The following is a 288,358-nucleotide window of genomic DNA, read 5'->3' as shown; positions in this document are numbered from 1 at the left end:
AAAAAAAACCAAAAGCAAGGAACAACCACTGTCTTCAAAGTTGTTCCACTTTAGTGAGGATAACCATCGTAGTTTGTTTTCTATTGCTATGCTAAAACAACATGGTCAAAGGCAATCTGGAGAGGAAAGAGTTTACTTCATCTTATACCTTTAAGTCCAGGGAAGTCAGGTCAAGAGCTCAAGACAGGTACCTAGAGGCAGGAACAGATAGAGAAGCCATAAAGAAGTGCTGCTTACTGACTTGTTTTTCATGGCTTGCTCAGCCTGCTTTCTTATAGAACCTCGGATCATCAGCCCAGGGGTGGCATCCACAATGAGCCGGGTCCTCCCACATCAATCATCAATCAAGAAAATGCACCACATGCTTGCCCATAGGTTAATCTGGTGGGGGAATGTGATTGTTTGAATAGGAATGGACCCCCATGGGCTCATACATTTGAATGTTGGTCATTAGGGAGTGGTGCTTCTTCACAGGGATTAGGGATGTGGTCTTATTGGAGTAGGTGTGGCCTTGTTGGAGTAGGTGTGACCTTGTTGGAATGGGTGTGGCCTTGTTGGAGTAGGTGTGACCCTGTTGGATGACAACTGTCACTGGGGGTGGGCTTTGGGGTTTTAAATGCTCAAGCCAGGCCCAATGTTCTTTGTGATGCCTTTGGATCCTAATGTAGAGAGAGCTCTCAGCTCCGTTTCCAGCACTATGTCTGCCTACGCGCCATCCTGCTCCCCACCATGAGGAAAATGGACAAAGCCTCTGTATCTGTAAACAAGTCCACTTAAATGCTCTCCTTTATAAGAGTTTCGGTGGTCACTGCATCCCTTCAGAGCAATAGAACACTGACTAAGACAGGGCATTTTCTCAGCTAAGGTCCCCTCTTCCAAGGTGACTCTACATTGAATCAAGTTGACATAAAACTGACTAGCACAACAACTTATTCACTGAACAGCACGGAAGCTTGTTCAATGTTCAAGCACTCAAGTAAGAGTGAAAGCAGGTGCATATGAAGGCAGGAGCTGAGAAGTTAGCCATCTCTGCCTGTAGGTGGACAGCAGGCATAAGGACAATGTCTTCTTCTCTGGATCAGCTTATTAGTTGCAGTGTGCAAAATGGAAACAGGTCCTAAAACATCACTTGTTTACCAAACCCCTGTTGGTAGCCTCTACTGTGCCCCTGGTGGCCATAGCAGCAGGGGGTGGGGTGGGGGTGGAGGCGGTAAGTGTGAATAAGATATGGTGCCTGCACACCAGAGACTATCTGGTGATGGCAGGGATGGCGGCTTGCTGGCAAGTGGTGCCTGGAGCAATGGAGTAATGCCTAGCAAGAAAGAGAATGAACATTATTGAATTAGCTGGAAAGACATTCAACCTTGTAGTCCTTCCTGCAAACATAGGCTGTTTCTCATGAAGAAAAACTGACTGGTTTCTTCTAACCTCCTTCTCATTTCCCTCCTACTCCTTCCTCTGGGCTGATGGAGTCTGGCAGGAAGCCCCATCTAAAACCCATGGCCACTGATCTCTGCAAGATAAGTCACTGGCAGCAATCTCCACACACAGCAACACACTCCACTCTACCAGAAAAACATGTCTTTAGATTAAGTTCAAGTTTCGGCTGAAATATTTACTTGTTTTAAGAGGGGATAAAAGGGGAGACTCTTCTTTGAATATGAATTGCTTCAACACTCTAAGTCATAAGGATTTTATTAATTTTTTGAAAAATGAGTGTATGCTACTATCTTAAGACACCCTCCCCAACCCCTTAGAAACTTTGACTGGTGAGAAAAGTGAAGAATTAATCCAGCAATGTTTAAAAAGCTAACTAGAAAAGTCATATTTATTTTGGCTAAACTAAATTCCAAAACTAAATAAAATGTCCCCAGTGTGTATATCTCTAAAGATTTTATTGTTCAGAAAATAATAGACCCACATATTTTACAATCAACAATATTTAGTGATTGTTGCCTTACTAAGTACTAGTGATACTAAATAACTCACTCTTTATTTTCTTTTAAATTTCTAATTGATTTTTATTTTATGTGTATGAGTATTTTGCCTGTGTGCAGGTATGTGCACCACGAGCTTGCAGGAGTTCACAGAGGCCAAAAGAGGGCATTGGATCCCAAGGAACTCCTGTTACAGATGCCAGTGAATTAGCAAGGGTACTGGGATCTCTCTATGTTCTGCAAGTACGTCTAACCTCTGAGCCATCTCTCCAGCCCCCAAGTAAGACACTTTTAAGCTACAGGGTTCTTTTACCTGACATGCCTCTTTGATGCTACTTCAAAATAGAACAGTTTCCTTCAGGGTTTTTACAGAAGCAGAACTTAGCATCCCCTCCTTCCTGTCTCGGTGCCCTCCTCCTTCTCCCTATCTCCTTTTCTTTCCTAACACTAACCACAGTTAGAACATGTTGGAAATCTGTACAGTTTAACCCATAAAACACTATATGAGTGTATCAGTCAGAATAGTCTAGGTAATGCTATAGTAACAAATAACCCCAAACTGAGTGACTTAAAAGAACAAAGATTTGAGCTGAGTCTACTAACACTTACCTTTAATACCAGCACTCAAGAGGCAGAAGCAGGCAGATCTCTCTGAGTTCAAGGCCAGCCTGGTCTGCATAGTGAGTTCCAGGCCAGCCAAGGTTAGGTAGAGTCCCTGTCTCAAAATCAAAACAAACAAACAAACAACAACAAAATCCTAAGATTTATTTTTCATTGAAGCTACCCACATGTTCACCAGAAGTCAGCAGAATTTTTATTTGTTGCTCTCTTTGGGCAGCCCAACCCAATGGAATAGACGTCTTGAATGCTACTGATTATTATACTGAAGGGAAAATAAGGCCTTGGAAATTCTCAGGCTCCAAGATGCAACCTGAAAGTGTCACGTGTCATTTCTTACTTTCTTTTTCTAAGATTTATTTATTTTATGTATATGAGTACACTGTCTCTGTCTTCAAACACACCAGGCATTGGATCCCATTACAGATGCTTGTGAGCCACCATGTGGTTGCTGGGAATTGAACTCAGGATCTCTGGAAGAGCAGTCGGTGCTCTTAACTGCTGAGTCATCTCTCTAGCCCCCATCACATGTTATTTCTGGGAAAAAAATTAAATGTTAAGGGAAGTTTGGCTTAGTGGTGGGGAACTTGCATAGTGTGAGCACCACCAGAAATAAGTTAATCAACTAAATTTAAAAAATAACCGGAGACTTTAGCCACAAGGGTTCATTCCACCCAATCATAGCCATCTATGACATTCCATAAACCTTGTGCTAAGAAGTAAGGAGAAGGAAATAGTTGGCCAATAGATCCAGTGACTACTGCAGTAGGTGGTAGGTGGCAGATTTCAAAGTGTGACCTCCTTTCTAAGGTGCTCCTGGATGACCTCAACCTCTTCAAAGTGAATTCTCCCTCCTTAGTTTGAAAGAAAGAAAGAAAGAAAGAAAGAAAGAAAGAAAGAAAGAAAGAAGAAGTGTAACCATTAGCAACTATCTTTCCAGAACAATCTGACTCCAGAGTTTCCTAATTTGCTGTCTATGATCACTGACACAATCATCATGACCAAAAGCAGCTTAGTGAGGAACGGATTTGGTTGGAAAGGGTCCCAATCTATCACTGGGGACTGAAGGCAGAAGCTAAAGTAGAAACCATGGAAGAATGCTGTCTCCTGATTTCCCTTCCACACTTTGCTCAGTTTGTTTGTTTGTTTGTTTTTAAAGAATTATTTATTTATGTGTATGAGTACACTGTCCCTGTCTTCAGACACACCAGAAGAGGGCATCGGATCCCATTACAGATGGTTGTGAGCCACCATGTGAGTGCTGGGAATTGAACTCAGGGCCTCTGGAAGAGCAGTCAGTGCTCTTAACCCCTGAGCCACCTCTCCAGCCCCTGAGCTTTTTTGAAAATACAACTCAGGACCATCTTCCCTGAGGTGATACTGCCCACAGTGGATGGACCTGAGCCTTCCTGTACCAACCGTTAATCAGCAAAGTGTTCCCATAGAATTACCTACAGGCCAATCCAGCAGAGTCAGTTACTCGACTGCGGTTCCCTCTTCCCATATGACCCTGGCTTGTATCAATTTGACCAAAGTAAAACTAGTACTAGGCAGCATGCCAAGTAACCCTTCACTCTGTGGGCACAGGTAGCACAAATGAAGAGTGAGTGTAGGAGGCAAGTGTAAGGCGGTGACTGAGTGCAGACGTCAGTAATGGGCCACCTGGGGTCGCCACTCATGGGAACTTCACTTAGCTCCCACTGTATCTGAGTCCTGGTCTCCTTGTTTGCAAAAGGAAATTAATAAGGAAGAATTCTTTATCTTATTGTTGAGCTGTACTGAAAGTTTTGCATGTAAATTCCTTAGCCCAGTGTCTACTGACTAACAAGAACTCCATAGACTGTAACCATTACAGTAGGCAGTTTGGTATAAGAAATGTCAGTGCAATTATCCAAAAGACATCATGTAGCAGATTAAAAGGATTTTTGCCTTTGCAACTTGTTGCCTTTCTTTGAATTTCTCAAAGGAAAAAGAATGGAGGGAAGACATGACCCCATGTGTCTTAGTTATGGTTTTACTGCTTGAACAGACACCATGACCAAGGCAAGTCTTATAAAGGACAACATTTAATTGGGGCTGGCTTACAGGTTCAGAGGTTCAGTCCATTATCATCAAGGTGGGAGCATGGCAGAATCTAGGCAGGCATGGTGCAGACAGAGCTGAGAGTTCTACATCTTCATCTGAAGGCTGCTAGTGGCAGAAGACTTCCAGCCAGCTAGGATGACGGTCTTAAGTCCAAGCCCACAGTGACACACATACTCCAACAAGGCCACACCTAATAGTGTCACTCCCTGGGCCAAATGCAAGTGCAACTAGAACACACTTCTTCACATAAGCCTTTAGGGGCAATGTGTATGTATGTAAATTAACTAATATTACTGTGATTTATTTATTGGACCCTGAACAACTACTGGGGATTACCCCAATCTAATTCTTTAATACTAGGCTGGCTATTTCTCCAACTATGCTCCCCAAATACTTGCTGTTTGAATCTTCCTGAGTTATTTCTGTTCCAGGAATCCGATGTCCTGGGGAAGTATTTCACTCTGGCATGTGCTGCTGGTCCATCATGGCTAATGGAGACTTCCTGTTCTCTCTGAGTTTCTTCTCTCTCTCTCTCTCTCTCTCTCTCTCTCTCTCTCTCTCTCTGTCTCTCTCTCTCATCTCTCCTTCTCTTTTCTCCCCTACCTACAATCCCCAGCAGGTAAATGAAAACCTACCTCTACTCCCTCCAGTAATTGGCTGTAGTCATTTTATTTAACCAATAGTTTTACATTGAGGAGCAAGGTTTTCAAAAACAGCAACAACAACAACAAAAAACCTAATGTATGTGAGAATTAGCTCATCTTGAAGCAACCAAATCTTGGGGCATAAAATTTAGCATTTGAATACATAATAGCACCAGACTCCAGCATAAGTGTACCTCTATAACCATCCCATAGTAGTACCCTCCTAGTACTTGGACATGGTAGTACCTGCTTGCAATTCTAGCACTCAGGAGGCTGAGTCAGAACAACTGTGGGTCTAAGGTCAGCCTACATAACAAAACCATGTATTGTAAAATAAGACAAAACAAAACAAAGACAAAAGAAGCCCTCTGAGCTGAAAAGCTAGGAATGGCTATTGACAGCAGAGTGAAGAAAAGAGTACACTCCAGGTCTGAACTGGCTGGGTGAAACTCTCTTCTCCTAGTACATGCCTGCATGACTATAGCTTCCTCACCTGTAAAGTGGCAATAATTACACAATTACACAGCATGGAATTGCTATGCTGTTGAAATAAACACCACACGTAAAATCTTGAGCCTGGATTTGGCATGTCATAAGGGCTCCACGGATGTTAGAATTATCAAACATGAGGAAATCAAGACTCCAGAAACCTAAGTCACTTGCCTGGGGTCACACAGTTAGTAATTAGCAAAATTTATACTCTAGTCTTTCCAAATCCAAAGCACATGTGTTTGTGTTTTACCACACCATTCTATTATTTACACTCATTTATTGCCCTTAGGATTGCATTAATCTCAAATTTGGGTCAAGCAGTTCTCAGGCATAATTGATGAACAACAAGAAATCATGCTGTGGCCCACTATGACAGTGGTGTCCAGTAATTGGAGCTGCTCCCTTTCTCTAGACCAGTTCCATCAGGATCCTTAAGATATCTCTCCTGTGAGGAGTGAAAGATGTTGGGGTATTGATCTGGGAGGCTCTTCAGGGAGGATTCTGTAGCAGGATACTTATTTGCTACATTGTATTCGAAGTGAAGCTCAGTGATTGGGCAGTAGAAGAGGAGGTGGAGCTGGGAGAAGGAAAGAGGAAGGGGAGGAGAAAGGAAGAGAACTAGCAACCATGGAGGAGGATGGATGGGTAGAGAGCAGTCCTGGGTAGCAACTTATTTCAAAGGTTAGATATTGGATAACTATTCTAATTATGTGGACATCTTGTTAATTGAGCATTTTTAAAATATAAATCCATTGGATGATCTTTAAGCATTAAGAGTCTTCATTCTACTGGGCACCTCGAGTCTAGAAGATATTATCAGGGGGCTCAGCCAAGCGTTGTGGGGACAGCATGGTAGATTGGCAGAGCCAGCTGCCGTGTTGGCGTCTCATGGGTCTAGTCATGGCGGGCATAGCTTTTGGCCCCTTCTAGTGCGGAACATGAAGAGAGAGCTAAGCAGAGCCACCCCCTCTGATTAGATAGCCAGCCCGATATCAAATCTAAACGGGATTCCCAACGTTTTGTTGCTTCATGTTCACACAATCCTTGAGAGAGGGAAATATTAATTATTCCCATTTCATAAGGAGGAAACTAAGATTTGAAGAGCGAGTTTCTAAGTTAGGGTTTCTGTTGCTATGAAGAGGCACTGGCTGCAGCAAATCTCATAGAGGAAAGCATTTAACTGGTGTTGGCTTCCATTTCAGGGATTCAGTTCATTATTACCACAGTGCGAAGCATAGCAGCAGTGTTCAGGCAGTCATGGAGCTGGAGGAGACCTAAGAGTTCTTACATCTGTATCAGCAGGCTTAGCAGGAGGAGAGAGCCACACAGGGATTGGCTTGAGCTTCTGAAACCTCAAAGCCCACCTTCATTGACACATTTCCTCCAACAAGGCCACACATTCAATAATGTCATTCCCTAATGAGACCATGTGGGCCATTTTCATTCAAACCAGCACAGTGAGTTATCAAGATCAGAAAGGTGGAAGATGGTAGGTCTTCTGAGAGGTGAGTCAAGTGAGAAAGAAGCTCTAACTGAATAGCACAGTATCTAAAATACATTCATACATATATACATGGGTACATGTGAGTACACACATATGTGTACATAAACATGCATATGTATATATGTCACTATAAAAAGATAAACATATATACTTTGGTTCAGATCATGAGAAAAATAGATGCATATTTTTTTTAAAAAAAAGCTCAAAACAAAGTGTAAAAGAAACAAAGAGAAAAGTTATCCACAGCTCTTAGAGGCCAGAGGTGTAAGGTCCCCTAGGACTACAGTTACAAGTCATTGTGAGCTTCTTAGTGTGGGTACTAGGAACCAAACTCAGGTCTTCTGCAAGAGCAGTACATGCTCTTAACCTCTGAGCCATCTCTTCAGCCTCTACAGATACTACTTTAATATGTTATTTCTTATGAGAAAAAGTTAAACAACAGCAAATAAGTTGAGGGATCAAATTTATTTTATAATTTAAAAATTATTTTATGTATATAAATGTTTTGCCCTCATGTATGTCTATGAACCCTGTGTGTGAAGTGCCCTCATGGATCCTAAAGAGATGCCAGAGGAGGCTCCAGCTACTAAGACACTTAAGGTCGGGAGCTGGCTCTGGGCTTTCCTATTTTATATATTTAAAGACCAGGTCTGTGTTTTGACAACTGAACTTGCTAATAGCCAGCCACTGGAGTTGCAGCTTCCAGCTCTGTTTGTTTTAAATAAGGAGATTCCACCAGTAAGTGTGGGAGGAGCTGCAAATGACTTCCTCTGGCTGGGAGCCCCTGCTTATTTTTCCTACAGCCCGGCCAAGCTGATGTACAGACTACACTCAAAGCTTGCGTCTGAGAAGGTAGCCCAAGGGACTCCTTGATCTGTGTATTTATGTAGGATGTGTGGCTAAGTGGGTGTCAAGTATCAAAATACATAGGTAACCATGAGCAAAAAGCTCAAATATACCATCTTATACTTTTCTTTATTAAATTATCTGACAAGCCTTTGCTGAGAGCACAGGGAGAAATATGCTATTTTCTAAGACCTGCTAAGATTTCTGAAAGAGAGTCCCCCTTCCTCCCTTTCACGTGTGTGTGTGTGTGTGTGTGTGTGTGTGTATGTGTGTGTATGTGTGTGTATGTATGTATGTATGTATGTATAAATAACATACAATATACATACATAAAAACTCCTAATTATTCAAATTACCCACAGATTTAGACGGTGGATATGCTTAGCGACATGTATTACACCTGCAAAACCACCAAGAACCAAGTAGAACGAAATTGGCTTGCATCACTCTTAGATCTGCGTGGTTCTCAACCTTCCTAATGCTACAACCGTATGAATACAGTTCCTCGTGCTGTGGTGACCCTCAACCAAAAATTATCTCTTTCAAAACTGTAATTTTGCTACTGCTATGAGTCTTAATGTAAATAGCTTGTGTTTTTCCAATGGTCTTAGGTGACCCCTGCGAAAGGGTCATTCAACCCTGAAGTGGCCATGACCCGAAGATTGAAAACCACTGATGTAAAGGCTACCAGGAAGAGAACCAATGCTCACAGTAGCACCACTACCTTCCAGAGATACATCAGCATGTTAAAAAAAAAAAAAAAAAAGAAATGCCGTAGGAGCCACAGGTTTAGAAAGGCTGGAGAGTAAACTCTGGGAGGGAGGAAGCAACAGAGAGGCCACAGGTAAAACAACTGAGAGGAGACAGACATAGAGACACAGAGACACAGAGACACAGAGACACAGAGACACAGAGACACAGAGACACAGAGACACAGAGACACAGAGACTACTATGTTCATTTGGAGAACCAAATACTTCACTTTGATTAATATTTTTAAAAATAAACACTCTAAATTGTTCAGTGGTGTTTGTTTGTTTGTTTGTTTGTTTGTTTGTTTTTCGAGACAGGGTTTCTCTGTGTAGACCTGGCTGTCCTGGAACTCACTCTGTAGACCAGGCTGGCCTCAAACTCAGAAATCCACCTGACTCTGCCTCCCAAGTGCTGGGATTAAAGGTGTGCGCCACCACTGCCCGACGTTCAGTGTTAGTTTTTTAAAAACTAATCTTTTGCTGCATTGGGGGTGGGGCAGGACATCCCATATTTAAATGAACTCCAGGAGATAACCTCTTACCCGGGAGACTGTTCAGCGAACCCATGTGGGATCTACACATCAAGCTGCAACTTTTTCTGTGCTAGGGACCCACTAAGGGACATGGCCTGGCCCCTCACAGTTTACCCTCCTGCTGAGTTGCCACATGTGGAAACTAAATGCTCACTGCCACATGGGGTGAAATCTCTTTGACTGCTCATTTCTCTTCTTTATTGAAGCTTTGTTTCATTAGAGGCAAGAAAACCATGAGTTGAATTCAATGAGACATGGGTAAGTTTACCAGTAGGTGGCAATAGAGGTAATTAGGTCTCCTAAAACATCAAACTTGAATTAGTTCCTATGGCAGATTGTAGAGATGGCAACCTTCAAAACTCAGTTAAGTCTCAAGGTAAACTTCACTTTGTCCTGTTCTCGTCCTGCAGATAGAATTTTTTAAACCAGGATGTTATCTATAGGCACAAACAAACTCTTCCCCTAGTTCTGTAGTGGAGTTCTGAAAGCATAGCACTTCCTTATTCTGAGAAAGGGTCTCACTAAGGTTACCCAGGACAGCCTTAACTTTATAAAGTAGTTGAAGCTGGCCTTGAACTTGTGATTCTCGTGCCTTAGTGTTTCATGTAGCAGGGATACAGGCCTGAATCACCAAGGCCCAGCTACACTTTTGAAAAACAAACAAACAAACAAACAAACAAACAAAAAAACTAAGCTGCCTGTTGTGTTTTGTTCTCTAAAATTGGAAGCTCTTAAGTTTGACATTTTGGGTTAAAAAAAAAATGTATGTAAAGTCCTACACCACACATAGTTCTACATTTTATATGTATATATGTGTAGGTAAATTATGTATAGTTCCACAAATTAGGTATGTGGTGAAAGGAAGGGCCAGCTAGGTGAAATAAATGATGCCCCTTGGTTTTTGATGAGTTTGTCAATTGTTTGTAGTATTTGTTGAATAATTAGGGATTACTTTTTAATATCTGTGATGATGTCCATCTGCCTTTTCTCCTTAGATCTATTGACAGAGCAAAACAGTGTCATTTTTTTAAGTATGGGTCTGCCACACACCCAACATGTTCTATCAGCAGCTGCATTTATCCGTGTGATCTTTCGTGTTCCCCAGCTTTACTTTCCCTAGTGCCCTTCCCATGACCAATGACAGAGACAAGCATCAGGCTGATTTGTTTGTTTGTTTTAATTCTCTTGAATCCCTTTTAATATAACTTTATATGGTATCTATCTTCAAAAATATTTTTAAGACGTATTGATTTATTATTTTCTGTGTATAGGTCTTTTGCCCTCATGTATGTATGTGCACCATGTACAAACAGTGCCTTCAAGGACCAGAAAAGGAAATCAAATCTTCTGGAATTGGAGTTACAAACAGTTGTGAGCTTCCATGTGGATACTGGGAATCTAAACTAGGTTCTCTGGAAGTACGACCAGTGATCTTAAGTGCTGAAACATCTCTCCAGCCCCCATACATATATATATATATATATATATATATATATATATATATATATATATATTCTTTAAACTTTTAAAAAAATTATTTATTTGTGAATTTCACGTCATGCACTCCATTCCTACTTATCTCCCCTTCTCTCCATATTTACCCTCTGCCTTTGCAACCTCCGCTCCCTCATGGTGTGTCACCCAGTATACCGTTTTGTCTAAACAGGTCTGGTTCAAGGCCTCTGACTTCTGCCACACTGTCAGTGCTAGGTCCTCACCAGGACCCCTCTCAGTTGCCCTGTGTCGTGGAAAGCCTGCAGCTTTAGTTCTGAAGGACTAGCTCCTTCATATCACATGCTCCAGCAGTTCATAGATCAAGTACATGTTGGTGGGGTGGGGAGTTAACTCAAAGCTCTGGATCTGGGCCTGGGTGCTAGCTGAGTTGTTCAGCCTGCCAGCTCTCCAGTACCCATATCACCAGGGTCAGCTCTCCCGAGGACTGGCTCTCTTACGTGCTCCACCCCCCACGCCTCATCCCTACACCTCACTACCCCCTACTCTCTCAACCAGGGCCTGCAAGAAGCAAGACCAGCTCTGCTCAGCCCTTGGACATCTATCTGGCCCTAGGCACCAACCCAAACTCCAAATATACTTTTATTTAAGTACTTTAAATGGCTTCCTCTTTTCTGTATTATGTTCTATAGTGTAGATTTTTATGTCCTCTATGACTTGAGAGATGGAGAGAGAGAAAGAGAAGAAAGGAGAGAGGTAGAGCTTGTGGAGACAAGAGGTGAATGTCAGACTCCTTCCCCAATCACATTCCACCTTATTCTTTGATGGTGTTCCTCACTGAACTTGAGTTCACCAAATGGCTAGACTGGCTAGCCAACAAGCCCCAGGAACCCTCTGGATATTTTTAATACATTGATTTGTTTGTTTGTTTGTTTGTTTGCATATATATGTGGAGAGAGGTGTGTGTGTACACATGTACATGCCAAGGTATGAATATGGATGTCAGAGACAACCTGGTAGATTTGTTTTTCTCTCCTCTTTCACCCTGGGGGTCTGAGGAGTTGGTCCTCAGGATTGATGGCAAATGTCTGGACTCACTGAGCTCTCTTGCCAGACCCCAAGAGTTATTTTTCTAAACATTTTTTTAAAAATATTTATTCTGTGGGGAGAAGAAAGACATATATGTACATGAAATAGTGTACACATGGAGGTTATAGGTCACCATGCAGATGAGTTTCTTCCTTCCACCATGTGGGTTATGAGGATCAGGTCATCACCAAGTACCTTTACCTGCTGAGTCATGTACCTGCCGTGTGTGTGTGTGTGTGTGTGTGTGTGTGTGTGTGTGTGTGTGTGTGTTAAACTGTTTACCAAGCCAAGGACCACTCTACTCCTGATTTGCCCAGGCTAACCTTGAACCAACTTTGTAGCCCCATCAGGCCTTGTAGGTGTAGTCTTCGTGCCTCAGTCTCCCAAGTCCATTTGAGCTTATAGCCCTGTGCCCCGAGGCCTAGCTGAATGTCTTATTTTGCATCTAACTCACAAGGGTTGTTTTAATTTTGATATTTATTCTCTTTGGCATTCTCTGAGTCTCCTGACTTTGTAGCCATTACTACTTAGAATAGTTCTTCTTATTTCTCGATTCTTCTTATGATCTTTCCATTTGTTATATATATTTATGTCTTCTGCAGTTGTTCCCGGATCTTGGAGAGTCAAGCCTTTTGTTTGGTTAGGTTTGGGGGGGCTTCTTCTTGCTTTTCAATTTTCTAAAGGTCTGCTGAGAATCCCCAGGCTGACTTCCTTCTCTGTCCTGATCCCATGCCCCTTTTCATTTTTATTCTCTTCCACAATTCCTTTCTTTCTGCTTACACTGCCCATTGCTTTGCCTATTATCTTCTCTCTAGTGTTATTCCACAGGAACCCTCAGGGTAGAAACTCTAGCTGCTTTAAACTCCTAGTCTACTGACTCTGACATTCCTGCCATATCTTTAGCCTTTTCTGGTACATTCTCTGTCTAGTTGAGCTGCGCACGCCCCTCGCTTTTTAGCATGCCTTGTAAATTTTTGGTTGAGAGACAAGATGTACTGGGTAAAAGCAACTGCAGTCACAGGCCTTTGGTAATGTGATGGGATGCTGTGGAAGGAATTCCTTCCATATGTCTATGCTGAGACAAGCAGGGCCTCTTCCCAAGAGGGCCTGCTGACTTCAGCAAAGCTCCTTGCCACTCTGCAGGTGGGACAGAGAAGGTCTGGAGTTAGGTATATCCTCTCCCCCAGGTTGATAGAGTTCTGAGAACATTCCTGGAGATCATACATTGAACAGCAAGTGTTTTCTGGGAGGGGGCAGGGGGACACTTGTTAAGAACAGAATGTTCTAACTTATTTCAAAATCATTTTTTCCCATCCCAAACTTAGCTGTGAAGAATTTGATATTCCTTCTAAAGGTGAAATTTACACACACACACACACACACACACAGAGTACAAGCACTTCCTTCCTGCCCCTCCTGACTGGGATTCCACTGATGTTTGCAGGGTCAACTAGTCCATGATAAGTCTCCAGTAACTCATGTGTATAGCTCAGGCTTTGCTACCCGGGCACTGGGTCCTGTAGCAGGAATTCCCCTGCCCAATCTATCTTAAACAGTAGTGCAGCAGGAGGCCTATGATTGGACAGGAAAAGGGAGGCAGAGCTAAGAATGGCAGAGAGAGGGACTGAAGGGAGAGAGGTGGAAGGTGAAAATGGAGGCGGACGTGAACCCACGTGGCTTTAGTAATCTCAGGTAGTAATGCATATCAAAAGGTTAGGATAATTGAGATAACTTGTCTAAATTGTTGGGCATCTTGTGTATTGAGATTTTATTGATATATAAATCTGACTGGTTAACTATAAGCTTTAAGAGTTTTGATTTATCAGGTTACTGGGTATCGTGATATCTAACCCCGAAGTTGGCAGTGGGCAGAGGCAGCGACCACACCAACATCTCAGGGGCCCCCTGGGCCAGCAGGACTGAGACCCACAAGCTAGTGCCAGACTTAGTGTGGGAACATGGCAGCTGAGCCGGGAGCCAGCTGGACATCTTTTTAATGCCTCCCACTACAAGGTCCCACATATATTGTGTTTGTTCTGTGAGGTTGAGATTTCCCCATATCCACTCATCTGTCTCTTGCATTTGGAGGGAAGTGGTCACCCCAACCATCTCAATTCTCTGCCAGAGTGGAAAAGAGTTATTGATTTTCCAATTTGATTAAATTTAAAGTGTATAACATAACAGTTCGATATGTGTGTACATAGTGAAATGATTATTACAGTCAAGTAAATTAGCTTACCTACCACCACCTATTATTATCTACCCTGCGTGTAGGTGCTGGATGAGTGCTAAAATAGCCAAGATCTACTGACTTGGTTTCTCTTCCTATTGCCATGATAAAAAGCACTTGACAAAAGCAATTGAAGGAAGAAAGGGTTCGTTTTGGTCCACAGGTCCATCGTGATTAGAAGGTCAAGGCAGGAAGTCCTTGAATCAGCTGCTCTGTACACATCCACAATCAGGAAGCTTTGAGTGAATGCACAGTCAAGATAATCCCCCTTCAAGAATGCCCAGAGGTTAAATATGTAGGTGATTCTGAATTTGGTCATGTTGATATGAACACTAACCGTCATGTCTACATTCAGCAAGTTTTCAGTGTAGACTATAACATTGTACTCGCATTCCTCACACTGAGCAACAGCCCTCTAGACTGACCCACATAATGGTAAATTTGTGTCTTGACCTTCCTCTCCTTTTTCTCACCGTCCCCATCTCTGATAACCACCAGTTAACCTTCCTTGACTTCTTTGAATGGGAGCCTTCTAAGCTCCTCCTATGTCAGGTTGAAACTGTAAGTTCTATGTTAATTATTTTTTATTAGTGTTTTTATGTTATTATTTTAAAAATAAGTTTAAAGGCAATAATTAGTTCATTCTTACAAAACTTAGGATAGACAAATCAGGATGAGTCTAAAGGGACAATTGAGAGTCTTCTGACACCTGAAAGTGTGTATCCATGTCATTCATGGCCACATAGCAGTCTAGAAGCTGAGCAGACACTGGATTTGGAAAGCCTGACTCTCATTCACATGTGCAGACCACACTATCTATTGTTAGACTACTGACAACTAAAACAGATAAAGGTACATGAAAAACAGTCACTTGTGACTGCCAAACATGGCCTCTTGTGTGTGATCAATTAAGAACAGGATCCAAAACCCAAGACCTCTTGAATATGCATCATCCTGAGAGCCCAGCCTTCAGAGGCTGTATACCAACATCAAAGCTATTGTATGTTGCGTTTGTGAGGCCCTTTCCAGTGTCTGGAACGCTTTTATGTGTGTCTCAGATGTGGCTCTTAGGTACAGAAGGAGACTGTAAAATTGCTACCTTTTGCATTTTAAAAACTTGGCCCTTCAAGAAATCAGCTACACACTGGGTGCTGAACCTACTGTAATAAGTGTGGGGAAGTGAGGTCTGGTCTCCAAATGAACCCAGGAGGTGATCTTGGGGATCAGAACTAAGTAGGATACCTAGGATTACCCTGACCAGGGCAAGAGGGAGAAGCAGCTTAGGTAAGGGTCCTGTGTGCCTCCTGGCTACCCATAGAAAGAAAGATCCAGCTTATGATTGCACTCCATTAAACACTGGGTTTATTATTTTTGCCTTGTATCTGGCACTCAGTGTGGTATGTAGAAGGCATCCTGTATATGCTGGGCAAGAATGAATGAACGACTTACTGCTACTTCAGAACACTGTAGAAAGTGATCCTGCAATAGATATGAAATTATGTAATGACTTTTTCTTCTGGAGGTTCCAAATTGGTCCCCAAGAAACTTTCAATTGTCAGACATCAAAATATGCTCTGTTCTGAATTTCTTATGGTTTTAAAGTCTCTGTGAAAACTCTCAGTCATTCCCAGAGAATGATTCTGGCTTATTACAATGGTGCAAAGAAGGCCTCGGAAGAGGGCAGCCATGTGCAAAGTCAGAGAATGAGCTTCTTATTCAAAGTCTGTTGCATGGTGAGAGACAGCAGCTACTAAAAAGCAAAGCAAAGATGGCTTTCTCTTTAGGTTATATAAATTTAGCTGAGGCTTTAGCCAGAGCTAAATACTCTGAGAGGATAGATCAAATTGATTATTGCTATAATTTCAGTACAGGTTGTTTCCCCTAAAAGGTTGCTATGTCATATGTTTGGTTTGTATAGTAGTTATTTTGAGATGAGCTGGACCTTGAAGAGATGCGATCTAATGCAAAATAGCTAGGTAATCACAAGACAGTCCTTAGAAAACATTAAGATTTATGGGATATAGTGCTCTGATGAGAAAGAGGACCCGTAAAAGAGCAAGACTGGCCCTGTCTTATTTCCTGCCTCTGTGTTACCATATAATCTCCCTCTCTGTCACTGTGACATCTCCTGCCATGAAAAATAAGACTGTCCAATCTTAGGCTTTCAGCCTCTCAACAGCTATGCAATAAATAAACTTCTTTAGCTTATGAAATACCCAGCCTCAATTATTTCATTTTAGCAATGGAAAACAGATTAATACAGTTGCCCACGTCATGATGATTTAAGAGATCAGTATCTTGTAAGAAGGAAGAAAGGCTTTAATCGTATGGATTGTCTATGAAGATTGGACTCAATTAGGCAGTAGGGAAGAAATGCCCAAAGAAGGCAGTGTCAGGGCTGGAGTGGCTGGGGTGCTGCACAAGTTGAGGGTGAAAACGGAGTAAGGAAGAGTTTGCCTACTTTGCAATTTAGCCTGAAGCCTTGGGATGATGTTGAGAACCTTCTCAGAGCTAGAAGATTTTTTTTTTTTTTTTTTTTTTTTTTTTTTTTTTTTTGCCAACACCCAAACTGGGATGTCAGGACTTGTTTATAAACTGAAAATAGTTTACTGCATCTTAGCACACAGGCTTCCCAGTCTAGGCTAGTCTAGACTCTTTGGGTTCAAGTCAAGTCTGGGTCTCCTTATTCCTCTCTCCAGAAGTGGGGAGACAATCAAAAACTCTGTCTGTACTAAATGTCTTCTCCTGAAGGTCTTCCTATGTCAGCTGGTCATTGCCAACATGTAGACTCATGAGAGTCCAGTCACCTACACGCAATTAACTCTTTCCTGTCCAATTTTATCCCACAATATAATTCCAGTATGATGCTATAATTTCTCTGTCAGAAGATTCCTATAACAATTCTGCAAATAATGGCAGCTGGCGGTCTCCTCAGTATCTAGCTCAGTGGTTTTCCTAATGCTGCGACCCTTAATACAGTTTCTTAATACAGTTTCTCATGTTGTGGTGACCCCCTAACCATAAAATTATTTTTGTCACTACTTTATAACTGTTATTGTTATTGAATCATAATGTAAATAGGCATGTTTTATGACACTCCAAGGGGCCTCAACCCACACAGGTTGAGAACCACTGATCTAGAACCATAACAAACAATATCCTAACAGGAAGGCAGGACAGGCGCTGCATGCTGTCAGGTGAGCTAGAGGATTATGATGACCACAAGTCAAGAAAGGCATCACTAAGAAGGGAGCAGAGCTCAAAGAAAGGCTAGGACCCAATTGCCCAATGAGACAGCCAGGGACCTTTAAGCTGGATAAAGGAATATTTAAGCCAATGCATGGAAGAGCCAGTCTAAATGAATTTGTTGAGGAAGGCAACCTTGCACAGCTCTCTGTCTGCATGCCCCATTCCACTCCTGCCCATGACTGTGAGTCTCCAGACAGGGGTAACTACCCCATGGTTAGGCTAGTACGTTAGGATTTTTGCACATTGATAAGGCTGGGCTGCCAAGCATGTGACGTAGCCTCTCGTGCGTGTTCAGACCCAATGGAGAGAAGCTGCCTGGATTAACTAAATACTTAACTGGCTCAATCACTGTACAAAAATTATACTTATCTCTAACCCCCAAATCTACCACTGTTCATGGTTTTCCACACCTATGAGGGGCAGTGAGATCATGGTTCTTTAAATCATCCTACATGCAGATCAGAGTAGCCCTGGAGTTCCCTGTGCTGTGGTGGGTTGTCTCGGCAACCAAGCCTCTTCAGGGCCTATGTTAGTACCAGAAAAACAAAACAAAGCAAAACAAAACCACAACAAAATAAAAACAAACAACAACAAATCACATAAATGTAAGGCACAGTCCTTTATGATCCATATAAGTATTTTGGACCTTCAAATTTTCTAATTCTAGAATTTTGACAACTTTTGCCCAGATTGATAGAGTCTGGAACCTTTCATTTGTTACGCATCTGTAAGGGACGGTTCTGACGCTTTGATCGGGAATCTGTGTGTGAACGCTGAGGGTCCTGTTCCCCAACTGGTTCTTGATCAATCACTAAAAATGCTAGTGGCCAATGACTGGGCAGAAGAGGCAAGACTTTCATGTTCCCACAGGTAGAATAAGTAAATGCAGGATCGAGGAAAAAGAGTCATTATGCTTCAAAGAGAGAGAGCCACTAGCCATGTGAGATCTCAGGTGGATTCCCCAACTGGACCCAAAGTTAACTGAGCAACCAAGCTGAGGGCAGAATTAGAGGTGTTGAACAGGGAGTGAAGGTAAGGGCATGTTAGCCACGGGAGGCTTAGAAGTGCCCAAACATTGAGCTAAAAAGCATATTAAAAATAAGTGTGTGTGTGTGTGTGTGTGTGTGTGTGTGTGTGTGTGTGTGGCTTTCATCTATGAGTCCAAGGGAGCCAGGACAGAGGCTGGTAGCTCAATCTGCCAGGAGCTTAAAGCAGGGTAGTAGAACCTACATGCTACACACCCATCAGTGGATATTCCCTGGGCAATTAGGAGAAAAACAACTAATAACCAAATCCTCAATGTTTCTCACACACACTAATCTTAATGGACAGTGAAGATTCCGGACATTAGTTAAGGTAAAGAAAATACTTATACACATAAAAATCCTTTTTAATCTAACAAATATTTTTTAAAGAACCTGTGAAGGCTGAAGAAAATTATTTTTCTTCTGCTATACCTTCTTTCAACAAAAGTGGCATTGCTTATTGGGTGTTTTCCTTTAGCTTGGTAGGAGACAGGGTTACAGATTTGTACTAGATTTTTACATGCTTCTAAAGTAAATGATGATTTATTTAAACAGAAATCGTCTCAACAATGAGGTTTTCCTGGAAACCAAAGCCAAGGGGGACAAACGGGAGGACAGTGTCACATCCTTAACTAAGCTCAACTAATATCACTTCTCACTGAGCAGAAAGACGGGCAAGCCAGCTGGTGTGTACTCTTTTTCTCTCAGTCTCTCAATCTCTCTCTCTCTCTCTCTCTCTCTCTCTCTCTCTCTCTCTCTCTCTCTCTCTCTCTCTCTCTCTCTCTCCTCCTCCTCCTCCTCCTCCTCCTCCTCCTCCTCCTCCTCCTCCTCCTCCTCCTCCCTCCCTCCCTCCCTCCCAAACGGATAACACGGCTTTCACATCAATTAGTCGTGTAAGGGACTTGACTTCATGTTTCACGGGTGTGTTCCCTCCAACTCAAACAAGTTTCTAGGCTGAGAACTAGAAATGCCAGCTGGGACCGGACACCCTAAGACTTCAACCCCAGGACAGTTCTGCCTCCAGAAATCGCCTGGGTTTTGCCTTTTGGCTTTCTAAATGTCTGCTCCTGCTTCCAGCCCTAATCATCATACTTTTTCCACTTTTGAACCTCATCCTGACTTTAGCGTTCTTTACACAATTCTTGGATGAAGCTTTTTGGTCCAGAGACCTTGCAAAGAAGAAAGCACAGATTTATGGGAAAGGGTCATGGAAAATCTCGCGTACACACATCTTCACAACAGCCCAGTGGACCTGTGGGACAGAAAGAGCCCTGCCCCCCCCCCCCCGCACCCCCGCACCCGAAGGATCAGCCCTGAATTTGTTCCAGCTCCAGGCTCTCGGCCACTCCCTGCTCTCCACTTGGCCAACATTTTCATCTTTCCATCTCCCGCCCTCCCTCCCTCATCAACCCCTGTTTATTCACCTTTTCCATTCCCTTGTCTCATTTTCTCGTTCTTTGTGATTGCCCCACTCCCTCACACTCATATCCCCTCACGGATCGGCTTTCTGTTGGAGCCTGTTCTGATGGCCTCTTTCCAAGAGCAGCAGGTTTGAATCAGCTCCAGTTTGAAACTGAAGGCAGGAGGTGGGGGTGGAGCAAGGCTGCCGGGGAGAGCAGAAATCTCATGCCTAATGTACCGGGAGCACAGCCCTCCCCTGCCTCCAGTAGGGCTCCAGGACACGGGATTTTTTTCTCTCCCTATCTTTTCCTTTCAGACATATACATGAAAAGACCTTTTTAAAAAAATCTCCTGCAAACAAACAAAAATTTCCCACCCCCAACCAGGCAGCTGGTTCCCATTAGATGTTACAAGCCCTATAAATATTCTTTTTTTTTTCTCACTTATCTCTTATTATTTTTCCTTTCCCTTTCTCATGTTCCTGCCTCAGGATCCCCTCCTGGGAGGAAGCCTAAATTAAGAAGGTAAGGATGGCCAAGGTTTGAACGTAGCATCCTGTCGTGGCCCTAGGCTTCTGGTGGAGCAGAACCTAGGAATGATGGTGTTGGGTTTGTCCAGTTGTATCGCTGCATACTAGAGGCTGAACACCCCACTTCCCACTAAGACAACTGCAGAGCTGAGCCTGGCCTGAGTTCCTTTCTAAGCCTGCCTGGTCTTAGTGTTGTGCTGAGCACTGGATGTGGTGTGGTGTGTTCAGGATGAGAGTTATCCTCCTGGAGTTCATTCCTTTGTACAATGTCAACCTGACATCAGACAAGTTATACAACCTCCTTCGTTAGTACAACTGTGCTGGTAACACCGGCCTCAAAGGATGGTTGGGGCTGTGAAAACAAGGCAAGGGATAGAAACAAAAGCACGAAAACACTTGGCTTGAGGTCTGAAAATGGCGTGTGGCCACCTCTGTTCTCACCGCTACTTGTAGGATTTACCATACAGGAACCCAGCCCCCTTGCTGCAGGCTCTTAGATACCATCTAAGCCGTTAACTGAGCAATCTGAGGTGAGGCCTGAGTACCCAAAGTCTGAGTCAAGAAGTGATTGCTTCTTATTCTTCCCTCTAACCCACTTTAGGATAGAGATGAGGAAAGAATGAAGATAAAAACCCCTTGAATTAGAACACTGTTTACAATGGTCAAATGTTCTTATAAACCCAGCAGCAAGAAGCTATGTTATTTGAGCCAGTGACCTCAGAGCTATAGAGTTCTAAGCGTGTCAGGCTAAGTCCTAGTGGCTAAGCCGCCGGGCTCAGACTGTCTGGGGCTCCACAGTCCCGCTTCTCCTCGTCCTAGCCATGGGGAAGAGCTGACTTCATTGAGAGCTTCCTTGCCTCTCCTCTGAGGATAGCAATGGTACTGACTGCATAGGGTTGTTAGAAGGACTGATTGAACTGAGGTAGTTTGCTTGAACAATCCCTGGCCCAGGGAGTGTGCAGTAAGTATAGTACAGGTATATGTTAGCTGCCCTCATTTCTCCACGTGGGCCTTGTCCAAACTGGATACAGACAACAATCCAGCCACAGCTGGCTCAAGAAGTCTGGTTACTTTGGTGGCTCAGTTAAGAACCTGGAACTATCTTGACTGGTCTTCCCATAGGGATGCCCATTTAGGAAACAGTGCATAAGAGTTGCTGAGTTGTTCTTCCTGAGGGTCAGCCATCCCCAAACTCCAACACCTTCACTTTTCTGTAACTGGAATCGTCCTTTTGAAGTGCAGCCCATGACAAGCAACATCAGTGACTACCACAAATACAGCCAGTCTCCTGGGTTCCTGGAGAGGACTGTGCCCATCCACCCGTCTTTTGGGCTGAGGGTTTGAGTGGTCTTTGGCCCCCTTAGCACAAAGGAACATATAGTGCCCAATCCCCAAACCTAAGCTCCACATGACTGGACTCCCTAAATTCTACCCAGAGGCTCACCTTAACCAGAAGCTCTAAATAAAGAGACTCCCCACCCCCACCCCCACCCCACCCCCCAGTATTTGCTTTTCATTTCTTTGTCCTGTGAGTCAGCTTTACATTACTGTAGAGTCAGCCAGAACTGGTTCAGTCAGGTCCCAGATGTGTGACGTCAGGCAAGTTTCTTAACTTCTCTGAATTGCCACTCACTGCGCTATAAAATGGGGCTAACAGCTTTGCGGCCTTGTATACACGTCACATCTCTCTCAATAGAGTTTAGCAGTGGCAACTCACTTTTATGACTTCTTATTCTCTCGTTTTGCTACAATCTAATTTCACTCCCTTTTGTTCTGTCCTTAGAGCCATCAGAAAGCAGCTGGTCACCATCATTGCTATGTGTAACTGCCTTCCCACGACCTGAAAACAGTTAATAACTCAGTCTTTAGCTTAAACTGAAGTAACAGCGTCTTTCATCTTCCTTCCAAGGTTTTCTCTGAGAATCTTGACACTTTGCACTCTCTCTGAAGCCTGACAGGTTTCAGTGCCCAAGCATAACTAAAGTTTTTATGCATACCAAGGGCAGCAGATTCTGCCATTTAATTCACCTAATACATGCTCAACTCACGTGCCCACTAGTGTTCGCCTTGGTTGGCTGGTTTGTTTGTTTTAAATTAACCTAATTTTATTGGCTTTTGCATATCATGTTAGATAATTAAAATATAAAGTAGTGAAGAAAGGACAGTGTTGGTTGGTTGCTGTACGAAAACACAGCCTTGAAATTTAGTTGGCAAGTTTCGGCCCATTTGCTGGGGCAGGAGAATGAAGACCAAACTAATAAAAGGGAAATTTCTGGAGAAACCTTATAAAGAGAAAAACTTTCACGGGATGTTTTCTGCCCTCTGCACCTTCCTTGCTCCGTTCCAGTCTCTGGTGGTGACAGTGCCCTTAATGTGCTTTGTGAGGCTCCTGCTGAGTGGAGCTGGGGTAGGACAGGAAATCACCACTCAGAAAATAAATGACCTGTCTCAGAGTCTTTTGTTAATGAGTCCAGGGCATAATAAATCAAGGTGACCCAGGCTCAAGAAACACACGCCTGAAAAAAAAAAGTCTGAACCCTCAAAGCCCAGAGGTGAGGAAGAGGAGGGGGGGAGAGGAGTTACAGGGAGAGCTTATAAATCACACCCAGGCAAAGCCAGGGCAAATGCATTCCAGCTTCAAGAGGCAGAGGATGTACGTCTGGAGTTGTGAATAGAAAAGGGTGTCTAAGCCAGAGGGAAGACAGGAGATTGGGGCTGGGGGCTCAACGGACACAGCCTGTACTCTCATCCAGCGTCCTGGGCTGCAGGCTCCAGGCTCCCTGTCCCACCAGTATCACCATGTCTCTCTGGGTCTCCCTTCTCCCTCTTAGCCAAAGTCACAAATACCATATCTCTTGGGACTGCCCAGAAAGAAGGTAAAACACTCTTTTACTGTAGAGAAGGAACAACTTCTCCAGGCCCCACAAACAACCTGCTTTGTGTCTGAGAAAATACTTTCTTCTTCCTTTAGGGCACCACACAGGCAGTATGTGGGACACCGAGCACCCCTGTGAAGGTTAGGGCTGCTGGAGCAGAGCAGGTCAACAACAGAGCAGCCAAAGCAGGGCTCAGCTTATTCTATTTTCTCTCCTTGCTTTTGGCTGTTTGGGGATTTGGTCCAGCTCTATTTACCCCAAATCTTTCATATTCAGATACTAACTTTTAGCTGGTTGCCAGAAGGAAGGCCCCCCAAGATGTAGGCTTTCCAATGAATTCCGACATATTAATCTTCTATTATCAAAGTCATCCATCCTTTTAATAAACACCCATGGATTTCTCCTAAGCACTAGTGTCTGTGTTAAGTATGAAGAAGGTTGGGACTAGACTGTCTTTGCTTGAACTGACCTGAAGACCTTAGGCAAGACCCTTCCCCTTAGACAATTCCTGACTGTAAAAGTGAAATTGTAGCTTGGTTAGCTTCTGGAGCCTTCCTACTCTGCTATTGTGCAGGGTACCAGCATCTGTGTTGATGGAGCATCCTAGGGGCAGTATCTGAGGAAATGGTAATGTCTTCTTCATTTACTAGTGCGGTGAACTGGAAAAAGAGGTAGAAGTAGAAACTTTCCTTTTCAATAGCATCAATCAGATTCTGTGATATACAAGCAAGAGGTGGTACAGAATCTTTAACCTCCATTGTACAGGTCAGGCTAGGGAGATAGCTCAGTAGGTAAAGCACTTGCTTCACTAGCTTAACGACCTGAGTTCAGATTCCCAACACCCATGTTGTTTTTTAAAAAAACTGAACATACTGATACACACTTAAAATCACAGTACTTGGAGGTAGACAAGAAGATCTCAGAGCCTTGCTAGCTAGCCAGTCTAGCAAATTCATGAAACAGTGAAATGTCCTATCTCAATAATACATACAAGCATGCATACTTACATACATACATGCATGCATGCATACATACATTGTAAAAGAGCAATGGAGAAACTGGGTGGTGGTGACGCATGCCTTTAATCCCAGCACTCAGGAGGCAGAGGCAAGTGGATCTCTGAGTTTGAGGCCAGCCTGGTTTACAGAAAGACTTCCAGAACAGCCAGTGCTTCACAGAGAACCCCTATCTTGAAAAAGGAAAGGAAAGGAAAGGAAAGGAAAAAGGAAAGGAAAGAAAAGGAAAGGAAAGGGAAAAAGAAAAGGAAAAAAAAAGGAAAGAAAAAAAGGAAAGGAAATTACAGGAAGATACCTGGCATTTACCTCTGGCCTACATTCTCACACATATGGACACACATAACTATGCATACACAACACATTCAAAAATGGAAAACAATCTATTACATGTGTCATAAGACAATTCTCAAATGTATGTGTTGCTTCATGTTCTTTTTCGTCACATATTTTATATGTTATAATCAATTCTTGTACAGTATCTTCCATTCTTCATACATTTTGTATAACTCAATAATGCAATCTCTCTCTCTCTCTCTCTCTCTCTCTCTCTCTCTCTCTCTCTCTCTCTGTGTGTGTGTGTGTGTGTGTGTGTGTGTGTGTGTGTGTGTGTCTCATATGGATAAAAGCATTCCACACTCTCATCCCACGGCTTACTTACCTACTCCCCAAATAATAGAACACAGACTTCAATGTTTTATATGTAATTAACAGTACTGGCGTAACCTTTCCCCTAAATCCTTCCCTTTGATCTCTCATGGATCAGTGATGTGAGTGGGCAACTCAGACGACTCCCACCGGCTAATAAAGTCGCATTTTCAGAAGAACCAACAAATTCAGAACAATGCATATCAGCAATTCTTGAACATTTCTGCCTTCCTTCAACTCCTTTCTTTTTGTACCATAATAATTTTTATTTTGCTTTGGTAAGTTAAAAAATAGTATCGTTTTTCTACTGCTGTGAAGTTTTTAATTTTTATTTATTTCATCAGTATTGGGCTGCTACCTACATGTTGAGTAATCGGTATTTTTCTCCCTTGTAAATACCTTACTCATCGCTTTTGATGTAATATTTAATGATTTTCCCAAAATATATGAAAGCTTTTATATTCTAAATTCTTAGGCACTGCTGACAGATAGGACTCAGTAGCTTCTTAATCTACCTGTTTCATCTTTGGATACATTTTTAAAGTTCCGAAGAACCTGATCCCTACCCACTGCTGGTTGACTTTCTTCAGCAACATGTTTGGGCAGCTCATAAATATTAGAAATAGTTTGTAATATTTAACCTTTTCAGCAATCATGTATTGAGCATGCACTATAGGTTTCTCATCTTATATGCTTAGAGAGTTTAATAAAAGAGCCCTCGTCTTCCCGATGGTAAACACTTCTTCACCTTTAGACCCTGTCAGCAGGTCTCCGGTATTGCTTTTTGACTGCATGTTCTCATTCCTCTGCAGTGCTGTGTGAATTGCCTGGCTAACTCCGGTATTAGCACGATGTGCAAAAAAACCAAACCAAAACAAAACAAAACAAAAAACCTTTATTTTCAGTATGTGTTTTGCCTGCACACATATCTGTAGATCACCCTCATGCCCTGTGTCCTCAGAGTCCAGAAGAAGTCAGATCCACTAGAACTGGAGTTATAGTTGTGAACCATCATGTGGGTGCTGGGAATAAAACCCAGGTCCTCAGGGAAAGAAGTCAATGCTCTTAACCACTGAGGCATTTCTCCAGCCCCAGCATAATGTGAGTTTAACTCAAACAATGGTCATTTGCTCAGCTCTTACTGGTCTCCGCGGATACTATAGCAGCCGCCATGTTCACTGACAGGTACTGGGCACAGTCCGCATGTGTGCCTACAATGGAACATTGTAAGACAACAGAATGACCTAATGACCCGCTGACGTGCACAATACTGTGAGTGAATCTCAGGAAAACTCAGGCAAGTTAAAAAAATAAAACAAAATAAAATGGAAAGAAATATAGACAGTAAGGTTCCACATGTGTGAAACGCGGAGCCAAATCTGAAGAGACACGTCTAGCTTTGTGGTAAATGTGCGGCGGTTGCACAGAGAGAAAGAGATCAGTGGGCTGCCTGGGCCATGGGGGAAGCGGGGTGTCAGTGTGCAGGCATGAGGATCTCTTTGGGCAGAATCAAACTACACTGTGATGAGAGGTGTATAACTGTGCAAATTTAAAGGAAAAACATTGACCCACCCTTTTAAAATAAGTAGATTTTATGTAGTGTAAACCAGACTTCTATAAAGTTAGTTTAAAAAATAATTTAAAAAAAAAAAAAAGCGTCTACTGAGTCCCGTGTTCTCTTAAACAGAGTAGGGATTTAAAACATGGGTGATAGCGACCATAGGGTGAGTCCAAGATCCTATGAGAACACCCCACACCCAACCCAACCCGGAGGCGCGGAGGAACATTGCCCAGAGAAGGTGAATTTCAGGTGAAAGCAGAAGGTGAAAGCACGTGAGAGGCAGTGCTCGGCTGACGCCATCTTGGCTGGGCCGAGCGGGTTTCAGTGAAGCACTGGGAAGCACTTTACAGTTACTCACTGTGGTCTACTGAGCGCTCTGCTTTGCCGTTAGGAGAACAACGATCCTGCGGGACAGAATTACAGACGGAACAACGAAGGCCAAGAAAAGCTTGAGTACTTGCTTGGGTCACACTCCTAGCAGAGCTGAGTTCATACAAGCCCTGAATCTGAGGCCCATGTATGTTATTTCCATCACACTCGCTGTGTTTCCCACTCAACAGGCGTGTACCTCTTGGGGGTGGGATTAACTAATGAATTAATATTGGAAAGGATGTAGATTTTGTTGTTCTTCTCTTTAAAAAAAAAATCATAAAAATCTAATTACAAAGAGTTTTCCAAATGCTCTTTGACAAGGCCTCGGAGCCACAGCTGTTGTAATTCATCACTGTCTTGGCACCCTGCTCTATAGCAGCAAGCAGGCGTTAGAGATGTGCTGTTCTGCTTAGCTCTGAATGTGCGAGTAGAGACTTCTTTGGGCTCAAGAGAAATGAAAGGATGACTTTTCTGAAGCGTTAGAAAAAAATTGAAAGGCTGCAGAAATCTTTTCCATGACACAAAACTCTGAACTACAAATCCTCGTGAACTGTTTTCCCGATAGTGATTTTTAAAAGTGTCGCGAAACATTTGAGATGATACGACCCCACCAGAATCACGACGTCCTTAAGAACTGCACTCTTTCTCCTGGCTTTCTTGAGACTGGTTCATTCCCCTCCTTTGGGCCAAGTCTATCTGCCCTTTATGGGAAATTGTGAGTTGGCTTGGGTGAGGCAAAAGTACACATTCTTCCCCTGGAAGAACAGACTTGCATTCCTGGGAGTAAAATAAATTAAGCCCAGTTTCTCTGTCCATTAATTATATGCAATAAACAACCTTATTCTTGTCTCAGAGAAACACTGGAGACCAGCGAAAATTTCCTTCCAGACCCTGGGGTGGGGGTTGGGAGGGGATCCCTTCCCATCCAAGAGAACGCCTATGGTCTGGGTGGACTTGGAGGACTGAGGAGCCAAGCTCCACTGCCAGATGTTTGTAAGAAATTCCACTAATGGAGACAGTTCTGTGATAGATCCACCAAGGTCTGCAGGCCACACTGGGAGTGGGAGGCTGGCATTGCAGAGGAGCAACCATCCAAAGAAAGCCCAGTGTTAGCATGAGTCTTAGGTTATGCCAGCACCCTTTCTTTAGTGGACGTGGAGTAGGAGAAAAGCAGTACCTGGTTCTGATGGTCTCAGTTGAACCAAACTTTCTGGGCTGTGCTCTGTCACCTCTCCGAGACTCAAAGGACAGAAGTATCAAGCAGAAAACTTTCAGCATGGAAATACTCCTCTGAAGGCCTTATATGCTCGATTCTCGCTGGATGTTCGTTATTTCATTATGCTCTTCTACATCACTGAGACAACGTGTAAATTTTTATGATCTACAGTAGAGGACCCATTTGAACCGTTTCCCAGAAGCCATTGCACCTTAGGGGAAACCTACATGATCCACTTACAGCCAGTGACAAACCAATGGGGACTCTGCCCTGGGTGGGGGTTGTTAAATCACACTGCGCCTGCCTTTTTACACAACTTTTCTTAGCCCCCAACTTTAGACTTTGAGAACAAAAGGCTACATTATTCTAGAGAGCAGAAATACAGCGTCAGCCCAGATCCTAGATGGGTCTCAGTCAACTTTGCCCGGCACTAACTCTGGCTGCTCCTGCTGTAATTCATTTGTTTCTTTGTTTGTTTTTCTCTCTAGTGTTGGAGGATTAAAGCAAGGGTCTAGCGCTAGGCAAACACTATCACTGAGCTGTATCTGTATCGCCACTACATCTTGTTTAAGCCATGCCTTGTTGGGTCTTTGCTAACCCCTTACTGATAACAAGCAGCCTGAGTTCAGTTCAGTTCGGCAGTGATCACTGAGAATGTGCCAGGAGTATGCTGGGCTTGGGACACAAAGATGAGAGTTATAACCCCTTATCTTCAAAAGGGTCACAACTAAGTGCATTTTTAAAAAGCTAACAAAAGCAAACCATTATTGTATAACTCATATGCTCTTTTAAAAAGATTTATATTTTATGCATTTATTGGGGGGTGCATGTGGTACTGCATGCAGATAACTTGGGGGGGCTGTTCTAGGAATCAAACACAGGTCATCAAGCTTGGCAATACTTGTCTTTATTCAGCTTGTGTTTTCATGTGAAGATTTTGTTTTAAAATATATTGGGAGCACCAGATATGCTGGTTTCCACCTGGGATTCCAGCCCTCAGGAGGATTGGTAGTTCAAAGTGGAGGCTATAGTGAAACCCTGTTTCCAAAAAGCAGTCAGGGCTTGGGATATAACTCAGTTGCTAGACTGCTTCTTGCTTAGCATCCAGTCCCCAGCAGGGCGTAAACCAGGTGTGTGGCAATGCAGGCCTGTAATCCCAGAGTTCAAATGGTGGAGGCAAGAGAATCAGTAATTCTGGTCATTCTCAATTACATACAGAGTTCAAGGTCAGCCTAAGACGCATGAGACTGTTTAATAAAAAAGGTGCATTGGGAGCCAATATTCACAAGGAAGCAAATATAAAGCATAGATGGAATTTATCTCTACAAGAGTCTCATGCCTCCCAACACATGCTGTACCTATGTGGGCGCAGCTTCTACTAACTCAGCATCCTGTGTACACATTATTGATAAAATATGCCAAGCCATGAAAATCACAGTTATTTTACCCTCCCCTAAGTGCTGCTTTACAATTGTTTATTTTCTCTGGTAGGGTCAAAAGACCTCCATGTTTCCTAAGTAAATTTCTCAAACTTTTGTCAATGTCTAATACACAGGAGAAACCCCAAGAAATCCATGGAAAAATAAACTCCATCTTGGAGTGCCTCAGCAGCAAGGGACAGTTTGGTTTAAAGCACACTCAGGTGCTCAAATACAAAATGGCTTTTTATTCTACTGCAGTGCTGCCTCTGCCAGGCTCCCTTTTTTCTGGGTCTCTTTTTCTGTCTCTGTCTCTGTCTTTGTCTCTCTGCATCTCTGTGTCTTTGTGTCTCACCCTCTCTCCCTCCCTCTCCTTCTCTCTCCCTCTCTCCTCTTTCCCTCTCCCTCTCTCTCCCTCTCTCTCCCTTTCCCTCTCCCTCTCCCTCCCTTCCTCCCTCTTCCTATCTCCCGCTTTTTCTCTTTCCCTCCCTCCCTCCCTCCCTCTCCCTCTCTCTTTCTCCCTCTCTGTCTCCCTCTCTCCCCCTCTCCCTCTACCCTCCCCCCCACCCTCTTTCCCTCTCCCTCTCTCTCCCTCTCTCCCCCTTTCCCTCTCCCTCTCCCTCCCTTCCTCCCTCTTCCTATCTCCCTCTTTTTCTCTTTCCCTCCCTCCCTCCCTCTCCCTCTCTCTTTCTCCCTCTCTGTCTCCCTCTCTCCCCCTCTCCCTCTACCCTCCCCCCCACCCTCTTTCCCTCTCTCGCTCTCTCCCTCTGGATTCCTGACTCTTCATCACTAGCCTCCTGGGTACTTACTGGTGCTAGAGTTTTCTCACCCTCTATCTCCTTTTCCCATATCTAATATGAATGAGGAATATGGAATTAGGGCTGGATTGTTTGTTGGCTTAGTGGGTAGATTACTTGAGGTGATACCAAGAGGATCTGAGTGCAAAGCCCCAGGCACCCACAGAAAAACCATGTCTAGAACCCCTCATTGCTAATGCTGTCATTTGCAGCATTAATGTATTCCTTTCGGTTAAATGTCCCTTATTCTTCCTGTGGAATTGGTAGGTCTTTTAATTCATATTCTATGTTCCTTGTTTATTATGAAATGAATGGTTTGCCTGTGGTTTGAGATGTCCAGGGGCTGGAGAGATGAATCTGTGTGCAAGAGCACTTGCTGCTTTTCTGCAAGACCAAACCAAGTTCAGTGCAGAGCAGCCATATCAGTGGCTGGGCTCACAACCTCCTGCAGCTCCAGATCTAAGGGAGCTCACACCCTTTTCTGGCTGCCGCGGGTGCCTGTACTCACATAAGCATATACACAGAGGCCCACATGCAGACACAGCCATATACACATAACACTAAGTAAAAAATAAATCATTAAAAAAGAAGCACTTTTTCACACGTCATATATCCTTCACTTTGTATAGTGAGAGCTTTACTTCGCAAAGATACTAGTTTCTGAATAATCAGATTTATTCCTCTTTCCACTGCTGGTTCCTAGGTTCAGCTTCCTACTTGGAGAGGACATCTGATAGAACAAGAAAACTTATGTACCTTCTTAACCATGGATTGTATTGATTTTCACTCAATACATTTTTTTGTATGATTGGTAAAGTTTAGGAATTAAGAGGATTCAAATATCAATGCAAAACTGGGCATGATGGCCCATCCCAATAATCCCAGCACTTGGGAGGTAGAGGCAGTAGAATCAGAAGGGAATCTTGGCTAAATTGCCAGTTCTAGGCCATCCTGAGCTCAAAAGAGGGGAGGGGAAACCAGTGCTAATGATGATTAGGTATGGGGAGCAATAAGAATCTAAATTCGGGTTGGAGAGATGGCTAAGTGGTTAAGAGCACTGATTGCTCTTCCAGACATCCTGAGTTCAATTCCCAGCAACCACAGGGTGGCTCATAAACATCTGGGATCCGATGTCCTCTTCTGGTGAATCTGACAGCTACAGTGTACCCATATAAACAAAATAAATAAATCTTAAAAGAAAAAAAAAAAGAATCTAAATTCTACAGTGTACCCATATAAACAAAATAAATAAATCTTAAAAGAAAAAAAAAAAAAAGAATCTAAATTCAAACACTTTCCACTTCAGTTTAGCTTGCTGGACAGGAGCCCTGGGATTTTTCTACCACTGTCTATAGCATTCCAATGGCCAATGAGCATGCTCAAAGTACTATAAGTAGGAGACTGACTTGCGAGGGCTACAATGCTTTAATGGCATATACATGAATGCTTGCCCTTCTCTACCTGGGCATACCACAATACCATGGCCCAACACGTACCAGTAGAAGGAAAGTTATCAGTCACTAGGCAAAGTCCTAAGCTGGGCATGAGGTAAAGCTCAACTTTAATCCCAGCACTTGGGAGGCAGAGGCAGGTGGATCTCTGAGTTCAAGACCAGCCTGGTCTACAGAGTGAGTTTCAAGACATCCAGGGCTACACAGAGAAACCATGTCTCAAAAAAACCAACCAAACAAACAAACAAACAAAAAACAAAATCAAAACAAACAAAAAAAACCATAAAATTCCTTGACTGGGCTTGAGAGTGAGAGAATGAACTAGTTTAGACACATAGAAGAAAACAGCCAAACTAGTTATCAAACTAGAGTCACTTGCCTATCCTGTCCTCCTTCCTACTCAGCATAGCCTTTGGGTGTCATGAAGCCCAGCCCCCTCCTTCAAATGATACAATGCTTCAGAGAGGCATCTCCAGTAGGATGAGCTCCCATCCTATGTGATCATAAAGCTTCTACCAGGCAGTAAGGGAAGACCACAAGATGGCAGATTCTGGGTGTTCAGAATCATCAGTACCCCATGCAGAGTCCTCACATCTGCAAAAAAGCAGGAAAGTTAGCTAGCCCAAACTCCTCCAGAGTAGCTTGGCTTTCTTCCAAGAAGCCCCATTCAGGCTAATCTAATGCTTTGTTCTTTGATTTTTCTTCCGTCTTAAAACATGTTGAGGCAATTTTGGAGTAGGAGTTAGAACCTTGGGGTAGAGGTAGAAGAGGGGACTGAAATTGAGGTATTGCTTGTTTGTTTTGGTAACAGGTAAGATGTTAGGGGTCTGCCTGTGTTCCTTTACTGGTTCCCTACACAGGCATTTAACAGTTCAGGCATTGGTTGTTCATACAAGTGAGAGGCGACTAGCCTTGCTTGTTTCAATAAAGTACCATCTACTTCTAATTTGGGTAGAGAAAAGAAGGGGCTCGTACGAATCAAAAGACTCAGAAGAGTTTATCAGTGGCCTGAATAAAGATGAATTTATACCTAGGAAACTTCTATCATTACATGTCTCTGACACCCTCAAGTTGGGATTCAAGTATATGAGGCCATTTTCTACCTGCAACTATGGCCATGAGGTCAAATTACTAAAGCCTGTGACTTCAGGATTTTCTTTTGGTCAATGAAGAGACTACAGCCATGAGAGAAACGGCTGCTAATCACAGACTGAAAGACAAAGGCGATTCCCAGCAGGAACAGAACGGCTAGTTCTGACTAGTGTCCACTGCATGTCAGAGAGCTGTGGAAGGTGCCAGAAATATAGCAGGGAACAAAGCCAAGTCTCTGCTGTCATGATAGCTACATTTGACCATCAGACAGAGATGATAAATAAATAAGATTAAATATAAAATGTCTTATCGTTATAACAAAATGATAAACTAGTTAGGTATAGCAGGGGTGTGGTAAGAATAATGGAGATAAGAAAGAAGAGAGAGGAGAGAGAGAGAAAGAGTGAAAGAGAATGAAGAAAGCTTAATAAGTATTGAAGACTGCTAGAGAACATCTCAATATTAGTGATGAGACACGAGCAGAGCTAAGATATAACCAGAGGATATTGTGCAACTATCAAGGAGAGAAGCATCTAAGGTAGAGAGAACAGTAAGGCCAGAGGAAGGGGTGGGCTGCGTGTGTGAGGTGCCTCAAGGCGGCCTCTGTGGCTGGAAACCAGACAGTGAGAGGGTGTGGTAGGAGAGAGGGCACTGAGGTTGGAGGTAGGGGACATGGGGCCTTTCAGAAGACAGAAAGTTGTTAGGTCTCAGACCCAGGACAGGTCTCACTCAGTACCCGTGGCTTCTCCTAGCGCTTCTCACCCCTCTCCCTCCCCTAAACCTCTCCCTCCCAGGAACTAATCCCTATTAACTCAGCCATTTTGGCTACTCAGGTCTCTTGGCCGGGCTGCCTTTCATGATCAGCGATCAGCGGCTCCTCTCTTGCTCTCCCTCCCCTTCGCTCCACTCCGGTCCAGTTTAGTCTATCAGCCATGTTCAGCCTGGACTCTTCTCTCTGCCGGCTTTCTCCCTTAGATCTACAATAAAAATCTTCTCCATGCTTTAGGAGTGGTCATGATCCCCCTTTTATTTCCTTTTTGGGGCATTTATTCTGAGCAGAGGGAGAGGCCACCAGAGCATCGTGTGCTCACCAGGTTGCTGAGGACCCGGAAGATGCTCTCTAGCTGTATCAGTGTGTCTGCGAAAAGACCGTATGTCCCCAACCTCCAATCCAGGAAAACAGTTGTCTTGTTTCAACCAACCACAAGCTATGCAGTTCTAGGAGAGGAGCTGAACAAAGGTGTAAATCTCAAACCAGTTGAGAAAAACTTTCCTCACCTAGATGGTGGGAACCACAACTGTAGATTGTAGGTGGGAACTATTTTGGCCCCTTTCTTGAAGTGGATCGTATGTACCAGTGCTTGACTCTTGCCTGAAAATTCAGAAACAGCTGCTGTGTGCTTCCTATCCCCCAAATTCTTCATTCCAACATCTCAACAAGAAGTCTAAAGGGAGACACCTGCTATGCCCATTTTCTTCCATCTGGAACAAAGTACAGGCAGGCCTTCACAAGTTTCTTCCTTATGTAGGAAGTGAGACCCCCCCACTCCTTGTATCCTGGTCCCCACACAGCTAAAGGAAAGTTAAAGGTTCAGTCTGCAGAAATCTTCTCACACGACTCAAACGCATTAGCAGATGATACGAACCCAGAAGAAAGCCAGACATTAGGGGCCGATCTCTTTTACCGGTGTTCTTTCTTGAAGCCTTAGGAAGTGCAGATGGTTTTACTGCTGTTTGCATTTTCTCATAATATTCTTAAACCTGCTCACAGCAGAACTGTAATGCTGGAAGAGACTAGTTCCTTAGGAAATCATGAAATCACATGCTCATATGAGCGTGTGTGTGTGTGTGTGTGTGTGTGTGTGTGTTCAAAGTATATCAAAGTATATGTAAATATTTGGAGAGTCCTCAAAGCAGTAGGATATAGGTGAATTTTATTCTTAGTTTTTTATGTGTGTATCTTAACTTTTAAATTATTTTTTAAGCAGGCTGAAAAGATGGCTCAGTGGTTAAGAGCATTGGCTTTTCTTCCAGAGGTCCTGAGTCTAATTCCCAGCAACCGCATGGTGGCTCATGACCATCTGTAAAAGGATTCAATGCCCTCCTCTGGTATGTCCAATGAGAACCACAATGTACTCACATACATAAAGTAAATAAATCTTAAGAAAAGAGAGAGAGAGGGAGAGAGAGAGAGAGAGAACAAGTAAACAAAAAACCTTTACATACCAACTAGTTAGACATGTCAGAAACTTTAGTCAGTATATAACTACTCTACAAGATGGGCCTCATGTGCCCTTCCTGCAAATGTCTTTTTGAAATAGAGCATGTAAGCAGAGGAGTGGTGGTGCATGCCTTTAATCCCAGTACTCAGAGACAAGTGGATCTCTGAATTCAAAACCCACTTGGTCTACAGAACAAGTTCCAGGACACACAGGGCTACACAGAGAAACTCTATCTTAAAAACCTAAATAAATAAATAAATAAATAAACAAATATTTAGAGCCCATGTGCATAGTGAATATTCATCTACTAAACCCCCTGACCTACTGACCAATTTTCTTCTTTTAAGTACCTGTACATGGCTTAGAATGGTTAATATACAAGAATTCAGAATTGGAACAGATTTTAGAAATGGTCTTGCCCAGATGCTGGCTCAATACCCTGGCTCTCCTCATCATTCTTCTGGCTGGGGCCTATATAGCATCTGCTTAAGTCCCCAGGATGGGGAACCTAGGGAGTAAGACCAGCCATTTGTAGACTATGGCTTTCAAAAGAAGGGTTGCCTCATAGAATAGAAGTGTCTGAATCCACACTAGCTCCAACAGCCCATGTTAGCCCTCAGATCTGTGGTGCATTTAAAACTTATCTCTGAGGTGGGGGAGGGGTAGCCCAGTGGTTACAAGCATCACTTCCTTTTCCAACAGATCCATGCTCGGTTCTCGTTACCCACATCTGGTGGCTCACAACCACCTGTAACTCTAGCTCCTCAGGAATCTGACACCTTTTTCAGGCTTCTCAGGGGACACCCACACACACACACACACACACACACACACACACACCTACTCATTTTTTTAAAGTATTACTTTTAAAAAGTAGCCTTGGGCCAATGAGGTGGCTCAGTAGGTTAAGGGACTCTACTGCCAAGTCAAAGAACATGAATTCAATCCTTGGAACACACATGGCAGAAAGAAAACAACCACCTGACCCTTGTAACTTGTCCTCTGACCTCAATAAGCACGTGTATACATGCTCTGCCCCACCCCACTTAAGCTGATAAACATAAGAAAACAAAACAAAACAGACACCCACTCATTGCAGTAGGTATTATGACACACTCTGTAACCCCAAGCAATGGGGCTGGAGGCAGGAAGATCAGGCATTCACAGCTGCGTAGCAAGTTTGAGGTCATCCTGGGCTGCATGAGATCTTGTCTGAAAAACAAACAAACAAACAAACAAACAAAGAGTTCCTCATCTAACAGGAAATAAAAGGGGAGGTGAGCTGAGGCAGGGAATTTACAGAATACTTTTCATTTTGTTTTAAGTATCTTTAGAGTTTCTCCTCAGTCTTATTTTTTCTTCTTACTGTGTCTGAGGCTTCTGTCTCTTCCAGGCTGAAATCGTCGTGAATCTATTCTCCTCACTTCTTGGCCACACTTAACAGGATGCCCCTGGCTTTTAACGTCCTACCGTACCGTACCGTCTCTTTCCATCACTCTTTCCTTTATTCTTCAGAATTTCTTACCCACCCTCTTTCCCTTTTAGCGTCTCTTTAACATCATCAACCCTCAGAATATGAGTCAAAACTATCTTAGCACCATCTGCCATAGGCGTACACAAAAAAAGTAGTTCCTAACTGTAGACCAGTTTTTCCAGATATTCAGTGTTTATTCCAATGATTTGCCTTACTGAAGAAAATTATATAGATCATGAAACTTACCATTTGAAAGTGTATGACTCAGCGGCACTACGCATGCTCAGAACACGCTGCCACCAACGCCTAGCCCAGCTCCGGGAATTTTCCCGTCATGTCAAAAGGAAGCTGCACACTCTTTTAGCAATGTCTTCACTATCTATCTTCCCCAGGCTCCTGGCAACTGTTCTGTCACTGTAGATTCGCTATTTCTGGGTATTTCTGATAAACCAAAATCAGACAGAATGTGACATCTGGGGCCTGGCTTTTTTCACATGGCACACTATTTTCAAGGCTGGTTTCTGTTGTTGTGTGTGTCATTATTTCACTCCTTCCCAGGGGTGAATAATATCTCACCATATGGATTTAGCACGATTTGTTTATTCATCACTTGATGGACATTTGGGTTGCTTCCATTTTTTTTTTTTTTTTTTTTTTTTTTTTTTTTGCTATTGTGAGTAGTGTTGCTATGAATAGTTGTGTACAAATTTCTGTTTGAACATGAATGCTGCTTTTGAAGTATTAATTTTTCTTCCAAAACACAGGCTTGTTTACTTGTGTCTTGCTGGGAGGCGGGAGTGGGTCTGCCACTACTTTGCTGACGTCCCAAGCATGGCTTAGCCTACCATGGCAAACTTCCATCCGTTGGTTCCTTCTTCCCTCTTTGTCTGCATAAGAATCCACAGATGTGGGTTTTCTCACCGTGAACAATTTGGAATTGGTATCAGCAAGTGGATTTTTTCCCTCTTTGTAGAGGTGACTTTTCCCCTTTCTTTTATATAATAAGTTCACTGAATGTGTCCAATTCAAAAAACAAAAAACTAAAAAAAACCCTTGGGCTTCAGTTCTCAGCTTCCCCTAACGAGGCCCCTTTCCAGCCCAGTTCCAGGAAAGCCGGCTGCAGGAGCTCAAGCCAGGAGAGGCCGCCTCCGGCCTCAGCTCATAAAGCCAAGGTGTGTCTGAGCCCCTCAGCCCTGTCAGACTTGGAGCCTGAGCCCTCACTCCCTGGCTGCTGTCAGAGGTCTCTGCTTCCTGCCAAAAAGCCTAGGCTGCAGAGGGAGAGGTGTCAGATTTCTGTCTGCAGAAGGGACAGGGGCTCCTAAGCTCCCAAATCTTCCTTATAGAAAGCACCCTCATTGTTGACTATCACGGTTACATCCAGAATACTCTCTTGCTCCCTTCTTCCTTGCCTCATGTCATAGCTGCAGACACCAGCGATCCTTTTCTCTGCAGCGTCTTCCCCTTTGCCCCAGTTGCCACTGTCCCCCTTGTATTCTTCTGCTTCCCAGGTTGGTCTTCTCTGCTCCTGCCCCCTTCCTGAACCCCCAGCTCCTCCCCACCCCACCCCATCCCACCCAGGGCTCTCTAGTTCTCTCATGTCCCCTCATTTCCTACCCCCTCCTTTCATCCCCCCCTCCCCCCATATTTTTTTTCTATGGACTCCCTGTCTCTCTCTGCCTCTCTTCTGAGTTCCTTTCGGGTCGGTTTTCTTTGACACTGCTCCCAGGCCTGATGCCAAGTTTCAGACCCATTAGCGAGGTGCCTTGCTGACTGAAACACAAATCAAGACTGATCCGGGTACAATTAGCAGCTGCTCACACCTCATCTGGAAAGCATTAGGCAGCTCTGGGAGTGGACGAGGTGGGGGAGAATGGGGAAATATTGATGCCAAACAGAATAGATCTCTTATTTGGAACATGAAAGAAACCTGACCCTGTAGATATATAGCTGACAAGAAGATATGAATAGACAAGGTGGAGTGGAAAGGTCCGGTATCTTAGCTTGGGTATCCTTCAGCATCTATGTACACGACAGAGGTTTCTTTGTGCTTCCTTCAAGCTTATAACTGTCATGCAAGAAAAAGGGGGGGGGGGGTTGCACTTAAAGTAGAAATCCTGTGCTTTCTTTCAGGGCACTTTTGTCTTGGCTCTGCTTCTAGAAATGAAAAAAAAATGCTTAAGAATAACCTGGCACTGAGTTTTAAGTGTGAATTTTAATTCACCAGGGGTGGAGAGAATCTCAGACTCTGCATTTAATCAGGCTGATAGGTGCAACACATTGAAGCAAAGAGCCTAATGCAGTCTAATTTGCTCAAGTTTTCCGTTAAACCCTTCTTCCAGCAATCTGTTCTTTCCTCTTTTAGCCCTGACAGTTGCAAGTAAGGATAAATGATTTAATCTCTATTCTTCCCGATCAGAAACCTGCCAGGGGTGGGAGGTAAAGAGTAGATGCATCTGATTCATTTCCAAACTATCAGTACTAGTGTTGCACATAGTAGGTGTTCAATAAACACTTCACTAATGTTCCCCTCCCCTAGCAATACTGAGGATTGAACTCAGGGCCTGGAGCTTACTAGGCTCAACCACCCAGCTACAGCCCCAGCCCTACAGATGCATTCTTCACATCGTAATGGATTAGCGCAATCCTCAAGGCCCATCAAAAGTTGCTTTTGAGGCCAGCTTTTTGCCAAGCCTGATAATCTTAGCTCGAACCCCAGAGCCTACCTGGTGAAAGGGGAAAACAGAGACCCACAGGCTGTCCTATGACTTTCCCAAGAACTATAGCACGCATGCCACCACTACCCATACTACCCACACATACAAAATAAATATTAAAAATATATTTTTTTAAAAAAATCACTCGTTTTCCAGTGAGCCGTACTGGTCTAACACTCTGTCTGCTGGTGGTGCCATTGGGTACTTTGCAATGTGACCGAGCCTCACCACATTATTAGTTACTTGAAGTTTGTCTTATTGGGTCCCCCCATTTTCTGAGTTTCTGAACATTTTTGATGCCCATTTTCCTTTTCCAGCTTCATCTTCAGGTATTCTCTTGTTCTAACAGGCATTTGATGCTAATTGAGTGATTGAGAGACCTTAGGATGGCCAACGTCGACTTAGACCTCAAATATAATGCTCAAGGGGGTGGGTGGCTGGATCTGGGCTTCGATAAAAGCCAAGGTATTTTTTTCTATTTTATTTTTTATTGGATATTTTGTTTATTTACATTTTAGATGTCATCCCCTTTCCCCATTTCTCTTCCCTAGAAATGCCCTATCCCATCCTCTCTCCTCCTTTTTGCTTTTATGCCATTTTAGTGTCATGCAAGTATTAAGGTCAGTTCTAGGTTGAGGAACTAGAAATACAATAGATGCAAATAGTCAAGGAACAAGCAAGGCAATAAGCAAAGTTTCATGAATACTCCCATGATCACTGTTTCTAAGAGCTTATTAGGATAGCCATAATATCTGATCCTACTTCCCTGTCCTGGCCCAAAGTCATTTTCATGTCTGAAGCCTACTTCCTTATTCTAGCCTAATATTTAGATTCCTGCCTGAAATTACTTCTTTGTTCTATCCTAATGTCAGATTCCTGCCTGAAGCCCATTTCCTTGTCCTGTCCCAGTGGTAAAACCTAACACATTAGGTAGGTTAGGTAGCACCTAACACATCTGGGAGAAAGGAGGCAGAGACACGGTATGGGTACAAACTCAAGGGCTATGCTACTGTGAGGCTTCCAAAGCATGTGTGACTCACATCGCTCCAGAGTGCTCACTCTGGTGGTGGTCAATCCCTCGTTCCTTTTCTTTTCCCCTCACCTACATGGTTTACAGTGCCAGGCTTTCTCCGACATAGGGCAGGGACTGTTGCTTCACAAAACTAGGCAGATCAATCCTCTTGAAAATGCAGAAAACTAGCTCACAATATTCTGCCAAAGACAGAAGAACTTGGTCTTGTGTAAAATTCACCTAATGCCTCAATTGTTTCTCCCACACTTGGGGCTGAAACCCAACACAGCCACTTTAAGCCCTTTCTCCCCATCATCTTAAACACTTGGCTATTTTAAGGGATGTTTAACCCATATGCTTTCCATTTACTTGCCCTTAAATCATCAAAATATTGTTACGAAAGTCTCATTTGATGTCTAGGAAACTTTCTGAGTATTATTTGGAAATTTTAAAACCTTGCTTTCAAGCAAGGGGGAAAACCAGGAAATTGGGTTTTTCCAAGCATTTGCTGCCTTTAACACAAAAAGATTTGACAGTTTTTCCAAATCTTTGCGTCACGGGGCTTGAGGAGTCCAGAGCCAGTGACCTAAGACTCCTTGTCTCTTCTGTAACTTGTAAATAGAGGTCTCAAGCATGTGAGGCTGGGATTAATCTAATTAGAATCTGTGACACTTAATATAGAACAATGAGAGAGTTTCATATCTGCAGGATCTTGAGTGTATTTTACAACCCATAGCCCAGCACTGGATTACATTCCATGTGAAAATGTCTAGCTGGAGCCTCAATATCTTCTCAAGTACCTAAGAAAATCAATTTCAATTTAGCCAGGCAGTGGTGGCGCACACCTTTAATCCCAGCACTTGGGAAGCAGAGACAAGCGGATTTCTGAGTTTGAGGCCAGCCTGGTCTACAGAGTGAGTTCCAGGACAGCTAGGGCTACACAGAGAAACCCGGTCTTGAAAAACAAAACAAACAAACAAACAAAAAAAAAAAAAAGAGAGAGGGGGGGGGTCAAAAGGCAGGAGACGTAGGCTGTCCTATACTGCCTATTAAAGCCCTGCCCCCAAGTAGAAATTCTGATTTATACACAAGTAAAACCAAGAGTGAAGTTTCAATCCAATACTGATGTATGCATGCACTCACATGCACCATGTTTGTATACAGATGTCACTATTCAAACAATGAGTCCAAAGTGGGTGAGTGATAAGGATGAAAGGAAGCCTGTAGTTCTAGCAAACCAAGCTTGCTGCACAGTCTTGTAACTTCAGGTGGCATGTGACAGGAATTTGCATCCATGCATCCTAATCCCAGATAATAGGTTCCCCATTTCCAAACTCGGGGATGAAGAGTGGGTCAGAGGAAAGAAGAGGGTGGGTGTGGGCAGGTAGCAGTGGTCTGAGCCACTGGAAAGCAGCCGCATATGCAGGTCAGTATTCCCAGGCTAGCAGGCCTGCCTTCCATCGTCTCTGGTGTGCCACCTTGAAGCGCAGCCTAAAAGGAACAGAACCCAGTGCTGGAATGAGGTTCTCAGGAATGACAGTAGGCACACATTCACTGGGGGCCTGCCATCTGTCAGGCATGCCTCAGCCACGATCTCAGAGTGCAGCGATGGATTTTCTTTTTGTCCCCATCCTCAGAGAACACATTCTGGCACTTTAGTTTCTGCCTGCACTGGTACAAATGGAAACAACCCAAGGAACTACAGAGAAGAGAAGCAACAGAAAGCCTTCAGTCCTACCTACCCATAAGGGCCACAGGTAATAGCAATATCCAGGGCAGACAGAAGGGACACTTGAAAATAAGAAGTTAGGACGAAAGCAATCAAGTGAGGATACTACGGTCAGTTTGGAACTAACCTGCTAAGTTTGGTAGGACAACCACATAAGAGGACAAGAGAGTAGCCTTTCTAGCAAGAAAAAAATGGCTGCCTAGAAAATTCATACATTAATATTTTGTTTCCGCCCCCACCACAGGGGACTGAGGTACATATTTTACATTTCAAGCAAACTTGGCCTCCAGGTTCTTCCAGCATCCTTCAGTCCCCACCTGGTATAACCTGCCTCCAACCCTGAACTTTGCACCTCTGGGGCTGCCTTTCCCACAGAGGCTCCTATATAATCCAGACATTTCAGGCTCCCCCCCTCCCACTTCCCCTCTCTCCTCTTTCCCTCCCCCTCCCCTTCTCTTCTCTCTCTGCACACGTTTGCCCTTTCTTTCTCTCCCCGCCCCCATCTCCCCATGATGACCCCTGACTGCAATCCTTGGGGCCGGTGAACTTGCCTGAGAGCAGCATCGCAATAAACCTGCCTTTAATATATTCTAATCTGGCTTAAATTGGCTCATTTCACCTGCAGCAAAGAAATACCTAGCAATTAGCAGCAAAGAGGTGTAGAGAATGGAGTATGAGCCCTGAGAACTATTCCCAAAGGGCTTATTTTGGGCCAAGAGGACAAAAAAAACTGGGCTCTCCTGGCTTGAAGAGTCTTCAGTCAAAAGCAGCGCATTGTTGTCTCACTTCCGGCCATGGCAAGCGCTTAAATATGAAAAAAAAAAAAAAAAAAAGAGTAGCCTCGTAGCCCAGTACCCTGGATCAGATGTGAGTGCTTCAGTGGATACTGGTGAATCCACACATGGAAACTGTGTTCAGAAATGCCTGACTTCAGACTGTGGTGCACACGGAGGGAATCGAGAAGACAGCCAAAACTACAAGGAGTCCACCCCGCGCTGGCAGGGATGGTGTCCTGATGCTCTTTGGATGCGGAAGAGAGCTGTTCTAGGCGCTTTGTGAGACTTCAAGTTCACTAATCCTGTCATGTTCTGAAGGGAAATTGTGGACTACTGTGTCTGGCTTCTTTTAATGATGTTTTAAAAATAAACTCTCTCTCAAAGGGATAAAAGTTTTTCTTGGTTTCTTAAATTGTGGATTTAATTTCTCTTATGTACTGTGGACTACAAATTATGGTATAATAAGAGAAATGATAGATTAAAAGTTTCATGAGCAATGAATGTGTGCAAAACTGGTAAAACCCACATAAAATCGATAGTCTAGTTAATAGTGTGCACTGATATTTATTCCCCTGACCTGATCATAGGTCATTATTTTATGTGAGATGACAGAATGAGGGAAAACCTGAGAAGGATTTCTGAGGATTCTGTCAGCAGCTTTGTGTGTGTGTGTGTGTGTGTGTGTGTGTGTGTGTGTGTGTGTGTACATGGTTGTGTGCATGCATGTGTGTATATGTGTATATGTATGTTATGTGTTATATGTATGTGTGTGTGCATGTATGTGTGTATGTTTATATGTTTTATGCATGTGTGCAAAAGGGTCAGAGCATGACTTCCAGTGTCCCTCTTTCCACCTTTATCCTTTGAGACAGTGTCTCTTACTGAACCTGGAGCAAGATTGGCTACCAGCAAGCAACAATGATCCTCCTGTTTCCAACCCTCAAAAGCACTGGAATTATAAACCTCTGTAGGCACATGTGGCCTTCTATGTGGTTCTGGGGATCCAGATGTGGGTTCTCATACTTGGGCAGCAAGTATTGTCAACACAAAGCCAACTCCCCAGCCATACAGTTTCCTATAAGCCTAAAATTATTCAAAGTAAGCAGCTAAGGAGGCACTAGGGAGATAGCATAGCCAGTAACACGGTTAGCTTATAAGCATAAGGATATGACTTTGATCCTCACAACCCACAATTACAGAGGCAGGTACACACCACGATCCCAGTCTGGAGGCAGATCCCCAGGGGCAATAGTCAACCAAAGTAGCACACTTAGTGAGTCCCAGACAATGATAGAACCTGTCTCAAATAACAAGCTGAAGAACCCACCATGGTGGCATATGCCTTTAATCCCAGCACTTGGGAAGCAGAGGTAGGCAGAGCTCAGTGAGTTCAAGGCTGACCTGGTCTATGTATCTATGTAGCTGTAGAGTGAAAAATTATAAAGACCATTTTATGAAACATATGTAGACTTTTTCTTTGACCTTAGACTTGAGCAGAAAAAGTGCAGGTTCCAGAACTCGGAACTGAAAATAAGATTTCAGGCCTTCACTGCACCGGGACACATTCCGGGTGGAGGACATTATCCCTGAATCAGAGGACACTTGCTGGATTACATTCCTCAAGCCTCAGGGAGTAGACCCCACCTGTGGGTGGGAAAAGCCCAAAGCAGGAAGACACATTCCTGACCATAAAAAAAGATACAAGTCATCTAGGTGGGGCTGTGACTGAAGAAAGTGAGAAATATATAACCTGAAATAGTTGGAAATGACAGGGTAGGGCACAGTGACATGGTAAAACTACATTTTTGAGAAGAATGAGTGTGCAGAGTGATTTTCACATGACTCTAATCATTTAGGGTACCTCTGAAATGTTCCACTATTTTTATGTTTTGTATCCTTGACAACCCCTCACTCCCCTTCCCACTCCCCTGGTTTGTGGTTTTTCCCTTTAAAAACCTTCCTCAGACTGGCTGGCGGGGTCGAACTCTACTCCTGCGTGAGTGTGCAGTTTGGCTGCTGGCTGCCAGCTTTCTTCCCTAATAAACCTCTGCTGATTGCATCAAGGTATGGTGTCTTGGAGTTTGTGGGTGGTCGAAATTTCCTGAGACTTGAGTAGGGTCTCCCAAGTTTGGGGGTCTTCATAGCAAGTTCTAGGCCAAGCACAAAAAAATGACTGAAGCAACACAGAGAAAGAGAGTGACAGAGAGGGAGAGGGAAGGAGAAGGAGGGAGAGAGAGAGAAAGAGAGAGATTGTTTTAGTTATCATGTAGAAGAAAAAGAGGGAAGAATACAGTAAAGGGAGGAAGAGAGGAATGGAGAGAGAAATTTTGTAGCTCATGAAGGTTTTGAATCCAGCAGAATCTTGAGAGACTCGTGAGTCAAATCCTCTTCCTAGTTTTATGACTTCCTTAAACTCCAAGACTCTGTTAACATTTGTAATTATCAGGAATTGAAAATAGACTGCAGAGAACTACTGTGTGGATTAAATTGAGCATTATGCCCAATATACCTAATAAAGTATGTATCACCCCGTACACGTTCATAAATTGCCCTGTTCTGAATGCTTTTGGGTAATATAGGTTGGAGTTCATTCATCTTCCTTTTAAAGTTCAGTTACCAACCATCACGAGTGGTCTTTCCCTGGAATGCTGTTGGCATGATTCCTGCCAGATGAGCTACTTTTCCTCTGCCGTGGACTTGATATAGTTCCATTTCCAACATTAATTAAACTCAAAAAGAGGATCCCATCTGTGAATGAAGTATTTTTGCTTTAGCCCGACCCACACACACACACACACACACACTCATACACTAATTTTAGCCCCTTAAAATACTTTTTCCTTTTGGCTTACTTTCTAGCTTTTGGCTAAGTCCCAGAGATACAAAGAACAACTTAGATAAGTTCTGATTAGATGAGGCAATGATATTAACAAAATTAGAAGCAGTCTACTGATCATTAGAAGGGTAACTTCTGGGTCTGGCATGGCCTTGGTAGGGACAGAATGACATAGTTCCTGCCCCTGAGACAGGGCCAGCAGATGTGGGCCTCCATGAGTGTTCATGGCTGCTGTGAGCATCGGGCTTGTTTGTATAATAATGAACATATTTTACATTCCTCCTTTAAGGAATGTCCTCCCTATTAACGTTATGTCTCCATGATAATCAGAGACAGCACGAGTCCAGGAGGCAACAGTATGGCTAATGTCTTAGTAAAATGGTAGACACTGAGACCTTCAGGACAGCCCTTAAGGCTGTGGAAAAATACTCTAAAACCATGAGTTTGAAAATATATAATTTCTCAACTATGCAAAAATATAAAAATGCGATATGAATTCTCTAAGGAACTTCACAGATCTAAAGGAACAGAGGCAGCTACACTATGAGCCAGCATGTCAGAAAGATACAAAGACAGGCAGATACTAATGCACGCAGATTCCTGAGTTCAAGGTCATCCTGAAACAAAGATAATTTAGGCACAAGTGTCGAAGAAACAGTAATTTCAGGACAGGGGCCCCACCCAGCTAGCTTATTGTCTGTGCTTAAGAAAGGCAGGCAGATCTCTGAATTCTTTTGCAATGTTAAAAGGAAATGTGTGCTTGCTGTCACCTAAAAATAAAGGTTGGGGTCAAGGGATGCTGATTCATAGCATAATCCAAGGGAAACCTGGAGTAAATGACTGGATTGATATGTAAAAAAATTAAATTAAATTTAAAAAAAAACTAGGCTTATGATCCGCAAGAAATGAACTATCCAGAGTATTTTTTAGAATAGCAAGAGAGAAACGCTTGGAGAGTTGTCATGAGCAGAAAAGAGAGAGGGAGAGCTGTCTAGAGATCTCCAGGGAAAGCAGCTCAAAAGGAAAGAAAGCAGAACAGAGAGAAAGCAAGCTGGAGAGCAGAGCATAGGTTGCCCACTTCAACCCATGATTTGACTTCGAGTTGTTTGTTTTGCTGCTCCCAGACACCCTTTCCTCCGAACCCCTCTCCAAGCCAAGGCTGGTCCTTAGCAGGTAACCATGCTCAATATTCTATCCATATTGCCTCACTCCATTCTCTCTATGTTGGATAACCATCTAAATCTCTATCTTCCTGCCCAAGGTCCCAAAACTAATTATCTATAAAGCCAGCAACACCAGGCTGGGAGACCCCAGAGTCCAAGCTTCTAGCTTGTAGAATACTGTGATGGCTTTCTGTTTCTTCCATGTAATCAAAGGGCTTTGAAATAGCTTCAGGCTTCAGGAAAGGAGTTAAGTTCTTTTGATAAAGTAGGTTAAGAGGGGGTAAGAAGAAAAAAAAAAGGAGAATAAGAAAGCTATAATTGAGAGAGATCAAAATATCCCACCCAGGGGCAAAGGAGGGGGTGGAGGGGAGGGATGCTTGGAAAAGCCATATGGAAAGCTACTATTTTATAAGCTTTCTAAGTATATATTTTATGTTTTTATAAGCTACCTACATGCATATTCATATATAGGACTTTAAATGGAGTTATATAGGAGTGATGCTCCTTCCAGAATATATAAGATGCCAAATAAAAGCCCAATGCCAGGTGTGGGATAGCTCCTTTAGAGTTCTTAGTTGGATGTCTCAGAAACCTTAAAAATAATACAGAATGCCATTTCTCCTGGTTAGCCACCAGTATCTGAGGATTGACCCTATTATTGAAGACATCACTCATCTTGCACACAAGGACATGGGAAAATCAAGTTGGTAGGAACTAGGGAACTTCCTCCCCATTGGCTAGATTTCATAGTACTGGAAATTACTATGCAAACTGCTGGGAGAAAAGAGTCACTACCAATCTTACCTAGCTATGAACCCTGTAAACCCTGACCATAACCGGTATGTCAAGGTGTGTCCATGGTGCAATAGTGGAATGAATGTTACAGAGGTAACCAACCATTTTCCAATTGAATTTAAAGGCTCTATAGGAGGAAATGCCTGCCTGATATTATAAATCTACCCAACAGCCTATGGTTGAAGCACTTATAGGACCCACAGGTGAATCTACTACTCTAATTTGGCTGAATGGGCACAGTATCAAACTGTCTTCTAAATTCATGTCTCTATGCCCATAAATTAGTTCAGCTATCATCCCACATCAGAGAGAAGTGACTTTATGTGGTATATGTAGCCAATGCAGGAACTCACAACTGATCAGTGCAGAAAGTAAGTATCTTTGCAGGGTGCATCCACAAATGATTGCAAGAGTCAGAGGTTGGGGAGGATGGGACCGAAGCAATGTCTTCTGGGCATAAAGGCCCAATGAACTCTTAAACCCACAATGGCCATGGTTGCTTGCATCAGAGCAAGCCAGTCAATCCTCCAGTGAGGAGGTGGGAGGAGCTTACAAGCCTTGACTCCTGCCTAAGAAGCTATTAACAGTTAATCAGTCTTCCTAAGTGTATGGCCCCTGGTAGATCAACTACACTCCAATGAATGGCTCCATACCCATGGACTTGGTGAGTTAGGAGGGGAAAAGATAAGATGAAGCTGGATGGGAATAGAGGCTGGAAGTGCACTAGGGAGGAATTGTTGGCAGGAGTGTGGGGTAAACATGATCAAAATATATTGTATACATGTATGAAATCTCAAAAAGTTAATAAACATATATTTTAAATGTACCCCAAATACAGTTTGATGTTTTCAAGTTGGATATTTAAAGAAACTTCAGAGACAGAGAGACAAAGAGACAGAGACAGAAACAGAAACAAGGGACAGAAACAAAGACAGACTTCTTTCTACATAGGAAAGACATTTTCACAGGATGAAGAAGATGGAGGTCCAACATCTGCTCAGACACAGATAAGCAGATGTCCCCTAGGGACAAATGGCTGTCCCCCAGGAGACTTCATCTGCATGAGATAATCCCTGCTGCTGTGCACACTCTCCCCTAACCTTCTCCAGCCTGGGCCACCTTCTTTCTTCCAGACGCCAAGCCCCTCCCCTGCTAAGCCCTGTCTAAGGCTCAGCTTTCTCACGCCATTCAAGTCCCACCTCACCTCACGAAGGCTCCTCTGATGGTGCTCATGGATAGATTTTAGGCTTTATATTTTTCTTAAATCCCCATTAATCTGTATATTGTAGCTGTATTTCCTGAGCTAAAATTAATAATCTTTTCAAGAGGAAAAGACTAAATTTAGATTTTCCTTACACAGTCAAGAATCCAGTTCTTAAAAAACCCAAAGAAGACAGCAGTCGTGGAAATAGCATTGATTTACACTGTTCAATCCTTAATAAACATCTTCTGAAGGCTCATCCATGACAGAACCAACCGGGAAACATCTCTGAACACACAGCACCCTCATTGAATTGTATCCTTTCTTGTTTCAGACCATGTCCTGGAATTATCATCAACTTTGCTCTCTGAAGAATTCCTACCTTTATTCAGTCAATAGCCTTGTAAATGCTGCAGTGTTCACTGCTCAGACATATCAGCCTACAAAAGGGACCATGTGCCCAGACACAGAAGGAAAGAGTCTCCTACTTTCTAAGTAGCAGAGAACCTAGTCTGAGAGATGGGGAGACTTGCTGATTCTAGAAGGCAGCAGAAGCAAGGGGCCAGCAAGGTTGTAGACCTAAGCCAGCTGTGAAAGCCACAGGAGACTTTGAACAGAAAAGACTGTTGAGCCTTGGCATGTGTGTTGCAACGGGTTGTGGTGTGAGGGATGTTTGTGGCAGCTGTAAACAGGAACTGTTATGTCCTTATTAGGAATAATCATTCCTCTGGGCAAAGCAGGGACCCTTGAGGCATTTAAACACAGACTGTTTGTGAATTCCTTTCTTTGCCGTGGACCTAGCCTGGCTTTTCCAGTCCTCCAAGAAGAACTCATAGAAGGTCAGTTCTATGGTTGGTTTTTGAGACTGCTGTTTGGCAGGGCCCAAGAAAAGAAAAAGTCAGGGGACTCCATAGATCTGAACCCACCTTGATTCCAGCTGCTCACAAGAGCTGTTTATTCTTCAACACAGGGCCTGTGTAGCCCTTCTCCCTCTAGGGTGGCCTTCAGAGCTGTCCAACAGGCCTGGCAAATTTTTTTGCGACAGAACACTGGGCAGAAATTCAAGGGGGATGGGGTGGAGATGGGTGCTCTGCAGCCTGTATCTGGAGAAGTAAGCATTCAGCAGAAAGTAGGGCCATGGAAAGAGCAGAGGGGTGTTTCAGGTCTCCTGAAGGATGGAGCAGGAAAACCCCCAGACCTCAGTGCCTGGGGCCACTTTGATGTGCCTCACCTGTAGCAGGCTGACTGAACATAAACTATGATTCAGATAGAATGGGTTGAAATTCTTTCTCTGCCTCTTCCTATACATGTCTTCCTAAGTAAGAGAGTAAGAGCTGCCAAGTACAGTCATGCAGGCTTAATGACAGACACCCGTCTTGAGAAAAGCATCGATAAGTGATTTCCTCACCATGTCAACATCATGGAGGTGCTCACAGAAGTCTAGATAATATGGCCTACTACACACCTAGGCTGTGTGGTGTGAGGTAAGGAGCTGAGAGCTCCAGCCACAGTGGACTTTAGGGACGGAGGAGACTCAGGAGGCTCAGGTAGGTGTTTAGAACACTGAGAGGTTGGTAGTGTGTCACGTGAGTGCAGAAGAGGGTCAAGGCAAGGGCTACCAGGATGGAGAAAACAAGAGGCTTGGCAATGGGTACCACTCCATTCTTTGTTGTTGTACAGTATTCTTTTTCTTTTTTTTTCTTTTTTTTTTTTTTTTGGTTTTTCGAGACAGGGTTTCTCTGTGTAGTCCTGGCTGTCCTGGAACTCACTCTGTAGACCAGGCTGGCCTCGAACTCAGAAATCTGCCTGCCTCTGACTCCCAAGTGCTGGGATTAAAGGCGTGAGCCACCACGCCCAGCGTTGTACAGTATTCTTAACCACATAGTCGAACAGATATCCCTAGAGACGTCCCAAAGCACCATACTGAGGCTCTGGAGCCTACAAGTCACAGCAGACGCACAGAGCCTTCTGTCTTTAGATCACTTTCCCTACCTGGCCCGTAGCTCCCACTCACCATTCCAGGGTCCACTCGCATATCCCCAATGAGTTCTCATCTCACTCATGATTGGGTCAGAAAGCCTTCTGCCGTGAATCCGTATTTCTTCGTGTACTTTTATGTCCTGATTGCGTATCTGTAGGTTTACAAGCTAAAGCAAAAGTGACTGTGTCTTATTTATTTCCAGTGCCGGGCACCGTTATTGAGTCACAATGGGCTCAGTGTACGTTTATGGAATGTATTCATACATTTCAAAACAACATGCTGGTCTCAGAGATATATTAATCCAGGTCTCTGTGGTGTTTAGACTTACAATTCTCTCTCTCTTTTTTTTTTTTTTTTTTTTTTTTTTGGCATGGAAGGGAGAGTAATTATTTATAAAATAAATAAAAGTCAGTGTGGCAGAGATTAGTGGAAGGGCCGCAGAGAGAAGCTCGGAGAGGGGTTAGGGGGACGGGTGAGCCCAATGGCTAGGAGTGACTTGAATAAGCGATACAATGTATACCCATCCAACGTGCCTTGATTGAATTTGGTCCTTCGTTGTAAGCTTCAGGGTCACTAGATAAAACCCTAGTTGCCCTCTGAAGAAATCCTGTCTCTATTGCTACAACGCACAACCCCAAACTTTATGAATAGAGTCTTGAGTCTTCCGTCCTCTAAAGCCAGGTGTGCCTGCTCAGTCTTGTTTATTCCCCGCTCTACCATCAGGTTTCCTCTCAGCCTCAACTACTCCAAACTACCCAGTTCCTCACACAAACTCCCTCATCCCCAAACTCCGCCCCATGCCCAGATGAAGCAGCTTCTTGGTTTCCCAGGCGAGGAGAAGCCTGTTTTCAGTTAAAGCTTTGGTCACACACAGATGCCTTTTCCGTTACTCTTGTTTTCCTTCTTGAAGTGTAACATTTCCAATGCACTCTCCACAGGGGAGCCAGCCTTGCTGAAGGGTGAAGGACAGCGTGCGGGACAGAGAAAGGGGGCAGGGTCCTTGGAGGCCTGCCCTGGACAGCCTGCAACGGACCCCTGCGAAGGCTGTAATAGGAGCTTCCTTCCTTTGGGTTAAAGAAGGTGACCCCGTGGCCAGTTTCAGCACATGTCACAGGTCAGCCCTGCTATCTCTGTGGCTGGAGTCTGTGAAGCCAACTGCCCTCTGAGCCCCTTTATTAATCCTCTAACTCCAACTGCCTAGATAGAGACGCTAAACAAAACTAGCCCATCTGGGGGCGGTGGCAGGTGGGTAGGACCGACTTCCGGGGCTGGCGGCAGGGCAATTTTCCTTATCAGTGGCTTTTGAAGTTTCCTGGCTCTGCTGCTATCAGGACAGCCAAGCTGGGTTCTGGGGAGAAGGGCTGCACTTTCTTCAAGTGTCTCCTGTTTTGTCTCTCTTTTTAAATTCTACTTCAGCATCTATGAACCTGGAATTTATCTTGCTCATTGAATCCTACCTGAACAGTTTAAAAACAAAGACCGTTGGCATCTATCCCTTATAGATCTCCAGTTCTGAGTACACCTCTGCAGTGTCTCTGCCAACAAATTCCAGGCAGGATGGAAATGAAAACATACCCAGGGTTTTCTCTTCTGTCCTGATCCAAGCAGTTGCCTGTGGGAGAGAGCTGCTTAGTAATTAAGGTGCTGAGAAACGGAGTTAACTCAGTCAATAGTACACACACACACACACACACACACACACACACACACACACACGCCCTTCAGACAGGAAATTCAAACTTACTTTTCCCTAAGAAAAAAATGTTTTCATGAATCTTGAAGGCTGGCCCAAACTTGTCAAACCAGCAAGTGTGTAAGTTGTGGATGTCAAGTGCTGCAGTGTAAGAGTCCTTGGTGTGATCAGTTTTTAAAAAAACAAAACAAAACAAACAAACAAACAAACAAACAAACAAAACATGAACTACTATAAAGCAGGCATTGTGCTAGGAGCCTCCGTAGCACTTGGAGGTTTTCAAGGATCACCACAAAGCAATCCCAGCCAGCCATGTAAGTGGGCTGGGCTCCATCTCTGCCCATTTGGAGCGCCACTTTAGGACTCCTTGACCCTAGGTTCAAGGCTCCAGAATCATCTGATTGGTTCAGGGAAGGCAAAAGGGATTGAAAAAGTCTCCCTAAGGCCCTTCTTGCAGGAGGAACAAAAGCTGTGGGAAAAGGTCTGTAGGGAACAGTAGGGGGTCAAGAGCTCTTGGCTTTGAAGGGAAAAACTGGAGATTCCTGTCAGATTGGGGGTCCAGAGCACTCTAAGAAGTAAAGAACACAGGCTGCTTATAACCATATGCAAAACAGGCTTGATTACACCTTGAAGCTCCTAAGCCCAGCCCCCAGGCACCTGGGTGCAATTATCAGAGTCCCTTCCACCTAGAAGAGCGCTTGGCTCTAGTTCCCAGCCTGATTCTGCTCCACTTCCTGATCCCCTTTCTGAAGTGGACATAAAGGAGCCAGGGGGAAGAGGGAAGCTGGCTGAGAACCCTGGAAATGCATCACTGTCACCTTATTGTATATATTTTTTACCTTTACCATCAACAACTTACTGATTCCTCTGCATAGTTCATCATAGTAACTTAGATTTAAATCCTTAGCAACACAGAAAGGTCTGTGGGATGATATTAATGTAATTAGGAATATTCGCTGCACAGTCCTTGCATGTAGAGGTAAGATTGAGAACCTCAGAAAGGGAAAAAAATAAAAACAAACAAACAAACAAACAAACAAAAAACCCACGGTCTCACCTTCTAGGAGCAAACCTGCTCTGCTATGATTTTTCCCTCTCCAACATTCCTGTTGAAACTTCACCCCCAGTACAACAGTATTGGGAGAAAAAGACATAATCTGAGATGTTAGCCATTAAGGCTCTGCCCTTGTAAATGAATTCAGACTGTTTAAACAAGCTTGCAGGACTGGGGTTTTTCCCCTCCTGTTCTTTAAGACTGTGTTTGTAGCACAGAGACAAGCCCTCCCCAACAGATGACAAGCCTAGAAGCTCATCGACCAGTAGCTTCCCAGTTTTAGGAGAGGTAACAACACATTATCCAGACTTGACATTTATAGCAGAATAAAATGTACCAAGGGGGCCTTCTAAGTGGAGTGGTAGAACCCACCCAAAGGATTATTAAATGTTTCTGTATGGAGGGCAGTCAGGTGGAAGATCTCCATGGGCTTTGAATGAGAAAAGCTTCTCTGAAATGATGCATTTAAGAGAAGAGATGAGAAATGAACAGGAGCCAGTCTCACAAAGAACAGGAGGCAGTTCTATGCAGAGGGAGAAACTAGAGTACGCAAAGTTCTATTGGCTGCCATGTATTTTATGTACTAGAGAACACATTTCCAATGCTATTTTTTCCTGAAATAGTTTTAGCTGTAGAGTATCCCGTTGTTCTAGTTTGCTTTCTATTGTTGTGATAAAGCATGAACCAAAACAACCTGGGGAGGAAAAGCTTGATTCCATGTTACACTTTATAGTCTACACTGGAAATCAGAGTAAGAGCTCAGGGCAGGAACCTGCAAGCAGGAACTGAATCCAAGATCTGGAACTGGCTCCAGCTGGCTTGCTCAGGTATCTTATCATAACACAGCCCAGATCTACCTGCCCAAGGACGGAAATGTCCAGAGTGAGCCCAGACCTCCTACATCAATTAAGAACCCAGAAAGCCACACATAGACACGTGGACAGGCTAATTGGATAGAGGCAATTTCCAAACTGAAATTTTCTCTTCCCAAATATGTCTAAGTTGTGTCAAGTTGACAAAAGCAAGCCAGCATTTCTATTCTCTAACTGCAAGTCATTTTGTAGGCAATATCTTTCCAAAACAGTTGCTAACTTTTTGCTTTTACAAACAATGGTAGCATAGTTTTATTCACAAATACGTGGTGTGTGTGTGTGTGTGTGTGTGTGTGTGTGTGTGTGTGGTGTGATATGAAACAAACATAGATGATTTCTTGGAAATTCTTTCAGGAAAACGTTGAGGAATGAAGCTACTACTTTGGTTTTCAAATGAAATTACTCTCCACAAAGCTCAGCTATACTACTTGTTTATCAACTAAATAAGAAATCCATTCAAAAAGCAGTAGTCTTTTGAGCAGCGTTGTTAAAATGTAAAGTATTAAATAAATTCATGATGTGGAAAACAACTGGTGTGAAAATTAGAAGAAATAAGAAGTGTTAGGATAGAAAGAAATTGCTCCAAGATATTTTGTGTCGACTATATTTAAGAAAGAGTACAAAAGTACTCCTCGAGTCAGTTTATAACTTGGAGAACATTGTTTGGGAAAACTTGAAATTATCTTCTTACCTTGTATCATATACTAAAGTACATTCTTGATGGATTAAAGAGCTAAACTAAAAGAGACACTAGCAAAACAGAACAAACCCTGTACTCTAAAAAATTGTGTATACTTTCATCGTTGAGGAAAAACACATCAAAGACAAGAAAGAAGATGTAAAGGAAAAGATCTATGAATTTACTGTGCATCAATTCAGATGCTTCTATTTCAGAAGCCCTATAAATGTAAGGTCATTCCCCCAAAACAAATACATACCATGAATACTTTCATGATAGCAACTCCTAACACATTAAATACTTACCTGGCATTCTGGAAAATGCATAAATTATTTGCTTTTCCTTCTTTCTTTCTTTTTTCCTTCCTTTCTCTCTCTCTCCTTTCTTTTTTATTTTCCTACTTTTACTCTTCATAAGAATCCCATAATTCTATTACTGCTCTTTACTCAAGTCTTTATAATTGCTACATGATGATTGTTCTGCTCTAATCAGTGGAAATTGTTATTAAAAGAGAAAACTACAACAAATGTAGTTTGGTATATCTTAATTGGCTTTCACTTGAGAGTCTAGAGCCAGATAGCAATCTAGACCAAGCACAGTTCAGAATGTGCCTCTCTACCATTTATATGCACAGGTTATATGCACAGGCAGAGCAAAGAAAGTGTCACACAGAAAGCAAAAGTGAGATACACAAATGGCTGGATTGGTTACAGTTTTATGTTCACCTTATTTAATCTGAGCGAGTGGTTAGCTGTGTATGCTGGAGCTAAGCTGCTGTGACTTTGCTAATGTTGGAATGTTGGATTCTAAGATCCAAACCAGGGGACACACTCCCCCAGAATCACACACGGACAGAGGATTCGCTGCAACAACATGAGGTTTCATGATTCTGGTGCACCAGGACTCTCTTGAAAGCTGACAAGAAAGGCTGGGAGTAGTTTTTATACAGAGCACACAAGGGCAATCACAAAGGCTGACTCAGATTCCAGATTCACACATTACTTTATTCTGTTTTTCCAGGTTTATTGCATTAAGGGTCTTGTTTCATGACCACTTCCCATCCTGGAATATGTCTCTGTGCTCTGGGCCTTCTTCACCCGCAGGTGGGTCCCCTTCCCTATGGTCTGAGGGATGTTAGTCAACCTCTCTCTTTCTCTTCTGAATGTTAGTCCAGCAAGTGTCCTCTGACTAAGGAATGTGCCCCTCCCAGGATGTGTCCTGGGACAGTAGGATTCTTTTAATCTTTTTTGTTGTTGTTGTTTGTTTTTGTTTTTGTTTTTGTTTTTCAAGACAGGGTTTCTCTGTGTAGCTCTGGCTGTCCTGGAACTCACTCTGTAGACCAGGCTGGCCTCGAACTCAGAAATCTGCCTGCCTCTGCCTCCCAAGTGCTGGGATTAAAGGCGGGTGCCACCACTGCCTGGCGAATTCTTTTAATCTTAAATTTAAACCAAGACCCAAAAGTCCTACATTCCCCCCTTTTTCTTGCAGGTGATTTCAATCCTGGAAGCACAAGCTGTCATTTACCCTAAGCTCCACCCTCTAAGGCTGTATGTGGGACACAGTTTAGATTCAAAAGTCTCTTATCTCTGACATTTGGGTAATCTCTACTCCTGTGCCTCTAGGGTGGGGATATCTCAGGAGTCAAGGCCTGCTGCTCTTTAGCCTTCTAGAACAGCAGGTGATCTTGAGCTTGAGGGGGTTGCTCAGGTGTCTGGCTGCTCTCCAGTTGGCATCAGGCACAGGTGCTGGTCTGAGTTATGTGAAGTCAGGCAGTTACTCCATCTACTTCAACAGAGGTCAGGATGGTCAATAGCACCAGGAACAGCCTCTTATTAGCCTGAAAAGTCATGGGGGCGGGTGTTAAGTCAAGAGCTGGAGTCAAGGGAGTTGGGGTCCCACACAAAAGGGGTGTTCCGGGTTCAGAACAGAGACAGGACAAGGGACACCCCCCAGCCAACGCCAATTTCTGAGGGCAATTTAGTTAAGGTCTCTTTTTAGAGTTCTGTTCTTTTTACCTGCTCTGAGCTCTGGGGACAGTAAGAACAATGGAGCTTCCAATTACTTCCCAATGTCTCTGAAAATTTCTGACTTACCTTAGAAACAAAAGCAAGATCGTTATATGATCTAATTATCTCTGGCACTCGAATCTTGGAAGATTTCTTCTATTATCTTACTATTTCTCTGGCCCAAAACCTGAGATTCATTATATACCTTAGATCTCTGGACTGCTTGGATGTGCTTCTTTTTCAAGAGTCTATCTGTGCATTTAGCCTAGTAAGTCTTTTGTTTGTTTTCTGGGGAGTATAGTTTTCTCTTTTTGTGTGCACCATTGCCCCTTTTTCTCTAGATAGTAGTTGGCAGGATGGCTAGCAATCTGAGTCCTTTCTTTTTCTGTGTGTTTTAAGTGAGACCATCTCTTAATCTACTCTCAGTTTCCAGTGGGTGTCTCTTGTAGGGTCATAACTAGGACAGGCTCCTGTATAGCCATTTTTTAAGTCACTTGATCTATCTGGTGGCCTTGGGCCACTGAGTCTCCTCCCTTCTGGTGTCCTGGGCAATGAATACTCACAGTTGTTGGCTTCATCAGGGCATCCAAGAGATCTAAGATTTCTTCTGATGTGAGCAGTCCTCTCTCTTGGTGTATAGCCCTGTGGACATGGGCTGTGGCAAAGGCATACGTGTTGTCCATGTGGATGTTGATTTTTTTGGTAGCCCCAAGTTCTAAGGCTGCTTTCTGTGCTGATGAGCTCAGGGGTGGGGAGTAGAAGTTCAGCCCAAATGACCAGCATGGAGAAAACTGCTCCCATCTTGTAAAGCAGGTTGTCTCAGCTCCCGGCAGGGATCAGTAGAAGTCTTTCCTCTACCTGTGGGTTCTCCTTTTGGGCCAGTTAGTTGCAGCCCATCAAGTAGGAGTGTATCTGGGCCCCCATCCTGGGGAGTAAGTCTCAACCCAACAGAGGGCAGGGACAGTCTGGGATGACCATAAATGAATGAGATACCCAGGTGGACCTCTTGGTCCACCAATTTTCAGGTTGCCCATGAATAGATTTTGGTATCAGTGGCTCTTTGGAACCAAGATCTTTTCTTGGAAACTGGGCCATCGACTTGGAGGAAGATGGAGTGTTGATTTCCTGTGTCCACGAAGAGTTGGGTGGGTCCAAGCCCCATCTACCCCAATCGTTGTCTTCACACAGAGCTAATACCTTTGCCATTTAGGGGTGCTTTTCTCAAGGCTTGGGATTTCCTGACCCTGGCTTCTATTTGTTAGGGTACTCTCGGGCTCAGCAGCTGGCTCTTTTACTTGCAATGTGCACACTGGTCTTTTTCAAGTAGTTTTCTATCTCCCTTTGATTGGGGTCTTTCTTTTCTGCTTTCTCTTAACTACTATAGCCAAGCTTTTCTGTAAATTCCTTTCCTGTCACCTTTCTTTTTCATCTCTTTTATCTTCTTTCTTTCTCTGTTCTTTTTCTTTCTCCCTGACATGGTAGACTTCCTCAGCAACTTACACTACACCTTTTAATGACTTATCTTGCAGTCCCTCTAGCCTCTGAAGCTTTTTTTCTGGTATCTAATAGCCTTGTCTATACTGACAGAATGTCTCTGTGAGCTATTCTAGAAAGGCTGTGAGCAACTCATCTGATCCCTGCTTAACCTCACGTGCTTCGGTCAAAATTAGTGGGGTCTCATGTAGCTCTCTCAAGACCTGCCAATGGAATCTGGCATGGGCTTTTAGGTGCCCCTTACCTTCTGCCACATGAAGATCTCAGTCAGATCTGGTCAGAAGTAACCCACTTTTGACGACAGCCTGGTCAATTGATGGTATCCCCATGTCTGAGGGAACATTCTTTCTTTTTGTTATCTTCTCTTGCTCTCTAGTCCTGAAGAGTGCTCCTGACAGCCAGAACCTGCAAGGGTCTTGGGGAAGAAAAGCTTTTATGGGGGGGGGGGGGCGGGGGGGAGGTGTTCCTCTGCTAGATTCATCTAGGTGACTATATTGAGCACTTGGTTTGGGTGCCCGAGGGATCCTGGCCTATCTATTGCTTTGATCACCTGTACAAAGGTCTCTATGGGTGGCTACCCTAAGCAGAGGGTAACTAACTTACTTTTTTTTTTTACTATAAATTTGTATCTGTACCAAAACGGAGGCCTATTCTTTTGGCTCTCTGACTCAGGACAGCTTATAACTTTTTATAGCAGGTGACCTGCCCAACTTGCCTGCAAGCAGTTTCATTGGTTCAGAGTTTCCAAGCTGGAGTCACGTGACTTGTCTCAGCTCTACTCACTCACTTTTTTAAAAAAATAAAAAAATATATAACTCTCAGGTGTTTTTGTCCAGCTGCCATGGCTCAGAGAAGATGTTTTTCTCCTCTGCCAGGTTCTTAATCACCTGGGCCCTGACTATCTTTTTGTAGATGTCCTCGGATTCCTCAGCACCTGCCACGAAGAGTGAGGAGCAGGAGCTGCAGTCACTGTGCTCCTCCCCTCTGCTGCTGGCGGCCACTAGAAGGGGCCAGAGGCCAAGGTCCCCACAGGCGGCAGGTGGGAAGCCGCCAAGCTGCTACAGCAGTGACCCCCGAGGTCCCCAGCCCAGCCACACACGCTCCAGGTGAGGCGTGCCCCTCCCAGGATGGGTCCTGGGACAGTGGGATTCTTTTAATCTTTTTGTTTTGTTTTTGGTTTTTTTTTTTTTTTTGAGACAGGGTACTCTGGCTGTCCTGGAACCCACTCTGTAGACCAGGCTGGCCTCTAACTCAGAAATCTGCCTGTCTCTGCCTCCCAAGTGCTGGGATTAAAGGTGTGTGCCACCACTGCCCGGGGGATTCTTTTAATCTTAAATTTAAACTGAGACCCGAAAGTCCTACACTACCTGTTATAAGAGTAGGTTACAGTCTTTTTCCACATCAGGTTGAATTATATACTGTACTCCATGTATGGAGAAATATTGTTTACTATTTATTTTTCTATTTTTTTTTAGTTCTCTCTCTGTCTCTCTCTGTCTCTCTCTCTCTGTCTCTCTCTCTCTGTCTCTCTCTCTCTGTCTCTCTCTCTGTCTCTCTGTCTCTCTCTCTCTCTCTCTCTCTCTCTCTCTCTGTGTGTGTGTGTGTATGTGTGTGTGTGTGTGTGTGTGTGTGTGTGTGTGTTATAAACAGAGTCTGTCTTCAGAACTTGCCTTACCCAGCTTACCCATGAGCTGCCCATATCTGAGCTCAGCTATTTCCCAGTTGGAAACAGCACTCTCTGTGATCCTTTATGTGCATAGAGGGCCTGGTATAGATTTAGTCAGGACTGGACCCTGAAAGCTTACATTCTTCTCACTTTTTGTAGGAAGGACCCAGGTGCAGAACTTTTGGTAGAAACTTTTTCCTTTTATACAGGGAGCAGCCAACCTGGTTTACCCTTGATTAGAACTGTCTCTGCCATCTTCCTGGACCATGATAAAAGATAAATACCTTTCCAATACCCATCTCAGTCCCTGAAACCCACTCCAGAAACATCTGTCTTTCTCCTTTACTGTCTCCACTAGCCCAAGAGAAGACACCAAGGAACCAGGAACAGAAATATTATTAGAGCTTAAGTCATAATTCCAGGAACTATCTCCACAGAGCTCAGACAGAAGATTGATATGTTTATCAAGAAAGATAACACTTATCAGCAAAGAGCCCTTTTCAAGCCCTTGAATAAACAGAGGGTGTCTCTGGATTGCCCTCTGGCTTGGTGCCTGAACAGAGCCTCTGTCCTCCTTCGGAGAGAATAGCCCATTGACTGCATCCAGCTTCCAGTCCTTCCTCAAGCAGGTCCCAGCTCCCAGCCACAGACTGCTTCTTCCTCCATGTTTCTTTCTGATAAGATAACACTCGAGGATGACTAAGAATGTACAAGGAAATAATTTCTCAGAAAAGATTTAAAAGGCTGAACATGTATAATATGGTTAAACAATGACTGACACCGGCCCATTTAGTCCCTTGCCCATTCCTTTGGGCCACAGTATTGTTTAGACTAGCTTCTGAGGGTCAAAGGCAGGGATGGCTCATCCTCAAGTGGCCCTCACTGGTCAGACATCTCTTTACCGTTTACTTGTGGAAGAAGCATAGACCAAGATCTAGGTTCAGACTCAGAATCTACAGTGTGTTTTAGTGACATGGCCTTTGACGGAATCTGTAACCTAACATAACCTTTTAGTTTCATTACTGGTTAAACAAATATATTTTCCAGTCCTTAAAGGAGTAGTTCTCAACCTGTGGGGTCACGACCCCTTTGGGCATGTCTCTTATTAAATATCCTGCATAGCGGATATTTCCATTAGGATTCATAACAGTAGAAAATTACAGTTATGAAATAGTAACCCAAATAGTTTTATGATTGGGACTCACCACAACATGAAAAACTGTATTAAAGGTTTGAAGCAGCAGGAGGCTGAGAACCACTGCCATAGAAGCAGCTTGGTGATTGATGAGAGGATATTCAGTAAATGCTATGACCATTTTTTTTTTAAGAATTAATTATACTTATTATTCCCTCACCACTATTTTTTCTGATTCTCTTTCTTTTGTCCTTCTCTTTTCTAAATAATAATAATAATAAAAAAAAAAGGTCCCAATAATAAATGTGTGGTTTTTTTAAAAAGAGAACACCAAGGGAGAGATAACAAAACCACGGTGCTGTGGTTTACCTTCCCAAGACATTGCCTCACTGGATTAAATAAACTTTTTTTTTTTTTTTTTTAACATTTCCTTCTGGTGGTTGTCCTATTTTTCTGATCACAGGCTTATATCATATTTTTCTTCTTTTAGATAAAGCGGATATGACAGAAATAAAAATTGAAAAGTGTTAAGAAAACCATCTGTCACTGTTGTGAACAGTGTTATTTGGGTCTTCTGATGCTACACTCTGAAATCCCTCCCCACAGGACGCTATGATTAGAGGGTGTATGGGATACAGAGGAAGACTTATTCCCAGATCAGGAAGTCCCTGGAAGGGCAACCTTGCCCATCTGCTTGGGGACCCATCCTTTAGATGACCTCATCTGACATCTTCTTGCCATCCTTTCTTGGTTTTGGTAATGTGGCCACATATAATGAATTTGGAAATATCCTTCATGCTTCAATTCTATGAAATAGTTTGAGAAGAATTAGTATCAATTCTTGTTTAAAAATTCAGTAAAATACAGCAGTGAAGCCTAGTCTGGACTTCTCTTGGTTAGGAAGCTTTTTATTACTTACTCGGTTTCATTACTTGTTCTTGGTTTACATTAGTTTCTATGTCTTCGTGGTTCATTTTTGGTAAATAGTATTTGCCCATATATAAACATTTTTTCATTTCTTAGATTTAAGAATGGTGGCCTATGCTTCTAACCCCAGCATTCAGAAAGTGGAGGCAGGAGATTCAAGATGTTGAGTTCTGTCTGAGCTTACACCTTGATACCTTATTTCAAAAACAAAACGAACAAAAGCCTCAAGGGCTAATGATATAACTTAGTACCATATACTTTCTTAGTGTATATACAAGGGTTTGAGCCTTAACTTTGCAATAAGTTCATTTTTAATTTCCTAGCACACAGTGTTTGTACCTAGCAAATCTTTGTATTCTATAGGTACCAGTTGTAATATCTCCATTTTCTTTTACTTCTTCTTTTTCTTTCTTCCTTTCTTCCTTCCTTTCTTTTTTATGGTTTTTAAGACAGGGTTTCTCTGTGTAGCCCTGGATGTCCTGGAACTTGTTTTGTAGACCAGGCTGACCTCAAATTCAGAGATCATCTTGTTTCTGCCTCCTGAGTGATTGGACTAAAGGCATTCTGCCCCACCACACTCAGTTGCAATTCTTCATTTTCTGATTTTACTGTGTTTTGCCTGTGTTTTCTTGGCTATTCTAATTATCTTTATCTCACATGCTAATGTTTTGTTAAACTTTCATACATTTTTTTTCTATTTTGTTAACTTCTGCTTTGACATTTGTATTTCTTTCCTTCCTCTAACTTTTGATTTGCTTTTGTTTCTTCTAAAGCTTTGAGATGCATCATTTGGTTATTTATTTAAGATCTACATTTGGGAGTCATGAGAGTTCAGTTGGTAAAGTGCTTGCTAAACATGCATGAAGCCCTGGATTCCATACCAAGCACCACATAAACTAAACTAAATGCCTATCATCTCTGTTCTTGGTGGGTAGAAGCAGGAAGACCAGCAGTTCAGGTTTATCTTTAGTTGCAGAGCAAGTCTGAATTTGAGGACATCACAAGATACATGAGGCCCTGTTTCAAAACAACAATACTAGCCTACTTTATTTTATTTTATTTTTGGTTTTTTTTTTGAGACATGGTTTCTCTGTATAGCCCTGGCTGTCCTGGAACTCACTCTGTAGACCAGGCTGGCCTCGAACTCAGAGATCTGCCTACCTCTGCCTCCCAAGTGCTGGGATTAAAGGGGTGCGCCACCACGGCCCGGCTACTTTCTTTTTTTTTTTTTTTTTAATGTAATCTCTTGCTGCTATAAACTTCCCTTTATATTAAGTGTGGTAGTATTTCCCTCTTTGCTAGGTGTGGCAGTACATATTTGTAATCCCAATATTCTGAAGGTTGAAGTAGGAAGACCACAAATTTGAGGCCAGCCTTGGCTATGTTGTGATGTTCTCTCTTGTAGTAATACATTTTAATAAATTGACTGGGGGTTACTACCCACCTTAATGATTTGTGTTCCTGAACAAAACACACACACACACACACACACACACACACACACACAATCTTTATATTTTGATGTGTCTTAAACAGCACAATAGATGGGCAACTGCCTAATTCCCATGCTGTTAGAATCTACATTCCACAGATAACTCTGAGTTACTATTTACTAATTTCTATGTTCCGTCTTGGCTGCTCTTAACCCAGTTGAGCAGCCTCTGGGCCTCGTTCGTTTGGCTCGTTTACATGGTGGCTCTGCTTCTGTGTCCTACACACACCTAAGGCTTGATGTCTCTCTTCCTGTTTCCTCTTTCCTCACAGTCTCAAGCCTGGGAACTCTAAATTCTGCCTCTTTCTTCTCCCCAACTACTAGCTGCTGGCATCTTTATTTACCAATAAGAGTCAACTGGGGGCAGGTTCCCAGAAGCTACATGTAGACCCTCTCATGCAAACTAATCTGGATGACCCAATTAGCACGAGAATGCAAGCACTATACTCTCAAAAAAAAAAAAAAAAAAATCAAACAAACAAAAAAACAAGATATATTTCTTGCTTGTTGATGACAAACTAGGAAAGCAAATTATGTAACTATCTCCATTTTTTTTTTTTTTTTTAGAAAAGAAGCTACTATAATAATCTTATTTTGTTGTTGTTTTGTTTTACTTTGCTTTATTTTTGAGACAGGGGTTTTTTTATATAGTTCCAGCTGTCCTGGAGATCACAGTGTAGACCAGCCTGGCAGCAAACTCATAGAGATTCGTCTGCCTCTGCCTTTTGCTAGAAATAAGTTAAGCAAGCTGGGACTGAGTCAGAGACACTCTTCTTCTGTCTGGCTTTCAACATGCTAGATGTTCTGTGTGGGCTTCAGGTGGAAAAAGTCACCAATGGTCTTGCCCAACTGTGAGCCTATAAACCACAAAATCAACCTACTGGGCAAGATGTGCCTACTTGTGAAATAGTGGCATGACTGTTGGAGGGGTAACCAACCTCCCTCTGGATTTGAGGCTTGCTTCTCTGAACTGGAAACTTCTGGTTTCTTTGGAAGTCAGTTATGTCAAATAGTGTTTTGCTGGGGCATGCAGGTGAAAGGATGTTCTGTTAAGGCAGACACATGAAAGAACACATGATGTTAAGGACTATGAATATAACCCAACAGACTGTGGACAAGGCTGGATGCTATTGATATGCTTTGCCATTCCTAACTAGTCAATGTTTCCTTGGTCTCCCATCTTTACTGATCTCTTCATTGAGAGAGACATGACGAAGAACTTTTCTTGGTGACCCTGATGGTCCTGGTTGTTGCTGCAGACTTGTGCCAATTCAGTGGAAGCCTGGCTGTTTTTGCTGAGTCCTGCGATCTCTGCTGATTCATGTTTGCTATCCTGACACTGGACTGCTGGTATCCTGACAGTGCAGATTGGATTTGTTCCAAAGAACTATTTCTAAATAGGCCCACTTTTCCCAAATCCTAATAACCTTTCTTTTCCACTACCTCTGGTGGGTGGTGGGCTAGAAGGGAGGTTAGAGCATTTAAGAACTCTTATTTAAAGTAGGTTTTGAAAAAAAATAAATCAAAGCCTACACTTCTCAGGAGAGAACTCATACCTGATACCATAGTTCTGGCTAACAGTCCATCCATGGGGCAACTTAGTACTGCAGTTTAACTTGACACAGTACCAAACTGCCTTCTAAATAGGTTCATTCATGCCCATAGACAAAATACTTCTCCCTGTGTTAACTAAAAAAGCCTTTCTTTGCAGCGAATGATAATGAATACAGAGACCCAAAATGTTGAGAGTAAGCACAACTTAGGGATGAGCACTAAACAAGACATTTATATCACCCTCTAAGGTTCAGAGAGAGCAGGAAGTACGTAAGAGTCAGAGATAGGGTAAAGGGCTTCAACATGACATCCTATGGACCCTACACACTATTGTAATCACGAACTCACAGCAATTGTGGTCACTAGATGTGGACAAAGCTGGCCCTGTGGACCATCGGTGAAGGGTGGGTGAGAAGATGATGAGCCACTACTCCTGTGGAACTATTGGCTATTGATAGATACTGTGAGACAGGGAGTCATTGTCTTCAATTGTGTCTAATGCTGAGCCTACCAGGCTCCAGGGAGAACTCCAAACCCACGGTTGAGCAGATCTGGGTAAATGCAGTGGATCACCAAATAAAACTAATAGACACGAATGTTTTAATAGAAAGAGATTTGCAAGAAAGGCAGGCAAACAAGGGTAGTAGGGAGATGGAAGAAAGTGGGGGTGGAGTGGTCAGTATAGACTATGTACATATAAAAAATTGTCAACGAATACATTTAATTAATGTTTTGAATGGGGGGGGTTTACCTCAAGTCATAGAAGATACACTGAATGATCGAACACGTTGGGCTTACTAGACTATAGGGACTTTGGATGTTGGACTAGGAGCATTTTGCATTATAAGATGGCTATGACCCTCTCCAGGCCAGGGACACAAAGTAGTGATCAGGTAGTGGTACAGCTTTAGGAGGTTTGTTGGACCTAACTGGAGGAAGCAGTCACCAGGGGCAGACGCTAAGTCTACTCTGCTTCTAGCCTGAGATCTCAGCTTCCTGGTCAGTACCACCATATATCAAGCTGCATCACAAGGTATTGCTACCAAAGACCTGGAAACCTTCCTCATCATGATCAACCGAAGCTCCAAATAAATCCTTTGTCTCATAAGTTGCTTCTGCCAGTTGTTCTGTTACAACAATGAGAAAAGTAACTCACAGGAAACCATTGAGATTTGAGCATCTCCGGGACCAGTTATCTCTACCACTTCTATGTACCTTTTGAGTAAACAATTTTCTTCTAAAGATGTGTTCTGGGATGTTGCTATGTACGTTATGTTAGCTTTACTTACCACAGTCTAGCCTCCCTGTGGCTTCTTGGACACTAACTATTGACCATGAGCACAGTGCATATAAAGTGACAAAGTCCAAGTTACTCTCTTTCTTAGCCATGGAGGAGTAGGGGTTCTCTCAGAGTTTGGGAAAGTGTGGTACAGACAACAGCTGGCCTAGGGTAACACTGTATGGCTATTCTTGCAATGGAAGAGGAGGTCTCTACTGGGAGATAGAGCGTCCTCAGCATACTGATGCTAATTTTGCTACAGCAAAGACATTTATCACTAGTAGCCACGGTAGTTGCAATGGGCCTGAAGCATTTGTCCTTTGGCCTGGTAGTAGTGCCAACTTACAAACTGAATAGTAAAGGAGGTGCCAGGCACCACATCATCCACCACAATGTCACTCTTCTCCTGACAGCAATACATGGTCACACAAGGTCTAGGACCCTGAAATAGTCAGAACTCTAGAAGTAGAATGGCATTCGGAACTCTCCAGAGGTAGTGTATACCGAAGATTGTTTCTGAGGCTGGTGCCAGACAATGATGCTTTCATCCCCTGGACTGTGTGTACCTGTGGGCAGAGATGTGACAGGAAATGAGGCTTCCCCCTCCCTCACATGCACATGGGGTCAGGGTGAAAGCCACAGCTAGAGAGTTGCCCAAGGCTGCTTTAGCACACCCTGGTAAGTTGAACAGCACACAGAATCATGGTATTCTCTCCTGCTTTGTCAGTGATAGGCGCCTGTGTAGACTGAAGGCCTGCTACTGACAGAACAAGAAGGGGACACCATGGTAAAAGACCTCATGTAACTGGGAGAAGTACCCTGCTTTCCTGTTCCTCAAGGGTGGCACCTCCCCTGTGTTCTTCTCTACATGGCAGCATCCTTCTCCTACAGTGCAGGACGCCTCATGAAGCCCTTGTGGTTGATGGTTTTGTTGTGCATCGAGTAGAATGAGACTCACTCTTCTCAGCATCTGAAGAAACCACTCCATTGTTCCACGTGTGCAGTGATTCCTCCAGTGATGCAGAGCTAATGCTTGTCTAATTCTCAGATTTTTTTTTTTTTAAAGAACAATTTATTTTTTTATTTAACGTGGCAGGAGTGTTTGCCTGTGTGTATGTGTGTGTACCACATGTGCCTCGTGACCACAGAGGCCAGAAAAAGGCATCAGATTTCCTGGAACTAAGTAAGTCACATGTGGTTGTGAGCCACATCATGATGTGGGTGCTGGGAACTAAACCCAGGTTATCTGCAAGAGCAGCAGGTGCACTGAACTACCAAGTCTTCTCTTCAGCCTTTGATTCTCGATTTTTAACTTTTTACATCATCATCGTCGTCGTCATTATCATTATCATTATTGTTGCTATTATTGTTATTATCATCATTACTATTATTGATATGGGTTTTTTTTTTTTGAGACAGGGTTTCTCTGTGTCACCCCTGGCTGTCCTAAAACTCTGTAGATCAGGCTGGCCTCAAACCCAGAGATCTGCCTGCCTTTGCTTCCCAACTGCTAGGATTAAAGTTGTGTATCACCTTTAACTTTTTATTTTAAAGATTGTACGTTTTTATTCTTAATCATTCCCTTTTTGCTTCTTGGGAGCTTTTGTGGTTCTCTAGTTCATCTTCTGATGTTCCTCAACTTCACAATAGGTTCATGGGTGAGTACTTTTTTTATTCCTTCACCATAGTAAGTCCTCAGAACTCCAAACTCTGGGCACTGAAACAAGAAGGAGCATCTCTCAAAATATCACTGAGAGGCCATTTGTGCTCCTCGAGAGAAGGGACCTACCATCTCATCCTGTATCTCTGTAACCAAACACTGAAGCTGGTATACATGTGGCTTTTCTGGCTTTCTTCTATGGCTACCTCTCTGACCACTGACCACCCTGTTTTGTGCTTGGCGCCTGGTAAAAAAAAATATTTGGTGGATGAATAGATGTTGTTGTTATCCTGCTTGTTTGTGGGGGAAACTTTGAAGTCCTTGGTATCAAGCCAGCTAAATCTGATAAACTAATCTATGCTAACACGCTAATGGGAAAGGGCTGAGATCCCGGCTCTCAGGACCTGCTGAGCTTTTGAACTCGGACCATTTAGAAATCCAACCTCTCTTATCTCTAATGGCCCTGCAGACAGCCATCAGCCTGAATGGGGCTCCTAGCTACCTGGAGAAAGCAAGGAGGAAAAAGTGATAGAGAGAAGAAGGGGTAGAGTCATCTCGGGTGGAGCAATAACCCTTGGAGGAATGAATGCTGGAGCTGGGTGCAATTCCATAGAACTGCACCAGTAAATGCAAATGAACAACACTGAGAATTGTCTTGATTTCTTTATCTCCTCAACATCAGCTAGCAAATCTTACTTATTTGACTAATTAGGTCAAACTAGTATAATTCTGTGGTAGTCAATAGGTCTAATTAACTATGAAAAAATTCAGTAACATTTTTTGTCCTATATTCATACAGACTTCGTGAATTCAGCATATCTTTGTTAGTTGGGTGTACCTGGAAGGGAAATAGAAGCTACACACACACACACACGTGTGTGTGTGTGTGTGTGTGTGTGTGCATGTTTAGTCACATGTGTGTGCATTCTCATACACTCTGGATATTGTCTTGCAGGGCTCTAAAAGGATCTTTTTGCTTTTAGCTAATCTGTCTCTAGGAGGTTATGAAATTCTCCCACGATGCCTTGCACCATTCTTCCACCAACCTCGAGCTTATGTGCACTTTGGTGGAAGCTCACATTTTGTACCTAAGGTCTTCCAGGTAAAGAGCTGGGGAACTTGGGCTCTGGGGATGTCTCTTGTGTACAGTGACAGAAGAAGGAAACTTCTAGTTTCATCTCTCTTTTTTTTTCCTCTTGATTTTCTAGGTGTCATTCCATTGTGGGGCAGGGAGCCAAGAGAGGGGTTAGTAAATGTTTCCCTTCAGTGTCTCTGAGGATTCCTGACTGAGCCTGAGAGCTGCCTGATATCACTGTTGTCTGCATGCCTTAGTTCATCTGTCCTGCTGGATTAATCCTGCCTGCATTCATACTCAGGATGTGGGCCACTGGGAGGGAGGTGGCAGGGAGAAGGCTGAGCAGAGGAAAAAAATGAAGTGAGAAGAGAAAGGAAGGAAGAGGAGGAGGGGGAAGAGGAGGAGGAAGAGGAAGAAGAACACTGAAAATACTAAATGATATGCTAGGAAGAAAAAATACAGGAAACTAATTTGCAAAACTAAGGAAAATACAACTAAACACATTGAAACAAAAACACACAAAAAATTAATAATAATAATTCTGAAATGAACAGTGAAAGGGGGCCCAAGAGACGGACCTAGTGTAGGAACCAAATGTGAGATATTCAGGTCTTGGTTTGAACTTAGAATTCACTGCCCCAGGACACATTCCAGGAAGGGTAGATTCCTTAGTCAGAGGACACTTGCTGGATTAATATTCAGAAGAGGAAGGGAGAGGCTGATTAACATTCCTCAGACCACAGGAAAGGGAACCCACCTGTGAGTAGGGGGGAAGGCCCAGAGCACAAAAACACATTCCAGAAGAGGGTCCCAAGATGGGAGGGGGTCAGGAAACTGAGCCCTTAATGTAATAAACCTGGGCAAATGGAAGAAATTGTCATAAAAGTAATGTGCGAATCTGAGTCATCTATAGACTGGACCTGAGAAGGTCTGTCTTTGTGGTTGCCCTCATGAGCTCTGTATAAAAGCTGCCCTCAGCTTTGGCTCGGGGTTCCTCTTGTCTGCTTATAGGGGAACCCCAGTATACTGGCTAACATCTTATCATATTAACATCTTATCAATAAACCTCACGTTATTGCAGTGAATTCCGGCTGTGAGTGTCTCTGGGGAAGCGCGTCCCTGGTTTTGGATCTTAGAGTCCAACACTAAAATGTGAGGTGCATTCCATAACAAGGGAAAGACTCTAAGATGCTAACACTGGCAGAGGAGGTTAATTATTTTTTAATTTTTATGTTTACAAGTTTTCACTGGATACACACGTGTGGAGTATCCTAACATGAACCCTTCCCTTGCTAGAACCAACTGGAAAGAGTAATGGTTCCAGTTCTGTCCTCAGTTTCCTCTAAGATGATCTAGGTCACTGCAGGGATATTCAGACACAACAGTTCCTAGGTTTTCTATCCTTACAAACCACGGGTCTACGTGGAACCCAGTGGAAAAGCACAGAGAGTCCCTGTTTGGTTTCAGACCAGGACAATAGTCTGAGGTGTACACTTTACATATCAAAGCAGATCAGGCCTCCAGGTTCTCCCAGCATACCCCAGTCCCTACCTGGCATTCCCTGTCCCCAACCTTGAACTTTCAAGCGCCAGGGGCCCCTTCCCCTATATAATCCAGACATTTTGCCCTCTGCTCCTTCTTTCTCTGCACTTCTTTCTCTTCCTCCTCCCCCAATTCCCCACAGCGACTCCCCTGGCTCATTGACATTCAATCCTTGGAGCCAATGAGAGCAGCTTCCCAATAAACCTGCCTTTAATATAACGTAATTTCGCTTGACTTGGCTCATTTCACAGGCGGCGGAGAAATAACCTATCAGTCTCTCCGCGGGAGAGACAGGACTGCTCTCCTGGACATGATAGATTCCAGTTGTAAAGGTGCAATACAAAGTTCAGGCCATGGACAGCCTCTATGTGAACTGGTAACATCTCCGTAGGCCCGCCCCCCTGTGCTGAAGCTGTCAAAGTCTGTCTTTTGAGAGGTAGAGACAGAGACACCTACGTAAGCGTCTTAGAGTTAAAAAAGGCATCCAGTTCATGTCTGCGGTCCCTCTGCAAGCTGCTCCTGATACTTCCAAGGTGCTCAGTCAATTTCATTGATCAAGAAAAATCAGAGGAGGCACAAGAAAAATCACACAAATAAGAGCCGTACTCAGTAAAGGAGTGGTCGAGAAGCAAAACTCTTTCAGTGTGGTGAGGTCAGTGTTCCCCTTTCACACAGGGCCCCCTAGGGTCTCTACAGACGGACATTCTGACACTGGGCTCCGGAGGCTGGGCATCTGCATTTTTTTGTACAACTCTGTCCATCCGTTTTGCCGGCAGGTAGCCTGCAGACCACACTTTCAGAAACACAGGCACGGTAGAGATCTGGAGGTGGGGGTGGGGGTTGGGGGGGTGGTGGAGTGTCGAGCAGACAGAGTTTGTGGAAAAAGAAACCCTAGTTGGCTCAAAAGGGTTTGGAGTCTTTCCAGGAGCGGGGGCCCTGCAAGGTTTCTAAGCAGGGAAATGTGACAAGGCTCAGGATGTGATGGACAGAACTGTTCTCACTGAAGCTCGGGTCATTTTCTCTTTGCTTCTGCCCCATTAGATATTACTGCTTCAAGGGCCCTGAACAAATAGCATTCCACGAAAGCCTGCAGGTTCTGTAGGAGCCAGCCTTCCAGTTCCCAGAAGAATGTGTGGCTCACCGGCTGCGTTCAGTCTCGCAAGGAGAGGATTAATTAGGTAAAAAAAAAAAGCAGTTGCACACATAAGTGGGTGCCCATACCCGGGTCTGGCCTGGTGTTTTGCTACACTCATTCAGTCATACAATACTCTCTTCAGTTCTAAGCGCCACCTCTTGAAACAAGTTAAAAAGCAAGTTCCAAGTGAGATGCCCAAGTGTGTTTTACTCAGACTAATGATCAACCGCCTTCTGTGTGTTTATGGCAGCCAGACTGGGCTCGCATTGCTAAGGACACTATAGAAAAGAAACATACGTCTAACATCTGACAGAACAGTTAAATGCTGAAAAAATATGGCTTGGTTTAAAAAAAAGAAAGTGTGAGGGTTTGCTTTACTGAAATCGTTTCTGGAAATTCATGCTTGGTGAGGTTTTTTTTTTCTTAATATTAAAAATGATGTATGTTTAATTGTACTAGGGCAGGGAAATTAAAATTAGCATTCATAATGTGTTTCATTCTTTAAAGAACACTTCACATCAGAAAACCAGAAAACAAATTGCATTTTGTTTGTTTGCTTGTTTTGTTTGTTTTTTTTTTGTTTTGTTTTTTGTTTTTTGTTTTTTTTTTTTTTGAGATAGGTGTGTGTGTGTGTGTATAACCTTGGCTGTCATGAAACTCTGAAACTCTCTCTGTCGACCAAGCTGGCCTCGAATTGACAGAGATGCCTCTGCCTCCTGAGTGCTGAGATTAAAGTTGTGCACCATTACCACCAGGCTCAGACTGTGTTCTTACTGACTTGTTTAAAGCCACACAATTAGAATCCTCATGCCAGACAGCTTCTGACTCATCCCAAGATGGAAACTGAAGAGTCTCTGGTCAGTGGGAATATGGTTACCATCAGTGATCACCTGCATACTCAATAGGATGCCCAAGTGCAGCTCTAGAGCTGGTTGCCTTAGCAAATATTTTGTTCATGCCAAATGTCAAGAGGTAAGTGAGTCCAGGGTAAGACCAGCACACATCTGAATCCAGCTAGATTGCATAGTTCACGATGGCACGTCTATCTTGTTAGAAATGTCAGTTCAACACTTTGAACTCAAAGTGGCTCTCTAAAAACTTAGAAACTATATAATATTATTCTTGACAATTCAACTCTATTAATGCTAATGGGCAGTGCCATGATATGTTTTGTTTTCCCTCAGACAATTTCAAACATGCCTTTCTTCTTCTTTCTTGCCTGTCTCCATCTCCTCTTTTATCTGCATGGCTCTATTTGTTTTGTCAACTTTGATTTCTCAGTTTTAAACTTACAGAAATTTTACAAATGTAGTACATGGAGTTCTGACATATTCTTCATCGAGTTCCCCTTATTTTTTATCATCCTTAGAGACTGAATCCAACAATCAAAATTATATATATATATATATATATATATATATATATATATATATATATAGAGAGAGAGAGAGAGAGAGAGATGGCTCAGTTGGCAACATGCCTGCTGTGTAAGTGTAAGTAGCTGAGTTCAAATACCTGACACACCCAATTGTAAGGCATGTGCAATCAAACATATCTGTGACCTTAGCATGATCAGGTGCAGGGTCAGAGACAGGTGGACTCTTGAGCTCTCTGGCCATCTGGCTGAGCCAGTTGGCGAGCTCTGTGCCCACTGAGAGAGCCACTCTCCAAAGATAAAGGAAAGAGCAATGGAGGAAGGCACCATTTTTCAACCTCTGGCCTCCACACGCATGCACACACATTCTTATATGGTACACGCACACATATGAACTATAAACACCCACCAACACTACACTGCTAATAAGTAAAGTGTGAATTTTCTTTGGGTTCATCAGCTTTTTTAGTTGTTTCCTACTTTAAGATTCGATCCAAGGAGCTCTATTGTATTCAGTCACCACCAGAGCCTGTCTCTTTTTGTCTATGTGATGCTTGCTGTTGGAGAACATGACAACTATGGAAATAATGTTCCTAGTATGTCACACGGAGGGGACTTCACACCTGTGTGTGTGTGTGTGTGTTTACTAGAGATGTTTTAACATTGATCACTTGGTCAAGTGACTTCCTTGAATTTTAGCACATGAAAGGGATTTGGAAAACAATATTGTGTGGTTATAGGTGTAACTCAGGTCTAGCACTTGTCTGCTGCTCACAGGCCCTGGGTTTGACTATAGATAAAAATAATAAAGTCTTAGAATCAGTGTACTATCTTGCAGAGGGGGCTGGGGAGATGATTTGGTTGTTATAAGCACACACTGCTTCCAGGGAGGACTGGAATTCTGCTCCCAGCACTCATGCTGGGTATATAACCTCCAGTTGCAGGGAATTTGATGCTTTTAACCTCTTCTGGCACCTGCACTCCAGTGTACAAACCCACATACACACAATTAAAATAAAATATAAATCTTTAAACAATATCTTGGGGAAAGGATATTTTGAGACTATTTAAATATTTTATATCTTCACTATCCACAAACATCCACATGGATCTTGACCTGACATTTCTAGATTCTTCTCCCATTTGTGTGTGTGTGTGTGTCTGTGTATGTGTGTCCATGCAGGTGTGTGTGTGTATGTGCACATGTGTGTCTATGTGCGTGTGTGTATATGTGTCTGTGTGTGTATGTTTATGTATGTGTGTGCATGTGTGCATGTCTCTGTGTATGTGTGTGTCTGTGTATGTCTGTGTGTATGTGTCTGTGTATGAGAGAGAGAGACAGATAGAGAGAGAGAGAGAGAGAGAGAGAGAGAGAGAGAGAGAGAGAGAGAGAGCTTACTGGAGACGAAACCATAGACCTTGTGCATGCTAAGCAGAGTACTCTAGCCCTGACTTTGATGTAAAATGTCATTGCTATGGAATTCTAATAACTGTCTCTATTTCTCTAATTCCTTCCAAGTTTGTTATTTGACTTTATCTCATTTGTTAATTTGATCATTCATTTATATCAGAGGGACTTGTGAATATCTATTGTGTTTTAGGAGTTATAAACCCAAGCTGGGCATGGTGATGCATGCCTTTAATACCAACAATTTGGAGACAAAGGCGGGTGCAGCCTATTCCACAGAGTGAGTTTCAGGTCAGCCAGGGCTTCACAGAGAAATTATGTCTCAAATACATATTTTTCCTTCATGAATTCTCACTGATATCCCAGACTCTATTGCAATATCCAAATTTAATTTCTTTGTCTAGTCCCAGTATGCACATAAACACCCATGTGAGAAGTGATTTGCTAACTGAAGCATACTATTGGTGTGCACTTCTTATGTTGTGTCCCAGTATCCTTCAGATAGTTTTCTCACATGGTTCATATCAGTTCTTTTCTTCCCTACACCTCCATTATGGTTCTCTTATTCATTTGAGATACAGTTATATTCAATTTTACATTTTTAATTCCATCTTGAGTTTCCCCATTATCCTGGTTGATTTTGAACAATTTTAACATACAATGGGAATTCCTCTTTGTGGAGTACAGTTCTGCAGATTTCTTTTTCTTGAGGTAGAATTTCACTGTGTAGCCCAGGCTGGTCTTGAACTCACAACCATCTGTCCTGTGTATGCTTCCATGCCCAGCTCCCTTCTATAGATTTTGACAAATGCACATTATGCAACTTGAGGTTGTTTTTCCATGTCTGTGAAACTTGAAATCTTTTTCTTGTTGTACATCTCTAGACACCTCTGTGTATTTTTACAGTGCCTTATAATAATGTTATGAACTGCTTACTCCAAAGGGAGTAAAGTGTCAGGGTCTTCTCGCTTCATGTAATTGGTCCCAAGCTGAGAGCCAGCTGCATCTATATAAAGCCACCACATGAATTTGATCAGACCATTTCTTCATCATCTAAACAACCTGTGCCTCCATGGTCAGTTCAACTGGCTCTTCTGACAATCCATGTGGACACTTAAGACTTCAAGCAGCTGATGGGGGAGGATGGCTTAGTCCACAGCTGGAGGGAAAGAATTATTACAAGCTGGCAGCTGGTCAGTTCCTTTCTTTCCTTCCTTCAGCAAACATCTGGACATGACCTATCTTGTTCCAAAAATCTATCCAAGGTTTTAGGACTACAAGGGTGTTAACTAGGCTTGACTCTCGTGGGTTTTGAACCAAGTACAGATAGTGCAGATAGACCATGAACAAATGGGGCAACTTCCAGTTATGAAATGTAGTAGCCTGAAATAATTAGGGGACAGTGCAATAAAAGATTTATAAGAGTAAATGCCAGGTGAGAGATGGCCTCAGGTAATAGGCACCTATCACATCCTGGATGAGTGCGGTGGGCAAGGAGGTTCCAATGGGACTAAGAATTAAGCTAAATTTTATGTGCCCAGTATTAGTGTGCTGAAGTCAGTAGAGGCTTATCAAACAGAGTACCATAAATCCTAAGCACTGGTTACATGAAAGATCCTAGGACATTTTGCAGAAATTGACAGACAACAGGAATGGATGGAGAATGACTGGAGACCACATTTGGTGGAGTACTTGGGACCAGTGTGAAGGATTTAGCATGCTTTGGTTAAAGATGTTGGTTTGAAAGCGGATGTTGAGGTCACTGAGCTAAGGTATATATGGTACAGTTACATTTGTCACTTCCTTTTAATTGTTTGTTTAATCTTCTTACTCCTCTTTCATCTCCCTCTCCCCTTCCTCCTTCCAGTCTCTGCATTGCTGGGGATTAAAATTGACCCCTTCAAAGGGGTCTCTAACAGGAGTGTGGAAAGCTCAGAAGTGCTGGGAGGCCAACAGGAGATGCAAAGATAAATCCATAAGCTTTTGTGATATCCCAAGCAAGAGTGATGAAGGTCTGCACTGGGGAAGTAGAAGGAAGAAGGTGCCAGGATTTGGAATGTGGTAGAGTAGGGGTTAGTAACCACCTAATGTCTATTGTAAAGAAGAGTTAGGCAGCTGTGGGGTTAAAACTACGTATTAAAAAGTGTGTGTGTGTGTGTGTGTGTGTGTGTGTGTGTGTGAGAGAGAGAGAGAGAGACAGAGAGACAGAGAGAGACAGAGACAGAGACAGAGACAGAGACAGAGAGACAGAGACAGAGAGAATACATGTATGTGTGTGAAGATGCCAGAGGAGAGTTCTGGATGGACACACACATACCCCTCATATATACATACCTATTTCTTTGAGGCAGAGGCTCTTCCTGAACCTGGAGCTCACTGTTTTTCTGACTAAACTGACAGCTCTAGAAATTCTCCTGCCTCTCCACCACCAATTCCCAGGGCTGGGGATGCAGATGCAAATGACTATGGCCAGCTTCAAAACAGAATCATTAAAGTTCAACGTAGTCGTACTTATCTGTTGTTTATTTGGTTGTGTCTGTGTCATGACCAGGAAATCACCAAACTCAGTATCCTGGAGGCTTTCTTCTATGGTTTCTTCTCTAACAAATTCAAGTTAACTTTTCTAATATGGTAGATAACTAGTTCTCTCATTGCTCTTTGTTGAATGGCAATTGCTGAGTGAAATTATTTTTTCTCCTCTTTCGTGTTGACACTCTCGACAAGGATCATTGGGCCGTATGTGCAAAGATTTGCTTTGCGGCTTCCTACACAGATTTGTCTAATCATCATTTCGCCTGTAAGGTCTGAGGATATGAAAACTTCCAAAAAAAAAAAAAAAAAAGGGGGGTCTAAGAAAATGTTTAAAAGTTTAGGAAGATGTTTTGAGGTTGGTATATTCAAGTTCTGAAGGAGGTATCTTTTTGTAAACTTAAAAAGATTCTTGTAAATTTCAGGGAATCTACTCTAATCCACCTCTGACAGGTCAAATGGACTCAAGATAAGCACCTCAGTTAACAGCCTGTTTCTCTCCCCACCGCCTATTTCTGAAGGTGGATCTAGTTCTTTTCCCCTGGTCCTGGAATCCCCCCACCCCTCCTCCAACTCCCAAGAGTTTCAAATGTACACCCAAGAAAAAATTTTTCTTCCTAAATTCCTTAACTTTCTTCTGCTTCTAACATCCAGATGTTCCCTCAAAATCTGCATCTAGGACAGTTTCACAGAAGCTCCCCACGGGTGCTCCCGTTTACCGTCACATATGCTTCTGCTGGGTCTGAACTCTCCTAGCCACAGGTGGTCCCATAGATCCTTGACAGAAGTGAAATAGCCAGCTCATTCCGGACTTGGCCAACATTCCAGCTTTTTGGCCACCCCCTCCCCGCAAATGGTCCCCCCAATGTCAGCAGGAAGTAGTCATAGACAATGACTGGGGTCCCTTATTTATTTATAGTCAACAAAAGGCTAGGGCAAGAGACTGAGGTGCACAATTTACATATCAAATCAGACCTAGCTTCCAAATTCTCCCAGGATCCCTCAGTCTCTACTTGGCGTACCCTGCCTCCAACCTTGAACTTTCCAGCACAGCGGCTGGGCTTCCCTTCCCCCGTGAAGCTCCTCCCTATGTAATCCAGATAATTTTCTCTCTCTCTCTCTCTCTCTCTCTCTCTCTCTCTCTCTCTCTCTCTCTCTCTCTCTCCTCTTCCTCCTCCTTCCTCCTCTTCCTCTTCCTTCCTCCTCTTTCCTCCTTTTCCTCTTCTCTATCTCCTCCTCCTCCTTTTCTCTCTGCGCATGCCCTTTCACCCCTCCCCCCCCCCCCCCCCACACTTCTCCCCAAGGCAACTCCCCTGGTCTCAATCCTTGGGGCCAGTGAACCTGAGAGCAACTTCCCAATAAATTTACCTTTAATATAATCTAATCTGGCTTTAAGCTCGTTTTTACCAGCAGAGATATAACCTATCAATACCACTCTTAAAAAGCCTTAGTTACTATTGTTTTGTAGAATGCCTTGAAATCAGCATGGCTTGAGGCTTTGTTTTTTTCTCAAGATGATTTGGGCTAGTCAGGGTCTCTGAGTTTATATAGCTTTTAGAACAGTTTTCTCTATTTCTATTGAGATTTTGATATGGAATTCATTGAAACTATAGACCCAAATATTTTTTAAAGCAACTACTCACTAAGTAAAATATGCAATCCTGGCAAAATCTGAACACAGTTAATGGTGATATCGTATTTATTCATTAAGATACTGTACCATAGTTTGAGAAGCAATTTTGCTGTTGTTTGGGGGTGGGAAAATAAAGCATTTAGGATACTTGAGTGTCTTTATTTCTATATTTTATTTTATTTATTATTATTTTAAAAAGGTTTTTTTAAGACCATAGAGCTAAAAGTCATTTCAAACATACCATTCATATCTGAAACGAAACATGATGGTCATACAACTTTACATCTAAGACAAACAAGTCTTGACTTGCCTTAGGTAAGAGATTATATTTTGCTTTTCAAGTTATGATTCCACCCGAAGCCCAAGTTATTGGAATTCTTTCAACATTCCAGCCCACACAGGTGCACTAGGCTTCAACGGCTATGACAGGAAACGTGGCTTTATTCTGTCTTCAGTCCTTCATCCACTTGATTTACTATACATTGTTAAGATGTTGTGTTGAACATTAGAGGCACAAATATGAAAAAATAGGGGTCGATTTGGGGCTTAAAGATATTCTAGCCTAGAAGATAGACAGGTAGAACCCCTCCCTCTCCCACACTGGCTATTATAATTACAATGCTTATAACAGATTCAAGACAGAGGCAAAGAGAGTTCCCTGTACAGTGGGGGCTGGGATGGGGGGGGCATCTGGGGATGGGGGTTTCCTAGAGGAGGCAATGCTAAAAAAAAGTCTTGAAGGTAACTTAGATGGTTAGAGAAGAGGATAGAAGGTTTAGGTAGGAAGTAGGCCATCTAGGAAGAAAAGACAGTGCGGTTGATGCTTAGAGAAAGCTCAAGGAGACAGGAGAGGACAAGATACAATAGGTGAATCACTCTGGGAATCAGCTTAGAGAGTTGATTGAGCTGAATCAGATGGGTGCTTGCCCACTGCCTCAGAAAACCTGGGAGAGGAGAACATGACTGACTCCACTGTTATCTCTCTCAGATAAATCATAGGAACAAGGTTTGATGAGTTTAATGAGTTTGAGAAGGAGAAATTGATATTTTTTAATACTTAAAAAAAAAGAGAGAGAGAACAATTGGCATTGTTGGATTTTGTGGTTCGTTCTCTTAGTCCTTCCTTCCTTATCCTGAGAAGAAAGAACATGCTTCTTAAACTGGGGGCACCAAGTCTGAAGCAGCTTCACTTCCTCGCTGGAAAATCCAACAAGCACAAGGTAAACAAGAAAGAATGATTTTTATTTTCATCCCGAGGGAGAGACATATGCTTTTCTCCCTTGCTTGTAGCTCTGACGGGAATTACAGAGACCTTTTAACCACTATCCAAAGAGGCTGCCCAGCTTACCCTCTGCCCAGCAGAGTGAGTGGCAGGGCTCGGTATTTGTTAAATTTTGCCTATGGGTGCACAGTTGAAAAAGTAGGAGAGAGTAAAGGTCTATGGTGCTTGGTTGGTTTTCTGTTGCTATGGCCCAATGTTCCAATGGCTCCCCAGTGTCTTATGAAGGAGAAAGAAATTATATGCTTGGAGCAAAACAAGCAAACACTCTACCTGTCTCCAAGTTTGCAACAGTGGCTTTGGTGTTAGATTTCGCATTGCTCGGTCCCGGGAATATTGATTCTCTCCATGGAAGCGTTCCCTTGCTACAAACCCTTAAGGGGTGTGTGAGAAACTTCTTCCCTGGTGAATGGCTGACTGAACAAATTTAACGGAGGTTGTTACCCACTGAGCTTGGTATCAATGCTCCGAGGTCCGGTTCTCTTTGAGTTTTGCTTTCATCTGGAATCTCTCGCCTCTGCCCTCTTTACTGTTGCTGCCACACAATATCAAACAGCTGGAGTCTGGGCAGCTCCAGAATCCAAGTTTCTCAGCCTCACACATGAGGGTGGGGGCAGGAGTGGGGGTGGGGGTGGGGGAGAACAGATGGACGCCATTGGGGAAGGTGGGGGTTTCATGCCGACTCAGTGGGGGCTGTACTTGCTTCAGAGAATCAGATATCTTGGAAAAATGGGACTGGGGTTAACAGACAGATTTTGTTCTTGTGGGGCTTAACATGTGCACAAAATCAAGCATGCAGGGATGGATCGCAGAAACGGCTTTCACGAACCTCCTTTTTTTTTTTCCCCATTTGTCTAGCCCAGGCTCAAATTTCCAATGGCTACCAAAGGTTTTGATTAAATATAGTGTTACAGCGGGCATAATGTAAGAACTCAACAGTAAGAATAAGCACTAGCCATAAACAGCTATACTGGTTGGCCCATTTAGAGTTATATCCCGACAGATACTAATCTGTATTATGAGTATATGAATACATATGTATACATACGGAGAGATACTCCATATGTTTTATTTCTAACATTTACAGAAGAAGATACGGGGCTTCAAAGAGATGATTCATCTTTGCTCACAAGTACTGTTAAAGATTAAATTCAAATCTAAATTTGTTTTGAGTCTGTGATAGTCCCATTTTACTGTAGGGTACACTTGTTCATAGGCAGCCTTAGGGGAATCTAATGGATTAGTCCCTTAAAGTCAACAGAACACATAGCCATAGAATCTCTTGAGTTGACAGCCTAGGGCTAGAGAAGTCAGCTTTAGTCAGTTCAACTTGTATGAGGATTTGATGGCACCATGCCAGGCTCACCTGTAATTTCTCCTGAACCATGCAATTTACCTTCTAATTACATGCTGTCGTGCACTGGTTGCTAATTGTTGCACAGGTCAACCTTACACGTTCATTCATCATTCTTTATTTTCTTAGACATCCAGCATATAGCTTGTCCATCGGGGCCATTCTTCCCAGTGTGGAGAGGAAGCCGATTCAAATATCTGATAAAGGGTCTGCGAATGAGGAACTGAAAGCTGAATTTTAAATTCCAAAATGATGGACTAAGTTATGCATTTTAAAATTTTTATGTACATTGGTGTTTTGCCTGTATGTCTGTGTGAGAGGATTGGAGCCAATGGAACTTGAGTTACAGACAGCTGTGAGCTGCCATGTGGGTAATTGAACTCTGGTCCTCTGGAAGAGCAGCCAGTGCTCTTAACTGCTGAGCCACCTCTCCAGCCCCCAAGTTGGGCATTTATTTGAAATGTATTTAAGTGATGCCTTAACAAATAAAAGGAATAAAAATAAACAAATAAAAATACTATTTACCAACCAGTAGCCAGAATTTTTAACTACAAATGAATTCAGGAGTAGTTCGTCTCTGGCACCTCATACCAAGGCAAAGCATTTTTCAAATGTTAGCTTTGACAACACAAATGTACACACAACCAGCTTACTATTTACTGTTAGAACTGAACTTAGCTCAAGCATCAGGACATAGTCTCTTGTGGTATGTGACTCCTAGACTTGTTTTTTGTTGTTCTTGTTTGCTTGCTGTGTTTCTTCTCTTTTTAATGATTTGTTTATTGCATTGGTGTTTTGACTTCGTGTATGTGTTAGTGTGAGATCTCCTGGAATTGGAGTTACAGACAATTGTGAGCTATGTGGGTGCTGGGAATTGAACCCATGTCCTCAGAAAGGGCAGCCAGTGCTCTTAACCACTGAGCTATGACTCCAACCCCAACTCTCAGATTCTTAAGTTATTTATACTTAGTAGATTACTTTTCTTCTCTAAATGTACTGTGATGCATCTCCTTGGAAAGCCCATTAAGGATTCCTTAATGGCTTACCAAATTTCAGACATTGTTAAAGATGCTTTTCCTTTTGAACATGGTCTCACCAGGTAGGCTAGTTTGGGTCTAGAACTTTTAATCCCCCTGCCTCAGCCTCCAGAGTGCTGGAATTACAGGCATAAGCTACCACACCTAATTTAAGTGTACCATTCTTTTAAAAATATATTTATTAAATCTATTTATCTTTATTTTATGTAAGTGTATGTCTGTGAGCACAGTGTCCATGGAAGCCAGAGTAGGAGTATACAGAATCCCTTGGAGCTGGAGTTACAGATGGTTGAATGCTGCCGCATGAGTAGATTGTGCACTAGCTGTCCTGTGGGTCCTGGAAACCAAACCTGGGTCCCCTGGAAGAGAAGCCAATGCTCTTAACCATCTCTGTAGCCCCAAATGTATCATTCTTATTCGAAGAAGCAGCAGCCAGCCTATGAGAGTGAGAAAATACTGTGAGATGCACAGTTTGGAACGAGAACCACCACTTTGTTGTTGGAGATTATAGGCAAATTACATGATTTTCCTTCTCTGTAAAATGGAGGTCTGTTCTACACAGAAAGTTGTTACAGAGATTCTGAACAAACACAAATCCATCACAGAGACTGGGAGAGGAAAATGTTCAGGGGTTGTTAACATATTTTTTAGAAGGATGCTGAAAAGTTAAACACGATAATCAATATAACTAGGTTTCACTTAGTAAGCAAGCATTGCTCAACTCTCACACTTGAACGTTGTCTTTGCTGTGTATGCTTGACAGTTGTTTTCCTTATCTGGTAAGTGCAGTCCTCTGAAACTGGTTAATTTACTCAAGTCTCCACCTGGAGCTTTCTGTTTAAGGATGTCATTGGTTTGTTTGTTTGTTTGTTTTATTTCAAATAACCAGAGTGTTGGAAATGGATACTGACCTCATGGAGTTCAATGTTTTAATACTAACAAAAGCATTTAGAAGGTGTATCCTAGCAAATGATCCAAAATTCCTTCACCTAGAAATCCATGTTTAGAAAATAATCAGAATCATACATCTGTTGTGCTAACATGGGGCAGTGTGAGTTAAGAAACTGGTGATGGTGATGGTGTGCGTATTTAATTTCAGCACTCAGGAGACGGGGAAGGGTCAGAGGCAGAGGCCAAGGCAGTGGCTGAGGCAGAGGCATCTGTGATTTCAAGGCTAGCCTGGTGTACAGAAAGAATTCCAGTCAGGACTACACACACACACAAAAAAAAACTTGTCCCAAAAGGAGGGGGGAGGGGAAAGGGAAGGGGGAAGGGAAGGGGGAGAGAGGGAGAGAGGGAGAGAGGGAGAGAGAGAGAGAGAGAGAGAGAGAGAGAGAGAGAGAGAGAGAAGCAGTTAGAGGGCAAGAAATATACTGTAGACAGAAGGGAGTGAGGGGATACAGTAGCTATAAAAACAAACACAGCCATACTAATACAAAGATCCACAAAAACAATAAACACATCTGAGGTGCCAACAGTGAGCCTGAAGCTGCAGATCTATGTTCTGCCTAAATTGTATTACGGGCAAGTAAGTAAGTGGGCATGGTGATCAGCCCGCCTGAGGGAGGGGCAAGGCCATAGGTCCCCCTCCTGGCTAAATACATTCGAGCAAGAATGAATGCTTTGACTCAGAATGCAAAGACTGTGTAGACCTAAAGTCCAAAGTGGGAGGAATGGAGAGTCCTAAGAGAAGAATAAGTTGAGCAGGTAGGAGGAGACGTCTCTGAGATGCTAAGCTGTGTATCATATATGTAAGGATACGGAAATCTAAGAACTTCAAGCACCCTGCTATTACTGGATCTCACACCATCGCCAGTGGGAGTGGTATTTGGAAAGTATTTTTGAAAAGCAGAAAGCTGGGGCTGGAGAAATAGCTCAGTGGTTAAGAGCACTGGCTGCTCTTCCTGAGGATTCGGATTCAATTCCCAGCAACCACATGGCGATTTACAACTCTCTGTAACACCAGTTCCAGGAGATCCAATGCCCTCTTCTGGCCTCCACAGGCACCAGACGTGTGTGTAGTATACAGATACACAGGCAGGCAAAACACCCACACACATAAGAAAATAAAATTAATTTAACAACCTTAAAATTTTAAACAATAAAAAAAATTAAATTTGGAAAAAAAAAGAAAAGAAAAGAAAAGCAGACTGTTACCTGCTCGGGGCTCCAGGGAAAGGTAGTGTCCGAACAATAGCAAACTGTCAGCTGTTACCTGATGCTTTCATTTTCTCAGGGAATTACAAGTTCTGTTCCCAGGGTGGTTCTCAGGTCCCACTGTCCCTCTGTTGTGCCACAGAGGGACAGTGAGATGTCAGAAGCTAACATCATCACTGAACAGGGGGAGAGAAGCAAGTCTCAGAGATTCTTCAAACTGATGGAAATGAAAAGGAAGGGAAGGAAGTAAGTGTATTGGGTTCAGGTGGGAGGTTCAAAGAGGGATTTCAAGAGCCTTTTCACCGTCTTATTAAAATATGGCATCCCTTGATCCATTTGGCCACGGGGATATGCCCAACCATCTAGGCATGTAGATAGAGCCTGAAATGCCAGATAAACCAACGCAGAAACCGGCTCCTGCTCTAATTAACAAACACGGGAGGAAAGAATGCTGTAAAATGTAGAATCTCTCCCTTCCTCCTCCTGCTTCATTTGGAATCATGTGCTGAGCATGAACTGCTTGGATGTTTGTTTGTTTGTTTGTTTGTTTCCGAGGACAACTAAAAACAACAGAAAATACCTCCCCCCCCCCAATTTAAGTAATTTCTTTTCTGTCACACAGCGGCTTTCTGAGTCCCAGCTTCACTGTTCTGCCATTGGGGAAGACAGCATCTCTCTTCACCCTGCTCTTCCCTGGATGACCCACTCCAAGGACCACCTCCTCCCCATCTTGAACAAGGCTTTGCCAAATGGCTTAACTCCTAAACATAAACGATAAGGAACTCTCACAGGATCTGCTGCATTCTTAGAAAATCCAGCGTTGCCAACTTAACTTAGCATTGGACTTGTGTATAAAAGTGCGTTTTGGGTTGTTTGTTTGTTTGTTTGTCTGTTTTAATGTGGACCTGGGCTAGCAGTTTCAGATCACCTGAAAATTAAAGCAATTCTTCCTTAGCACAGACTTACTGAGTCAGAAGTTGGAGGTGGAGCCCATCTATCTACGTTGTAACAATTTGTCCAAAGAAGTTCCGCAACAATGGGTATGAAAATTACTGTTGTGGATGTTTTCTCCCCAACCAACACGGAGGTAATGAACTAACTCTCCGTGACACCACCCCCCACCCCTTTCCTAGGATGATGAATGGAGGTCAAGCCAAGGACCTGGCAAACCCTTCCCAGCCAACCGAGTGTCTGGGAAGGCTGGTTGATGGCTTTGCCGTGATGAGTTTTCTTATCATTTTCCTAATTGCCCCTGCCCTCCCTCACTTTTTTGGGGGTGGGGGGAGGGGTGGTTGGGGGATTGCCCTGCTTTTATTAACGGTAACTTTGTTTTTACTGCTTTATCTGGTAGGTTTGTTTGTTTGTATTTACAAAATGATAGAGAAATTGAGAAGTGGGTGCCAGAAAAAGGCTCAGGGAGAAGTGACTAGCCACGGGAAGGAGGGATAGTGCTGGCCAAAGGAAGGGTCCAAGGTGAAGCTAAGCAGGGTGGACCCGCGCTCCGCGAGTGGGAGGAAGGCACTTTTGGTGTTGTCAAAGAAAATAATTTGGGAGGACTGAGTGAATATAACGCAGAGCAAAGAAAGTAGGCGTTAGGGGAAAAATTGTTCTAAAATTTGGGGGACTGTGTGGAGTTTTTTTTCCCCTGTTTCCTTTTCAAGACTTTTTCTTTGCTCCCTTTCGCTCCTCCCCCTCCTCCCCGCCTCCTCGGCTCCCCTCCCCTCCTCGAGCGGTAATGGGAGGCTCCTAGGCAGGAGAAGCAAAAGAAGGAATTGTTTGCAAGTTCAGTCATCCAAAAAAGCGTCTTCCATATGGAGGGAGTGGGTGCGCTGGGCGCGGCGTCCCCTGCCTTGTCCGCCTGCTGCCGCCGCTGCCACTACGGCTCCGGCTTCCAACAGTGGAGACCCTGAGCTGGGTCTCGCTGGTGTCAGCTCCGGCCGCACTCACAAACTTTCGCACTCCATACCCGCCGCGGCCAGACAAGCCCTTCCTCCTCCGGCCGCAACTTCTGGGTCCTGGGGCTCCTTTGTTGCTCCGGCTGCGGCCACTCTCCCGTGGTGTGTGTCCCCGTGTGTCATCGCGCTGTGCGCTGAGTATCGGTGTGCGTGGGGCCGTGTGGCCCTTTCCGCTTCACCACGCGGGACCCGGAGCCCCGGCCGCCTCTTCCCAGGCTCCGGCTGCAGGAGAGGTGAGTCATGTCGCTGAAGTTTGTTTTCTTTTCATAAAAAGTTGTGTTTATTTGTTGGTTTGGGGATAGGAGGCGTGTGTTAGGCGGCCGTCCGCCTTGTGATGCCGAGGGCTTCCGCGAGCCGTGCGGCGGGGCGCGGGCTCCAAGCGCTGGGCTGGGGCTCCGACTGGAGCTCCCGGAGCTGGGCTAGGACCGGGGCTGGGGCTCCTAGTGCTTGATTGGGGTTCGAACTGGAGGCTCACTTCGGGGCTCGTGGTGTTCTGCTGGGGTTCAGACGGGGTTTGGATCCATGGGTTGGAGCTCCAGCACTGGGCTGGGGCTCAGACTGGGGCTTGGAGCGCTAAGCTGGGCTCGGGCTTAGCTCCGATCTCTGAGCTGGTCTCTTGCTGGGGATCCCAGCGCTTGTCTGGCTCCGACGAAAGACAGGGCCTGAAGCCGCACTAAGTTCCCGGGGCCGCCACTGTTTGTACTCCACCGCCCGGCCGAGGGCCGCCGCGCCTCCTTCTCTAGCCGGGTCTGGCTCGTTTAGCTCCCGCGGTTCCCGGAAGCTGCTCCGGTGGTAGGAAGATACGGACATCTTCCCAAACTCGCTCCCGAAGGGCTGACAGGGTGCGCGGGCTGCACAGCCAGGCGGTGGAGACAAGCCCACACTCAACTCCCTCTTTAGGGGGAGAAGTTATCACCGGCCTCTTTAAAGGAAAATCCTAAGTAAGGGACCAAGGGAAGACCAAAAGTTAAACAGCTCTTAAAGAATTCCCTAGGCTGGACCGGCTGATGGGAGGCACTGAATTAATTAGCATCCAGAGGTGTCTGTGAGGATGAAGTATCAGCAAGAGGTGTGTGTGTGTGTGTGTGTGTGTGTGTGTGTGTCTGTCAATAGGAGAGAAGGCTGTGGAAGGGAAGGGAAAGGCAGGAAGAACCTTCTGTTGGGATTATGGAGGGTCTGTCAGTTTTCTAGCTGGAAAAGAACTGAGGGGTGGGAGACAGGCCGACCTGGAGGGCCTAAAGGAGCCTTGGAGATGGTTCTGTTGACTTTTGGAGATGGGTTGAGCCATGCCCAGTTCCTTGAGACAAGAGTTGTCCTCTAGAGATGTGGCAGTTTCATCTAAGAATACCCAAACCACATACCAGCAATCCCAAACAGGCACTTTCTGGGTGTGGTGAGGTGTTGTGAGCTCCCCTTATCCCTTTCCAGAAAGCTCCACTGCAATAAGTTTTTGAACTGGAGTTACCCCTCACAGGATTAAGTGTTCTGTGTCAGGCTCTGTGCCTGAAACGTCCTGGACCAGCACATTTGTCACCTAGCTCTTTGTTGTTCAGAATTTTGAGAAGCACAGACCATTTAATGAATGTAGCATTAAGAATTCCTGAATATGTAAACACTTCTGATTTATTCTACCACTGGCTTCTAATTCTAAGCAAGTAGCCCAGCACCATGTTTTTTTCTCCCTCCTTCTCTCCCTCTCTCCCTCCCTCCCTCTCTCCTTCCTTCCTTCCTTTCTTCCACTTTGCATCTTTTTGGCTTGGTCAATAAGTTGGCCTTCTTTTTCTCAAGAATAGTGTGGAAAACATTAAAAAGGTCTTGTTGGATCAACATGAGGGGCTTGGGTGTCCATACATCTGAATGTCCTGTTTTCTGAGCTTTGCTTAAAGTGACTCTGAGGCACGAGGTTGGCCACTTTGAGGTGTGGAACAGGCTTCTCAGGAGCACTCTGAGGTCTTATAATTGGCCCTTCTTAATGGTCTAATAATTGAGACCCAGGAGGCTCCCACAATGATCTTGAAGTACTCTGAGGTCAGCGGGACAGAGTTGGGGTGGGAACAGCAGTAGAGTTATGACTTCCCAACTAGATGACTTTTCAGAGAGAATTTATGCAAAGGGGCAAAAAAAAAAAAATAAGTTAAAGTTCTCTCTCTCTGTGTCTATGGACTGACGCGGCCAGGTCCTGTGGAGACTCAGAATTTGTCCCTTCAGGATGAGGCTGCCTATACCTATGCAATCCAGGGACTGAGATCTCAGACACTGGCCCTTTGACTCACTTTTATGATATCTCAGAAACAAAGCACTGCAAGAGACTTTCAGGAGAAGAGGTCAAATCATGGGCAGTTGGAAGTGAAAGTTAACAGAGTCCAGGATGGGCAAGTTCTTTGACCACAGCTGCGGAGGAAGAATCTAGGGGACAACCTTAAGAGGACCCTGCTTAGCTGCCAACTGGCTGTCCAGTTCATGATAAAGACTGTAATTTATGTCCCTTTCCATCCTCCAAATGGGTCCAAAGGTTTTATTGTCTTTGAAGTGTTTTTTCAGTGGCATGAGATCCCTGCTCTCTTCCAGGCCTCTCTGTGGTTTCCATGGCCTGACGGTGAATAGGAGATTTTATTCATGAAGTAATTCCGTTCACTTCCCCACAGGCTCCTGGGGTTTAAGAAAAGAAGGCAAGAAGTACCAAAGTGCTCCAAGGGCCCTGGGGGGTCTGGGTTCAAATTTCAGTAGTCACTGATATGCTTAATGACTTAGGGGTTTATCTTTGTGTCTTTCCAACAATAGCTGAAGATCCAGTTGCACTTGGTAATTACCCTCTCATACTTTCTGGTCTCTGAATAAGAGCTAACCAGGTTTCAGAAGATGTCATTATACATTGGGAATTTGCTTTCTTTCCTCCACTCTCTAAGCTCCCTAATTTTGGGGGAAGATGATGGAAATGGGAGAGGAAAGAGTGATATGTTTCCATTAAAAAAAAAAAAACCACTTTTACTTTAACATATGTAATTTCTTGTCACTTCTACATGCAACAAATATTTACAGTGCATCAGACACCAGGATGGGAGCTCCCTGGTGAGTGAATGTTCTTCATCAAAGAGTAGGTCCCCTCAGTTTTTTTTATTGATTATATAAACATCTACTGCTACTAGAAAACTGGTTTTATAATTACCCATAATCCCATCCTATAATCAACTTCTTACTTTTCATTTGTATGTATGTACTTTTTGTAGCTGTGATGGAGGCGTAAACCATTGTCATCAGACATCTCTGAAGTATCTTTATCATTTGACCAAAGACCCACAGAGAACACACACACACACACACACACACCACACTATCACATTGCTGTCGGTGGGAATAAATCAAATCCTGAGTATGCTCTTTTATGGGACCCTAACATGCAATATTTTTTTTTTTTTTTATAATTTGTGAGTCCAAATCAGCTGTTTGGAGTAGGGCAGTTGGTAGAGCATGTCTGCTTTGAATCTAGAAACTTATGCTTACAAAAGTGTTCCAAGGGAAGAACTTGGCCTCTTTGGTTCCTCAGGGTTGCCTTGAGTCCGGATAGACTACAGGAAAGAGGTTCTAAGGATGGCTCAGGTAGCAGTGTGAGCATCAGCCCTGAAACTCCATATGCACTGCTTCCAGCCACTGTCCTCAGCTGCCTCTGCCTCCTTCACAGTCATCCTCCTTCCTGTTCTTTCTTCTGTTATCCACCCTCCTTTCCTTTTCACTATGGCCACACTGAGAGTCCCCACAACCTGCAGCAAGGACTCCAGAACTCTTATTTTCAATGTGTACAAGATGAAACAGTTCTATTTCTTCAGCCTTAAAACAGGCTTCATGAACTCCATGACCCGTGAAGTCCTGTGAATGTTCACCTGAGGGTAGCAGTGAAGAAGTTGAAGGCGTAGGTGAGCTTTTCGGGGTCCTTGGTCTTCTCTCTCGAGCCTGCTGGGTCAGCTGTTTGTTCCTGGTCTGTGTTACCACTATGACAGTATTTCTCATCCGTCAGTGCTGGAAGAGTCCAGCCTTGAATGGAATGTAGATTAGGTGCTGGTTGGTTCTAGTTGTTCATACACTCCTATAGGCAGAACTTGTCGTGGCCATGTGAACCCCTTCTCCCAAGGAAACCCCTGACAGATATGTTGGAGACAGATCATTAAGTGATTTGGCATCTAAGCTCGATGTGGAAAGAACCTGCATAGGTTTGGGTGAGGAACACCAAGTGTTTATGTCTCTGTCAGTGGTATCACAGTGAATGCCTTGTGGTCTGATGTACCAGGCATTGTTTATCTCACAAAAAGCAGAGGGATTCTGCTTCTTACTGTCCTCTAAAATATAGCTAGGGAATAATTTCTTTTCCTAATGACGAATTTGGCCTTATCTTCAAAGAAAGCCTTTGATGTTTGGGACAAGATTATTGAGCAGAAAGAAGAGATCGTAGCAGTAAGGCACAATGAATTCACTCCAGTTTGCCAGAGGACATGTTGAGAAAGTAACTGGAGAGTGAGGGGTAAGCTGACTGGAGAAAAATAACCCCAAAGAAGCCAGGCAATGGAAATATGCCAGAAGAGCACTCTTCTTCTCAGAAGTGAGTTTGGACGATGTTAGGTAAGACCACAGTGAGGAGGTGTGGCAGACTGGAGCCTTTGTCCTTTCACTGGCCTTTTCCTGCATACGTGCTGTGTCCCTGGCATCCTGGCACGACCCTTGCCAGCTTTCTTCAACAGTCCATTTCTAACTTTGCTGGGTGGGTCCATGACATCCAGCAGTCCATGGCTGGCAGGAAAGGAAATGCAGAGCAAATCCTAAAGTTGACCTGTGAGCTGAACCAGGGAAGATAAGAGCTCAGGCAGAGTCAAAGCCAAGATGGAGCCGAGAGCTAGCATGCCACAAAGCTCTTTTACATCTGCTTCTATGATGTAAAAGACTTAATTTCTCCCTGAAAATTCATATTTCCTCTGTGGGTGACTAAGCATGCTGGAGATCCCAAAGTCAGAGTATTTCTGTTTCTTTGTTGTTTGTTGTTGTTTTATTTATTTTATTTTTTTGAGTTTCTGAGTTGAATGCAGAATCTATTGAGTCTGAATCATGGACATGTTTCTAAGACCAGTCACTGAATAGTTTCTACAGGGAAAAGGAGAGACTTTGTTTCTTTCCCAACTCCATCAGATTTCTCTTGATGATTAGAGAAATGCCTGGTGTGATGGCACATGCCTTTAATCCCAGCACTTAGGAGGCAGAGACAGGAGGATTGCTGTGAGTTTGAGGCCTGCCGGGACTACAAAGAGAGACCCTATCTCAAGAGAGAGGGGTAACACACAGAGACAGAGAGAGAGACAGAGACACAGATACAGAGAGACAGACAAAGACAGAGACAAACAGACAATTAGAGAAACATGTGCTTGAATTTAACATCTTGCTTGTCTGTTGCATTTGCTCCTAGATATACAAATTTCTGCAATAGGTTTAGAGGACTCTGAAGTCAGCTTCAGTGTGTCAGGTGAAGGGAGATGTATTTTAGGGGCAACCAAATCACTAAGCTTCCCAGTCGCCCCCAAGCCTCCTGGGCTTCCAAGAAATTGCCATCACACAGCATGGAAGGTAAAGATGGCTGTAGAGGACCCCACCCAGAAAAGGCTAAAACTAGACTCCCAAAGAAAGCTCCCCCACACCGGGCAGTGGTGGCACACACCTTTAATCCCAGCACTTGGGAGGCAGAGGCAGGTGGATTTCTGAGTTCGAGGCCAGCCTGGTCTACAGAGTGAGTTCCAGGACAGCCAGGGCTATACAGAGAAACCCTGTCTCAAAAAGCAAAAAAAAAAAAAAAAAAAAAAAAAAAAGAAAGCTCCCCCACCACTCCCCACCACTTTCCCTGGCTCTGCCAATATTTTTCCGGATTAGACTTAGCCAAGTGCCTTTACTAGTCTGCTCTTACCTAACATTGCCATCCTAGCAGGTTTATTAGGTATAGGTCATAGTTAATTGAAGAGGAAAATTGGGGGGTTCTGGGTTTATTGGTTTTCCATGAAAGGAGAGACTGCCTTAATCATTTCACAAATCACCTCTCCCACGTGATTCTCCTTCCAAAGCGACTGTCATCTTACAGTAGTTATTGTAGCTTACATTTTTCCACAGCTGTACTCAAAGGAGGGCAAGTTGTTAACCTGTCAGTTAGCACACAGTGCCTCCTTTTGCAAACGCAACTGCACAAAAACTGTCACTTTACCTCTGTGCTTCTGAAAGGATATTTTGTAGCGGGCAAGTTGCCTCTACAGATTGGAGTTAGATTCTCGAGTATCACCCCACAGGCCTCTGCAACTCTTCCTTCAGACCCTGAGACCTCTCTGGTGGTCTGCCATCTGTGAAGGCAGAGTCACACCCAGGTGAGAGCCCTATCAGGTGATTTTTTTCCTTCTATAGGCTTCCTTCTGTTCAGCGGTAGAGGCTGGGATAGCAGCCCCGCTCCAGCCCTGCTGGACTGTGGCAAGTTGCCAGCTATTTCCAGTGGGTGGTCTTTGACAATAAAAGATGGGGGCTGGGGGAGCTTAGCTCTCCTCCCCAAAGGGAAACAACAAGGTGGCTTTCTATAGGTGGGCTTTATATAGGCGGCCAATCCCCTTGTCACAGACACACCACTCAGGTCTTGAATGTGGGGGAAAAGAATTGAGAAGCTTGTCTGAAGGTGGTTATTGTATGGTGTTAATTTTTGTTCCCCTGATTTTTACAAACGAAGCCTTGTGTTTAGGTACTAATGCGTGAGCACACAGGAGCAGCAGGTACCTATCATTCTACAAGGAAAAGATTGCACACTCACTTCTCAGAGAAGCACACCCCACACAGCTCCGCCACTCAGGGGAGGCAGCCAGTCTCAGTGCTGAGAGGCAGCCAGCAGAGACTGCCTTTTCCAGAAATGGAGAGAGTTGCCATTGTTTACAGAGCACCTACTGTGTGCCAGGCTTCGAGCCAAGAACTGCTTTATTCCTGTCTCCCTCCTGTGAGGACGGACCTCATCATTGTACTCTGCAGATAAGGGAGCTGAAGCCTAAATTAGTGCAGGGACTTGTTTTGGTCTCATAGCTGGTAAGTGGCAGAGCCAAGATTTTATTATCGTCTGCTAACTCCAAAACTCTCATTTTTAAAACAAACAAGAAAGGGGGAGGGAAAAAAAAGCAATTTCTTTTCCAAAGCAAAAGCCCCTTGACTTGGGAAAACTGTTTCTTTTGAAGCTAACTGCAAATAAGGGGGCAAGTGAGATTGCTTATTAGTCTGGCCTTAAATCCCATTATTATAAAACCAGAGCAGTGGAGGGTCAGACAGCACCAGATGCCAAGCGCCGTGGCACAGCCAGTGTTGCCTTTGTAGGTGATGGTGAGGGTCACCTCCACATTGGGTTTCTCAGAGCATGTTTCTTGAAACTTTCCCTTCCCCTGGGACACTGTCTGAATCGCAGGCATCTCTGCTCCACTGTGGCTGCCAGATGAATCCATTTGCACCTAAGATCTTTGCAAGTCTAATCAAGCAGGCCCTCCTTTCCCTCAGTGCAGTGAGTGGAGAGAGCTGTTTGGCCGAGTAGACACTTTGACTAGTCAGGAGACTCTGCAGTTTGTATAGAAACGTACCCTGGGGAAGGAAGTAGCAGCTTTGACAGACAGGTAACTAACTGGCTGGGAGATGCTTCCTTGCAGGCAAATATTCAGAATGCAGCCAGCAGAAAGGATTGGGCAGGCAGTTACCTGCATGACGGCTAAGCACCCTGTTCTCTACACGCTTAGGATTGTGCTGGAGGTTTTGGTGCCTAGAATGTGTGGGGGTGTGAGATGTATGTGTGTATGGGTATCTGTGAGGATGTGGACAGTTGTGTGTCATGGTATGAGTGGGAAGGTGAGAGGATGGTAGTCTTGAGGGTTGGTGTTTGCCTTCCACCTTGTTTAAAACAGGGTCTCTGTTCTCTGCTACGTATACCAGGCTTTACCTGAGTTTTTGTAATCCTAATTCCGGTCATCATTCTGTGTAACAAGCTGTTTACTTAATGAGCAATCTCCTTAATCCCGTTGGCTGCTTATGTTCCTTATTTTTCTCAAACAAATGCAGGAAGCCTGAAGCCATGATGTTCTGGATGTGGAGAGATATATATACCTGGGTTTACAGTGTAGCGATGTGACGGACTAACAGAGTGTTTGTCATCACAAGCTGCCTCTTCTCCATACTTACGTAGGCAGTGAACTGGCACAGGGGACACATTGAAAAAAACGTTCTGCTGGCAGCTGACAAACCCAAGCTGTCACATCTGTGCTCACTCACCTTGAGTTCAAAGATAAGAAATTCCAGGGAATTAGCCAGAGGTTGGCTGGGCTCAAGGGATCTGCCTCTGTGGGTGTGCTTGTTTTCCTTTGCAAGATTCTGAATAGAAGGCCATTTGATCAACATCAGAAACGCTCCTGGATTCTTCCAGACCTACATTCTTTTTCTCCCTCTGGGAAAAGGCAGCCGAGGGTCTCAGGGTCCCATAGGAGTTGGATAGGAAAAGGACCCTTGCAACAGAATTCTAGGTAGCACCCTTCTTTGCAAAAGAAAGGGCTAGGCATCTAAGATATTAATGGGATGCCTTCTGAGCAGGCCAGTCTTCAGGGGAATCACATTAAAAGGTGGCATGCTGAGGGGAAATATTTTGCAAGAGGGTCAGTGTTCCTGAAATTATTCCAGGCCTAAGATGTCTCAACTATAGGGAACCAATCTGGGTTCACCTTGACTTTGCCAATCTCTGAGGTGTGACCCTGTCCAAGTAACGGAAACATTGGGATCCCAGTTTCTTAAAGCGGTTAAAAGGGAAGGCGAGGGGTTACACATAAAGCCCCTGAATGCACTGTGAGCTATCAGTAGGCAGTAAAGAGAAAGAGTGAAAGGAATATTTCTGAAGGTGAGGAGGGATGCTCAGAGGAGAGGCTTTGCTGGTGGACTCCCCATTGGCTCCAGGCCTCCTAAGGCTGGAGGATAGAGAGGAAGAAAGTATGATGGAGCCAGGCCTAGTTGCCGGCTGGATACCCCCTTGCCAGCCTTAGCTCTGCTGCTTCTCCAATGCAGCACATCTCAGCCTACCCATTAAGCCAGAAATCCTGGCACTGGCTTCGACTCTGCACTTTATCTCCTCCCCCACCTTGTTATTTATCTCTTATCTCTGTGCAGGGCTGGGGATGGAACCTAGAGCCTCCCACATCTTGGCAAGCACACCACCATTGAGCCACACCATCAGCTCTGACAGCCTACTCTAAGCTGACGGGTTTAAGGCTGTACTTGCAGATGTTTGCAGACTTCTTGATGCTTTACCACCCTAATCCTCTATGTGCATTACTGAATGGCACTGTGGAGATCAGTTTGTTTGTTTCTTTCTGCCGAAACCTCTCTGTTGCTCCTGTTTCTTCAAATACCATTGGCTCCACCCCTTCCTGATCTCCCTCACCTGGCCTGCTTGGCCACCTCCACAGCAAAAGTGACACAGGCTTCCTTGTCTCCTCAACCTGGCTGGGCAGCCTTCCTGCTCAGGGCTTTTGCCCTGCCTTGGTCTTCTTTCTGGAAGGCTCTACCCCATGTCCTTTCCTCATGTCACAAGGCTCCCCTGTTGCCTCAGCTTGGTACCATCTAGCAAGCAACACTCCCATCATCCATCTCTCTCTTCAGACTAATCATGGTTCCCCATGCCGTCACCTCCTGACATATACTTGTTTGTTCATTTGCCCATCACCTCCTTCTCTGCAACACGAGGCCAAGACTTTGTTTTGTTCATCAAAGCCCTTCTGTGTCTAGAATAGACATCTGCAGGACTCTTTCAATCTTAAAACCTCATATAATAGGAGTTTCCAACAATGAGCTGGGTGGTGGAGGTGCACACTTTAGTCCCAGCACTTGGGAGGCAGAGGCAGGCAGATCTCTGAGTTGGAGGCCAGCCTGGTCTACATCCAGGACAGCCAGGACTACAGAAAGAAATTTTTTCTTGGAGAGAGAAAGAGAGAGAGAGAGAGATGGGGGAAGAGAGAATGTGAGTTTCCATCAATAAAATATAGTTATCCCTGGTAGCCACAGGGTCCATAACTGTGAATTTAGTTAACATCAGATTGAAAATTTTATTCAATTGCCTCGGTAGTACCACATGTACCACCTTTTCTTGTTGTTTTCCCCCAACCAACCCAATATGTTTGCTATTTTCAGAACATTTATTGTGTGTCTTAGTTAGGGTTTTCATTTCTGTGAAGAGACACCATAACCAAGGCAACTCTTTTTTTTTTTTTTTTTTTGGTTTTTCGAGACAGGGTTTCTCTGTGTAGCCCTGGCTGTCCTGGAACTCACTTTGTAGACCAGGCTGGCTTTGAACTCAGAAATCTGCCTGCCTCTGCCTCCCAAGTGCTGGGATTAAAGGCGTGCGCCACCACCGCCCGGCCAAGGCAGCTCTTATAAAGGACAACATTTAATTAGGGATAGCTTTTAGGTTCAGAGGTTTAGTCCAATATCACCAAGGTGGGAAACATGGCAGCATCCAGGCAGGCAGGGCTCTGGAGAAGGAGCTGAGAGTTCCACATCTTGTTCCAAAGGGAACCAGAAAAAGACTATCTTCTAGGCATCTGGGAGGAAGATCTCCAAGCCCACCCCCAAAGTGACACACCTCTTCCAACAACGCCACACCTCCTCATAGCGCCATTCCCTGGCCCAAGCATATTTAAACTACCACACAGTGTATTATAGCACGTGATCTAAAGATGGCCTGTATGTACATATGAGAATTAAGCTAGATGCAAATACTACACACACTATTTTATGTGAAGGACTTGAACATCCACAGATTTGGGCTGATCTTTGGTAGATCCTAGGGCCAGTCCCGATATCAAAAGACAACTATAGCTATCCATAGACTCATACAGGCAATGCATTCTGGGATATGTGTATGTGGGAGCACGCAGAGGAGAGGTGCCGTAGTGTGCCTGTTTAAAAAGCCTGAAAGGGGCACACAAGACCACCGTACAGTGGCCACTTCTCTAGGCGGCAGGTTTCAGGAATGTTCATAGGTGAGCCATCTTTCCCTCCTGATGTCTCTCTGTCCTTCTTCACACATTTCAGCAGAGTTTATTGAACATCTACTTTTTGCACTGTACACCTGCCTGGGAGGTACAGAGAAGCTTTGTGGTGTATTAGTCAAATACAAGATGCCCTTGTGTCTTCATTACAAAATCACACAGACTCATCACTCCACTGCCTAAAAAGACTTCCTCTGCACCTGCTCTTTTCTCCATCCTTCCTTCAGGTGCCCAGTGATACTGATCCTGTCATTGTACGTACAGTTGCCCAGCAGGTAGCTGGGATCACCCAGGTGGGCCATCTTTCACATGTCAGTGTTGGCTCTCTCTCCTTGTACTTCACAAACATATCAAGCTGGGGAGGTAGATGCTGGCAAAGCAGGCTTTGGCTTGCTCCCACTTGACCTGTGGTTCCACAGTGTGGCCCCTTATCATCTTCCACTGGCCTTGCCTGGCTGTGGTGCTTCTGTCAGGAGCTAACTGTCTATGTTTGGGTTCCACATCTGGAAGTATCAGCTGGGCGGATCTTCCGGTCCCGGTTTGTAAACACACAGGCAGGAGGAGCACATGGGGCTGTTTGTTTTACTTAAGAGTGTGGAAGTGTAAGTCCCCCGGCAGGTAGTGCCTCTGTACACCAGCATCCGGTGGCAGACCACAGGACCCTCAGCCTCAGAAGTCATGCCTCCCAGCCCCACCCGGGTTTTAGTGGTGTCTGTGTTCAGCCCTTAGAGTGATGGGGCCTTGGGGCTTGTTTTGTGGTCATTAAAGTGGAAGCCCAACCAAGGCACAAAAGGATCCAAAGAATCAGAGAAACGTTTTCCTGCCAAAAAGTACTTGCTTCTCGGCAGCAGTGAAGACAGGGATTCCCGAGGAATTCAGGAGCAGAATTCCCAGTAATGAAGGTACTAAGCACTCACTGCAAAGGTCTGGGCTCTCTGGGGAACAGGCAATGGAAATGGATTTGACACTGGGAGCAGAAGGAAGGCGCTCCTCCAACTGCACTCTAGCCCTGGACCACATTTAAGGGAAAGAAAGGGCATGGGAACGAGACAAGTTTAAAGGCTGAGGAGGTAGACTCAGTAAAGAGAGTTCCAAGGCTGGGAACAAAAATTGAAATTTAGACCCCGGCTTCCATTCATGCTTGGACTCAACAGAGAACTGAAAGGAGGTGGTACCTTCTCACATTGAAAGATGCTAGCCAGACATGTCAGGTTCAGCACAGAGGAGGAGTAAAACTGATCAGATGGCCCCGGAAGTCAGTTTTCAGACAGGAAGTTCCATGCTGATGATCCAAATCCATGCACCTCTCCACTGTCTTTCTTCTTCCAGCTCAATCTCCAATCTGTAACCTGACTGGTGAATACTTTGGCCACCGGTGAATGGCTTTGGGCTGCCACTATGTTGTTCTGATTCTCATGAAATGCACACTGATGACATACTTGCCCCTGAGACTGTAGGAACGAATACAATGCAACGTGTGGACAACACTCTACAGTCAAGCTGCTCTTGCTATAATTGTACCCTCTGAGTGCAGCCTCCTGGTTTGTCTTTGGTGTCCGTAGCTTGTAAGGCTGTCACGCTGACTACTGACCATCCAGAAGTCCTTGCCCTTCCTCAGTTAGCCTGGGGAAGCAGAGGACAGAGGTCTGCTGGTACAGATGAATATGGGACCCATGTTCTTTACAGAATGCAGCCTCCAGTCCCCAGTCACCCTGTCCACACTCCTTTTCTCTTCTCCCAAGAGACTAGACAGTGAAAATCCTGAACAAGGACTTGGGGTAGCTTTGATAGTTATGCCAAGTGGTATGTGTCTAAGGGATTGCCTCTTCTGAGCCAAATAAAAAGAGGAAGATATGGTTATTTAATTTTTATCCTGATATTGGTAGGTTGGGGGTTTCTCAGAAAATCTAGTTATAAATATCCTATGCTGGCCCTTTTAGAAATTGCCTTTAGCCTAAGGCACAATGGGGCAGTACCAGACCTCTCTATGGTCCCCCTGTGGTCAGGCATGCAAGGAAGTACAGGGTGAGTCTTGCTTCATGTGGGGGTATTGGGGAAAAGAGAGCTCTGGTGTGGTCTGGGTCTTCTCCAATATGTTATCTCCAGAGCAATTGTGGAACTGGGGCTTAGCTCCCAGGTTTACTTCCCTACCCCCACTCCTCTCCAGAAAAAGCGAGCCTCCAGGGCAAGTGGAACAGGGAGGCTCCTTAATAATTAAGTCCTGCATGCTTTGAGAGTCAGGAAGTAAAAAGGACATGCGTAGCCAATTGAAACGGAATCCTAGGCAGGCAGAACTAATCTTTCCCACACTTGAAATTAACCAAATGCCTGTGCTAATGTCCCTGGAATGGGCGGGGGAAAAGCAGAGACCCCCTGATTTCTGTATTTCAGCCAAGAAGAAGCATGTGTCCCTGTGGGACTCGAGGTGGGGGTCTTAGACCTGGCTTCCTCTTATGGAGAATGCCACGCACTAAAACTCGTGACGCTCACTCCATAGTAACTTGGGGTTTCACACAGAGCCATGACCACTTATCCTCATGTCCCAGAAGACTTTCCACAGCACAGACTTTCCACAGACTTTCCACAGCACAGACATGTCACCGCAGTGGCCAGCAGAGCAGCCTTCCACTTGGTCAGATATTTATTGAGCACCATGAAGAGATCCTCACATCTCTTCAGAAGACCGTGTGACTCAGACTCCGAGCTATGTTAGTATTTTCGAGACCGTGACAAAATAACTGAGGTAATCACTTTAAAGGGAAGAAAGATGGGAGGGGTTATTTGGTTGTTGCTTTTTTGTTGGTTTTGTTTGTTTGCTTATAGTTTTCTGGGTTTTAGATCGTGATCAAATGTCTCCATCACTGGGGGCCTGTCATGAGACAGAGAACACCATGTTAGGGAGCACATTATGGGCGAACTCTACTCATTCATGGTAGCCAAGGGAAAAAGGAGGAGGGAAGAGATGTGGGTCTCAATATCCACTTTAGGGGAATGTGTCTAATGATCTAATGTCCTTCTATGAGGCCCCATCTTCCAAGGTTCCACCGCCTTCCAGTAGCTCCATGGACTGTCCACTACCCCTTTAACTAATGGACCAATGCAGGGCATGGAGGGTAGGATACAAGGCTAAACAGTTACTTAGATGGCCAGTGTTGTCATCATCATTATATCATTAATACTTGGAGCCTGGCATAATTTGGAGATTTTAAATAATCTGCCAAGAGCTCATATTTTGAAACATTGGACTGTTCAGAGAGTTTGGTTAATTGACAGTTGGAATTACATCAAACTAAAATAGCAAAGGAAACAGCCGACAAAATGAAGAGACAGCGTGCAGAATGGGAGGAAATTCTGCTACTGGTCATAGTAGCTAAGAGAGGGGATCAGCCTAGGTGCCTATTAACAGATGAATGGATAAAGGGATATGGAACACAGATAGGAGAGAGTATTACTGTAAAGAATAAAACCCTACCAGTTGCAGCAATAGCAAATGAAGGGCTGGCCTGCCTCTTGGCCTGAGAGATCCAGAAGGTTCCAAGGCTACACACCTCCTCTATCCAGACCTGAGAACCTGATGAAGCCAGCTTGACAGAGCTGTTTGTCTTAATGCACAGGACTTTGGGTGGATAGGAGCTTCTTGACGTTGGTAAAGGCTTGAGAGTATCTTATCATAGTTATCCTATTGTTATCATTGTTTTCTAATCTAAAACCCCAAACAAACATAAAGGCAGAAAAATAGTATCACAAACCCTAAGCACTTACAGCAGCAGTTCTCAACCTGTGGGTTGAGCAATCCTATCACTGGAGTTGAATATCAGATACCCTACATAGCAGATATCATTACATTATAATTCATAACAGTAGCAAATTTTCAGTTATAAAGTAGCAACAAAAATAATTTTGTGGTTGGGGCTCTTCATAACATAAGGAGCTGCATTAAAGAGTCTTAGCATTACAACGGTTGGGAGCCACTGACTTATGGGAGTATTTTACGTTTATTTTTCCCTCTACAGGTTTCATAACTGTCATCCGTGAAACTAATGAGCAATGGTCAGAAACATGAATGAGAACAAGTAGATTTCATTATGTGCCTCAAAGTCCTGGAGATGAGGCTCATGGAGGAGGAGATGGCTGCTGGACTTATGCAGAGCTTAATAGAGGCAGAGAGGGGTCTGACTGTCGGAGGGAGGAGGCAGCCCAAGCAGTGGGCGATTCGGATGGATATGCATTTGGACAAGGAGCCATCTTATGCAGATGTAGTCTCCTAGCTCACAGCCAGCGCCTGTGCTCATTTCTGCCTGAGCAGATACTTGCCCCCCTACTCCCTCCAGCCAGCTCCCGAGCTCCTTCTGGTGGGAAGCTCCTGGTAGCAGAGAGGTATCAGGCAATAAAGAAGCCTTGCCCACATCTGGTTACTATGCAAACAGATGAGCACTTCCTTCTTACAGAAGGGCAGCTCTTCACATGGTCATGCACACCTGCAATCCCAGTTCTCCCCAGAGGCAGAGGTAGGATGGTCAGCAATTCCTAACCATCCTAGGCTACAGAGCAAAACAAAAGCAAGAGCAAAACAGAAATCAGGAGAGCTTTTTGGAGGCATGTGTGTGTCTGCAGTTCTGTAGTTCTCTGAGTACCTGCTCTATTGTAGACTTGGTGTTTGACTCTCTGAATACTCTTCACCTGGAGTCAGTGATTATCCACGTGAAGGTTTTGTTTGTTTGTTTGTTTGTTTGTTTGTTTGTTCACATTTTACCCTGCTGACATGTACTATGCTCTGTGAGAGTGGGTCAGAGGTGAATGCTACAAGGCTTCTTATTCCAGGGAAGGCTGTGATTGGCTTATCGCCTCAGATCAGTGGTGGGGCCACTCAGGCTGAATTTGCCATTGGTTTGTGCTACTCTGTGTTGCTTGTGTCCCTTTTTCAGAAGCGGTCTCTTGCTTTCTAGCTTGAATGGCATCTTTGAAGGGCCCCGAATTTAACAGGTGTTCTCTGCTGAGTGACTTGAGAAACAATTCCAGGAGATGGTGTGATTCCTCGGGGTAGCTCTAAGCAGGGTACGTCCTCAGCTCTCCATGTTTTGGAGAAAGGGTAGATAATGGCAATAGAGAGGTTAGGCCATTATTCCAACTCTAGGGAACACTGAGTAGGAAGGATGAAGTCTCAAAGACACTTGTGGTTTCTGAGTCCCCAGATTTAAGCATCTGGCTTCAAGTCCTGGAAGAGATAAAGCAGAATCCTAAGGAGGAGGGTCCATCTCCTACCTCTTTTGTGGTATAGTCAGTCACAGGTAGCTTGCAAGCTGTCTGCACCCACCCAGAGCCATGTCACGTTCCAATACTGTTTTATTCGTTTTGGAATTGCTGAGAGAGGACGAGCAAGAAGCAGTGTTCTTCCAAGTGTTAGGGACAAGGATCTGCTTCCGGCATACAGCAAGACCACTCGGAGCTGCTCGGGCAGTTAAAGTCAATGCAATTGGGTGAGGAGAGACAGGCGAGGTCACACTTCCGAATTCTCCCCTCAGATCCGACCCTGACACCTACATAGCAGGCAGAGACTTCAGGAAGGGTGTGCTGGCTCCCGGAGCTCCTCCGGCCCTGACTTTCAGCAGCTGGCCTGCACCTCCCATCTCTGCTTACTTTTTCAGTTTAAAGTCCCTGCCTGATTCCTCCCTCCCATGCATGCATGATGTGTGCGTGTTTAAATTTTTAGTCTTGGCAGAAGTTAAGACACAAAATGGATTTGGAAGCAGATGAAACCAGTCTGGGTATAAGTTGGGCAGCAGGCAGCTTCATTCTTGGAGTGGGAGGGCCCAAGGCAGCAGGCCATGGACTCTAATGTGGGGGGTGGATGTTGCCTCCTCCTCTTCCTCCTCCTCCTCCTTCTCCTCCTCCTCTTCCTCCTCCTCCTCTTCCTCTTCCTCCTCTGTGGGGACCAGGAAGGCCTGGGGCTGAAGGCTGAGGCTCTTAACCCTTTGGGTTGTCAAACAGTGTTCCAGTGGTGCTCAAATCTTCTGTTCTTATCTGGTGTTTAGTGGAAGTGGGTCCCTCGGATTCACCTCCTTGGGATCTATGAACCCCTGGATTTCTCCTTTTTGCCTTCGTTAAGGGAATGTCTCTGCCTTCTTGGACTTTGTAGTACAAGCACTCAAATTTACAGATGCTTTGAAAACTGTTCTTTCCTACTAGCATCTTCCCATCTTCCCATCTTCCCATCTTCCCATCTTCCCATCTTCCCATCTTCCCATCTTCCCATCTTCCCATCTTCCCATATTCCCATATTCCCATATTCCTTGGTGCCAGGCCTCCATGCCCCCAGCAGTAAGCAGAGTCCCATTAGTGATTCAGGGACTAACTTGAGGGTCTCATCTTGATCCCCAGCAAAGGTGATTTTTGCAGTGATGGCATTTTCTTGGATCCTCCTCCTCCTCTTCCTCCTCCTCATCCTCCTCTTCCTCCTCCTCTTTCTCCTTCTGGATATTTATTTCTTTGACATGAAAAGGAATGAGGATTTGATCTGGGGGAAACTGATAACAGCAGCACAAGCTTGAGGCCCTGAGTTTGATGCTCAGAACCCTGGTAACAATGCCAGGCCTGGTGGTGTGTGTGCTTGCAAGCTTGCCTGCTTTTCTGTTTAGGCTAAATTGGTGAGCTCTAGGCTGGTGCAAGACCCTGATTGTCTTAGCAGGAGGTGGTATTTAAGGATGACAGAAGGTTGTTCTCTGGTCTCCACATGGACACATGTCCCCAAACACACATGTTCTTTCATAAAGAAATTCAACTAGGGACTGGAAGGCTCGGTGATTCAGTGGTTAAGAGACTTCCTCTTCCACAGAACCAGAGTCCCCTTCCAACCCACATGTCAAGTGGTCCTCAACCAACCTCCTGCGATCCCAGCTCCAGGGGACCCAGCACCTTCTTCTGGCCTCTACTGGCACACACACACATGTGCATGGACACACATACACATAAAAGTAAAATACATAAACAAGTCAATATGCGCGGTGAGGAAATTAACTTCAGTTTTAAAATTGTTAAAACTTTCCTTAAAACAGTATAGTAAGGTCTTTGCGCAAAATGCCTTATTCTGGGCATTGCGTCTCATGCCAGCAGCTTTGCTTGACGTCATTCTCTCCAAAACGACACGGCCGTCTGTGTCAGAGACATCTGCACAGGATCCTCAAAGCCGGTGGAACAGTGCAATGGGCAGAGTATGAAAACCTGACACTTATTCTCTTCCCATTTCCGATCTTTGCCTGAGGTGCTGCCTGGTATTACTGTGTTTTAGCTCCCCCAGAGGATTGGCTGGGAATCCTCCACCTGAGGACTTAGCATCTCCAAATCTCACCTGTAACATGGGGCTGAGAAGACTGCTGGTGCCCGGAATTGTTTAGAGGTCAAACAAGGTCACATGCATATTTGAGATGGTTGCCTTATTTATCAGCTCAACCAATGGTTAAATAATTGTCTTGGTTGTGTGTTAAGATTGGTGATTTCTTTTCAACCTAAATATGTGCCTTAATCATAACACTGCTTACCATGAAAACCTGGTTTATAATTATATACCCACTAAATCTCAGTGACAGTTACAAATCAGTAGGAAATTGGTGATTTGCAGCAAAAAGGCAGCAGCTTGCTTTATTTTTGGAAACAGCGTCTCTCATAGCCCAGAGAGGCCTTGAATTCCCCGTGTAGGTAAAAATGGCCTTGATCTTATGACCTTCCTGCCCCTGTCAGTTTATCAAATTACTATATATATATTGCATATATCTAACACACTTTCCCAAATACTATATCTTTTAATAATCAGAAAGCCTAAGTTTTAATTTCTATTGTATACAAAATGTGAATGCATACACTGATGTAGGCATCTCAGATACATTATGTAACCAGCGGTGGTTGGTGGGAGACTGTAGCAGTTTTAACGGGAGTCATATACGCCTTTGTATAATTATGCAAATAAGTGAGCTAACTTGGTAATATGAGTTTTGTTTTAGATTGTATGTACCATTTTGAAGCATTAATAGCATTAAAAATATCAGACATTAAAATGCAGGGTTTATTGAGGGAGGGGTGGGTCATGTTGCTTAAGCTATTAGCTGCATGCTTGCATGTAGTAATGTGGGTCCAACTTAGGGCTTCATGCATGCCAGCCACACATTCTGCCAAACAATCAATGTTCTTAGGCCAAAGCACATTCACAAAACAGTTTCAGCAAAGTATACATGCTATATTTTATACAACTTGCTAAAGAAAGCAAAGTTGTTAGAAAGAGGGGTCTCTAAAGGTCACTGATGAAACTAGTAAGCCCATTTTCCCGTTTTGCAAAGTCCATGTCTGTGTAGTGAGAAAGCAGCAAAATCCTGTAGTCTGGGAAGATGATGCTTACAGACAGGTTATGAGGACCTGACCTTCGAACCCAGCACAGCAAACCATGATTTGACAGTGAGACAAACATCCTCTGGGGGTCCAAGGGATTATTGGGAAATGAGGCCAGCGGGTGTACAGGAAAATGCAAGCTTAATGATGTCACCGTAGTAGCTTGGGATAGGCTTTTTATTTTATTTTATTTTATTTTTTAGTTTTTCGATTTGTCTTTTTAATGATGAAAGTGATAATACAAACCGACCTTAACAATTTCTGGTGTTTTAAGTGAAAAGTACAAATCTCCTAATCTTCTGACATAATTGATATTAAAATATTCTCCTGACGCTTTTTTCTATGACACCCCAAACAACTACATGCCACATATTCAAATTTTTTTTTTTTTTGCTTTAATTTCAAAACTGAATCTCCAAGAACCTCTTAAATTAGATCAGCATGTCCAAAAGTGTGTTTGGCAATAATCCTCATCACTAATGGTATTCTAAGAAAAAAAAATGGCACTCTCAGATAATCCCCAGGCAAGGGGTCATGTCAGTCCAAGGTTGTGGTTACAGGACTCAGAGCCTACTCTATCTTGGTGATTCATGCTGTGTAACAGAAAATTAAAGGTTCTGAAAGGTCTGCAGCAAAGAAAAGTCTGACTGGATTTTCATGCTTAGCATTTCTCTAAATTATTTGTGGTGTGAGTCTGGAACATCTTTTATCGTTTGGTAGGGTTTTGGAATGTCTTAGGCAGTACTCACCAACCTCCATCCCATCACCATCCTCCACTACCCACTGTAACCTTGTGACCCAGGGAGGAAACCAGTTCATCTGTCTGTGTAATTAACAAATAGCCACTGTGCCCCTGTCAGGAGCCATGGACTGTGGTGGCTGCTGGTGTCTGACAACAGGCAAGATGGCAGGGTGTCTGCCTCCAGGACTTACATAGTTGCAGCAACATGTATTGTATCACAGTGCTTGCTGTCCTGTCCTGTACCTGGGAATGGCAGACCCTCTGCAGGGAATCCTCCTTGAGGTGGTGGGAGCCTGGGAGTTGGAGACTAGAATAGCCTGCCCGCTCTGCTTGTCCCATCACCACCTGGCTGTAGTTCCTCACACTTGCTCCTGCATAAACAGTGGCCCCTGGGCCAGCTGCAAGACTCCATGTGTTTGTTTACCCTGTATGTGCCAGCCTTGCACTAAGGCCTCAGTGCTTCACGAGTTGGAGAGAGCTGGCCAGTGTGAGGTGAGGGCTTCCAGCAGAAGGCAGGGACTGACTTACTGACAGATGGACTGCAGCCTGCTTCACGTTCCCACAGTGGTATTTATTTAAATTGTAGGCGTTTTAAAAGAGCTTGGTAATTGAGAAAGGAAAGGATGGAGGTGGGACAAGGGACTCCATGTGTAAGCTTTCGGGGTCAGGGAGGTGCTGAAGAAAGTGAGTTTGAATAAGGTCAGATGGGCAAGTAAACTGTCATGATCCAGAAGCATAGCTACCAGCTAGAGCTGCAGCTCTGCTCAGTGTGTGTGTGTCTGTGTGTGTATGTGTATCTATGTCTGTGTGTATCTATGTATGTGTATGTGTGTGTGTGTCTGTGTGCGTGTTTGTCTGTGTATATGTGTGCATGTCTGTGTGCCTATGTGTGTATGTGTGCTTGTGTATATGTCTATGTGTATCTGTGTCAAGGTGTCTGTGTGTCTCTGTCTGTGTGTGTATATGTGTATCTGTGTCTGTGTCTAGGTGTCTGTGTGTGTGTCTGTGTATGTGTGTGTACATATGTGTATCTGTGTGTCTGTGTATGTCTGTGCGTGTGTCTGCGTATATGTGCGTGTGTGTTTGTGTATGTATGCGTGTCTTTGTCTATGTGTGTATCTATGTATGTGTGCATATGAGTGTCTGTGTCTGTGTGTCTATGTGTGCTTGTGTATCTGTGTGTGCGTGTGTGTGTTTGTGTGTGTATATCTGTGTATGTCTGTTGTCTGTATGCATGTGTGTCTGTGTGTGCTTGTATGGTGTGTGTGTGTGTCTTTGAGGCAGATGGTGCACATAATTAGAATATTGGAAACAGGTGGGAAGACGCCAGTGAAAATAATCAAATTGTAACTTTAAGTCACTGTTCATTATTGACTTTGTATTTCCTTTATTCAAGAAGCTTTACTAGTACAATCTGTATTTCCTACCCCATCTCAGTATGACACAGATTTGTAGGTCTCCAAACCGGTTCCGAGGGAGAGGTACACCATCCCTGGCTCAGTGTGCTTTTAAGATTTGGTGCCTTCATAGCTTGGCCAGTTCACCCTTAGACTTAGTTCTTCATTTGATTCCCTCAGATGTCCTCCAGGCATGCAGAAACTTGTGAGAATTGGAGTGAGAGGGTTGGGGCTGCTTTTGCCTGGCACTTGCCTAACTCAGTCCCAGAATCACACAGGACTGATCTTTCTTCACTCTAGGTCACAGAACCTGAGAGCTTTTCCAGTCACATGAAAGGTCTCTGTGTGAGCCTTATGCTTTGGTTCTTAATCATTGTGAGGGAAGGACAGCAAAAATGACATAAGTCATTATTGGCTAATTCAACAGGTGTTTTCTACATACCTAGATATATGTGTTATGGCTACAGATGCCCTTGTGGGTAAGAGCATCACCATTGTGGAGCCTTTGTTTTAGCAGGCAGGAGAATATAAAGAATTAAAGAATTAATTGTGAAGGCTTTCATGGGAAAGAAGAGCCAAGCATCCAGCCGTGGCTGGAGGATACCTCACATGCCTATATAGAACGAAAACAAGCTTCCTCAAGTCCCTACAGCCTTTTGGTCCTCTCCCACGGTCCTCCCACACGTCCTCTCTCACAAGCCCACTCCACCCAGCCCAAGCTTGCTGGGAACAGTGGGAAGGCTTGGGTACACTATCTGACTTCATCTCTGGAAAGGGGCCACAGGGACCCAAACGCCTAGGTGGACGAATGCTGCCTTCATCATTCCCTTATCTTGTGCTAGCAGAGAAGCCCTCTGTTGGGAGTTTACCAGATCTGAAATGCACAGACCCGTGCTTGGGCCTAGGAGAGGCTGGGATATGAGATTTGCACAGCTTAGCAGACGTTGTCTTAGAGCATGCGTCCTGTGTGTCAAGGAAGCAAACCAGCTGTGTATGTGATAAAAGTGAGACCCGGGAGACCTTGCCACACTGATTTCTGTTGGGTCCTAGACTTTGTCCTGGGACCATCAGACTTTGACTTTCTTGGGACTGGGTAAGAGATGAATATGGATGATAGAAGGAAAGTTTCTTTTGGGCTTTATAAAAAGGGCTATATTTGAGAGCTGACTTTCTAAACTCTGGCACATCAATGTGTGCCTAAACACACATGCACGCAGACAGTAGTAACATGTGTTCACATTTTTTTCACCATCCCTCTGATGCCTGCACTTAGTGATTAGTGAAATCAGTCTATCACGCAACTCAACTTTCTTGAGACCATTCATGCTGGATTTTAACTTGGGTCTAACCAAAAGATGTCAGAGAAGCTGGCCTTGGTTTTAGCCCTCTGGACAGTGCATGCAGCTTCCTGTAGGTTGACTGAACTATACTCAGTCCATCCCCAGGGCCCTACTGTTCTCTAGGGGGAGTGACTTTTGGTTAACAGCAGTGGATCTATCTCCTCTCCTTAGTGTCATCACTAAACAGGATGGATGCCCTTGGTTTTCTTACTCCACTTTTGGTCTGAGTCCCGTTGTCCTTCTGTGTGGTTTGGAGGAAGCACCTTCCCCAGGTCTTACATATGGCTGACTACTAGTATGATCCTAGGAGAATTTCCTTTGATAATAGCACCCTGTTTTCAGGGCCCCTTGTTTTCATTGGAAACTTCCAAGTAGGCACTGTGTTGGACTTGTGTCTGAGCCTAAGTGTGACAGTGGGGTTTATGCTTAATGCATTGATTCCTTTTCCCTGAGAGACAGGACTTCAAGATTTCAAGGTTTGATTTCACCTTTTTTTTTTTTTTTTTTTTTTTTAAATCTATCTATCCAGGCTGTAGAATACTAGCTTTTTCTCTGCTGTTGTATCCACTCTAAGCATCAGGAGATTTAGAAGTACATATACCTGTTCCCTCTCCAGCGACTACAGTGTTTGAATTGACTCAGTGATGGGTTGTAGGGGATAGGTCTGGCCACCCCAATATTTAGAAACACGTAGATGGGAAAGATTAAGTATTTTCCTTTTGTGACAGCGTGCCTTTTCCTGTGGCTTGTGTGCATTCCCTAAGTGAGCTCAGGGGCAAGAGCCTTTCTGGAGCTGGGAGTACATACTGGAGAACAGCTCTGGTTATGTTTTCCCCTCTGTAAACACTAACTCAGAATTTCTGGTGCCAAATAACCTGCTGTTGGGTGGGGATATCTCTCCCATTCTCTCTGAACAAGTAGAGACACTCTATGGAGAAATTATGATCATTAATGTCATTATCATCATCAAGAGTGCAGAAAGGGCATATGCGGAAGGGGGGAGGTTATTAGCTTATGTTAGAGTGGATGTTGATGAGACCTGGGTGGAGACTGAACGCTAGAAACTGATGAGAACTTGTCCAGGGATTCTCCCCTCTCTTCTTTACACACACACACACACACACACACACACACACACACACTTACATACTCATGCATGCTCAGGCACATGCAGAGAGAGAGAGAGAGAGAGAGAGAGAGAGAGAGAGAGAGAGAGAGAGAGAGAGAGAGAAACAGACAGACAGACAGCTAGCCAGCTTTTGGGACATTCTGTAAATCATATAAAATGTATTGCTGTTTGCATACCATTCCTTGACCTTCAGATGCACACGTGAATGTCAGGCATGGCATCCCTTGCATAGCTGTATACAGTCCACAAAGGAAGAGCAAAGGCCACACATTCTATGTGTCTGGAGCTGTGGAAAACACAACACATCTTTGGTCTGAAATGACATTAGTTGAAAGGCCCACCAGGTGACAATGCCAGTGCATGAAATCAGCTCCCCAGTGACTGACTTCAGCAGAAAGGTCATGACCCCTGCTCTCCAAATGGACTGTGTGACTGTTGTACCAGGCAGCTTCTGCACATTATCTCATTAATGGTTTTTAGGAGCCCATCAAAGTACTCAGTCTCATTTTCACAGTGGGTAATCCAAGGCGCGAAGAGATTAAATAACTTAAGGTTATCTTATAGGGAACTTTCCAAGGCAGGAACAGTAATGCCCATACCTGATCCTCACGTGGAACATTCTTTAGTGCTTGACTCTAAGTTCCAACATTGTCACAAGTAGAGGAGTTTGTGTCTGCGATACAAATTTAAGATGAGTCCTAAAGTCCTTATGCTATAAGCTATGATGAAGGGTTTGGATAAGGCGTTCATTTGGGGACAGCAGCATCCCTGGGTTCGGAAGATGAAAGCAGTCATGGGTATGAAGCACCGGGTACTGGGCTGAGTACATCCTGGGATCTCAGTTCATTTAGTTGACTCTCCCAGGCCAGGTCTCTGTTCTAATCTGTCTTCCCCTCCCCATGCTCTTTTCTTGAACTCCTCAGGCCTGGACCTGTCCTTCTCTTTCTGACTCAACAGCTTCCCCCCCCCCCCCCCGCCCCTTCTAACTTCCCTCCCTGCCAGCCTCTTTCAGCTTGAAGTGAGGGCTCACTTACAGTATCATAGGCAGGTACTATCCTGGATCTGAGTACTGCAGCAAGCCTGAAGAGATGTGAAGGGCAGTAGCTGAAGCTCATTGACGGGTACAAGCCCCAGGAGAATCTGCTTCGGTGCTGCCTCGTTCATAGGAGCATGCGGGCTTCATGGCACTCAGCTGGGGCCACACTGGTTGGGACCTTTTGATTTTTTTTTTTTTTTTTTTTGACTCCTCAGTCCCGAAATCATCCCTTTCCATATTCTTCTTCCACCTCTAACTCCTACCTGGACCAAACCATTCCATTCAGCAAACATTGAGTTTGGCCATGGGAAGTGCCAGGAAATACTAAGATGCATTTGTACACACTGGCCTCAAGGATTTTGTAGTCTACATCAGGGGCTATATTATAGACACACTCATCCAAACTTACAAATCACCACGGCGTGTATCAGGTGCAAAGCGTGCCAGAAGATAGCATGAAGGACAGTTGAAAGGAGGGTTTATGAAGGAAGAGGTGCTCGAGGGTGGGTTGTTCCTCCGGGATGAAGTGAAAGGAAGAAGAGGGTTCAGGTAGAAGGATCAGAAGGTGAAACACAATTTGCTGAGATTAGAGCGAGTGGGAGGAAGTCACGGGGAAGGTTGACTGCAGGCCAAGAGTAAAGACCCTGGGTGGCTGTGTGCAGCCTTTGAACCTCAGCTAATCGCTCCCAATTGGGAAGCTATCAAAGTGGCTGTGCTCACCCATTTCCTCTTTCCTTTCTTTCTTTTTGAAACTGAACTCAAAGGGTTAAAAACATCTCTCCTAATTCTTCATATTCAAGTCACTTGATTTCCTACGCGCCATCCCCGCCTCACCCAGATGCTCACTTTCCTTTTATAAATTCGGCTCTACATTATTTTCTCCTCTTAAGAACAATTATCTTCATGTGGCTACTTGATCTTTGTAATTATTCTATTAATTGCTAAATCCACACCAAAATCGCCTGAGTTATTAAGCCTCAGCTCCTTACAAGAAGCTTCAGAAGAATAAGAAGGACCAAGGCTTCAAGCCCCTGACTCTGAGGTTTACTTTGTGTGTGTGATCATGGACAAGATATTTAATCAGCACCAAATAAATCCTCACCACGTTGGTCACACACGCACCTCACAAGACATTGTGGAGCGTCAAAGGAACCTAATTATGGGTGCTAGAAGACACTTGTGTATTGAACAGTAGCTGCTCTGTTACTGTAATCTTTGGGTTTGCTTTTGGAGATAGAGTCTCACTCTCCAGCTCTGGCTGTCCCAGAACTCACTGTGTAGATTAGATTGTCCTCAAACTCACACAGATCTGCCTGACTCTGCCTCCCAAGAGGACATCAGAGGAGTGCACCACCATCCAAGGCTGGTACTGTAATCTTTACCTGTTTGGTTCAGCTTGATAGTCTAGAAGGTGAGGGGAAGACAGTGCAAAGAGTTGTGGTAGCATGTGCTTGTAATCTCAGCACCCAAGAGGCTGAGGCAGGAGGACCACTTGGTTGGAACCAGCTTTGACTGTATAATGAAATGCTGGTTAACAAAGAAAAGATGCTGAGAAGAAGGAACCAGGGACCATTCCAATGCAGCGACCAGATGTCAATACAGATAAGCACCCTGTATTGAAATGATAAGCAGCCTTGTTAAAATTATTTTTCACGTGCATTTTTAATACCAGAAATAATAAATAAATAAATAAATAAATAACTTCCAACTTGATTGTGTTGAGAAGCATAGTAAAGTAGCTCACTGGGAGATCAGTAGAGCACACTCTCCCCTCCTGCCTTTCACCCCCCACCCCTTTATGTCCAGGAGCTTTGGGCTATTGTAGTGGATTCACCCATGCCAAGGACCGCCCACTCCCTAAGGGAGAAGATCTGTTGGGCCTTGACAATTCAGGGCTATTACCACCACCTGGCCAGAGGAGGAAGTGGACCAACCAGGGCCGACTGGTGGGCCTCCTTGCTCAGCAAGGAATTCATTATTAAGGGGCCTCTGACCTTTCCCCACCTGAATCTTTCATGGGAACTGTGAAGGGCTTGGCACCTTGGAGAAGTGGTGCCTTTGGTTTTAATGAGTATAGTTGACCCTGAGATGGACAGGAGTTAGCGGAAAGGAATGATGGGGTTACATAGGCAGGGTGTCAGAGTAAATCCTAAATCCTACCGACTCACCCGCCCGTCCTGTCCTGTCCTTCCTGTGTGCAGCCTCAGGCTTAGGTAACATGTGCTCTCCTGTACTGCGCCTCTTCCCTGCCCTCCACCCCCTGCACCCCCCCCCCCCACGCCCCCATCATCCTCTTCCTCACTCCTAACCTTAGGTCCAGCCTTTCCAGCAGCCCAGGACTCTCCACATTAGAGCTCTTTGGGGACCAGGCTTTTTTTTTTTTTTTTTTTTTTTTTTTTTTTTTTTTTTTTTTTTTTTTTTAAAGGAAGAAAAAGGGAAGAAATCCAGAAAGAAAGAGAGAAACAGAAGAATGAAAGCAGCGAAGGGGCATCGGCGCCTTGAGCTACCTCACTGCATCACAATGAATATGGACTCTATTAAGCTCCGTTCTGCCTGTTAGTGTCTCCCGGGGCAACACAGCCCCCATATGGCAAGCATGCAGCAGATTAGGGTAGGCCCCCGGGCCGCATGGAAGGCCAGGGGCTTGACTGGCAGTTGAAGCCCCCCTTCCTTCCCCCGTTTCTCCTCACACTTGACACTGCCTGTGTTTATCTAAAGCAAGGAGGGTGGGGGGGAGTTGGAAGGTTTTTTGTCCCGGCTCTGAGAGAAGGGGAGGAGGCTGGAGCAGTGTGGGGAGAGAGGTAGGAGTGTGGAGGTGGGGCTGTAAGGAGTGGGGCTAGAGGGAAGGCTTCATAAATATTCAGAAGGAGCGCTGAATGGAGAGAGAGAAATAAAGCAGATGGAATTCCTGTTAAAGAACGCACAATCACCCTGTTTTGAGCCCTCCAAAAACAAAAAGAGAGAAAGAAAAAGTAAGAGAAAAGAAAAGCGAACAGCCTCCTAGGAGGATAGGAGTTCTTATCCAATTAGCAGGGTTGTCAAATGGAATTTATGTGGAATAAGGGTGAGGGAACTAAAATGGGAGTGTGGAAGGAAAAAAGGTGGTTTTCCTTCACTCGTTCTGAGTCTAGCGAGAGAAAGCAGTGACTGTCTACACACACACACACACACACACACACACACACACACACACAGAGAGAGAGAGAGACCCTGTGAGCTTAGTGTTCTCTCTCTCTCTCTCTCTCTCTCTCTCTCTCTCTCTCTCTCTCTCTCTCTCTCTCTCTCTCTCTTTCTCTCCCTGGAATTCTCCCTAGGCAGTCCCTGGTGCTTTTGCCTTGAAGGTAAGGGTTTCCCACCTGCCTGAGGGGGAAACACCCCCCTCCCCCAAGTTAAGGTTGGTTGTAATGGATTCAGAACGTGGAGCCCAGATGTCACAGGTTATGAATTCCCTCTGTCTTTGTGTTCACTTCAGGCTGTTTCCCTGGTCTTCACAGCATGGCTCTGTTCCAGCATCCCATCTGTCACCTTTTATGTTTAGTCTCCAAAGAGGGATACCAGCTCCCGAAGGTGACTCTGAACAATTCTACTGTGGCCCCCAAAAGAAAGTAGCAATTTCCTCAGCATGTATTCCTGTCTAAAATAGAAGAAGTGCGTGAGTTGGCCACTAATATTTGATCCAGAAACTGATCGTGATGCCTCCGACTGGCTGAACAGTGTCATAGTCTCACAGTATCCAAGATATCTCTTGGGTAGACAGGCTTGGGGGGGGGGGGGACCTAAACCACTCATTCATTCTCTCCTCAGCTTTCTTGTTCTCTCTTAAGTGGATTTTCAGATTATATTATTTAGTTTTAATTAAATTAACTCTCACAAAAGAGCAAGTGGCTTAAAGAGATGGCTGCAAAGAAGCCATGTTGAAGAGAGACCTGATAATCTGCTGCATGCAAACAGAGGGAAACCAGCGGAGCTGACCCTTCTATGGCCACTGGAGGAGGGGAAAGCTTTGGCAATGGAATCGCGTCTGATGCGAAGTCAACAAAATAATTAGTGTCCGTGCACTGAAAGAGATTACAGCAGTGCTCCTACCCACAAACCGGCCTGTGTCTGAAGGTATTAGCTAATGATTATAAATTGGTCAGGATTAAGGAGTCATTCAAATAAGATTAGACTTTTACCTACTTAACTTGTTTTTAGTTCTTTCCTATATGTATTTTACTGATGAGAGAGGCATGTGTTAGGATCGTTACTCACAATCTCACAAGGGAATACACTGGGAAATGGTGGGAGACCACACTATTGCAGAAAAGGCTTTCCGATGCCTGATTCCTTGGTGTGGCAGCCTGTACGTGGAATGCCCCCCACCTGCTCAGCTTCATCTTTTGATGTAGACCTCCTCCTCTCCCTTCTGTGGACACCGCCGCCACCCCCATACCCCCACTTGGGCTCAATCCAAGCGCCACCACATCCAGAAAGCTCTTCCTGAAAATATTTTTCTCTATCACTGACCCCATCGTGACTGACTGACTCCATTAGGAGCCAGGCTTTGAGGATAAAGGTTAAGGTTGGCCCATGAGACTATTTCCAGACCTTGAGTGGTTTGGAGCAAGGGTGGTTTCTTTCTTCTAATATCACAGGTTGAGCTGCTTTCTTCCATCTTGTAGCTGTGTGCTCTGAAACATGTGACTTACAGTCACCACACCCGGAGAGACAGGCCTGGCTCTCTAGCTCATCACTAGCTTAGCCCAGAAGTAGCATATGGCATCTTTACATTTTTATTGGCCATTGCTAGTCCCATGACCTTCAACTAGCTGCAGAGGAGTATATTACCTGGGTACTAGTAAATTTCTATCCCACGTTTGGCTATAGGTTTCTAAGAACTGAAACCACATGTTACTGTTAACAGTGTCTCTGTACTGTGTATATGTGGTAGATTATAGCAATGTTTTTCCCCAGTATAAATCATATCTCACACACTGAGAGTAGGTGACAGTTGCACCTCAGGGGCTGCTGGTCATCCAGGATAGCTTATAAGGGGTTTTCAGGCTGGGAAGAGATGCCTGCCCCCCAAAAAAGATGGCATTTGAAGAACAAATCTAAGGTTGTTCTCTAGCTTCTACATACATATGAACACACATGCACACACAACCACACACGCAGATGTGCTCCATTAATACACAAAAGGGAAATGAAAATGAAGGGAGGGTGGGAGAGAGAAAGAGGGATGGAAAGGAAGACCAGAGAACTCTAGGTAGATGTTTCAGATCTTAACCTAGAACAGTCCTGGCCAGTGGAGCTGTCACCAGCCCTAGATGTGACTTACACTTGTGATCCTGAAAGCAAACCTGAAGTCTAGATTTGTTGTTAATTACCCAAGTCTCAAAGCTTGATGGGAGGCCAGTTGTTCCCTGCTGTTTAGGATAATACACACTTGAGCATTCCCATCATCCTACAGTTTGTATTATAGAGGGTTTGAGAGGTGAGCGTTAGATTATTATAGATTCGTATGTTTATGATAAGAATGATGAATATTACCTTATAGAAAGTTGCAGTGGTGTTAGAGAGATGGCTCCTTCCCTGATGTGCTTGTCACACAAGCAAGAAGACCTGAGTCTAGATCTCCAGAACCCATGTACAAAAGCTGGGCTTGGGGAGGGGGTACACTCCTGTAACCCTGGCACTGAGGAAATAGGTGGAACCCTAAAACTCACTGACCCGTCAGCCTAGTGGATTCGAAGAGCTTCTTGTTCACTGAGAGACCCTGTTTTAAAAACAGGAAAGATGGAGAGTGACAAAGCTGATGGCATCCTCTGGCCTCTACCTACACACATGGGCACACACTTGTAAGATGTACATACATCAAATATACAGACGACACACACACACACACACACACACACACACACACGCACACCCTGTTACTGAGACAGATGCTGAGACAGGCAACATTATCTTTATTCTTAAGGAACTACGTTCAGAGACCGTTCTGAAATCCTGTAGGGGCTGGTGCCAAATACTGGAGTGCGATTCAGAGGCACAACTTGTTGCCCTAGTCTCCTGGCTTAATTAATTGGGAAAGCCAGTTGCCTGGAAACACACTAGATGTTATCCTAAACCATATTGCATTTTTCTTGAGGTCCTTCCAATTTTAAAATGTTTCCTTTTAATTAGGTCTGTGGGTAAAGCACAACGTTTTAAGTAAAAATAAACATTTTTTTTTTACCATGTATTTTCAAGGGTGTATACACCCTTGAATATACGTGGTGTCTTGGTAGCCTTTTAGAAATTCCTTCTCCTAAATCTCTCTAAACCCTTATCTTCACCCTTCTGAGAAGTAAATGCTTGTGATTTCCTAATGCCTCCTTCAGTGTGATGTTTTGTATAAAAGTCCTGCTCTTTTAAGACCTGGGTCTACCAACACTGCAGTCACCTACTTCTTGTCTCCAGCCAGGGGACAAGAGACTTAACTCTGCTTTCACAGAGCACCGGGAAAGGGGATCTTACTCCACGAAGCTGGAAGCCTGTCACAACATGCACCCGGGCAGATACACTTAATTGTCTAGCCTTTCTCAGCCAGCGGAACAAAAGGCTCTGTCAGATCTCTTTCTTGCCAGTCAACTGTTCCTGAGGAGTCTCCTATGTCTGCTTGATTACCCTTTCCTGTCATTGGTGCAGGCCCTGCAGAGGACGCACTTCTTAGCCTGTGAGGCAGAATGAGAGAGGGACCATGTGGAAGTTCACTCTCTTCCATGGGCTCAACCAGCCTTGTGAGGAGGAGTGGAAGAGGCTGCCTCCTATGATAGGCTCGCGGTTGTTTGTAATTTTCTCAAAACATTAAAAATAAATAAATATCTGACGGCCACAATTCCTCATGCGTGGCCTCAACCCCAGAAAGGTGTATTTTTCTGTTGATTTTACACAGCCTCAGAAATGGCTGCTGGGAGGCCAAGTATTTCAGAGGGCAATGTCTACGTCAGGAGTGAAGCTTCTCAGACAAACTTTATGTGTAAATTACCCTTAAAAATGGTGAGTCACCAAAAATAAATAAATAAAAATAAAAATTAATGGCGAGTCACTACTTCCTTGTGGACTAGAATTCATGGCAAGCAATCATTTTCCCATCTGTCTACTTTAGATATTTTGGTAATTTCTTCTCTTTTTCTGAGAAAATGCATAAAAAAAAAAATAAGGTGGATCCAGACATAGTTTTATATTGCCAAGGAAAATAACATGCTTTACTGGTTGGTGTCTTCTTCCAACTTGGAAAATGCCTGGTTTATTTCACAAGGAGGCAATGTCACATTGCAGTTTGGGTTCTCCATCTGAAGCTTTGCAAATAAATATACATAGCTATACATAGATTATAAATACACATATACATCTTATGAAGTTGTAGGACTGCTGGTCTTCTAACACCTAAGAATCATAAATAATTCCATACTAGATTCTCGGTGTGTGTATGTGTGTGTGTGTGTGTGTGTGTGTGTGTGTGTGTGTGTGGTGTGTAAAATCGGAAGTCCATATGGAGGAATAGCATCCAAATCCACATATGCCCCATCTCTTCCCTCAGATTTGAATACATTCAGATTTTATGGGACCTGAGCATACTTTTAAAAAGATTCTTAGGAGACATCTCTTCCTTAGAATCAAATCAGGCAGTACATTATTGTTCATTAATACTGCTAAATAAAACCCCCTTCTTGGCAGCCTCTTGGGTCTTATGACTCACTTCTGGAGTTAACTGAGATCCGGGGACAGACACACACACACACACACACACACACACAAATATTCATATATGATAGGTAGGTAGATAATAGATCTGTGATAACTGATAGATGATAGATAATAGATAAATAGATGGATGTATATAGATACACATAGATATGTGTTTATATATGTTTTAAATAAGATTCTCTAAAATTCACACCTTTAGAATTGTTATGTGATCAAGCAGCAGGCACCTTGGTCTAGGAAGTGTCTGAAGTGCCCACAATATAAAATACATGAGGTTCTGGGCTCAGTCACCAGCACATCTCAAAGCAAACAGTCGAAAATAAAGTAAGTATTTAGGGACCATAGTTCCATGGTAGAGAGTGTGCCTGTCATGTGCCAGACCCTGGGGTTCAATCCCTAGTACTATAAATTAAAAATAAAATAAAAAGCCAAAGTAAAATGAAGCCTGATGTGGTTGGTGGATCATACCTAGAGAACCCTGTAAAGTGTTGAGCAGTCGAGGCAGAGCAGCTGCTTTGAGTTCAAGACCAGCCTGAGCTACATAGTGAGCTGCAGGCCAACCTGACCTATAGTGTGAGACCCCATCTCAAATGATTAACTCAGAGCTCAGTTTCCCTAGCCAATCAGAAAAAAACCTTCAGGGCCACACAACTGTCATTGTTGTTTGTTTTTTTTCTCTAGTCACAATTCTACTTTTACAAAATGAGACCCCAGAATCTCTCCTTGGGGTCAGCTCCTTCCTGCTTCCTCTCCCCTCTTTCACTCCCCTACCACATCGGGTCTTTTTTTCTTTGTTGCCTTTAAAAAAGAAAAATCAGGTTGGTGGCTGGCAGCCGTAGTGAGAACGGTTTCCATTTTGAGCTGTGTAAATTACCAAGGGTGCCAGAGTAATGGGAATTGTGCTCTTAAAGCAGTAGGGGGCTTGGGCTGAGTTTCCTCAGTAAAACCTTTGTCCACTTTACAACCCAAACACCTTTGTGTGCACTAGCAGCAGCCCTTGGCTGGCCTTGTCTTCCTGTCCCACTTTGCTACTTACTGCTTCCGTTCTTATTCCCTCTCTCTTTGTAGCCCTCTCCCTATCTGTCTTTCCTGGGCTGGGAAGAAAGTTGGTGCCAGTCTCCTTAAGGGGATGGAGAAACTGGGGCATGTCATGAACAAGTTAGTTCCCTTAAAAAAAGAAACCCTGTAACTAGGAACTCATGTGGGGCACTATTTTAATACATCGTCTCATTGGAGGGGAAAGTCAGTTAAGAATTTAAAAAAATGGGGCTCAGCAGTTAAGAGCACTGACTGCTCTTCCAGAGGTCCCGAGTTCAATTCCTGGCAACCACATGGTGGCTCACAACCATCCATAATGGGATTCGAGGCTCTTTTCTGGTGTGTCTGAAGACAGCTACAGTGTACTCATATACATAAATAAATAAAATCTTAAAAGAAACAATGATCTGGAAAGTTGAAATGGTACAGGAAGGTATATATATATATATTTTTTTTTTTGGTAAGGTGTTTCCTCTAGGAATCACTGTCTGGTCATAGTCTTATTTCAAATCTGTTTAAAAAAAAATAAAAATCAATGGTACAGAGTCCTGATAGAAAGGGTAGGAAGACTGCCTCAGTAGCCAGAAGTGCAGGCCTCCGGAGGCAGCCCACGCACTTCATCCCAGGCATACAGGTTCACAACCATGCACTGTTAAGTTTCTGGTTCTCAGTTTCTTCAGCTGTGAGTTCCTGGCCCCCTACGTCCATGAGAGCATCGTCTTGTGTGAGGTGTAGCTGTGTCTGCAGCAGGAGCGGGTGCTCTCTTAGCCCCTGCCGTCTCCAGCAGCACTCATCCTGTGCATGAACTAGCTTTACCTCATGAGTAACAGCCCCTGGGTTTATTAAATTATCATGACGGGGAGAGCAGAAGTTTGCATAGTGTGTCAAAGTTCTCAGCTCAGCCTTTTAAACAAAGAACGTTAAAGACGAATCATGCTCAAGGCCTAAGCTTATCGAGACTTTTCCAGTTTAACCTTATTACTCTCGCAGCTGTAAAGCTTAACATTTTGAGAATCTCAAGAGTAAGATGATGAACCCGTTTTTAATCAAATCATTTCCTTGCCTGGGGAGATGGCTCTGTGGATAGAGTGGACTGCAGACCCCATCGACCACATAATAAAGGCACATGGGTGTCATAGCCTGCCTATAATCCCAATGCACAGAATGTAGAGATGGGATCCCCAGGGCAGATTGGCTCACTAGGTTCCGTAGACTTGCTAAATTGGTGAGCTATGGATTCAGCAAGAGATCTTGCCTTGGTAAACACACACACACACACACACACACACACACACACACACACAGAGAGAGACAGAGACAGACAGAGATGCACTCACCTATGGCACATGCATGCATGTACATGTGCACCCCACAATACACTCAAGGAAAAAATATATAGATATCTTAACTCTTTCGTGCCCTACTGTCGTTAGGGTTCCTTCCGTCTTTGTGACCCATAGTCTTATCAGCCTCAGAAACTACCCTATAATCTCATCACTAAAAGACTAAAAAGAAGTTTCTTAGAAACTCTTTGGCTGGGTGTAGTGATACATGTTAACTGTAGCACTTGAGAGGCAGAGGCACGTGGATGTCTGTGAGTTCTAGGCTACCCCAGTCTCCATAGCAAGTCCCACGACATCTGGCTACTTAATAGAGAAACCTTGTCTTAAAACAAAACAAAGTAATACACAGGGGAGAAGGGAAAGGAAGGAATCAAGGGAGGGAAGGAGGGATGGAGGGAGAGAGGGATGGAGGGAGAGAGGGATGGAGGGAGAGAGGGAGGGAGGGAGGGAGCCAGTCTTTGAACAGTGCAACATCAGAAGCCACAAAAAATTGTATAAATGACTGTTGGTAATATGTTTGAACACACTTCTCTCTTGAGAAGCCCATACTCGTGAATTAAGTGAGTAATGTTTTTTTCTCCAAACAGCAATCTTCTAATATTACTGTCTAATATTACTTCTATTATTACTCTAATATTAATATTACTCTAATATTACTTTTCTAGCAAGCAGTAACATTCTAATGCTCATGCTGAAATATGTGTTAAACCCTTTCTTATAAGCCACAGGGAATGGGGCTAGGAGGAGTGTCCAGTCAGTGAAATACTTGCTGCTACACAAGCATGAAGACCTGAGTTCGGATCCCCAGAAGCCGTGCAGAAATTTGGCACAGCAGTGTGTGCCTTCTACCACCCAGTGCTGGGGAGGCAGAGACAGGAGGATCCTCAGGGCTTGCTGCCAGTGGCTTTACCCTATTAGTGAGCTCTAGAAGGATTGATTGATTGATCGATTGATTGATTGGGTTTCTCTGTGTAGCCCTGGCTGTCCTGGAATTAACTCTGTAGATCAAACTCAGACATCCACCTACCTCTCTTTGCCTTCCAAGTGCTGGGATTAAAGGTGTATGCCACCACCGCCTGGCTGAAATCTAGGTTAAATAAGAGACCTTGTCTGAAAGAAAATAAGATAGAGAGAGATCGAGGACGTTTGATGTTGACTTCTAGCCTCTACTTTCATGTGTGCATGTTCCCTAAAATGACTATACAAATAATAAGTAAATAAATGCTCCAATTCTACTTCACATATTTGTAAATATTGCCACACGCATGCGATGGCATGGTGTCCAATCACTGTCTGGTCATTGGAACATTGCCTGTTTGTTCCTGGACTTCATTTTGATGTCTTTGTTTTATAAAGGCGTTGATCCATCTTCCTTATTTGGTAATGCTACAGATCCATCAGCTGAAAGCATAGAGTAACGCCTTGGTTTGGACAGAAATCCTTGGTTATATCAGAAGAGTGTATAAGGACATGCGGTTGGCTTTGTGGTTTTGAGGAATCTTTTAAAGAACCACAGCTATAAGAATAGCTGTGGAAGAGGAGAATGGAGGATTTTTGGCAGGTATTAAAGGGTGGCTGGTAGTGTATGAGGCAACTGGAAGCGCAGTGCGGTCAGAATTGTAAGGGGACAAAGATGCAGCCTTGTGAATCGTGGAGGTGGAAACCCCAGAATTCCAGCACCAGAGTCAGAGAGAAGTAGAATCTGGAAGGCAATGCTAAAATATAGCTCTACCCAGTCCTGGCTGACATGGCACCTTTGTCTGTGTTTGTGCTTGGACCAATAGATGCTCTTGAAAAGCTTAAGAAGGCTTTTTTTTATTTTGAGAATAAAAATTCCTAAGGACCTAGGTGAGGTTTGGGGGAGTATGGGAGGAAGTAAAGCTTTCAGGAATCATTGCAATGCTAGGATTCCTTAATGAGGAACGTCCCCCAAAGAGGAACTCAGTTTACATCTAACGGCATTGTCCAACAACGTTCTACACCATGGAATGCCACATAGCCATGGATGTGGAACTAATGACTGTGAACGAGAAGGATGGTTTTGTCTGTTCCCGGTGCTTGCACTCACCAACATAGATACTCACTGCTCCTCTGTGGCCTTTCCATAGTTCTCAGCCCCTCCATACCTTGGGGTCCCTGTCCTTGCTATCAGTCCCTAGACAAGGCTCTAGAATTGTTTCCATGATGAAATTACCTCCTGACGCAGGAGGAATCCGATAAGATGCATCCTTCAGATGAGGATATGTATGTCCTGAAGAGTCCCATTGGTCCTCCTGCAACATGGTCGCTTTGAATGCTTCCTCCAGGCATGATGGTGTGAGGGTGAGGGAGGGATCAAGCTATTCACGTAGCCACTCTCCCAATTTCTCTCACAACAGGATTGCAGGGGACAGCAGTATCTCTACGCGTGTCACACGTGGCTTATGGGACTTCGGCTTGGAACCCTCTGTGACACGCCATACTTCGTGGGAAGATGACAACGTGCCAAGGAGAGCAGCCTATTCTTACACTGCTGTGGCTTTTCTTGGCCACAGCAGGCTGCCTTGCTGATTTGAGTGAGTGTTTTCCTTCCGTTCTCAGCCTGCCCCACCACCCCACAGAAGAGCACTTTGTCCTAATGTCAGATGAAAGCATGAAGCAGCTTGGAGTCCTTAGGAATGCAACTTCTCTACTGATCTTCAGGCTGTACCACACTCAAGTACCCCAGAGGAAAAGTGATCAGAACAATACCATATTGGTTGTGGTTTGGTATTTTAGTAATGTCAGATATGTACTAGTAGAAGAAGAGAAGTATTAAAAATACTTGCCTGTAGTGTGCATTTACTGTATGAGCAAAGGGTAGCCATTTGCGTACTGTGTGAGCATTACAAGAATGTTTTGAGCCGGGCAGTGGTGGCTCACGCCTTTAATTCCAGCACTCGGGAGGCAGAGGCAGGCGGATTTCTGAGTTCGAGGCCAGCCTGGTCTACAGAGTGAGTTCCAGGACAGCCAGGACTACACAGAGAAACCCTGTCTCAAAAAAAACAAAAACAAAAAACAAAAAACAACAAGAATGCTTTGAGTCAGGCATTCCAGCCCCAGTTTACAGAAAGGCCAGAATGGCACAGTTAAGAGGCAGCAGCACTGGATTCAGTCCAGGTCTGTCCAACTCTAGAGCCAGAGTGCTTGTGTTTGCACTGCGTTACCACATATGTAGCAAGGGGACTATCTGTGAAAACAGATAGGGTGGGGAATGGGCGCAGGTATCTAGGTTACTGGGGGAGGAGCGGCTGCCTGGGTGTTGAATTCTAGATGGCCACCTGGGTGCCATCTAGAGCTTTTCAAAATTTGGTGGTGGCAGTGACGGTGGCAGTGGCAGTGGCAGTTTCTTGGGGGCCTCAGCTCATTGCTGCATTGATGTTCTTTTTCCAGATGAAGTTCCTCAGGTCACTGTCCAGCCCATGTCTACTGTCCAGAAGCTCGGAGGAACTGTGATCCTGGGCTGTGTGGTGGAGCCACCATGGGTGAACGTGACCTGGCGCTTCAACGGGAAGGAAATAAATGGCTCGGATGATGCTCTGGGTGTCCTCATCACCCGTGGGACCCTTGTCATTGCCGCCCTCAACAACCACACTGTGGGACGGTACCAGTGTGTGGCTCGGATGCCTGCGGGAGCTGTGGCCAGTGTGCCAGCCACGGTGACACTAGCCAGTGAGTGCACTTCTTTGCCACTCTGTGTGGTATGGCCTCATCTTCTCTCACTCTCTCTCTCTTCTCTTCTATCCCTACCCCATTCTGTTAGTCATAGCATTAAAGGGGCCCCAACTGCTGACATTTTTCAGGGTAACATGGTGGCTGCTCAACACTCTTGGGGGCTCTGGTGTCCTGGAGAAGTTCCCCTAAGGGTAGGGTGACATGTGGAACATCTACATGGAGTGAACTGTTCTGGGGGCCCAGAATTGGCACCACCTCTCCACATGGCCAGTTGTATTAGTAAGATATGACACCCACTTCCTAAGTACCCCTTACCTCTTTCCTCATCATCAGAGTGATTTCAGTTAAGGTTTTATAAGCAGGGCTGTAGAGAAAGCCTGTGCACTCCAAGCTTGGCCTCAGCGTATTCCTAATGCCTGGAATATAAGTTATTTAATTTTTCATTAGTGTGTGTGGGGGAGGGGGGGCAGCTACATACAGATGAAGGCGTAAGGATAACTTGTAGGAGTCAGTGCTCTTCTTCCACCTTGTGGGTCCTAGGGGGACTGAACACAGGCCATCAGGCTCAGTGCTACATGGGCTTACCCACTGAGCCACCTCACCAGACCTGAAATATAAATTTCTAAACAAATGTAAAGTTATAACAAAGGAGAAGAGATATAAGGAAGAGAGAATGCTCACTCGAAACCTACACTCTGCCTTTTTCTCTATCTTCTTCTTTCTTAGGAGTCCCTTTTCTTACATTGTTGCTCTCTGTGTAAGATAGTTGATTGACGTCATTGTTGACATTCTGCTTGTGATGTTGAATTAAGGTTTGCTCATCTCTATTTTCTGTGATTATTACATTAAGAAAACATATGTCCTCAGGCCAATATATGGAAGCCAAGAGCTAAGTGGCCTACTACCTCTCTCCTACCCACTCCACATACACAAAGATAATTCTGGTTGACTCAGTTTCCTTGTACTTCTTGCCACACGGTCTTAAGTGGGATATAATTTGTATAAACAATTTAAGTATATATTATGAGGATCCAAAAAAAAAAAAAAAAAAAAAGTGAGGGTCAAGTGTCTTGATAGTCACAGCTGGATAAGAAGCTTCACCAGGGACAGGTAATGCTAGTTGGCACTCTACGTCCCCTACTCAAGTTGTTATGGTAGGCCATATTGTATGGGACAGTATGACACACTACCTTTATATGTGATTGACATTTGATGTACAATGTCCTATGCACAGGGTGTTTATTATCTGATTTCCAGGCCTTCATTCCTGAGTCCTTCATGACAATTACTGTTCACACGCTTTCCTGAACCCAGCAGAGCAGCCTTGGTACTCATTCTTGTATGCTTAGTGTATAGCCAGGAAGCAAAGAATTGCTTCCATCTTGGCCCTTTCTCACATGAAGTGTAGGATGCAGGGAAACCTGTCAAGACTTTACGCATTTGGCTATAAGCTTGGAGATTCCTAGGGCTTATTTTCTCATAACTTAATAGTGTCCACTTATCCTTGATAAGCTTGCTTTGGGCTTCCGTGTCTTGATGACCACTGGGCTTATGGGTGATGCAGTTCTAGGAAATGAGCTCCCCCACAGCACAGAGCCAAGGGAAAAAACTTCTGCCATCTGGGTCTATTGAAGTCACCTGAGATCACTGGAGTATGTGAGTTGTAAGCCCCAGAAAAAGAGCGTCATGGAACCAGGGAGAAGAGCAAGGGCAAAAGGCTCCACCCTGCCTCTGGTTCCAGATCCCTAAGAGAAAATCAGTGTGGGAGGGTGAAACAGGGCTGCTGGTGGCATTCCCAGTTTCTTAGGAAATATCAAATTCTACCTCTTTCTACAGGGCACAGGCAAAGAGTGTCTCCCTGAGGGGCCAGCTTGACCTTGAATTATATTTCTCCCCACCCCACATGGAGCTAGTCTCCTTGGCACTAAGAGTGCCCTTGATTCTGAGTGTCAGGTCTCTGGGAGCAGGCTAAGTGCTGGGCAAAGTCTAGCTAGCTACTTTCCTCTGGCTGTGCTTATAGGGGCGAGTAGGGGATGTTGGAAGACTTAGAGGAAGACAATAGAAATAGGTAGGAATCATTGTATCATATCAAGAGTGGCCAAGATCAGAATCACACTTCTTGACATCAGACGTTTCCTACTTCCTGTTACCAACTTTAAAATTATAATTGTACTATAGGAAGTTTGGAATGTGTCAAAAGCAATATGACCCCTAAGTCTGCCATCTTCACACAACCTTGACTGTTATTTTGACATATACTATTTTTTTAGTTCTTATCCATACCCACATATTTATGTTGTTGAATGGAGAGAGAATCTCTTATGAGCACCACCTGTCAATAAAAAGCCATTGGCCAATGAGCTGAGGAAATAGGAGGTGGGACACTGGCAGAAGAGAGGATTCTGGGAAATAGAGAGAGAATAAAAGGAGCCACAGAGAGAGACTGAGGAGACAGACAGAAACCAGCAGGTAGGTGAACTCCGGGAGACACAGAGGAGATTCAAAGGAAGAAACCAGCCGGGACCAAAGGAGAGGTAACTGAGCAAATGTAGATGCACAATAATTTAAATGGGTTAAATAACTTATAAGCCAGTTAGGGAATGATCCAAAGCTTATGGCTTAGGCAGTTAATAATAAACAATTAGTTTCAGCATCATTGCTGTTGGGAACTAAGTGACTGGGAGGAAAAAATGGATTTTAAAAATTGTATTAACAGTTGTTCTAATATGAGTGAATAATACAGTTTCTATTCTTATCTTTCAATCTTATCATACAGTGCCCTGTATGATACGCATTTTCCTTTGGCCATGTGATAGATATAGTTCACCTCTCTGCTTCACTGGGTATAAAATGCAAAGAGTAAAGCGCAAAATGTCTGGATCCCAAGTAGATGACCAGTGAGCTTCTGCATATGTGTTTAATGTATAATACCATGCAGCCATCACACTCATGCGCCCCCTTGTGTCCTTAGCTAGTTTACTTACCCTCCTCTCTACAGTAGCATTCTTCCATAATGGACTGAAGCATTTCCTGTCACTTTATTCTTTTTCCTGGCAATGTATTCTTTCCCAGTTGTTCCTTATTCCAAATAAGATGTACCTTTCAACATTTGTACCTTAAAGGAGCCTCTAGAAGAGAGATTCTATCTGCAAATGGTCAGCATGTGTCTCCAGACTTTGAAGACACTCTCTAACGGTCTACCCAGCCTAATGAGGAGCCAGCCTGAACCTTTTAGTGTTTGGAGAAAGGGGAGTTGGAGAAGTGGTTTAGTTTGGACCTGTCTGATTCAAAATATATCTGTGTGTAAGGAGATTCAATTTATCTTATTTATTTATTTATTTATTTATTTATTTATTTATTTATTTAAAAATTCCTGGCTCCTGCTTTCTCTGGTGCTTGAAGGGATGTGTAGTTGGCAGAGAAGGTGTGTGTTAAAGTGGACCTGGTCTCATTTGAAAGCCAAGAACTTGTCCTTCAAATTTGAATCCGAAGTGAAATGTTTGAGTCTGACTAGAAAGGAGAACTTGGGGAGATGGGGTAAGCAGGTGGGATGGGTGTCCTGATGAGGACAGAATGGGGGAGGGGTGGAGCAGCCTCCCAGGATTGAAGGAGGGAGCTGCTAGGAAGGCTGGTGGGGGCTAGAAAACGGGGTGCTATCTTTGGGTTAATGCCACTGGAAGGTCTGGCCCCAACTCAGCAGTTAGATTAAGTTTCGTAGAACACATTCCTGAGCATAATGAATCTGTGTTTTGTTGATTGGCTGGTATACAAGGAGACTGGTCTCTACAGATGAGATTGCCAGTGGCACCTTCTGCATTTAGAGGCAGGCAGGGCAGGAGAGTGTGTTTAAGGCCTCCTTGGAACCTTCCTTCATACGTTCATCTTTGCACAAAGCAGTGCTGTGTGGCCTATCTGGCAACTTGCCTCATATTGGCTTCCGTCTAGAGACTACTGAGAGCCTTATAGGGGAAAGTCAAGGATCTGGCTCGAGAATTCAAGGATAGAGAGGCTCCTGAAGAACTTTCCTGGCCCAGGCCTCTGGTTCTCCTGTGTTGATGCTGGGAGGTAGACTTCATCCTGACCAGGTAGCATCAGCTTCTAGATTTTGGCAAAGAAGTCCAGGATTCCTTGAAGAGTTTCACCCGTGTCTTCCCCACCTGCCCTGCCATGTGGGTAGGAACCATTTACTTTTACTGTGCGCTGTGGAGAATTCTCTTTCTTGTCTGACTCAACAGTTCTCAGCCTGTGGGTCACAACCCTTTCACAGGGGTCACCTTAAGGCCATCAGAAAACACAGATATTTTCATTATGATACGTAACAGCAGCAAAATTACAGTTATGAAGTAGCAACAAAAACCATTTTTTTTTTATATTTGGGAGTTACCACTACAAGAAGAACTGCATTAAAGTGTTGAAGCATTAGGAAGGTTGAGAACCAATGGTTTAACCTAACCTTGCTTTTGGTAATGTCCTCCCACCACTAAAGCCTTGGGTCAGGTCTCCTGGTCAGCCTGACACTTAATATTTAAAATGCCTTTGACTCTGAGCTCCTTTCTTCTTTCCTTCCTTCTTCTTTCCAAAAACATTTTACTACATGGCTACAACTCTATGTGGCTCAACCAATAACTTCCTCTCTGCTCCAGAATCAACAGCAGATAGCTGGGGACTCCAGACTTCCTACTGTCTCCCAATTTCCCCTGTGAGATTCTCAGCACTGCCCTTTGGGAAGTCACAATGGCTCTGAAGGGAAGGTCCAAGAATCTAGTAGTTGTTCAGTCCATGAGGCTGGATATCTTAGATAGTCTTTAGGTATAATCCAAAATCCTCACGAATTGGGCTCGAATGTCTGTGAGAATGAAAGCAAGCAGACAAAGGCACAGCAAGCATCCTTCTTCTGTACCCTTTATGTAGATTGCCAGCAGAAGGTGTGGTCCAGATTAAAGGTGGGTCTTCCTACTTCAAAGATCCAGATTAGAAGTGGGTCTTCCTACTTCAAATGATTTAATTAAGACAAAAGAAAAAAAGAAAAGAAAGAAAAAGTCCCTCATAGGTGTACCCAGCCATTTGGGTTTTAGTTAATTCCAGATGTAGCCAAGTTGGCAACCAAGAATATCCATCACATACACACACACACACACACACACACACACACACACACACATACACAGAGAGAGGATAAAGACACCAGCTTAAGGCAGCCTTCTTGGCTTGGTACTTGTATGTTGTCAGGAGTTGCTTTGGACACATTCAACAATTTTATTAAGGCCCTTGTGTTGTGAAGTTTAATTTGTTGCTATTTTATTTGCAACATATAATTGCGTCTTGATTTTTACTTTAAATTCAATTTAACACTTTTGCTATATTTACTAACCTACTCAATCCTCCTCCCCATTCTTTTAGAACAGAGAGGTAGAGAGGTTAAAAGAAAAGAAAGTATGCAAGCTAACCAACGATCTCAAGAACTTTCTTACCAGCCATCACTATGATGCTCTTCCTAAAACATAGTCTACTGACCGATTCATTATCTAGCCCCCTTTAAGTTAGCTTCTCCTCAGACACTCACTGACTAACAGATGTATTCTAGCCTTAAAAATGTCATTCAGTAAAGCAGAATGACAACCAGTGAGCCCATCTTGGGAAGCTTCAAATCATGACTCTGTCACTGTTGTCTTCTCTGTTTGGACATTTTGAAGGCGGGTGTCTTAACTGGGATGTGTTTAGAATTTCCAGTACATCCCAGAAAGATCTGGTCTCAGTTACTGAGGATCTCTCTGTCTGATGAAGAAAACAACCATCCATTTGGCCCTATAAGTTGTCCTCTGACAGAGAAGTGCACAGGTTTTAATGGAGGCTGAGTGATTAGCAATTATTTAGTTCAATTTGGGAGGTAGGATTACTGGAAAAGACTCAGGAATTGAGTCTTAAAGAATGTGTGTGGCTCTGCTTTTATCTTTAATGTTTTAAATCTCTACACGTCATGCTCAAGCCTGTAACAATTGAATTCAGCCGTCCACATGGTGGACAGACCTAGGGACCATGTCCGGAAGGACGAAGGTTCTTTCATTGTGAATACTACCAAGTTTTTATTTTATTTTTTTTTTATTTTTATATGTATGGGTGTTTGCCCTGCATGTACATCTGCATGCCATGTGCATGCCTGCTGCCCAAGGAGACCAGAAGAGGGCACAGGATCCCCTGGAACTAGAATTACAGATGGTTTTGTGGATGCTTGGAACCAAACCTGGGTCCTCTGGAAGAGCAGGTACTGCCCTTAACCACTAAGTCAGCTCTGCAGCTCCCCTCCCCCACCATCCTGTCACCACCACCAACTAATAAATCTTTATTAGTGATCCAGCTTCTGTTATTCTAGGCCATTCTCCATGCTGTCTTTGACTCACTGTCTTGTCTTTTTACCTTTGAGAAATGTACATGCTATGCTTCAGAAGGGAGTTCTAAGGTCAGGGTTTTTTTCCCCTGTAGTAGCATCGTTAACCCCCAACACACACCAGTCTGGCACAGTCTGGGCATGACTCCCAGAGAAAACAAGAAGTAGCCAGTTGCTCCAAATTGGGGGAAAAAAATTGTGGCTTGGCTGACTCGTGGACTCCTGTATAAGCCCTTTGGTTTGGGATGAAGGGATGTTGGAGGAAAGAAGAGTTGGGGGAGAAAAGAAAACACAGGTGGGTTTCTCAGCTGCCTCAGGAGGGGAGGGCAGTCTGCAGCTGAAACCAGGGCCAGGACAGCTCCATGGCAGCCATGACTTGGCAAGGGACACACTTAGTTTGATTTACTGCCTTTAGTGGTTAATGATGTGTTTGGCTTGGCCAGGTGAGGGAAAAAAAATCATCCAAAGATCCTCAGACCCAGAAGGCCCTAAGCAGCTGAATATGTTAATAAAAAAATAATAACAATGCCTGTAGCTCTAGGCAGAAGGCATAACTAATTTCTTCTCTTTTTAGGTAAATAAGGTATGAAATTATCTTATAAGAATTCTGATATTCTGGTAGAATCTTCAAATGGCATCAGCGACAGTAATCTTAGGTGGCCTGGTACAAGCACCTCGACAGGCCTGTGCTGCAAACTCTGCACAGAGCATCTTACTTAGGAGCAGCCAGGAGTCCAATCTGATAGTAGGCACTGTCAACCAAACTGACCCCAAGTCTATGGTACTTTTACTTTTAAAGACTCATCTCTCTCTCTCTCTCTCTCTCTCTCTCTCTCTCTCTCTCTCTCTCTCTCTTTTTCTCTCTCTCTCTCTCATCACACACATACACACACACACACACCAATTCTTTTTGTACTCGGCTACCTATTTACACACTTACACAAAATCATAGGTCCATTGGCTAAGCTAAGGGAAAAGGAGAGGACCGTAAGAAGCCCATTGCCCTGAAGATGGGCGGGGCATTGATTCATGTCTTGAAACCACCGGATCACTGGAAGGATGCAAGATGACTCCTATAAGATGAAAAGCGACAATTTAGTGAGTTGATGATAAGTACCTTCATGCTCCATTTTGGTCTGTGTGAGAAAGTTTAGTGATTTCTACTTAAATCTTACTTTTAGACTTCCAACCATCTTGGAATGTGCTGAGCAGTTCAAGAACTAGAGAGTATATCTGAATTAAAGCGTCATCACTTAGCAGTGACAAAAATGTAAGCAAAAAACAAACGAGCGAGCCACACAAGCAACAGACAAACCGACCAACAAACAGCCCACTGTTTGTTTTTTTTTCTATAAAGAAAATGATGCTAAGCCTGGTGGTGGTGGTAATGCACGAATTTAATTCCGTAGAGGTAGAGGCAGGCAGATCTCTGAGTTCAAGGCCAACCCCGTAACAGATAAAAGTTTCAGGACAGCCAAGGCTACACAGAGAAACTCTGTCTGGGAAGGAAGGAAGGAAGGAAGGAAGGAAGGAAGGAAGGAAGGAAGGAAGGAAGGAAGGAAGGAAGGAAGGAAGGAAGGACAAAGGGAGGGAGGGAGGGAGAGAGGGAGGGAGGGAGAGAGGGAGGGAGGGAGGGAGGGAGGGAGGGAGGGAGAAGAAAGAAAGAAGATGGTACTTTATTTCCAATGACTGATTCTCTGTGCTTAAAAATATTCAGTGACTTCAGAGATCACAGGGTGCAGCTCGAACCCCACCCAGCATAGCCCTGCCTCTGTCTTGTAGTCTCCTTGCCATTCTCATCCCACCCCTTCAGCTTGCTCATTCTGTGTTCAAGACTCCCTAGGAATCTTTATTACCTCTCCCACCTTCTTAAGGCTTGGTTCAGGCAGAACTGAGAGTTCTACATCTTCATATGAAGGCTGCTAGTGGAAGACTGATTTCCAGCCAGCTAGGATGAAGGTCTTAAAGCCCAGGCCCACAGTGACACACCTATTCCACAAGGCCACCCCTCTAAATAAATAGTGACAGTCCCTGGTCCAAGCATATTCAAACCATGACAACACACGCTCAGTTAACCAAGTGAACCGGCTCTTTAGGAAAGCAACAACAGAAACTAGTACACTTTAATACAACATGAGCTAAGACCTGAGTGTGGAACTGTTTTCCTTTTGAGGTGCTTTTACGTGTGAGGTGGGCAGTCCATTCATTTTGCAGTTTTGTCCCGATGACATTATTTCTTATGACTCCCTGTTTTGTCTGTGTTTGTAGCTGAATCTTCCTGTGTTTTCTGTGCTTCCCCTCAAATGGGATGGACAACTCTCTTACACATTTGTGCTAATTTTGGCTAATCCTAATTTTACAATGTGTGTGTTGGGGGGGGGGTGGAGGTGAGGGGGTGACGTAAATAGAAAGAGTGAAGAAGGAATTTGTAAAAACAGGTTGATAATACAGAAGAACTTTTCCAAAAAAAAAAAAAAAAAATTGATGGAAGTCAAAAGTATTAGAAATATTAAACAAAACAGAGGACTGGCAAGATGGCTCAGTGGGCAGTGTCACTTGCATTCAGGCCTGGCACTTGAATTCAACCACCAGATCCCCAGATCCTACAAGCTGGTGGAAGATGACTCTTGAAAGCTGTCACCGTGTTGCATCGTGTGCATGCATGTGCCCCCACAAATGTGTCGGAAGAAAGAAGGGACACATGAATGCCTCTGTCCCCAGGACAGTGGTCCCGTCTCTCCAACCTGAAATTCTGTTTACAAGGGCTGTGCTCAAGATCTCTGTTCCCTTCGGAGCTGCTTGGCTCCTGATCTCTCTCTCCTGTCTCTCCCTGTGCTGGCCACCAGCCCGTCAAAGACCATGCTGGGATCCAGCTTTGCCTCTGACGAGTCCAGACCACCAGGATTTACATGAATTTTCCCATTGCTGAGTTTGTATTTATATTTATATTTGGATGATCAGAGAAGTGTGTGTGATGTGGGTTGTTGGCAAGTAAATCTTTTTCTCCTCTCTCTTTCTTCAGTGTATTTTTTTTTTTCCAAACTCTCAGGTCCAAAAGAAACTGCAGCTCTGTGCGCCAGCACTACCTCACAGACAGTGCAGCCAGAAAAATGAGCATGGCTGCAGACATCTCTCCGTGCATCTGGCTGCCAGACTCGGTGGAGACGTGGCTCCATCTTTGAGTTGTCTTTGAGGACTAATCACATTTCATGTTCTCTTATGTCTTTTAAAAATATTTTTTAATTGGTTCAAGCCAAAAAAAAAAAAAAAAAAAATTCCTCAAGCCTTAAGCTAGTTTGTTGCAAATCATTTAATAACATTGCAAAATAGGTTCTTTTTTTTTCTTTCCTTCCCCTCACATGCCTGCCTCTTTATGCCTTCTCTCTTCTCAGCCACAATTTTCTCTCTTAACTAATGGTTTTTCTTTTTCTGCCTTTACTTCCTGCCCTCCGGCCTCTTTCATCTCTCCTCCATTCTTAGCCTTTCTACCTTTCAAATGTGGGAAACCACACCTCAACTGAGGGGGGAAATCAAAAACAACAACAACAAAAAGATTTGACAACTAATCTGTTTGGCAGATGCAAAATCTTCCCCCCTCCTCCCACCCATAGAAACTGGTTTTTATTTAAACAAAAGACACCATAGCATGCCGTGCTTTCATCAGAAAGTGTGTTTGAGAAATTTCATGTCATCCATAGCTGTCAGGAAAGAGTTTTGTTTGGAGCCAAAATTATTTGTCCAATTGGATTGGCAGGGGAAAAAAAATCCCAAAGAGAGCAACAGTATTTATCCACTGTCCTGGCCTGCCAAGTAAGACACAAAGCTGGCATCTACACCTTCCTCCTCAAATTGTATGCAGCTTGTGGCAGCCTGCCTTGGACTGTTGGTGGAGGAGCTGAGGACCGTGCTGGGGACACCACTCTGGTGCAGGACTCTCTTCTACCTTATGTTGACCTTACCTATCTCATCTGTTAGATCAGAAGTACCCATTGTCCGGGACCTATCTTATTTCCTTTGCATTTTCTGCACGACCTGGTGTAACTCTGAGTACCAGAATGACTGAGTGGAGGCATCCATGAGGCTTGAAGGGATGGAACTGTACTAAATGTCCGCCTTAGAAAACACGGGTTTGGCTAGCCCTGCGAGTTACAGTGGAGTTTGGTTTTAGTGGTCTGTGTGCCCTGGCTACCCACTGGTAAGCGCTTCATCATTTCCTCAGATGCTCAGCTTCTGAGAGGCCTGCCCAAGCCATAACCCCAGTCCTTCTCCAGGTGCCAGGCTCCCCGAGCTCACGAGCACCCTCAGCTGAAGCTTTCCCTGCTCCCCTGTCCTTTGCAGGTGGTTTTGTGGTTTTCCATTCGCAAGACACTTTTCTTCAAGGATAATTCATGGGTGTAGCTAAGCTATTGTATGTATCTTAGATGACTGGAAGGATTGAGTGAATGTGTGACTCTGTACAGAGACAATGCCATGTGCCCCTCTGCCTTCTTCACTGCCACATCAAAGTCCTTTTATGAAGCTGTGAATCAGGGATCCAGCCAGAGAAAGCACTCAGTATCTCTGCTTCCTTGTCCATGGGCCATCCTCCAAAGTGACTGAGGTACAGAAAAAGACTATGGGGTCATTGCATCACTGAATAGTGGTGCCATCGGCACAGGCTCTTCCCAAGCTCTGCAACCTCATCGTAGACACAACAAGCTGCCACAGGGGCAAGTTGAGGCTCAGAGGCAATGAGAATTGGGGAATGGAATTGACAACAGTAAGCCCAGAAATTTGCCCGTGGCTCTGGGGCTGCCAGCAGCTTTGCCAAGTGTGCCTCATGCAGTGCCCACAATCTGGTGGATCCCAGCCAAACCTCAGCAGATAAGTGCAGGCTTGTCCCTGATCTCTGAGAACACAGGGGGAGTATGGGATGAGACTGTGTATGATAAATGCCTACATGGAGATGGGGGTGTCAGTGACTCCTACAGCATCCAGCAAAGGTGCCATCTTTCCTGCCTGAACAGAAAGAGCTTTCTTTGATTTACCACCTGGGAGAAGGCTGAGTGAAAAATCCTTTGAAAAGTGGGGGGTTTTAGTTAGACTAGGAACTTGGAGCTGAGACCCTAGACACACTTTGTAACTGGACATGTTACAGAGTAAGTTTTCGGGGAGAGGTAAGTCTTCAATTAGGATTTGACAGTTTCTATTGAGAGTACATAGACATATTCCTCCAAGTATTGTAATTTAATTCACAATTCTAATCGTTGTTATAATAATAATAATAATAATAATAATAATAATAATAATAATATTTTGGTTTTGCAAAAGAGGGTTTCTCTGTGTAGCCCTGGCCATCCTAGAGATTGCTCTGTAGACAAGGCTAGGCCATGAACTCACAGAGAGTGAGTTCCTCTCACTGCCCCTGCCCCTGCCCCTGCCCCTGCCCCTGCCCCTGCCCCTGCCCCTGCCCCTGCCCCTGCCCCTGCCCCTGCCCCTGCCCCTGCCCCTGCCCCTGCCCCTGCCCCTGCGTCCTGGGATTAAAGGCATATACCACCACCACTTGGTTTGTTCTACTTCTTATTAAGAGCTTCTGATTAAGGGCAGAATGAGGAGGACTGGGAAGAAGTTGAAAAGTTCAAATAAACTCAAGATCAACTGTGCCCATATGTATTTTCTCATACGCTAGGTAGGAAGTGCTTATACGTATCTCTCATGTGTGTATCTCCCATGTGTTTCCTGGTTTCCCATGGCCACGGGAATTTGGGCCTACCTTCAGCACTTAACACTTTGGAACACGCAGCTTCCCGTTGGAATCTGGGCTTTTCAGGAGAAGCTACCAGGCAGGACTCTGTATAGAGCTCAAAATACGATAGGCTTTCTCAGAAAGTACTGTGACAGTAAGGCATGTTAGTAACCTCAGATGTGACCTCGAAGACCAAGGCTTTTGACCTAGGGAGACCTGAGAAGTGAATGGGTCTACTGGGCAATGGAATGAAGTGGCTGGAAGAATCAGCCGAGAGAGAGAATACAGAAGGAGGAGGTGAGGGAAGGTAAGAGAGTAAAGCTGAAGAAACATTCCTGCAACACATTTCTCAAGCACAGACAATAGGCAGGGACAGGTGTGTGTCCTATCAAGCCATTTCCCATGACACTTGAGCTGCCCTTCCGCCAACAGAGGCCTGTTAACCCCATTTGGAACCGAAGGCCTGGCCCTTCTTTCCAGTGAGGCCTTGTTGAAGGGTCAGGAAACTTCTCTGCAGAACCTTGGCCTGAGAACAGGCTGCTTGCTCCCCTTCATGTGAGACACGCCTCTGCATCTGTCTGCTGGTAATAGACTGTTGTGTTATTGATCACGGAGTCTCTTCCATCTCTGGCCTCCTTCCTGGCCAGAAACACAAGGAACAGGGGCCCTGATTTTTCCATCATCACTTCATGATTCCACCTTTGACCCCTTAGTGAATTCTTACCACAGCCGCCAAACTGGGCGGGATGGAAATGGCAGCTCTGACTTAAGTTTAGGAGGCACACAGAGGGGACAGCAGTAAAGACCAGACTGCTGCTTATTTGTTTCGAAGCCAAGAAGCTTTGCCTGCCAATCAGCCCTTGTGAGGAGTGGGGCACCCAGATGGGGTGTCCAGGGTCCTGCCCACATGGGCTGTTGTGCACATGTTGGCATCAGAACAAAGGGAGAGTTGGGTTGCATGGCTGACCAGTGCCCAGCTTTATGCCTCCCTGAATGCTCAGCCTTCTGTTTCTGCTCTAGCAGTTGTCAGAGGGTGTGGTGAGCCAGGAGGGGCATAAGGAGGACCCAGCGTTCTAGCACTTAAAGGTGAGGTAGGTGCCTGGTGGGGTGCATACCTCATGCCCGGATGAGGCTTCGGTTGTTGTGGGCAGGAGCCTGGGGACATTATGATGGAGATGGCTTTCTGGTGCCAAGCTCCTTTCAGTTGTTCACATCTTTCTTCAAAATGATCTGCAAGGTTTAAGTATATTGTTGCTTGGGGCAGTTTTCTTTAGAATGATGTAAAGAAAGAAGACGTGGGTGTTGGGGGTGGGGGAACAACTCTTGGTGGGGTAGCTTTAGATTTATTAGACCATGGAGGAAAATGGTTCTCAGTGCCTGAGGAATTTTCCAGATGCTTCTGAAGTGCAGTTGCTCATAGCTCACTTTGTGGGGAGCTTCCTGACTTGGCAGGTACAAGGTGCCCTACCCTGAAGGAGGATTAGGGCCCTTGCATATTTTCAGTGAAATGTTTTTTAAAGGCGTGGCATTACCTGTGTTCAGCTGGAACATGGGCCCAGACACCACCTTTCCTAGAGTTCTTCTTCTTCTTCCTCTCAGAGTAAAACTCATTCACTGTCCTAGCAAAGAGGCTCAGCCAGATCAGGGCTACATAATTTACAGGCCCTAGCACAAAATGAAAATGTAAGATCCTTTATTTACATGTTGCTAAGGATTTAAGATGGCTCAGCAGTTAAGAGTGATGGCTGTTCTTCCAGAGGACCTGGGTTCAATTCCCAGCACCCATATAACCTGTAAAACAGCTCACAATTGTCTGTAACTCCAGTTCAAGGGGATAGGATGCCATCTTCTGACCTCCAAGTTACCAGACATTCTTTTTCCAAAATAACTGCCCTGGGTCATGCTTTAGTTAAATGTTCATGAAACACTTGTGTTAGGACCTTGTCCTTGAACTTACAACATAAACCAAACTTTTTAAGAAAAATTGGGTTCATAGGCCATGTAAGTGGACATCCAACTTGCAAAGCTTAGTTTTCATGATATTAAGTCATTGAACATCTACTGTCATTGTGGGCCAAGACCCAAGTTAGTCTTAGAGGATACATAAGAACAAGTCTTGGCCCTGTCCTTAGTAACCCAACAGTTTTAACACTGCAATGAAAGAGACAATGATCTTTTCATAAAAAGCAGTGAGCTTTCTTCTCTACCATAGCCTGACTTACAACTTCTAGAAGGTTCCATTAAGTAGAAAGCTTCCTTGACCTTGCTTGGTGACTTGACTACCAGGTTCCCCTGTGATGACTCTAGTTTATTTTGGGTAGTTATTTCTCATATTTTGTGAGGAAACCCTATTTCTGCCTATTCTGCTTACCTTTTCTGAGTGGTCCATGGAAACATGCAGGCAGGTAGACTCTTGCAATGAAATTGCAGGAAGCTCAAGGCTTGGAGACTAAGCAATGTTTGAAACGTCTGCACTTTGAGAGTGGGCCTCCATGGCTTCCTCAGTACCACACTGAAAAGAGTGTCTGGGTAAAATATTTTTGGCCCTTTCTTTGTATTCTATTAGCTTTATTCCCTTTCTTAAAATAGATCCAGATACAATCCTGAAAACCATGTTTCCTATCCAGAATGTGGTTTTGTTGTAGAAATGGCCCAGCTTTTTAATAGCATCAGTGATTTGGCTTTGGCCCATGCAAAGAGATTTGTTTTTAGACACATGGTTTAGGAAACATCCTGCCCTTGCTCTAGATAGGTCTTTATCCTCTCCCTTTTTTGACCTAGTTATCTCACAAAGCTAACACAGAAGAAACATCTGTAGGATGTCAGAGGATGCTGAAACCTGTGTCTGGACCCTCAGCTCCTCTCAGATTTCACAGTGAGGTACCAACTGGGATGTTCTTGGAGATTCCTTGTCATCTAGGAAAATCATTAAGTATCCACATGTCAAGGACAAGCTTTGGCTTGGAGATGGGTTCTGAGACAAGGGGTGTTTGTGAGTGGCATAACACACAACTGGAAGGCAAATCATGGGTCCAAGCTGACAGCCTATGTTCTGCTCCAGACAGCTTTCAGGTTGCCCCTCTCTGGAGATCTCCAGGGAGCTCTCTGCTAGAGACAGCTTTCTCTTGCTGTTCTAAAAACTCTCTGGATAGCTCTTCTCTTGCAGACCAAAAGCCCAGTCTTTTATTTTACATATCAGTTCAGTCTTTACCCCAGGTTCCTTTTTGATTATTTCATGTAACAGTTTTCTATGACCCCAGCCCCTTGATTCTTAGGAAAAAAAAAAAAAGAAGCCAGCAAGCACAAGCACATACAATAAGATAGCTGGGTGGGACCCAACTCTGAAATTACCATTCTGACTACTCCTGGACCTAAATAAGCTGTGTCCCAGACTGATCTTGAACTCATGAATCTACCAGCCTTTGTAAGCACAAACAATAAACTTAGGTGGGTGGGATCTTGCCTTGTAATCACCACTCCCTAAATCTCTTTATCTCCTCCCTTAGTATCTCTCTGACCAGCTGAATCATAGCACAGCTGCTGTGTTCCTTTAGATCTGTGAAGCTCCTTATACAATTAATATTGCATCCTTATATTTTGCATAGTTGAGAAATTATATATTTTTGATCTCACATTTTCAGTGTTCTTTTCCACAGTCTTAAGGGCTGTCCTGAAGGTCACAGCATTCTACTGAGACATTGAGACAGGCCTTCACCTCCCAGACTCATGCTGTCTCTGATTATTATAGAGTCATTAACTTTGGCAGAGGGGACATTCCTTGGAGGAAGAATGTGAAAATATCTAGACTGTTATACAAACAAGCTTTATGTCCACAGCAACCATCAACATTCATGGAGGCTTATGCCCTGCTGGCTCTGTTCCAGAGTCAGGAAACCGTGTCATACTGTCTCTTACATGGACATGCCAGACTTGGCATCCACAGAGTCCCACCTATCACCCAAAGGGAGAAGTAGTCATTAGAGACAGTAGGCCCTGGGCAGCGGCATCTTGGCTATGATCAAGGTTGGTAACCCAGTCACTTTTCACCTTCTTTGGATGTATGAGAAGAACCTGGGAGGCTGTTCTTGATGGAACTGGAGACAAACATGAGCGTTTCTTTTCATCTTTCTCTTCAGTCTCCATTTATAGAACCTTCTGACAGCTGTGCTTGGACCTTTGTGCCCTGACTATGACATGTATCTAGTACAGCCATTTTGGACCATCTCACTCTTAGGGCTCAGTGTCACAGAAGAAACTGTTCTGGACACCTTCTAGAAGGGTTCTCTATGTCTCCCCAGACTTATGTCTACAAACACCTCAGGTTGAACTACATCTGGTGATGAGGATTGTGCAGATCATCCTTATCAACCTGTTTATATCTCCGGAGACTGAGAACTGCCTCAGCATTCTCTTATGGCCCAGAGCAAATGCTGAAGCCGTTTATTGTGACTCCCAACAGGAACCCACTTGGAATACCCCACTGACATTATCCATCCAGGTCTAAGAGGAACCTTCCTTTCTCTTCATAGATCTCCAGGACTTTAAGTTAGATGTACAGCATGTGATTGAAGTAGACGAGGGAAACACAGCCGTCATTGCCTGCCACCTGCCTGAGAGCCACCCAAAAGCCCAGGTCCGGTATAGTGTCAAACAAGAGTGGCTGGAGGCCTCTAGAGGTAAGGAATGGGCAGGAAGCCCAGGAGAGCTGGCTTCTGACTGCTTTCATTTGTGTCAGCTGTTGCTACCTCCCTGAGTCCCCATGATAATGTTGACAGCCCCAACCTCAGGCTAGCCAGCTGTCCTGTATTCTGACATTTGGCTCTCAAAGATCCTAAGGGGGCAGTTTCCATGATGGAGTTCCTCCGTCCTGTCACGGAGACTTAACTCATCTTGTGGGGTCCTGGAGGGCATCGCCAAATGCTCAGCACATGGCTGGTTCCTGATGCTCCCTGGTCGAGCCCCCGTCACAGGGCATGTCGAGAAAGACTGCCTGACAAGCCCAGAGACCCCAGAGTTTCTGCCTTCCCTGGTGGGAAAGGATCTTCCCCGTCATCGCAAAGCAGTCTTCTGTTGAGACTGCACAGCTCCCCCATTTCCTGGGTACTGTGGTAATCTCAGCTCTCACAGCTTCCTGCTCAGACCATAGTGGGCATGATGGCTGGCCTAGGAGAGGCCACAGTGGTTCACAGTGCCAACAAGGAGGCGTATGCCCATTAAAATAAAGTCAGCTCACCTCACAACAAACTTATACGTAAGGCCAGGTGAACCTAATTTGCCCTGGCCTCGTAACTCAAAATGCATACTTTCCATAGTATAGATGCTGGGGTGGGTTTTTTTTTTTTCTTATGAAAAGAATATATTTCGTGATTGAAATCTTAGGGGAGGGGGAAGAAACTCAGAAAAGACAGAAAGCTGCTTTTGAAATGTAAGCACCCTGGTCCAACCACTCAGAAATAGCAGAGAAGAGATAAGAGAGAACAGGAACTCTCATCCTTGCCCAGCAGAGGCTTGGCAGCAGCCGGGACAACACTCTCTCCATCTGGCAGTTGCCTAAGAAGCTCACACCTGGGTGGCCCAACAGCAGGCAGGCACCAAGCTTGGTGACACCCTGAGTCCCAGGAGGGACCACCAGGACAGAGCTCAGAGCTGACTGGAGGCCAGTGCCCTGCCTGCCAGGAAACTGAGGGCCACCCCTGTTGCTGAGCTGTCCAGAAGTTGCAAGTCTGCCTCCTGCCAAACAAACCTGAACACATGCTTCAGCCCCACCCACCTACCCACAACACTCTTGGAGTAGGAGCAGACAAAGCCTGCCAGGCCAGCTATGAACAATATGGTGTTTCAGTGGCTGTCACAGACAGGGCAATGGCTAGGGGTCAGAATACTCCTCTTCAGTAAAAGGATTTCACTAGTAAGGTGGCTTAGACTGGGGACTGTTATACAGATAGGTAGAAACTGCTAAAACAGTTAGATAAACTCACCTCTTCCCCACTTGTATCTCACAAGGCTCAACCTTTTCTTTTATTATTAATTCTTTATTTATTTTATGTATATGAGTACACTGTAGCTGTCTTCAGACACAACAAAAAAAGAGGGCATTGGATGCCATTACAGATGGTTGTGAGCCACCATGTGGTTGCTAGGAATTGAACTCAGGGCCTCTGGAAGAACAGTTAACCGCTTTGCACTCTGGAAGTGCCCTTAACCGCTGAGCCACCTATCCAACCCCTGAGGCTCAATCTTAATAGCGTTTTTTTTGTTTTGTTTTGTTTTTTGTTTTTTGTTTTTTTTTTTCCAGCAGACGTTCTACCTTTTTATAAATGGATCTAAGGGGCCGATTAACGTCTCAGGATCACGCCTTATCCTGTAGACCTAGAGCTCAAGCCCAGGTTGACCCTAAGGCCTGCATCCTTTCTACCTAGCTCCCTTGAGAGTGTAAGATGAGCCTCAGACAAGCACTAACTCAGAGGCAGTCAGCCAACCAGCCAGGATCCTGTAGTTAGTCGCTTCCTTACTCTGGCACTCTATCCACACAGTACTAAGTTTTCTGTGGAGAACAGCACTTCAGGCTTTCTTTGGTTCTCTCTTGGACCCCATATCTCTAGGGGAATTTCAGACTGTAAAATTCTGGGCCCAAACTCACCTCATCTTGCTTCTTCCCCACCGTCTCCACAGACAACTACCTGATCATGCCGTCGGGGAATCTCCAAATTGTCAATGCCAGCCAGGAGGACGAGGGCATGTACAAGTGTGCTGCCTACAACCCAGTGACCCAGGAAGTGAAAACCTCTGGCTCCAGTGACAGGCTGCGCGTGCGCCGTAAGGACTGGGCTCACTTGTCCATTATGGGGTATTTATTGTGGATAAGGTCCAGCAAAGTTGGAAAGTGAGAGGAGGATCTGGGGACACAGGGTCCATGAGTCTAGAGGTAGTGTGGGGACAGCATCCCAGACTTGCTTGCCACCACAGCTCATCACTGTGGAGGGTAACTCCTTTCACCTGTTTCTCCATGTTACTTTGGAAGAGGGACAAAGTGGATCGTGAGGCAGGCTCTGTGGGGACCCTGGGATAGCAGCACACTGGAGAGAGTAACTGCCTGTCAGCCGTTCTGTGCACTTTTTGCCCAGCTATGAGAAAGATAATCGGAAAGAACCACTGTGTTTGGGGACTTTGTAAGAAATGTATAACTTTCAACAGTGGCTCCTGCTAAGCTTAGTGGGTTCCTCACCCTGTAAGGGACACACTTCCTCGGATGCTGAAGTAGGGGCCTAGCAGATCCTGGTGTCTCACTTTGACCTCAGGCTCAGGGTGCCCTGCCTGAAGTCAAGCAGGAAATGCTGCCCTCACCATTCAGACAATTCTCTCTCAGCACCCTCATCTCTCTCTGTAAGCATCTGTAGCGAAAAGACTTAAGTTACGGTCTGTGCAGGAGGAAGACCTAGCTCCTGACAATCAGCATTGTGTTGGCTATGCTGTGAGCTCAGAGGGATTGCTTTATCTCAGGTCCATGTTCTTTGGAGCCCTTCTGGAGCTGGGCCATCAGCGACAGGCTGGAAGAAGTCCACATCTTACTCTCTGTGTCCCTCAATCCCCACTCCAGGGTCCACCGCTGAGGCTGCCCGCATCATCTACCCACTGGAAGCCCAGACTGTCATTGTCACCAAAGGCCAGAGTCTCATACTGGAGTGTGTGGCCAGTGGAATCCCTCCACCTCGAGTCACGTGGGCCAAGGATGGGTCCAGCATTGCTGCCTACAACAAGACTCGCTTCCTGCTGAGTAACTTGCTTATTGACACTACGAGCGAGGAGGACTCTGGCACCTACCGCTGTATGGCCAGCAATGGGGTTGGGGATCCTGGGACAGCTGTCATCCTCTACAATGTCCAGGTGTTTGGTGAGCATCTCCATGGGCTTCCTCCTCTTTAACCTCCCCATTGATCTTCCTGGCCCTTCTAGAAACATAGAATCTAACTCAGAGAGAATTATATGTGGTAGTCCATGGAGCTGATAAATATGGAACCACGCTGGGGATACAGAGATTCTTAGATCCCAGGACTTAGGCCCTGGATCTTGGTGTAGTCTTTGTCACCTAGACATCCACTCCCCCAACTCTTCCCATAGGAAGAACCCAACAGCCAGAGAGGAGGAAGCCAACCTGTGGCAGCATCTCATCTAGCCTGTGTGACCCTATCAATGGAGAAATGCAGCCTTCCTCATTCTGATCTGTTTTCTCCACAGAACCCCCTGAGGTTACCATGGAGCTGTCCCAGCTGGTGATCCCATGGGGCCAGAGTGCAAAGCTCACCTGTGAGGTTCGAGGAAACCCCCCACCCTCTGTACTATGGCTGAGGAATGCCGTGCCCCTCACCTCTAGCCAGCGCCTCCGGCTGTCTCGCAGAGCCCTTCGGGTGGTCAGCGTCGGGCCTGAGGACGAAGGCGTGTACCAGTGCATGGCTGAGAATGCAGTCGGCAGTGCCCACGCTGTGGTCCAACTGAGGACCACCCGGCCAGGTGAGTGCAGGTAGCCCAGAGGTCAGAAATTCCGGCTGAGCAGGCATACAGTCCTTTTCTCAAAATAAAGTCAAATGTAGTGACTTTTAGTTGTAAGTTCAAAATTATGCTGACTTATTAATAAATCAACTGTGCAAATTTTCATTAATGAATATGACCTATTTGATGGGATTTTTTTTAAAAAAATGAATAATTTTTCCAACTCTGTGGGCTTCCATGCTTATGAAGAATCATACTTAACAACCAGGGCTTCAAAACAAGGATGAGTACGGCCTTTCTCTTTAGCCTGAGCCATTTCAATCGACACTTGCACCTTCTAGGACCTACTGTGTGCTCTGCATACATCAGGTGAGGTAGAGAATACAAAACATGAGAAAGACCCTCTCTACTGAGAAAGCTTCCTATAAAAGAGGTGAAACCATGGAAGGAATTTGAGAAAAAAACTACAATGGAGGAGATAGTTTAGTGCCGTCATTATCAGATGCCAGTGTCCTGTGGTGAGGGAGGTGTGGTAGGGCTGAGACTGAGGCTGGAAAAGTCCGTGGATGGAATGTTACCATGCTGTTCTTGGCTTCTAGGTTCTCAGAGAGCAGTCCCCATTGAATTCATGTCTCTAGTCACCTCAGTGGAGAAGGGAAAGACTCACTGTGTGTCAGTGTTAAAATTTTAAGTCTTCATCTCAAGTCCACCTTTTGTCAACTGGAGGACCAGAGTTCAGTTACCAGAACCAACATTAGGTGGCCGACAACTGCCTGTAGCTCTAGTTCAAGGGCCCTGACTCCATCTTCTGGCCTCCAAAGGCTATTGCACTCAAAAAATGCACATAAATCCATACATATACATGCACACAGATTTTTTTTTTTTTTTTTAAATCTTAAGGAACTTGAAAAAGTCCAAGTTCGAAGTTTCCTCTGAGCCTCAAGGCAAACTCCTCGCTATGAGCCACTACAAAATAAAAGATCAGTTAGTGTTTGTTTTCAGTGTACAATAGCACAGAGTAAACATACCCATTCCAACAAGAGAGAATGGCATAGAAATGAGAGACAGGGAAAAGGCAAGGCCAAAACCCAGCAGGACAAACAAGCCCTAGTCATGTAGCTTCATATCTAGTGTCTAGGGCAACATGGAGGTGGGCCTCAGTAATCATGGGCAGCCTGACCACGCAGTCTCGCTGTTTGCAGCCTATGTGGCCTCTTTCTTGGGTAGCCCCCACACACTGCTTGTTGCTTTGTTTTGCAAACATTCTGTGTTTGAGGGCATCGCTAAACATCTTGGGACTCCACTGTAACCCACAGCTTCATGCTTGGCTGTCTTAAGGGCTCTGTGATCCTGCTATGCATTGCTTGGCCTCTTTGGGCTTTCCTTTCAAATCTGGGACCTCCCAGCTCTTGAATTCTGCATGGCTACATAGCTGGTGCCTTGTGGGTGTCACTGAAGTCCTTTCTTTGCCCAAGCCTATCCCATTTAGATCACACCTACCACGCAGTGGCCCACGAATGCCCAGATAGCTGTATGAAGGAGAAACGCTTCCCTAGGTGACGCTGTGTGAACAGGTTGTCCCAGAGTCCTCACCCCAAAGCAAAGCCTTTCAAATGATTTAAAACCTTTACACCCTTAAGGCTGCCCCAAGTGGGCTGCAACCATTTCCTGACAAGTCCTCAAGACATATTTCGTGCCGTCTCAGTGCAAAGTATGTGGCTTCTTATTGATGATTCTGATGACTTTAACAAACGTCTTTGGCCCAATGCATATTTTTCAAATTGTTTTCGTATCCCTCCTTGTTCCTAATTCTCTCTCTACAGGCCTTGTAAAATCAGCTGACATTAATCATGCAGTGGCCTCCATGCTAGATGACCTTGAGATTTCTTCTAGTTAGTCCAGTGTCACTTGCGTGACTTCTAGTCCAATTCCTAGCAGGGTTCCTGTTCTTCCATAAGTCCCAAGCACATCCTCCCTGTCATTCCCATCAGCATCCTGTTCTTCTGAGCTCCCGAGAACCTCATCATGCTCTGCCGACAGCACTCTGCAGATCCCTTAGCACTCAAATTCATTCTAAACCACCCCCTCCTATAAATCAGCCTGAAGGCAGCAGAACCGCATGGCAGATTTACTTACAGCATCCGTCGCACTTCCCTGGTGCCAATTTTCTGGGCTCGTCACTTTTTCCAGCACAAATAAAATAACTTCAAAGGAGAAAACAGCTTGAAGGGAAGGAATCTTGCTTTGGTTCTTGAATTCCGAGGTTTCAGGGCAGAGCTGTAGCTCCACTGAGTCTGGGCCCATAGTGAGAGAGAACTTCATGGCAGTTTCTGTGACAGGAACTATATAACAGATAGTAAATGGAGAGGAGGGGACCGAAGGGAAACTTCATGGCAGTTTCTGTGACAGGAACTATATAACAGATAGTAAATGGAGAGGAGGGGACCGAAAGGGCAAAACTATGCCCCTGTGGCCTACTTTCTCCCCCCAAATTGTACTAGCAGCTGGGGACCAATCAGAGGACAATGCTTGGGGGGGGGGGGGACATTTGGTTTTTAAATCATCACATCAGTGCCAGTGAGATGCTTCAGCAGGTAAAAGTGCTTCCTGCTATGCCCCAGGACACCCACACTCACACTGTGGAAGACACACACACACACACACACACACACACTGAATAAAATGCAATAAAAATTTAAGTATAAACCTCAGCATCATGTAAAGACCTCCTTTCCCGTCTGGCAGGATGAGGGCACCAGCCTTCTCTTCTACAGGGCCTGTTTGTGTGTCACAGATTAGGTTCATGGTGGTCTCAGGTCTTCTCTGATTTTATTCTGTTTTCTCCCTGGCAGGTGATCAGGGCCACTAACACCTTCCCCCTTCCCTTCTCTTTCCTGCTTGGTCCTCAGACACAACCCTGAGACCCGGGAGGGACACTAAGCCGATTGCTGCCACACTTCCCATGCCCACCTCCAGACCCAACAGACCTGACCAGATGCTTCGGGAACAACCGGGGCTTGTTAAGCCGCCCACGTCAGTACAGCCTACTTCCCTGACGTGCCTGGGAGAGGAGCAGGGAGCCCCTGCCGAGGCGCCTATCATCCTCAGCTCACCTCGGACCTCCAAGACAGATTCGTACGAGCTGGTGTGGCGGCCTCGCCATGAGGGCAGCAGCCGGGCACCCATCCTGTACTATGTAGTGAAGCATCGTAAGGTATGACCCTGGCACTGTGCCTTTCCCTCCCTGCAAGCTTCTTCTTAGTGAAACTGAGTCGAGTCGTTCTGTCTACTTGCCTGAAGCCAGGGCCCAGTGTGCTCCACAGCCATGCCCTTCCTTTCCTCAAATGCTCATCCCTATCACCACCTGGAAAGCTAGAGGTAATACGGACAGGTGATCTCTCACAGGCCCAGGCAGAGGCTTTGCATGGGCCCTCAGGTGTAACCTTTGTGTAATCTTACCTGGATGTTTGTGCCAACTCAAAGTCCAGAGATAACTCACCCCCCTCCATTACTATGGCTACCCTCCCCACTCCCCCGTCATATTTTGGTGACGCTATTTGAATTAGTTTTCCAACCAAAGCAAGCTCTCTCTTAAGCCCCGTGAGAACTTTAGCAGGGCAAACAGGTCTCTCCAGCCAGGAAAACAAGTATTTAGGGAACAAGTGTTCTCCGTGTGGGCTGTAAAATGCTCTCCAATTCTCAGATGCTGTGGTAGCTCCTGTTTAACCAGAAGTTAGAGCTCCTGGCACATCACGTTGTTGAGACCCTAGCTATTTTTCCCTCAATAGAGGGAACCTGTCCAGGGGTTGTAGGAGCTATCAGGAGAGCATTTTAGACTGACAGGATGCAGACCACAGAGCAGTGCCCATTCCATGGTCCTGGCCACTGTTTGGTGAGGTGGACCAGGGCCTTCCATTGGCCACTCTCCTCAAAGCTGCACAAGAAAGATGAGATGAGATTCCTCACAAAACAGTTCTGTTCACCACAATTTGCACTGTTTCTTGCCAGTACCACCAGATAGAGCAGTAGAAAAGTACTGCTCTTAAGTGGATTAAAAAATTTAATACCAGCAGCCTATTCTAAATGTGATGTTTGTGTGTGTTTGCATTACTTTTGCTTATAAAAATGCTTTGTGCACTTGGTAGAAAATATGGAAATGTGAGATGGAACTAAAAATATTTACCCACCTTTTTCTACTCCAAAAGCAAACAAGAAAACAGGACTCCCTTCACACAGTGGAATGTTCTAGCTATGCACAAGCCAGGTCCCTGCTGCAAACACCACTGGCCTCTCATAGTCTGACCTTTTCTGTGTCTTGCTCTTCCAGAAGACCTAGGAACCAAAGAAGTTCCCAGAGACCTCAGGTGGTCAGAAAGTACCAGAGGCAGAGCAGCATCCTGTATCCTCATATAGTTTCCCATGTAGGCATGGGGAGACCACAGTTCCCTCCCCATCCCACCCCTAGGACCAGCTAAAGGTGTGAATGGCTTTCTGAAAAGAAACAACCTTGTTTCACCTGTGTTCCAGGGCAGGGCTGGTCCCAAACCTTTTTTTCCTGTGTAACTAGACACTTCCCTGTGAGTTGTAGACAAAGATCAGGGAAGGCCAGATATGGTACCCAAGAGACAGAAACCAGTGTGATAGTAAGAATAATATTTTTCAGGCCAATAGGTGGCCCTGAAGCTACCTCCTACTACAGGCAAGCAGGCAAAGACCGCACTGGGGTAATCCGGAAATGCCAAGCTGATGTTGCGTTTCCCTTCCCAGTGTGTGTGACAGTGACTGATTACCCTTGCATTTCTTATTTTCATTTCTGAGTCCCAGTGGAAGTTTGAGCCCGGTACTGGGAGGGCAGAGGGAGGAGGAGGTACAGGAAAATGACAGTCAGGACAGGGGCCCTGCTGAGTCTGGCTTCCATTAGGCATTGCCCTGTGGAACAGTTGGAGCTTTTAAGTGAATGTTGCCAAGACAGAAAATATGTCTTGAAAGCTGTTCTTGCTCATGGAACTAACATAGCCTAATGGTCGTCACCCAAGAAAGAAGCTTAGAATCAGAAGTCAGCGTTGGGTTGTGAGGTTTTTTTTTTTTTTTTTTTTTTTTTTTTTCCACGCTCTGTCTTTTGCAGGGCATTGGGAATTAGTCAGGCTGATTTTCACGTGCACAAAGCAAGTTTCATCTAGTTCACTGTAGACCCAGGCTACTGTGTTTGGGTTTCCAGCATCACTGGGGATTCTCAGCTTGTGAAAACCTTTCCCCTTGGAACAAGTCCTGGAAGCCCCGACATTAATGAGCTCAGACCATCCCCTTGCCTTGAATGGGAGGTTTTGTTCTACTTGGGAATACTTTGCTTAGGGATAAGAGCTTTCCCCAGCAGCTGGTCTCTTTCTTAATCAAACCCCAGCTCTCTATTCTGGCAGGCTTTCTGAGATGCACAGAGCTGGCCACAAAGTCCTTCTTAAAAGATGGTGGGTGGAAGGAAACAATCTCTCACCATTGCCTTTGGGTGCCTAGAGCCCTCCCATAAATATTTTTTTTGAAAGCTAACCATTAAAAGTTCATTTATAATCCTTCATGCACACCCTGTGTGCTTTTAAGCTTCAAAAACAAGGACAGGGAACAGAAACAGGGAAAGAATTTTAAAGTGAGAAATCTCACAGGGCGAAGGGTGCCAAGAGAGTCAGGAGACAGGCCAGGCATTCATTTGTTGGGAACCTCACCTGTGCCAAGTCATCTAATTTTGACTTCAGAGTAACCCAAGGCATTGTATTTTGCCCCATCTTAGAAATGCATGGCCCAGGGCTCACCAGTGTGGGAGTTTGCTTGGAGTTATATAGTCAGAACTTGAACTCGGGGTTTTCCACTCCCAGAGTCCTCTGTCTAGAACAGGTAATGCTCTAAGCATGCTCTTTGGACTCACGTGAGGGTTTCTGTTCTCACTAGCTCTGCAGCCATGGATGAATTCCTCAGCTCTCGGGCTTAGGCTCTGCTGGTGAATACTGGTTGCCGAGACTGGGGACAGGCGGTGCACTGAGAGTGAGCACTCTATGGCCATCTTTCCATTGCTTCAGCTTTTGTCGTCATTCTCGTCACTGTCTCTCATTAGGATATGGACTGAAGGACTTGGGTTTGGCTCCATATGCAAACAGAGAGAACGTTAGATGGGCAGGTTGCAGGAGATGAGGGAGTAGCCTTTAGGGGACTTGCCAGCATATTACCAGTCTGGCTTTCTAGCTATCTTTGCAAATTTCCCTTGATGGGATCATTACCTTAGAGACCAGGAGAACCAATCTGAGCTCTGCAGTCCCACCAGCACTCAAAGTAGCCCATGGTACTTTTTCTCTCTTCCTGCCATCTTGGGCTCAGGCTGAAAGCCTCCTGGACACTACAGCAGAGGCAGGTCCTTACCCCAGTCGCCTCCTTCAGCAGGTCACGAACTCCTCTGATGACTGGATCATTTCTGGCATTCCAGCCAACCAGCACCGCCTCACCCTGACCAGGCTTGACCCTGGCAGCTTATACGAAGTGGAGATGGCAGCCTACAACTGTGCTGGCGAGGGCCAGACGGCCATGGTCACCTTCCGAACAGGTAAAGTCAAATATTTTGCGTTGCTCAGTAGTTCCAAAGGCCTGAACAAGTTATGATGAGGCCAGGTGCAAAGTCCTGTTCACTTCGTTCACCTCTGTCCTTCTCCAGTGGCTGTCTCTGTGGACTTATGTGCCTGGGCTAAAGTTCTACCTTTCTTCATAAGAGTGATGAACCTCTGTGGCGTCTCCCCTGCCTGCTAAGCACAGGGACCAATAGCAACACAATAGTAGAGTTGACCAACGCTGGGAATTGCACCACACTTGCAGTACCCTGAAATCTAATTTGTATCACCTTGCTGCAGCCCTTGTCAGATTCTTAGGCGAAACAGGATTTTGGTAAGGGAGGGTTCATATGTTCTCTCTCTTGTTCTCAATCCTTCTCACCCAGGACGGCGGCCCAAACCTGAGATTGTGGCCAGCAAGGAGCAGCAGATCCAGAGAGATGACCCTGGTTCCAGTCTCCAGAGCAGCAGCCAGCCTGACCACGGCCGCCTCTCCCGTAAGCCCAGCAGCAGTGAGAGACAGGCAGTGAGCAGTCAGAACAAACTGTCACAGAGGGCTTGTTGCTGCAGGTTAAATGAGGTTAGGGTTCTGAGGTCCAAGAGTCCCAGTGACATATTCTGCATCTCTTTAGTGAACCACAATGAAAATATACACATTGGAGCCTTTGGAGAAAATACTGGAATTACTGAGTCTGTGGGTCCAGACAGAGAACAGTGATTCTCTACCCTCTAATTTTGCAGAAGACTAGAAGAGGAAGTTTTAGCTCCAGGGATTCTCCCATGCAATGGGGGAATATTTATATTTATATAATAAATCTATATATACATATATATGATATATTTATATGATAAATATATCAGTGGGCAGAGGGCTATGGGAAGGAACAGGCCCTGTCAGGCTCAGGTAGGGTCTAGTTGGTCCAGAGCATCATCTCATGGTGTCCCTGTTTGTCTATGTCTTTTCTCTGTGCACAATCATTCCAGCCCCAGAAGCTCCAGACAGACCCACCATCTCCACAGCTTCTGAGACCTCAGTGTATGTAACCTGGATTCCCCGAGGAAACGGCGGCTTCCCAATTCAGTCTTTCCGAGTAGAGTACAAGAAGCTAAAAAAAGTAGGAGATTGGATACTGGCCACCAGTGCCATACCTCCCTCAAGGCTCTCTGTGGAGATCACAGGCCTAGAGAAAGGTAGGAGCCTGGTCCTCTTCCTGGTCCTTTCTGCCCTGGTACCATATGCAGAAGGAGGAACGATGGAAGGTCTTCTTTAATTCTGTCCTCCCTTCATTTCCCACAAGTGCTCATGGGTATGGAATTTGTGGCTCTGCCTCAGCCCCACAGCTCCTCCTCCTTCCTCTCTCCAAAGAAGAGTCCAGAGCCACTTCCTGTGTGGCTTGAGGACTATAAGGGTTTTTATGGGTCCTGTGTGGACATCTTTGGGGGAAAAGCTGACCAGATATCCCTAGGCTGGGCCTTTAAGGGCATTGTGGGAAATATTTCCCAAGCTCAGGAAGAATCTCTTTCACAGGTATTTCTTACAAGTTCCGAGTCCGTGCTTTGAACATGCTAGGGGAGAGTGAGCCCAGTGCTCCCTCACGGCCCTATGTGGTGTCAGGCTACAGTGGCCGTGTGTATGAGAGGCCCGTGGCAGGACCCTACATCACCTTCACTGATGCAGTCAATGAGACCACCATTATGCTCAAGTGGATGGTAAGTGGCCTGGCCACCAACAGTGTGGAAATGTTTCTCCTCACACTTGTCTATGAATTTGGCTTCCCACCTAGTGAGCCTGAAAGCCCCTTTGGGGGTCCTGGGAGGGTGATGGTAGCTGGAACTATTGTTGGCTGTCTCTTTTACAACTGGTTCCCACTTTCTGATTGCATCTCACTTTCCTTCCTTCCTTTTCACCTGATACCATAGGGAATCTCAACACTTGTCCAGTGTCCCTTCGTATTTTTAGAGAGGCTCAGAAGGGTTCAAAGTCTTTAAAGAAGTACAATTTGTTTCTTGCTCCTAAAAGCTCCAGGGCCCATAAAATAAAATAATGCCTTATCTCTGCAGCCTTCTTCAGAGAGCCAGAGGGACTTATTCAGGAATGTTTGCTGGGGCCTCCATGAAGTTCAAACTCTGGACTGGGGAGGAGATTTCACAGCCTGGTGGTTTTACTTTGATGACTTCTCTGATGCACTGTGAACATGTCTGTTCTCTATTCCATGTAGTATATCCCTGCCAGCAACAACAACACCCCAATCCATGGCTTCTATATCTACTACCGACCCACAGACAGTGACAATGACAGCGATTACAAGAAGGACATGGTGGAAGGTGAGAAGATGCGTTGATGGGGTTTCCTTAACTGACAAGAAGGTCTGGGTGTTGGCAAAACCTCATGAATCATAATGGAGTCTCTGTTCAGTGTAGTGAGTCCCTTCTGATACATGGAGCTATCCAGTTAAAAGGCTTGACATGCTTCTCTCTTAATGACCGTGGCACAACAGAAACATGGGTGGCCATGCAAATAATTCCCTCGTGTGTTTCTTGTGTTGGTCAGCAGCACAAGCTTAGATGAAGAGGCTTGTCTGACTGTGTGATCAAGGCCAAGCAAACAACATATAGGTCACCATGGTGACTCTCACTCTCCTTCCCAGGGGACAGGTACTGGCACTCCATCAGTCACCTGCAGCCAGAGACTTCCTATGACATCAAGATGCAGTGCTTCAACGAAGGAGGGGAGAGTGAGTTCAGCAATGTCATGATCTGCGAGACCAAAGGTGATTCTTCCAGGGTCCTCTCCTGTGCCAGGAATTCCCACAGACTGGAGCAGAGTCTCCCTCCCACCCACACTGGTATCCCTTCCAAGAAGACCCTGATTTTTCAAGGATCCCTGACCTCATCAATTGACTCCCTTCTTATTCTCTTGAGCTGTGTGTTAGTACGAGTAGGTTGCCACCATATTAGATTCAAGGACTTGAGAACTAATTGACCCATGAACTCATCTTAAGATGGAAGTGTTCTATACACTCTATATTTCTTGGCATTTGGTGTCCATATTGATTTGTTTTATTTAATTTTACTGTAGCCTGATGATATGGAAAGGAAATCTGAGCCTCAGGAAACTTACTATATCTACACCTTCTGGCCAAAGTTTTATAGCCAAGATGTGGTAGAAGCTGCTTTAGACAGTTTCATGTAGCTACAAGCCCAGCTCCATTTTCTCTACTAAAGCATATTAAGCACACATATATTCTGCACTAACACATATTAAGCACACACATGTGCACTTGTTCATATGTGCACATTGTTCAGGTGAGTGGGCATCATTGTGTCCGGTTTTTAAATACTCAAAACAAGATGGAGTAGTGTATTACTAAAGACCTAATCATAGGATCACAAAGGAGTCAGAGAAAACAGCACTCCACTGTGGCTGAGGTAACTGTGTTCTCTCCCCCACTATGCATTGCCTTCAGTCATTTCACAAAGACTTACTGAGCACCTACTGTATACACTTGTCCTCTGTGCCGCCTCCATAGAAGGGAGGGACAGATGTGCACACAGCCCAAATGCATCTGTCTTCTCGGGTCTTTGGTCTAACTCTTTAAGCTGGAATGAGGAGGGAGTACCCTGAGGGACATGCTGAGCCTAAAAAGTGACTCCAGATGGGAGGAGAAGAGCGCAGCTCAGGGAAGAGGCCAGAAACACTGGCATCACTGGGTCACTGAAGGATGCTGGGGGAGGACCTAGTGCAGTTTGCAGGGACTGTGAAGTGGAAGAGGATCCTTGTTGGGCTTCTTTATAATAATGGTCACAGGCAGGCTGAGGGGAGAGAACCGAAGCTCTGAGATAAAACTGAAGAGAATGGTTTTATCATTGCTTTTGAGGAGGTTCGAGAAGGACCTGGGCCGATTTGCATGCTGGGTTGGAAGATATAAAGCAAGTTTGAGGTTTTCACTTGAAGCATTGCCCAGGTGGCTGCCCTCTATTGTGATGGAGAGGGTGAGAAAAGAAATGGATCATGGGGAATGGGAGGAGAGAAGGACTGGGAGAGTTTCCCAGTGGCTGAATCTTTGGGGATGCTGAAAGTGTCCATTAAAAGCAGACAGTCTCCTGCCTCCCGCAGTCCTTAGGACATAGAGGGAATCACGGAAGCAGGAGAGATTACACAGACTGAGAGGAACTGGGACTGTGTCCCAGGATCTGAGGAGGCAGAAGGATGATGAGGGATGGTGGTGGGTCAGGAGGTTGTGACATCAAACAACTGAAAGAAGGAAATGGCAGAGTCCATGCAGGTTCACCTGCAGTAGCAGACCTCAATGAGGAGCACAGGGTTTAACATTCTACCTTTGATTCAAATTTACCAATTGTCGTCTGTCCCACGAAGTCCCCAGGTGCCCTGCATTACAACCCAAGCTAATACCTAGCACTTTAAATCCTTTCATCTACGCGGGAACAACAACGCTGTAGGAAAGTTATTCCACCTGAATTTGTTCACCACTCTCACACATTTTTATTGTTCTTTCAGAAACCATGATTACCTATGTCCCCTCTGACTCAGTGTTTGGCTCACAAACACCTCAACAGCACATTGCACATTAGGTACCAGTGTGTTCCTGATAAGTTGTGGACACGATTCAAATAAGGGATATTGAGTCCCTCATCTTGGGATCTAGGCCCTATTTTTTATGTCCGTGGAATCAAAGAGTTTTGTTTTTCTATTTGTTGTGAAAAAAAAAAAAAAAGACAGAAAAATAGATACTGATGTGAGTTTTGTATTTAATTGCAGCTCGGAGATTTTCTGGTCAGCCTGGAAGACCTCCACCCTTAACTCTGGCTCCGCCACAGCCTCCACCCCTAGAGACCATGGAGAGGCCAGTGGGCACTGGAGCCATGGTGGCACGGGCCAGCGACCTGCCCTATCTGATTGTCGGGGTTGTTCTGGGCTCTATAGTCCTCATCATTGTCACCTTCATCCCCTTCTGCCTGTGGAGGGCCTGGTCTAAGCAGAGTGAGTAACACCTCAGCACGGAGGGGAAGGAGGGAGAGGTATCTCTCAGCCCACCAAGCAGACCAGTGCCCAGGTAGGGCCAGATGGTCCAGCTCCACCTCCCTGGGAGCTCAAGCTACCAGGTTCAGGTGGCCCTAAAGGTCCCACAGAAGCAGTGAATATCTGAGGCTGGGCTTCTCCCTCCTGCCTCATTCACCTCTCTCGAGAGCAAGTGTCCATTCATACCCCTGGTGCTTGGTAATTATCTGCTCCATCTTTTTCCAACGTCTGAATTTGTTTCTCAAACATGTTCATATACAGATTGCTCCTGCCTCACCCCGTTTATTGCTCTTCTGTCCAGTGGGGGCAGCCTTGATCCTTCCCTTCCTCCTGGGCTAACCTGACTTTCCTGTTAGTTTCTGCTTTAAATAGCAGTATCTGCAGCTGACTCCCCCACTAAATAATGGCCCTTTCATTTGTCACCTCTCTGGAAGCCGTTGCCCATTTCTTTCTATGCTTCTCACTTTAAAGAAGAAATGGGTGACAAGAAGACTTAGAAAGAGTATTCTCAGGCTATTGGACAGTCACCTCCCTGTTTGTCTCTCTGACACTCTGAGTATGGGGCCTTATCCAGCTGTCGGAGGCTAAGTAGACCTCTGTCTTCTGTTCTTCCAGAACATACAACAGATCTGGGGTTTCCTCGGAGTGCCCTCCTGTCTTCCTCCTGCCAGTACACCATGGTGCCGTTGGGGGGACTTCCAGGTCACCAAGCCAATAGGCAGCCTTACCATGGTGGCATCAGTGGACGGGCCTGTGTCAGCCGACTGCACGGAAGCAGGGGCTGCCCTGCTGCTACAGTGGGCTGCCCAGGCAGGAAGCCTCAGCAGCACTGCCCAGGGGAGCTTGCACAGGTAAAGGGTGCCCCAGGTGCACACACAGAGGGACAATGAGCTGCCTCTTGGACATTCCCCTGGTTCATCTGGGGCTGCTGGGCTGAGCTTCCTATAGTCAACCACAGCTCATCCTGCTCAATGGTGAGCACTGGAGAAGTCCTTGGGCTCCCCTCTTGACTTTTCATTCTTTTCTTCAAGCAGCGGGAAGACACCAACAGCCTCCTGAGGCAGCCCGTTGTTAACAATGGATATGACCTCCAGAGCCAGCAGGTTGCCAGGTAACCAGGTCCCTTCCATTCCTGCTTTTATTCCCAAGTCTCCAAACCTCCCATTCCCTTTAGCTCATGTCCTAACTGTGTCACCCAGAGCCAAGCAGTGTTCCATGCAGGGATCCCCAAGTCTGCCATTTGCGCTCACTGGGACAGTTACCCCATGGGCAAGGTGCTATGTGCACAGTTATGATGCTTTTCTGCTTAGGGGCTTCAGTTGTACTCAGCATCTGTCACTCACTGGCTCACAAAAATCCTTCAGGTAGAACCAGCTTTGCCTACAGGCCCCTGAACACTCAGTTTGCCACCTCCCACAATAAAGCTGAACTGTCCCAGACTGAACTTGATGTGGCACTTCCCCGACGTTCACAGGGTGAACAGTGTGTGCTCTGGGCCTGTTCTGACCTTTAGATGATAGGTGTCAGATCGTGAAAATTCAGGCCTGTACTGCTTGACCTAACCCACCCCATCTGGTCTTGTACAATGCAGAGGTCCCAAGTCTGGCTCAGAAGGAGGCTCTTTCTTGTACACGCTGCCCGATCACTCAACTCACCAGCTGCTCCGACCTCAAGATTGCTGTCACCTCCAGAAGCAACCTGTCACCACATGCCGGACAGCAATGAGGAGGACACCTGAAGGTCCAGGACTAGAAGCTTCATGGGACCCTCCATATCATTCAGGTCAGCCAGGGGCAGCAGGAAGAACTTGTCTGATGGGTCACCCATAACCCTGCAATGTCTTCAAGGAGAAAGGACAAGGGACTTCATTGAGGGAGTGTTGGGGAGTTGGAATGGATGGCCACTCACTTGCTACTGAAGGCCTAGAAGGCCATGAGGCCAGCCCAGGTCAGTCTGACTCCAACACTGTAATTGTGGTCCTCAAAGGCTGAAAAGTAAGGTGTCCTCTATTCCAAAGGAAGAAGCCTGTTTGGTCTCTGCATTTGAGATTCAAGGCCATTCACAGAGTCTTTCTGCCTCTCATCACATGGAGGCCTCTCCTATCCCCTCCTCTGTTGTGTCTTAATTAGGGAGTGGGTCTTAGCAGTCATCAGGGAGCCCTGCATGTACACACATCACCACTGTAACTGTGTACGCCCACAGAACTTGTCAAGGGCCACCCCTGCCCACAGCTCCCTCTCTACCCGCGCCAAGCAAATCCACAAGGACTTAGTTGGAGCACTTGGTACTTCAGAAGATTAGTTGGTGTTTCTTAGCTTCGGGGTGTACGTGCTCCTGCCATGATGACCTGGATCCTGTCCCTAGGACATGAAATTCTAAAATACCACCAGCTCCAGAGACAGATCAATCAGGGTTAGGGTCCAAACTAGATTTGGATGGACAAGGGGAATAGATCATGAGGTAGAACACTGCCTGGCTAGAGAGAACTAGGCCTCCCTTTGTGTTTTATGTGTATATAGGTGATGGCTACAAGCTGAGTGCTTTACAGTCCAAGGTCTTTGGTCCCAACATAGGTGAATCGTAAGGGTCCTCCCCACCAGGACCAGTGTGACCAGCTATAGGTAGAGATTAGCTCAGGACTGTTTGGTGAGTCTAGATTTTAATGTCACCTACTTTTCCCCTTCACAGGGCCCCGGTGCTGTCTAGGTCTTGTACCAGTTGAAGAAGTAGACAGTTCTGACTCCTGCCACGTGGGTGGAGGAGACTGGTGTCCCCAGCACTCTTCGGGGACGTACACAGGACAGGAACTTGGGATGCGTCTCTCTCCCAGCCCATCAGTTCACGTGTCCTTTGAAACACCACCTCCCACAATTTAGGCTTAAGCCAATATCCCAGAAAGACTATATATTGTTTGTTTGTTTGTCGACAGAGAAAAATTGGTATTTATTTTTCTATTATAGCCATATTTATATATTTATGCACTTGTAAATAAATGTATATGTGTTTCTATAATTCTGGAGAGATATGGAATCCTCCCCTTTCTGGCACAAGGCAGAAAACAAGAGGCTGAGTCCCTGGAGACCAGTGGAAATGAGTGTCATAGATGGTCAGGCTGCGGATGGACCACAGAACCTACAGCTACCAGGGGCTCCAGGAAACCCTCAGACGAGTTGGCGGAAGGACCCTAAGCACACTGTTCTTGAGAATCACAGAGGATAGAGCAAAGGCCACGGTTCTGCAGACTGGAGCCCCCCCTCCCCCCCCCCGGAAGCCACTCAGATTTGGTGGCACAGGACAGGGTTCCAAGATGCCATGAGAAAAGCCCCAGATGTGCACAACACTCTAAGCATTAACCACCTCCCAGAATCAGTAATCGGTGGCAACATAGCTCTGTAAAAACAAACACTGTAACTTCTAAATAAATGTTTAGTCTTCCTTGTAACCTTCATCTTAGTCACGAGTGAGTCAGCGTTCTCTCTAGACGTTGGGAGTCCCGCCTTTATGTAGCTGGGGAAAAGAACTGCTCAAAACGATTTCCAATCCATCGAGTGATAAAAATCTGGAAACAGCAGCAGATGGTTTTCATATTTTTTTTTGTCGTTTTAAACAATGAACGCTGGGTTTGGATTCATGTAACATGACATTACAAACTGTTTACTCCAAGAAAGAATACACAGACAGGAAGCAAAATTCACTGTTCTCTTGCTGGACTGGAGGTGACCATCTGCTATATTGAAGGCATGAAGTTCATTCTTCTTGTGTAGGTGTGTGTGTTCAAAGACCACATATTGCCTCCAAAACACCATTTAGCTTAGTTCTGTGCTACCTATTAACATGGGGTCCCAAATAGCTTCCCTTCGTTCTAAAGTTACCATTGCTGAAGGAGTTGAGCCATTTCAAACATTTAGTGCTGTTCCACAAGAAGACCAACCATAGGGGTGTGTGTGTGTGTTTCTGTGTGGTGGTGGTGGTGGTGGTGGTGGTGGTGGTGGTGGTGGTGTGTGTGTGTGTGTGTGTGTGTGTGTGTGTGTATACTTAAAACTTTTATGTGTGGCCCTGAACTAAATTGGAAACTGGAAATTTTAATGCAAGTCTTCACACGTTGACTATTCTTGTGAGGGGAGATATTGTGTATTTCAGGAAAAATGAAGAATTGAAATTCAGCCCGACACATTTAATCTTATTAAGAGTTGTATCAGACTGCTTTTACTCCAAGAATTTGATGAACAGGATCTAAGGCAGACTGGGGGCCGCCTTCAGGTTGCCTGGGATGAGTCCGCCATCTGCTGGCCTGAAGGAGTACTGTACTAGCCGTCTGTAGCCTTGCATTTTCTACAAAGGCAGCTAATCTGAACTGTCCTCAAGATGCAGCGTGATTTTCAGGAAGGCAGCGCTTTAAAAGTATCTATAGAAATAAGTGTAAGGAACGTGGACGTTAGAGGAGTGTGAGGTCTAATCCTGGAAGAGAAGACGTAAGGTATGCGATTTCAAACACGAGGATTGAAGCCTTCAACGGTGACTTCCAGGAGAGGAATGGGCAGAGCTAATGATTGCAGTCTTTGTTCATGCAGCTCAAATCCGAGCTGTAGTTCACTTGACAGACTGTTGGAAGTTTGTTTGTTTGTTTTTTTAAAGCCTAATTTTGTCTTTTATCTCTCCATGATCTAATGTAATTTGTCAAAGTGGGTTTTGGTGAACGCCACTAGAAGCAACATAGAGACAACCTGCTTCTGTACTCTTCTGGAATGGTGAAGTGCTGAAGGAGCTGCCCAGGCTTCCTAGGACCCCGTTTACCAAGTCTGCTACCAGATTCCTGAGCCCCACAAACCTCTAACCTCGGGTGTGAGATCACATTTTTAAAGCTAAGTTTTGAGGCAACTTTTTACGCCTTAATGAGCAATGAAGGCTATGCACCTGTTTGTTCTCATTAATGAAAGGCATGCATAGCTGAGTGCAGAGACCAGGTTACTTCAATCCACTCCATAACGTATGGAGCAATGGCTAATTGCTTTTTGAGTGGCCTTGCCCTTAATCTGTCCCCCTTTACAAGAGCAGTACAAATCCAGAGGTGGAATCTTCATGCGTGTTTGTATGCACAGACACCACTACCATGTCCAGCAAGAACCATGGGTTAGGGTTAGGTTATTCTTTCAAGTAAAACAATACTGCCTGCCAACTTACCAAAGTAGACAGGGAACACGCAGATACATAGATGTGTTAGAATTATATCAGAAAAAAAATCAGGCTCAAGAACATACCCGAATACACTTCAACCCTCACCTGGACACCATAAAAAGAAGGGCACTGTGAGGTAACCTCCTTTAGCCAGTCATCTGACCCCCAGAAAGTGTGCCAGAGATTACTGACATACAAAGCATTCTAGAGTCTTCTACTATGATGCTGCCATTGGTTCATTTGGACCCAGCCCTGAGCCTTGCATCAAAAGTCCAGCAGTTTTTGCTGCTAGGGTCAAACCCCAGCATTGCTTCCAGATAGCAAATTGGGCTTGTTCATCTGGCCTTGGCTTCCAACTGGCCCTGACAGCATCCAACCATTTTAAATGACTCTGCATCCGTGTCAGCTTCCTTGCTGCCTCTGGTAAGGCCTCTCTGAGCTCTGTGGCCTCTAACTTCTTTACAGCTGTTTATAAACACACATACTCACAGAGATGGCATTTTACTGCGTGAAATGTCATCTGAGCTCTAATATTAGTGATCAAGAATGCAGTCAGAGGCTACAAATACCAATAGGCAGCTGTGGGGGAGATTGCGACTACTCTGTAAATCGCAGTCAATAAACCTGATGTGCCTTGTGACTATATTATTGTTCAATACATTCTGACACTGTGTGTGGAAAGGCACACAAGTGTCTGTCTGCATCGCTGGCAACTGTGTCCTCAGATATGCAGTACAGAAACTCATAAGGGCTCACCAGCACAGCCTCTGCCACAGCAGAGGTTTCTGGTACCAGTGCAAACCATCCACCTGGGAAGCAAAAGTGTCTCTACTGGAAGGATACCAAGTATCAGGGAGACCAATCTGTGAGGGGTACAGCCATGAATTTCAATAAGCCCTTTCCTGAGCCGGAAAGTACACTCTTGAGTTTAAAATGTCACACATAGTCAAAAGTGACTTATTAGAGTTAGTATCTCGGGGAGATGAAAAATCTATTTCATCCCTTGTCTGGATCAGAACCAGTAAAGACTCAGGTGAAGCCTGATTGAACGCAGAATTCTGTTGGAGTCTCAGACAACCTAGCTAGAGCAAAGCTTCCCTGACTGACTTGTTTTGGAAAACGTGAACCACAGAATTGAGTTTTCAGAAACTGGGTAAATCAGGAAGCCGCCTCGGCCAACGCAAAGCAAGCTGTTTCGCTGCATCTGTCTATTTCCTCAGTCCTGAGCCCTCAAATAACTGTTTTATGAAGTCAACAATAACAACGTTCGCATTTGCATTTCTTATTCTAAGTTATTATTGGCAGGATGGCTTGCTTTCTTTTCTCTTATGTCCTTTCACAGACTATTTAACACAAACAGTTTATTTTCTAAAGATCCAAGGACTAAGAAAAGGAAGTTTCCTCATGGGTTGCTGAATAATGGTTTTTCTTGCCAATGGCTACATATTTGGAATACCAGAGAAACAGATTATTTTTCTGAAAACATATCTAACAGCTGCTTTCTCACAACTACAAGATTCGGCCTTCTTCATATTCAACTTAGGGTGAAAACACTGAACTTGTCTCAGCACGGTCGTAAGTGCACGTCAGTGTCACAGTGACTTCTAACCTGGGGAATATCGTTAAGTCACAGGGCAGGAGTCTGCTTTTAAGGTCTCACTACGGCTCACTCTAAAGCAAGAGGGTTGTTGTGGGTGACAGGGAAGCAGACCGGTGAATTCCACTGGACTTCTTGGGTGGAAATGAGAAGACAGCAATCTTAAGGGTCCATGGGCTTCATTTCGTTTTCTTGCATGGCTGTGATGGGAGGGAGGATAAGCCCCCCCTTCTTCCGCAAAAGTGCAATCTCTTCCTTTAACGCCGTGATCTTTTCTGACTGGGTTTGGACCAGTTCGGTGACTTTCTGCTTTGCCACTATATCTGCTTTCCGAGGGCCCTGGAATGCATTTCCCTATTTGGGGGGAAAACTAAAATTAACAAACAAACAAACAAACCACCTCTCTTACAGTATATTTAAACAGCAACTGCCTCTTCCAGAGACTTTTCATTCATCCACTGAAGCCTCACGCTTAAAACGTGTGCCTTTGAACAACTTTTTTTTCCTTGCTTCGGAAGTAGTTTAAACTATCCATCCTTCTCGACTTAAAGGGTCACCACTGGGATCCAGGTACAAAGACAAGTTAGGGGGACCTAAGATAGAAGAAGAGGCCTTCACACTGGAGTCTAGCTGAAGCCTCTCACCAGCTGAGAGTCAAAGATTCTAGCACAATTAAAATCTGCTCTGAAGGTTGCCTGCATAGAGGCCACGTTCCTTTTATAGATATTTCAAGTACAAATGTTAACACAGCCATGAGCTCTGCATAAAGTTGACGAACACAGGACCTTAGGGCACAGTCTTTCTTCATTCTAACTGAAAGCCTGTGACATTCCGTAATCTTAAAGACTATATAAACTTCACTTACAGTAAAAAAAAAAAAGTCAGCTTCCATGTGCCACCTTGTGGCCGATGGTTTTCCCCGCCTGTGTTCTTATTTTACATTGAGAATAAGTCCCCAGCCGATTACAAGTAAGTTCCCAGCTGTTGTTCCTCAGGGGACCATAATTTGAAAACACCTGGTTTAAATTATTTCCAAGATTCTTAACGGAAATACAAACGGGGGCGAGGGGAGGAGGGCGAGGGACTAAGACAGCTGATGTTTTGCAGACACTATAGAAGCTAGTTGAGGACCCATCACTCTGTAGTAAGTACATTCTCAGGCTCAATTTGGATTCCATAATGACAAGTTGAAACCCTCAAAAGAAAAAAAAAATAAAATAAACTAGCAAGCATTCAAGGTGCCCACTTCCTGTCAAGTAAAATAAACATTGAAAATGGATCCTGACACCAACCAAAATCAGGGAGTGCGCCGGTGTCATTACTTGTGCCTGTATGCCTTACTCTCCAAGACTAAATGTATTGGTGGTTATTCACATGTGCTCATGGCACACAAGACGTATTTGATAAAACTTGTCCCCTCTGGAAGTCACTCCAATGTGGCAAATAGTACCCAGGGACAGATGGCCTGGCAGTGGTCCAAGCTCAAGGTCTGTTTAAATGCTGGTGCTTTGCCGGGCTTTGGATTCTGCAGAGGGCTGGGAGGACAGGAACTCACCTGCTGGTTCTGGAGTGTGTTCAACCTGGAGTCAAGTTTCTTCTTCTCCAGGCACAGGTCGTTCATCTGGTGAAGCTTCTTGGTGTGTTCCTTCGTCTTCATCATCAGGTCCCAGCGCACCTGAGCAATCTTTTCCTACCGAGGAGGGAAGGTAGGAAACGGACTAAGTGAATTTGGAGAGGAAATAAAGAAAAGTGAGCATCCAGTTCAGTCAAAACTACGGGGATGTAGCTCAAAGATAGAATGTTTTCCAAAAACATATTAGGTTTGGGGTTCAGTACTTAAAGCTAGAGAAAGAAAATTAAATTTGTAGCCAATCATGCAAAGGAAACATTGTGTGTACATGAAAATCCAATCCAAAGCCAGTACGGAAAAATGTAAACGGAAACAACTGTATTGAGTCTGGTTTGATTAACAGAAAACCACTTGCTGCTGTGCCTTAATGACTTGAATTCCGTTATCGGGACCCTCTTGGTAGAAGGTGAGATCCAACACCAGCAAGTTGTCCTCTGACCTCCATGGGTGCTCGGTCATGGTGTATGCACATACACAGAACTATATGTGTGTAATTTATTAATGGTGCTGGGAATTGAACCTGGGACCTTGCACGGGCTAAGTGAGCACTGTCACCACTGACCCTCAGCCCCCAAGCCCTAATGTGCTTTCTAATTTCCAAATCTGTATAGGAGGCCACAGCTATTAAGTAGAGCAGTGGGGATTCTCAGAGAACAGTGGTTTCACATTCAAAACCATGGGCACACATATACTTTAGTGCGTCACTTGGCTCTTCAAGACAGACACATCTCTCTAGTGGAGAAGTGAGGCAGGCCCCGGTGCTGTGCAGAAGCCCCACCAGGACTTTATAACGGCCTCTCCCCTTCACCTCACCTCCCACATCCTCAACTCCTTTGCATTGGATAGTTCCTTTCGAAGCTTTTTGATCTTCAGTTCTTCAAGGGTTGTGTTAACAGAAAGGGTCTGAAGGGCCTCCAGATCGATCACACGGCCAAACTTGCTGATCATCAGCTCCCGGACAGTTTCTTCCATTTCTGAAATGAAAGTCAGAGCCTCGGTTTCCGCGATGGCTCCAAGCCGACAGTAAACGAACAAGGCTGTGACTAGAAGGCGCCGAGGGATAGCTTTTGCAAGACTGTTGAGATTTATTTATTTATTTATTTATTTATTTATTTTTTATCATTGTTAGCAAGAGATTTCCCCTGTGGATGTTTGCCTGCTACTTTTCTTACTGAAAATGCTGGCTCATAGACAGCCTTTGTCATTTTAAAAACTCGTGTAAAATGGACATGTTTTTCCCTAAGTGGCTTGTAAGCTCTGATCTTCTTCCTTCCTCAACTATTGGCTCTCTCCAACTAAAGTATTAAGTTATCTGACTTTTCTCAGTGATATCTATAGAATCTAAAATTAAGAATGGAGCAGACACTTTCTAGAAATTTTCATCTGTGGTGGTTGGTTATATACTTAGCCCAGGGAGTGGTGCTATTAGGAGGTGTGGCCTTGTTGGAGTAGGTGTGTCACTGTGGGTGTGGACTTTAAGACCCTCTTCCTAGCTGCCTGGAAGCCAGTCTTCTTCTGTTTGCCTTCAGATGAAGAAGTAGAACTCTCAGCTCCTCCTGCACCATGCCTGCCTGGACACTGCCATGCTCCCACCTTGATGATACTGGACTGAACCTCTGAAGCTGTAAGCCAGCCCCAATTAAATATTGTCCTTATAAGAGTTGCTTTGGTTATGGTGTCTGTTCACAGCAGCAAAAACTCTGACTGAGATAACATCTTACCCCAAGCAAACATTACAGTAAGGCCTTGTGGTCCTTCTCTGCCCCGTTCCTTTGCCACCCCCCTTCGTCTCCCACGCCTCTTCTTGTTTGCTCCACTCCACACTTAATATTGGAATATAATAGTAAATGAAAGAGTCTTTTCCATTGGCTGCATAGGAAACAATAGCTTTACAGGGTTCCAAAGAAACATAGAACCCAGAGACCTTTTATGCATGTGTGCGTGAGGTCTCATGTATAAAAAAGTCTCACTATGAAAAGTTAAAAATACCAAAATGCTCAAGAGGTAACTGGCTAGGCAAATGTGTTAATAATATTCATAAAATGGGATACTGCAGTAACAGCTAAAAAGAATAAATTACTCATGCTGTGTGAAAATGCATCAGCGTGTGTGCGTCTATACCATGTGACCAGCCCTGGAGGAGGGGCATTGCTGGGTCTCAAGCGTGGTGACTGGTACAGCGGAGATGATCATGCTATTCTGTATTTTCTCATACACAAAGAGAGGCAGACTGTGTCACATTGTTCCTCTTTAAAGCAGACAGTGAGAGGTATTTTGTTTCCTCTCTGTAGCCGTGGGTTGGGGGGGAGGGGTTCTGATACTTTGATTGGGAATCGATGTGTCCATACCCAAAGGTCCCTGTCCCCAGTTGGTTCTTGATCAATCAAATAACGATGCAGTGGCCAATGACTGGGCAGAAAGAAAGAGGTGGGACTTCCAGGTTCCCACAGCTAGGAGAGAGGAAAGGGCAGGAAGAGGGGAGTCGAGATAATTGGGGGAGAGAGATGGAACAGACTCGGAGCTGCAGGGGAGATCTTCCAAAATGTAGGTGGAAGGGGAAAGCTGCCCACAAAAGGGCAGCCTGAAAACATTTTGGGCAGCAAGACTGTTGGGCTTCACAGAAGGTAATTGGTCAACTAAGCTGAGGGCAGATTTAGAGGTGTTGAGCAGGAAGTAAAGAGATGGACACACTAGCCACAGAAGGCTTAGAAGAGCCCAGCCACTGAGCCAGTAAGGCAGGTTAAGAATAAGCTAGTGTGTGTGTGTGTGTGTGTGTGTGTGTGTGTGTGTGTAGGGGGGCTGCATGCGCATGCTCGTGTGCAAGATGGCTCCTCGGTGGGTGCACACCTGCACCTGGCTGGGACAAAGTGGTGAAGACAAAACTACACACAACACTGAGTCTGTGGTCCTAGTTTTCTGAGAACCAGCAGGCTGTTAGGTGCCTTCTGAACCAATGCAAGTTACTACTGGTCCTCTGGCTGAGACACTCACTGTTGATGGTTTTTGCCATTTCTCTCTTTTCCCGGATGAGCAGCTTCCGCCTCTCCCTGCATTCTTTGTTAAGTTTTTGCTGCTTGGCGTTCTCCTCCTGGAGCTGTACGATTCGTTCCTGCAGCCGATCGAGGGAGTGGTTGGAGAAGACCAAGGTTCCAGAAAGGTCTTCAGGCACCTCCCCAAATACCACATACTCTATCTACGGAAACAAAACAAAGCGGATAGAAATCAGAACCAACATAGACAAAGACAGACTGAAGGCAGAGGAGAGAGATCCTTGTTTCTCTGTCCTGTTGCTCAAATCCCCTCACCCTTGGGTTCCACTCTTTCTCACCCCAGTGACAGTGACTAGGTAAACAGAAAGATGTCCTCAGAGAGAAAGCCACATTAAGTCTTTCTGGGAACTGCAAACTTCTAGAACAGGTCCTGCCTGATACCTACTTCATAGCAATGGGGCAGGCATTTCAAGGATGACTTAACAAACTGTTAACAAAATATCGATAAACTGATTTTTGGAGTGTTTCTTGCCCCTTAAGAATGACTTCTTCTCTTAACGTGACAAGAGTCTACAGCAAGCCTTCCTCTTCTTATGGATATGAAGTTCCACAGCTTAATGTAAATTTGTAATTCAAGTAAACAGTGGAAATGAACAGAGATGGGAAAAATTTAAAAAAAAATCTCTGTCCTGTCTGGACCTCCCTTACTAATGACATTAAGATAAGGCTTCCACTCATTGGTGCACAGTTGATTAAAGATGGGTGGGAAGTGACCTGTGTGCAAGATCCATCTTAACTTCCAACCGTTTCATTCTTCCGACTGCACTGGTGAAGTGACTGTGGGCCATAGGGAAGTGTGCATGTTTTGGTGTTTTTCCTTAGTTAAAAGTCTGAATGGGTAAGAAGAGTTAGGGATGTGGTTCTATATACAGAATGGCCCACCAGGGGCCGTGGTACACCACTGGGGAGCCACGAATCTTTCTCTGGGAGGGTTTTGGTAGGACACTGTTTCTGCCCCGATCTTGTTTCTGCCCCGATCTTGGGATCACACATCTGGGGGGTCACCTGGTGGAGCTTGAGAGGGATGACGACCAGCAGCTCGTTCAGCCTCTGCTGCTTCTCTCGCTGATAGGCCTCCAGGGCCTCCTCGGCCGCATTCAGATTGGTCGCCACAACTTTTACCTGAACAAAGCCACGGGAGAGATATTGGCACGGGTCGGTGAAAGTATAAGTGTCTAAAGTGGTAACAATGGAGGACAAGGTGAGAGGACGCACAATGGGTATAGAATGTGCTCTGGGAGACCGTGACCCAGGGCCTGAGTCTATAGGACAGCCCAGAAACATGTATTATTTTCTGCTTGCCCAGTCAGGATGCATACTACCTATTCAGTCATTCCTGTGTCCTAGAATTGTAAACGCCTTCTAAACAAGGAGTCAAAAAAAGAGGTCTCTATTGTCTATATGAAAGCCAGCCCTCGGTATGATGTCTTTATCAGAATGGTAGAAGATTCTGTTGTTGTTGTTGTTGTTGTTGTTGTTGTTGTTGTTGTTGTTGTTGTTATAATGACCCAAAGAAATTTAATCTTTTTTTTTAAGTGTTTTAAAGCACAAAGCTACAGCATCCACAAAGTATATATACTCTTGATTGCCTAAAAAATCCAACAGTGTTCCTGAACATTCTCATTAGAAAATAATAATAATAAAATAATAATAATAATAATAATAATAATAATAATAATAATAATCCACTAAAAGCTAGGCAGTGGTGGCGCACACCTTTAATCCCAGCACTCAGGAGGCAGAGGCAGGTGGATCTCTGAGTTCAAAGCCAGCCTGGTCTATAGACCTAGTTCCAGGACAGCCAGGACTACACAGAGAAACTTTGTCTTGAAAAACAAAATAAACAAACACAAAACCCCAACAAACAATCAAATCCACTAAAAAAAAATTCTAGTTGTGAATCAAGTTGAATGACATTGTTCTAAAAAAAGATCTAAACAAGGGTTTCTCTTTTAGAAAGTCAAAAAGGGAAAGAAGAGGACAGGCAAGGCCCAGGAGCTTCGCTTTGTAACCTCCAACACACAGTGCATCAGCCCCACAGGACAGAGTGCAGAGAGAAAACACCAGAGTTTCTATAAATACTTACCTTCATCTTATTTCTAAGAAGGCTTCACAACTAATACAATAACCCAGTATTTCCTGAATGTTACTATTTATACATTCACATACATTTATTATACAATATATGCTATGATATCTATTGCTCATAGAATTATGCTATCAAAAAAAGTTGGGAGACAAATGAGTGGCATAAAGAAAAGGCAATCGTCCAGAGAGCAAAGGCCTGCCGCACTACAGAGCTTGTGATCCACAGGGAAAGCTGAAGGGACTCTGGCCAGCTCCAGCCTAGCAAGCATGGCTTTGGCTGGCCTTGCCCCTCTCCCCATCCCCTCTGCTTTGCAAAACAAAAACAAAAAAACAAAACCAAAAAAATCCCATTAGATTACATTCCTAAAGCTAGCACCCAAGGTCTATTCCCATATTTGGCCACTTTCTTCTCCTAAGGCTGACTACCAAGGCCCAGATATCAAAGGATTCAAGTCCAGCAAAGAAAAGGCCCCTTTGGCTCACCTAATTAACATGTCTGATTAAAATTAGACAACTCATCCAAACACAGGACTTCCCATTTTACTTTAACCATGGGTTTCCTTTGTGCCTCTGTCTCCTCTCCAGAGGAGTCCTCTGTCCTGGAGGACGCGGGGAAACAAATACCCCTCATTCTCTATCTCCTATCTTTGTCTCTGATTCCTGTTCCTCTATCCCTCTGGGGCAAATAAATCTCATTTGTGCTGCAAACTTGGTCTTGGGGTATCCTGAGCTGGTACTTTTCCTTTCAATGGCTGTTGATAACTTCTCTGAGAGGCTCTAGCAATGTCACGCCTATGAAATAGTGTGGGTAGATAGTACATTGAGAAGACAAATAGGTAGACCACCATACCTTTTTGGAGATTGTATCATATTCTTTTTTCAGGTTATCAACAATTTTTTTTTCTTCAACTAAGGCTTCCTCAATGTCCAGTCTTTTCTCTCGGAGTTGAAGGGCCAGTTCAAAGAGGCTTACATCACAGTCTAAAAAGAGAGTTAACGTAAGAGGGCAGTCCTGTTTGACAGGGAATGTGGTGGTACAAGAAACATGGAGCTTGGAGATCCACAATAAATATCAGCTATGCACAGACCTACACCAAACTCTGCAAGGGAGAAATTATTTTCCTTCTTATAAAAGCAAAGTAAACAGTGTGTGTGTGTGTGTGTGTGTGTGTGTGTGTGTGTGTGTGTGTTGGAGGTCAGAGACCAACCTCAGAGTCATTGTCTGTTATGTAATAGTTTCCTCCAAGACTGAAACATTCTACCTTCCAGGGAAGCTCCTTAAGCAGCAAGGTAAACAACTCTAGATAGTTTCAAGAAATCCCTGAAACTGACAAGATTCACTAAATCCCTCCCTGCCAGAGTACAGAACCTGAGCTGCAGAGTAGGCTCTCAGACAACCCAAGCTGCAAAGAAGACTGAAGGCAGACCCATTGGTCTGGAAGAAGCAAAAGCCAATTGAGCTGCCTGGAAGAGGTTTAGACCAGAGTCACTTGGAAGAGACACCCTCCAATCTGGTGAGCTGCCTGCCAGCTGCACAGTGTGCTTTAAGTTCCCAGGTTTTGTGAGTTGTCACTCATGCTATGGTGGGACTTGGTGCTGTAGCTGTCTCTGAGTTATTTCTGTTCCTGTAAATAACCCCTCACCCATATTCCTGTAAGCAATTCCAATAAAACTCATTGTTCACCGAATTGGACTATCTATACTTAGGTCCGGTGTAGGCTCCCTACCTGGGGTTAGAAGACACATGTGCTGCATCTCCACAGGAAAAGTTTCGTCACACAACAATGCCTTCCTCCTTGTTTGCTAGTGAATTCACTAGGCTAATTCGCCTTTGAGTCTCTGGGGTTCTCATGTTTTTGCTACTCTGCCCAGCTTTATGTGGGTTCTAGGAACCCAAACTCAGGTCCTCACACTTCTTTGGCAAGCATTTTAGTCAATGAGCCATCTCTGAGTCCCCAATTGTTCTTGTTTTATAGGAAAGTTTATAATAAAGGAAGAAGGCTGTCCTTGAGGGAGGAGATAGGGTATACTCTGCATGTGTTCAATGAGTTTGAAGTGCATGCTTTTATTTGGGCTGTGTTACACTAAGGCCACATGTATACAATGAAGAATAGATAAAAACGTGAAATTAGAATAACAAAATAGAACTCTGTGTAGGTGGCACATGTCTGTAATCCTAGCAATAGGGAGATGGAGAAGGAAGGACTGGAAGTTTAAGGCCAGGCTATACTACATAGTGAGACTCAGTCTCCAAAACCTAATGGCTGGGAACACAGCGCAGTGGCACAATGTTAGCCTAGCATGGATAAGAGCTTAAGTTTTACCACCACCCCCAACCACAAAATAAGGTAGCCAAGTGGGATTCAGGAGCCCTAGTTTCAGCCCAGCTCAGCCATTAGACGGGCTGTGTGATATTCAAGCCCTTTAATCCCACTGTATTGTACAAGGTGAATTACAGGGTTTTATCCTACTCATAAATATTGTGAATTTTTAAATAAAATTCTTGTCTTTGGACTGGAGATATATTTCAGTGGTTAAGAGCTCATAAATGCTCTTGCAGAGGACCTGAATTCGGCCACTAGTACCTCTGTCAGGAAGCTCACAACCACATGTATTTCTAGTTCCTGGGGGATCCTCTGCCTTTAGCCTCCGTGAGCATCTTCACACACACACACATACTCATACACATACACATATACACACATACACACACACACACACACACATAATTTAAAAAATTTTTTTGAGGACTCTTGTCCTCAAAATTAAAGCAACTGATAAACCAGATGGAATGAATTTTCTCCACTGAACGATTGACTTACAAAGATTGTAAGTATGTTGGCCTAATGGCTCTGGGATAGTTTTACTAGTTTTAAAAAAAAAATTAACAACAATTTCCAGGAAGCCAATATCAATTGTCCTTACAGATTTGAAATAAAAATTTTGAGTTTGTCTAAAAGAAAATATTGTAATGTGAGTATATGTGTGTGTATAATATATATATAATATATAATATATAATATATAATATATAATATATAATATATAATATATAATATATAATATATAATATATAATATATATTATAATATATTATATTATAATATGTATTATATTATATATAATATGTAATATAATATATATATTATACACACACACATATATATAGTAAAATTTGCCATTTACCTATACAATTAAAAAATTAAAATTTGCTACATAGTTCACAATATCTCTGAATCAGCAGTTGGTTTCCATAAATTGCCTTTTATTACTAAAACTTGTAACCTGTCCAAAGGACTGGATAATGATGATAATTTTCCCAGAAATCCCTCCCAAAGTGCATGTAGGTTTTACTTCATACATTTAAAGCTAATCTCTTCTAGAGGACCATCTCTGTGTTGATAGCTCGGATCCCCACTGCACAGAGAACACGTGGCTTTGCCCAGCTTACTTGTGGGGCAGATAGAGTCATCGAAAACGTCGTCTTCAGATCCAGACTCGTCCTCATCGCTTTCCAGGCTGGACTCCTCTTCACTCGACTCCTCGCTCTCCTCATCCTCGTCTAAGGCAAGAAGATGATATTAGGAGAACAGATGAACAGATCTACAGCACCAAATACAGGGTTTCGCATCAGTCAGCTACTGGGGGGGGGGAGGAGGGGGAAGACACAGTGGGAAGAGCTTAAAACCGTTAAAGACATATCATTTGTCCTGTCCTCAGCTTGTTGAATCCAGTCATAGCAAGAGTGCTGCTGTGGTAGCTTAGTGAAGCTGCACTCTCCCAGCTGACAAAATCCTCCAGTCTCCCCTTCCCCTAAAAGCGTATCACTCTGGTCTGCCTTCAGTGAACATTCTGTTAGATTTGAGCAAAACATTTCCCTATTTGTTAGTAATTTCCTATCTACTGGCCAGTCCCTTGCTCTTTTGTTATAGGCTATCATTTGTTCTTGCATCCAGATCTGAATTCTACCTTCTCCCCACCCCCAAACATCATTTTAGCAGCCAGTTGGATAGTCCATGTGATTGCTTTTTAGCAAGGGTCGTGAGCAACTTTCCATTATTATGTCGTGTATAGCATTTTTATAAAATATACAGATGTTTGAATATCATCCTCAAGATAAGTGATTACAGACTCCTTTAGCATGTCCCATTTTGCTCTTAAAATATCTTGGGAACGTCTATACACCACATATCATAAATTTGTGATTCATGTGTTATGGAACTTCAAATTAAACACAAGAGGCAGACCTTATACTTTTAAGATTTATATTCATTCACTCATTTATTTTTAACCATGGCCTTCCACATGCTAGGGGTTTGCTAAATTGTCCAGCAGACCAAACTTGTACCCATTTCAACCAAATTGGTAACCAGGGTTACAGGCCTATATTTCTGTTCCAGGCCTTTTGCACATTTCTAAAACATAAAATCTCTCTGAAAATTACTTTAACTAATTTGCACCACCATATAAAATAGATCAGAAACATTTTAATCTCAGCTCTTCCCTTCCATTTCAGTGTAATCCTGGATGTTTGAGCCACAAAATATGTTTGAACAGAAATAGGCAGTGTGGATACAAACCAGAAGTAAAACAGCTCATGTTTGCAGATGAAATTCCTACCAGAAATTTCCAAAGAATCTACCCAAACCTTCTAGAACTAAAAAACAAGTCTGTGGAACACGAGGCAGACAGGTCACGAGGCAGACAGGTGTATCAAACCAATCATACTTCTCTATGCTATCAGAAAGCTTAAGGACACCGAGAGCAAAAGTGTGATCCCATGTGTATTCGCTCAAATCAGGAAACTATACAGGCGTAAATCTAACAAAACAGGTGCATGGGCTGTGTGTTGACATAAAACATGCTGACTAATAGGCAAGCATGCACGGCCTGCCGGAGACATGCAGAGCCAAGCTGATAAACGTGTTTGACACAAATGTGGTACAGAGTCCAACAAGATTTCTTTATCGATATAAACAACATTACTCTAAAATATGGAAAGATTAAGGAGCCTAGAACAGCTAAGTCATTTTGAGAAAGAAGACTTGAGTGGGAGGAAGTGGTGGTCTACCTTATTTCAGCACTTAAAGTGCAGCCACAATAGCAGAGGGCGTAAGTCACTGTAACCGTAACAAATAGAAAACCCAGAGCAAGATCCATGCATATAGACCCAGACAACTGTGACACATGATTCAAAAGGTCAAAGACAATTCAAAGGACCAAGACAACCTCCCCAACCAATGCTGCAGGTGCAAAGTTACAGATGGAAAAAAAAGTTGTGAACCATGTAGCATACAAAGGACTAGTCTCCACAACACAGGGAACTCTCAAAACCTGATACCAAGACAGCAGGCCAAGCTTACCAATCTTACTTAAACAGGTACAAAAGTTGAAGACAGGCACTTTGCCTAAACTATCCTGTATTAATTCATACCACACACACACACACACACACACACACACACTATACACATAGGCACACAGATACACATACACACACATATATACACACATGCATATACCACAAACCACACACTTAACTACACACACACACACACATGCATATATATGTACATATATATATATGCATGCACATGTACACACTCATACATATACATGCATGCACCATGCATAAGCGCACACACACTTTAGAACGCACATATATGTGCACACAGGCAAATACACACACACACCACACAAATGGACTCACACTCCAGTTCTTCAAACACACCCTATCAGTTTATAGCCCCTGCTCTTTAGTCCCTACAATACTTCTACATTGCCTGTGTAGGTGAGAACTGTACCAGACAGAAAGCTCAGTTACGTTTCTTGCTAGTGCTGATGAGAAGAAATGGAGTAGCAAGTGAGGAAGGAACACCAACCGGCGTCTCCTTCAACTTCCTTCTTCTTTGCCCGCTTAATCTTCTTCTTCAGAACCTTCATGAGGAAGTTTGCAAATTTATTGTTTTCTCCCAGGGCTGCCTGGAAGCCCGTGTAGAGCGCCTTTTCCTGATCCTGGAGTTTGGTGATTTCATTCTTTTTCTCTTCCATCTCTTTAAGAGTTTCGTTTATTTTCCACTAAAGGGAGGGAGGGAGGGAGGAACATGGGATACATTATGTTTCTAACAAGCTGCCTTCAGAATACAAGGCCCATTCTAATGCAAAGCTAGAGACTAACAGATATTTTGAGCTTCTTAATAGAAATCTATTTCTGATGTTTCTAGAACTGTTTATTTGATTAAATTTACATTCTTTAAAACTATCACTCAAGTTCAGCATCTTTGGAATGTTCACCTTTGTCAAAAAAAATCTAAACAAATTGAAATTTTGGTTTGGTTTAGTTTGGTTTTGCTGTTTGTTTGTTTGTTTGTTTTTTGAGTCAGGACTTCTTTATGTAGCCCTGGGTATCCTGGAACTTGCTCTGTAGACCAGGCTGATCTTGAACTCACAGATCCGATTGCCTCTGTCTCCTTAGTAGTGGGATTAAAGGCATGTGTCACCACCACCCAGCCAGATAAGAATTTTTATTGACAGTCAGATAAAATGGTGCCTACAGAGAAACATAGTCACAGGTTTGAAGAGGTGCATCTAATATGGCACAGGGTCAGCATTCATAGCTGGATTTCTGAATGCCCATCTCAGAAGACTGACCAACATCTCCAACTTAACCCATGAAGGATTGGTTGATTGCCCACTGATGGGAGCAGTATCTGTGACCAGACATGTGCCTTGAAAAGGATTGCTCAGAGTGACAGAGTTTGAAACCTGACCTCTCCCGGTAGAATCACCTGGGAATAAAGCGAGCACCACACCCAGGGCCCTGACAGGCATTTGGAGGCCCCAGAAGGACTGCCAAGGGAGCAGAAGCTGTAGCCAGTAATTCAGCTCTGTGCCTCATTCTTCTCTCTCCTTTCCACGTACTCCCTCCACCCCTGCCCTGTATCTAATGCTCAGTGCCACTGTAACCTTCTCTCCCTCCTTTCTTCCTTCTTTGTTCTTCCATTATCCGACCCCTGCCCCACCCCTAACCCACTTTTCCCAAAGAACACAGGCCAGCCTGGTAGGCAGGGTTTCACTTCCTGAGACTTGGGACTCTTAGATGACCTGACAACCTATTTTTTTTTTTTTTATCTCTCTTCTCACCCACAACCCTTGTCCCTATAACACCCTCATTCTAAGCTGTTTGTATGCTGCCCAGTTAAGTTTGAGGACTGCTGTGTATTTTTTACTATATTTCCACCGGTGTCTCATACACTTCTTAGCCTTAGAGTTCTCTCTGTCATTGTATCCCCTTATCTTTTTCCTTCATGATTATAATCTTCTACAGATTTAACAATCTCTGAACTCCGAAGACCCTAACAGATCCCTACTTTCCCCTTCCCCGCTGTTCTACCCAGATTGATCTTTCTTTGTTTTCCAGGTAGATAACAGCACGTGTATGCCTGTTCTTACTCCCCAGAAGCAATCTACAGATCAATGCAATCCTAAACAAAATTCTGATGACATTCTTCACAGAAATAGAAATCTTAAAAATCATAGGAAGTATAAACTATCCTGACAGCCGTAGCAATTGTATGTAAAAATAATTCTGCCGGAGGAATCACCATGCCATATTTCAAGTTAGAGTCACAGACAACAACAACAACAGCAGCAAAACCTGAAACAACAACACAGCTTAGTACTGTCAAAAAATTGGACACATCAAGAAGAGCTTGCTGACAGAAGCCTGGTATAGCTGTCCCCTGAGCAGCTCTGCCAGAGCCTGACCAATAAGGATGTGAATGCAGGCCAATAAGGATGTGAATGCAGGCCAACACTGAACTGAGCATGGTGACCCCAATGGAGGAGTTAGGGCAAAGACTGAAGGGGCTAAAGGAGTTTGCAACCCCACAGGAAGAACAACAATATCAACCAACCAGACCCCCCAAATTCTCCAGGGATTAAACCACCAACCACAGAGTACACATATGGAGACCCATGGCTCCAGATGTATCAGAGGATGGTCTTTTCTGGCATCAATGGGAGAGGAGCCCCCTTGGTCCTGTGGAGGCCTGATGATCCAGCATAGAGAAATACTAGCGTGGTGAGGCAGAGTGGGTGGGTAAGTGGGTAGGGGAGCACCCTCATTGAGGCAGCGGGTGAGGGGAGAAATTTGGGGGGTTGTGGAGAGAAAACTGGGAAGGGGGATAACACTTGAAATGTGAATAAATAAAATAACCAATAAAAAAATTGGGCACACAGATCAATAGAATAGAACAGAAGACTAAATATAAGTCCACATAATTATAGCCACCTCATTTTGACAAAAAATGTCAAAATCACACATTGGAGACATTGGAGAAAAGATAGCATCATCAGCAAATGGTGCTGGAGAATGAATATATATATATATATATATATATATATATATATATATATATGTGTGTGTGTGTGTGTGTGTGTGTGTGTGTGTAATATATATATATATATATGCAGAAAAATAAAATTAAGTCCTTATCTTTCACCTTGCCCAAAAGTCAATGCCAAATAGATCAGACACATCAATCTAAGGCCTGAAAATCTGTTGGGAGCTGACTTTTAGCAGAAAGCAGCTAGAAAGTGGCTATCAGCTTTGCAGCCATCTTGAGCCACATACCCTGACATGAGACTTGTTTTTCAACAGCCTACAACAGCTGAAGCACACTCTGATATCCCACATATTTTGTTTTGCTGTTTACTGCCCCCAGCTGCAAGGCGCATGTGGTATCCATGCCTGCAAGGCATGCGGTTCAAGTGCTATCCACGCTATAGACGCCTATAAGGCTTATGTCATATCCACACCTGCAAGGCACATGGTATCCACACACCTACAAGGCATGTGGCAAAAGCCTATAAATACCCCAGATTTCCCTTCAATAAAGGAGATTTGAGACTTGCTCAGAACCTCTGTCTTGTCTCCATTCTTCACGTCTCTTTCCCTTTATCCCCACTCTCTCTCTTGCTAGACCCTGACCCGCAGACCAAAAGCAGCAGAGTGGTCCGGGACATTTTGGCCCCCAAGTGTGGGGCAGAGCAGAGCAGGCTGCAACATTTTTGGCCACCCAAAGTGGGGCAGCTCGGGCCTCAACAAAAATCCATACCGGATGTGAGATATCCCTATGAGTTATTGGACAGGAAGTCCCCAGAGACTATCAAAACAAAACAGGCCAATGCTTTTAGCTGGCCCCTATAACAATATGGTAGGACCCTATTGCCAAATACACCACAAACTTTGGTTGCACAACATGGAAAACTCAAGCTGCAACTAACCTCGGAACTTCCTCTCTGTTGGCTAACTTTCTAAGTGCTGGAGGGGTTTTGCAAGCCATAGGGAGACACAAATCATCAACAATCTTACTCAGCCTGCTAGAGTATCATGCTAGACTATCATCCTTCCAGCTGTGTGTGCCAGCTAGTGCAACAGTGACATGACAGTTACAGGTGTGTCCTCCTGCTTTCTGACCACAGTTGAGGTCTGCTCCACAGGAAAGGATCCATCCCTGGCATTATGAACCTGGATAAAAACTGGGGAGAGTATAGACCCTAAGAGGAACCTATTACTGTTGTTTCGCTAAATGGGCATATTGTCAAATAGACTTCTCAACATCTTTGATTATATTTGTAGAATGGTGCTGATCTCTACCTTGGTCAGAGGGAAGCTTGTGTTTGAGGTGGGCAGCTGTTAATGAAGAGACTCATACCTGGCCAAAAGACTAGGGATGGGTGATAGTTGAGTGCCTAAATGGGACAACTATACCACTGCTACCAAAAGCTTTAGGGGATAATGCAGAAGAGGGGTAAAAGGAATGTAAGACCCAGAGGATCAGGGGAGTCCTGTGAAATGCTGTCTGTTAGACATGGCATAGTCATTACACTCACGACTTCACTGTAGCTATGATTGCTTGTGCAAGACCTGGGCAGAATCAAAGCAGCCAACATTCTATCTAGGGTGAGGGTGTGCTTGCTCATGATGTCCCAAGTCTAGGAGAGGAGTTATGTAAAATAGAAGGATGCTGAGGGAGACAGAATAATTTTTCTTTGGGTGTGGCCATTGGTAGGGTATCCATTCTCTGATGAGAAGCGGGGAGGAAGAGGAGGAGGAGGAAGAAGAAGAGGAAGAAGATTAGTTTGGAGGGGCTTTGGGCTGGAAGGAAGGATGGAAATAATAAAGATACATTATATGAGTGTGGGAAATTGTCAACAAATAAAAAATAGAAATTCTCTTACAAAAACCAAGCTATATCATTTGCAGAAGAATGGTTGAAACAGGATATAATTATATTAACCAAATGAAGCTAATAATAGAAAGACAAATATGTTTTATCTCATATTGTAGTTCCCAGATTTTGTGTGAGTGTATGTTCATATGTCTGCAGGGGTACCTGTATTCACACACATGTAGAAGATCGAGATGGATGCTGTGTTTTCCTTAATCATCTTCTGCCTTATTATTTTTAAATGTCTCTCACACATGTGAGTGTACGAGTATTTGTGTGTGTGTGTGTGTGTGTGTGTGTGTGTACATGCATGTGGGTGTATACCTGTACCACAGGGCATATATGGTCAAGAAAACAACTTTTGAGAGTTGGCGCTGTCCATTTAGTGCAGTGGTTCTCAACCTGTGGGTCACAACCGCTTTAGCAAATCTCTGTCTCCAAAAATATTTCCATTACAATTCATAACAGTGGCACAATTATAGTTATGAAGTAGCAACAAAAACAATTTTATGTTTGGGGGTCACCACGACACAAGGAACTGTATTGAAGGGTTGCAGCATTAGGAAGGCTGAGAACCACCGCTCTAGTGACTGACTGTACTGAAGAGCTGAACTCAGATCATCAGACTCGCTGGCAAACACCTTTACCCACTGAGCTATCTCGCTAGCCTTCTCTGTCTTGTTTTTCTGAGACAGCATGTCTCATTGAACCTGAAGCTTGCCAATTTGGCTAGATTGGCTGACCAGCAAGATCCACGGACTCTCCTTTTGTCTGCCTCCTGGACTTGGATTACAGAGATGGGCTGTTGTGCCTAGATCTTTACACTGGTTCTGGGGAATTGAATTAATCCTCCTTAGCTGAAGGAGAGCAGTCAGCCAGAATCAAGCCTGCTCTTACTTGCATGTCTTGCTCCTCTTTGTCTAAGGAATTGACTCTCTCTTGAAGAATATTTTCCTGTTTTTCAAAATTCTTAAGGAGAAGCATTTCTTGAAATAAAGTGACATGGTGTAGGTCCGATAATTTCATCTTAGTATCTAGTTTCAGTTTCCGATGTCTTAGAAGATGGAGTTCTGCATCAAAGGTGACAGTCAGTTCTTTGATCTGAGGTAGAAAAGAGATTTGAGGATATGTTAAGTTAAAAAGCAAATATTTTTCTGACTGTCCAACAGTACTAATGCATCTAAAATATTTCTCATTATATATTTTGGCTAGAGATATAATTATATGCTCATAAAAACTCACTTATGAGTGGCATTAAATTTGCATAGGTCAGTGATGGGAATCTATAATGCATCTATAATGCAGTCCTTTAAGCTACTTTATCACTATTGATTAAGCCATTGTTCAGTGACATCACATATATATATATCCTCTTTAGCTAACCCATTTTCGATGCTTTCTTGCAGTAAGTCTAAATAAACATTACTCTTAACTCCTTTATTTAAAAAAAAAATTGAAAATGTAGTTAGGTGCCGAGCACAGTTGTCATCAGAGGGGCATCACCAGCAATGGACGAAAAATGGGAACAGTTGCAGAGACTCACAGCCAAACACTAGGCAGAGCCAGGGTGTGGTGGGTTGAATATTTTTGGCTTCCATAGACTCATGTGTTTGAATGCTTGGCCCATGGGGAGTGGCACTACTAAGAGGTGTGGCCTTGTTGGAGGAAGTGTCACTGTGGGAGTGGGATTTTTAGGTCTCTACACTCAAGCTCCACCCAGGGTAGAATTAGTCTCCTTCTGGTTGCCTTCAGATCAAGATGTAGAACTCTCAGCTCCCTCTCCAGCACCATGTCTGCCTGTAGGCTGCTATGTTGTCACAATGATAATGGATTAAACCTCTAAAACTGTCAGCCAGCCCCAATTAAATGTCTTCCTTCAGAAGAGTTGCCCTGGTCACGGTGTCTCTTCATAGCAATAGAAACCCTAACTAAAACGCAAGGGAACCCTGAAGAAGATGGGATCAGGGATGGAGAGTGGGAGGTTAGGTGGGCCTTTAGGAGCCAGAGGGGTCAAGTATACCATAAGAACACAGCCCACAGAATCAACTATGCAGGGCTCATAGGGGCTCAGAAAAACCAAAGTGACAATCATTGACCTTGCATGGGTCTGAGCAGTTGCATACCTCATGGTTTGTATAGGTGGTGTTCTTGTGGGACTCCCAACAGTGGGAAGAGGGGGTGGCTCTGACTCTTTTGCCTGTGCTCGGGACCCTTTTCTTCCTACTGGGTTGCCTCATCCAGCAGTGATATGAGGGTTTGTGCCCAGTCTTGCTATATCTTGTTAGGCAATGTTTGGTGGGTAGCCCTGGGAGGCCTGTTCTTATTTATTTGTTCTTTTGAAGGGAAACAGAAGAGGTGTTGATCTGAGGAAGAAAGGATGGAGGAGGAGGGACTGGGAGGAATAGAAAGAGGGGAAACTGTGGTGAGACTGTAATGTGTGAGAGAAGAATAAAAATTTATAAAGAATGGAAAATATTTTTACATAGGTAAATACAACAATAAAGTCACAAGAAACTGTTCAATTGTCACATTTTACAAATGAAAAAAAAATGAGGTTGAAGATGATTGTTCTGTAATCAAGGCTACCTTAATATAAAAGGTGGAACACAAAGCCAAGTCCCAAGTCCAAAATCCAAGTCCCGACTCCTGGTCTGGACCTTATTCTGCTATGGCCAAGGAGCTGTATCTCCTCATGTGGACTCTGATTGGCCACAGCTCTGGTGCAGCGTTAGTGAAAAGCCGAAGAGGGAACCATGACTATTGATGGCCCCAGGAAGCTTGCACAGTCGGGGGGCGGGGGGGACCATTAGATGTTATTTGTTGGGTTGCACATTACAGGAAGTCTTGACTGTCAAAAACTTGGTGTGTGTGCAGTCCACTAATAGAGGATAGTGAACAGTAAGATGTCTTTGGGTTTGTGGTGGTCAGATTGTTAGAGAATTTTAGAGTGCTAAAATACAGAAATCAACCCAAAGAAATGGAAAAAAAACCCCAAGCTTTTAAGTAAGTGTGGTTATAGAGTGCATATTTGGGCTTCCTTTTATGCTTATTCAATAAGGGCAAATTATTCTTAATTTCTCTGGAGGCAGGAGGACATTTTCAAAAAGCCATTCTGAAACCGGATCACAGGGGTCTGTGGGGCTGTACAGGTTATCCCTGTTCTGTCGGCTCTCGTAGCAGATAGCTTGCTAGGTTTGTGAGGGTGGAGTTTTTCTTGAGCACTGCTGTGTTCCCACTACCCGGCTATTAAGTCTCTGCATGTGGCATGGCCAACAGACATTTGTTACATTAATAAAATCAATAAATTCTTGTGATTCTAGCAAAGCTTGTGAATGAACATCTACTATGTGTCTGCCGTGCCTCATGTCTAGACATCATGAGGGAAACAGAAGAGCAAAGAGATGTGGCCCTTATCTGAAGGACTGTAAACTACCTGGTAAGACAAAGCTAACACACATGAAACATCACGAAGACAAGTGTAAAACGTAAAGGTGCTGACTACGATGGAGTCCAGAAACAAGGAGAGGGTGTGTGTGGAAGATGCTGGAGCAGGCTTGGACTGGTCTTTCTCAGAGTGATCCCAGCTCTGAAAGGCAGTCGTTGCAATTACAAGGGGTAAAGGAAAAGGCTCTGATATGAAACTGTGCTAAAAAGAGAGCTTGGGAGGCAGGCCTAGTGGGAGAACAGGCCTGGGTGCAGTAGGGATGATGATGGAGGAGGAGGCTGGGAAGCTACAGGGAGCACTTTTGCAGGCTGAAGCTGAAACGAGCTGAGGAAGGTGCTCCTTGTTTATGTCTGGTCGCAGGGAACTATCTATCCAGGAAAGGTTCTTTCCTTCCGTGGTTAAACTGCACCCCACACTTCTCATCCAAAGCCTGGTTCTGGTTTCCCTGAAAATAATAGCACCTGTCATTTTAGTTCTAGAATAGTTTTGAATCCAGTCACCCCCACAGACACTCCCTCCTGTTGGAGCACCCAATACACTAAAGAAAGAAGAGTGGATGGGCCAGCGTGGTGTTCACACCTGTAATCCAGGTAGCTGAGAGCCTGAGGCAGGAGGATTAGCCACAACTTTGAGGCCAGTTCAGGCTACTTGGTGAATTTTAGGCCAACCTGAGCTACAAAGCGAGACCAGAGAGAGAGAAAGACAGAGACAGAGAGACATTCTATTTATCTTCTCAAGGCTGTCCTTCCAGTCCCCTTTACGGTGACTTAATCGAGTTGCAAGTGTCTTCTGATGTGTTGCCCTGTAGGAAAATAGGATACAAAGCTCCAACATTCTACAGAAAGACCAACGCTTATTTAGAAAACCAGTGGGAGCCGGGGGAGAGAAAGTCAAGCCATCAGTGAGTCAGGAGCTGGTCAGCATTTGGGGAAAAGGTTAATGCGGAGAAATCTGAAATCAACCATAAGCCAGACCTAATGCTCTCAATATTCATTCTTTCAGCTTTACATAGAGGGGCAGCTTTGCCTCTTACCCTGTTGCACAAAAACTGTTGCATGTACAAGTGTTTAACCTCGTCTCGCTTCATAATCTCCAGTTCCACATCGCCTGGCTCCGCCTTCTCAAACTCAGTTTGCTTTGGAATCTCCAGGAACGCTGACGCCTTGGACGACCGAGACAGGGAGTCTCTCGTTGTCACGTCTCCCTCTTTTCCCGAGGACAGTTTCCCAAGGAACCCTAGCCCTCCTCCGGTAGAGCCCCCGGATCCCGACTGCTTGCTGCTGCTGCTTTTTTCATCCTGCCGTTTCTTTTGCTTTCTCTTAAATCTCAAGAGTGTTTCCTCGTCATACTGGAATCTCCGTTCTGGGACTTCTTCTGGATATATCTGCGGGACCTGGGGGATGGGCATGTGCTTGGACACTGGGATGGAAGCCTGAATATTCTTCAGTTCTTGTACCAGGCACTGGATTTCCTCAATGACGGCCAACTTGAGATCTCGAAGGGAAAGGATGCACTTGTTCATGTACCTCTTCTTTCCATGGACCTGAAACAAGGGAGAAGATGGGAAGCAACATCACAGCCTTCTTACAGAGGGCAGTCTGGAATGGCTATTTCCCCTTTATCTTTGGACTAGCAAGACCAGGGAAAAGCGAACATCTCTCTTCGGATCATTCAGTTATGCATTCCTCTGGCTTCAGGTGTCACCCATTAAGACTAGAGCCAGCCTGGATCTGACCTCTGGAACCCTTTCTCTTTCTCCCATTGGTCCCCTCTGCTGGTTTGCAAGGTTGGCTTTCCTGTCCTTCAACCTCTTCATGGAAGTCTCTCAGGAGATGTGTGTTTAGCTGGACATTCTGCTATGGGAGAGGATGGCATTAACCAGCTCCTTTCCTAGATGAAAATTAGGATTTTTTTTTTTTTTTTTTTTAGATTCACTTTGGCTGCCCATGCAGGATCTAACTATAAGCCATCCTGTTCTCATTCTGTATTTTTGCCACTCTTTACTGTATATTCCTTTGTGGTCATGACCCTAAACATCAGTATCACACAGCATACCATGACATCCTTCCATGGTTTTTCTTCCCTCTACTTATTTGAGCCAAAGCATGCCTGCACCAGTACTGTATACACCCATGGCTTGCTCATTACATACTCTGTCCTAGAAGTATCTCCCAGTGCCTAAAACACACAACAGCCACTGTGTGCAATGAGGCTGAGAAACTAAACATTATTCCGCATGAAATATAGAGGTTTAAAAAAAAAAAAGACGAATGCACCTTGTCAAGTAGTCCTGTAAAGAAAAGATTAAATGATGACATTCGTTCTATCTAGGGGTCTGCAGCAGCCAGAAAACAAATCTACTAAAGATTTCATTAAATTTCCGAAGTTCAAAAATGTACATGAAACAGTATAGGACTTTTCCCATAAAAGTGGCATGGAACCATATAATTAACATGAAGGTTGGTTCTGATGTATGAGCTGACAACACTCATAGATGAATCTCTTGCTCTCTCTGGGTCCCTGTCTCATCATTTGTAAAAAGAGGATGTATTCTAGACTCCTACAAAAATCGCCTCCAGCTCGAAATGTCTCTGTTTATATTCATGTGTGGATCAGAGAGATGGGGGGGGGGGAGGTTGAACAGACTCAACAACAGGATGCTTTTCATGGTCATGGAGTCTGAGCATTAAGTACCATTGTGTCAAGGAACCCCAGTTCCTCCTCCTTCTTGGCCGCATTTATTCTCATGTGCTCAGGTATCTTGTAGTCTGGGGCTGTCTTCAGATTGAAATCCCCCATGAATGTTTGGGCTTCTTTGATCGCCTGAACATCTTTGGGATCTTCGTAGTCATCATCAGGCTTGCTCTTGTAACTGTCAGAGAAGTAGCATAGATGTGAATGTAACAAGGGACTCTACATGTGCACTTGCCCCTCCTCCCAGAACTCCATGGAAACAACTTTTGGGAGGCACAGAAAGCAATGCTGAATCATCAGAGAAGCTGAGGATAGGACGGATGGACAGCTATTAGGAAGCCAGTTAGAGTGGCACAGCTTGGGAATACAGGACAAAAAGATGGAATTATATTAACCAATGAATAAGACCAGAAAAAGCTGTGGCCTAGAATGCCTCAGGAGGAGGCTACAAAAGTTTTTCCTTGGTAGAGCCTCAGGGGAACAGGTATAGAGAGTGAAATGGAACACCAGATGTATTTCTGGTAACCTTCAGTGATGGGCTGCAAATGGATGTGTCTCAGCTTTCCCATCTCCACACAGACAAATTGGTGGCAACTTTCATACCAAGACAAAACCCGGGAATTGCTCCTGGCTTAGAGTGCTCTAAGGTATCTTTGAGTATAGCTTACAAGGCCTTTAACTGGGAATTTCCAACAGTCCACCAGAATGAACATGACATCTGCCAGTCAGAAGGTGTGTGTGCTTCTGGCCGGCAGTCAGCACTTTCTTTCCTTTAAGAGAAAAGCCCTCTGGGGACACACGGTGTGAACTAGCAGAGGAAGCCTGTGCAATTGGGCACTCCTTGATAACTATTCTCACATGTTGATCTGCACCCAAAGGAAGGACTGTTGTTTTTAAAGGGCAGAATGGCCACAGGGGGTGAAGAGGAAGAGGAGGGGCAGAGAACAGGAAAAAATGGAGCCCATACCATAACTGTCGTCATGATGTAAGCAACTAGAAAACTGAACCGAAAATATATGAAACAGCTACACTCAGACACGTAAGCATCATCACTATACACAGAACACAAGTACTAGGAAACCAACTGCTCAGAGAATTAAAGTGATATCGTTCCGGCTCCCGGTTTCCTGCATGGCAGAGATTACTAGATTACAGAGTAAGTAGGATCAGAATCTTTCTGACTGAAAAACAAGCCAGCGAGCTCACTAGTTGAGGAGACAGAGAAACCAAAGTAGCTAGGCCTTTCGCAGAAAGCATGTGGAGCTAGATGAGATAACACGATTAGAAATCTGTGGGGCTGTCTTCAATGTTGTGGATGAGTACTAATCAAAACACTTGTCATGCAAAGTAGGATGGAGCTTGGCCAAGAACTGATCACTGGAAGCATACAATTACCAGAGAGCTGCTGATGAACAACAACACTGCTCACGGTTTATGCACATCTAGGAAAGACTGCTCCCCAGCTGAATGCCTTCATTGACTACAGGTCATATGAAGCGCAACCCTGCCCTAGGCGATCTGAACAACATTTTCAACCATCTTGCCCCAGTTTACCCTCACAGAGGACTGTACCCGGCAGTGCAAGAAAGCACACTATTTAACAAGCACACAGTGACAGTGAACTTCCAGGCAGAAGGTAGCACCATAGCCTAGGGTTCAACAGACCTAACGTGATTGCGTTCTATAATGATGAGAAATGAAATAAGAAATCTAACCAAGAAAATCTAATTTTAAAAATCTCATACACTTGAAAACCAAACAGCAAACATTTAAATGAAACAGATGTAAGGGAAAAAAAAAATCCCAAGGACTCATCAGAACGTTTTGTAATAAATGACAATAGGCAGATATGAAACACGATGAAGCTCATGTTTAGAAGAAAAATTATACTTTACAGGTTTATGTTAGAAAAGAAGAAAATTATGGAATCAAAGCTAATGTGCTTTACATTGTAAGAAGAAAGAAACACCCAATTAATGCTTAAACAAGACAAGAAAGGACATCATTTTAAAAATCAGAAATACAGGAAGTAGACAATTATTTTTATACTTTTGAGCAAAAGTTAGGTTTTTAAAAATGTTAATAAGATCGGTAAATGATAAGCTAGAATGGCCAAGAAAAATAAGATATTAATTAGCAACTCCCCCGAACTAAATGCAAGTGACTGAAACAAAACCAAAAAAGCCAGCTCACAGTGACAATCTAAGAAAAAAAAAAAAAATCCACCAATTCCTTAAAGACACAAATTTCAAAAACTGACCCAAAGAGGAAAAGTTAAATCTGAAAAGTTCTATCACAATAAATGATTTGAATTTGTATTTGAAGTCGTCTTTCAGGAGTGCTACAAGATCAGGTGGATTTACTCATGACTTCTATCAAATGTACAGGAAAGATGAAATGGCAAGTCTACGTAAGAACCTCTGGGAAGTAGAGCAGGAGTAAGTATCTCTCAATCTCTTTCATAAAATTCACAGTGCATTGATAGCAACCCAGAAAAGACAGAACCCAGGGGAAAATCCACAGGTCATAACTTTTGGCAATGGAGACATAAAAGTTCCCAAAATATTATTAGCAAATTTACTAGTATCAGAGGCTTTAGCTAAGAATTCTGCTTTAACATTCAGAATCAATCAATTCAATCCAAATATGACCAAACAAAAGAGAAAAGGATATTATCATCTCAATATATGTATTAAAATCATTTTGACTGCTAGTAGAATTATTATGGTATTTTAATTTCCACACAAGTACACTTTTTCTACTTAAAACAGAACAAACACAAAAACATTTTATTGGGCTACAGGCTCAGTGGATACAGGTACTTGTCATTGTGACAGACAGCCTGAATTCAGTCTCCAGGCCCGCATTGCCATTCGGAGATAAAACCCTGCAATTGCCCTGTGATCTCCACATGTGCATTGTGTCACATCCCTCATACAGGAAACAAGTAAGTGTTAAAAAAAAATGACACTTTATAAAAGTCAGTATTCATTCTTGATTTTTAAAGCTAAGAACAAGCCAAGCTGGATGGCTCCAGCCTGTAATCCTAACCCCAAGATAAGGGAATGGTGTGAATAAGACCAGCCTGGATCATATAGTGAAACACTATAAGAATAAATGAATGAATACAAAAGCTAGAGATAAAAGAGAATTTATTCTACTTAATAAAAAAATGAATTTAAAATTAGAAAAGAATGGAGTGACTCCCTAACACTAGAGATAAAAAGAATGTCTGGTCTCATTGTTTTCAGCAAACATAATATAGCATGTCCCAGACAATAAAATAAAGAAAAATAAGAAATAAAAGGCAAAAGGATTAGTAAGGGAGAATCAATCCTTAATGCAGCGAGGTCAACAAGATGACAAAGTAGAATAAAAAAGGAATAGAAGAAGAGAACAAAAAAGAAAAAAGCTCTTGGCTCGGGAACACAGTGCAAGTACATTGATACAGCAACCGTTCAGTTTCTCTCTGTGTGAAACCTTTCAGATAGTCCAAGGCTCCTGCAGGACAGGCAGGTGAGAAGCTGGTGTCACTGAAGAGAAGACAGTCACTGAAGAGCATTCCCCAGAATCAGCCTCCAGCCCATTGCTGAGATCCCCACTTTCAGCTCTTTCTAGGATAGAGAATGCTTTGCCAAAGGGAATCGAAGAGGATTGCTCTCTCTGAGTCCTGAGGGATTGGTGGGGCTAAACTGCACAGCCTGAGCCTCCAGAGAAGAGTGAAGACGGCAAACACATACTCAAAAGGTGAAACAAATTCCAGCATGCCTACACACACTCGCGCGCGCGCACACACACACACACACACACACACATGCACGCACCCCTAAATAAATAAAACTTGAAAGTAGATTTTCATACACAGTTGAACCTAACTTGTTTATGATATTAAAATAGGTTGAATTAGTCAGTTTGGTTCTAGGAAGATACACAAATGCCCAGTGGGCATCTTTAAAAAAGAAAAGAAGCCACCAAGTGGCTTTAATCCCGGCACTCAGGAAACAGAGGTAAGTGGATCTCTGTGAGTTTGAGGCCACACTGGTCTACACAGTGAGTTTCGAGACAACGAGGGCTAGGTCAAGAGACTGTCTCAAAAAACAATAACAAAACAAAGCAAAACACGAAACGTTCAGTATCACTAGCTACCGGGAAATGTCATTTCACACTCTTCAGGGTAACTGCCATCAAACCCCAAAGGGCAGGAAGCATTGAAGACATATGGAGGAGTGAAACTTCGTGTGCATTGCTAGCTGAATAAAAGAATGGCAGCTATTGTAGGACACAGATGAGAAGTCCCTCAAGAAATGAAAACTACAACTACCACAGGACCCGCCTACCACAGGACCCGCCTACCATAGGACCCGCCTACCATAGGACCCGCCTACCACAGGGCCCGCCTACCATAGGACCCGCCTACCACAGGACCCGCCTACCATAGGACCTGCCAATCTTACACTGAGGCATTTATTCAAACAACTGACATCATGTTATCAACGATATTGTGACAGAAAAGAGTTTCTTACTCCTTAAAAAGCATTCTGACTATATTAGCAGACAGAACTTTTGAAGGAGAAACTAAAGATTCTAGAAATGTCAAGAAGAAGCACAACCGCTTTCGAGTGTTGCTGACTCTGCCCCTTCACAATTCCATCCTGTCTGGATTTTTTTTTTTTTTTTTTAATTCTTCATGTGTAACAATCATGTCAGACAAATACAACACTTACAAAGTTATTTTGGGGTCACATATTAAGGGGGTAAGAATATAGGTCACATGTGACTCACAGCTCCTCCCATTCCCTTTTGCGCTGCAGAATCTTAAGTTGAGCCCGCTCAGCTTGCTGGACGAGTTTCTTTGTTTTCTCGATTTGGTTTTCTACCATAATTTCACTTAAAGTTCGAGGCCGAACTTTCTTCTCTTTTTCCAATACTGATTCTTCTTGTAGGATAACACTTCCACCTGTACAAAGAATTACCTTTCAATGCTTCTAAGACAGAAAAATAACTCTCAAATACTATTTTCAACCTACACACACACACACACACACACACACACACAAGATCAAGATAAAATATGGAAGTAACTACCATGACTTCAACCCCCAAACCACAGATGTACCGTGACCTTTGATCCAGGGTCACATCCTGATAAACCCGCTGTAAATTGAAAGTGGCTGATTTCAAAATGTATTTATGATAGATATCTAGCCCATAGAATATCACCTCTGCGCATACCATTCCGAGCATACCGTGCTCAGAATATCTACATTAGCCTACCCAACACTCAAAACCTACTTTATAATAAGATGTTGAATATCTCGTGCAATTTTTAAAATATTGCACTTTCCGTGGAAAACAGAACGGCAGGGTGAGTACACTTACACACCCTTACAGAGTTCCAAAAATGTACGTTGGACAAACACTAAGTTGTCTTGCTATTTCTAGAGTTCGAAATCAGAAGAGAAATCTAAGGCAGAATTATTGCTGCTAATCATTTTCTATTTAAAAAGCTGACAAAGTAACAGTCCGGCTCCCACACCTGAGGAGCCTCAGGGACCATCACAGAACAACAACAGACAGCCAGAGGATCAGGGAGTTTGCTGTGAGGCTGTTTCTCCTAAGAATGTCAGGGGCTATAACCATAAAGTCTCACCAACGTGACTACCTGCGCATAGGCTGAACAAGGACAGCGACAACAGACATGCCAAAGTGGATGGGGAAAGGCCACAAGTCCCCAGTTTTATATAAAGAACCACAGGCGACTAAGAACTGATGAGAGTAGGAGGAACAGTCTTCCCCAGGGAAGAGCGCAGCAATTGGCTATCCAATACCAAGTGGTCAGCCCTGCAGCCATACGTATAAGCAATGTTAGACAGATTGAGAAGCTTGTACTTATGGATGTCTGCACATATATGTATATCTATGCACACAGATACATGTATGTGTGTGGAACAATGAGAAAAAGAGGTCATGAATTTGAATGGGAACAAGGAAGGGTAGGTGGGAGGGTTTTAAGAGAGGAAAGGGGAGGGGCAGATGACGTGGTTATATGGGCCCAAAAAGTGAACGGAATTTTAAAATGCAAACAACGGCAATGAAATAGCCTCTGATCTTAATTTTTACAAAGGATAAATGTTATGCCATGGTGTCAACTGAGTAAGCTTTATGGTCAAATATGAAGAAAGCTGGCAAAATAGAACTTAATATCAGCTCCTTGTGGAATGGCTTAAATAATGTTGGGGCGTTGGCAAACCGAGGCAGCTGGAGTGTGTTTGCAATGCTGCCTTAGGACAGGATTGAGTGAGCTGTAATTTGACATAGGGTTTAAACTGACACTTCACAAACTATGTGAAATTGGCTGTGGCCACTTAAAAAACAACAACAACAGCCAAAAAACCCTTTTTTGGAGGACGTGATCACTGTAGGATTCTCGTGCACTGGTGGATGGCTCCACATCCAAATATATATGGGCAGCACTAATGGGACTTAGTCCCACCTACCCCTCCTTGTTCCCATTCAAATTCATGACCTCTTTTTCTCATTATTATACACACACACATATATATGATCATATTTTATTATATTCTTTTATCAAATTCTCAAGAACAAAAGAAAACATGTAAAAATTAGGCAGAAGCACCTCACATGAAAACTACAGTTTTAAAATAATTGGTTGCCGGGCGGTGGTGGCGCACACCTTTAATCTCAGCACTTGGGAGGCAGAGGCAGGTGGATTTCTGAGTTCAAGGCCAGCCTGGTCTACAGAGTGAGTTCCAGGACAGCCAGGACTACACAGAGAAACCCTGTCTCAAAAAACCAAATAATAATAAATAATAATAATAATAATAATAATAATAAATAAAAAGTAAAATAAAATAATTGGTTTTTACCAGTGAACACGTGTCTATTTAGGAGTGACTCCTCGAGTTCAGTGTATACAAAGATACACATTTAGACATACATTAAAATGAATAATAAACCAGGTGCGATGCACACATCTATAATCCTTGGAAGGGAGAGGAAGAAGGATCAGATGTTGAAGGCCAGCCTCCGCTCCTAGTGAGTTTGGGGCTAGCCAGAGCTACAAAAGACCCTGTCTCAAAAAAAAGTAGAGATCAAAACATAACACGGTACAAATACACAACTAAATTTTATTCGGTTATAAAGAAGAATGAAATTATTTGGTTTGCAAAAAAAAAGAAAAGAAAAAACCGATGCAAATAGAGGTGTTCTGTGAATTAAGTCAGTCTCGGACAGACACACATTGCATTTTCCTCCCCAGAACCTGTCTTCCTTTGGCACTCTCTTGCTAGCCTTCTGCAAAAAACAGGCTGCCAGGCTGGGGGTAGGGACTGGGGGAGGAGGTTAAGGACTATTTTCACACCTGCATTCTGTTTGTATGGTTCTGGAAAACAGTTTGAAATACAGTGTTTTAGCTTTGCGTTGTTTGCAGTGGGAAACAGGAACATGGAAAAGAACAGAGCACGGGGGATAGACTACACCAGAGGCTACTTGGATGGGAGGGTAAGAAAGCTGTACTATCCTGTGTTCTCATCCGTGGTCTGGGTTTGCTTTAGCAGCACACATTCAATAAGAAAATGGGTACTGTGCGTTTGGTGGGGCACGCCTGCATCTAGTCTTAGCCATACCACATAACTCTGACTTGCAAGATAACCTCTTCCAAGGGAGAAGATCATGGAAGGGGGAAGATAAATTGAGCTCCAGACACCAAGGCAGGGTCAAAAGTCCTTTTCTATGAAAAGCCAAGTCTGTCGGGAAATCTTACTGATAAGGACTTAAAGCCTCCTGTTGTCTGGACACCCACCTGTATCTCTTTGGCTCTCCTTCCTGCCCGGCCCTTCCTTTTCAAACCTCTCCATTTTGCTAGGTCTTCTCTCAGACTGACTTGGACGCTTTAACTTGGAATACTTAGAGGGCTTCACCAGCCGATAGGAGGCTACTTGGTGGTCACTCTGGATGGCGTAAACCACAATGGTGTCACTTTCCAATGGTTCTCGAAATCTGAAAAAAAAAAAATTAGAATAGGTATTTGCTATAGTTAATCTTTTGATCATTTGCTCATTTTGCAAGGATCACGTATTATGCCAATATGCTTATGCACTGCTCAAAATTTAACCTATGCCATCGGAGTACTATAAAAGTCGGGCTGGACTTGATTGAAAAGTAATTAAAAATTAATTCTAGTGAAACTAGTAAACATTCCATTATTAATCAACGTACCATCAAATTTTGCTAATATGTGCTAAGTGACAATTTATAGTTAGGCTCCAGTTTGATGGAAAACAAATCATAACAAACGATGAGTGTGTGTAATCTATTGCCCTAAGACAGTAAGTTATATGCATTGTGTAAGAATTAATTGAATAGGAATATATAAATTATATAAAATATAGCTATCTGTGTATAAATATGGAATTCCTAAGCTAAAAAGATGGAAAAATTAACATTTATTTACTTCATTGTGATATTTAAAACACATTTTCACCGGGCAGTGGTGGCACGTGCCTTTAATCCCAGCACTTGGGAGGCAGAGACAGGTGGGTTTCTGAGTTCGATGCCAGCCTGGTCTACAGAGTGAGTTCCAGGACAGCCAGGGCTATACAGAGAAACTTTGTCTCAAAAAAACAAACAAAAACAAAAAAAAACATTTTCTTAAACTCTATGGTGTGTGTGAAGGTGTGTGTGTGTTTGTCTGTGTGCATGTGTTTATAAACATGTGCTAATGAGATTTGTTTGTATGTGGTCACTATGAAGTGAGCAGACTTTGGGAGGCTGAATAAGGGTAATTCTCAAATGCTTCTCTGTAGGACTGGATTTTGAGGCTGGAGAGATGACTCCATGGCTAAGAACACTTGCAGAGAACTGGGACTAAGTTCTTAGAATAACTCTCATAACTACCAACTTTCTGGGCTCCAGTGCCCTCTTCTTCTGGTCTCTATGGACACACACACATGCACACACACATACACACACACACACTTATAAGAAGAAAAACACCTGCATGATCGTTATAAACAATCTTAGACATATGTGAGAGAAGCTAGATGCAAAAAAACCATTATTCAGCACTGCATTTATATGGCATTTATAGACAAAAATAATCTATAGCAATAATGACTCCATATCAGAGTAAAGGTATTACCTGGAAGGAGCCATGAGGGACCTGGCGTGATATAAATGTTCTCGATCTTAATGGGAATCATACATACATGAACTGATGAGTGTTAATGAAAGTATTGATTGGACTGTTCTATGAAGATGTGTATACTTCACTGTCTATAAATCAAATCTCCATGAAAAAAAAACAAAAAGGCATTTCTCCTGGGAAGACAGAGTGGCATGTGAAGGTGATTAGGCAGGAGTATGCTGTCTTTTACTATGTGCCTTCTAACCATGTTTGATTTGGGGTTCTTAAAACATGGAAGCCTTCATAGACATGTTTTAATTTGTCATAAAACAAATAGTTTGTCAAAATTGAAACCAAATAGGCATTGTAAATTTAAAAAATATAATGGTCACCCAAAATCCTAACATATAACTAGAAGGGATGAGGCAACAGCGCAGGAAGACACCATGGACAGGAGAGTTGCTTGAGGTGTCAACTCGCTCCCTGGGTACTTCACAAGATGGCTCATCTGGCCACCTCGTGGACATCACAACACACAACCCTATTCAAAAGTGTGCTTTCAGACATCCGCATGTGCAGGACAGACGCACCTGTCCTGGAGCTTCTTCAGGCCGAGTTCATACTTCTGTTTTTCCCAAGCTAGTTCCTTTTCCACTTGTTCCATTTTAAAGCTTGTCTTCTTATGGATCTCAGCATGAATCTTGGCATCAATATTGAAATCCTGCAAGAAAGTAGGTTTCTTTAACAAAAAGGTTCTTATTTTGTTTTTAAATTACACTCTGTGTGTGTGTGTGTGTGTGTGTGTGTGTGTGTGCAGGTGTAAGCCAGGTGTCATTCCACAAAAGCCAGCCACTTTTTTTCTTGAGACAGTCTCTCACTGGGACCTGGAGCTTGCTGGTTAGGCCAGGCTGGCTGGCTTACAAGCCACAGGGATATATTTTTCTCTGCTTCCCCAATGCTATCATTATAAGCATGCTCCACCATGCCTGCTTCTTATGAGACTTCTGGGGCTTGAATTAAAATTCTCATAATGACTAAGCCATCTCCTTAGGCCCTCTATTAGACTCTTAACAACAGTTCTGTTTAGGAAATAGTTGAAATGAAATAAAGGGGCTGGAGAGATGGCTCCATGGTTAAGAGTATTTGCTGCTTTTTTTTTTTTTTTTTTTTTTTTTAGAGAACCTGAATTTGGTTCCCTGCATTCACATCTTGAATTAAAATCATCTGTAACCCCAGTTCCAGGGAACTGAAACCCTCTTCTGGCCTCCATGAACACTAGACATGCACATGTCACACATATATACATGCAGGCAAACACTCATGTACATAAAATAAAACTTTTGAAGAATGAAAGAAAAAAAAGACATAGCCCAACTATTAGCAGGTATATTTGGTTTTACAGTAAAATAACAAAAGAAATGAATATAAAATTGGCATAAATATTTTTGTGATTTTCCTCATAACTACAGCTATACTGTCATCTTTTTGAAGCTTTACGATTCAGCCCCTGGCATAATTTTTCCAGAAATATGACGGCTTAGTTAAAAATGAAACAACAGAGAGTCAAACTATTTGTGTACTCTCCCAACGGATAAGCCAGATTTCAATTCTTGTTTTTATTTTTTTACTGAACACAGGAAAAGCACATCATAGCTGTAGCCGAGTCCAGGGGTCAACTTTGTATTGTGTAGGCTTCATTGACTTCCAACCCAACTGTGTCAAGTTTTGTAGCCCTTGAGGTGATACAGATACATTGTAGGTAAAAGAAGCTTTGACGGTGATGTTCTAGTTTGCTTTCCTGTTGCTTTGACAAACGCCACAACCAAAAGCAACTTGGGGGAGGAACTGGGTTATTTAGCGTACACTCTCGGGTTATGGGTCATTAAGGACAGTTGACAGGGCAGACACTGAAGCGGGAAGCACTGGGGATGTTGTTTACTGCTGGCCTCTCCCTCATACTCATCCAGTTTTCTTTTATCTCCTAAGACCATCTGCTTAGGGATGGTGGTGTCTGCCCACAGTGGGCTTGCCCACAGTGGCCTAGGGTGTCTTTCTTCATTGGACATCAAGACAATACCCCCGACAGATGTGGCACGGGACAGTCTGGGTCTGAAATCCCTCAGCTGAAACTCCATTGGATGGCTCTAGGCTGTGAAAAGTTGACAATGGAAGCTAACCACGATTTTCCCATATCATGGTTGGCAAATAGTAGTCCCAATCCAGAAATAATATGTTAAAATAAAAGTCCTTCATTTAGACTCACCGTCCGTTGGAACTGCATATGCGCTGGTAACTCTTTATTCAGAGCTAACAGCTTCCAAAACTCATTCCTCAGAATTTTGATTTGTTCTCTCTTATGAGCTTTTATTTGCTCTACTTTCTTCATTAACTTGTCGTGCTCTCTTTTTTTCCTGGCGTTCTCAATACTGAAAGCAGACACGTAAAACAGCCGTCATTCCAGGTACAGAAATGGCATGAGAGAAAATGAGCGCTCAATAACTTCCAAATTCGCTTGGCTTGCTCATCGTCTGCAAAGAGTTGGTTTGTTGGGTAAGATTCTGGGGCCGGATCAATAGCTATGGTGGTTTTTCATACCTGTAGGCTTTGGGATCTTCAATGTCTTCTGGAGCAGCCTCTGATTCAATCCCAAACTGTCAAAAAAAAAAAGGAAAACCAACTGTTTTCAGCAACTGTGGTCAGTTTACCTACACAAAACCTGCACAAGACCAAGACAGTCAAAATTTCCTCATGGGTGGAGGAGGGAATCCTGAGGCCTCACCCTCCACAGAGGAGCTACTGGCAATTTCTGGCTGCTGAGGGAGGGAGAGTGACTCTCCTCTGTGGACTTGGTGGGTGGCATGTTGCCTCTCTCCCAGTGGATGTCCCTACATCTGTGCACATACGGGCAGCACTAACTGGACTTAAGGTTCTATTAATAACAATACTAAGAAAAGGATATGAAGTTGGAAGAAAAATTGGGTAGGGAACAATGAGGGCATTTCAGGGAGGTAGTGGTGAGTTGGTATAATCAAAACACATTATATAACTATATACAGTTAAGAGAGAACAGACTTAAAATTTTTAAAGAGAAACCATGATGTATTCTAGCTGTGTGAGTAAACCGGAAGTAAAGTGGCCTTCTTGGGAAGTAAAGCATGATTGCAAATCATATCACATTACTGACTGGATTAAAGTGGTTTATGCTTGCTACCTGCTTTCTAGAAGCAAAGAGAAATCTTTAGGAGGTAATAGTAACACACCAAGAACCAGGGTAACTCTCAAGTTTTCACATAAAATGTCTAAGGCTCAATAAAAAATAACTAGGCACGCTAGGAGGACAAGATTTGATAGAAAAAATCAGGAGACAGATCAATAAGACAAGCCTTATCAATAAAAAAGTTCTTAAGATGTATGTCAGAACAACTCCGATTAACATGTTAAAGGAAGTTGGAAGCCCCGTAGAAACTTTAGAAGTTTATTGGAGTAGATTAACAAGGAAATAATGGAAAAAAATATATCTGAAAAATCTTGCTCATTTTGAAGAAGAAAAGGAAACTTTGTCTAAGAGGGGGATTGATAAAGAAATCCTGATGGAGTCTTTTTAAAGGTGAAGAGCTGTGTAACCTAAATAAAAATAGGGTCCAATGCCATTAATATTTGATACAGAGGCTCTAGGAAGTCAAATTTATGGTATCATAGGAAGACTAGATTGTAAGTTATAGGTTACAGATATTATGAATTACAATAAGACTACATAACGAGGTTAATATATATAACTCAATATTGGAAGTCTTTAACAGTACTTCATCACTTTACTTTAAAACAAAGTCGGCCATTATTATTATTAGTCACTCGGCTAACTGCTTACATACCCTGGGAGAGGGCACTTTGGCTTTGGCTTCTTTGTAGACAATAAATTCAGAAAAAATGTCGAAAGCAAAGATGTTACCATCTTCCCCAGCAGTCAACAAGTACTGGTCATCAAAACTGGAAGCCATACTTGTAACAGATCCATAATTATTGTCATGCACATTGAAATGCCAGTAGTCCTTTAAACTGAACAGGAAGGGGTCGTTCTCACTTAGGACATACACTCGAATCGCTCCATTTCTCATTCCACAGAACATCATAGTATGGTTATTACTATGAGACATAAAGAGTAAAATATTATTCTCATAATCTGTGAAATAATGTTTAATTTTTTTTCCTTTTTATGTAGTGGGTGAAGGAATCCCAGAATGAGTGAGATTCTGAGTGAGCGTGTATTTTGACATGAGTATGGTTTTTTGAAGACTACAAGGCCAATTGACCCATGGGAAGTTGGCAAAGTTCTTATCTACGCTGGCCAGGCTCGAGATGAGCACTTTCAAGGGACTGATCAATGGATGCAAAAACTGGAACTCTGCCTTCCTCATTGAGGTAGTCACAGCCTGAGACTGATGGCCAGTAGAGATCTCTTACCAAGGCGAGCTTAGCCCTACCCACCTAGTAAACATGTTGAAAGTCTGCTGCGTAATGGTAGCATTAGAGAACCCCACCTGATCCCCTCTTCACTGTATGAGTCTCTGTGTATCTGTCCTTTCTGCACTCCCTCACCACCCCTGTCAGGGTTCTAAGACCCAAGCTGGGCAGGACATGGCATATTTATTTATTTAGCTGTTTTTGAGAATCAGAGGACATCTAGTAGGGGGTTGGTTTTCCTTTTTCAAAGTGTGTGTCTGTGGGACTGAACTCTGGTAATCAAGCTTAGCCACAGGTACCTTTACCCACTGAAACATCTCTCAGCCAAATAGTGTTTAATTGTAAATAACAGTGATGTTAAGAACTACAGTTCATATTACCAAGATGCATATGCTCAAGTCTTACACCCAATACTCTGGAGGGTGACTATATTGCAAGTTAAGGATTTGTAAAGAGGTAAGTAAGCTAAAAATGAGAGCAGAAGGAGAAATGCTAATCCGGTCTGGCTGGTACCCTTGTAAAAGAAGACAATTAAGCCATAGAGAGACATTAGGGATAGCTCGCACACAGAAACAGTCAAGAGAAGGCTCAACACTAAGGCCACACACAGAAAGACTACATGAGGAACCGCACTTGTCAACGCCACAAACTTGGAGCTCTGGTCTTCAGAGCATGAGAATATAAGTTCCTGCTGTTTAAGCCACACTTCATGGCATGTTTTTGTCACAATTGTAGCTTTAGTAAAATAACACAAAAGAGATAAGAGCTGCTTTGGAAGTCTGCGCTCCAGGCCTCAGAAAAAGGATTGGCATTTGTGCTCGGTTCTCACTTAGTAAATGGATATCGGCTCCGTTAATCATTTCTTCAGAGTCACTGTAAGCCTGGTCCTTGGTTAGCTTACCATGAAATCACATCTTTGTATGTAAATGAAGACAGATTTATATGATAAACAGAAACTGACATACAACAACCCCTGACACAAACCCTTCAGGGTTTAAATAAAATTTCAAGACTAGGCCTAACTTTAATTTTATTTGCTCACTTGAATGAATTGAAAGTGTTTCCTTTCACTTGACTAGATCTTTAAAAAGTAACAATCCCAATTATGACAGTTACTCTTGCCAGCTAGAAAGGCTCTAGTATCTCCAGGGAGACAGCCTTCAGGGAATGCCTGTAAGGGCTTATCTCGATTACTTTAGTGAATAAATACCCAGCTTAATTGTGGGTGGGGCCATTCCCAGAGCAGGGGATTCTGGTGTGTATAAAAGACAAAACACAGGCTGAACACTCATTTGTATTCATGGCTCTCCCCCTTCTGACTTCAGATGTAGTGTCATCCTGCTGCCTTGATGGACTGAACCTTCAATGTAAATAACTAAAATAACCCTTTCTTTCAGTGGGTGTTTTTGTCAGGATGTTTTATTACAGCAAGGGGAAAAGAGGCAAGGCGTCCGGGATGCACAGAAACACAGACGACACGAAGATAAAGTTCTCTTCACCTGAAAGTGATTGTTCTGATGGGGTTGTCCTCTGTATCGTGAAGAACACGGAAATCGAATGGTTCATTTTCCTGTTTTTGGAAATCATGGCTACGGAGATATGACGGAAACTGACAGTGGTACAGAAAACCGGCATCATAGTTCCCCTGGAAGATAAAAAGCACAAAAGGTGATTTGTGAATGCAGTATGCACCTCATTCCTCCAGAGGTTTTTTTTTTTTTTTTTTTTTTAATTGGATGGTAGATGTATTATTTATATAAAGCATCTGCACTACTCATACTATGCAATTATGTAATTGTAATGATGATTAGTTTCTACTTCAGAAGTTAGCACGAGAGAAGTTTCACCTCTGAGAATCAAATTCATGGTATTTTATGACTTGAAGTGATATTCTGCATAAATGGTATCTTAAAGCAATAGGCTTTGTCAGTCATTGTCTTCACAATTACTTTTCAGTTTGGGGTAACTTTAACCACTATTATTTTTTCAGGAAAGGCAATTTAGGGGGGAAAGTATGTCACTCCACAGGGGGGAGGTATTAATAATTTGTAGCAGTTACATTGTCCTAACTTGTTTTCTTTCTCGGTATGGACAGGACTAAATAAAAGGAGTGGATGAAGTGTCTGGACATCTACACTTGAAATAGATGAGTAAATAACTGACATAGAGAAAAGTAGGAAAATGATCCGCCCGGAATTAGGAGGGTACTCTGGAAAATGGTAGACTGGATTGTGTGAGTTAAACTTGCCCACTGGAGATAATCCAGAAAAAAAAAAAATAACACAACTTGTGTTTGAAAGCTTCGGGAGTCACCCAAGTATCGAGAGCTAGGGGAGAGTGAAAATCAGGAGTAAGCCTGGCGTGCAGTGCTTCAGTCCTCCCTGAAGCAGATAAAGTGGGGACATGCAGTGCTTCAGTCCTCCCTGAAGCAGATAAAGTGGGGACGGATACAGAGGCAAAGAAACTGAGCAGGTCTACCTGCAGTTCCTTGGACTTACAGCAGGGCCAACTCTCCATCCCAAAGAGGAGGAAGAGGACATTACACATAGACTTTCTGCTGGACTCTATTAAAATCCTAGAGTACCGTCGTGAAAAAGATGATAGGAATGGTGTGGGGAGAAGACTGCTGTGAATTTTGCTGCATCATCAAGTTGTTAAGACTGCTTCTAGGCATTTGTGAATACCCAGAGACTTGAGTTACTTTGTACTTGGTCAGAGAAGCTCTTTTTACAGTGGGCAGTGGCTAGTTGATCCACTCAAATAGTTATGTGTGTTCAGCTGTGGACAAGGCATCCATATCAGCCTTCTCCACCCCATCCAAGGCTCTGGGAACACTGTGGATGGGGGGGGCAGAGAGAGTGTGACAGGTGGCAGATAGGAAGGAGAGCCAAGAAATGCTGACTCTCGGACAAAGCATAGCTGTTGTGCCTATCAGCTCAAAACAACTGTGGTCTGGTTACCTACACAAAACCTGCACAAGACCAAGACAGTCATAATTCCATCAGAGATGGAAGAGGGGCCCCCGAGGCCTTGCCCTCAGCAGAGGAGCTACTGGCAATTTCTGGCTGCTGAGGGAGGGAGAGTGACTCTCCTCTGTGGACTTGGTGGGTGGCATGTTGCCTCTGTCCCAGTGGATGTCCCTACATCCGTGCACATACGGGCAGCACTAACTGGACTTAAGGTTCTATTAATAACAATACTAAGAAAAGGATATGAAGTTGAAAGGAAAATTGGGTAGGGAACAATGAGGGTGTTTCAAGGAGGTAGTGGTGAGTTGATATAATCAAAACACACTATATAACTACATACAGTTAGCAGAGAACAGACTTAAAACTTTTAAAGAGAAACCATGATATATTCTAGCTGTGTGAGTAAACCAGAAGTAAAGTGGCCTTCTCGGGAAGTAAAGCATGATTGCGAATCATATCACATTACTGACTGGTTTAAAGTGGTTTATGCTTGCTATCTGCTTTCTAGAAGCAAAGAGAAATCTTTAGGAGGTAATAGTAACACACCAAGAACCAGGGTAACTCTCAAGTTTTCACATAAAATGTCTAAGGCTCAATAAAAAATAACTAGGCACGCTAGGAGGACAAGATTTAAAAATCAGAAAAGACAGATCAACGAGACAGAAAGACAAACCTTATCAACAGGAAAGTTCTTAAGATGTATGTCAGAACAACTCTGATTAACATGTTAAAGGAAGTCGGAGGCCCTAAAGATGTCACTTAAGAGTTCCACACCGTGGTTTCAAGAGACTAGCACCAAGTGTGAATTTAGTAATAATAATCTTTCCATATAATTTTAAGGCAGTTACTTGGGGAAGGCATGAGTGTGTGTGTGTCCACGAGTGTGTGTGTGTCTGTGTGTGCATGCACACACACATATGCATGTGCGCATATTCAGAAATGAAAACTATAACATCTATAATGAAGAAACTCTTGCTTTGCAATACATTGAGAATATGTTTTTTGCGAGAAGACTATATGGTATATAAGTGGAAGACATATAACCTGCCATACACATTGTGACACTTCCTCTTTCTTGTATCAGTCTTTGTAAGGTCTATTTGCTCTTTTTCCTTATTTGCTAAGTCTGGATATTGACTGGGGTAGAATGAGGAAAACACGTAGTTTCCTAGCCTCCCATATGCCACACAGCCTGGTTGTAAGCAGATTGTGACTGTACAGTCCTGCCACAAAAATTGTTGTTTTCAAACTTAAAAGGACAACAAACAAACAAAAAGCAGACTCAGGTGAAGAGGACTGTTTGACCTTTGACCTTCTACTCTTGGTTTGTCCCCCCTTTGGTCTTCCTGAACAGCTGAGTTTGGCCTTGAATAACAACAGATACAAAAGCCAAACATATTTAAAAGAGATGTTATGCTGATGTACAAAAAAATGAACATATTAAAATGTACAGCTACATCACTAGTCTAAAATTAAATTCTCAATGTATGCGTATGAATAAACGGGATTTAAAAAAAAAAAAAAAAAAACAGCGACCGTAACCTGTACTGGATACGGAATCGTTACTCACCATTGACACCCAGAACTTCCCTGGCGCTGAGTAAAAGCCGCACAAGACAGGAGAGGGTGTTGGTGGTATGAAGATCTCAGGCAGCGGCTCCTCCTCTTCCTCTTCCTCTTCCTCACTGGCTTCCTCCTCCTCCGGTATTTCCTCTTCTCCAAAGGCTTCCCTCTCTTCTGCTAGCTTCCTCCTCCTTTCTTCCCTTTCCTTCTCCTTCAACATCTTTTGGTTTTCTCTCCTTTGTACTTCCATAAATCTCTTTTTCAAAAAAAAAAAAAAGATAATAAATAGACATTTTTAAACTGCGTTATTTTGTGTGTGAGCGTGACAGATTGTGGGAAGATGGGTTCTAGAAACCTCACAGTTCCTGTATTTATGTAAATTACCCTTTGAGAATACAGCTTTATCATTAAAATTCAAATCCTTCTGATGAGCATCATTTCCCTTTAATCCCCTTGAGACCCATTTCACTGAAATCATTTGACCATCCTTTCCTGCAACAGAGGGGAAGTATTGATTTTCCCTCAGAGCCAGTAGAAGGCTCTGAGGGAAACCACCTAGGAACCACGTGGTCTAAAATAGCCAATGGGGAAGCTTGTTTCTGGCTCCCATAACTCAGTAATGAAGGCACTCGATTATCACCAGCTGTCCAATGTAGAGGTCTCCAACACTGGTAGCCCCTTCTCCTATTCATCCCTGAGAACTACCTTCTCCGAGTTGTATGATCTCTTCACACCATCCTCTGTTCACAAAAGATCACAGTGGCTCAAACTGACATGGCTTGTCTGGCTTCCAAAGAGACCTTCACTATGGTCCTGTGGCATCTCCTACAAACTTCATGCTGCCATTTCAACCAGCCATTCTTCTTTGTGAAAACACCAAAAACTGTCAAAACAGTGGCCGCCCTAGGGCTGTTCTCTCAGCATCATTACCTCTCACTTCCTCTCATTCTCTAAGACATCTTCCCATCTTCTGAGTATAAATTTTCACCTCCAGGTCGCCATTTTTTATCCCCCTCATCCCTCCATCAGCAACATCACTCCTTGAGGTTTCTTTCTTTGTACCTGGATTGTAGTTACCTATCCACTACTGCCTCCTGCTTACTAGTGTATAAGCTCCTGTGGGCCAGGATCTGTTTTATTTTATTATATTTTATTATTCTCCAAGAATCTTTTATAGGATTTTGCATCTCCAAATGGAAGAAAGGAAAGAAAATAATGATTCAAGAAGATCTCATACCAAAATCTTAGATTTGACACTCGTGAAATGGAAGCATCTGAGTAACATGTCCGGGATTGCAAACGTGATAACATTCTGATCATCTACATCCTTAATGGTTGGGCATAGACATTCAAGAATATAGCCGTTCTCACAGATGATCAATAAACTGCTTTCAGGCTGAAAAGAAAGAAAGAAGGAAAGGAAGAAAGAAGGAAAGAAAGAAAGAAAGAAAGAAAGAAAGAAAGAAAGAAAGATAGATTATGCATATCACTTACATGTAGGCAATTTTTTACAAGTTCAAAGCCAGAGAGAATATTGTAATCATTTTAAAAGGCGATACCCCATAAGCCTAGTCACAAATGATTATTGTGTCACTAGTATTAGCTATCCTCATGTAATTATTTATTGCTAACCTGATGGCTAAATTTTCATTTGTTTCCTTTAAAGATACCATGACTTATATCCATAGACAAATACGTGATTGTAAAATCTCTTAGCTCAAAGGGCAATATCTTCTAGCTAAAAACGCTGAGGAAAATTTGTGGTGTGAAGGTCTGCTCAGCTTGGTCACCTGTGACAACCCATCCTGTCTTCCTAAGTTTAAATTTCAGTGTGATGCTCCAAGGACTCTCTCTTCTTCCCTCTTCTCTTCTCTCCATAAGTGTACTTCAAGAAGTCTTAAGCTTCGACTTCCACTCACATTCAGCAGATCCCAGACTGCTCTTGTCCAGTGCAGAACTCTCTTTTGCACCAAAATCACATCTGGGAAATCACCTTATCTAACCGTGTACTCGGCATTTTGCTACATGCTAGAGATGGAGTTGTAAGAAGAACCGCTATCCTCACTCCCGTTATGGACTTTGTCTCCGAAGGAAGAGCTTGTCAGTTATCAATTCACACAGATAAATACAAATTGCAATTGCAAAAGTCCTGCCAAGAGACTGCAAGAATTGCCTGATTGTGCATAATTTCCAGAGAAAGCACTATCTAGCTTGAAGGTGGAGGACGAATACGATTTAAAGTGAACTGGGGAGTGTGTGATGTGCTGTAAAGAGGAGACACCAGGACAAGTGTCCCGTGGCACATTTTAGCTTAAAGAAAAACTGTGGGCTTACAAAGCATTGCTTAGAGCCATAGGAAATAGAGACGGGATGGGGCACTGAGAAATTTAACACCCAATGATGGGGGAGAGCCTTTAACACCCAGCCAGGTGCAAGAATCAGGGGGCAGAAAAGCACTAACATTAAAGGGAGAAGATATTTCAAACAGGAAGGAAAGTTCAGTGGGGTCAAATGATGCTACAACATCAAGAAGATAAGATTCACACGTGAGGTGGGTATCAGTGATGCCTTGAGAAGAGCTGCACAGTAGAATGGGGAGCCGGAAGGCAGGCAGAAGCTGCAGAAGGATGGAGCAGTGTGGAAAGCAATCATGGGAGCAGTCAGCCCTGAGAGCTGTTGAGAGGGAAGACAGGAAGTCATAACTGCACAACACGAAGTGAGCCATTTACTTTCTGTACAGGAAAGAGACCGGGTGGGAAATTACCCAGGGAGCAGCAGGAAAGGCTAACTTATCTGCCCCAAGAAAGAGAGTCATGACGTAAACTACTGAAGACGAGAATGAGAGAGTCTAATCCAAAGGACCAGAGGCAGAATGGGCAATAAGTGGGAAGGACAGCTCCTCTGTTTGTAAAAGAAAGAAGAGGGGGGACACAGAGGTCATGAGAGGATGCCCTCTCTGGGAAAGGATGCTGAAGGCATGACAGGGAGGCATAAAGCTTTGAGGTTTCAAGGTGGCCATCTTGTGTGAGAGAAGGCATTGATAAGAGCTGTCCCAAGGGATGTGCGGAACTCATTTAAATCACTGTATTTGGGGGAACTAATAGTCTTCCTTGACATATGATTGTCTTCTGCAATCTTTGGCTGACACTAGTGACAAACTAGGCAAAGTAGTCAGGGAAACTCTGAAATGGATTTTTGCCAAACAGCAATGAGAAAAATGTAGCCCAAAGAGGGGGAACCCCTGTAACTACAAGACACTTCAATTTAATCTTGAGGACAAATGCTAATGACTTACATGATTGGCTGGAGACCACATCAACTGGCAAATGGGCCCAGGAGTGTTAAAAAAACCAATTGGCTTGTATTCCTTCTCCACATCAAAAAAGAAAACAGTCTTGTCCATACTCTAGAAGAAAAAGAGACACATTCACCATATATATATATATGTATATATATATGTGTGTGTTTGTGTATGTATACATATATACAAGTGTATGTATATGTATAATATATAATACATTATACATATACATATGTATAGTATATATGTATATATACATATATATATATTACTATGGCAATAAGGTCATTCAACATTCCTTTAAATACCATAGAGTCTATCTAATTTACATTTATAGACACAACAGTCATGTATTCTAGATTAATCTGAATATAAATATGGTTTCAAATGTTTGACTCATTTTCCCAAGTGTTTCAGTTCATAATCTAGAAATTTGACTACCATATATGTGTTTATACACACATGTTTATGTATATATAACTAATTTCTAAAATAATTCCACAATACATCTGTTCACTCTTACTTCCTATAGAATATAGAGTTATTTCCTTTTTCTGAGGCAGGCTTTTGTTTTGGTTTGCCTTTAGAGGATACCAAAGATCAAAACAGAGCTGGCTACATGCTAGGCAAAAGCTCTCCCACTGAACTATATAAACCTCGCCTATGACAGCCCTCCTTAAGAACACATGTATGTTATAAACTAATGGTTATAAGAAATTCATCTAACATGATTTTTTGTTCATCTAAAATAAGCATTAAAATGTAACTTATAAGACAGTTCTTAAATATCATACATAGGCTGCACTGAAAAAATAAGAAAACAAAATGTAGGTTAATTCTGGTAAACACAGCACAATAGAGTCAGTGCAGTTAAGAGGGAAGCTAGGCGTGGAGTCTCAGTAGAAAATGAGAGGGAATCTCACACTCACCCCAGTGGCTAAGATCTCACCATCACGTTCATAAGCTAAAGCCGTAACTTCTTCAGTATGGGGTTTGAAGACATATTTCAAATGTAACTCAGCATCTAAGATTTTCTTCCGTCCTGCAAAAACTGTAAGTCCTTTTGGATCAAAAAGTTCAAGAACTCGGACGACGCCATCTTGGAATCCTACTACGATCTGGGATGCAGAAATGCTTACCTGGGAAAACAGTCAAACATGTGGGACCTGCATTTAGTTAAGTCACTGAAGCACAAACAAAAGTCACTCCAGATCTTGCTTTGATTCGGTGACTTAGTGTCGGCTGCCCTTTTCACCCCTTGGTTCAATGTTATGGCAGTTCCCATCAATTCCAGGCCGTTTACCTATTATGACCACAAGCAGGGTAATCTATGATAATTCAAGCTTCCAACAAGCAAACACGGATGGCATGCCTGCCTCCTGTGTAGAAGGCACCTGGCTCCAGCAGTTTTGGGTGAACACAAATAGACTGAGTGTCACCTATTAACATGTAGATAAGTATAAAATATGATTAACATGGGTCCATAGAAAAGAAACACACAGCAAAGAAAGCTAGCTATGCTTGAAGACTCCCCTAAGGCAAAGATGGTTGGAGCTGAGATCAGAAGGGTACTTGGTCAAGAACTAGGTACAAGAAGGTGAACGAGAACTGGATAGCATGGAGAAGAAATGCTACCATAAGAACTGGAGTTAGAGGCTGGCGGATGCCAGGATGCAGGATATCTTACACGGTACATTGAGGGTAGTCTTTATCCAAACAATGGGAAACCAGGTCAGAGGCCTACCTGAACCACGTCCTCTATTTTATAATAAATAAATAAATAATAAATAAAAAAAATAAATAAATAAGAATAAAGTCATCCCTTTATTCTTATTAAGAATTAAAACTCCCACGGTGATTAATAGTCCCATGGTGTTTAGGAACCATGGTTGCATGGACAGATGATGACTCAAATTCAGTTGCACGGTTAATTCACAAGACAGAGCCTATGCCACAGGTAGCACAAAAACAGATTTTCACTAAGCAAAGCATAATAGTAATATCATGAAATGATTTCTGCAATATTTTAGGCAAAATAAACAACTTGAAATATTTGTACTTCTAAAATTCTGAGCCAGAAAATAACTACATCTCTACAAGATATCACGGATTCAGTATATTTCTCAGGGTCTCTGATTAAAACAACAAACTTACTGATCGGGGTGCCCAGATGAGGGATGTGCCTCCTTGTTTGAATTTCATCTGAACCAAAGGGCTTTTACTGGCAAAGTCATAAACGCGGACAGAGCCTACGGAAAAGAAGAGAAAAGTTTTAAAAGAAACAGATTATAAATGTGTTACTTCTTTAAAAAAAATCTCAGCTCACTTTTTATAGGAGAAAATTCATTAACTCAGATCAATTGATAGCCTAACAGCCTTTTAAATTTGTATTTTTTTTTTCTTTTTCATTATTTTTAGATCAGCACACACGGTAACAGATTTCCTTTGTGGCATGTTCATACATGCTAGGTTTTAGTTGAGTCTGCCCACACTCAAACACTGCCGATCTGCCTCTATCTCCTACCCCGGTCCTCCCTGTACTATCTAACTGTCCCCAGGATTCCTTTCTACTTCCACACTCTGTGTATTCTGGGCTCTCTCCTCCCTCAGAGCCTCCTTCTCCCTATCTTAGAGGCCCTTTGCCAGTTTGATGAGAGGCATGAGTTGTGACCAACTGACAGAACACATTCCTTTGCGGTCTACAAGGTTAGAAATACTGTAAATTGAGAGGAGAGCATGGTGATGAGGATGGAAAGGCATGCATGCTGCTAACAAAATGAACAGTGCTTTCCTAAATAACTTACAATTAGGTCTTCATACTAATCTCCAACTATGTCTGCTGTAGGCTGTGCACTTCCTGCTTCAAAATCTGCCTTGCCTATTACATTCCACAGGTTTCTTTTTTGGAAGAATATTCAAATACTTTTAAGAGCACGCATTTTCAATTTCCAGACAAACACGGTCAGATACAGTCTTACTAAGAGTTCCCACTTAAGGAGGCTAGAGAGATGGCTCAGACAGAGAAGTGCCTGCTGTGCAAACATGAGGACTGAGTGTGAATCCCCAACATCCGTGAAAAAGCCAGGCCTGGTGGAGTATCCCTGTAATTGCAGAGCTGGGAAGGCAGAGACAGGAGGATCCCTGGAGCTGCTTGGCTGTCTAGTCTGTTTGGTGAACTCAAGTCTCAGTGAGAGACCCTGTCTCAAAAATTAGGTTGAAAAGCAACAGAGGAAGATTCCTGATGTTACACACACACACACACACATACACTGGAACATTGTACATATACATGAACATGCATGGATGCACAACACAACACACACCAGAACATGTGTACATATATAAGAACATGCATGTATTCACAACATAACACACACGCGCATGCACACGCACACACACACACACCAGAATACATGTACACTTACATGAGCATGCATACATGCAAAGCCCAACACACACACACCAGAACACATGTACATATACATAAATACGAGGGCATGCACAACCTAACACACACAGACACAGATACCTGCATGCAAACATGTACACGCACATACAGTTTGGGGAGTGGTTTACACTTACAGTCCAAGGCAGTTGTGGCCATGAGATACGTGAGGGGAGAAACAGCCAAGGCTGCGATGGGTCCAGAGTGGAAACTGAAGAGGCATTCTGGGTCCTGGGTCTGAGAACGGACAAAGAGCACATCAGATCTCAAAGACAAAGTAATACGTCATTAAAGGCAACTTTAAAGATGCAGAAATAAAATCCTGTAACACATGTGCCATTTTACTCAAAGAGAGGAAAGTATGATAACTTCAGAGCTCTGGATTGGAGAATTAGGAAAACCAGATGGAGTCCTGGCTCTGAAGTTAGTGACTGATTTTACACGGATCTCACCAGATTCCCCAGTCCCAGCTCTTCCTGCCTGCTCAGTAGAGCAGCTGAAAGGATCACGGTAGGTGATATAAATGAAGACGCCACGTGTTTAGTATAATGACATAGTTCTGTTTTTAACTTGATGGAAACAAAAGAAAGACGAACCAGCTTTTAAAGACTATCAAAGATTTTTTTTTTCCTATAGCAGTTAGGAGAAAATAAGGAAAGTGGCCACTTACAATATTTGAAAAGCTAAGGTCAAGTTTCCATATGGCTCCATTGGCATCCTAAAAAAAAATTAAACAGCTGGTAATGGTTTATCATGTTTAATGTTCATCAAATTAAAATCATTCATTCTATGATTTGGTTGAAATGAGGGCCAGCAACAACACCTAGTGTCTACATATATTGTAAGGTGTAATTGAAATATATTAAGAATATCTTCTATATATTTAAGACTAGAAACGTATAATAAGCCAAGCAATCCCATAAGGCTGTAACATGGGACATTCTGGTCCAAACAATCAAATGCATTTCTATTTTCATTTTATGTCCTGGTACAGTTAGAAAACCAGGACAGAAGAGTGCAGCATACCTGAGCCAGCCAAAAGTTATTTCCAACTTCATTCATCTTGATCATTGAGAAGAGGTTGACACTCTTGTCTACGTGGAGTTCATTAATAGGTTCTATCTCCAACAACCCGGACTCATCTATAACGTCAGCAGTGTCGATTGTCTCAAAGTCCCAGATCTTACAAAATCAACAAGAACATTATTTTATACCACAACGACCATGCCCCTACTAGACACCATAAGCTACCAAGTAGCTTTCACCATAAGCTACTCATACCAAGGCGCCCGGTATGAGTTACTTCTTTTGGAGTTGTTGGCCAGTTGAGGTCCCTCCAGCATGACACGTTATTGCCATTGCTCTTGATTGACCTTCAGAATTTGACAGGGAGACCCTGTTGCTGACGATACCACATGTTTGTGTCACAGAACATGGCAAAATTTATGTTGGTGCAGACCTGGAAGCTTCTTCCCTATTAGCTTTTATAGTGCTGGGAAGTACTATCCGTGCTATTGGAGGAGAAAAGTGATCATCAGTCATATCTCAGCTGTGAACCCTGAGAGCTATAGAAATGACTGGCCTGGGAAGATGTGCTCACTGGTGTAGAAGTGGCACGAATGTCATGGGGTAACCAATCAGTTTCAGATTGAGCTTAAGTTCCACTCAACAAAATGAAACCCATACATGACACCACTACCTGGCTAAGAATCTATGGCTGGAGAGGTTATAGGCTCTAAGATAGAACCTATTATCATACAGTAAATGGGCACAGTATTAAACAGACTCCTGATGACTTATTCTTATACTCAGAGACCAGCACATCTCTCAACCCTCATCTGAAAAGCTTCTGTTTATTTTTTGTGACCTACAGCTGGTCAGGATACAGAGTGTAAGAGACTGGACAGTGCTCAGCCCTAAACGGAACATATTATACCCGTATCCCCCCAAAAGTTTCAGAAACCACTATAGAAGATGAGGGAGAGAGTAAGAGCTTAGGATGGGGGGAGACTATGAGGAAATACCTTCTGGGCAGAGGGGCAGCTGCATGTATGAACTCACAAGCAGTTATGACAACAGGTATAAAACACACCAAGCCCAGGCCAGACCAAATCCCACTATGGAAATGGGAGTTGAGTACATTATTCAACTCCAAGTCAAGGAGCTACTGGCAGTTGTAAGCTTCTGGGAGACAGACAATTTTCACTGAGAGTATAGCCTCTGGTAAGTTGGCAGTTCTCCAGTGAATGCCCATACATTCAAGAATATGGACATGCCTAGTCTTACTGCAACTTGATATGCCATCTTTGGCTGGTATCCATGAGAGGCCTTTTTTTCTGAAGAGAAACAGAGGAGGAGTGGATGGGGAGGGGAGGGGTTTGGAGAAGAGGAGAGAAGGGAAGCTGCAGTTGGGATATTAAACAAAAAGAAAAAAATAAATGTGTATATACACACACACACATATACACACATATACACATATACATATATACACATATACACATATACACATATACACATATACACATATACACATATACACACACACACATGTACACATGTACACATGTACACATACACATGCACATACATATGAAGAATATTCAGAAAGCGCAAATTGGTCTTGGGAAATTTATTAGCTAGAGGCCCAGGACCATGAACCAGGAAGATTACAAGGCAAATTACAGAAGACTGTAGGTTTGCTAGTGTTCATAGAAGGTACCATACAGGGTAAATGGGAAACAGAGAAGAACAGCAACTCAGGAGACTTAGTTTCTGAAGCAGTGTTCCAGCTTTCCCCAGGCTTTAGGCAAGACAATGTGCACAGTGAAATCACTGAGCTCTCCAGCACAAGAACTGAGGAAAGGGTGGTACATAGCAAGCCCCACCCACACATCTCGGAGAGATACTATTTCCACTCGGCATTTCCATTACCAGCCTGGTGGTGATTCACACCTTTAATCCCTGTCCTCAAGTGCGGAGACAGGAAGATCTTTTGCAAGTTCGAGGCCATTCTGGTTTACATAGTGAGTTCCAGGCTACTAAAGGCCACATAGTGAAACTGTCTTAAAAAAAAAAAAAAAAAATCACTTTTCTATCTTTAGAAAATGCCCACCCACAGGCACTGTGAAGGAATGTGTGCTCACTGTTTATCTGGTGCTACTATGGAGTTTCATTTTCTGAAGCCCCTATGCCAACACCTGAAGCACAAGAACAAGAGCTCCCTTCAGAATATTTCAATTAATTTTGACAAGGATGCAAATATTTACCACATGAGAAGCATTATTTAAAATAAATTGATCTTGAAAATAAGTAGCCACAGACCCCCTTCAAAAAAAACCACCTAGGTGACCTCAAGTCTTAGATGGAGTACCGTGGCCTTACCCTAACACTGCCGTCTGACCCGGCAGTGATAACTTCCCCTTCATCCAGCATTATCTGGTTAATGGTACCGGTGTGACAAGACTTCATGCCAGTCCGACAGAGTTCCACCTTGATGAGGCTGCCTTCCCAAAGCAGCAGGTTGCCCCAGTCCGACCCTGAGAGAACCTGGCAGGTGGGAAAAGAAAGAATAAAGATTAAATACCTCAAACATGTGAAAGTTAACTTCTAGATTCTTTTTCTTGACTGTGAAAATCATAGCTTGGTAGGTATTAGAAGAAAATGAAGAAACAAAAACCCACCACCACAGATACAACCTCCGATGACACTTTTAGTAGATGTCGCCTGACACCCCACAACTAGGCTGTGTGTTAGTGGTGATTTCTTTGTGAATGCTCATCTTAGATTTCTTTATACATCTTTTAAGGGCGGGACTCGGGAGTGGAATGACTGGATCAAAACTGGGCATTTAAAGACTTCCAAAGATGAGATTCCATTTCTAAGTGTAGAGCCGTCTGCTGCATTGGTAAGACCACTACTGAGTTGAGCAGATTACAGCTCAAGTTTCAAACAAGGAAAGTATTTGGGACAGTCCCCAAATTAATGTCTAGTTCAACAACTCAAACACTGTCTCTTAGAGGCCTTAGAGAGTACTATAATAAGTAATATTTGCAGTGTATGCCTGAATAATTATTAACATTGGTGTTTAACACCCAAATGCGCTAACCACATGCTCTAGGTGGTCTCCTCAGCAGCACCGTATGCAGCTGTGTCTACAGGTGCTCTGTTTTCCCTAACTCCAGCTTTGTTCCCACTCAGAGGAAACTGAAGCACCAACGGTTAAATAACTTACCCCCAAATTCTCCAGAGGAGCCAAGATTCTTGTTTAAGTGCTCAGAAGCAAGAGGCCAAAGAAACTGGAAAGTATACTTCTTTTCTCTGGATCCATGGGCATCTTTGACTAAGAAAGTTTTATTTCCACAGACCCTCAGTGTGGACTGATCCACAGAGGGGACACTTTCCTTCTCATCGTCAGAATCTGATGATTTTAGCTCAGTCTTAACCTTGCATGCCTATGTGACCTGCTACTGGGCCTCAGCTCACTTTAGTAGCATCTTCAACTTGATTTTTTTTTATACAAGTGTTTTTACTGATAAATACTAATTGTGCACATTTATGAGGTGCAGTGTGATAACTTGATACATGTATACGAGGTATGATGGATAAATCAGGTTATCAGCATTTCCCTCTCCTTAGACATCCATCATGTTTGTGTTGGGAAGCTTTGAACACCTGTCTCCAGTTTCTCATTACAAAGTCAAGACATGGTCGTGAACCAGGCACCCACTGGACTAGAAAACATTATAGCACTTAATCCTGATGTGTAACTGTTCTTTGGCATCCTCTGTCCAGTCCCCCTCTGTCCCCCTTCCCCTTGCTAGCCTTCAGACACCACAGAGGATTGTCCATCTGTTCGTATGAAATTAACTGCTCAATGATTAAAGCCACCCAAAGTTATAAAAACTTACAAGGCCTTCCTTTCTGAAATGTCATTTACACTCAGCTTTCTTTGTCATTGGTCCTCAGAGCAGGTCGGCCTCCCCACATCAGCTCTTTTATTCAGATGATTGTAATAACTACTACCTTCCCAGTTCATCAGTTTGATTCCAGATATCCCTCTTGCCAATCTTCCTGAAATTTTGTAACCAAATGGGTCTACTGGTTTTTTTTTTCCATGTATGACATTATTCTTGCAGCACACAATAATTCTACCTGGCTGTTAAGACTCCTCAGACACACTAGGAGCCAAATTCAACTCAAAGTGTCCACGCTTTCCCAACATATCTTAATCCGATTCACCCTTTAAATACCCGATATTCATTCATTCCTAACTGGAAAACCTTTCCTTTCTGTGGTTTTATCATTTAAAATATCCAATTCCCCCTACGTATGCACAAAGTCTCCCGAGATTTCAGAGACATAGTTCATACCATGCTTTAAAAGGTTATGGTGATGTTTACCTTAACACAGTCTTCAGAATTTGAAGAGTTTGAAGACTCACCTAAGGACGTTGTATAGATTTTAGAATACAATCGACACCTAAGGCTTTTTGTTGGGGGGAGGGAGGGAGGTGTTATACGCATGTGTAGGTGTCTGTGTGCAGCCAGAGGTTAACATCAGCATCTTCCTTCAAAGTCTTATTATTACTGCTGTGATTTTGTCAAGACTCCTTCACTGGACCTGAAGCTCATTAATTCTGCTAGACCGGCTAACCCAGACATTTTTTTTTCTCCTATACATCATACTTTTAATTGAAATCATGCCATCATTTTAATGAACAGATAATTTGTTTTATTAAAGTGATATTTGTGTGCTTAAATTTTCTTATGAGAGACGTGATCACAAGTAGCACAGTATAGTTTATTCTGCCTAATTGGAGACCCAGTAAGATAGTACAGGGGAAGGGACCCTGGTTAACTGTCATCTTAAGAAAAAAAAAAGCCTGTAAAATCTGTAAGCGCAAGAGAAAACTGAACTAGTACTGTCAGAAAATCAACTGACAAATTATTCTAGTGTTGCAGATATAGCTATGAAATGACCTCATCTTCCAGTGATGACCTGACACCAAATTAAGACACAGCTTGATTAAAGCCCTGGCTATGTGAGACCCTTGAAACATCATGACACAAAAGGGAAAGACAATATAAATCATTATAATTCCATTGCATCGTTAAAGGTAACAAGCATGGCACTGTGTTAATAAAGGAGAATATTTTCATATCTTATGTACATATAACATGTAGCAAAACCAGGAAATGGTTTGCACCTATGGATTATGAAAACTTTAGGGAAATGTTTTCATTTCAATTGATAGTCTGTAAAAGGAAAATGAGGTGTTCACAACACTCAAAATGACAATAGCTGTTCCCATTGACAGTCCTTGCACATGAGGTTGATTTCAGGTAGGCATGCTTTCATCTGTGCACAGCTCAGTGACTGGGGAGCTGCAGGCACACTCACCTTCCCATCTGGAAGCTCCGCATAGCCCTCTATGTCACTAGTAGATGTTTTGCCAAATCGCCCCAGTGATCCTTGAAGCTTGAGACCAGTGAATGTAAAAGCCATTTCCCAGAACCTGCAAACAAGAGAAAAAGAGGTCAGATACATCAACCAGTGTGGTTTCTTTTTATGTCCATCTGTCCATGTGTATTTCATAAGCACATGTAAGGAATTTCATTGATTCATCTGACTAACACATAGTGTCTACTACTCCCTATCAAGCAACATAGATTCAACACTGGAGGGAAAACTCCTGTTTTTGTGAGTCCTGAATTTTGAGTTATGCGGTCTGCTGCAGCAGTTACCAGCCATAAGAGAAAAATCTCAATTGGATGGAAAGTAATCGATATTAACTAAGAGTAACAAGTAAGAAAGATAACAGGGGGTTCACATAATTCCATTCTGGAAGCAGACCGAGGTGGACGTGGGACCCGGAGCCACAGACCTGTGATCAGGAGGAGTCAACACATCAGGAATGGCTGTGAGAGACCTTGTGCCACCATTAAGACTGGGCTGCCATTACAGGTAAGAAACAAGAAGCTTCACCGTGGTCTGAAAGCTCACTGTGACTCTGTAAACGCCCATAATGAGTTACTGAGATGCTATGAAAACTGCTCTAAGTGGAGCCCGTGAGAAGGCTGCATTCAACTTAAAAGCCCTTCTTTTATCGATACTGTTTTGGGAGATCATTCCCCTATATCAAAACTTAAAAGGTACACTAAGAGAAAGGGGGAGTGAGGGCAAACTGGGTGGGGGGGAGGGGAGAAAAGGTGAACTACTGGTTAACTTGAAAAACAACACATGTAGAGCTGGAGAGCTGGCTCAGCAGTTCACAGCGTTCCCACTCCCTGCTCTTTCTAGAAGACCTGGGTTTGGTTCCTAGCACTCGGGCACACACACACACACACACACAAACACACACACAGCACCTTACAACCATCAGTAACCCCAGTTCCAGGGGATTCAAAGTTCTCTCTGGCACAACGTGCATGTATTACACACGCATGCATACAGACAAACCATTCATAAATATAAAATAAAAATAAGTATTTTTTTAAGACCGTCTGAAATCTTCCTAATTTTGAAAAAAAAAAAAAAAAAGAAATTCTAATTTTAACAATAGCAAAAACTATCTCCACATCTTTGGTCCTTTTAGAAATGTCCCTTAAAATGTCTAAGTTTCTTTGTTGGGTACCAGACTTACTTGATGTGGCCGGATCCTGATGTAGTTAACTGCTCATCATTATCAGGATTGAAAGTGACCTTAAAGACATCCTGAGAAAACGCTTTTGTCCTCAGTATGGGCTGCTCTTCTTTCCAGTCCCAGATGGTTATTGTGTAGTCAGGATGACAGCCAACAGAGGCCAGCAAGTCCCCCTCATTGTTAAAATCTACATAAGCATAGGCTTTCTCTGTCCCATCTGTAAGGATGAATGGGAGGCTGATAAACAAGATAGACGCTCAGGACAGAGGGGACGAAACTGTCACCCCAGCACAGGAAGGCTGTGACTGGAGAACAAGATCAAGCCCAGCCAGTGCTGCAAATCTTATGTCCCAAAATGAAAACAGAGAAGGAAGATGGTGGAGGAGGAGGAAGAGGAAGAAGAGGAGAAGACGGAAGAAGGGAGGAAGAGGAGGAGAAGAAGAGGAGGAAGAGGAGGAGAAGGAAGAAAAAGAAGAGGAAGATCAGGAGGAGGAGGAGAGTAATCTGTGTTAATGTAAAAATATCAAGAATCTAAGAGAGGGCTGGGGAGATGGTCCAACAGGTAGCACACCCAGTGTACAAGCACCCAGGTTCAGGTTTTATTCTAATGCTATAGGGTGGAGGAGTTGCAGAGACAGGTGGATCCCAAGGGCTTCCTCCTGGCCAACCAGCATAGCTGAAACGGCACGTTCCAGCTGCAGTGAAAGGCTCTACATCATATAACAAGGTGGAGAGAAATAGAGAAAATGCTTGACATTAAGCCCTGGCCTCCACAAATAATGCCCAGGCAAATGCCCCTCACACCTACTGCATGGGTGGGAATGTGCATACATAGCACACATACAGAAATCTCCCAAAAGAGTAATCCCAAAATTCTTTCGTCGCTCTTGGCTTTAGAATGGATTCTACATTTAGAAAGGGAGGGTGAAGAAATCATAATCGTGTTTTCTCAAAAAAACAAAACAAACAACCCCTCCCCCCCCCAAACAAACCATGCCTGCATATATTCCATATTGTGGAAGAAAGGGAGCCACCCACAGAGAGCAGACAAAACTCGTTCTGCAACTTTAAATTTGTCACTGAAAACCTCCCAGAGTTAAAAATTGACTCCCCAAATCAGCTGACAATGGAGATGGTTGACATTGCCTATCACCTTAGCTAGTCTGTGACACTCAGTTATTCGACTAAACAGCAGGAAAGACGTTTTTGGTTTTTTTGTTTTGTTTTGTTTTGTTTTGGGTTTTTTGTTTTTTTTTTTTTTTTTTTTTGTGAAGCTATCAGCAACAAGATTGACAGTTCTGATCAGTTGTCTTTAAGGATTGTATCCTTGAGAGGCAGGTTTTATCCAACCAGCTGTAAGGTCTTAGAAGTAAAACTGAAGATTCCCTGAAGGAATAACGCTGCCCGGAGAACACGCATGAACCCCTTCTTTGGAGTCTCCAGCCTGAGGGGCTGATACACAATTTTTAGACCTATTAGCCTAGGCAACTGTAAGCCAATTTCATGAAACAAATTTCCTTTCTATTCCTTACTTTTGTTCCTCTGCTGAATCTTGGTTAATTCTGTAATCTCAGTCACCTTCAGGACGTTGGCTTTGAACATAGACTACTCTAAAGATCCCACTGGACTCACCTCGCAAAATTCTGTAGGGCTTCAGAGACGGGTACTCGTAGATGATAATCTTGGGGAAACTTCCTTTTTCAGCAACTGCGAAGTAAGTTTTATTTGGATTGACCTAGAAAAATATTTCAAGAAATATTTCACTAAAATATTTCAAGAAATATTTCACTAAAATATTTCAAGAAAATTTTCACCTCAATATTCTTATCCATGGAGCACTTGGTGATTCTTACTGTGTAATTGGCCAATTAGACTGCACTTCAATCTAAAATTCAAAACATGTGCACATGATAACCGCTTGATGATGGATATGATTTGAACTAAAAACTAAAAGAAATGTTTAAAAATTAAGGCTTAGCTTTATTAAGAAAATCATTTTAATGCTATGAGTATTAAATTCACCATGAGAATGAAGGCGTTAGCCTTTAGTGCATGGCAGAAAGGTTCATCCAAACACAGATCTCCAGCCCCAAACCCAGTGTTTCTGAATTCACATTTGCATTTTTAACAAGCATTAAGCTTCTGCTGGTCTAGGTGGTTGGGGAAGAACAGCTAAGCAGGACAAGATGCCAAACTCCTGTGTAAGTCACTCTACAATGGTAGAAACATTCACAAAATGTGTGTTTCCGTTCATTTTCTCCCTGAAAGACTGGGTTGCTTATGACAGACAGGATTTACTTGCCTAGCTGTTCTGAAGAGTTGGAAATCCAAAACTGTGGAACATCATCTACCCAGGGTTTTTGTGAGCACCATCCCATAATAGAAGCTGACAGGCTAACCTCCTGCTGATGCTGCCTTTTATCCTGTGGTGACACATCCTTATGAAAATATCTCTTGCTAAGAGACTGAAATTTTTGCTGGACCTCACAGCCTAGTTAATTATACAGCTTTAAGATCATTTAAGACTGATACTTTCCTGTGTAGTTGGTGTATTTGTTTAACCTTTAAGATAACAATTCAACAACTAACCTTACAACCTTGGATTTCCTACATTATCAGCATTTATAACTACACTGCCGCCAGCTGTAATTTTGATTTATGTACAGAGTAGTGAGATAGATGCGTGGGTGGGTGGATGGATAGATAGATAGATAGATAGATAGATAGATAGATAGATAGATAGATGGATGGATGGATGGATGGATGGATGGATGGATAGATAGATAGATAGATAGATAGATAGATAGATAGATAGATAGATAGATGGATAGATATTTCCTCTCCGTTCAAGAAGCTAAGGCAGGAGGATCCCAGGTTTAAAGCCAACCTGGGCTCTGTGCTGACTTTAAGGCCAGCTTGGGCTACATGAAAAAGAAATAAAGAACCCTTTAAAGATAGAGAAAGAAAAACAGAAAAGGCCTTAAAATAAAGATGGCTGTGCATCTCCTATGACCCTACAACACCCTGCATGCCACTGGTCCCCAACTGCCTCTCTGGCATCCACAGAAAAACAGAAATAGGGATTCCCTGCCCGCAGGTCACTAAATGTTGGCATACCGCAATGGCACCAATCCCTTGGCCACTGCTACTCTGCAGGTATATTTGTGTCTTGTTTCTAAAATCCAGCAGGACCATTTGGTTCCCAGCAGTGTACAGCACAGTGTTGCTGTCCAGAAGTTGTAGGTTGGCTCGCTTTCTGCAGTCGTAACCATAAGAATGGCTGGGGCAAGGCTGCTAAGGAAAACACTGAGACACAACAGCCAATAGGGATGGAATGCATGACTAAAACAACCAAGCCTATTTTTAAAACTGATACCCTGTTTAACTAACAACTTAAAATCAATAAGGCTGAACTTTACCCTGGAACTCAGGATTTTTCTATGGATCACAAACACAGTTTTATTTTTAAAGAAATTCCTCACACAGACACTTAAGTTTTCTACTTGAGTTTTTGGGAAGAGATTCTGAGATTTAGGGATAAGCAGATAGATAGTGTTAGCCTTTCTAAATGGGTACCATTATCCTCTGTATCTCAAAAACAGAACCATACCACATGGGGCAAAGTCCATATCTTCACATTCATATCTGTTGGTCAAGTTTGTTGAAATCATAGTAAAAATAATTTTTATTACTGTTTTTATGGAGTGTGTGTGTGCATGTGCGCATGTGTGAGTGTGAGTGTGTGTGTGTGTGTGTGAGAGAGAGAGAGAGAGAGAGAGAGAGAGAGAGAGAGAGAGAGAGAGAGAGAGATTTCTCTTCCTCCATCTTGGATCCCAGAGATTCATGTCAGGTCATCAGGCTTGTGTGTCCAGTATCTTTAACTCACTGATCCACCCTCTAAAAATATTTTCTAGGCCTCTTCCTTGATGATGAAAGACATTAAAAATTCTGGGATAATGAGACAGCTAGCTGGTTCACTCGGTAAAGGCACTTGCTGCCAAGACCGATAGCTTGGGTTTCATCCCTAGAACTAAGTTACTGGAGAAAAAAGGACAGACTCCTGAAAGCTGTCCTCTGACATGCCCTGACACATGGGAACACACACACATACACGTGCATACATAATAAATGTAAAAAGCAAATTTAAAGAAAATCTGACATTTGTGAAAATCTAATACAAAATTTTATAACATGCCTACTGTATTAAGTTCTAATTAAAACTTAATTAATATAAACAGATTATTTAAATCAACTAATATAGCCGGGCGGTGGTGGTGCATGCCTTTAATCCCAGCACTTGGGAGGCAGAGGCAGGTGAATTTCTGAGCTCGAGGCCAGCCTGGTCTACAGAGTGAGTTCCAGGACAGCCAGGGCTACACAGAGAAACCCTGTCTGGAAAAACCAAAAAATAAAATAAAATAAATCAACTAATATATGACACATAAAAATATACACATTTTTCCAAGGCTTTTTAAAATTACATTCCTGTATAAACAAATATATGTATTTACGTATGTAGGTATGCATATATATGTGTGTGTGTGTGTGTGTGTGTTTATGTCATAGAGTAAAATTACATTAATTCAAAATAGAAGTTTCAAAATCTAGGTTACATAAGATCTTATTGGTACAGTTGAACTCAAATTTAAAAAACACAAGACATAAAATAACAATCTAAGTGAAAGCAACCTATGAAACCTTTAAGCATTTCAGTACTGCTTCAGCGAACAGATTCTTTATAAGAACTTGCTGAACATCAAAGTTTAAGGATGAATGTATTCATCCTTTGGAGGGGGGGAGAACTATGCTTTTGAAGAGTCTACTTATTTGTAAGAAAATTTCTTGTGTCCTGAAAGACAGAAAAGTTAAGAAGAGGAAATTCCAGATTAGAAAGTAATTTGGGACAAACTAGCTTAGTCACGCCTAGGTTTGAAACGGAGTTCAAAGCTGTATTCATAAAGCATGCACACTTATCCCCAAACTATACCTTTCCAAAGAGTCCAGGTGCCGTGTGGGCTGACAACAGCCACTATTCACAGACGGCAAGCTGAGGTTGTCACGGAGACTGTCCTCTAACTACCCTCCCACAGACCTAACATGCTGATAGCAAACACAAGCACTCTCTTAGGTCAGCCCTACTTTTGCCTGTCTTCACAAACCAATAAAAACTTGCTGTGGTGTGAACTCTCTTCTCACAGTCACCTCAGATAACCCCTCCAGTGCATGATGGGAAAGTATCAGCCTTGACAATGGCACCATCAGTGACTTGAGAAAGGAAAGCAATGATGTCACCAGACAGGCATTGACAAAGGGAGGCTAGCCTGAGACAGGAAGAAAATGCCAATAAGAAGCTTTCCAGACTCTTGGGAAAACCATATCTCAATGAACTATAGGCTGGTCCATCTGTGCAAAGAGGATCCCCCAAAGAATCATTTTCTTCCTATGGTGGCATCGAACAAAAGCGTAGTTTAAATTAGGATCGACGCCCCCACACCAATTCTTACAATTTCCTAAGACATTTCTTACGATTTCCTAAGACAAAGGTTGGTAAATTTTTTCTTTGTAAGGCAAGAAGTAAATACCTTAGGTCAGCAGTTCTCAACCACAAGTTGAGACCCTGCGGGGGTGGAGGTGGGGAGTTGGGGGGGGGGGAGGGGAGTCATATAACAGATAGTTACATGATTCATAGCAGCAGCAAAATTACAGTTATGAAGTAGCAACAAAATAACTCTGTGGTTGGGGGTCACCACAACATGAGGAACTGTATTAACGGGTTAAAGCATTAGGAAGGTTCAGAATCGCTGCCTTAGGCTTTCCAGACAAAAATGGTCTCAAATTACAACTACTTAAGCAGCCATAGACAGAATGTAAAGAGCTGTGTCTGTGCTGCAGTAAAACTCTATTTACACAAACAGGTTGGAGGCCACATTTGCTCCAGGGGCTGTAGTTTGCCAACCCCTGACCTGGGAAATGAAACCATCCCATCTTATAAATATATAGCTGGAGTGGATACTTGAGGGTGAGAAAATAAAGCGGGATGTTCGCTTCTGAAGACACGTGTGGTACGTTAATTAGCTCCAGGTAATTGTAATAGAAGGTCGGCGAGAGCTTCTTCACTTCTTCTTCTGGCTCTTCCTTAACTTCGACAGGAGGCTCCTGGGAAACTAAAACATGAAAACACTTGATCTAAGAAGTGTACGCTTTGAACCCTAAAATCATATTTCACAAAGAGGGGAAGACTGTGCCGTGCCGTGCCATGCCATGCCAGAAGTTTAAGAACAACCACTGGCCCAAACCCGTGCTCCAGGCTGCTACAGCCCAGGATGTGCAGATCAGAGGAGCGTGCTGGCCACGCTTCCATCAGGGGACTTGGAGAACTCCTAACTAAACTGAAGCTCGGCCGATCCCTGGATCAGTTTATCCCCAGATCAAATACAAGACTTCTCGATATGGTCCTCAGAAACAGAATGTGGAACCCCTGAGGGCAGCTACTTTCTGTACACAACCCGGGGTCCGCATCGTGCAGATTTTCTGTTTCCTCGATCTATAAATAACAATTTAACTTGTCCGAGCAAGTTGCCTTTAAAACAGTGACAGTTACTGAGAGACAGCTAATCACGCTTACCTACAGGAGCCTGAAAGAACTCTTGAGATGAGTGTGAGCTTTCGTCCTCATCTTCCAAATCCATGTCATCATCCAAATATGACTCCTCCCCATCCGTGTATAAGTCATCTGTGATGTTGTCTTCTGAAACTTCATGTAGAAATATTAAAGATCATTTTTTTAGTTTAAAATCTCACAAGATTTTGGTTAATTTTTTTTTTTAAATTCCAGAGCCACTAAAACTTCTTGTTTATGCTTTAAATGTAAATGTTTTATATTCAAACTTTCCTAGAACATGTTTTTTTTTTTTTTTTTTTTTTTTTTTTGATCGGTCTTAAACTTTTACAAAAACAAAAAGGCCTTCTCTGTGAGTTCATCTCGGCTTTCATGTCATTTCTAGTCCATTTCACTTATGACATATTAACAAGAAAGAATAAACAGGATGCCAGCGTGAATGTTCGTATACTGCAATCATAACGCCAACTGATATTTGATAGGTGGTGTTGAAGATCCATAATGCTACTTAAGAACAGCCCTCTCTGAGTATGATTTCTCTCAAAGTAAAATCAACAGAATGAGTTAAAGTATTGGCTTCAGAGAAAACGAATGAAGAATGAGAATCGAGAAAAGAGAAGACTTCAGGAATAAGGCAATGTTCCATTCAAATCCAACCGTGGGCATGCTTAAAATCCAGTGTCAATCACGTGAGAGACTGGACTGGGGGGTTTTCAGAAGAACAAGGAAGAAACAGCAAGCACACCCAGAAGTACCTAGTAAGTCTGAGATGAAGCTGAAAGGCTAGAGACATGGCCCAAGAGTACTGTAAGTGAGAGCAAAAGACTGGGCCAAGTCAATTAGCTGGGTCACAGACAGAATTCCATAGTATGTGTGCATTTGGATGGAAAGAAGGGAGGCTCTGGAGAACCCCTCTCTAAGCATACCTGGGCTCTTTCTTATGGCCAGAGCACCCAAAGACTACTTCCTCTTCTCTCTCATTTGCAAACTATGGAATCCTTCTCCATACCTTTCCCAATTTAGTTTCTATGTGACTCATTTAAATGGTCTGATGGTTCATTTAGATGGTCTCATTTAAATGGAGCTGATGGTTTGGCAGTTGAGAACACTGGCTGCTCTTCTGGAGGACCGGGTTTTTATTCCCAGCACCCACATAGTAACTAACAACTTTCTGTAACTCCAGTGCCACAGGCACTGTACATATTGTACAGTGGTGCAGACATACATGTGGGAAAATACATATATAAAATAAAAATAAGTAGGTAGGTAAATAAGTGAGAGTCTAAAATGTATAATTTTTTTTTTCCCTACAAGGTCAAGCACCGCCAAGTGGTGGACTCAGGGCTTAAAGCCAAACTCTACATTTTTTCCATTCTGCAGTATCCAATCATTCTCCAGTGACAGAGATCTTGCAGGGGAAATGGAAAGCAAGATATGCACGCAGGTTGCTATCAACACAGACAGCTGACATTTCTTTTGTTGTTTTGACAAAGGGTCTAATGTAGCCCAGTGGGTCTAAAGATGGCAGCTGGCTAAGGCTGAGAATGAGCCTGGAATTCTGGTCCTCTAGCTCCCACCTCTGGACTGGCTGGGATTACACTTCCTCTTTAAACAGTGCCAGGGATTGAACCCAAGACCTCTGGTACTCTAAGCCAGCCCTCTATCCACTGAGCTAAGTCCAGAGAGATGCACTAGGAGCTGGAGGTAAAAAAATTAAGGCATAGATGCTACTTTTAGGGAACAGGAGAGTTTGTAAGAGAGTATGTAAACAGGCAAACCATTTCTGTCTATAAATCCAGATGGTACTCTTTTAAAACAATCTTACCCAAATCTGATAACAAAGATGTGTGTGTATTATTGCCCCCTATTTACCATTCAAAGTGGACCTATGCGCCTGCTTTCCATCACTCCTTGATCCTGATCTTCCCCCATCAGTGTCTTGGTCATCTGGCTCCTTCATATCTTCTGTAAGTACAAAATGAGAGAGAAAGACATAAGGCCGGAACACAGAAATTAACAGATCTCTCCCGTCATGGATTCCACAAGCACCAAAGGTGACGTGTGCTGGCACTCTTGTGCCTGCACTGTGTCCAAGATGATGTAGAGTGGGAGGCTGTGAGCGACGTCATGCACCTCTGTGAAAGTGAAGACTGGAATCACAAGTTTCCGTTCTCCGGGCACACCTGCCATTCTGGTGCACTCTGGTTTTCCCAAGATCCACACTGAAACGTGACATCCAAGCCCATCTTTCTTCCAAATGCATCCCCACTAAAACTAAACCTCTGCCACCCTTCTTTTGGTCAGTCCAGGGTCTTCTTTTCCTCATCCTATTATCAATTCTCATGGGGTTACTGATTAAGTGCCATTGTTGAAGATTAGTTCTGAATCTTTGATTCGATCTAGAATCTGAGTGTACAAATGCTAAAAGTCCCTGTCCCCTATTGTTTTGTTTTTTATGATTTTTTGAGACGGGGTTTCTCTGTGTAGCCCAGGCTGTCCTGGAACTCACTCGGTAGACCAGGCTGGCCTCGAACTCAGAAATCTACCTGCCTCTGCCTCCCAAGTGCTGGGATTAAAGGGGTGTGCCACCACTGCCTGGCCCCAATTGGTTTTTGATCAATCAATAAAGATGCCAACAGCCAATGGTTGGGCTTGGGGCGGGACCTTTAGAATTGTGCAGGCTAGGATGCAGAGAGGAAGAGAACTAGGTTCACCTAGATGTAAGGACAGACAGATGGTCAGGGGAGGTGTAAGAGACAAAGCCAACCAGCCTTGTGAGATTTCCACTTCCCTGATTGGTTCTAGAAGTGCCCAGTCATTGAGTTAGCAAAGGCATTTTAAAAATAAGCTAATGTGTGTGTGTTTCATTCTTGGATCCAAAGAGCTGCTGGGCATGTGGGTGGAAGCTCGCAACCCGCCGGGAGTATAAGTGGAGTAGCCAAAACTCACATTGCATTTCATTTCAAATATATTTTTCTATGTCTCGAGTTTTACAGAGGCACTATATTACCAGGGTGCAGGGGGGAAAAATCATGGACAGCCTTGAACTTCCGGGAGCTTATTGTTTAGAAATACAGGCATTCAACAAATAATGGAAATATGACTGCTACAGGAAATGAAAATGGGAGTGCAGGGTACTGTGGGCTTGTGTAACAAGAAAGTTAAGCTAAGTTTGAAGCTTAGGGAAGTGGTGTTTGAGGCAGAAATGATGACTTGGTACGGGCTGGAGAAAAACTATGTTAGGCAGAGAATACTTCCGAATGGCTGAATTTAGCCGACTGATTAGCACAGGAGCCATGCATTGGTTTACATGTGGGTAGGACAAAATACCCAGCAAACGCAAGTTAAGGAATGATGGCTTTATTCTGGCTCACTGTGGAGAGCTTTTGGGGGCCACTTGGCAGGAATCTGACATTGGGCCATGACAAGAAAGTAATTTCAGTCAGGAATTGAAATCTTAGGCTAGAACAAAGAAGTAGGCTTCAGACATAAATATGACTATGAGCTAGGACAGGGAAGTAGGCTGAGATATTTTGGTCATCCTGACAAGCCCTTAGAAAGAGTGATCCTGGGACTTTGTTTATTGCCTTGCTTGTCCTTTGACTATTTGTGTTTATTGTCTTGCTTGTTCCTTGACTATTTGCATCTATTGTATTGCTAGTTCCTCAACCTAGAACTGATCTTAACACTTGCATGTAATTAAAATGGTATAAAAGCAGATTGGGAAACAATAAACCTGCCTCAGCCTCAGAACTGGCTGAGGTCATACTACACTGTTGTCTAATTCTCTTTTTTCTTTTTAATCCACACTCCTGCGCTGGAGAACCTGTTGACTGACTGGGCTGACCTAGTCAGCTCACAATTTGAGGGTACAGTCCACCATGGCTGCAGGAGCTGGGAACAGCTGATCACACTGCATCCATTGCCAGGGCTTGAATTCTTTTTACTTAGTTTATAACCCCACCCCATGGAGTGGTGCCCTCCATGTTGAGGGTGCGTCTTCCCATCTCAGTTAACCCACTAAAGGAAATCCATGGCAGGTGTGTCCAAAAGCTTGTCTCCTGGAGATTCCAAATGCTGTCAAGTTGATGGTCAAGATTAACCACCACAAGAGGGGAATGAAGAGGAGACAGATTGCCAAGTCACATGGCAGTCTCATGAGGGAAGTTCATACTGTTCTCTCCAATGGCTGTAGGAAATACATTCCGATCAACCACATATAAGCCACCCCGCTTTCTCCATACTCTTACCAGCTTTTTTGTTTGTTTTGTTTTTTTTCTAACAATCTTTCTAGCTGGGGAAAGATAGTGATAGAAAATTTCTTTAAAAAAAAAAATCAATATTCAAGGTATCAGAAGGAAAGTGAACCTAACTTTTTAGGTTATACATTACAGACTCTAGACTAGTGAAACCAAATGGTTGGCTTCCAGGGGCTACTTCCCTGCTTGAGCCCATGAATTTCTTGAAATCCGGGAGTTGGGCAGCACAAGTATCTCCCAGTGACTTCAAGCCTAGCTTTCTGTTCTGCTTTCCACTGTCTGAAGGGTTATTTCTCCACCGATGGTAAAATGAGCCAATTTAAAACAGATTAGATTATATTAAAGGCAGGTTTATTGGGAGGTTGTTCTTGGGTGGGTGAGTTCACTGGCCCCAAAGACCAAGGCCAGGGAAGTCACCATGGGGAAGGGGGGTGTGAGGAAAGGAAAGAGAAAAGGGTAAGAGACGTGTGGGGCAGAGAGAGAGGAGGAAGAGAAGAAGAAGAATGAGCAAAATGTCTGGACTATAAACGAAGGAGCCTCACCGGGAAGGGCAGGCAGCCCAGCCCCAAACTGGAAAGTTCAGGACTGGGGACAGGATATGCCTGGTAGGGGTTAGGGGATGCTGGAAGAACCTGGAGGCCAGGTCTGCTTTGATATTGAGGACCCCCAAACTCGGGAGACCCTTTCTCAAGTCTCAGGAAATCACGACCACCCATAAACTCGAAAGACACCGTACCTGGATGCAATTAGCAGAGGTTTATTAGGGAGAAAGTTGGCTAGCCAAGGTCAAAACTGCTCGTCCATGCAGAAACAGAATTTTGACAAAAGGCCAGCAAGCTGAGGGGTTTTTTAGTATAGCATGGGGTGGGGAAAGGAAGGAATTTTTGCTCGGTTACACATGATTGGTTGCATTTTTCTCTCGGTTACACATGATTGGTTGTTTTACAAATTTTGAACATCAGCAGGCTGTAACACTGGGAAAACCTCAAGGGGGGGGGGTAACCAAGAACAGTGAAACATTTCAGAGGAACCCACCCTAAATGATTTAGAGTCATGTGAAAATCACTCTGCACACTCATTCTTCTCAAGAATGTAGTTTTTCCATGTCACTGTGCCCTACCCTGTCATTACCAACTATTTCAGGTTAACTATTTTTCACTTGCCATAGCCCCACCCTGAGGCTTGAGGAATGTTAATCCAGCAAGTGTCCTCTGATTCAGGGATAACGCCCTCCACCCAGAATGTGTCCTGGGGCAGTGAAAGCCTGAAATCTTACATCCAGTTCCGCTATCTAGAACTTGCATTCTTTTGCTCAGGTTTAAGGTAAAGAAAAAAGCCTATATATATTTCATAAAATGGTTTTTATAATTTTTCACTCTACAATATGTAAAATATGCACCTCAGTCCCTTGTCCTGGGGTCTGAAACCAAACACTTTTTACCTGCTGCCCTTCTTTTCCTACATATATTTTTAGTACACTGTAACCAAGTGATTCTCAGCCTTCCTAATGCTGTGACCCTTTAATACAGTTCCTCATGATGTGGGGACCCACACCATGAAATTCTTTTCATTACTGATTTGTAACTGTAATTTTGCTACTGTTGTGAACTGTGATGAAGATGTCTGTGTTTTCCCAGTGGTCATAGCCATTGCATGTGAAGGTGTTGTTCGACACCCCCAGAAGGCTCTCGGCCACAGGTTGAGCACCACCGATAATGAGAAGGCTAGGCTGATTCCATGACAGGCTTTAAATTGGCAGTTCAGGACTAGGCAAGTCCAGGCCTCAGAAGCTGCCCCACCACCTGGCCTGAGGCAAGGATGATGGGCCAGCAGCAGTTTCCAGACTTCCTCAGCTACTTCGTCAGCAACAGTTTTCTGCTCTGAGGATGCATAATGGAATGTCCCTAGAGATGGAGTAAGATAAAGGTCACCTACCCTGGAATCCCCTAATGAGCTTTAAACCAGGCTTATGAGCTCACTTGGTTATCTCTCTATCTTGGTATTAGGAGACCCCAGCATGCTGGACTTCTGCAGAATAAAACACTTTGTGTTTATATACTGTTTGAGTCCAGGGTATCATTCTTTGGCAAATCATGGACCCTTACAATATAACTGAATATAAACTAGATGCATTTATATATTTTTTAAAAATTAGGCCCATAGGCCTAATACATTTACTCATAATTATTCTTTAGAAAACCAACCACTGATGTCAATTGGGATACTCTGCAAACAAACTTGACCTACAACGGAAGATAAACAGATACAGGGACAAAAGCATCAGATTGCTTTCTGGGCTGTCATGAATGTTGTAATCCTCACATGGCCAGGGCTGCCATCAAATAAAGCTTAGTGTCACAAAGCCAGCCAATGTCAGGTTGTGTTGAGTATGGAAGAAAACTCTAGAACCCAGAGACTTTACCCAGTAAATACTGGGCTAGTTCTCATCTTCCTTGGGAAGTGACTGGAGGGTTTGTAAGACTCATGTGAATAGGCCAGGCGTGAGAGACTCCTGGGATCCACGGACAAGACTGCTGTTATGGAGCAAAGTGGTTTTTAGGGCTTTTGTTTGTATGTTTGTTTGTTTTGCTGTTTGTTGTTGTTGTTTAAAACAAACAGTTAGGGAAATTACACTGTAACCTTGACAGGTTTTGAAGCCAAAGACTACTGGGATCACACCCAAGCTTGGGCAGCAAGTACATATTTGGTTTCAGATCCCATGAAGAGGGTCAGAGGTGCATATTTTACATATCAAAGCAGACCTGGCCTCTTGGTTCTCCCAGCATCCCTCAGTCCCTAGCTGGCATACCCTGCCTCCAACCCTGAACTTTCCAGCCTAGGGTCTGGGCTGCCTTTACCCCAGAGACTCTTCCCTATTTAATCTGGATCTCTCTGGATCTCTCTCTCTCTCTCTCTCTCTCTCTCTCTCTCTCTCTCTCTCTCTCTCTCTCCCTTCCCATGATGACTCCCCTGGCCTCAGTCCTTGAGGCCAGTGAACTTTCCCTGAGAGCAGCATCCCAGTAAACCTTCGTGTAATTTAATCTAATCTGGCTTGAATTTGGCTCATTAAGTAAGAAGAGAACACAAGATGGGTGAGAAGGGAGGTAGAGCTGGATCTGGGGGGAGTTGGGGGAGGGGTAAAGACGATCCAAATACATTGTATGAAATTCCGAAAGAGTAAACAGAGAGAGGGAAGCGGCACACAGCCATGGGGTATGTAAATAGCGTGAGATTGTTAATATTAGGTATGGTCTCGAATAAGTGACGATGGGGCATTTTAAGACATGGCCAACCATCTTCCATTCCAACGTTTCATCTAAGAGTGTGGCATATTCCGTTCATGTTCTGTTCTACATATTACTACCTCAAACCTCTCTCTCCGGTTTGGATCATTTGGCTTTCCTTCTGTCTTTTGAGAACACAAAGAACACGGGCAGCCATTCAAATGATCACAGCTTGCTCTGCCTTTCCCTGAAGGCATCCTTTCTCGGATGCAGCACTCTAGTTCTTTCAATTAGTCCTCCATGACATAATTTGAGCTTTTTTTTTCAAACTTATAATAGTTAAATAAATTAATTGTCAATCCATTAGATAGCTTCTCAAAATTTTTGCCTTCTTAGATTTTTTTTTTTTAAACCTTCTGGACAAGCGCCAAAAGTGAGGGACCTTCAGTTTACCTCATCTCCTCACTGACTGGAGACAGTCACTGCATTCCTCTAAGAGGCTAAGGTTTCATCTTCGGAAAGGACAGACAGAACAATGGTATGCTGACTCATCTAAATCAGTATATAACAATGAGAATGAGAAATCCTTGTTTGTGTGTTCTCTACTGCATCCTCCTTACTAGACAACCAGTATAGACTAACTAGGTTTGGGAATCTATTTGCAGAATGATTATTAAATCTCTCTTTATGAGATTCAAGCTTATTGATTCAGCCTATAGCCAATTCTTTTAACCAATTCACTAATTAGACCATCCAGTTTTGAGTTAACCCTAAGAAAATGTACAGAGTAAAAGTTCTCAACAGTGCAGAGGACTGTGTGTCCTAAGGTAAGATTGGCTGGAAGACTCCACAAGGGGGTGTTGCTCAGATTTATTCACTAGCGCCCAAGGGCCAATCCTCACTACCCAAATCTTGAAAGATCTCTGCAGTGTGCTGGAGCCGGTCATAGTTATTGACCAGTAACTGATGTAGGAAACCAACTCAAGTTTGACTTGACTTTGTGAAATATAGTGGTAGAAAAAAAAATCATAGCTTGTGGTGCAGTCTTTTGTTTGTTTGCTTGCTTGCTTGATTTATTGCTTGCTTGCTTGATTGCTGTTTTGGTTCTTAGCTGATGCCAAACACAGTTCTAAAACTTTCTGCACACATTATCTCACTTGTTTTTAAAACACAAGGCAGATGCTAATATCATAACTTTGCAAGTGAGAAAGAAGAACAGTTAGACATTGAGTCCTTTCCTGTCACCCACCTCATGCAATCCATTTATAAGACCCAATGCCAGGTGGCCAGCTATGAAAACTTTTGAATTCACTCTTGTCCCTACCTCTTCAAGTACCAGGCTCACTGTCCCTGTCATCATAGATAGCATCTGTTCCTACAATCAATTTTATCTTTAAATTTTCTTGTCGTGGGAGTTGGAGAGAAAAGATACCCCAGCAGTTAAGAGCACTGGCTGTTATTCTGGAATAGCAGGGTTCAGTTCCCAGCATTCCCATGACAGCTTAATCCATTTTCTCTCTTGCCCTTCATGTTCCTGAAAGAGCTACCAGAATGCCACTCTTGTTTACAGCGTTGAATGACTAACTGTTGCCATCACAGGAGAATGCAATACAAACCCTCATCATGGCATGAAAGCCCTTCGTGGTGGGGTTGTAGATCACTGCAGCACCTCACACCCCACTCTTTGTTCCTACTCCCCTTTAGCCCCTTTCTCTAGTGTCAGTATTACTAAGCAGGCAAGTAAGACCACTCATGACTAACGGAATACACTGTGCACTCGCTTCCTACCGCCTTTGCCTATTACCAGCGTTCAGCCGCACTCCTGAGACACTTGACCTGCATTTGATTCCTAACAAGAACCCCAGGAGGCAAACACAGCTTTTTTTTTTTTTTTTAAGAGATAATGAAAATAGTGTAGAAGGGCCCACTTGACAAGACTCACAGCTAAAGATGGGCAGGGCAGGGGTAGCTTTGTTGACCCAGGCACATTTCCAGCAGGCTTTCCTCTTCCCTCTGTGGTGACCTAACTTCTCTGGCTACCTGGCTGCTTCTTAACCTGCATCAGCAGTTCCTTGCAGGCAGGAGCTGTGCACATGTCTAACCCGCACTGGTTCCTTCAAACGTTTGCGTTGAGGACCAGCACAGTGCTCCAGGGAAACTGGACCACAGTAGTTTCACCCAAAAGATGGAGTTCACTGTTCTCTGGGTCCCTACCAGATTTAAGGGAAACTCGTGGGGACAACCCAGCCTAGGCTAAGCGCTCACTTACCAGAGGTGTTCACTACAGCAGCAAGTTTCTAGTCACACCTGCCTAAGGACTCCGTTTACTGCGGTTGCCACAGCAACGCCACTCCGCTTGCTAGTAGTGATGTGGGGGAAGGGAACTACAGGCTATTTAGCGCATGCGCAGCACGCCCCAAGGCTTTGCCTAAACTGAGGTGTTGACAAAGAGTCCTCTGCTGGGGCAAGAGGCTACTGCGACCCACCTCTCCCTAGAAAACGGAAGCCAAGCATTCCAACAGTTTATGAACCGAATGACTGAGCATTTGAGTATTTACCCAGCTTTCCAAACTGGTCAAAGTTTCCTAAGGCAATTATTTGCCAATTAAAAACAAAACTTTTAAAATGGTGTGGTCTTGGCTACAGAAGGCTGCTTCCAGCTACATCAACATAGAAGATGAGTATTTTCTAAAGCATATCTGTGGTTTGTAAAGAGTAAATAAGGGTTTGTGTTGTGAATTCTTGCTGCAGGAGGTGGGCACATTCAAAGCAGAGGCTGAACTGTTGGGTTTTTGTTTTTGACTTGCAACGTATGTATTGGACACAGGACTTGTGTATAAAATACATGAAGAACTCATGCCTTTAATAAAAAGGCGAATAACCCAACAAAATTGAACAAAAAGTTTTGAAGCTACTCTATGAAAGGCGGCCTTTCATTCAAATATCAATGAACAGACCAAAATAAGTAAGGTATCACCATCAGGGATGAAAACACAAATTAAGATATCGCGACTCAATTTCTGAAAAAGTAAAAAGACTGACCAAATACTGGGTAGGACTAGAAGTAACAAGAGAAGGTACATGTTGTTAGTGAGAGTGTAAAAGGGGGTGTCAGAAAACCACTTAATTTCTTAAAATTCAACCATGCATTCTCATGTAAGGCAGCAATTCATTTCTAGCTTTACATCTAAGACAAATAAAATATTTAACCCCCTTCATAGTAGGTTTGTTTGTAACAGATTAAAGCTGGAAACAAGTCCAGGCATTTGGTATCAGGACGCTAAGTACGAAATTATGACACAGTCATGGGATCAAATACGAATACAGAATACAAAGGTTTATCTATTGACACACATAACGTGGATCAATCTCAAAATCATGTTGAATGTGAGGAACCAAAATAAAGATATTATTGTTAATCCTGAGATTTAACAGAGAAAAACCAATTCTACCATGTTAGGCCAAATTTGAAGCAAGCTTTATTAAATATTAAATACTGACCAAGAAATGGACTTTGGTCAGGACCACTCCCTGGAACTTCCCAGCTAAGTGGCTCCGAGACTCGTCTTACAGGGGCTTATAAAGACAAACCTATAGGCCACCATACTTTGTCACGAGGTTTTTGTTATATTCCAGAACCACAACTCCCAGCATTCCAGAAAGTTACCTGGTCCTTGGGAAGGTAGGGCTTACAGGTTAATTTTGAGCATTACTGTATGTTCCGAATGACTCTGTTTATATGAAATTCTAAAATAACCTTTGGGGATAGAAACCACATTTCTAATGTTTTCTGCTGGTATGCAGTGGTAGGACTAACAGAGATGGACATATAAGGTCAGCGGGATTGGTACTTTATACGCATCCTAAAACTGATTGGTAAATTAAAGTCTAAGCATTCAACTGTATATAAATTGTACGTTGACTACAGCATTTAAAGGGTAGAGGTGACCTACATAATTTCAAAGGCCAGATACAGTTTTCAAATAAATAATACTAATTTCAACACTAAAGCTGAGGAGGTATAAGAAGAACTATTAATTCAAGAGGAAGGAGTATCAAGGTTTTGAACAGGGAGATTTTTATTTTAATACACACTCTTTGGACATCTTTTGATAAGACATTAACTGTATGGCCTCTAGTTAAAAGCAAATATTATTCTCTATTATCTTCCCTTTGACACCAAGACAATGCTCTGGGGTCAGACATATCTTCCCTACAGCCGTAAATCTTCCCAATTACCCAGAACAGGAATCTCCAACTTATGTCCAGTTCATAGAACATGAAGCCACAGAGCCAGCTACAATTCCACATGTAGCAATTCAGAAGGTCTGCCCCCAGAGGTGCACATTTCTCAGCAGGGTGCCTTCTTCAAGCTCATATCCCACCATGCTCAGCTGTGCAGGAAGCCTCACTTGCTTCCACGCAGGAACGTTTCCCATCAGTGACTCATTGTCTTTCTCAGTCATCATCTAGCTAATTGAGAGATCGGTTGATTCTCCTTTGTTCTCGTTCGTAGGATCCCAGTTTTACTAAACCACCCACACCCCACCCCCTATTTCCATACAGTTTGGAGACTTCTAGAGAAGGTTTTTCTTCACTGACAGAAAGAAAATAGGCACTGCTGACACTACTCTATTTCCAAAGTGGATGAGACCTTTGCTGCTGTCTGAGCTGGACTGTAACCAGGAGACAATGAGCCAAGAAGGCTAAAACCGTGGAGGGTCTAGCAGACTGGGCTCTCAACAACATGGCTAAGGCGCTGTACCACATTTGGACAGTTTATTTCCTGAATTTTTGTTCTAATAAATAGAAATACTAGTTAGGAGCATTCCAGGGCACAGCAGGCATCAAGGGAGGACATAGATGCATAGAAAAGATTGTCCTCAAATTATATAGGAACGTATAAAAAAGAAGTAGGTAACTCCAGAGATTAACAGTTCTAAGCCAGGTCCTATGTATAAGTCCAGCTCAAAGGGTTGGATGAAAGGAGAGGTCTAAAGTATTGACAGAATTAACATTGTTTTATGATTTAACTTGTTAAAGCATTCTCTCCATTCATATGTGTGTGTGTGTGTGTGTGTGTGTGTGTGCAGAACATTCAAAACATGCACACGTGTGCATGTAGCAACAGCATTAAGAGGGAAAAATATAAAGTATTCAGACTGAAAATAATGACTTTTAAGGTCTAAAAGGTGGATGCGTGGGGGCAAAATTAAAGCTAGAAAAACATAAAGGAAAATGTGCTGAAGTGGAAACTTCATTTGCTTCTTTCTTTGGAAAGTAAGTTACATCAAATGATGTTTTGCTGAAGCAGACACGTGAAAGGACATGTAATACTTTAGCAGGAATACACACACACACACACACACACACACACACACATCCCCAGACAGGAGCTTGAGCATTGATTCACGTGACTCTGCCTCACTATTCCTTGCTGGCAACATACATGTATTGATTCACCTATTGTGGTGACTTCATACAAAGAACTCACCAAAAAACTTCTCGTGAGGTTCTTGTGGCTTCTTGCTGCTTCCTCAACCTTGGGGAGGTGTTGGGGACTAGTTCTAATGCTTTGCCTTAACTTGGCTCCCCAAATCATACAAGAATCTATGTGTCTAGACGCTGAGGGTCCCTATCCCCAATTGGTTTTTGATTGATCAATAAGAAGCCACCAGCCAGTGGCTGGGCAGGATGAAAAAGGCAGGACTTTTAGGATTCCTGGGCAAGAAACACAGGGTGGAAAAGAGGGAATTCCTCCATGAGGGCATAGGACAGACCATGAAGGATCAGGATAAGACAGCCAAAATGTAGATACAAAGGGAAAGTGGCCCTGTGGGAGGGCTGCCCAGAAGGAAACAGGGCAGCAAAGATAAAATATAGATTTAGAAAGTGTTAACTCGGGAATACTGGAAGGGCATGTGTGTTAGCCGCAGGGAGGTTTGGAAGTGCCCAGTCATTGAGCTACTTAAGGGATATCAAAATGTAAAGGTTGTGCATGTGGTTGTGTGCTTGTGTGCATGCTTATGTGTGTGTGCATATGTGCGTGCATGTGTGTGTGCGCGCGTGCACGCATGCATGCGTGCGTGTATCTTTTCATTTGTGATCCAGAGAACTCCCAGCAGTGCAATTACCTGCTGGGAGCTCAGAGCAGATTAACTGTTCACTACTACAGTTGGTTGTCAAGCCGCATGGTTTCTTCTGGATTGAACTGCAGTTGCTGATTCTTGTGTGGTGTCTGCCAAGTTGAACGATCTGTAGTTGCTGATTCATATTTGGTGTTTTGATGGTGGACTGGACTGAGAACAATGAAGACTAGAATTGCCCCAAAGAACTATTTCTAAACAGATCCACTTCCCCCATATCCTGTTAACCTTTCTTTTCTATTACCTCTGATGGGTAGAGAGGAGGTTAAGAAAAATTTATGCCTATAGTGTATCAAAGCATGCATTCATGGATAGGCAGTGTTGCTGCCAGAAGATACTGATTTTTAAATGCAAATCTCAATGCTAGCATGGGATAATCTCTATAAGACATTGGTCAGGGAGATAACAGAAAACACCCCCCAGCCCCCCCAACACACACACACACACACACACACACACACACACAGAGCAAACTACCATGCCATTGTTTGCTAACCATAACTAGATTGTGAGACCATGCTGCTGAAGACTGGTATTAAAGTGTATGAATCACCTGCATCAACACCTCCATCATCCACGGCTCAGGGAACATCACAGAAGAGGGGTAGAAAGAGCATCAGGTGAGGAGGGTAGCAGTGAAATGTTGACTTCTAGACATCACATGGCTGTTGCTTACCTGTACAAGAACAAGCTTGACAAAATATCAGCAGAGACAGGGAAGAGGACCCTGAGGCCCCACTCTTAGTGGAGGAGCCATGGACAGTTGCTGTTCCCCAGGAGAGGAGGCTAACTCTCCTTTGGGAAACTTGGCTGTTGGTGGCCCCACACCCATGTGCATGCGGGCAGCATTACTTGGACTCAGGTAGTGACAACAGCAACAAAATAAACATGAAGCAGTGAAGGAGCCAGGAAGAAAGGCACTAGGAAGAGTTGGAGGGAGGTAGTGATGGATGGATAAGATCAAAATATATTGTATAAATGTATAAAAATTTAAAAGTATATATGAGATACACATATAATCATTCACGGGGCTGGGGAGATGGCTAAGTGGGTGAAGCATCTGCCATGCACGCATGAAGAATGGAATTCAGATTCCCAGCCCTCACATAGTTGTCAGGCAACATGTTGGCTCACCTGTAATCTCAGTGTGTGGGAGATGAAGATGAGGGAACCCAGGGGCAAGCTGGTTTGATGGACTAGCTTAAGTAATGAGCGCTAATCCCAGCATCAGTATCTATGATGAAGAGCGACTAAGAAAGACATCCAACTCCAACCTCTGTCCCTTCATACAAACATGCACTTGTGCACTTGCACCTGCATACACAGGGGAGTTCACACACACAAGAACACCATTACACACCTGCCATACATACACACATGAAAAAAAATATACTCACAGAAAAAGCAGGAAACAAAATTTTGGTGAGGGGTAATATCAAAATGGTTTTATCTCAAAGAGTCTCTTAGTTAGGGTTTCATGAGTGTGAAGAGACACTATCACCAAGGCAACTTTTATAAAAGAAAACATTTAATTGGGGCTGGCTTACAGTTTCAGAGGTTCAGTCTATTACCATTATGGCAGGAAGCATGGCAGCATGCAGGCAGACATGGTGCTGGAGAAGGAGCTGAGAGTTCTACATCTCGATCCGAAGGCAGCCAGAGGGAGACTCTCTTCCCCATTGGGTGGAACCTCACCTACACAGTGACACACTTCCTTCAACAAGGCCACATCTCCTCCAATAAGGCTATACCTTCTAATAATGCTGTTCCCTGACCACTGAAACACCTGAATCTATGGGGGCCATAGATTCAAACCACCAGAACGCCTTTATGAAGCGACTTACAAAATGTACAGAACAAGTGGAAGAAGTCTGCGAGAAATAAGACAAATACAGACTCCACACGAATTCACCAGTGTCAGAAGAAAATAATTGTACTTTTTGCTATAATTTAGAAGCCCAGGGCACTTCCTAGAACGTGGTTCTCAACCACAGAGAGGGGAAGGGGAGGTCTGAGTCAGGGGGAGCTTCAGTGTGACCCTTTCCCCTTACCAACTCCCTCAAGTTAAAAATCACTATTATAGCATGGCAGACATCACTGAAACAAACTGGAAATAGAAGGCAGCACCTGAGAAACAGTCAGCACATGAAAGAAAGCCCATTTTAGGTGGTTTGGGGCAAAGAAATGACTAACAGTTTTTATATTTCTTTCTCTAACATAATCATGAAATCAGTGTACTGCATTTAGACATTTGAACATAGCGGCCGTTACCATTGTTGAGGCCTGCCCCAGCCCCAGCATCGCTGTAGCCATTTTGTTCCATATTGTTCCAAATAGTTTCAACTATTTCATATTGTTGCTGTGATATGCTTGCCAGTCATTGACACACAGAAATAATTGACTCAGAGCAGGTTCATGTTGACCACATACCCTGTTATGTTTCGTATGTTCTGAGGTTTGTTTATCTTAAGAAATTCCACAAAGCTTTAGGTAGGACCCATCAAATTAAAGGTCAATATGAACTGTTATGTCTAGAACGGCTTGAGTGAGCGCCAACCACTGGGCAGCACTCCTGCACCTGCACTGTAGTTTTTACAGCTTTAGCCTTTATAAGCTGACAGAGAAATATGTTCAGGGTTGTAGCCTCATCCCTGAACTCTAAGCTATGGCCTTGATCGATCAGTTTTAGGGTGTGCATTCAATAAAGCATCCCTGTCTGACTGAGAGCAGTGTTTGTGTGGCACCTCCTGGACCCCAACAATCATTACTTATTAGATGTACATTAACATTTTGAAATTTTCACACTTAAAAACTACATAAGATTTTTATTAACACATAACTACTTTTACTTGCTTAAGGAAAATACACATTCCTACACCCACTTCATGTTTTTTTGTTGAGACAGGGTTCTCTACATAGCTCAGGCTGGCATGGAACTCACTAGATATTAGACAGCCTCCTGCCTCAGGTGTCTGAATCAACATTCAGATTATAGGTGTACACCAGCCTTTAGGTTTTTTTAAAGCTGTACATTCAATTTGAAGTGATAGATAATTGAAAAGAAAAGTATCACATTTTTCTGAAAGCCAGAACAATTTTATTTTAAGTTACACATAAAGCAAATTAGTTCTTCTGGGAAGTTGATCCACATTTAAGATGCACTAAATAACAACAACAAAAACATTCAGCAACAATGACAAGAGTAACAATGTATTACTAAAAAGTTTAACAAGGTTAAACAAATATAAACCTTTAATTCTCCCACAGAGTTTTAGTCACAGAAAATTATAGATTAGATGCTTTGTTGAAAAACCCATTTGAGAAGGTAAAAATATTAAAATAATTGTTCTTTTCTCTGTTTCCATAAATACAGAATACCTTTGCAGGTTTTATCTGAAGAAAAACGACTTGAAAAGAGAATCCCTGGGAAGGAAAGGCCAGGAAAAAGTCACTGAGGACACTCTCTGCTTGAGCTTCTCTATGGTATGTGGGCAGAAAGAGCAAACCAGCCTTCTTCATTTTGCTTTTCAGTCTGTTGAACAAAGATGCAGAGAGGAGTCAGACATGAGCCCACTAGAGACTCACTGACATTAGATCAAGTCCATTCAACCAAGTCCCCTCAGTGTTACATGGCACAACAGTGTCAGCTCTCCTGGCAAAGCTCCTGCCCACAGAGACACCAAGCAGCTGGCTGCCTGCTCAGCAGCTGTCCTAGTAAAAACCTAACTTGTAAGAAGAAATCCAACATGTATTCAAACTGTGGATACAATTTGAAACATAAAGTTATTGGATCTTGGCAAACTAAGTGATACTAAGTTCCATGAACCATGGGTAACTGTGTCAAAGAGATAACTTTAAGTTTTTCAGAATGTAAAAATCAGAAAGGACAAAATTTAAAGCCAGCTAACTGGGGTAGCTAACTGAGGCAGTTGGTGCATTCACGCTGTGTCTCTCCTCTATAATATAATATCTTCCAATATCTGTTACCAGTTTACTTCTGGAAAATCAACTTTTACAATTCTAAAGATATTTTTACAATTCTCTATGATAAACACTGAAGTTTTCAACATTATCAAAACAAAAAAGCCTTCTGTGAAAAACCTAAATAAATTGTAAATGTTTGGCTTCCAAACAGTCTGAACCAAACCAGAACGTATGAGAACATACAAAGCATTCACTTATTCCCTGTGTAACATCTAACAAAGGCACCCTCAGCTGTGGTACACTGGCGTACAGTACCCAGACCCAGGACTCTGCCTATCCCAAACTCTACTTAGTCACACCAACATCGGCAGGAGCAGTTCCTCAAATCTACGACCCACTAAAGACCATGGTTCTTGGGAATCAAGTCTGAAAATTCCTAGTAATTCCTAGTCTCTGAAGGAAGACACTGGGAATGCTACCAAATCCTAGCTTATCTCTTAGTTACCATATAAAGACAAAACAAACGTATGACTTACTGTCTTTCAAATGAAGATAAACACAATTTTCTATCATGTTAAAGACACTAAGAACAGGAACTAAGAATGGATGTTAGTCCCCTTCACCCACACTCTCTCGGCCCTACACAGTACAATGATTATATTTTACAACATACCTTTGTTCTTGGATTAACTGGTGTGAACCTCCCACTTCCTGAGGTGGCGTTTAGTGGAGAACAGGAATTGCTGATCGCCCCTGACGATCTATTCATGAGAAAGAAGCAGGTAGTCAGAAGGTGGATTTACCACTAGCCATCAAGATTGTGCAACTGCGCTCTGTAGTGGGAAGAGCTTGAAAGGGTTTGGCTGACAGGTGCAAACGACAGGTGACAGGTCGGAACACTTTACCAACACAAAACTTCAAGTGAATAGTTTACTCTTAGAGTAGTTTAGATTTACAGAAAGAGCAAAGGCTCAGCATCTCGTGTGCCCCTCATCTCCATCTCCAATACAGCTTCTCTTCTAACATCTGGAAGTAACACATCACCACTGACCACCCAACCTGACTCACTATCAACAACGTCCAGCTTCCATCGGGGCGCTCTCTGTATGACAGATACATTCTGCAGATTTTGACAGATAACTGCGCATGCCTTCCATATATAATACTATACAGGTAAGATTTCTTTTTTTTTTTTTTTTTTTTTTTTTTTTTTTGGTTTTTCGAGACAGGGTTTCTCTGTATAGCCTTTGGCTGTCCTGGAACTCACTCGGTAGACCAGGCTGGCCTCGAACTCAGAAATCCGCCTGCCTCTACCTCCCAAGTGCTAGGATTAAAGGCGTGCGCCACCACAGCCCGGCACAGGTAAGATTTCTAAAGGCTGTGCAGTAGTGGGAAGGTAGTCAGGGTAGCCTGGGAGCGATGAGAACTGGAGCACGGAACAGGAGATACAAGAATGCAGGGTGGAGACAGAAAAGCTAGGGAAACTCCTTCCTGACCCGCCCACCAATCACGTGGCTCATCTAGACCAATCAGCTTTGTGTTCACTCACTGCAAGGGATAAAGTGCTACTCGTCAATGTACCTGCCCTGGGGTATAGCACCTCCTAACTTTGTCATCATAATGCATACAGATTTCCCCATTTTTGTGTTAAGCAGGCAACCCTACTTGGTTAAACTTATTTCTCCCTTTATTCTCTCTCTATCAGTGAGTCTGTCTGAACTTAAGAAGATAACGAGTGCAGAGAGAAAGGCACACAGACACTTGATGCTTGAGTACCAGCAGCCCTGTGGCCCTACCTTCTTGAACTGACCCCACTGACAGGAGACACAGTATTGCATTTTGAACTCTCTGAAGCCTCCACTCCTGGAACAGATACCTCGATGGTTCGCTTTCCTTCTTCTAAAATATAAAAGTAAAATTTCCTTACTTCCCACTAATAAAAGTAACATTTTTGCTCAATTTTAATATTATCAGAAATTATGCATTGTAAATTGAGGTGTTTATATCTTTTTATCATGATGGCTCATAGAAACACTTGAGAGATGCTTCTTAAAATGAACTGTTAAGACAAGAAAGTTTAGCTATTTGTCAATTTGGCAGCATGCCAATTTACAGAATGCCAGAATCTTCCAACAAGTGGTATCACATCAGAGCAAGAAGTGGAAAACAGTGGGCCCTTAGATATACTGAGCAAGAGGAAAGTGGGTGAAGGGAAGGAATGTGGGGGTGAATATGGTTAAAATACATGTATTTGCAAAATTGTCAAAGAATAAAAACCCTTAAAAATTAAAAGAGAGCTAGCCTTAAAGTTTAATTTTTCAATGTGATAAAATCAAATAGGGCTTCATTTACTTTATAGCTATCAAATGTGATCTGAAGACTGACTTGCAGGAGCCTCTATAACTATGATGGACATAAAGTATTTCATTAATAAGTGTCTGTTGATTGCTTATCTACTTAGGAAACCCTGAAAATTTGCATAATTCGACTTTGCTTTGGCACGGTCATATGAGAGTCCATGTCTGGTGCTATAAATCTGCTCAAAATCACACGCAGCAAAGGTCATAGGTCCTGGGTAGAAGAGACATACTACTGTTGTCTGGCTAAACTGTCATGTCAAGCTGCCTTCTAAGTATCTCTATTTACAGCCACAGAAAAAATGCTACTCCCAGCTTTATTCAGAGCAGCATGGCTTGACAGAGCACAGTGGTGAACGCAGACCCTTGGCTGCTCACGGTGCTGAGGATAAGAGCCGGTAAAGAACCTGACTCTCAAAAGGACATTTATTTACAGCTCCTCCTCCAAGGCTCAGGGAATATTATGGAAGAGGGTAGAACAAGTGTAATTGCAATTGCTGGAAGACAGGGAGCGGGATTGTGTCCTGGCAGAACCTGGCCACTGACATCAGGACGGCACAGCGCCTGTGGTTGCCTGCACTGGGCCTGAGCAACAGTAGAGTAGGGAGTCCATGGAACCCCACCCCTCTGTGCTGAACCATTGGCTATGCTAGATCTGGGAGGTGGGATTGTTACTGTGCTTTGTTGGATAATACCAGGAAGCCCCCCAGGCTCTGTGGGATAGTTCCATATCAGTGGTCATTCAAACCATCCTTAAAATCAGTGGGTTACAAAACAACTTATGAACATGAGAAAGGGACTTGTAGACAGGGGGCTGGCAGGGGTGTAAGAGAAAAGGGACGAGCAGAGGGTGAGGAGAACCAGAACGTATTATGTTCACGTATAAAACTGTCAAAGAACAAAGCTGACTAATTTTCTAAAATTCCCCCAGTTATCCTACAAAACCATGATACTGCTTACTCTAATTTTCTTATACCCCACAGAGGTTATTATAAAATCAGGAATCCTATTTTGGGTGTTGGATACTAGATGAGACAACAGCACTGAAGGTAAATGTCAAGCTTACAGAACTCGATGAGAGGCAACGCCACATTCAGTCACAGATCACACGTTAGGCTGTTTTGTTTTACGCTCCCCCACTAGTCTCAGAACCAGCTGACATTTTCTCCTGCACTTATTGTTTGCTGCGGTCCCCAGTTTGTCGCTGGGATACTTGAGACCACACATGGCAGTCACCTTGCAGAGTTCATATGTATCTCAACAATTTACACATTTGAACCAGAATTTGCCTCCAGCCTTCATGACTATGAAGAACTGAAGACAGCTAGTGATCAACTGAGGAAACCTAAAATAAACACAAAGGAAAGGCTTTGCATTACCTGCTACTTTCTAGTAATCCTCAAGAGTCTGCTTTCTTGTTCAGAATTTCAAAAACATAATTTCCAACCGAGGTAAAAACTCTTAGTGGGAGCACATAGGTAACAGACTTCAGCCAGCCATGCAGGATGCTCGGTCCCTGTAAGTGCCACGGCCTTAGCATCTCAGTGCCCTCAGCACTGACAGAGCCCTTTAGTTCCTCACAGTATGCCTTAGACTGGGCTCCAATCAATACGTTGATATAGCACCACCCTCCAAGGCATAAATGCATTTCTGGCTAAAAGCCACTTTGACCTACTTCATTTAATCAGCACTGTTTGAACAGGACTACTATGAAAACAAATTTTTAATTTATAATTCAATCTTTTTAAATATTCTTTACATATTTTTAAATGTAACAATGTAAAAACTAAGTTGAGTGGAAATGTTTTCCTGGTTTTAAGAGAGCAATTATTTATAATCTGATATGATAACATTTATAGATAATCTAATTTTGATGCTTATACTTTATGCAGCATATTTCCTAAGCGAGTCACATACTCTAATGAATATTTCACGTGGATGGGGTCTCCCTGGATGCCAGAGACTGGCTATAGAACAAGAGATGGCTTTCTAAACTATTTCTGCCACTTACTCTCTGACCCAAGCCAGCTTCTTCTGGTACAACACTGGGGTACCAGGACACAGTACGCCTGGGGTTCTCTGGTACAACACTGGGTACCAGGACACAGTACGCCTGAGGTTCTCTGGTACAACACTGGGGTACCAGGACACAGTACGCCTGGGGTTCTCTGGTACAACACTGGGGTACCAGGACACAGTACGCCTGAACTTCTCTGACTCAATAGGAGCTTTCACAGTTGAGAGAGTGAAACCACACTTCTAAGTTTCTTAGTCATGAATCAATCTGTGACCCACCGGCCCAAGCTCTGAGAGGTGACTCAACGGGTGACACTGGTGAAGAGGAAAGGTTCAAGCCAACCAGTTGCTGCTGCTCTATCAGCTGAAGCAGTTTGCTGCGAGCCTCCATGCTCTGTCGGTTCAACTCTGCAATCCGCTCCTCCATGCTACTTGGTGTTAGAGACTGAACTGCTGGGAAATTCTTCAGGGGGAAAAGATATAATAAATTTATCATTAAAACCCATCCAATTCTGACTTTTCTACTAAGCAATTTGGTATTTATGAGCCTTGCTATAAACATCAATGAATGATGAGATAAAATAGTTTACAAATCATTTAACTGAAGAATGCGGGCTAAAGCACAAGTATGCACAAATTCTAGGTAGATAGATAGATAGATAGATAGATAGATAGATAGATAGATGATAGATAGATAGATAGATAGATAGATAGATAGATAGATAGATAGATAGAGACTATGAATCACAAGAGCAAAGACATGTCTGCCAGCGAGGTAACTGTCCTATTGATGACACTGATGACAGAGCAGAGCGAGGACAGACTACACTGGAATATCTCTGAGTCTGAAAAGAATGTTTTTAAAACTTTAATCTTCAAACAAGGTTCATGAATTATCATGCAAAGACTTGTAAAAATATTCCTTTGCTTGTAACTTCAGAGATCTGATTCAGGAATATCTGTGACTAGAGAGGAGGAGAAGACAGTAAAGTAGTCCACATAGAGAGTAAACGCCCAAACAATACAAAACAAAAAAACTACTCCGGAGATACAATGTAAGTTTAACTTGAGAAGCCCAAGAAAAATCTACTTTCCCCAATCATAAATAAAATAATTTTATTTAGTTACCTTAGAAATGACTAATTTGAACTATTGATTTGTTTGCTTTTTATCTTTATTTTTTTTTAAAGATAAGTAAACTAATAAGAATCCATTTGTATTTCCAATGTAAATAGAAAAGGGATAGTAAAGGCAGCAGTATCAGACCTCCCTTCCCAGGCTAGTATTTGTAATATTTAGAAAGGGCACAGGCTCAACATTTGTGTTACCTTCTTAAAACGGACAGTGATCTGTTTCAAATGATCCTCAAAACTCTACAAACACATAATGTAATATGCAAACAAACTTGTGCCTGAACATGGCTGCTGCCCACCGCCTGCTCCTTCCTGGCTTGCACACAGACGCGGCTCCTACTTCCACCTCCCACTTTCCTTACCAAAGCACTCAGTCATGAGTTGAAAGCTCTTAGGAATGTGGCTATCTCAGAAACCCCTTATCCCCAGGCTGCCCATACCTTCTGACAGCAGGAGCAGTGTCAGATCCTTACAGGAGTTACCTTTGTTCAAAAAGGGTCAAATAAAGGACCCTCTGTGACCAGGATGTGTCATGGACACTCCCATCTGGGACTCAGATTCACAGTTCTCCCCACAAACAATGAAAGAAAGGTTTAAGTGATCAGATTAGTCAACAGACTTTACTTACAAAATGTCTTCATTGACAGAAAGACAGATCCACATGCTCTTACTCATGTAAAGTTTACAAAAGCTGACCTCACCGAAGCTAGGAGCAGATTACCCCGTTACCAGGGCTGGGAAACAGTAACAAGAAGCAAGGAGGCTTTTCCAGTGGGGACTAAGAACAATTAGGGTTTTTTGTTTGTTTTTCTGTTTTTTAAATTTATTTGTTTTTAAAAGACACATCTCATAGTACAGCCCAGAATGGTCCGACAGCCACTAAAGCAGCCCTGGTTGTCCTCAAACCCATGTCAACCCTGCTTCAGTCTCTTGAAGATTACTGAGCCAACATGCCTGGCACCAGTTACACAGGAAAAGAAATCCTGCTCTCTATGGAGGATCAATGCTCCTCAGAATACAAGCAGACCAGCAGTTCTGGCATCGAGGCTGGACGAATTACAAAGGAACTGGCCAAATCCCAGACCTGCTCCGTCAGGCACTACATCATGGTGCAAGATCTTCAGATTGCTCACATGCACATTAAAGTCTAATTCTTTAAATGTAATTTCTATAGGAAAACCCATTCTGTGCCCTAGAAAAAATTATTCAAGAATTAGGGGCCAACTATTCTTTAATAGGCCACATTAAGAGTAAAGTGCTTTTAATTAAAATCCAGTTGTGCAGTAAGCACTCTAGGTCCTCCTAATTCCGCATCATTCATTCCCAGCCTATCCTCAGCCCTCTCACACATTTTCCTTAGTTCTATATTCTGCATTCATGTATTTTTTTCTTTTATGTTGCAAAACAAACTAACAGGTAGGTTTTATCTATCTCGTAAAGAAGATATATTAAAGCTATACAGAGTCACTTCTGAAAAGAAACCTCTTTGGATGTCTGTTACAGCCTGAGTATGAAATGTATCAACTCATATATTGGGGCCTTGCCTGCCAGCTTATGGGCTTTGGGGAGTGACTGGCTCCTGAGGGTTTTAATGAAAGAGTGATCCTCTGAAGGATCTATAATGTGATAGTATTATGGGTAGGCGATGACAGGGAGGAGGCAGAGCTTAGCTAGAAGAATTGTATCACCTGGGCACATCTTAAAGATGTGACCCTCTGACCCTCTGGGCCACCATGAAATAGTGGTCTCTATCACGTGTTCTGGCCACCATGAGAGTCTGTTTGTCTAACCTAAGGGCCAGAGCAATAGATTCTGCCTCAGGGAGTAACCCCTCTGAAACCGTGAGCAAAACCAAATCTTTAGTTCCTAGCGGTCCCCTTAGACTGCAGTGACAGATCTAACAGTGCTCCCAGTCAGTCTCAGCTGATACTTACAGCAGGCACTTCGCTGGCACTTCCCTGTTTGCTCGGCTCCCGAAGTCCATCACCTTGCTCTCCCCCTGAGCTGGTAATATTGTTCAGGTGAGCCTTGATGGCTGAATTCTGCAGTGTCAGCTCAGCAATCCGGGCCATTATGTCCTTCTTTTGCACCAGTGCCTCAGTTGTTCTAAGCTGCTGCCCATCTCCAAGCACTGTGGGCTCTTCTGAGAACACGGGGTTTCTCGATTGCTGAGTGCTGGGAAGGGAACTGCAAGGGGGCTGTGACAGGCTAACAAATGGTGGCTGGCCTCTGTTCTCCAGGTCTTCACCCATGTGAGAGACTCTCCACCTCTGAGTGAAGAGACGGTTTTCCTCACTTGAGTTCTGAATGTCTGGATCAATAGGCAGGGTCTTCTTTTCCCAGTTCTGCTCCTTCTCTATGACTTCCACAGTAGGAGGAATTCGTGGAGCCGGACGAGTCTGAACAGTTCTCCTCAGTACTGTACAGAAGAATTTTAAAACAGTTGTAAGCATCTTACTTTTCAATCAATCAGTGCATAATCACAGTGTCATGCTGTCATCATAGTTAAGGAAGTATATAAAAGAAGGGTTTAGCTTCTGAGTGCCTACAGTATTCTCATAAAGGAATAGTGCAATCACGTGCAGAAACTTTCATATTCCTGAGACCAGTGATTAGCACTCTTGTGAAAAAAATATGTGTCACAATAGTTTTTAACATACTTTGACACATGTACCTCCTACCCAGAAACAGTGATGCATGCCTGTAATCACAAATGAGAAGGAATGATTGTGAGTTTAAGGCCAGCTACATAGTGGGACACTGGTGTGTGTATGTGGGATGGGGGAGGGGAATTGGATAATTACTGTAAGGAATAAAAATCTAATATAAACAAACATCACAATTCAAAGCTGACTTTCTTATTCTAGACATAATTAGTAACTCCCCAGAACCCTAAGAAATAGTAAACTACTGAGTTAGAAAGCTGGAAGAAACATTAAAGTAAACTAATCCCACATGCTAGAATAAAAAAGAGGTGTCTTAGTGAATAAGGAGTGGGCAAGCCACCAGTACTTGGCTCCATCTCCATTTCCACCACGCTGATCTGACAATGACCTGTTTGCTGTTTGTAAAGTACAATTCTAGTAACAAGGACTGACCATTTTCTTAACCTCTGGAACCTCTTCAGTTCCTTTACTGAAAACACATCAAAGTACAGAAAACTTAGAGTCCCAATGATAAAATTTAGCTTCTACTGTTCTGCAAGAAAACATTAGTAATTTTTAAAGAAATAAAAATCCATGCAAGATATGTACAATCATGAAAAAAAGAGAAGGATCTGAAAAAGTACACTCTTCAAAGAGACACCACCGCTGACAACTTGTGAAAAACATCATTGAAAACAGGAGCTAGAAAGCTGTGTCAGCAAAAGTAACTAGCACACACTGGAGTCGTCTCAGCAGAAGTCACTAGCACACACCGGAGCCATCTCAGCAGAAGTCACTAGCACACACTGGAGCTGTCTCAGCAGAAGTCACTAGCACACACTGGAGCTGTCTCAGAAGTCACTAGCACACACTGGAGCTGTCTCAGCAGAAGTCACTAGCACACACTGGAGCTGTCTCAGCAGAAGTCACACTGGAGCTGTCTCAGCAGAAGTCACTAGCACACGCTGGAGCTGTCTCAGCAGAAGTCACTAGCACACGCTGGAGCCATCTCAGAAGTCACTAGCACACACTGGAGCTGTCTCAGCAGAAGTCACTAGCACACACTGGAGCTGTCTCAGCAGAAGTCACTAGCACACACTGGAGCTGTCTCAGCAGAAGTCACTAGCACACACTGGAGCTGTCTCAGCAGAAGTCACTAGCACACACTGGAGTTGTCTCAGCAGAAGTCACTAGCATAGGCTGGAGTTCCAGTCTGATATCCCAGAGAGAACTGAGTCCCCAGAGTTGTCCTCTGACCTCCATAGACAAGCCATGGCATCCACATGCCTACTTCCCTCTCTCAAAGTTAATTAATCAAATTTTAAAAGGTGGAGAGAGATAAAGGAATATAGTTAATGTTGTCAACTGCTGGCCTCCACACAGGCTCACATGGGTGAGGGAAACCTCCCAACACACACACAAATAAACAAACAAAAATAATTAAAAATATTTTTTCAGGGCTGGAGAGATAGCTCAGAGGTTAAGAGCACTGACTGTTCTTTCAGAGGCTCTGAGTTCAATTCCCAGCAACCACATTGTGGCTGAAAACCATCTGTAATGGGATCCAAAGCCCTCTTCTGGTGTGTCTGAAGACAGCTACAGTGTACTCATATACATAAAATAAATAGTTTTAAAAAATATTTTTTCAAGGACCAGTGACACACAGTTCAGTGGGTTAAAGTCCTTGCCACCAAGCCTGATGACCTGAATTTGATACCTAGAAACCACGTGGTGGAAGGCAAGAACCCACTACCACAAGTTTCCTCTGACCTCCATGTGTGTGTCATGGACATCTACATGCACAAACACAAACACACACACACACACACACACACACACACACACACGTCCACACGCACGTTGGTCAGCAGTGGCGGCATGTCTTTGAAGAGTACTTTTTCAGATCCTTCTCATTCTCTGTCTCGGCTGCCATGATTGAGAGGCTTTCCTCTGCCATGCCTTGTTCTACCACCATTCAGAAAGAACAGAGATAGCTGACCACAGACACTGAAGCCAGGAAACAAACACAAGTCCTTCCTCCTTCAAGTTATCCTGTGATTTTCAGAGTGATGGCTGGGTGCAGGGGAAAAATACATGTGCACTAACGTGCGTGTATTTATGTATGCATGTGTGTGTATTCACATATATGTACAACACATATATACATACAAACACATTTATCATATAAGGGAAGGAAAAAATAATCACAGCTTCCATATAAATATAAAGAAGCATGCTTACCATCCTGTAGAGGAGAGAATTCCGAGTTGCTCTTCTGCCTGGGTGGTGTTAGCATCACAGCTGGCTCGAAAATATGTGCTGGGAAATTATTGGTCAGATTCAAGTTTTCTGTGGAAGCTGGCCCTTGAGAGAGTTTAACAGGCAACTCTTCCTGTGGGAATTCAACCATTTCTTCCCCTCTGAACATCAATGGCATGGAGACATTACTGCTTACAACAGGACCCTCTGAGAAAGATAAGAGACACTAACGTGAGAGGAACAAAAAGGAAGCATGGGCACACGCACCAACTCCCCAGACCCCTGGGAATATTAAACTACTGAGTCAAAAAGCTAGAAGAGACAAGAAAGTAAAAATCCAGTGTTTATTCTATTTAATTTTTTGTGTGTCTCTGTGCGTGCGTGCGTGCGTGCGTGCGTGCGTGTGTGTACTGCTTTCAGAAGCTCACAAATGCCAGAAGAGGGCTTCAGGTGACCTGAAACTGGAGTTATGGGCAGGAGTTATGAGCTACTACAGGGGTAGTGAATCTGTGTCTTATGCAAGAGTAGTAAGTGTTCTTAACCATGAAGCCATCTCTGCAACCTCTAGGTATTTTATTTATTCTTAAATGCATTTAGTAGTATGAAAATCCTCAGAGTCCTCACTCTCTTAACCATATCCTCCTTTGCCAGAAACTTACAGGCAGGCTGTGTTTCAGTAGGAAAAGCTGTGAAAGACACAAAGCTATTGTAAGAAAGCCACTCACAGACCCAGCACCCACTGCAGGACCATTAGCTTCCTAATGGTCATGACAAATAAGGCAAGAATTAAACTTGAATACACTGACTTCTGTGTACAAACATTGGTCCAAACAGGATAACTTGGTAAGTTATGTGTCAACAGTGTGGTACCTCCTGTGCTATCCTAACAGGGTTATAAGGCTGAGACGTAGGAAGACGTGACCCAGACTTCACCTGGATAACATTTCTGACTTTCCCCCAGGCAATAATGAGAATTCCTCATAACAACTGTGAAGTACCATAACCCCTGGGTTTCTCACCCTTGAGTAACTAAAGGTTTCTTAGTAGCAAAGTTAACTCACCAACATTATAGTAATGAGTATTAATAGCAAAGCCCACCAGAAGAGAGTGACCCCATATAAGTTATATTTCAGTCCGTCCCTTCTTCTAATCCACAAGCTCTACCTTCTTTGCTTATTACTACTCTGAGGATATTAGGTAATTTAGTAACAGTCTGAGAACAATAGGACGCCACCTACCTACATTATCCACAAGTCTTCTACCCACAGTTGCCCTTTCTGATGCTTGGCTTTCTTGTCTGGAGTTATTTATCACAGGACAGTTCTTAATGGCATGTGTGAGCGATATAAGCTGCTCATCTGTAGTAACCATGTACTGCTGAAGTCTCGCCTGAAGAAAACCACACATCACCGGCATAACAGACATCAGTCATTATATAAAGAGTAAGCCATACAGAAATGTGAGTGAGTGTGTGTGTGTGTGGTATCATTTTAAATACCTACCCTAAAGCAATGTTATTCATAATTATAAATGCTCTAAAGGAATCATGATGATGAAATGATTAAATAAATAACTAATTACTACTACTAAGTACTCCACTATCAAAATTAAGTCTTTTTATAGAGCTTTTAATTTGAAAAATCTTTTCATATAGATTATCTCTATGACTAGCTACAATAAGAGAGTGATACACTAGGTGGGGGAAACTCAATGGAGCATTCATGGGCACTGAAGTGGATAAACTGTCACAAAAACATATTATGTATGTGCAACAATGCTAAGAGCAAAAGAAAAGCACCACATTCTATAAGTAGTCTAATTAAAGCTTTCTATGAAAGGTAACTGTATTTAGTGTATACTCAGATTCGTCTATGTATGAGTATATATCTACTAATGTTATATAATTTCTAATTTAAAAGAAATAAAACATCACACCAACTGATTAGATGTATTATCTGTCATATGGCTGAACATGTTTGGCATTCTATTCTTACATTAAAGGTCAACTTCATTGTTTAGAAGTTCAGATGGATTGGTTCTTTTCTTTATCTTTTCCATATTATAGATGTAAATAGGTAATGTAAAATCAACAAGTCTGACTACAACCACAAAATGCAGGCCTTTCATAAATACTGGCATATGGCTCTTACAGGCATAGACGAAGGAAGGGAAGAGGGAAGAAAGAGGAGCTGTATGACCTGCCGAGACCTTATAACAAAGACCAGAGAAACCAGTGAGACAGCTATGACACGTCATAGGTGCTGATAAATGCAGACAGCTAATAAAAGTAGGTGTAGTACCAATTAGGTAATGTCAATGAATAGAGCATAGGGAACAACTCTCTCCCCAACTTCACTCACGGACTCAGTGGTCTTCTAAGCTTCCCCATCTAGGACTCGAATAGACTTTTCAAACTCAATCTACATAGAGCCAAGCTCCCCTTGACTCCTACAACATACACGGCAGCTTCATCTTTTAAATCTGAATCCCAAACTGCACAGTGACCTTTGGATTTTCCTTCTCACATCCTTTCTTTTGCTCTGTTTCCAATGGGTTTGGTTGACCTTTAAAATACAATCTGAATTTGCTGAGTCTTCACCCCATGTTCCACTTCTGCTCTAGACCACACTACTAAGCCCCATCTGAATCAATCTCACGACGCCTAGATGCAATGCTGGTACCTTACCTAGTTCTATCCTCAAACTGTAGTCTGACACAACAGAGTGATTACACAGGGGCACCAGAGAACAGCTTCAATTCTCCAGAGAAACCAGTAAAGACACCTTCTATGCAGCATTAGTCAGCTATTAACTGGAGGCAGTTCTGTTTGAAAATGAGACTTCATTATATTCTTTTTGGTAGTATCAACTCTTCTTAGGCAAGCATGGCAGCACATGCCTGCAATTCTAGCATGCAAGAACTTGAGACAGGAGGATTACAAAGCCAAGGTCATATTAAGCTACATAATGAGACCCACTCTCAAACAGTAACAAGAAAGACAACCAAAAAAAAAAAAATCATCAAATCTGATGGCTGGTTTTCTGGAAGCAGCTATGTTTAAAAATAGTTTTGGGTAAAAAGACACTGTGGGATAAGAAATAAGGACAATGATGTTCAATATAACGAGTTCTAAGTTTAGGATAGTTACGCAGAATCAGAAAAGTACACATATCTCACTCATAAATAAATGTAGTCATTTAAGAACAAAGTAAATGTATGTCTCTTTCTTTCTACATATGTATTAAGTATTTATAAGTACTAATTAAGTATATTATTGTTCAAACAGCTCCTAAGTGGTTAGTACCAGAGTCAGGGGACACAAAGGCAGCCCTCTCTGCCACAGTCCACGCAGCACGGTGCAGTGAAATATTCATCTTCGGGTGGTGATTAGCACAGCAGAGCACAGCGCATGCTTAGTAGCCCAGATGACTGGCCTAAGACTTCAGTCATACCATGCCTCTTCTCTTCAGTGGTTCTCCATTTCATTTGCCTAATTCTTTAAACTTAGCATGCAAAGAGCCCTGTGTGAGGTCCTTATCTGATCTTACCTCTGACTGTTCTCTCTACTTCACTTCCTCCACCCTGCATCCTGCAGGACTGTGAAGCCCCCATTATACCTCTGCGCCTTCCTTTTCCTCTGCCTGTCTTGCTCTTGTAGCAGTCTGCAAGTACCCACACCAATAAAACAATGAATAAGACAGTCTCTGTTCTCAAGCATGCCGAGGACTAACCATGTTTTCTGTGATGAGGACTGATGTATGTCTAACGGAAGTGGGTAAACTCAGTGATACAACAAACACATCAAAAGAGGAAGACTGCTCAGTCAGTAACATGCTTGCCACCAAACATAAGGACCTGAGTTCAAATCCCCAGCTCCAATGTAAAATGCCAGGTACAGCAGCACATGTTTATAATGTCAGCATGGGGGCACAGAGACAGGTAGATCCTTGGAGCTCACTGGCCAGAGTCTGGTTAAACTGGTGAGCTCCACGTTCACGGAGGAGCCCTACCTCAAAAAATAAGATGAAGAGTGATTGAGGCTGATACCAACATCAACCTCTGTCCTCCACAGACTTGTACACACACATGAATACATAGAGTCACATGACGCATACAAAGAGAATACTTAAAGAAGCACGTCAGCAGCCAGTGTTCTAGAAAAATTAAATGCCTTTTTATACTGAAAACAATCCCAGACAGCATCTAATATCAGTGCAGAAGAGTTCAAAGGCTCTGCTCTCCTTTCCTCTAAAATGACAACTGGCTCCCAGAACACTTCCCACTCTGTAAATGAGCACGGTAGTAGTGGCTACTGAAATGAAGACCCTGTTATCCCCACTCCACAGCATACTTCTTAGAAACAGCAAACGTATCCCAAGTACTCTATGCAGCTTAAGTTTTGACTAAAGAACCCTGGCATAACAACTGTTCATTACCACCCACTGCTGCTGCTGGACATGACAGGTCGTCACATCGGGGCAGCTAAGCCGTCTGCTGCTTCAGGAGAACCTAGCATGCATGTAGACATGCTCACTATCACACATGGAGCCTTTGGGAGAGCATGCAATACCTGCATGGTACTATTTTCTTCTCTGAGGAAAAGAATTTCAGCTGTCAGGGCATCAATGAGCTCTCGGTGGTCACCTAACACCTGTTCCAGCCGCTGCCTTGTCTCTACTTCCTTCTGAAGTTGGATTTCACTCTGCAAAAGACAAGAAGAAAAGTAAACTCTTACCAGTAGGATCACACACTGACAAGCACACTTCTACAAAGAAAAGATAGCAGAGATACTTAGAAGCAAGAACCATGCCAATGATGAGATTTAAAACTTTCATTAGCAGGCTACAATTAATTCATAAAAACACACTTTCTTTTGTCCTAGTCTCATCTTAAAGAACTACTTTTTTTTTTTTCATTTAAAAAGTTAAGGGCTGTGCACAAATAGAGTTTGAATACAAAGTTCATCTCTAGAAAGAACATTGACATCTGACCGTGACAGGAAGCTACATGGAAACAAACAGGTCAGCTAGAAGTTAAGAATGAGAATTAGGTTTTTCACTCTACACTCTTCATTTCATGCTGTGTGATATGCTGCCAATCAGAAACTGATTGTTAAAATATAATTTAAAACAAGTACTATATTGACTATTTCTATGAAATATCGTAACTTTGAAAGTAAGTGAAATGTTACAAAGCACACATTACTAGGCCTGCTATACCCTCTAAGCACTGGCAAACTTTCAAGGACTACAGACTAATGGGAAAGAATCCTGGGAGGTGGGAGGATAACAGGAGTGGGAGGGAGATAGGAGAGAATAGGGTGACAGTAATCAGAATATACTGTGTGTGTGTGTGTGTGTGTGTGTGTGTGTGTGTGTGTGTGTAAAATTGTCAAAGAACTTGTTGATTATAAGATAAAAGGGGAGAAGAAACCTACTGGCTATGATACTGTTCATAGCATAAAAGGCACATGAACAGTACTGTGAAGGGAAAATGAAATAATCACAGAATAGGGGTCTACTGAAAAGACTCACATGTCTGACAGTACACAAACCTTTCATTATAAGGCAGTTTGACGAAGACACCCCCAGATGACACATCAATCACAGTGATAGAGCTACTACTTAAACGTTTCTTAACATTTTTGTCATATTTGTTCAAGAGATTTAAGTACATAATAAGTAAACTGCATCTACATTTTTAATCTGTGCATGTACATGTGTGTGAGGATATGCATGCATGTGAACCTCAAGTGCCATTCTCAGAAATAAAGGCAAGGTCTCTCACTGACCTGGAGTGGAGCTTACCAATCAGGCTGGCTCATGACTGGCTGGCTCATGAGCCCCAAGGATACCACCATCTTCACCTTCCCAGGATTTTTAATTTGGGGATTAAACTCAGGTACACATGTGTTCAAAGCAAACACTTTGGCAACTGAGCTATCTCCCCAGATCCTTACGTAGACTTCATAGGAAATTAATTCTATACCACCTAAGGACCAATTATTATTTATAAGCAAACAATTCTTTATTCTATAAATTATTTTCACAATAATAAGACAACTCCCATTCTACAGAGACCACAGTTTTCCTGCCCATGAAATTTATAGATGATAGGCAAACCAACTCTTCCAACAGAGCTGATACAGGAGCAGCAGCCAGCAGAGGAAAGCAACTATAGTTAACAATGCTATTTATCCAAAACACCCAATCAGCAATACTTGCAGCTGGCATAAGATATTACTTTATTCACAGCAGATTTATCTTACTAATTACATTTTTCTAAAATTCACAGTAACATCAGAAATATTTACCTAGGCATATATCTAATGACAGAGGGGGCTACAAGCATAAACTTTACTAGATATACCAGAACTGAGTAAAATACAACTATTCAAATTTAACTGTTCTTAGTTAGAGGTTGCAATAAATTAAGCAAGGAGAAAACAATCCATATCTATTTATGCCTGAAGAGAAGATTCCCATAACCTGTACCCTTACCTCTTTAAGGTACCGAACCAGGCGGCAGAGAGAGCTCACCAGTGACAGGGTGAAGCCTGTGAGTCCCTGACCACCCTGCAGCCCCTTGACCTCACGCCCTGTCCACCGCTCGTACTCTTCCATTTCATGTTCCACTTCGTGGATCATGTGTTTGAGGACATCCAGGCTGGAATTATTGCTACTTGGTAAGTCTGCAGAGGTTGTGCTGGAGGATAACAAGTTTTTCTTCTGCTTGGAGGGAGCACGCATATCTTGTTTTCTTTTCACTGAGAACGACAAAAGTCATTCTAGTTCAAAACCGGGGAAATCACAACTACAAATTTACCAGAAAAAGTTTTGATTATTCATCTTTTTTTTTTTTTTTAAGGTTTTTCGAGACAGGGTTTCTCTGTGTAGCCCTGGCCCTGGCTGTCCTGGAACTCACTCCTGTAGACCAGGCTGGCCTCAAACTCAGAAATCTGCCTGCCTCTGCCTTCCAAGTGCTGGGATTAAAGGTGTGCACCACCACTATCCAGCTGATTGTTCACCATTTTTAAAAAGAAGTTACCACAGTCTTTATAATACAAACCTACAAATTTGACACAAAGTTTACATTATCTATAGCTAACATATGATAACACTCTGTGACACACAGTGTGGGACAGAGAGGGTTTCTTAGCTTCCCCTCAACAAACTCACACTTAAATACATGCAGTTGGACAAGCTCTGAGAAGACATGTCTAACAACTCATCTGTGTAAAGTGGAAAAGCGTGCACCTTTACTTGGCAGCTGCTTTTGCTTCCTTGTGTTCAGCACCTGGCCCACGTCACTGGAGTCTACAGGCTCAGCAGACTCCTCAGTCTGAAGCCCAGCCTGGATTCTCTTGACAGCATCCGTTGCATTCAGAGCAGCTGGAAATGAAGAACACAGCAGAAAGCATTTTAAGAGAATAGCTTTCTCTAAAAACAGTTCCACTAATAGAGTCATCAGGATTTTAGTCCATGTATAAAGACTCCAAAATTTAAGTAGCATCTGAAAACTACTGTGTTCAAAACAAACAGACAAACAAGCCAACCTAAGAAAGTATGCTACTGGAAATACTGCAAAGGATCAACTAGCCTTTCTGATCCTCTGCTGAAAGCTCTGAGGACGGAGATCCTGGAGGAGTTCTTTGTGACTGGGTAGCGATTTTCTGCTGAATATCAGTCCATAGTTGATTGATTAACTCAGAATTCTCTTCCTTTAGCTGGTGAAGAAACCTATAAATTATGGGACAATTAGAATAAATAGGTGCTATTATTTAAACTGTCCAACTGCTCATGTGTTTGATTTACAAGTTTTCAGCAATTCACAATTTAAAAAATGTTACTGACTTTATCTGACAAGACAATGTGGTGACTGAATGAGAAATGTCCCCCACCTAGGTGTATACAGTCACATTTTGGTCCCCAGCTAGTGGAGCTGTTTGGGGAAGATTGTGGAACCTTTATGAAAGGTGACTTTGCAGGAGTAAGTCTGTCGGTGTCAGTAGGGGTGAGCCTTGAGAGTAAGCCCTGCTCCACTTCCTCCTCCTCCTTTGTGTTTCTAGACTGCCAATGCAATGTGACAGGCTGGCCTCCTGCCCCTGTGCCTGCGCCATGCCTTCCCTGCCACAATGGACTGTATCCCCTCTGCAACTTTAGGCCAAAATAAACTCATTCTTCCTTAGGCTGCTTTGTTGGAGTATTTTATCATAGTAACAGAATAATGCTAATACAGACAGGTAAGAAGACCAAAGGCCCATCATCTTAGGGAAGAAAGTTTCTATGTTAGCCTGTGTGTGTGTGTGTGTGTGTGTGTGTGTGTGTGTGTGTGTGTGTGTGTGTGTATGTGTGTATGTATATGTGTGTGTGTATATGTGTGTGTGTGTGTATATATATATATATATATATATATACACATACATATATATATATATATGTATATATATATAGTGTCTCACGCTTCTTCCTCTCTCTAAAGTAATTATTTACGTGTGGCTCTGCCCTTGTGGTTTCTCTTCCCTCAGGAGAGCCAGTTTGCTCATATTAAAGAAACTGTTTTCCACCAGAAATGGGGCATGAGTGAGAAGAGGAGCCTAGGGACTTAGTACTTGGAAGCCCTTTCATGACAGAGCTCAGCCTTACCTACAGATGTTACAGATTGTCACTGACAATGCTGATATTTAATTTCTCACTTAAATTGAGACTTAAGAAGTGAGAAGACAGAAAATAAAAACAAATGTCTCCCGTCTAATGAATGGATACGTAACTGTGGTATAGCTATTCAACAAAATACTATTCGGCCAGAGAATGGAATGAAACATTGCTGTGTATTACAACATGAAAGACACCAGACACAAGAGATAGCACACTGCATAATCTCTATATGACATGTCTAAATAGGCAAATCTATAGGGCCGAAAATATATTAGTGGTTATTCAGTACTGAAGGGGTTGGATGGAAATGGCGATTCTTTCTCCAATAATGCCAAGGAGGAAGTCAGAATAAAGCTGCAATAACACATAAGATGAAATTAAATATGAATATGTAAGAATTTGGAGATAGTACACGTGTATGTACACACTGAGCAGCACATATCTACAGCACAGAAGTTAAAAAACAAGCAAACAAAAAAGGCATGGGAGCAGTATATGCTGGCAACCCCAGGACTTGAGACACCAAGACAAAAGGATTACAAACTGGGGATCCTGGTGGGCCAGAGGGTAAAACTGTGCCTCTAAAATTAAATTTTCATAATGAAAACTTTCATAAGGTGCATTGAGACACTTCAAGAAAGCAACAGAGGAGCCAGGCAGTGGTGGCGCACGCCTTTAACCCCAGCACTTGGGAGGGAGGCAGAGGCAGGCAGATTTCTGAGTTCTAGGCCAGCCTGGTCTACAGAGTGAGTTCCCAGACAGCCAGGGCTACACAGAGAAACCCTGTCTCGAAAAAAAAAAACAAAACAAAAACAAACAAACAAAAAAAGAAAGCAGCAGAGGAATGGCAGTAAGATTAATGAGAGAACAAATGCTAGGGAAACAAAATGTGGCCAGGAAATGGGGTGAGCCTCCTGTCTATAACTCCTCACTGAACAGATAATATCAGCTGAGGACAGGGGAGACAATCCTACAACTTAAAGGGCCAACTATGTCGGATAAGGAGAAACTGACCTGGACCCTAAACTATGGCCCCGTAAGTCTAAAGGCAGAAAACTAAATGTTGAAGGTGAAGGTAGTCAAGTTGTTAGTCAAAGACAACAGATTTCTTACAAAGGAAGAAAATTACTATAGCATCGGGCTTCATAAAGCAATGTACAAGGCCAACTGAGAGTGAGAGTGCTGCCAAGAAAGAGTGCTGCCAAGAAAGCCAGCCAGTACTTCAAATACAAAAGCTATAGAAAATGTCTAAATATTATGCAGAGAATGAGAGACCAGATAACACTCAGACCTAAACAGGATGTCTCCAACAAATCCCTTCCTCAGGCCTCAGGGAACCCTGCAGAAGAGGAGACAGACAGAGTGTAAGAGCCAGAGGGGACAAAACACCAAGAAAACAAGACCCCCTCAATTCACGTGAACAATGCTTCTATGAACTCACAAGACTGGGAGAGCATGTGCGGGCCTACATGGTTCTATACCAGGTCCTCTATGTATGTATCATGGCTCCTGGGTTAGTATTTTTATGGGAGTTTTTGAGTGTGAGTAGGAATGGGTTTCGGATTCTTGTGTCTTTCTTGGGCTCCTTTTCTTCTGTTTGTTTTGTCTGATGTCAGTTTTTTCTTTAAAATCTTATTTTATTTTTAAATTATAGGTAATACAGAACATGTTGTTTATATTATAATTTATAATAATTGTATTATCTCTTAGAAGCCTGTTTTCTAAGGAAAGACAGAAAGGACGTGGATCTAGTTGGGAGGGGAGGCAGAGAGGAACTGGGAGGAGTAGAGAGAGGAGAATCCATAATCAGCATACATTATGTGAGGAAAAATACCTATTTTCAATAAAAAGGCAGGGGGATGTCTAAAGAATGCAAGGAACGTTCTATTCGTGAGCCCAGCAGCATGGAATAACTAACCAAGATTCAACTTCAAGACAATCATGGAAACAAAAAAGGACTGGATGAGCATTTAATAATTTGTTCTTGCCTATAAGATAAAAACAAACAAAATCATGATAGACAGTAAAGTACAGTGTGTAAATGCTTTATGTCTGTCAATTAAAAGCTAAGATGCAACTACAATATGGGGAGAAATGCCAAACAATTAGCTTGAACAGTCACTGTGCAAAGGAAAAACAGGAAAACACACAGCAGTCAGCAAAGATTAAATAAGAACAGTTCTCATCGACTTACAAAAGGCTCATACACAAAGGTAACATCACAAGAGAACTACCATCTTCCTAAATACCAAGACTTAAAAAAAAAAAAAAAAAAAAAAAAAAAAAACCCAACAACAATGAATACACAGAAAAGAGACAGTGTGCAAGCCTATGATCCTAGCATCCACGGGGCTAAGGCCAGAGCTGACAGTTGTGGCCAGCCAGTTTCACAGTGAGATCAAATCAACCACAGAAAGGAACAACAGTACAAAGAACAGAATCATGAGTGACTAGACAAAGCTGACATTCAACAAAGCTTACCTCACCAATTGGAATTTCTAAATTGACTAGGGAGGCTATATCCACTACAGTGCATACAAGGAACACAAATAATATAAAACAACTGCAAAAGGCTAAATATAAAACACTATATATAAAAAGCAAAGATAACGCAGACCATCAGAAACAAGAAGTAGAGGCTTTATTTCCTATCTCAGGCAAAACAGACTGCAAGAGGTTATGATGCTAAAGCCATTGATCAAAGTAAAGACATAGCATTTATAAATAAACATTCTATAAGCACAGCAGTCACTGTACAAGAAAGAATTCAGGTAAGAATATTAAAACAGTAAATATGAAGAAAAACAAAAGCACACTAAAAGCAGAAGTCTTTAATGCATCACTCTCAGTACACAATATGGCATAAGTAACGAAGGAGACAGAAGAAATAAGACACAGTCAGCAAGGCCGGCGTTATGATGTGCGCACAGAGCATTATACCTTCAATAGAACCATAGCCTCTGCTCAGCACACACGGAATACTACAAAAGTGATCACAGGCTAGCTCACAAAGAAAGCATCACCAAGTTCCACAAGCAGGAAGATGACAGGGCATAGCCTGAACCTACAGTGGCTAAACTACACAGGGCAGGGGCGTCCAGAGCTTTGCTTTGTTTTATCTTTAACTCTCAGCGAAAAGGGGGGAAATCAACTGAAATAACTTTGTTTCTTAAATAATCCACTTAATTTTATGAACTGAAAAAAAAAAAAAAGTACTACAGTCCTAACTAAAGAAGCTATAAAAACAAAACAAAAGAAAGCACAAGGAAGGAAGGAAAAAGGGAAAATTGAGGAGGGAGAAATCAAACTATAAGCTTAACTTAATAAGCCAGAAGCCTGATTATTTCAAAAGTTAAGAAACTAGACTATAGGGTCTGGAGAGATGGCTCAGTGGTTAAGAGCACTGACTGCTCTTCAGAGGTCCTGAGTTCAATTGCCAGCAACCACATGGTGGCTCACAACCATCTATAATGGGATCTGGTGTGTCTGAAGACAGCAACAGTGTACTCATATATATACATAAATTAAATAAGTAAATCCTTAAAAGAAAAAAGAAACTAGACTATAAGCAATGCAATCCTAAGAGAGTATGACCAAAAGAAATGATGGGAAGGGTCTGGCGCACAAGAACCAACATACCCCAACACCAAAACAAGCATATGTCTACAAAATAAAGAACACAACAGAGCTGCCTGTTACTTCACTATTATTTTATACAGCCCTATAATTAATATACAAAAGAAAAGAAATTTGAGGAGGTGTAAGATGCAGGAACCAAAAATGTCCTTTGTAGATAACATGATGCTAAACCCAGGAACTGGAGAATCGCTGTCAGAACTAACTTACATAGGCTTCAGTGACATAGCTGGCCACTGAGGTAAAACAGAAACATGCATGATGATACGCTGAAAGCACAGGGGAAAGGTATCTAGGATGGAGCTCAGGGAAGACTGCTTAACCCCCTCCCACAGCCACACAGGGATATAAAAGATATAGTGGACAAAAAGAAAATCCTGTTTAAAGGAGAAACAAATAATATTTAAGGATAAGCTGAGCAAGAAGTAAGTATACACTATGTAAGAAAAATGTCAAAGCACTCCTCATAAACAAAAAGCACACTTTTTAACAAAGGGAAAACATTATGTCCTAACAGAAAATATCAATAAGCTTTGATTTATGGAGTTAAACAAGTCGATACTGATTTTCATATAAAAATAGATTAAAATGATTAGGAAAACCCTAAAATTTTAAGAAAAGCTGAAAGAAAGTTGGGTATGGTGGCACACACCTTTAATCACAGTACTTGGGAGGCAGAGGCAGGCGAATCTCTATGAGTTCAAGGCCAACCTGGTAACATAGCAAGTTCCAGAACAGCCAGGGCTACATAGAGACCTTGTCTCAACAAAACAAAACAAAACAAAACAAAACAAAAACACCAAAACCCAAAAAAATAAGCAAACAAAAAGAATAAAGAAAGAAAAGCTATAGGTATCTATAAAGCCAACAAGTTGTCTCTAAACAAAGCTCTGTGGCATGAGAATGGCTGGAGAAGAGGCCAGCGCCACTAGCAAAGCAAGACAAGAAACAGGCCCACACTCCGATGGAGACTGTGACAACAGGACAAAAGGGAGGTCTTTACTAATAGTTTAAGGACTATTAACCTGGAAGCCATTAAAAATAACATAGGTGTATATCTCATCCTGTGAACCAAAAACAAAATAACTGGGGGAAACTAAATCCCAAACACAATGACACACCGCCTAGAAAAAAGTATGAGAAGTGTTCTGTACCCTGGGCTTGGGCATGCAGTTCAGAGTACAGTTCTTCATAAAGTAGAATTCAACAATCTTAAAGCAAAAATTGTACAGCGTTTACACTTTAAACTTCAAGTTCTACTTCCAATTTTTCCTAAATAAGGACTTCAAATAATATAAAAGTATGTAAGATATTTATTATAGTGTCTTCGTTACTACAAAGAACCAGAAATAATGTAAGTGGCCATGTGTCCAGGAGAGTGGCCGGTCAGCTCTGCCATTCACTCACTTTCCGGCTCAGCTACTTCACTATGCTGTAAAAACAAAGCAAGTGATCCCGAAAGCCTTACAGAAGGCTGGGGGCTGATTTTAGGTCATATCAGGTGATGGATTCAAATACAGCATTGCCATTCTTAATGTATGAAACAAGAGGAAATAATATGTATATTTATATATCTCATTTATTTATAGAAAGAAGTACAGAATAAAAATCTTTTTACACTCGTACTACAACTTTTAAAACATTATTGAATAATTTTAAACATTGAGATAAAACTATATACTCAACTGGTTTTTCTTCTTTGCTGGTGGTTTTAAGGAATAATGCAATAAGCATGCACTTTGAATGCTCTGGGAACCCCGGCTGAGCTTGCATATTCATGCCATACACATACCTCTCTGTATTCCTGGTGGAGTGTGAGCTGAGGGAGTTAGCCAGTTCACTCTCGCTGTCTTCTGACTGGCTGTGAGCAGTGCTTTCCTCCCCTCCATCGTCGACTTCATTAAGAGCCTACCTCAATAATAAAACCAGCAGTACAAGTGACGATATACTCACCCATCATAGGACATCAGTCATAACAGACATTTTTCCTCCTATGGCTGACCACTAAACCCAGTCTTCCTCTACTAACTGTCCTGATTATATTCAGCTGCTTGCCCCCTTTAGCTATCAGTATTTAAATGTAAGAAAGCTTGTTTCTTCTTATCCTAACATGTGTCCACCTTGATATACTGGGTTTTGTTTAGTCCAGGCTAACCAATGTATTGTGTAACTAAGGCTGGCCCCAAATTCACAACCGCTTTTGTCTCAGCCTTTCTAATGCTAGTACTGCATGCTTGTGCCATCATCACTGACTCCACTAACCTCTTTAAAGAATCATCTCCAATTCTGCATCTGTAACTTTGCTTGTGTTCTGCCACTCCACTCAAGATACTTTCTACAAGGTCAAGGTCAGCATGTTTCCTCCTCCATAGACAAGTTGGTCTTTTTGTTCCCTTCCTTTACAGCTTAGATAAGGATGGCATATTCATGAGGAGTTCAGTACAATACCAAAACACAGACGCAATAGTGCCAGGCATGGCGGCGCATGCTTTTCACCCCAGCACTGTGGAGGCAGAAGTAGGGCACCATCCCTGGGGCTCCTTGCCAGTCAATCTAGGCTTAGTTGGTGAACTCCAGACAAATGAGACACTCTGTCTCAAAGGGGGGCAGACAGGATTCCTGAGGTTGTCCTATGACACTGACACACACACACACACACACACACACACACACACACACACACACGAACCATATACTGAAGTATATATTCATCCTTCAGCTTCATATCATATCTTCTTGAATGCTCTATTCTTTCTCTAGCTCATCTTACCCAATCTTCTTTGTTAGTTTTCTTTTTCTACTGTCTCTTTATAGTTGACAAGACAGTGATTGACATTTAAGCTTTTAAAATGTTTTTCACGATGTCCGTATCAAGTTAAACTTCATTTCAGCATGGGCACTTGGTTGTGAGTGCAGCAGATTACCTGAGGCTCTATGATTGATTCATTAAGGATAGACGGGGTGACAGGATCTTGATTTATTCCAATGGAACGCTTTGAGGAATCTGGAGCCATTGTTACATTTGGAAACCCTGAAGAAGGAACAAACACAAGTCATCACGATTTTATTTCATCTGTTTAAAGAGGCTTCACAAGTTCCATACTGCCACAGGCCCCCTTCACCTCAGGGAAATTTTAAACAGCAGCTCCATGTTAAAACAGTTTAACATGGTACATATATGAATATGTACCAGCCATATCTAAGCTCATTTTTACCTTCACAAAACTCCATGAGATAGGTTTGATTATTTTACAGGTCAGTAAACTGAAACTTGGAAAAATTAAGTAACTAGCCCAGAGTTATGCTAATAAATGGCTGACTCAGGATTCAAACTTCCCACTAAAAATAAATCACATGCTTCTAAAAGATTAAACAAGGTATAGACCATTATGATTAATAATGCTGAAGCCGAGAACGGCAATACATGACAGCACTCAGGAGTTAAGAGGAAGGAAGATCAGGAGTTCAAGGCCAGCCTTGGCTACATGGATCGTGAGGGTGGAGGGCAGGGATAATCCTATGTAACTAAAGAAAAGGAAAGTTTCTTTTCCCAAGAAATTGAAATTGCTTTAGATTTTAAGCTAGGCTTACTCAAACAAAACTAAATGCACATATTTTAACTATGTGGCAACTTAATAAGCTAAAAATTGAGCCGTGTTTAGCAGTTACAAAATGCTGTACTTTACAGTGCATTTTAGTAGACAGCTCCCTTAACTTGTAACACTCCTAGTAAACAGCAAGTGAATTATAATTCTTGGCTCTTCATATATGAGCCAGCTAGAAGATGCAGCAGGAACGTGACTCTTGATAGCAGTGGATTCTGCTAATCCCTCATGAGCTGTGTTTCAGAGAGAAACGCAAGTTCTGTGTGGACTGAGTGCTTACCTGTGCGCTTACGAGGAACATCAACAAACAGACCCTTGGCTGCAGCCATCAGATGATCAGACTTTTCTAGCACATCCTGTGTCTGGTACTGATCAGAAAGAATCTACACAAGTGTTAAGAAAAATACAGTTCAGAGAAAAATAGGCTTACTTGTCAAATTATTAAGGAAAAAGACTAAGGGAAGGCACCAAACAGGACATTTAAAAAGTTTAATTTTCAATTTCTATTGGTTGTGGTTGCTGAATTTGCTCTTAACCACGGGCTGTGACCATCCTAAAACCCTCCAATGGCAATATTCTTAGATAACAGTAGGTGAGACTATTATAGTAATTAGTAGCTTGAAAGAAATACATATTACATTGTGATCTGGTGTGCGGACACACACACACAAATACACACTTTTTAAAAATAAGACTGTAATTTATATAGCCTTGCCACATGAAAATAACTATATTTAAGTTTTATTCCATTCTAGTTTTAAGTGATGGTTGTAGCCCACTAACTTGATTTTATAACCCATTAATAAATAATAGTATACAGTGGAAAAACACATACTAAAGATAAGAATCTTTGAGCCATAAACTCAAGATGTTTCCACCCCTTAAAAGTATTCTGATAATCCACTAACAGGCCTATGACTTAGAAAATCAAGGTATAAGGCTGGAGAGATGGCTCAGCAGTTAAGAGCACTGACTGCGCTTCCAGAGGTCCTGAGTTCAATTCCCAGCAACCACATGGTGGCTTACAACCATCTGTAATGGGATCTGATGCCCTCTTCTGGTGTGTCTGAAGACAGCTATAGTGTAGTGTACTCATATAAATACAATAAACAAATCTTTTTTTTTTATTAAAAAAAAAAAAGAAAAGAAAATCAAGGTATAGCTTTTAGGATTAAGCAATGCTATACTTAGGTATTTATAAATGTATGGTTTTTTATTATGGAGATACACAAAACACCATTACAGTCATGCCTATGATTATGTACTTTCTATTAAAGGACTTTAATGTGCAAAAACCAAAGCTACATGCTACAGATGAGTCAACTCTATCTACCACCACCAGATGGCATTCTTAAGCTGAAAGGAACATGAAAATCAAGACAGCTCCTTTTCTAACCCGGACTCAACTAGATAAAGCATCTAAAAACAAACACTATGACTGGAATTTCTCTGTAATACAGAAAATCACACCACATGACAATTACTATTTTACGATACAGAGAGAAAAGTGAGTAGCATTCTTGTGTTACCCTTTCTGCTATGGCCAAGTGGGTCAGCTAGATCAGTTAATGAGAGTAGGTCCTGCATTTGCTCCTTCACAGAGTAAATGTTAGAACTGCGTAAGGCCAAGAACACACACAGTACAGAATGCTGGGCTTAGGGCTGCACTAGAAACTGTAAATAGACTCTAACCACTTTACTTAGTGTCCTGCTGTATCAATGGCGCACAGCATGGTTTCTACTTGAGATCTGATTATAACTGACACCAGGCATCAATGTAGTTATTAATGAGATCGTTTTTTCCACTTTCTGTTTCTGTCAGCTCCATGACTTTATTTTGACAGAGGGTGTGGTGATTTGACTTTGCTTTGCCCAGGGAGTGGCATTAGTAGGAGGTGTGGTCTTGTTGGAACAGGTGTGGCCTTGCTGGAGGAAGTGTGTCACTGTGGGTGGGCAATGAGACTCTCCTCCTAACCATGTGGGAGCCAGTCTTCTCCTAGTGGCTTCAGATAATGACATAGAATTCTGAGCTCCTCCATGACTACCTAGATGCTGCCATACCCCACCTTGATGATAATGAACTAAATGTCTGAACCAAACCTGCAAGCCAGACCCAATTAAATGTTGTCCCTTATAAGAGTTGCCTCGATCATGGTGTCTCTTCACAGCAATACAACCCTAACTAAGACAGGGTAATGCCTTAAAAACAAAAAGTAATAAATTCTTCAAATTACCAATAGGAAATAAGCTGTGTGATTTTTCTAGCATGGTAACGACCATTCCTCTGTATCAGGGATATGCCTATGGTCCTATCACATCCACTGAATACAGACAGCATAAACACAGAAAAACTTAATAACTGAAACTAAGTATGTTCATACTCTTTAACCCTTAGTTTTCTTTTCTCCCCCCACCCCCAGTACTTGAGAATAAACCCTGAAGCATCCTAGGTAAGTGCTCTTAACACTGAGCTAAACCCCAGCCCTTGACTTAGTGCTTCTTTTAATAATTAATCCAACAAACAAGCCTGTACCCAAAACCACAATCAAGACTTTGCTGGAGCATGTACCATGCCGAGGTAAGACACGTTCTCTGAGTGACACACACTACTACTTATTCCTGATACTCCCTTTAACAGCACACCTCCTAAGTTCCTGTTGGTGGTGGTGGTTGTGGTGGTTTTTCTGACACAGGGTTTTTCTGTGTATCAGCCCTGGCTGTCCTGGAACTTGCCTTGTAGACCATGCTGGTCTCAAACTCACAAAGATTCACCTGCCTCTGCCTCCTAGTGATGAACGCTGGGATTAAAGGCCTGGCCCAACTTCACATTTCAATCAATTTCCTATCCCTCTTTGAATATGGGAACAGCCAAGCAATAATGTCCTGGAGATCAACACGTAGTGCCAAACAGCTGGACAATAATGTCCTGGAGATCAACACGTAGTGCCAAACGGCTGGACAATAATGTCCTGGAGATCAACACGTAGTGCCAAACGGCTGGACAATAATGTCCTGGAGATCAACACGTAGTGCCAAATGGCTGGCATAAGAGGAGAGCAGACACTGTCTCCCTCCACTTGCTGTTGCCCTGCATACAAATGACGGACTCTGTAACAGCCACCCTGTGTTCAGGATGCTCAAGCCCTGTGCTGAAGAACTGCAGGGTCCTCCACCGGACACCTCTGAGATCTTTCATGAGAGAAGTAAATCTGTGTTTTATTTAAATTACTATATTGAGTTATTTTATTCCCAGAAGCTTAAACTGGATTCTAATATACAACATAAGTGTCCACAAATAAAACAGTCAATGATAAATTATGGCAAATCTATAAACAACCCAGACATTAAAAAGGTAAATTAACTTCTAACTATTGACTTTCAAGATACACTGGCATATCAATAGAATGTAAGCACCTCCTCCGCCCTACAGGGGTATCATAAGGGTGTGAATACACTGGAAACCTGGGTAAGCTAGTGATGCTCCGAGCGCCATTAAAATACAAACTACACTGTCTCATTGGTGAAATATCTTCCAAGTCCATACAATTAAGAGCTTAGGAGATGTAACTTATAGTGGATATAATATACAGTAAATCAACATGGCTGTGGCTATAGTAGAAACTGACAAAGGCAGAAAGCAGAGGGATAATCTTACCAATCTGTTGCCACTGGGTATTAATTACAATCAGATCTCAAGTAAAGCCACCACTCTGCCTTCTGCTACTGAATCCCTGTCACATTTCTCGGAGCAGATTGTTCATGTGGCCAGAGATCACCTTACTAGCCTTACTGAACATCTAAATCTCATCAAAAGCTACGTCTAACACCCAGCAGAACATAAAAACGCTCGGGAAACTGAGGAGGCCTCCCACACCTAGCTTCACGAAATCTGAATCTCAGAGTTCAAGTACTGTGGATCCCCACCCTCCCTGGCATCTCAACCATGATGAATTCTCATGTGCAGTCAGCACTGTTAACCACCACACTTCACCTCTTTCCTCATAACTCTTCTCCCCCTGCCCCCCAACTCCCGACTTCTCCCACATTTAGTACTTGTATGAAAAGCTACGAGGGCCGCAAAGATGACTCAGTGGTTATCACAGGTTAAAAATGCTTATGGCAATAATGGTGGTGGTGGTGGTGGTGGTGACGACGACGACAACGACGACGACGACGACGACGACGACGACGACGACGACGACGACGACGACGACGATGATGGGGCTGGAGAGATGACTCAGTGGTTAAGAGCACTGACCGCTCTTCCAGAGGTCCTGAGTTCAATTCTCAGCAGCCACATGGTGGCTCACAACCATCTATAATGGGATCTCATGCCCTTTTCTGGTGTGTCTGAAGACAACTACAGTGTACTCATATACATAAAATAAATAAATAATTTAAAAAAAAAAGAATGCTCATGGCTCTTACCAAGGAAACAGGCTGGAGTCCCAGCATCATTCAGTGACTCACAATTCTCTGTGACTTAGCTCCAAGGAATCTGACAGCCTCTTCTGACCTCCACTGGTACCACACACACATATGCACATACACATACATGCAGGCAAACACCCTTATACAAAAAAAAATAAAACTAAATTTCCAAAAAAGAAAAAAATTTAAACTAGAGAAAAAAAAAACACCTCCCAAAGAGGTTCTCCAGGTCAGATCTGTGGTTTTAGGCTGGACAATGAGAATTAACACATGTGCCGGGCGGTGGTGGCACACGCCTTTAATCCCAGCACTTGGGAGGCAGAGGCAGGGGGATTTCTGAGTTCAAGGCCAGCCTGGTCTACAGAGTGAGTTCCAGGATAGCCAGGGCTATACAGAGAAATCCTGTCTCGAAAAACCAAAAAAAAAAAAAAAAAAAAAGATAGCGAGAGAATTAACACATGTGCATGACTGGCCCAAGATCATAACATGAAAAGTCATAGTCTCTAAATCCACTGTTCCTTTCTCAAGTCTTGCAAACATTTATTTGGGAGATACAGTTTTTCTTGATGCATAAGATTTCTCTAAGAACTCTAAGGAATTTCTCAAAAGGCAGCCTATGACTTGAAGCCACCATGGAAGGTGATGCAGACAGCAAGCACTGTAAGCTTACCCTGGGTAAGGAGGCACAAGCACAACACATTCCTTTACTATGACTGCAGCTCAAATCAAAAAGGTTGCTCTACTATAGCTCCTTCTTGCTTGACACACTGTTCACCCTACGTATCTGACTGCTTCTTCAAACACCCAGGCAGGGATAAGGTTAAGCCAGAGATAAATGGCTTAAGACCTAGATCAACAGGCACACAAAATCATTTGATTTCATTTTGCCAGGTAATTAATTCTACTATACTGCTGAACTGAGACATAATTACAGAAGTTTACAGATACAGAGCACTATTTATTTTGCCAAAGACTGTAGTAATCTCTTTAAAAGCATTGTGCTAGGACTGGAGAGATGGCTCAGTGGCTAAGAGTACTAACTGCTTGTCCAGAGGACCCAGGTTCAATTTTCAGCACCCACATGGCCTGTTCACAATTGTCTGTGACTCCAATTCTAGGGGTCCGAGACCTTCTTCTGGCACATGCAAATACCAGGCATGAGCATGGTGCACAGACATACATGAAGGCAAAACATCATACATGTGAAATTAAGAAACAATTTAAGTATTATGCCATTAAAATCTCATAGCACAGCCAAAATTTTAAAAATAAAAGGTCAAACAAATGTAAGAAAAATGATGTTACAAAATCTGTAGAAAAATAGATAGAACTGAAAAATACTGTATTAAGTTGGGCAACCCAGACAGATGAGAACAGAAGGTGCTTGCTCATGTGTGAATCCTGGCTTCTAATTGTTAAGTATGTGTATTTAGGTGGGAGTAAGTGTGTATAGCGGTCAAAACAGTTTCTATGGGACCATGAAACGGGGGAAAAGGTGGGAAGAATACACATGATATGAAGTGAATGTGGACTGATGGAGATAGCAGATTCAGTGGGATAGGGGTGGGGTAGGGAATAGGGGAGGAGGGGAGGAGACCAACCATCCACGATGAAGTATTACGACAGTGGCTGAAGGAACATGCTACTATGTTGTATGCTACTTTTCAAAAGGGTGAAAGACAAAATGAGAAAAAAATTCCAAGCCAAGGAGTTATATAATCTAAGACTACAGAGCTAATGAGTTATTCAAAGAACATTTAAAGCAGCAAAGTAGACTCCACCCATCCTGCTGCTCTCTGCACTAGGCTCCACCCATCCTGCTGCTCTCTGAAGAGCCTCCCAAGTAGCTCACTGTACAAGGTTGCATAAGTATTTGAGTCTCTCCATTGAAACCAACCCAAGAGGAAAAAAAAAAAAAAAAAAAAAAAAACTAAAGACAATGAATTTTCACACTACCTCCTTCATGATAGATAACTTTCTTTTTTCAAGACTTGAAGTTTCTGGTTTCTGCTTCTTCCATTTTCTCTTCAAAGCTTTTTCTTGAAGTTCCCAGTGCACCAATGCTCTATTCTTTGACTTATGCATCTCATGACGGCGCACCTATACAGAAGGAACACCGTAAAGAAATGCTTTCAGTAACAAGGACGTTGCCTGTGCCTATGTAAGACCACTTGCACTAGTTCACCACTTCTTCCTTTCTGGTTCAGCATGTACGTGCATGAGTGTGTGCATGCGTGTACATTCAGAGCTAAAACTTTCATACTCTTCTAAGTTTTCAAAATGATCTAAAAGAAAATATCGAAAACTTGGAGGTCTATCTTAAAGATATACAAAAATATTAACTTCTACTTCATTTGTACAGACTACCAAGACACCTGGTGTTCTTCAATTCACAGGTTAAAACTCACGCAATGAGTGCTAAAATATCAATTAGTGATCAACACTAACACTTCAAACATGATGTAAAGGGTACAAAATCCACCTAACTCATCTTTGGCAAAGCACACCCCTTTCACAATAACTGCATAACTGCATTGCTTCTAAGTCAATGGTGCACTATATATACATACATACATACATACATATATATATATATATATATATATATATATATATATATATATATATATCTGAAGTGGCTTCCTGTGGAACTGAGGTCTCAGGTCATGCAGATATCCAGGGAAGGAGAGTTCCTGAGGCAGAAGAGACAGGAGCCAGAGCTCCCTAAAGAGTTGGAAGGGAAGATTTCACGGGGTGACTGAGGAATAAGAGTAGACATTTGTCTTTACAAACACGCTAGTGCTCAGGACTGTAAATATGAACAAAACTTGGGTCATCCAATGAAGTTATAATCATGCAAACTACCAAAAAGACTAGCAAGCAAAAATTGTGAGCAGATGTGAACAAGATTAAATGAAACTAAAGGTCCAAGGAATGATGATGGTTTCTGTTCTGAAGATTAAAAACCAGATACCAAATAAAATACAGACTCCAGGACTTAACTTTCAGTGTTCAACTTACCAGATCCTCAGGAGTTGCCCGGTGAACTGTTAGATCATTCACAGTATTCTTTGAAAAGAAAAACAGAGTGAGACTTTTTTAAAGTTTCCTTATAAATTTTTAACAGTTACTCAGTTTCAGTAGTGAAAATTGATTCAAAATCCTAAGACCAAAAGTCCTTTTCCCCACCAGGAACCAATATTGTCAATATAATGTTAAAACAGATTATTTTGAGTCTCTTCTAAAAAAACATGGTATTTTTTAGGTGCCATACAGAAAATAAAGCTCTATTACTTTAAAACAAGGAATAAAAACAGGGTACATGTTGTGAGTCAACTTAACTGAAGCTAGTTTCCAGATACTAGGATTCCATGAGGCAATCGTAATGCATTTTAACAGTGAAATTGTCATCACTACAGCAAGCTGCAGAGGAACTATTTTGAACACATAGTTTCAATCTCACTAAACCTCTAACTCTTAGAAAGAACTAGAAGTTATTGCCTTTAATACTGTACTCTCAAAGGGGAATGGGGCAAATATCTTGCTCTCCCCCCCCCAAGACAAAAAACATGCCCAGAAACCCACCCGAACCAGCCTGGACGCACCCGGCCTGTGCGCACCCAGCCTGAACGCACCCAGCCTGAACGCACCCGGCCTGTGCGCACCCAGCCTGTGCGCACCCCAGCCTGGATGCACCCAGCCTGAACGCACCCCAGCCTCACTGGACAGGAGCACTAAGGCCATCCTCTAGAACAAGCTGCTGCGGTCCCCATACTTACATCCCACTCCTGCCTCACCGCAGCTTTCTTCTTTCCTTTCAGAGTTTTTCTTCCACCTCCCCGGGGACCAAAGCGATTCACTCTGATCAATGACATCTAGAAATATTAATGTTTTTTTAATAAAGGCAAAGAAATAATTATGCATCATGGGAACATCTAGGACAAACATAGCACTCTCAAAATACCAGGAGAATCCAGTCATGATGAAAGGAATAGGCTCTCCGAATACTTGGCTTTCTCGTTTTACAATTAATACTAAAGCGAAGCCAATAACCACAACAAAAACGTTTTGAATAACAAAACCTTTGCTTAATAAAGAACTTAATAAATATAGAAATTATGACCTAAAAAAGAAATTAAAATACTCTTTGCTGAAAGCAACAAATACAGAGATTGGAGCATCCTTCTAAAATGAATACCCACTTATGAAGACTGGTTGATAAGCAATGGTGTTGGCAGTAGTTTGTTATGTGGCTCAGTTAGGATTATTTAGAGCCAGTGACTTAATCCCTTGTAAAATCTCTTACAGACTTCTGTAAAGTATCCCATTCTTTCTACCACATGATGCTGTCTGTACTGTTCAGGAAAGACAGAGCAAAGCCCTTTGTTAGAGACAGAGAGAGACAGCACACAACACACACACACATACAGATAATTGCACACAGAGATAACATAGACACTTGGACAGATTCACAAGCAGCCTTTAGACAAGCACAGATTCAGACTCATACAACAGTCAGAGGACAAAGACACAAAGAGTATGCAGTAGAGAATTCAAATTTGTACTCGCTCTTGGTTAAACGACTCCAAAAGGAAGTGCTTTTAATTCTTTCCTTAATGTGTTCATACATTATTGGTAACTCAAAGCCTATCACTAATACATATTATCCACACAACCTACCAAAATAACTAGAGAGCTTTCAGGCTAGCCCTCAAATTCCTTACTAGCCGACAGTGCCATGTGTCATCACTGTCCCTCACCCTCACCTGTCTCTCTCCAATGGAGACCACAGACCCTGGCACATGCTAGGCAAGTATGGTACTCTTAAGCTTCCCCTTTCCCTTCCATTAAGTACTTTTAATAAAATAATTAACTGTGATAAAGATGCCTAAGCTCCGTTTCCCTAGGACAGTCTTCCTAGCTCTCTATAATGTCTTTTACTCTTTAAACACATTGTCTAATTTCAGAGCTTACAATCCAGCAAAGGAGGTAAGTCACAATGATTAGAAAGTGACTACTTATTTTGTTTATTTCCTGTGGTGCTGAGCTCAGCCTGATGCCCAGGTGTCAAATATGCCAGGCAAGTTCCTTCCCACTGATCTCCATGCCAGACCAACAATTAAGACTTGGCTTCCCATGGCTTGGTTTACCTATTTTTATTTCAAGTTTTATTAACATATGAGTTTCATATTTTCATACATGTATATGCATACTTTGATTCTATCACATCAACTGTCCTCTCTCCTCTTCCTCCAACTGGTCCCCTTCCTCTTCACAATCAAGTATCTCCCTCCTACTTTCACATCTTTTTCTAAACTCTAGAGAAAACAAGTAATACTTCTAAGTCTAGTTTATTCGCACTTAACATAGCTTCTAGTTCTATTTTCTTGCACATAAGATTTCATTCTTTTTGTGGCTGAATAAATACTCCCTATATACATCACATTTCCTTCATCCACTTATCTGTTGATGGACATCTAGGCTGCATTCATAGCTTGACTATTGAGAACAGTGTCATAATATATGCACAAGTGTGCATGGTAGCCTTAGACTTTTTTGGGTATATACTCAGAAGTGGTACAAGCACAATCATAAGGTGGTTCTTTCCATGTTTTTCGTTTTGAAGAACCTCTATACTGGTTGTACTAATTACATTCCCAACAGCAACATACAGGGGCTCCTCTTCAGCTCCCAATATCCTAGTATTTGTTGTTTTCTTGGCAACAGTCATTCTGGTGAGGTGGACTCTCAATGTGGCTTTGATTTGCATTTCACTGATGGCTGAAGATACCCAACATTTTTTTTTTTTTAAAGAACTATTTCTCTGTGTGCCCACAGAGGTCAGAAGAGGATGTCAGAACTCTTAAAGCCAGAGTTATGGGTGATCATGAACCACCCAACATAGGTGCTGGGAACCAAACTCAGTCAGACCTCCAGAAGAATAGTACTGAGCCATCTGTCCGGCTCCTGAACATTTTTCTCGTGTATTTATTGGTCATTTGTACTTGTTTTGAAACCTGTTTGGTTCATTTGCCCACTAATTAGTTGATGCCTTCTTTTGGTGTTTAGGTTTTTTTTTTTTTTTTTTTTTTTTTTTTTTTTTTTAAGTTCTATATTCTGGTTATCAATGCCCTGTCAAATAACTAAAATACAACAGGGAAATATTTTACCCATATTCACTCTTTGAGTTCCAAGTGTCCAGCTTTTTAAAAGGGCCTAACACCATCGTCAATTCTTTTATTACATGTATCTGCTTATCTCTGGGGGTGAAGAAGGAGCACATGCACAGTGTACGTATGAGGACCACAGAACAATTCGCAGGACTCAAACAGAAAGTCTTTGCCTGTACCTGTATCTTGACAAGTTCTCCTGGTTTCCTCTAGGAGGTTCACATCACCTTTCAGTAAGGTTACTGATCAGTTCTGAATAGAAGTTTTACAGAGTGAGGAAAGGGATATGGTTTCAATTCTGCATATGAACACAATATTCTCAGTACCATCTGTCACCAACAATTAAGTCTTACAATGGTGATACCAGAACCGCTGTATAAGACAGTCTGGGTACTTACTATATGCAGACTGTTCTAAGCTCTTTGCACCTATTAGGTTTTTTTAATATAAGAGCTTCATGAAGTAGTTACTACTTTGACTCATTTTACAGATGAAGTAATTAAGGGGCAAAGACTTAACCAACTGTGAAGTTCATTTGTAGTAGAAAATAACCAACATTTAACTGGACACGTGACAGGCAAAAGTCAAAATGAACCATTGTATTTAAAGACAGTTATATTCCAACAAGGTGCCAAAGCAACTCAATTCAAAGAGTACTGTTTTCAATATTCCTTTGAACAATTCAGATTCCTACCTCATACAGGTACAAAAATTAGCTGAACATTAAGTCATATATTAAAATGTTAGAACTAGAACTGTAGGACTATTGAAGAAAACATGAGTGTAAATAGCTGTGGACCTTAGGTCAGGCTGGAGAATAGAACCTAAAGCACAAGAAACCGTGATGTGGGGACGATAGTTTGGTTCATCAAAATTTTTAAATATTATACTCAAAGGTACAATCAAAAAAGTGAAGAGATACCTAATGCAGTAGCAAAAGTTACCTGCAAATCATTTACCATGTATCTAGGAAAAAAAAAATATATATATATATATATCCTCATAACTGAACTATTCAAACAACCAAATTTAAGTGGGCACAGGTCTTGAGTAGGTATCTCCAAGTAAGATACTGCAGATGGTAAATAAGCACATTTAAAAAAAGAGATTGTCAATGGGGGGGGTGGGGGGGGCTGGTGAGATGGCTCAGTGGTTAAGAAACCTTGTTGTTCTTCCTGAGAACCTGAGTTCAATCCCTTCCACATACAGATGGTTCACAATCATCTGTAACACCAGTTCCAGGGGATCTGACAACCTCTTCTATCCACCAAAGGCACCAGGCAGCCTGTGGTGCACATACATACATACATACAGGCAAAACATTCATGCAATATAAGATAGACCTTTTTAAAAAATGAGCAACATAATTAAATGACAGTCAAAACCACTCAAGGGTGACTTTAATAAAAAAAAATACAAGTATTGACAAGAATATGGAGAGACTGGAATTTTCATAAATTTGTTGATTAGAATATAAATTTACACTTTGGAAGTCCAATGGAAAGTTACTCAAAAATTTAAACACCATTACCATGTGACCCAGCAATTCCCCTACATACACATTCAAGAGAATTAAAAATATTAGTCCATAGAAAACCTTGTAAGTGAATGTCCACAACAATATTATAGTTAATGGACAAAACTGCAAACATCCCAAAATGCCCATTAATTGATGACTATATAAGTATATGGGCTATATCTATGCAATTGGGATGTTATTTTGCAATAAGGTATAAAGTACTGACATATGCTACACTGTGTATGAAGTTTGAGTATATTAATTATGAGAACCGGGAGGGCAGGGCAGCCCTGTAACCTCAGGGCTCAGGAGGAGAGATAGGCAACGCCCAAACTGGTTAACTACATGAGCCAAATCAGCAAGTTCTAGATTCAAGGGAGACACCCTATTGCAATATATAAAATAGAGAACCAAGACAGCCAATAGCAACCACTGACCTACACACACAGACACACACAGACACACACACACACAACATATGTACTTGCAAGAAAAAGTCAAATGTAAAAAAAGCAAAATACAAGAACTGCATGCATAAACTACCTGATGTTAATCTATATGCATCGTTAATGAAAAGCACTAATCCCACAACTCTGTGAGACATACACGGTCTTGAGAGACAGCATGGTATAGTGGCTAATACAGCCTGGAATCGAACTCTATATTCACTCTTGAGCTTTGTTGTCGCTAACTCTAAAATGAAACTAATTAAATATGTAATCTGCTTGGAACCCCTGGGTGACACATACCAAGTCCTATTTAAGTGTTGATGACACCAGTGACAGTTATTAATTTTCTCATGAGTTAAATAAGGCCTAGAGAACATAATCACACTGCTCACAGTGACACAGATAGTGAGGAGAGGAAGGAACTGACACTCGGGTCCCACTGGCTGTAAAGTACATGCTAGGAAACCACAAACAATGGATCGACTCTGTTGTTAAAACCATGCAACTCTTTAAAAGGAAGGGAGGGTTGTTTTCAAATTATATTTAAAATATTACTTTTTTTTCATAAGTTAAAACTCTACCAGCCTGAACCCTGGAAATAGTTCTAAATCTGAAGCATAGAAAAACTTATGAGTAGCTAAAAACAGGGGTCAAAGGTCCATGTGCCTGTTTCCCTCTAAAAGGCAGTTGTCAGGAACTTAGGGAATGAGCACTGCTTCTGAGTCATAACAGAGACTAGAGGTATTTTAAGGACAGTAAATAGTATCACTGTGCCCTGCAGAAGTGGGGCCTGTGTGGAGAAAATGAGGAATATTAATTGCTTCCTAATGCTAAGAGTACAAACCCATTCTTATTTCTCGGACTCCTTCCTGATCCATACACGCACTCACAGGCCTCTTCCGTGGCTTCCACAACACCCTTTTTCCTGCTATTTCATCTATTCTTCAGACTACACTGGACTCTTCTCATGTAAAAGTTAACCAAGGACCCTCACCTAGGTCTATCCCTGTCCTATGTTCTTCTTAAACATATCCCTTCACCCAATACTGGGGAACCCTACTACATCCCAGCACTGGATGAGCAGTGGCAGTAAAAATGCAAATGAATCTAACCATGTGCCAACTTTCGGTGAGCCTGCTTTCTAGACCACTAAGAGGTCCAGCGGCCCCCTCAGTGATCCTGCCGAAACTTCTGAGCCAAGATATACATATACGGGGCATGCAGATACATAACCAACAACCAATCGACCATAATCAAACAGTTAATGTTTCCTAACTGTCCTTAAAACATCAAGCGTTCTTTTCAGTGAATTCACTGCACCTTCCAAATACCTCAGAATATAGTAAGATGCAGCTCGTTATGCACTTCCCTCCCCATCCTCTGGATCTAGATACCTGTTTGACTCAGTAACTAAGAGAACTGACATCCTTCTTGTTGCTCCTGCTTAAAGCTTAAGTATCACCTCTGGTTCCTAGTAGTCTCCTTGTTCGCTACATAACACAATCTATAATTTCTTCCTTGAAATATCGCGCCCATCTGTCCACTCTTCTCCATTTCTACTAGGAACAATTCTGGACAGCCTGTGATTAACTTTCCTGTAAGGTTTCTTTTCCATTCATTCATCCACACCACGTATCAAATAACTTTGAAAGTACTTGCTGAGAGCCAGGCACCAAAAAAACACAAGAGAGAAGTAAGTAGCCTGTGCCCTCTCGGGTAGTTTTCTCAAAGGACCATAACTAAACGACTTGTTACGAAAGGCAAGCCTGAAAGTCAATATTGTGTGTCGAGGAAGTAACTAATCTTCAACACACATGAAGAAAAGCTGCCTCCTCTCCTTAACTCCATCCACAAAGTCGGGGCGAAAATAGAAAGTAAGTAAGAGAAAAACAGAAAGAAAACGATCTACGCAAGGGAGGGAAGAGCATTTAAAGAATTTGTTTTCAGTCTGAATAGTAACAGTCTAGAAAGCAAACTGAGGGCCACAGCAATTTGAGTGCTATACAAAAGACCAAAGGAAGCCCTTGCAGGCTTTTAAGGAGGGATGGTGAAATCTATCAGATTTACCTTAACTAGTATGAAAACTGAGGACAACAAGAACACTGTCCCTGCCATCAATCTCACCCAGCTACAGGGATACAGATCTCAACGTTTTACTTCCTCGTAAGATTTTAATGGAGCCCACTGTAGAGAAAAATTCAACTTCAAGAGCGTCTCTTCGTGCAGCCCGACTGCATTTTCTTCCCGGTTTCCCCTCCCACACATCCTAAGATTGAGCTCCGACATTCACAAGCAGTGCCTTGCACCATCTGGAGCAATTTCATACTTCTGACTCCCAAGGTCAAGCCTGCCCCAAACTCTCAAGCAGCCCTTCCTCAGAAACCTTGTCCTAACCGCTCAACTTAACAGGACCGCCCTGTCCCAACACCCTGAATACTCTGCCACTCCCTAGCTGGACAATAAACATCTGGAACACCCAACAGCCTCGGGATTTCTCCCGCCAGCCGGGTGCGGGAACGCGGCGCGCGTGCGCGGGGCCCGACATCCAGCGGGAGCACCAGGCGCTACCCGGAACCGCACTTTCGGGCTCTTCGAGGCGAGCGGCCGGCCCTGGGGTGAGGACGCCCACTCGGGCGCCGGAACCGAGGCGGAGACGCCGGTCGCTTCTCCCAGCCCCAAGCACGGACGTCAGACCTGCCCCGCTTCACCCAACCTGCCTTGCCGCTGGCCGACTGCAGCCTCCGCCCCGACTAAAATTTCAGCCTTCAGAACCACAGAGCCCGCCACAGGGGGACGCGAAAAGCAGCTTCCGGGACGTTGCCCGGGTTACCAGAGCTCCGCCCCCACGCCTTTGCGTATATCCGGCGAGCTCCTCAGAGATGTTCCAGAGCTGTTCCAGAGATGGTGCCAGGGGCAGGATTACGTTTTCTCTTTGGTTTTTTGTTTGTTTGTTTGTCTTTTTGTTTGTTTGTTTGCTTGCTTGCTTGTTTTAGTTTTTTTCCGGAGAGCGCTCCACGTTCTCACCCAAAAAGTTGAATGACGCGCCCGTCATAAGCCTCGAGAAGTCTCCACAAGAAACGTTGCTCTACCGCATTTACTTGCCTTAACTTTTGTTCATTTACTTAACAATATTTCTTGTAACCTACCAGTGAGCCACACGCTAGGTTCACTGGGAACTAAAACCAGATCCTGCCCTCAGGAAGTTTACAGCCCCATAGCAGCAAGCTACTGATGACAGAAATGTGTACGGAGAAAACAATGGCTAATGCTAAGAAGGAACTGTACAAATTAGATAGTGTCCTTACAAGGAATATTTCAATATCTCAGGAAAGCTGAAATGCAAGTTGAAGTGGGTTATTTAAAAAGGAAAAAGCATTTCTACAGTGGGAAATTGCCTGTGCAAGGATGTACGGCAAATTGCAAAGGAGGAGTAGAAGTTGAGAGAACTTGGTGATTATGCTTGGTGGACTGGAGACAGGATATGCATAACTTCACAGATCATGTTAAGGACTGTAATTGAACTTCTTACCCTTGGTAACTTCCTTTGAAATCCCTGACCTTCAATTGTTAGAAAAAAGCTACACATGGATCAATATGTGTATATGCAGTGTCAACCAGGTGCAAGAACCAGCCTTCTGAGAGTTTCCACTCTGATCTAATATGGACATGTTCGTCTACATAATCATAATCACCCTTTCCTCTCCAACTTGCTGTAGTCACTTGGCAAGTTACCAGCACTGGCTCTCCTAAGTGCTTGCACTGCCTCAGCTGCACCTTTAAGGCAAATGCCTGTGTAAGGCCCCCACGAATGGAGGACCTCACCCAAGCCTTGGGAATTCAGCAAGAGGCATATTTTAATCAGTATACTGAAGTCAAGACCCATGACCCACGCAGGGGCAGTGGGGTTTGACCCCGGGGCTTTGGAGACAGAATTTAAAGCCCAAAACCACAACTGGGGGAGTAGGGGGACCACAAGCCAGGGGAAGTAAGGGAGGGCTATTGGAGAGCACCTGTGGAAAGTCCCAGCCCATTATTCAGTTTGTGACAGGGTACAAGGAATAGGCTATTCTCTAAGAGCCTATACATAATCAGCCAAGTTCCTGGTATCCAGGGTACACAGGAAAGCTAACTTGAACTCCCAGCTCAAACCCTATTCAATCTATCTTATGGTCACTTTTTAGTTCCTGGTACCCATAGCGCTTGGTCAAGCTGTCCTGAACTCCCAGCTCTGAACTCCTAGTTTATCTACTTTGTCTTGTGGATAGCTAGTTTTCTAGGACCCAGAGCGTAGAACGAGCTGATCTGTACTCTTGACTCTATCTGTGGAAGGTTTAAAAATTTTTAATTCTTTCACCTGTGCTGATTCATGCTCCCCAACTTTTGGTAAGCCCCTACAGTTGATTGAGCATCTTGTTACAGGTCCCTGCTCCGTTAATTCTCTCACTCCCCTAGGTGACAGTAGTATACTTTATTTATCTCCTCTACTTCATGCCAGTCTATGGACTTGCTTCTCATTTCATAGCTCCCTGCCAGACTCCTGACTTGGAACACTGTGATGTTTCTCACATAAAAGAAACGTGACCTGTGGTCACATAGGCTCAAGATGGAGTTCTCCATGCTAATGAGGTACCTAGAGGCCCTGAGGGCCTAGCCAGTAAGCACTCCTTCCCAGACATTCCTCCCTGCAAAAAGGTATTTAATCTCAGGCCCACTCTGAGAAGTGGGGTATGGTTTTATGCATCCATTTTTTGCCATGACAATAAACTTTTTAGAACTGTGGACTAGCTCTTTTCAGCAAGATCAACCATGGGGAGCCATGAGGAAGGTCTTCGCCTCCAGAGCCACAGCCTAATCTCCCATAGAAGGTCTCTCTGTGCTGCCAGCCACAATTGCCTCCAAGCCTGCCTCCAACTACTGGTACTAGTGGGACCTCCCCTTCCCTGCCACCCCCAGGCCCAGTCCCAGGCTAGATGCTGTCCCCAGCCCAAAGGCCCTGAGTCTGTCCTCTGCTCTTCTGCAACATCC

At 43.3% G+C, this 288,358-nt stretch overlaps 3 protein-coding genes and 1 long non-coding RNA gene across 9 annotated transcripts; 2 read left to right on the top strand and 2 right to left on the bottom strand.

The window, feature by feature from the left end:
• Nucleotides 1-49,528: 49,528 nt before the first annotated feature.
• Nucleotides 49,529-56,126, top strand: LOC143434013 (uncharacterized). Its single transcript, XR_013103155.1, has 3 exons — nt 49,529-49,591; nt 51,672-51,847; nt 56,052-56,126. It is a non-coding gene; the product is annotated as an uncharacterized LOC143434013 (long non-coding RNA).
• Nucleotides 56,127-86,522: 30,396 nt separating this feature from the next.
• Boc (BOC cell adhesion associated, oncogene regulated) lies at nt 86,523-161,290 on the top strand. Of its 5 annotated transcripts, none has more exons than XM_034515041.2 (19): nt 86,523-86,956; nt 124,303-124,479; nt 125,336-125,614; nt 142,257-142,403; nt 144,400-144,543; nt 145,325-145,618; nt 145,963-146,235; nt 149,124-149,428; nt 152,641-152,800; nt 153,188-153,298; nt 153,786-153,992; nt 154,330-154,511; nt 155,021-155,126; nt 155,450-155,572; nt 157,582-157,803; nt 158,458-158,693; nt 158,877-158,953; nt 159,434-159,624; nt 160,531-161,290. In XM_034515041.2, the coding sequence occupies exons 2-19, from the start codon at nt 124,398-124,400 to the stop codon at nt 160,716-160,718; spliced, it is 3,327 nt and encodes a 1,108-aa protein (XP_034370932.1). In that variant the 5' UTR covers nt 86,523-86,956; nt 124,303-124,397; the 3' UTR covers nt 160,719-161,290. The 5 variants fall into 5 exon arrangements, with proteins under 5 accessions (XP_034370932.1, XP_034370930.1, XP_034370933.2 ...); XM_034515039.2 differs by having other exon boundaries at nt 158,874-158,953; XM_034515042.2 differs by having other exon boundaries at nt 152,638-152,800.
• Nucleotides 161,291-164,363: 3,073 nt separating this feature from the next.
• Nucleotides 164,364-236,754, bottom strand: Cfap44 (cilia and flagella associated protein 44). The gene is made up of 35 exons (XM_034515037.2): nt 236,656-236,754; nt 228,776-228,868; nt 226,910-227,038; nt 226,298-226,448; nt 223,402-223,564; nt 221,917-222,019; nt 220,285-220,501; nt 219,042-219,156; nt 216,024-216,188; nt 213,666-213,821; nt 213,310-213,357; nt 212,777-212,876; nt 211,349-211,443; nt 210,124-210,333; nt 209,189-209,299; nt 207,131-207,289; nt 205,901-206,149; nt 202,861-203,006; nt 200,773-201,043; nt 199,496-199,551; nt 199,164-199,326; nt 197,491-197,621; nt 195,578-195,774; nt 192,538-192,712; nt 187,756-187,933; nt 186,095-186,604; nt 182,514-182,717; nt 177,264-177,459; nt 174,833-174,943; nt 172,233-172,363; nt 170,300-170,416; nt 169,236-169,437; nt 167,058-167,218; nt 166,170-166,304; nt 164,364-164,968 (listed from the first exon to the last, which is right to left on the bottom strand). The coding sequence occupies exons 2-35, from the start codon at nt 228,861-228,863 to the stop codon at nt 164,777-164,779; spliced, it is 5,535 nt and encodes a 1,844-aa protein (XP_034370928.1). The 5' UTR covers nt 228,864-228,868; nt 236,656-236,754; the 3' UTR covers nt 164,364-164,776.
• A 6,847-nt stretch (nt 236,755-243,601) lies between these two features.
• Nucleotides 243,602-286,156, bottom strand: Spice1 (spindle and centriole associated protein 1). Of its 2 annotated transcripts, XM_034515894.2 has the most exons (18): nt 286,051-286,156; nt 278,975-279,070; nt 278,217-278,264; nt 277,152-277,295; nt 271,045-271,147; nt 270,084-270,190; nt 268,952-269,067; nt 262,466-262,605; nt 262,123-262,257; nt 261,367-261,632; nt 259,437-259,568; nt 256,105-256,255; nt 254,849-255,073; nt 251,897-252,381; nt 249,109-249,292; nt 246,253-246,355; nt 245,130-245,217; nt 243,602-244,064 (listed from the first exon to the last, which is right to left on the bottom strand). In XM_034515894.2, exons 2-18 carry the CDS (start codon nt 279,068-279,070, stop codon nt 244,011-244,013), a joined length of 2,577 nt encoding a protein of 858 aa, XP_034371785.1. In that variant the 5' UTR covers nt 286,051-286,156; the 3' UTR covers nt 243,602-244,010. The 2 variants fall into 2 exon arrangements, 1 of the variants encoding a protein (XP_034371785.1); XR_004608014.2 differs by lacking the exon at nt 246,253-246,355.
• Between the last annotated feature and the right edge of the window lie 2,202 nt (nt 286,157-288,358).

The sequence above is a fragment of the Arvicanthis niloticus genome, chromosome 12, assembly GCF_011762505.2.
Source record: "Arvicanthis niloticus isolate mArvNil1 chromosome 12, mArvNil1.pat.X, whole genome shotgun sequence".
NCBI lineage: Eukaryota > Metazoa > Chordata > Mammalia > Rodentia > Muridae > Arvicanthis > Arvicanthis niloticus.
Note: the sequence above shows the minus strand (reverse complement) of the source record. Positions and strands in the feature narration are given on the sequence as shown.

What these genes read in the sequence shown, in the direction of transcription:
- Spice1 (XM_034515894.2), bottom strand. Translation starts at nt 279,070, where the DNA reads ATGTCATTGATCAGAGTGAATCGCTTTGGTCCCCGGGGAGGTGGAAGA. An exon ending in AAAGCAGCTGCCAAGTAAAG is followed by an intron (nt 261,633 to 262,122) that starts GTGCACGCTTTT and finishes TGTCGTTCTCAG; the next exon opens with TGAAAAGAAAACAAGATATG. An exon ending in ATTCTCTCCTCTACAGGATG is followed by an intron (nt 252,382 to 254,848) that starts GTAAGCATGCTT and finishes TCTTCTGTACAG; the next exon opens with TACTGAGGAGAACTGTTCAG.
- Cfap44 (XM_034515037.2), bottom strand. Translation starts at nt 228,863, where the DNA reads ATGAAGGAGCCAGATGACCAAGACACTGATGGGGGAAGATCAGGATCA. An exon ending in ATAACTTTTGGCTGGCTCAG is followed by an intron (nt 213,358 to 213,665) that starts GTATGCTGCACT and finishes ATTTTTTTTTAG; the next exon opens with GATGCCAATGGAGCCATATG. An exon ending in AGGAGTTGAGGATGTGGGAG is followed by an intron (nt 166,305 to 167,057) that starts GTGAGGTGAAGG and finishes CCTCCTCGGTAG; the next exon opens with GAAAAGATTGCTCAGGTGCG.
- Boc (XM_034515038.2), top strand. Translation starts at nt 124,398, where the DNA reads ATGACAACGTGCCAAGGAGAGCAGCCTATTCTTACACTGCTGTGGCTT. An exon ending in CTACAATGTCCAGGTGTTTG is followed by an intron (nt 145,619 to 145,962) that starts GTGAGCATCTCC and finishes TTTTCTCCACAG; the next exon opens with AACCCCCTGAGGTTACCATG. An exon ending in CAGAGCCAGCAGGTTGCCAG is followed by an intron (nt 158,954 to 159,433) that starts GTAACCAGGTCC and finishes TGTACAATGCAG; the next exon opens with AGGTCCCAAGTCTGGCTCAG.